Genomic DNA, 288,358 nt, shown 5'->3' on the forward strand with positions numbered 1-288,358 from the left:
AGCTGGTTAATCAAATTTGAACATGTAATGCCCGCAAATTCCAGCTATTCAATTTAGAGACAATGAGCGTCAAAAACGACTTTTTGATAGAAGATTATTTAGAATGGATAATCTTAAACAACTTATAGTAAATGTCACAAGGGTTCCATACATATAAGAACATTGAAATCTGAGTTATAACGAAAGTCGTAGTATACCTTAAAACGAGAGCGTGCATAAAAAGAACGTCCAAATATGACTTCGTATGAGGAAGTTATGATTTTTCTAAGATTTAGCATAGTAGTGCACAACCCTGAATTCGAATTTTAGATCGACCGAATTTTACCCGACACAATCTAAACGAAAATCGAAGCATTAATAGGAGCTCAATGATATAAAGACAGACGAAAACGGATGTCGGATGACAAAGTTATGAATTTTTAACAGACTTTACCTGTCTAAAATCTGTTAAAATATATGTTTAAAAATAAAGTCAAAATTAGCCGACAAAGTGTAATCGAAAGTTGTAGATTACGTCGCTTCCTACGCGTGGATATTGAGAACATTGGAAACGGAGTTTATATGTGAAATTTATGTAATTTAGAAGTCAAAAATAGGCCGATGCGAAGGATGGTGACATCGCTTAATCTCATCCCTTACTTCCTCCCCACGGCCTCGCTTCGGATGACCACCAGCTGCCCCCTCGTACGTGGAGTGTAGCCTTGTGTGGGCATCGTAATGGGTACGTGCAGCATACTTCGAGGAGTACGTCTAGCGTAGTCCGAAGCTGTGGCCAATAAATAGATGCAAAGTATCTCTCATTTCTTCACACCTTCACCTTTCTTTCTCTCTAAGAAATCTCTCTAAACCCCTCCCAATAACTAGTACTTCATAAGTTATATAGGTGAGTCCCAGAGCACCAAAAGGCCCAAAGAAGAAGAGATTTCGGCTCGGAAGTTCTGCCCCTACAGAGCTTGATTCCTAACCAAACCACTAGCAAGTAAGTTTTATTACCCTACTTTAAGTATAGCTTATGATTAAGTTCAATATCTTTATGATGTACCTATAAAAATATATTTATTATAAAATAAAATATGAAAAATGTTATTATAATATCTTTTAACTACTCGGGGTATGGGAAACCCAGTTTAAAGGGTCGTATAGGATTATTGGATTTCAGAACACTTATAATGTCAAAATGGTCCTGCCCTCCAGTGTTTCATGTCAGGCCTAGTAGTTGAAAAGTATTGTTTAAAACTTATAAAAAAAATACCGCTTGTAAATAGTCGCTATAAATATTAGACTAAAATCTAGCGGTAATGATACTAGGTTTCATCAAAGGAGAGTAGAATTCTTAGAACCGAAGCGCTGCCCGAGTTTGGAATCATCACTTTAACAAGTGACTGCATAGTTACTTTCATCTTACACAGAGATATTAAGTATTTAATATAAAATACATGTTATGTGTGCATATTATCTGTGTTCTTGATATTTATGCTAGATGAAAAAAACATACATCTATTACTCGATTTAAACTGTATACATATTTTATACCTGTAATTATGATGGTTAAGGATGGGGTAGATGAAAGATGAGATACGGGATGAAAGATGAGTTGAATGATGAGAGATGAAAGATGATATAGATGATGAGAGGTGAAAGATGATATAGATGATGATAGGTGAAAGATGATGAGAAGCCTTAACCCAAGCGATGGCCCTGTCATCTAGCAGAGTATAGATGACAACCACGGACTATTCTAGATATTCCAGTAGAATGCTAGCAGGATCGCAACCTGTAGGTGTTATGAACGATGTGTTCACCAGATGTACTATAAAAACCCATTGACAATTATTATGGGTGGACTCCCTAAGATAATATTATCAATAAAAGAGATAAATCCTGGCAGCTATGGATTTAGTGCCTCACAAACGAACATTGGCAGCTATGGACTTAGTGCTTTACAAATAAACGTTGGCAGCTATGGATTTAATGCCCTATAGATGAACATTGGCAACGATGGACTTAGTTCCTAACAGATTACATTGACAACTATGGACTTAGTGTCTGTCATATAAACCATGGCATCGATGTACTTCATTGGTATTCCTTAGGAATATATATTGAGGAATAGATGATTATTAGGGAAGACACTTAAGAATAAAGAAGATAATGGGGATTGGTAATTGGGTTAATTTTATGATGATGAATATAATAACTTTATTATTGTGGGTTGAAAACCCTATGTACTCACCAGGTTTCCCAACCTGACCCACTCAATTTATTTGTATCACATGTATCGATACGAAGACACATTACACTAAGAGATTAAATGAGATGTAAATCACTAGTGTAAATGAATGTAAGGTTTGTTTATGCTTATCATTTTGTATTGAAAATGACATCTGCAAGTTTTAATATAAACAAAATACATTTCTTCGGAAATGCATTGATAATATATATCATGTTTTCTGGGAAAAAATTCCGCAATACCACTTTTCAAAAAGGGTACTCTGATTTTTAAATAAGCATAAATAGAAATTTTAAAATGACCGTGAATTTGGGGATCTCACATTTGTTATCAGAGCATTAGTTTAAGCGAACTAGGAATTTGTAGGATTTATAGAGTTAAACTTAGAATGCTAAGCGATGATCGTGAGGAGTGTGTCTGATATATTTTAGGAAGTACACCTGAATAGAGACCAGCACTAGCTTAATTAAGGAAGATGACTAAATTGCTTTTATGTGCTAAATGATTTATGATGCCATTATTTGATCGGATTTTTGGTCTTTTGCCGACCAGATCTGAAAACTTTATGTGTTCAAATTTCTAAACGTTTAACTACGGTATTAGAATTAACATGTAAATTTTCGGAGTAATAAGGAGGATTATGCGTCTAAACATTCTCTATCTTAAATTTCTCATCTCGAATGACTATTATTGTGTATGGAACGTCATGACAAGGAGTCGTACCAGACCAAGCAAATAGAGGAAAAAAGAAAGCTGATTATAGTGAATGATACATATACGGAGATATCGTAAGAGAGGTATCTTCCCTTTAGAATGTGTCTAATAAATAATACGTCTAGTACGGGAGAAGTACAATTTAAATTAGTAGAAAGAAACTCAAACTGAGCTTTTTGAACATTTCATTTTTGACGCTATTTTATTATTTCACAAAGAGATTACAAAAATTGACTTTTAGTCATTACAATGGTCTGAAATAACGGGTTGTTACATGAACTCACTAGATTAATTGCTGATCAACTCTTTCAAAATAACTTGTATTCTCAGGAAACTAGTAAACAGGTACTTACACTGGGAATTCAGAAGATGGAGCAGTATAGCTTCAAGTCTTGTTTTGTTATTTACTTATGTATTCTTTGTTTTGTGAACACATACTTTGTAAACACTTTCTTTCTAATGAAATGGTTGTTTATAACTTTGATTACTATGATGCATGTCTTTTGATACTAAACATGACGTCCTCCACCCCCGAACGTTTCTGTCGTTCTGGTTTTGGGGTGTGACAGATTGGTATCAGAGCATTGTTTATAGTGAACTAAGTATATCAACCGATAAAAGATATACAACTATAAATACAATGGGGCTTAAGTGCTCTGGATAATAATATATTTTAAGAATATAACAATAAGTTATAAAAATATACCTACTTGCGTATACATGTATACATACTAGAACAAGTATCACAAGAAGAACAGAACAGAAGTATTTAAAGGTTGAACACTACGGTCAAACGTAGGCAGTTATGTAATAGTATATGGGATCAATATAGCCTGATCAACTATATTCATTTGAGATGCGACCGAGATGTTCTTGGGAGTGATGTGGTGTTGCAACGGTGTTAAAACTTACCTAGCTCTATACAAGAGATTTCTAGATCAGAACACGAAAGTTAGAATACTATAGGAGTATTCTATGACACTATAACGCGATAACAAGTTTGAAACATATTAAGTACATTACATTAAAATACTATAGGAGTATTTTAGGCGCTATATAAATAACTTATGTGATAACCTAAAAGAACCTTACAGATAGGTCTATAATCTTGCAATGTATATTCCCAAGGTTTTATATAATTGAGATTTTATAGACATAGAATTTGTGATCTGCGCTGCACTACCTGTTCCTTGTTTGGTTGTGGTTTTGGAGTAGGATCACTTATTCGAAGGTCTATTTAATCTTGAATTATAGACAACTTATACACATTGTACAGTTATAGGAGGACTCTGTAAGGATCACCCCATAAAGTTACCCTAAATCTCATAGATTCTTTAGTCATATCCAGTCTCGCACGACAAACCCATATAGATGTAACCCCTTCCTCATAGCAGTCAACTGAAGAGTCAAGGTGGAACTAGAGTAAGTTCAAGAGAAGTTTTCAAGGAGGGATCAGCCGAAGTAACCAAAACGTCATATGCGTCGCACAAATAAATAATAATCTTGGTTAACTTAATGAGTTAATGGAAACACTACTCATCCTATGTGTTAGGATTATTTTCTTTACATGCGACTAGTAACAGTTATTCAGGTCACATATATTCATTCGAGGACAAACATTTCTAATTCATAAATTTTATTCAGTATAGACTCTATTATGAATCGTTTCCAGAACCCCATGGATGTCAGGACCCGATACATTCAGAACTATGATAACCTTGTCTTTCAGCTTTCGGCTTTTATCCACTGCTATAGACATATCCCATCTCATCTTTGTATTCTTTTAGCAAAGATGCTCCCTCACAGAACAAATAGACGCACAACTCCAATAACTCCAACTCAACTGCCATTACCTCCACCTCAATTCGACTTTGCTGCTCTCCAAGCAGCGATATCCTCTGCAGTGGCAACTGCTCTAGCTCACTTTGGTGAAAGTGGTACCTTCGAATCTGGTAGCGGTACCCACTTAGCCAACCCCGGAGCTACTCACGGACACCCAAGGGAGTGTTCGTATAAGGACTTCATGGACTGCAAACCCAATTCCTTTAATGGAAATGGTGGAGTCATCGCTGTGATGCGATGGTTCGAGAAAACAGATTCGATCTTCGAAATATGTCTGTGCCCAGAAGGGAGCAAAGTGAAGTTTCCTACCTGCACTTTCTCTGACAAAGCCCTGACATGGTGGAACAGCCATGTTAAGTCACTGACCCTATCAGTATCTAACTCAATAGGTTCGGAGAACCTAAAATAGTTAATGCTGGAAGAATATTGCCCGTTAGGAGAAGTTCAAAAGATGGAACAAGAACTATGGGAGCTCACTATGGTCGGCCCATACATAGTGGCCTACACTGACAGGTTTAGCGACCTGGTAGCACTATGCCCCGGGATGGTTACCCCGAAGAGCAAGAAGCTAGACAGATACATCTAGGGTCTAGCTGACCCGATCCAAGGAGATGTATTGTCTTTTAACCCAGCCACATTCGATAGTGCCAAACACCTGGCCCAACGAATCATTGATCATGGAGTCCGCCATGGTGTAGAAGTCCCCGTTCCCGATCCATCAAAGGGAGGGGACTATAAACAAAAGTCGGGAAACAAGAGGAAGAAGAAGCAGACAACACAGGAAACGCCTTAAGAGCATCAAACGAGTACTATGTACACTGCCACAACACCTACTACTCCAGCACCTGCCAGTCGATATGCTGGAACCCTTCCAAAGTGTGGAAAGTGAAAATACCACCACACCGGAGTATGCCGGGAAATACAGTGTCTGAACTACCACATTAAGGGACACACAATCCGTTTCTACAGGGCACCGACTCAACCGATCTCCTAGGTACCCGGAGTTGAAGAGAACCAAGCCTGCTATGGTTGTGGTGAGACTGGACACTACCAGAAGGACTACCCGATAACAAAGAACTCAGGAGCGGATGGACGCATTCTGATGATCACCATAACAGAATCAACCCCGGAGTCGTCAACGAGCAGCAGTACGTTTTCGAAATAATAATTACCTTAAAAATTAATTTATATTTATATAAGATTAAACTTGTGGGAAAGCATATAAAAGTAATTATAATAACTCATATATTGAAATAGATCACAGTATTCAAGAGAACTAAAAGATCCATTCAAAGAAGCTATGATGGCTTAGCATATACATCAGGGTTGTGCATAGCTAAGATGTTGCAGACTTAGAGTTAGTGATTCCACCTTAATTCCTGTTCCTTGTTTAGTTGTGGATTTGAGGCATAGTTACTCATTTGACTCTCTTATCCATCTTAATTATTTATAACTTGTATATGACAGGCGAGCATAGTGGTACTAAAGAGGATCGTAGTCTAAAGTATTGACACTAGTTATCAAAGAACTTTCATTGTATATACTCACTCATCACGGTACGATATGTAGAAGTGTTAACAACGAGGGGAAACAGAAAGCACTAGAAAAATTACAAAGAGTACATTGTTGAACACACTAAGAGTACATTGTCGAACACACTAGGAGTGAATTGTCGAACACACTAGGAGTACATTATCGAACACACTAGCAGTACATCATCGTATAACAAGCATTTCTTTCAAATCGGCTAAACTTTGTTCAGTAAAGAGTCTGTTACTATCATTCGTCATGAGTTGGCGTGGTCCTCACCATACTAAGTTCATATGTTTCTATCGCCTCGACCGACAAGTTCACGAAACCTTCGTCATTCGTAACGACAGTCAGACCTAAACCTCAGTTTTGTCTTCGTATCCTAAACACCAAAGTACTCGTGTGAAGAGTACTTTATCCTCCGAATCCTTGTTGTCGTATGTTTGCAGACCGTCATGAAATACCACTCGTCCAACATACCAAGTTCAAGCACAGAGGCTAAGGACGAATACAGCCCAACTATCACTATTAAGTGCATACGCGAGGGTGGTATATGATTATGATTACGCAGATTTAGTATGTGTGTTTCTGGCTTATCTCATGTTCCTTGTTTGGTTGTGGACCTGGGGCAGAGTCGCACATTCGAACGTCTTACTAATCCTAAATTATACACGACTGGAATACACGAGGTAATGATAGATGGACCAAGTATGAATCCTATCATGGACATGAGGGCAAAGTAAGGAAGTCTACGAGTGGGTATTCTGCCAATCAGAGGAACGCAACCCTAGTAGTACTGCTATGAAAGCTAATTTCGGGACGAAATTCCATCTAACGTGGGGGATGATGTGACAGCCTGAAAATTTTTGCCTTGTAAAGTCAATCAACCTTAAGCCAGACCTGCTATCATTTAGCATTGTTTAGAGTTTGTTTGAGTGTTTTAAGCCTAGTACATTCCAGGAATGAGTATTAGGAAGTACCTGTTAGATTCACTATACAACATTCAAGCCATAAACTCCATCATGTGGAGTTTACAGCCGTAAACATGGAGTTTACGGTCGTAAACTCAACTAGGGCCAAAAGCTCTCACTTATATATATATATATATATATATATATATATATATATATATATATATATATATATATATATATATAAGGCCACTTCATTCTTCCTCATTCTTTCTTTCCTTGGCTGAAATCTCTTCAAACACTCTCAAGTATCATCGAGTTCTTCCTCCAAATCCTTCAAAAATGTAAGTGTTCTTCATCCTAGTTGTTGTTATCCTTCTTAATCATGCATTATCCTCATGATTCATCTATGAAAACATCCCTTTTGTCTAGATCTCTAAGAACACCAAGAACACCCTAGTGTTTTTGGGCCGAAATCAACCCTTTCAAGCTTCAATACCTGGAGTACTCCTTCCTTAACTTGTTGTATGCTAGAAGCACTGGATTTACACTTTGGAAACATCTGTATCTCAAGAACAATAGGATTTTACGGCCAAGAGCATCTCCGTTGGCCGTAAACCCTTATAAAGGTGCCATTTTGGCCATAAACCCTTTTAGAAACTAAGCTTGTGACCTAGAACACTTCTTGATGCAAAGAGGACCTTGTCACACACTTAGGTACAAGATTCCTTGATTTTACGGCCATAAACTCATAGGGTCGTAAACCCTATCCCCGTAAATTCTTGAGACATACCACTTGGTCTGTAAACTCCTCTTGGTGGCCGTACACTCCCCTTAGATGAATCACATGTGATTCCAACACTTGGTCAAAGTGTTTCCTAGTCCCGTGAGGTGTTTGCTTGCATTTGTTTGCTTCTAAACACTATATTTATGTCAATATATGCCATTATACGTCATTTAGGACTCGTTAAGTCTCGGAACATCATTCGTGGAACTTCTCATCCTTATGCGCATATTCGTTTGAATCACCCACATCAGTTGAGTTCATACCCTGTAATGAATCCTATAACCGTTTTAAATACTCTAGGGAGGGGGGGGATGCAAGTTGAGCATAATGATAATTGTGTAAATATTTTTATAAACATCTTTCAAAAGATTGCTTATGTCTACTATAAGTGATCAAAACGTTTCAAATACTCTTTCGAAGTTATATTACTTTATAGTTTAACAAAACTCCATTTTTAAAGTACAATCATAACTTAGTAGATAAAATGAGTATTTTCTTCAAATCAGTATCAGTTCAAGTAAACATACTAGTAAACTATAATAGGTATAGTTTAGGGGTTCAGTTCATCCTATAACAAGTACAGATATAAACATGCGATAAAAAGTACAGAGAGGAACATACTATAACAAGTACCGGGAAAACACGTTAATATATCTTTCTGGCTTTGCGTTGACACCAGTACGATTTCACGTACCTGGGTTAGCAGACACGAGGTGATAAAACTTAATAATATATCTTTCCGGGTTTGCATTGATGCTAGTATGATTTCACGCACCAGGGTTAGCAGACACGAGGTGATAAAACATAATAATATATATTTCCGGGTTTATGTTAACACCAATACGATTTCACGTACCAGGGTTAGCAGACACAAGGTGATAGTTATATCAAACCTAAGTTATTTATAAAGGGTACATCTGTAAAGTACCCGTCGATAACAAATTAGATACATAACTTTTTCGTAACATGAACATTCAGTAGAAAGGGACCTATAATGCTAACCTTATGATTCCTTAATGTATACATTAAGGGATATATATTAATAGGATCCGATCGGTAATAGGATGTGTGTTTTTCGATTTATTTCTTGTTCCTTGTTTGGTTGTGGGCTTAGAGCGGATTCACCCAGCCTATTATCCATTCGATCTAAGTTATATATATGTCCCGCATACATTATGTCATCATAAGGGGTACCAGGTATGGGTCAGGTCATAGGACACTAATTCAATGCACAATTTTCTAGTACAAAACATACTTTTCAAATAGAACTTTTGATATACAAAAATAGAGACTTACCAGTAAAGGGTTTAATCCATTTTATTAAACCAAGTATAAACTTAAAGGACTTTAGGTGGTTAACTCTATAATACCTTAGTTTATACATCAGGGTTATATATAATTAATACCCGATAGGTAGTTGGATGTGTGCTTTCTGCCTCATTTCCTGTTCCTTGTTTGTTTGTGGGCTTAAGGCAGATCCACACAATTAACTATCTATTCGATAACAGATTATATATAGCTAATATAAACTAAGTGATTATAGAAGGAACCATTATGGTTACTATTTTATTATAAGAAATAAGGGTTTTCTTAAAGAATCTTTTCATCAAATATAAAGGAACTATTACAGTTAACTTTGTGAGTACCAAGGGAATACACCATGCTTATATACAACAAGGATCTAACAACCAATGGGATGTGTGCCATCTGCCTCATTTCCTGTTCCTTGTTTGGTTGTGGGCTTAGGGCAGATACACACACTCGATGTCTTGTTTACTATGTGTTTTATATAACTTGTATGCATTTATTACTCATAAAAAGGATTGTAGAGTCATTTTTACTTATCTTTCATCAAAGCAGAAAATATAGGATTTTCTGGGGGAACAGACGAATTTTTCTAAACAAAACTTACAATTTACTACAATTTACTAAGCTTTCTACAGCTTATTCACATCACTAAAATCTTATGAACTCACCAGCTTAATTGCTGATCAGCTCTTTCAAAATAACTTGTATTCTCAGGAAACTAGTAGATAGGTACTCGCATTAGGAATTCAAAAGATGGAGCAATATAGCTTCAAGTATTGTTTTGTTATTTACTTATGTATTCTATGTTTTGTGAACACATACTTTGTAAACACTTTCTTTCGAATGGAAATTGTTGTTTATTACTTTGATTACTATGATGCATGTCTTGTGATACTAAGCATGACGTTATCCACCCCTGAATGTTTTCGTTGTTCCGGTTTTGGGTTCTGACAATGATATAGATTAATCACGATTGATAGATAGATTCTGAGTGTGATATTGATTATGATTAAGAGAGACAGATCTTGATAGAGGCAGTAATTCACATTCAGAGATGAAAGAGATTGATAGAGAAAAGGATTAAACTTGAAAGAGGTAGATATTGATAGAGAGATTTATAAACATTAAGATAGATAAATTACGATAAGGAGAAAGAAAGAGAGAGAGAGAGAGAGAGAGAGAGAGAGAGAACTTGAATAAGAGACTGATAATGATTGAGATAGATCATGATTGAGAGATTGATCATAAGTAACAGATTGATTATGACGGAGAGAAAGCGAGAGAGAGAGAGAGAGAGAGTATGTGTGAGAGAGAGAGAGTATCTGTGTGTGATCTTTACTGATAGATAGATTACACTAAGAAAGAGAGAGTGATCATTATTTAGTAACATATCATTATTGAGAAACTAGTTATTATTAGAGCTGGTATGAGAGTTTTAGAACACCATTAATTGTTGTAATTTATTTTTTACATATTGATGATGATTAATTAACTGTGATATATGTGATTTATGTGACTATGTAATTGTAGTTGTTACTAACTAAGCTCTGAGGCTAACGTTTATGTGATAATTATTTTGGTAGATTATTGTGATGCTCGACTTAATCCTATACTTGAGGTTAATACGATCCTTGTTATGACTTCTTGTATACCAGAGTACCATTGTACACCAAAGTTATTTATAAATTTCAAATAAGAAATGAAATTTTTGGGGTGAACCTGGTACGAAAACATGAGCGTTACATACAACATGGCTCTGATACCAACTTGTAACATCATGATTTTTCACCCAAAATTTTCTTTTAATTTAAAACATGTTTTAATCAGAATACATGATCATAAGTCATATTTTGATTATTAGGAAAACATCACAGATATTACTTTATTGCAAAAAAACATTCATCAACGTTAAAGTTCAAAAAACAAACCCAAAACGAGTTCTCAAAAACAAGTGTAAATTATGACTCAATGACATGTCCAAAGTGTTATCATCACTAAAGTTATACTAAATGTAACTACCCAAAACTCCATATCCTCACAAAGTCATTAAATCATTCTACATGTACCAATGCAAGACAAAAGCAAAAATCAAAGAAACAAGTGTCATCATATCCTAAGTGAGTCAACCAGAAGTAAAATGTTAAGAAACATGCATATCCCAAAGTGGGTCAATAGTCAACATATAACATGAATATAGTTAAACAAATTGTACATCACACATACTTCATGTTTCATTATATGAGCTTTCGTTATGGTCTACCTTTATTATTCATCTTTTAATATTAAATATTAATTCTCACTATTCCTTCCCTTGGACCCATCATTAACCCACAAGGTAAACACCCACCCACAAGTCTATCACCAACCTAAAAGCAAGGCATGTGCACTACTAATAGACAGGCTCAACCCTTCCTCACTAGTTCTATCACTAACCACTATGTCCTTAACTAAACCAAGAGTTAACTACCTTATTCACTACTAACATGACTAGATTGAACCAATGCACCAAGTCAAGCACAACTCTCACCCATAGCATTACCCCAGATGTGTTGTGTTCGCTACTTCGATAATGCAAGTACATGTATGCGTGTTGTCGTTCAAGAGTGGTACTATTTATATTCCCCATCACTAGGACTTCCCATGAAAAATGTGATATTTGATCTAGCGCCATCACAACACCAATCTCACTCTAGTCCTCGTAACCATGGACCATGTCCCAAATGGTGGTCTAGAAAAACGACTAAACCTCCTTTGGTCTTAAGCTCTTATCTTTTATGTATCTTGTAACACCGTAAATTTCAAAACAATTTTTCACATTTTATAAAACATAATTCATTTAATAATCATAAAAACATCAATGTTTGAAACTCAATCCATGACATATAAAAATCCCAAGATCTCATAACATAAAAATCCTGTGTGTGTACTGATCAAGTCGGCGCCTTCCCACTGTCATCACTAGTACCTGAAACAAATAACACCAAACACTGTAAGCACAAAGCTTAGTGAGTTCCCCAAAACACCACACATAGTACATATTAGCCACTCGAGGCTATAACTATGTGGGTCCGTGGACCCTACTCTGTGAACCCTCTGGTTCTAACTCTGTGAACCTTCCGGTTCTAACTCTATAAGCATGCACAGCATAAATCACATAGAAATAATGCAGTACAAAACATAAGATACATATAGCGTACAAATACTCTGTCACATGACTCTGATTACCTACTCAAGGTAAAGTATAGTCAGAAGACTCACCTCGCGTATCTCGATAACTCGCAAATCCCTGAAATCACTAGCGCTCGATCTCCCGAGCTATAGTCCTCCTATAACACAATATATCTCTAATTAACACTTTTACAACTAAGGTTGTGACAACCCAAATTTGTTGCCGTTACAAAATCCCGTCTTCACTAATGGAATTCGTCGTTATATATTATTTTCCGTAAAGTTTGGAGTCGCCAATAAATAAATATCTAGTTATTTATATTTCTTGATATTATCATGAGTAATTATAACTTGTAAGTGTTAACCCCGTTTAACTAAATAGAGTTATATTACTTTTCAACCACTTCACCCGGGTAAAAAGTTTTAACCCCGTTAAACTTTAGCATCGGGTAGCCGTTTATCGGGTGCAATACCCAAGACATACGAAATGAGAGTGAACACCATTTGAACACTCTTTTACCACTCATTCACTCTCTCTCACTACTTTCTCTCTCTAGACCCGAACCCGACTCCAAAACCGCGAATTCTGGCTTCCAAACATAAGGGTTTCTTCCCTATCTCATTCTAAACATGGTCTATTGCATTTAAAGGTCAAAAATCATAAGATTTAGTGGATTAAAGGGAGTTTACGGCCTAGAAAGCCTCTTAGGCCGTAAACACCCAAAACATGGCCAAACGTCCCATTTTCCCTTCCTTTAAGCTTGGATATTAATAAAGGAAATAGCCTAGATGAGTTTGGACATCAAAACACAAGTTTTTAGAACCTAAAAGGGAGTTTACGGCCCAAGCTTGTGCTTAGGCCGTAAACACCAAAATTCCATGCTAATTTGCCTCAAAAACTCATCTAAGGCATGTGGGAATTAAGTTATGACTCTAGGAAATGCTTAAGACCATTAAACAACACATTTTAGACCCTAAAAGAGGAGTTTACGGCCAAGACTATGCTTGGGCCGTAAACACCCAATTTCCTTGGTAAAAAGTCCCAAAAACTCACCTAAGGCCTTCTAGAATTTAACTAAGATTTAAGGGAGTGATTTGGACCATTTAACAATCCATTTTGAGGGACAAAATGGAGTTTACGGCCCAAGCACAAGCCTGGACCGTAAACTCCACCAAGTGACACCAAATGAAGGTTTTAACCCTCCAAATTGGTCCTAGGCATTTACTAGAAATATATGGAGTTGATATAAGGTCTTAAATTGCACTCTTGGAGGAAAACAAGAGTTTACGGCCAAGCCTAGGGGCTTACGGCCGTAAACTCCCAAGGAGTGGCCTTTGGGCCGTAAACTCCAAGGGAGTAAACTCTTGGACTCCCCCGTAAACCCCTCTTGGCCTTGTACTACTCCCGGGAACCCCTTCTAAGCCCTAAGACCCCGAATCAATGCTAGAATGCCTAAATACTTTAATGAAAAGCATAACATGACTAATTTCTTCTAAAATACATATTTCATATGACATTAGGGTCTTAAAAGGTGCACAAGTCTTTATTTGGTACAAAATGCTCAACCGACACTTTCACCCTATTTACCCGATTCACTCGATTTACGCGATTTCAGGTGAGTTCATACCCCTTTAATGAACCTTTTAAATGTGTTATATGTTTTAGGGGGGGATACAAGTCAACTATACATGTTTATGGAAATTTATACAAGTCAATTATTCATGTTACGGAAATTAATCACATGTGATTCACTACCCGTAGTTCAAATCACATGTGATTTACCACTATGTTTTATAAAAATGATTTCGTTTTCAAAACTGTTTTGGATAAATAAACAATTTTCTAAATGTTCCCTTTTGAAAAGATTTTTATTAAACAGATTCCTTATAAAATGTAACCACACCAATATATTTATATAAGTAAGACTTGAAGGACTTAGGACCGATAGCTCGCCTTATTTCCTGTTCTTGTTTGATTGTGGGCTTAGGGTAGTTGTTATCCGTCCGACTGTCATTGATTTCTTAGTTATATATGGTATATATTAGTGCTGGATACGAGTATTTTCATTTCATTCGATGTTTAAACCACTAAATTGACAAGAATCATACACACTAAGTTAACTATAATAGGTATAGTTAAGGCCACTATTACTCGCTATAGCTACTACTCTACACACTATAATACACTCTATTACGATACTATACACTAATAAGAGAACACACTACGGGTCATACAAAAGACTACTACATTATAATACAAGAGAAAGCACTGATCAAGAGATAACACACTAACCCACTATGAGATACTCTATTCGCTATGCACTACGCCCAGAGTCTTTTGACAGGAAGACGACGCTATATGTATAGATCTATATGGGGCATACGCTATTACATCCTGACTGTTAATTTCAGTCCGAGCCGTGCAGGCCCAGGGATGCTGCTACGTCACTACATTGTGCATGACCGGGAAGGTCATGGGGTCCGATATTATACACGCTATTGGTATCATACACGGACTACACTATAACCACACTTAAACACTAAACTAAAGACGAAGTTAACATCCCGAAGTAAACAAGTATTTAACACCAAAGAAAGTTTACACCACTATTATTGACTTCAGGCATAATCTACCGCATTGCATTACTCATTGGAAATTTACTATTATACTTTTACAATAAATGGTTTTCAAAGATGAAAATGACATGTTTCTTAAAAGTTTTCACTTATAACGTATTTCTGCAAAATATAGGATTTTCTACTACTTATGATTGTAAAGTTGCAGCTTTTCATACCATCAGTTCTAATGCTTTTATACAAAAACTCACACTAAACACTTATGAACTCACCAACGTTATGCTGATATTCGTTTTCAAAATAACTTGTATCCTCAGGTCAAAGATAGACAGGTACAGGTGCAGCATTTTGGAGAAGGTGGAGCAGACAAGATCCATCTCTTATTTTTGTATTATTTTGGTGTTTGCTAAAAATTACAAAACACACTTGTAATTAAACTCACTATGAAATGCAATGGTTGTATGTTTCTTGTTTTTACTATTATGCAATTGTGATGATACTGTACATGACGTCCTCCACCCCGAAACGTATTCCGCCGTTATCGGTTTTGGGGTCTGACAAAGGTTGACTAACCCTATCAAGTCAACACTGGTCAACTCTGGTCAATGGTCAACGGTCAACTTTGACCGGACTCGGCGAGTGCACTAAAGCGACTCGGCGAGTCTATACGGGTTCACTGACTCCCTCGGATCCTCTCTTGACACGTCGAGTACTTCCTTAACTTGACGAGTTCCACCTAGCATGAATCGCGGGGCCACCACGACTCAACTCGCTGAGTCTCAAGAACAACTCGGCGAGTTCCGGCTTGACCCAGCCCCCCTTTGACTCTCCCTGACTCACTGGGTCATCCCCCAACCCGGCGAGTCTACTCGCTGAACAATTTACGTGAAACCCAAACCCTACTCGCCGAGTCTCAAGAACAACTCGGTGAGTTCATGCCATGCACAAACTCTATTGACCTCCTGAGGTCAGATCTGTTTCCCTAAACCATAGATCTGGCCTTCCCAAGCATCAATGTCACGTAAAGTTCGAAACTTGATGCTTGTATAACCACAACAAGCCATCAAAAGGAGATTTGGTCCCAAAAATGACAACCTAAGTCCAATAACTCCATACTAACCCAAAAAGCTCCAAGGGTTAAGGTCTCTGGACCTCTTTGAGTCCAGATCCAAGGCACAAACTCGAAGAGGGACCATTTGCTTCACATAATCACTCTCCAAAGGGGTTACAAAACCCTAACTCTAAAGATCAACCCTAAAACTGAAGGAGGTTCGAACTATTACCTCAAAATGAAGCCTTTGGACTCTGGATCTGCTTGAATCTCACCTCCTCCTTGCTCTTGTCACCCTCTTCTTGCTAGTCAAAGGATACAATGATCCAAAAGTGACTTCTTCTCTCTCAAAGCGATTTAGGTCTCTTAGGGTTCCATCAAGGGACTGGTAGCCGCAATGGGAGGCTATAAGTGCCCTTAAATAGGCTCCAAACCCGGGGAATTAGGGTTTCATTAAACAGCATGGACTCGACGAGTCCACTTTTGGACTCACCGAGTCCAGATGCGAACCCGCACCCATAACCGCGATCATACTCAGCGAGTTTGGGCTCCAACTCGCCGAGTCTCCTCACAAATCACCAAAAATACAATAATAAATAATACCTGGGAATTCGGGATGTTACAATTCTCCGCCAGTAGAACTAGACTTCGCCCTCGAAGTCTTGCTCCGCAAATAACTCCGGATGCTGCTCACGCATCTCACGCTCCGGCTCCCAAGTCATCTCGGACCCCTTCCAATGTTGCCACTGAACCAAAACCAAGGGTACCTCCTTGTTCCTCAAAACCTTGATTTTCTGATCTCTGATTGCCACCGGTCTCTCAGCATAATTCAGGCTTGCATCCACCTGAATATCCTCTAATGGAACCACTGCCGACTCATCGGCAATACACTTCCGCAATTGCGACACGTGGAAAGTGTCGTGAATCTGAACCAACTCTGCTGGCAACTCCAAGTGATAGGCTACCCTTCCTACCCTCGCGACCACCCGGAATGGACCAATATATCAGGGTCCCAACTTGCCCTCTTCCTGAATCGAATCACTCCTTTCCAAGGAGAGACCTTCAGGAGTACAAAGTCGCCGACCTGAAACTCAAGCTCGGACCGACGTCTGTCCGCACAACTCTTCTGACGACTCTGAGCGGTCAACAACCTCTGTTTGACCTGCTGGATCTGCTCTGTCGTCTGAAGCACGATCTCTGTATTGCCCATAACACGCTGTCCGACCTCTCCCCAGCAAATGGGGGTCCGACACCACCTCCCATACAAAAACTCAAAGGGTGGCATACCAATGCTCGAATGATGGCTGTTGTTGTAGGAAAACTCTGCCAAGGGCAAATACGTATCCCAACTCCCCCCAAAATCCAACACACATGCCCGGAGCATGTTCTCGAGCGTCTGGATCGTCCGCTCACTCTGTCCGTCTGTCTGGGGGTGATATGCGGTACTAAAATGCAGCCTAGTACCCAACTCCTTGTGAAACTTCTTCCAAGATTCTGGAAGTGAAACGTACATCCCGGTCTGAGACAATCGAGATCGGCACCCCATGCCGAGATACCACTTCCCTCACGTACATCTCTGCTAACTTCTCTGCGGAGGAGCTCTCACTGATAGCAAGGAAGTGGACGCTCTTTGTCAACCTGTCCACAATCACCCAAATTGCATTGACTCCCCTAGCAGTCCTTGGCAATTTGGTGATAAAATCCATGGTAATCTGTTCCCACTTCCATTCGGGAACCTCCAACGGCTGCAACTTACCATGCGGTCTCTAGTGCTCGGTCTTAACCCTACAGCAGGTTAAGCACCTCTCAACAAACCACGCAACATCCCTCTTCATACAAGTCCACCAATATTCTCTCCTCAGGTCCAAATACATCTTAGTGGCCCCAGGATGGATCGAGAATTTCGACCGATGAGCCTCTTCCATCAAAATGGTACGCGTCCCTCCCACAAATGGTAACCATATACGCCCTTGAAATTTCATAAGCCCCCGACCATCGGTAACAAACTCCGATACCAACCCAACAACTCGCTCCCTCTTCTGGTTATCCGATCTCACGGCCTCAGTCTGTGCTTCATGAATGGTGTCCAACACCAAAGCCATCACGGTTAATCGCAAACATACATCTCGCAATGGGGAGCTCTCCGCCCTATGACTCAGGGCGTCGGCTACCACATTAGCCTTGCCCAGATGGTACAGGATCTCACAATCATAATCCATGACCACATCCAACCACCTCCTCTGCCGCATGTTTAGGTTGGGCTGATCCATCAAATACTTCAGGCTCTTATGGTCCGTGTATATCGTATACCGAACCCCATACAGATAGTGACGCCAAATTTTGAGTGCGAACACTACTGCCCCCAACTCTAGATCATGGGTGGGATACCTCATCTCATGAGGCTTCAGCTACCTCGATGCGTATGCTATCACATGTCCTCTCTGCATCAACACCGCTCCCCACCCCAAGATCGATGCATCACAGTATACCACAAAGTCCTCTATCCCCTCCGGGAGGGCTAACACCGGGACTTCGCATAACCTTTGGCGAAGCGTCTCAAAGGAGGCCTGCTGCTCAGGGCCCCATGAAAAAGCGACACCCTTCCGGGTCAACCTGGTGAGTGGCACTGCGATTTTAGAGAAATCCTTGATAAATCTCCGATAATAACCTGCCAAACCTAAGAAACTCCTGATCTCGGAGGGTGACCTCGGCACCTCCCAACTCATCATTACCTCAACTTTGGCTGGGTCGACCAATATCCCTTTCTGGTTAACAAGATGCCCTAGGAACTGGACCTCTCGCAACCAGAAATCACACTTGGAGAATTTGGCATAAAGCCTCTCCGATCTCAGAACTCCGAGGATCTCCCTCAAATGCTCCTCGTGCTGCTCTTTAGATCTCGAATATACCAAAATGTCGTCCATGAATACAATCACCGACCGATCCAACATCGGCCTGCACACTCGGTTCATGAGATCCATGAACACCGTCGGGGCATTGGTGAGCCCGAAAGGCATCACCACAAACTCGTAATGCCCATAACGCGTCCTGAACGCTGTCTTCTGGATGTCCTCATCTCGCACCCTCACCCGATGATATCCAGACCTCAAATCGATCTTGGAGAACCTAGATGCTCCCTGTAACTGATCGAACAAATCGTCGATCCTCGGCAACGGGTAACGGTTCTTGACCGTCAACTTGTTCAACTCCCGGTAATCAATGCACATCCGGTGTGAACCATCCTTCTTCTTGACAAAAAGGATAGGCTCTCCCCACGGCGAGTTGCTCGGCCGAATAAAGCCCTTTCCCAGCAGCTCCTGAAGCTGCGATGATAACTCTTCCATCTCTAGAGGTGCAAGGCGATAAGGCACCTTGGTGATAGGCACAGCCCCCGGAACCAAATCGATACTGAACTCCACTTGCCTCACGGGAGGCACACCCGACAACTCCTCTGGAAATACATCCGGAAACTCACGCACTATCGGAACCTCCTCAACTGACCTCGGCCTCTCTGAATCAACCCGCGTATCCATCACATATGCCACAAAGCCTTTACAGCCCTGCTGTAGACACTGCCTCACCCTAGCAGCCGAACAAAACGCTGACCCAGAACGTGTACCCTCGCCGTACACCGTAAGAACTCCCCCACTAGGGTCTCGTATGGTCACCAACTGTCGCTCGCAGTCGATAACCGCACCGAATCTGCTCAACCAGTCCATGCCCACAATGACACAGACATCACCCATCGTAATAGGAACCAAATCAATCAGGAACTCAACACCGAAAATCTCGAATACGCACCCACGGATAACCTCCGTGGCATATATCACCCTCTCGTCGGTTATGGAAACTCTCAGAGGTCGACTCAGCGCCTCACGACTAACACTGAGATGCTGACTAGAAGCCAAAGATACAAAAGACCAACTCGCACCCGAGTCAAATAACACCAGGGCAGCTACAAAATTCACAAGAAAAGTACCTACGCATAACATAATATAAGCATAATATCTCAACATCAAAATAAATACACGAAAGAATACATACCAGCCACGACATCGGGCGCTGTGTGGACCTCCTCCACGGTCAACTGAAAGGATCTCCCTCGTGACCTCGGCGCCTCGGCCTTCACTGGCCGACTCTCGGTAGCTCTGATGGCGGCAGGGGCAGATCCCTGAGGTACTCCCTGAGCTGATCTCCGCAACTGCGGACACTCTGCCTTCCGGTGTCCGGTCGGGTTGTAGTGGAAACACACTGCCAACCCCTTGGGGCATTCCTTGGCCACATACCCCTCCTTGCCACACTTGTAGCAAGATCCAGCTCTACAAACTCCATCATGACCCTTGCCGCACTTCCCACAAGTGCGGCCCTTCTGGCTCCCTGATTTGGGATCAGCGGGCTTAGCCCGCTTGGCTGCCGGCTGGGATTGTGCCGGTCATCGATCCCTCCCCTGAGACTCTGCCTCCTCCCTAGCCTGAGTCTCTAGCTCAATCTCCCTCTTCCGGGAATTTGCCTGAAGCTCGGCAAATGTCCGGTACGAGGAGTTCACCACGAACTCCCGAATGTCTCGCCTCAAGATATTCAAATATCGGCTCATATGTTCCTGCTCAGTGGACACGTGCTCAGGGCAGAACATCGCCCTCTCGTGGAACATCCTGGTAATCACCGTAACAGACTCAATACCCTGCTTGAGGGTCAGAAACTCTTGGGCCAAATGCTCCCTCTCCACCTGGGGAAGGTACTCATCTCGGAACATGGCAGGGAACCTCTCCCAGGTCACTGCCGCAAGCTCAGCAGGCGTAAAGTGCGCTGTCACAAACTTCCACCAGTCCTTTGCTCCCAAGCGATGCTGGTTCAGCGCGAACCGAACTCTCAAATGCTCAGGAGATGAGCAAGTGAAGAAACACCCCTCTATGTCTGAAATCCATCTCATAGCCACCACCGGGTCCTGGGTCCCATCAAACTCCGGCGGTTTCGTGTTGCTGAACTCTCGGAATAGCAACGCATCAATTAAATAAGCTCTTAATTAAATTTTTACTATTCACTTAAATAAGCTCTTAGTTAAATCAGAAAAGTAACTTTATGATATGCATAAAATTCCCAGCAATATCCAATACTTCTCATAAGCTCAGAAGCGTAAAGGTATGATTTTTTCAGTTTACATCAGAGTTAAACCCCAAACATGGAACCCATCTAATACTTGTTAATTTTACTAGTTGACAAGAACAATTATGGATTATATTAACTGATTAACCAGAATGATAAAACCCTAGGCAGGTGATCAGACTAAGAAAAATTAAAGATCAAACATTCATTAAGCTCAAAACTGAAAAATCAAGATAGAAGCACAAAATGAAAATTAGGTCTGGAAACTAATCACATGAAAAATACTAGTCTATGTAGAACTAAAAACTAAGGTTTAGCCAGACATGGCTAAAAATGAAACTAAACTCATAAAAAGAAACATTTAATGCTAAATCTAGATAATCTAAACGAGTGAGATGATTCGCGACTTCATATATATGAGTAGGGATGTGCATATCGACCAGGGAAATGGTCAGAACAGGTACCAGAACCTGAACCTGATGGAACCAAGTCGGCTCGAGACCGTGACGATATTCTTATGGATTTTTGCCCAGGAACCGGTAGAACCAGCAAAAACCGTATTTCTCGAGGACCAATTCCAACATTGAAGACACATCAAAAACCGGTTGTCCGGTTCGGTTCCTATTTTCCACCAGTTCGGTTTTTGGTCCGGTTCCGGTTTGGGCCAGTTCCAACCGGGTCAGTTCCTTTACTCATCCTTATCTATGAAAATCGTTGAAAGATATCAGAAATCGTCTTCAAAAGGGTATTAAGTCGCCTAGAATCTTCTAACCCCTGAATATGATAATGAGGGTCATATTTATATGCGAGACGAAAACTTTTGAAGAAAGAAACCAAAAAATGTGATCGTAGGTTGGTTATATGCGATCATAGGTATTTGAATTTTTTTCTAGATTTGCCCCTAAATAAAGTAGGATGCTATTTTCAACATTTCTTGAAATTTGGGGCATTTATGTGATTGCAGGTATGCTATATGCTATCGCAGGTTTTGGGTTTTTTTCTTCAGAAGACTTCCAGATAACTTATTTTGACCATGGGAAACTTTGTGGCAAAAATGCGATCGCAGAAAAAACATGTGATCTCTTATACGATTGCATTTTTGGCCTATGTGGTCACATTTTTGGGCTTTTCCACAAACATGAAAGTAGTCCCAAATTTTATCTAGTTTTCATAACATTTTTAATCATTTCAATTGAAGTTATGGCTCATGAGATATGTTCAAAATACTGACAAGGGTTCAAAGCTGCCATCAACAACCTTTAACTTCATATTCTAGCAATCTATCTTCGTATGATCAATTCAATAGAATGTTTCTTGACCAAAACATCTTCCAAGCATTCTTGAACATGCTCCTTCGGTTCCAACTCCATTTAGGCTCCAAATATGCATCCAGCTGCTCCTAAAGTACTGCTTCACTCGAAGTATCTGAAATTGACACAAAAATGCTAGCAGTAAGGGAATTATAGTAAAATACATGAGTTGAACATTAGTAAAACAAATGGCATGCAAATGTACAAAATATGATGCTAAATGATAATAAAAACTACCCTAAAAGATGCATAAAACTGCATCTATCAAATCTCCCCAAGCTTGAACCTTACTTTCCCTCAAGTAAGAAAAAAATAAACATTATAAAAAAATGGAAAGATGTAGATGACCTAAAAATAATTATGAATAACAACTAAAATAAATAAAAGGAAACTTAAAAACTTGAACTAAAAATAATTCACACTTTTTTGTTCACCTGATCAGATTTCACAATGAGGAAGCTCTAATGAAATAATTACCTAAGAAACAGTCTCAATACTTTATTGTAGATTCAGAATTCATATTTAATAAGTCAAACCAAGCTTGAGCAAATAATTTTTACGCCAAATTAAATTTGTGAAAACAATGTATTTTTAAAAATAATTTCACGAAAATTCATTTATAAAAGCTTATTTTGACCGACCCCTCCTTTTTTCCAAACTCGTCTAGTAAACACGATAAGGTCCATAATAGATAGAAAATCCAAGCTTACCCTATGATTCCACTATCGATGGGTCAAGCTCATTATACCACACAACTTCTTTGTCTTGATCAACTCTTCATATTTAACTTTCTTGCTTCTTGATTTCAACTTGAACTTGACTTGGATTTAACTTTGAATTTCAGATTTCTTCAAGTTTCTTTATATACCATTTCTAACATATATATTGACTGTGCATGAATTTTACTTTGAGGCCCACCATATCTTCAATAGTTCAAAAATGATAACAAATTATGGGTATAACAAGAGTTCCCTCCTAACCTCAAAGGTGCAGAAACTATAGGGTTCAATACATTACGGAATGATAATGGTTTTTCAATCTAAGTTCTTTTTAAGGCATTTAAGGAAACTATTTCTAAAGCACTGTTTGTTTTTCTATTCCGCACTTCCATTGTAAAAATTATCCAACTTGTATGTTCGTTCATATCGAAAAGCATGTAAAGCACTTGAAAAGATAATTCTTAAAATTGATTGTAATGAGTATGTTATTTGCGGTTACTATCACACTTCATCTTAACAGATCTATCGAATGTAAAAAGATATCATCATCTTATGTAAAAAAAAATCAAAATTTTTAATTTTTAAGATTTTTTAAATGAATAAAAAAAATATAAAGATATCTAGAAATAAAATCTTTTAAGGTTTTTACTTTTTATGAAAGCAAAAAAAAGGAAAATATTTTTTTTTTGGATTTTTCAAATTTTTTATATGCAAATGCAATGAAAAAAATAAAATGCAAAAAGAAAAATAAAATGTGAAAAATTTTACCTAAAAAAACTGAAATTTTTAAATTTTTTTACAAAAAATGCAAATTTTCTACACGAACCCCCTCCCCAAGCTTAAAATAATGCATTGTCCTCAATGCTCATAAAGGAATGAACAACTCAATAAAGTATATAAAAACAAAAGGGTAGAGCTAGGAATAAATGTACCAGATAAGTTTGCAGAAATTCTGATTTTGACGAAGATATGGTGAAAATCTAAATTTCAGTACCTCTGTCGATCCTCTGATTTCCCCAAGCTTGCTTGGAACTGCGACTATCTCTTTATTGAAAGCATAAAAAAACTAAAACTGCTCCTTGGGTTTCCTCCCAGAAAGACGACCATTTTTAATGTCGTTGGCTCGACTTTTCCCATCCAGATTTATTAATTGGTGTGGTTGGGACTTCTCTGAAGTTCAACTCTCTTCCTTGTCACTCCACATCCCTTCAAATATGGCAAGTTGGGTGGATCTGGAACTTGTTCAACAAATTGAAAAGACTTCATATTTTCTTGAGATAAGTTCTTCTGATTTTCAAACTTCTTTCGTTTTCTAATCTTCCTTTTCTTTCCAGAAATCTTCTCTTTAAATTCTTCATATTATTTTATTTTCATAATTTTCTTTTCAAAAACTTTCTCAACAAAAATCATCACTTTTTCTTGAATCCTTTTTCAAAAAATCCTCTTTTCTTCCTCTCGAAGCTTGTCTCTGATCAGCTCCATCTCGGCCCCTTTATATCATGCCATTAATGTGTCTGATAAATTCCTATCTACAAATATTCTTTTAACCACTTTCTCATCAAACTCCATTGAGATCATGCCATTAAAAACATCTACTTTTGTATTTGCAGTTTTAATAAATGGCATTCCCAAAAATGATAGAATTTATATCTGATACATCTAAATCACATGTGTCCAATATATAAAAATCCACGGGAAATATCAGATTATGCACTTGGACAAGAACATCCTCTACTACTCCTTTTGGGGGTACTGTTGAGTGGTCAGACAACTAGATAATTGTCCCGGTCTTTTGTAAATTTCTCATTTTTAATTTTTCAAAAATAGAAATGGGAATGACATTAATCGAGGCTCCTAAGTGAACAATGAATTTTGGAAAATTAAGGTTACCCAATTTACAAGGAATCGAGAAAATCTCCGCATCCTTGCACTTTGGAGGCAAACCTTTTTGCAAAATGGCAGAAATATTTTTGCCAGTTTTGATAATTTCATTAAATTTTATTTTTTTTCTTTGAAATGCATAAATCTTTCATAAACATGGCATATCGAGGGATATATTAGATAGCATCCAAAATTGGAATATTTAACTCAACCTTACGAAAAATTTCCATAATATCTTTATCCTCTCTTTCGCGATGCGTACTCTTTAGTCTTGATGGGAATGGAGGTAAAGGGTTGTAATCTTTCAGATTCGACTTCACCTGGTGTTAGAGTTTCTTTTTCTTTCAGCTTTTCAGATTCTTCTTCAACCAAAACCTTTCCATACTCTTCCACTTCCTTTTCTGTTTCTTGTACATCTTCTGCTTCAACCAGAACTTCTTCAAATTCTTCTTCAGCTTCGTCTTGTTTAGATGCGCTTGGGCCTCCATAACTCTTCCCACTTCTCAAGGAAATAGCACTCACAATGTGATTTGGATTATTTTGTGTGAGTCCCAATAACTTTCCTTGAGATTCCATACGACCCACAGAATTGGCAAGTTGAGACACCTGTTTTTCCATATTGTTGATACTAACTCTAGTTTCTTTCTGGACTGCTTGGGTGCTCATGGAAAGGCTCTTCACTATATCTTCTAAGGCCATGATGGAACTATTGGGTTACTGATTTGAAGATTGATTCTGATAATTCAGACTCTGGAAATTTGTTGATTCACATTATGGAAGTTAGGCTTGTAATTTGGCTACGGATAATTTCGCTGCAGATGGAATCCGAGTGGCATCTGCTATTGTTGTTTATGCTAAAAATTATTGTTTTGACAAAAATTAGGAGACTGATTAAATTTTTTTGTTGTTGGTATCCTCCGACAACTTTGACTGGAGCAGTATCCTCTTGCAAAATTGGGTATCAGTAGGATGGTCTGTCTTCAAGCAGATTCCACATTGTTTTTTCGCAGCGACTTTTTCTTTTGTTAGAAGTAAAACAACTTTTGTTAGTTCAGAAGCATGAGACTCCAGATGGGCATGTTGACTTCTTTGACTCCCCTTGGTTGATCTGGATACCACCTGTCTTTGTTCCCAGAATGTTTTAACTTTATTGCCAGCTTCTCGATCAGCTCCTGAATTTATGGTGGTGTCATATCACCTAAGGAACCACCACTGTAAGAATTTATCAGGCGCCTCACCATGGGTTTTAGACTGATGAGTATTTAAAACTCTTTGATCGATTAGATCTTTATAACAGGCAAATCAATAAAGTAAAAACAGTGAGATAAAAACACAAGTGTGGATCTGAATGAGTCGAATGATTCGATTAACTCAATCCTCAGCAGAGCTCGATGAAGAACTTCCGCTGTAGAGGATTCTAGGGTTACAAAAGATAAGAACGTGTATGCTATAAAATCTCTATCAAAATCATTACGTTCAAGAATGCATGCAAGCATCTGTATATAATAAACCCTACAACGTACTCACGGATGGACAGGCCCATACCGGAGACAAAAATGGACTAGCTAACGAGCCCAAAGATGCAACACTAAACTGGACCTCACAATCTCCCCTTTTGCGTCAATTTGGAGCGAGACTATCACTTCTTCTTGCTGGTCCAGCTGCCGGAACCTTCTTGGTGGTATCAAATAGACGAGGGATAATAGCGAGGATTGTCTGTCTGAAGCGGATGTACCACTGGATCATATCATCAAAGTATTTCTTGTCATCAGTAGAGTTTTGCTTGCACCGATGAATAATCCCGAAGACATGTTCCAGACATGCAGTGGTGTAGAGATGTTTGTCTGCCAAAGCGAATAGGCATTTTTGGCCTTTATTTCTGGTAAACATAACAGAGTTTCTCTTTGGGTCTATCTTCCCCATTTGCATCATGTTGAGATCACTTGCTGAGCCAACAGGAGAAATGATAGGCTTTTTCTTGAAGACACTCGCTATCTTCTGATCCATCTTGGCGACTTCCATGATGTAACAAACAAGCATCCTCTTGAAGTGGTCAATGATCGAACCATATTCTGCTTCATTTGTAAGAAGGATGTTGTGAAAAATTATCCAGTCGTGTGGATTTAAGTTGGGAAGATCAGCAAGCGAAATGGAATGTTCGGTCTTGGCAGATCCTCTTAGCACCTTAAACCGAACGTTGGTGAAGTTTCCTTCCAGATACGGCTTGAGGACCCGAACATTGACTATCTTCTGAGCGCTCCATGTTTGATACTGTGGTTGAGCGGCCCTGAGATAGAACTCGACCAAATCCTTGTCAACCTTTGGATGAGGATGAGGGAACTCGGCAATGTTGTCAAAGGCATGGAAGACGAACGCCTTTCGGGTCAGTGGCATGTTGAACTGAGAATCGACAGAATAAACGCGATCTAGAGAGATCACTGGTTCTAGCCACGAGATGCTTGGTGTTTCGATGGCTTCTTTCAGCAACTTCTCAAGAGTCCAAGGAGGAAAAAGGGTTTTCCTACTCTCAAGAAGGTCGTGAGCTTCTTTCATCTTTCTTTCAGCTTCTTCAGCCTCTCTAGCAACCTGAGCGCTGATGTCAGCGTCCTTGTCTCGGCCTTGCTTTTTCAAGAGATCAGCAATCGTCTCTTTGTCGTTGTCACTGTCTTCAGCAATTTGTTTCCCTTTGTCTCTTACACCCAAACCTGAGGCTTGGCCTGTTGGAGGAGGTTCGGTTGTTTTTGTTGCTGTAGAAGTGGGAGGCAGTTGAGATACATTCTCTCCCCCTTGTTTCCGAATGGACACCAAGTCAAGGAGCCCTTCAATCTTGCTCAGGAGAGAAAGAGCAGGAGCAAGCTTTTCCGCGAGAGTACGCCTCACAGAGTAATTTAGTATCGGGTCATGGGCTTCCAGGATGTTTGAAATGGCTGCGTCGACATCCGAAACACACGAAGACACAATCTCTCTTTCAGATCGAAGAGACTCAATCTCCTTTTGAGAATTAGAGAGTTGAAGACTCTTGACCTTCAGAGCAGTGGTCTTTCTGGCAAGAGCTTCCATAAGAGAATTTTCAGCAGCAAGATCTTCTTGGAGCTTGGTCAGTCGCTCCTCAATCGTCGCCTTAAACGCTGAGTTGTCGTTTGAGAGAGTTTGACGAAGAGTGCCAAAAGACTTCAATTCTGAGGCAACTGAGGTAGTCAGCTAGTTAACAATAGGTTCCAGTTTCGTTTTGGTGTTGTCAGCAGTCTCATGTAAAGAATACAAAAGAGATGAAGCATCAGTAAATAGTTTTTCGACTTTTTCGGTCGCAGCCTCACAGGCTTTGGTGGATGCATCAATTGCAGCAGTAGCTGAATCTAGAGAGACTTGATGAGCTTTGGAAAAAGCATCAACAATCTTCTAAATAGTAGCTTCAGAAATGGTAGACTGTGATGAAGAAGAGGAGGCGATGAGCGAATCTATCTTTTCGTGAAGCTCCTTTAGATGCTTCTTGGTGACCGGAGCATCATCATCGTCATCACTCTACACCTGATACGGACTGTAATAGACCGAATCAAATGTCATATCCTCCCCTCTGAGGATTGGTTCTTCGTCCTCTGCTGCCTGAGGTGAGGGTGGAGGTGAAGGTGGAGGCTCGGTAGTGGAAGTAGGTTCGGGTTGGGAACTATGTTCGGTAGTGGGAGTGGGTTCGGGTGCTTTAGTAGGAGCCCCCGTATCAGATACGTTGGTTCTTACTTCAGCAGTGGTTGTGGTAGCTTCTGTAAAAATGGGAGGGGGTACGGGGATGGAGGTAGGTGGTATTTGAGTGGTGGAGGTTATGGGGGGAATGGAAATAGGAATAGTGACGGGTGGAGAAGAGATAGGTGAACTGGAAAAATGAACTTATGGGGTAGGCGATCGTGGAGGAGTGTTACCACGAGGAGACTCGTCAGAGTCTGAATGTTCTTCCTCAGATTCGCTTGAGGAGGAAGCTAATATCAGCTTTCGACTGGGTTGGCTTTTTCTCTTCTTCATTGGAGGGGATTGAGCAGTTTTGGTGGTTTTACGTTTCTTGGGAGAAGTGCCTTTCGCTCCCTTGCCAACCTGCTTGTCTTTGCCTTTTTCATTCTTCTCTCCCCTTGGGGCAGGCTTGTCAGCTTCATGGATAGATTTGATCATCTCAGGAGTTAGCTCTCTAGGACCAGAGCGACGAAACTCCTTGTAGGTTCTGATGATACGGCTATCGGCAGGAACGTCTCCATACATCGACTCAAGGATGGAGCCAATGAACTGAAACTTGGATGCGTCAGAGACAATTATCTTTGTGGTATGGAAAGTACCAATCGAAGACATTGGAGAACCAGCAACAATGGGGACGTGATACTTGTCCATCACCCATTTTGTAATGAGAGTCCAAAAACGAGCATAGGAAATCTCGGAATGCCGAGATGTAGAAGCCAGACTCTGAATAAGCTACTGCCATAGGACCGACCCATAGTCCAGGTTGATACCGTTGTAAGCCCTATATAGAATAGTGATGAACAGACGACTTGCTCCGTCTGATCCAGCACTGCGTTCAGATAACCCCTTGAACAGTACTGTAAACAACCCATTCCACTGAGGAGGCAGGCACGATTTCTTGAACTTCGTGACCGTTTTCAGCACCTCAGTATAACCCATATTGTAGAACATAGAAAACATGTGATCCACTGGAATTGATTCAGGTTTAACCCTAGATGAATCAGGTTCAAACCCTAAAAGTGAGCAGAATCGTTGCTTGGAGATTGACGCCTTGTGATCAAGCACGTCGAAGAAGATCCTGTTGACTGACTTGTCGTAATGAGCAGTGGCAAAAATTTGGGATAAGAACTCCATAGGAACAGCTTCAGCTTTGGTGAGTGCAGAAGCAAGCGGTGAGTATTTGAGACACTCGATGATCGGGAACATGAAGGCATCATAAACCTGAAGAGTAAGATCGATAATCAAACTCTGTTGGGGACGAATTGGCAGGATGTGGGAAGTGGCATGAACTGATGATGAATCTGCCATTGTTGTGAAGAAGTCGGGAGAGATGATGAACAGTAGAATACGTGAAGAATTTCTTGCTCTCTGAAATTTGGGTGCAGTAAAGAGGTAAATAATGGTTAAGATTACCTTTTATACTGTGGCTAAAGGAGAGAGAAGAATTTTTCCCAAATCTTCGAAGGAAATACGAAGGGTTTTTCGGAAGTGATTGATGCGTGACAGTTGTTAGCACCGATGATTACGCATGAGAGAGAATATATGTCCCGATTCACACGCCTTCCTATCAGGCGCCGTTTGTAAACGAAACGGTTCCACTTCGCACGCCTGGCCTTCAAGCGTTGTTTGAAAATCAAATCGATTGGACTCCCGCCTGAGTCAGCATCTTATCCTTTTAGATTAAACGTCATCTTAAAGCAAAATTGACCACGTGGATCAATGTTAGCCACAACTCTTTTATGACTTAAAATCCCATTTAAAAAATATGCCTTGTAACTAATGAAACCAGAATTTTGGAAAATCAAAAAGATTTTCGTGCTTAGTGTGTAAAAGAAAAGGAAATAAAGCAACACATATAAGGGAATTTGTGATGTCAATAAAGACACGAAACAATGGATCCTGGGCACGAATCTCTTCCTTCAAAGTCAAGAGAGACTTTAAAGTGTTTGTGTGGTTTCCCGTTGAATAACGATCAGACACTTATTGAGAAGTGTTGAAAGGCTTCTTTTAATCAGGCTAATTTGGGTGGCTTTCGCTTCAGTTCAGAATTCCTGATCTTGATATAAGACAATAATCGAACGAAGTACTTGTGAGACCAATGTAGTCTGTTGAACAAGTAGGATTGAAATAATTTAAGTGGTAATGTAAAATAGTTGATGTAAAATCTCAAAAAAAAAAATTTAAAACTGGATTCCAAGGGAAGAAATGTTATGGGATTTAACAATTTCATAGGAATCACACAAAAGAAAATTAGAGATTTTACTTTCCATCCTCATTGATAAGTCCGCCAATTCGTTAGTGAAAGCTAGAGCAAAATTGATTGTTCACCCTCAATGCATAGTAGGTATTGAATTGTGGGTTTCACTTAGTACGTAGTGAAACGAAGCTAAGATCATAAACACAGAAATTGTATAACCATAAACCTTAGTGGTAATTTCTGAGAGTCTCAAGGGTTACGTTTATGAAGCGAATTAGATGGAGAAAAGTAGTGTAGATGGTGTAAAGAAAAACCAAAGTACCTCTGTTGTTAAAATAAGGACCAAGCAGAAAACTCTTATCTCATGTGAGAAGAGATTTAGGTAGCTCATGATTAGAATAAATATGAAAGCCTAATTGGGAAGACAAGCTTTGTATGTCACACCCCAAAACCACGAACGGCGGAAACGTTCAGGGGTGGAGGACGTCATGTACAGTATCACAACAATGTAATATAATAAACAAGCAACAACATCATCCATTGCATTATAAGTAAAGTTTTAATACATGTGTGTTCTTTCATTGTAGTAAGACACCAAAAATCTACAATCAAAATAAAAGACGAGACTTGTCTGCTCCGTCTTTTCAAAACCTGGCCATCGTACCTGTCTACTGTTGACCTGAGAATACAAGTTATTTTGAAAGAGAGTATCAGCTTTAAAGCTGGTGAATTCATAAGTATTTAAGTGTCATCGTCTTGCTTACTAAAAGCTGTTTTAAATGTCTTGTAAACCTTTAAATGAAAATGTTGATGTAAGTATGAAAGCCCTAGAAAATCCCTTATTTTCTATTAGTTTGAGATGTAGTCTTCTACCAAGACCCGAATGTTTTGTTATTAAAATGATAGTTTTTCCTTTAATTGTTTAGTACTAAAGTACTTAGTCTAACTCATCGTTTATGTGAAAGTATCACAAAATAAAGTAAAAAGGAAAAAGTACTAATGTAAGTGTTATCCCGAGGTACCAGGGCTAACACGCCATATATAACCTAATGAACATCCGAAGATTGTCCAATTGTCCTCTGTAGCAGCAGCAGGGCGGAGGAAGGGTTAGTCCCTGTAAAGGTACTCCTAGTATAAGTAATAACCTAATGATCATCCGAAGATTTTCATCTCATCCTCTGTTGCAACAGCGGGATGGAGGAATGGTTAGTTCCGATATCTATCTATCTATGATAAGTGATAACCGTTGACATCCGTAGATGTTCATCACCCACTGTTGCTAACAACTGAGTTCCGGAATGGTTAGTCCCGTCCATATATCCCGAGGTACTGGGGATAGAGTCCCGACTAGATATCCTGAGGTACTAGGGGTATGCAGGAAGATTTACACAAAAGGTACTAATAAATCATCCTCGCAATTCGAGATACAAGTATTCATGTTAATATACACAGGTAAATGTATCTACATAAAGGTACTCATGTAATGTGTTCATGTAAGTGTGATCATGTATCATGTAAGTATATGTAAACTTACTCAGGTATCATGTAATCAACTGTAAATGTACTCCTGTATCAGGTAATGTACTGGTATAGACTCATGAATGAACTGACTCTTGTGTGATTCCTTGTAATAGGAATTATGTTTGATATCTACAAATTATCCCTATGATAATTTACTGAAAGGTAATTGGTTGTTCAAGTAGGTTTATACACTCTTACTACTCAAGGGTGTGAGAAACTAAATGAAAGATGTAAACTATAACATCAATACATATATAAGAATATAAGTGTATATGCATAGTTTAGTTCAAGAATGTAAAATGGTTTTGTAAGACATCTTATGGGTTTTGAACAATAATTAACAATGACTTGACGTCATTTTAATAAACATTTCAAAAGTAAAACATTTGATAACAAAGTATTTTTAAGATTTAAAACCATTTCATGCATCACATTTTGTAGTATGTGAAATCTGTTAAATGACAAACACAGTTATAAAATACATATCAATGATTTAATAACATGTTTGTTTCTACTTGTATTCCCCCCATTTTAAAGCATTTAAAATCATTTAAAACATTGATTAGGGGTATGAACTCACCTGTAGATGGTGATTCGAATGAACCAGACGGTATAGGATTGCTAGGTGTCAAGCGAGGACTTGTACACACACTACGATCCTAATGAACATATAATCACACATATATGCACTCAATTAGTCTCAAATCACTAATTGATAATGTTAAGACATCCTAGACATAATAAACACTTTATATAAGTGTTTTAAGCCCTAAGGATTGCATCTAAGCTATTGTAGGACAAGGCACTTGTGTTTAGGGTTCCAAAGGACCCCGTATATGAGTTTACTCCCCATATACCATCATTCATGGAGTTTACGGCCGTAAACTCCCAACCATGGGGTTATTGTGTGTTTTGAAGTCCCAAATGATTCCTAGAATTATTCCAACTTGGTGGTTCAATTCTTGAAAGGGTTTAAGGCCTAGAAACACTCCCTAGAGGAGTTTACGGCCCCAAGGCCATTTCCTTTGGAGTTTACGGCCGTAAACTCCCTTGGAATGGTGTTTTTGTTGTTTTCAAGTCTCTTGCATATGAAGGATAGGTTCTAGACTTTTACCTAAAGCATATGAAGGCATTAGGCACACTTTGGTGCCCCTTTAATGAGTTTACGGCCCATGAACCATGTCATGGCCGTAAACTCACTTTGCAAGGTGATTCTTATGTGTTTAAGTCCCTTGATTTATTGGGAACAAGTCTAGGTAAAAGTCCAAGGCTTTAGGTGCCATAAAAGCACCATTTGGTGCTTGAATTTGGAGTTTACGGCCTAAGAAACTCTTGGGCCGTGAACTCCCAAACTTGGGTGGTTCTTGCTTGATTTCATGTCCCTAACACACATATAAATGAGTCTAAGGCAGTAGCATAACACAAGGGTCGGTCTCGGCTTTGTTTCGGGAGTTTACTGCCCAAGAACACCTTGGGGAGTAAACTCCTAAATCTAGTGATTTAGCCTTCTAAATCATGTTATAACTAGATATAAAGCTTTCTAACACTACTAGAAAGAGTTACTCACGTTTTGGTATAAAAACCCGAAGATCCGTGAGAGAGAAAATGGCTTTTCTCTAGTTGGAAATGTGAATAATGAATGAATTTGGTTCAGAATTCTATTTATAGTCCTGAGATATTTTTGGCAGAAAATATTTTTATTCCTGAAATGATCTCTAATATAATAGAGTGTTGGGACAAAAGTTTTGCACAAAACCCTAGTGCACCCACTCTCCTGATATTTCCTGAAGTGTAAACCCTGAATTACCAAACTTACGCGAAAAAGTCTGAAAGTTAACTGTGACTGCTATAACTTCTATTGAAGTGATATAGTTTGTACAGAATGGAAATTTCGGGTTGTCACATTGTATGTACCAAGTCAGTAAGGCTATTATTCAGAATCAGGTGAGGCTTTGGACACATACAGCAGCATGCTTCTAGGGACACTTAACTAATGAAAGAATTTCCTCACAAGGATCCACACAAAAATATAAGACACAAAATAAAAATAAAAAAACAAAAAATTATCGAACTAATAAAAATAAAAAAAAAGTTTTGGAGTTTTTGATTTAAAAGAATAAAAAGATTTTGGAATTTTTGATTTAAAATAATAATAAAAAAATGAGACACACAAAAAAAAAAATTTGGAACCGAACCCGAGCGTTCGGTCTATTTCGGCAAAAAAAAATGGAACCGAACCCGAGCGTTCGGTCTATTTCGGTTGCAAAAAAAAAAGTTTAAAAAAGAAAAGAACTTTGAAAATAAGAGAGATGAATTTGAGAAAATAATACAAAAGGTTTACAACCAAAGAAACTACCTTTGAGTGGTAGGCGAAGATAAGAAAATAGGACCGAACCCGAGCGTTCGGTTCATTTCGGCACACACGTGAACCGAACCCGAACGTTCGGTTCATTTCGCCTCCAACTTTTAGTTTTGAGAAGTAGTTTTTGGTACTGAATTCGATTCCATCATTCCAAGCCCTTGTAGAATTTTATTGAAACTTGCTTCAGGAAGAGCTTTGGTGAATATGTCAGCCAGTTGATCAGTGGTTCGAACAAATTGAATTTCGACGTTCCCATCTTCCACATGATCCTTAATAAAGTGATACCTCAGTGTTATATGCTTTGTCTTGGAATGTTGCACTGGGTTATGACAGATCCTAATTGCACTTTTTGAATCGCAATATAGTGGGATCTTTTTCATATTGAGTCCATAGTCCCGGAGTTGGCTTTGGATCCAAATCACTTGAGATGTACAGGAGGTTGTTGCGATGTACTCTGATTCGGCGGTAGACAGAGAAACACATGTCTGTTTCTTTGATTGCCAGCTAACCAATTTCCCGTCTAGGAATTGGGAGCCTCCAGTGGTGCTTTTCCTGTCTAAACCACATCCTCCAAGGTCTGCATCTAAGTAGGCTTAAACGAAGAAACCTGAGTTTGATGGATACCATAGACCGAGGGAGGTGGTTCGTTTCAGATACCGGAGTATGTTTTTCACTGCAAGCATATGTGGTTCATGAGGATTCGCCGGAAACCTAGCACAGTAACACACAAAAAACATTATATCAGGTCTGCTAGCAGTGAGGTACATTAAAGACCCAATCAACTGGCGGTATAGCGTAATATCGACTGCAGGTTTTTCCAAGTATGGTGTTAGCTTGGTGCCGAACGCCATTGGAACTTTGACCTTTGAGTCTCCCGTTATGCCGAATTTAGCAAGAAGAGTCTTGGTGTATGCTTCCTGGTTGATAAAGATGCCTTGGGGTCCCTGTCTAATATTTAAACCAAGGAAAAAGTTAATCGGACCCATTGAGCTCATTTCAAATTAGTCTCCATCAGCTTTCTAAATTCAGTTGTTAAGCTAGGATTCGTTGAGCCAAAGATGATATCATCGACGTAGATTTGAACAATCATAAGGTGGTTACCTTCCTTCTTACGAAAGAAGGTTGGGTCAACCGAACCTTGTCTGAATTTTGACATCTTTAAAAACTTAGTTAGCGTTCCATACCATGCCCTAGGTGCTTGTTTCAAACAATAAACTGCTTTGTCCAGAATATAACTGTGATTTGGGTGCTTTTCATTGACAAAACCAGGAGGTTGCTCCACGTAAACCGTTTCTTCAAGTTCTCCATTCAGAAAGGCGCATTTCACGTCCATTTGGTAGACCTCGAAGTTCTTGTGTGCAGCATAGGCCAGAAATATTCGAACAGATTCCAGCATTGCTACTGGAGAAAAAGTTTCCTCATAATCAATTCCTTCTTCCTGGCAGTATCCTTTCACCACGAGACGAGCTTTGTTTCGAATCACATTGCCTTCCTTGTCTATTTTATTTCTGAATACCCATTTGAGACCAACTACTGAGGCATCTTTAGGAGTTGGAATGAGGCGTCATACCTTGTTTCTTTCAAACTCGTTGAGTTCATCTTGCATAGCTTGAACCCAGTCGGAATGATCAAGAGCAGTATTTACTGTCTTTGGTTCAACTTTTGATATGAAAGAATTATACATGCAGAACTCTACTTTGGAGAATAGAGATGTTTGCTTTGCCTTCAGTTGAGATCGGGTGAGGACCTTTTCAAAGACATTACCCACTATCTGAGATACAGGATGATCTCTGGTCCATTTAACAAGAGGAGGGTAATTTGGATCATAGGATGGATCCAATTCAGCATTGACCATCTCTTCTAATTCAGATTGACTATCGTCATCGAAAAACATGTCGGAGTTCTCCCCCTCGACTATTGAGCTTTCAGGTGTAGCTGGACTTTCTGGTGCTACAGGACTCCTGGGTCTAGTTGAGATTTCGGGTGCTGTTAAGCTTTCGGGTGGAACTGGAATAGAATTCTCCCCCTCAAGTTGTGAGCTCGGTTGTTTTGAAGAAAGAGGATTCTCCCCCTCAACTGAAGCGCCTTGCTGAGGAGGTTCGTTTGGAACTTGTTCTCCTTCACCCATTCGTTTGGCGGCATCTTCGACAATTTGCTTTAGATGGTCGACTTTGTTGTCTGCTGCCTTGGCTTCCGAGAGAGTAGCTTTCTCAGGTTCATCGAATAATTCCATAAACTGATCGAATAGATTAGCAATCGAGGCCGTGACTTGACCTGTTTGAGTGAATATCTCTCCAATTGCTTCTTCAGAAGCCTTTAGCTTTTTGACGTAGTTATCATCGAAAGTCACATAATATGTTTCTTCGATCTTCCTAGATCGCTTGTTTAAGACCCGGTAAGCTTTTGAAGTAAGAGAATATCCCAGAAAGATTCCTTCATCAGCTTTAACGTCAAACTTGTTACGATGTTCTTTGGCGTTGAAGATGAAGCATCGTGAGCCAAATACATGGAAGAATTTCACGTTCGGCTTCGTGTTATTGATGATCTCATAGGGAGTAAGAGAGAAGTGCTTGTTGAGATAAGACCTGTTTTGCGTAAAACAAGCCGCAACAATAGCATCAGCCCAGAAATATAAAGGAAGAGAAGCGAAACTTAGCATCGTTCGGGCAGCCTCACACAAGGATCGGTTTCGTCTTTCGACAATTCCGTTCTGTTGAGGCGTGTAGGGGGCTGAGAAGTTGTGACTGGTTCCTTTTTCCGCCAAAAAGTCTTCAAATTCTTTGTTCTTGAACTCCAGTCCATTTCCGCTCCTGATGTTGCGAACGACTTTTCTCAGTTGCACTTCAACCTGCTTGATGAACATCTTTAGCTTAGGAGTAGCCTCAGATTTGTGCTTCAAAAAGAACACCCATGTAAAACGTGAGAAATCATCAACAATAACAAGAATATACTTGCTACCGCCAATGCTTTCGATTGATGATGGACCACACAAGTCAATGTGAAGCAACTCAAGTGGTTCAACTACTTTTGTGTTTATAATGGATGGGTGACTTTGACGACTTTGCTTCCCCATTTCACACGCAGCACACAAATTTTCTCGATCAAACTTGAGGAATGGGAGACCCCTAACATGACCTCCTATGACAAGCTTGTTGATGTCTTTGAAGTTCAGTTGTGAGAGCCTTCGGTGCCACAACCAACTTTCGTCAGAATGAGCTTTCGACAAAAGACATATGGCTGGATTTCCTTTGATTGGTTTGAGATTGAGAGGAAACATTTCGCCTTTGCGTTCTGATTTGAGAATCACCCTTTTTTATTTCTTCTCTATGATTTCTGAACTTTCATCGTCAAATGAAACTTTGAGACCGGTACCTCCTACCAGTTGAGACACACTGATGAGATTATGATGTAGCCCTTCAACGTACGCCACCTTTCTTATTGTGAAGTCTCCATTGGTTATCATCCCATAACCCTTTATCCGTCCATAAGATTTGTTGCCGAACTTGACATTCCCACCATTCTGAAGAGATCGAAACTCCCTTAGCTCTTCCTTCCTTCCTGTCATGTGACGTGAGCAGCCACTGTCAATGTACCATTCTTCGTCGAACTGCTCGTCACTTATAACCTACAAAAATTAAGCAAATTTAGGAACCCAAAGTTTCTTGGGTCCACGTGAGCCTTTCACAGGAACAGGAATAGTAAGAGAAACGTCAACAAGATATGTTCTTTTTATTAATGTTGTTTCATCTTTTCTTTTAATGGTAAACACTTTGATTTTGTTAGGGTTAACAACAGTTGGTTTGGTTTTAGGTTTTGGTGTTTGGGCTTTAGACTGCTTTCAGTCTTCCTAGAGTAAGGAAATCTTCGATTTTCCTTTCAAGTTCGTTGATGATTTAGAGTTTTGTGCAGGAACAGAATTGGGTTTAGAAGAGAATTAGAATGAGAAGAATTAGAATGAGAATTTCTTCTGACTTGTGGTTCAAAATGACCCTTTTGTTTATGGTCATTGGAGGGACTGAACCTGGACGTTCGGTAGCTATTGCTTTCGGGACCGAACCTGTCCTTTCGGTTGCTGTTGCTCTCATGACCGAACTTGGACGTTCGGTAGCTGTTGCTTTCGTGACCGAACCTATCCTTTCGGTTCTATTCCTCATGTGGCCCGAAAGCCTTTTCTTCTGACTTTGGATTTCTATCATGATAAGAGAAATGTGTGTTTTGAGAGCGCCAAAACTGCTTTCGCTCAGAGAGATTCTTTTTGTATCTTAGGTTTCTTTGCTGCTTTTGATTTTTCACTTGTTTCGGCTGTCTGTGGATGTTAGCCTTTTGTTTCAGCTTCTTGTCAGTCGATTCACTTTTCACAGATGATGTTTTGCTTGTGGAAGTGACTTCTTCTACAGGTATTTCTTTTGTGCCACTTGTGCTTGGTACTTCAAAGTTGTCTGGCTTGTTCAGCGGCTCTGGTACATATCTTCCTTTTGTTTTCCAGGACGTTCGCTCTGACAAACCAACTGTTTCGTCGGCATTATCTATAGGAGCAGACCAGAAGAACTCATCACAACCATCTGCATTATCTTCGTTTATAATGGCAGTGAGTTTGGCTGTTTGATGTTCGGTTACTCTTGTGACTTTATACACCTGATTTGGAGTAGTTCTCACCTTTTGGTACACTACAGCCTTTTCTTCAAGAATCGGGGACTTATTTTGGGACAAACGAGCGAACTCCACAAAATTTTCAGAAATCAGATTTTTGTGGTTTTCGGGTTCGCTCTTGACAAACTCAGAACAGTCGACTACATCCTCTACAGAAATTTCACTCATATCATCGTCCTCATTAAGTTCAGATGCGTTTTCAACATCAATTTTATTTTCTGAACTTAAATTAGCACTCAATGAGTCAAATTTTTGTATTGTTTCGGTCCTTAGTTTCAGCTTATCGTTTTCATCCAAAAGATTTTTCAGCATGTCCTTATGGTCTTTGGACTTTATAAAAGATTCTATTTTGTCCAGACCATACATGTAAGTGGGATTCACATCATCAGACGATACAACACTTTCACAGTTGTATGCCTCAACATCGATTTCATCCTCCTTAAACTCAAGGAAGGGTAAAATCATGCGATGTATTTTCTACCCTATTTCACAATTCAGATGCAGTTGAGTAATGTTAGCATAATGTCTTTTAGCAATCAAACAAAAAACATTTCTTTTTTTTAAAAGTTTCAAATTGTCTCTTTGTAAATAAATGTTTTCATCTTTAGACTTAATCAGCTCTGACTCCTTCTGCTCAATCCACATCCTTCGCTCCTCACTCTTGGATGACACCCTGCTTATTTGGTCAGTTAGGTTAGAATTGGTGACCCGTGTTTGAGTTAAACAACTATCCAGATTTGAGATTCTTGAATTTAAGTTATTTAATTCCTTTTCATATGATTTTTGTGGAACTTTGAACGAGATAAAAAGAGATTGTACCTTCTTGATCAATTCATCAAGCTCATTGATCTGCACACTGAGAGGTTTTGTTGTGAAGCAAAAGTCCTGTCGCTCCTTGGTGTCCTCATTTCCACCATCTGTATTGTATCCCCTCATGTGAGATACGTCAGTCGCCATCAAACACTTTATGCTGCTTTCAACACCTCTTGCCACATACGCCTTTCCATGTGAAGGCTTTCTCACCTCATCATCTTCTGAGTCGGTCGACCACACCTGTACGCCACGGAACTCGTCATCCTCTGCCGAACCCTGTACAATAAGAGCATTCATAGAAGGATTAGTAGCAGCTTTCTTCCTTTTGATCTCTTCCAGCTTTTTCATCAAGACAGCCTCTTCATCTTTCTCCTCATCTTTCTCTTCCATTTTCTTCAGAACACAATCTTTGGCATAATGATTCTTTCCTCCACAGTAGTAGCAGCTAACACCAGAATCTCCTTCAACCTTCGCCTCTTTCTTTGGTTCCTCAGTCTTCACCTCCTCCCTTACCTTTTCTGAACTGTAGCTTCCCTGCCAATTTCGGTTCTTATTGGTAGGAAACCTCTTCTTGATGAACCTTTTTTGACACCATCATAGCATAATCTTCTGAAGTAAGATCGTAGTCCTCTAGGTTCAGATCTTCATCTTCTACTACATTCTTGCTTTTGGACAGGAGGGCCAAGGACCCCAAGTTTGAGACCACATTCTTCTCTTGCATCATAATCTTTTCTTGGGATTTCAGAATTCCCACCAGTTTCGCCAGCGAATATGACTTGAACTTCTCGTGAGCTTTAACTGTAGACACAACAGCTCTCCATTCGGATCTTAAGCCATTCAAAGAGGTGACCTTCTGTTCAATCAGATTCCTTTTGATATCATGTTTGATCATCTTGCTAAGAAGATGATTGAAGCGATCAAACGTCTGAGTGACGGTCTCATCAGAATTTTGCTTAAATTCTCCAAACTCAGACAAAAGCAAAGTCTGAATAGAGTGCTCTAAATCTTCATCTGTGGAATACAACTCTCGCAGCCTATTCCAGATTTCTTTAGAGGTACTGCAGGAACTCACCAACCTAAACGTGTCAGATTGAAGAGCGAATCGGATCAGTCTTAATGCTTTGATGTTGCACTGAAACTTCTCATTTTCGTCTTGAGCAACATCTTTTACATCTTTTAACAGATCATTATACTCTTTCTGAGTTTTAATGATTCTGGATGTTCCTGAGTGAGCAAATGGTCCAGACACAATGGCTTCCCAAATAAGATAGACATTATCTTCAGATCCGATGACATAGTCTTCAAAAGGATTAGCCCAAACTTCGTAATCCTGGGTGTAAAGAATAAGAATCTTCGTCGTTGATCCAATATTGTTTGAGATGTTGATAGGATTAGATTGAGAATCGTCCATGCTTGATCGTTTAACCTGTTTGAAAGATCAGACTTGTAATATGCAATATTAGGGCAAACGAATAAATAGTGAGATACGTCAATTATGGAGTGACGGCTCAATAAATATCAGTTAATGCGGAATAAACCCTAATCACTTCTTTCACATAAGAGATGTGTATGAATTACACAGCTTCCTGCTCTGATACCAATTGATGAGTATTTAAAACTCTTTGATCGATTAGATCTTTATAACATGCAAATCAATAAAGTAAAAAGAGTGAGATAAAAACACAAGTGTGGATCTGAATGAGTCGAATGATTTGATTAACTCAATCCTCAGCAGAGCTCGATGAAGAACTTCCGCTTTAAAGGATACTAGGGTTACAAAAGATAAGAACGTGTATGCTATAAAATCTCTATCAAAATCATTACGTTCAAGAATGCATGCAAGCATCTATATATAATAAACCCTACAACGTACTCACGGATGGACAGGCCCATACCGGAGACAAAACTAGACTAGCTAACGAGCCCAAAGACGCAACACTAAACTGGACCTAACATAGACCTTCATAGAAGCAGTTGTAGAGCTGATAATCATTGATCCCATGTTGTGGACTCCGAACTGAAAGCTATTTAAATGTTTCCAAGTAAGTGTGTAATGCTTAACTTTTTCCTTGTTTGATCCCAAGGATTTCTCTTCTAAGACTGGAAACTCGCATTTTCGGAAAATATTTCTCTAAAACATCTTCGCAAGTTCTGTCTAAGTAGTGATGGAACCAAATGAGAGTTCATATAGCCATTCTCTTGCTAAATCTTGAATCAAATAGAAGAATTCCCTTAACTTTATCTAATCTTCAGTGACAGCATGTGGCTTGATTCCCGAACAAACCACATGAAATTCCTTGAGGAATTTATGTGGGTCTTCATTTTCCAAACCAATGAACATGGGAAGAAGATGTATCAGTCTAGATTTCAACTTAAAGTGGTGGGCTTCCAGAAAGTAATGCAGAGTGGCTGTTGATTGACTTTTTGAGTGGCCCACTCTCTAAGAGTCTTTTCTGTTTGGTCTCCACTCATAGTTGATTCTTTAGATTTGATTTTTGAAGAGTCTGTGGTTTCAGATTTAATAGAAAATGTGGGGAATATGTTCTAAAACGACTGCTTAATCATTGAATTAACCCAAACTTTTTATTGTCCAATTAAATAAGCTCCTAATTAAATCAGAAAAGCAGCTTTATGATTTGTCTAAAATTCCCAGCAATATCTAATACTTCTCACAAGCTTGGAAGCGTAAAGATACGATTTTTGTAGTTATATCAGAGTTAAATCCCAAACATGAAATCAATCTGATACTTGTTAATTTTACCAGTTGACAAGAACAATTATGGATTCTCTTAACTGATTAGCTGGAATGATAACACCCTAGCAAGGTGATCAAACTAAAAAGAATCAAAAATCAAACATTCATTAAGCTCAAAACTAAAAAATCTAGATAGAAATAAAATGAAAATCAGATACTAATCACCTGAAAAGTACTAGTTTACGCAGAACTGAAAACTAAGGTTTAGCCAAACATGGCTAAAAACAAAACTAAACTAATAAAAAGAAACTAAATCAATGAGATGATTGTAGATTCAAATCTTTAAAAATCGCTGAAAGATATCAGAAATCGTCTTCAGATGGTATTTTTGCGCATAGAATCGTCTAACACTGAATATGAAAATGAGGATCGTATTTATATGCGAGATGGAAACTTCCTAAGAAAGAACTGAAAATTGCGATCATAGGTTGGTTGGTTGTGATCGAAAGTTTTTGAATTTTTCCGGATTAGCCCCTATATGATGCAGGATGTTATTTTTGACGTTTTTGGAAATTTGGGCCATTTATGCAATCGTAGGTATGCTATATGCGATTGCAGGTTATGGGTTGTTTCTACATAAGATTTCCAAATAACTTATTTTGATCCTGGGAAACTTCATGGTAAAAATGTGATCGCAAAAAAAACATGCGATCACTTATGCAATCGCATTTTTTCTTTTTACTCAAACATGAAATTCGTTCAAAATTCTTTCTAGTTCTCAGAACATTTTGAATCTCGTCAATCGGAGTTACGGCTCATGAGATATGGTCGAAATACTAACAGGGGGTCAAAGCTACCAACAACATCCTTTAGCTTCAGATTGTAGCAATATATCTTTGTATGATCAATTTGATCATTTTTCTTGACCAAAACATATTCGAAGAATTCTTAACATCCTCATTCAGTTCCAACTCAATTTTGTCTCCAAATATGCATCCAGCTACTCCTAAAGTGCTGCTTCACTCGAACTATCAGAAATTGACACAAAAAAAGCTAGCGGTACGGGAATTCTAATAAAATACATGAGTTGAACACTATTTAAACAAATGACATGCAAATGTACAAAATATGATGCTAAATAATACAAAAACTACCCTAAAAGATGTATAAAATTGCATATATCAATGACATAATTAAGAAGGTAAGAAGAAGATACATATCAATGACCAAATCGGGTGCTGCACGAGCCTCCTCAGTTGTTAGCTGAAATGCCCTGATCCGAACAATTGGCGCATCTGCCTTGCCCTAGCAGCCATTAGTGATCCTTAGAGTTGTCGGAGAAGGTGCTACTACTGATCCCACCACTGCTAAGCTCGGGTAGGTGGCTTCTTATGGCCCCTCTAATTGCAATGAAAGCAAATCAGATCAGAAACATGGGTGGTGGTCGTGGCAGTACAATCCCTATCAAAGTGCCCTGTCTTGTCACACTTCCAGCAACCCGGACTACCTTCCCTACAGGCTTCATCATGTACCTTTCCGCTCATACCACAGTGGCCTCGGCCCTGTTGGCCCCTCGATCTAGAATCAAATCCCTTGTGTTTCTTCGTTGAAACCCCAGTCGCCTGCCCATGCTTTGCCTTCCTCTTCCCTATGTGCTCGAAATAAATTTTTCGTTCCAAGGCATTAGATATCATATCATCCAGTGTTGGGCTGGCGGAAAAACTAACAAAATCCCAAATGTTTGATCTCAACATGTCATGGTACTAAGTCTCCTGTATCTCCTCGTCTAAAGCATATTAGGGTACCAATAAAGCTCTCTCGAAACTTGGCGGTGATCTCCGCCAAGGTCTCTGTCGTCTGTTGCATATCCAAAAACTCCCTCGCCAGCTGCTGTACCTCGACAATTGGTGCAAACTCTGCTCGGAGTCGGGTCACAAAATTCGGTCAGGTTATGAACTCAATGGCTCGCTCCCTCAGACATCCTTCAGCAAACCTCACCTTTGACCCCTCGGGGCAGAAGCTAGTCATCTGAGCACACTCAGTATCTATTATCCATCATTTGGCTATGATGGGTTCCTTCACCCAAAATAATTTCAACGTCCCACATCCCCTAAATGCTTGAATGAGAGAGTATGGGTTCCGTACTGACCAGCAGCCATATCGGCCCTAAAGATCCTAAGGCGATCCTCCATCAACTCGATGATACCCTCCTTGATCGAACCAAACGTCATCGGAGTTGCATCAAGGATGGCTCTACAAATCTCAGACGCAACAAACTCACGTAATCCCTCATCAATTGGTTCTATGCTCGAGCCAGAACCGGATATAGACCTTGAACATCATGTCCCATTTTGTGTCATCAGCATGTTGAAATATAACACATAAACAATCAATATACACACGAAGAGGTTTACACTCTCAAGTTTCCTAGATTCATCAAGGTCTTCCTTGTCTTAGGTATAAATCTTTTTCTTCCCGTAGTACGGGCCCAATACTGCCTTCCACACCTATCTATACCCTCCCCAAGGACTATCTCGAATCCTCCAAGTCGCTCATTCATATCTAGTACTCTTCTCATACTATAAGGCGTCCCACATGCCAAGACATATTCCAGTAACTTCCTATGGTTCCTCTCCTCGCACCCACTTCTATCAGCTGCAGAATGAACTCCCTATAATATCACCTAACTACCACATGAATACAGTTGCATATCATTGGTACTAGATAATTCTTTGAATGAAAGGTCCCACACTACAACGGTTTGTCTCAAAAAAGAGTCACGCAATAGAGTTAAACCTAACCTTCTAAAATTACCTAATCTCAATAATATGTAACCAAGCGCATTCTGATATGGGCTTATTTAGTCATAGAAATCATTCATTATTTTATTAATTATTGTTGATTTTATATCATTTTATGGACAAAAGGTACTTAATTAGCTTAATATTTCAATTTCAACAATAAAAGACATGCCTGGATGAAAAAGGAAGAGGATTGAGTGATTGGAAGCTTGGAGATCGAGGATTAAAGGAAGAAGCAAAATAAAAGAAGAAACTCAACGAGTTTTTAGCATAAACTCGACGAGTTTATTAGAATATTATAGATTTAAGGATGCCTTGCCGTACACGCTGAGCACGCGAATTATTAAAGAAACTCGTCGAGTTATTCTCAAAAGCTCGACGAGTTGGGTCGATTCTTGGAAACTATAAATAGATAACTTATAGGCCTGAAAACCTAACTTTTGCTGGAGGCTAGCTGCGACTTTTGAAGATCAGAAGGGTTCTTGGAGCTGATATTTTCGAGATTTCAACATAAGAGACAATTTCAAAGAGAATCAAAGGCAAATAATCATTCTTCTTTTCTTAATCTTTTTTTTGAACCATGTTTGAATCATTAGATTTTGATTTTAGGTTATTACTTGCTTTAGATATGAGCTAAAAGCTTTTTAATTCTGTTTGGATCAGATAATCTTATGAATATGGTTTGATTGAGTGGTTGCATTGATATTAATTTCGTTATTCATCTTGTTAAGCTTATTAAAGATCCTTATGTATTGATGATAAATGTTTTTAGTTAACAAATAAGTGATTAAGTTGCATGAATATCTTCTTGATTACTTGATTCATATAGTTTTATGAATATAAGATTGTATGCCTAGGAATAGTGAATATGAAACTAGGGTTAACTATAAAATATGTAAATCAATGTGTGAGCATGTGTGATGAACAACCATACATGAATTGATTGAATTAAACCAATTTGATTAATTATTATTATAAGTCTTACTTGATACGAACTGAACACTAGGAAACTTGTTAATTTAATCACTTGATCACTGTTTGAATTAACTTGTCTACTAAAGGGTTGGTAATAATGAACATGAACCCAATCACATTAGGAATAGGTAACCATTGACATATTAATTCATTGCACCTGCCACGAAACCAACCATAGGAATAAGTGAATCGAATCTAAGCAGAAGTCTCTTTTTATCATTGAATCTAGTTGTCCTTTCTTATTATTCTTAGTTGTTAATTGTTTTTTTTTGAGTTTTAAAGTACTTGATTAAGTTTCTAGTCTTGAAAAACTAGAGAAAACCCCCCTCTTTTATTAATTGTTTTTACTTAGGTAATACTAGTACTTAATTTGATTGTTATCGTTCCCTGTGTCGATACCCTACTTGCTTAAATTATACTATTAATCGATAGGTTCACTGCCTTTCGTGTGTTTAATTTGTGTTTGAAGTAATAGGATTAAAACTAGTGCGTTTTACACACATCACATTCGTTTACTAGTTAGTTGATAATAATGGGAATTCCTAAAAGCACAAAGCATTTAGCATTCGAGCATACAGCAAGTCGAGTACAAAAATAACCTAAACAGGTCATCCAATTAGATAACTGATTTCTTACTATCATGCAAATCTATAAGCACATACAATAAGCACATAAAGGCATCTCTCCTAGCATTCTATCATGCAATCCTGAGAAAATCCTTAGCCCTATTCTAGCAAGCGATTCTCGTAACATGGAATAAAACATTTAACATGTATGGGTATTTTGGGAAGACTTACTTGAGCTCGGTTGATTGCACGCATCACACCCCTTCTTTTATTATAAATTTCTTAATAATATATTTCTTCTTGCTTTTTTTTATAAATATACCAAATCCATAGTTTGAGATACCCGAGAGTAAGCCCAAATCCCTCAAACCAAGGCTCTGATACCAACTTGTAAAATCTCAAAGTGTTCATACAAAAATTTCAGTTTTAATTCATTTCAAAACATCCAGTAAACATGTCAAAACAACCAAAAGAGTATCAAAGTGAAATAATATCAGAGTACAAATGCCAAATCACATAATGAGGAAAACATGGGCGGATCTGGTGCGTTCAAGTCAGGCTCTTTCCTTTCAAGCTGGAAGTACCTGAAACATAAACTAAAAACAATAAGCACAAAGCTTAGTGAGATCCCCCAAAATACCTCATACCAAACATATATAACAGTCAAACATAACCAGGTCTATTTCACAACCATCGGTCTCTTTCAACCTGTATTGGGTATATTTCTGATGGGTTTTGAGCATAGCAAACAATCCTATGTATGCATGCAACCCTAATTGTTGGGTCTATGTTTTCTCTATTAGACATACAAGCATTGAACACAAAAACTAGAAATTGTAGCATGCTTCTACCATATTTGAAATCAAGAAAAAAATATGGATTAGAACACATACCTTTATTGTTATATTGTAATAACAATGGACTCCTTGAAGATCTTGACTTTGAGAACAAGTGTCACAAGTGTAACACCTCTAATGGCTCACAAACACACTATGCAAGAGGATGAGAGGAAAGAGGAGGGAAGTTGCTCAAAGGTTCGGCTCTTCTAGGGTTTCACAAGGATTGCGGAAACCTAAAAGGGTGAGCTTCATTTATAGTTAAGGTTGCTTAATCCCAAAGCTAGGGTTTGCAGGTGGAAACCCTAATTTCTAACTTAAGGCCTAAGCAGCCCATGGACTCCCATTCTCAACGTCTTGGACTAAAATCCTTAGGGCATCCATATAATTTTTGGCCAACCCTCTTTAGGGTGATCCAAGAGCCCAAACCACAACTATTAATTAATTGCAAAACAGCCCATGTACTTTTAATTAATTCATTTAATCCCAAAATTAATTCCAAATTAATTTTGATTAAATATTAACTAAATAACATGATTGCTAATTAATATATTATTTTCATAATACATTAATAAATCATTTTATATACTAATTTATTATTCCAAATAATAAATTCAACAATTTGCTTTATGAAGGTAACTCAAAAGGACTGTGCTACTATCAATTCAAGTACATATCAATTATAGTTATAGGCTTAGACACCTTATCCAAAAATTTCAACCCCTTTGGTCTCTTTCAACCGGTATTGGGTCTATTTCACCCCCTTTTGGTCTCTTTCAAAAAGTACTAGGTGTATTTCAACCCCTTCGGTCTCTTTCAACCAGTATCGGGTCTATTTCAACCCTTACTACTAGCATATAATCATATCAGTAAGAGATATAGAGACAATAAACACATACAGCCAATACAGGAAATTTTCACGAAGACCATTATTATCCTACCAACATAATCTAGTAGGCCGATATTGATGCCTTCGAACCACGAGTATAGTAAAGGAAACTCACCTCGTAAAATAGCTTAAAAGTCAACACGCTCTCAAAATCCTACATGTGCTAGATTCCACCTAGATAATCACACATGGCAAGACCTTAATCTATCTACTAAGATATTAACAACTGAACAAAAAACATAATTCAAAAGTTAACCCTTAAGGTCAATGGTCAAAGTCAACAGTCAATGTTGACTTCAAGAGAACGCCACGACATGGTCATCCTTAGCCATGTCATGGTCTGTATGCCAGCCAACAGGCGGGTAAATCCCAACCCCCACGTTGTGGTTACCTAGGACCACGCCGTGGTTGCCAAAGTTCCAACAGCTTAATGCACTAAGTTGTTTCCTTCGATTCAAACAACTCCAAAGCTCATATCTGGACCTAAATGTGATCTAAAAGGATAAAGCTTCGAACTATACCATTAGGACCATCCAAAGGTCCCAACATGGCTTAATAAGGCAAGAACCTAACTAATAAGCACTTATTCCCAAAGGTCTGAAATCCATCCTTTCCATAAGTGATTATATTACCAAAACTAACCTAAAAGTTGGTGCTTAATAAGCATTCATGTCCAATGCATGTCTTGAACCCACATTAAGTCAAAGTGAGGGTTTCTGAACTAAATCTCATGCATGGCTTGAAAATCCAACCAAACTCCAGATCCAAATCACAAAATATACCAAATGACTCATAGATTCATAAAGTTTCAAACTTTATGATATCTCACCATTCTAACTAAAAAGAACAAGGAGTTTATGGGACAAAACTCAAGATCTAGCAACCTAGCATGATAAAAATATAGTCTTGGACACTCAAAAAAGGTCCAGAATAGTTCTAAGTTGAAGAATGGAGTCATTCTTGTTTGATCTTTACTTCCTTCTTCCTTTTTTAGCTTCAAGGACACCAAAACTATCTCAATAATGGAGGAAAATGATTAGGATTTATTTGAGGCTTGAGGGAACTGATGGAGGCCGAGGATGAGCAAACCATAACCTCCTCATTCCTTTAAATAGAGAACAAACCCCGAATAAATAGGGTTAGCAAGCAAGTTGCCACCACGCTGTGGCCAATATTGCCACGTCGTGGCGACCTGAATGCACACGCGACTCTTTACCGCCTCTTTACGTCGTGTTGGTGCCTCTGCTACGTCGTGGAAATCCCAAAATGATAAATTTAACTACATAAGAAGGCAACTGAAGATTCGGGCTTTACAAGAACACTATAACAAGTATTCTTGGGAAGACAATATAATTTCCAGAATCACAGTTACTTAATGATGATGTGGTCAACTCTATTTATGAAAAAACAATGGAGTTACTTAATGATCATGAGATCAACTCTATTTATGAAAAAAAAAAACAATGGATAATTACAAAGAAAATAAAGAGAGAATCCTAATTCCATCATTTAATCTGAACATAAGCCAAATGACCCCACCAAAAGTAATATATCTTTTTTTTTTAACTTACAATCACATATGTTTATTATTGTAATCACATATTTCTTGAACGTACAATCACATGTAATTACAACTAATTATCATTTTTTTTAAAATTCAATTAACTGTATGTTTTATATATAATCACAATCACAAAATCCCTCTTAACAAGAAAAACAGAAAGAGAAAGAATATATTGTGGAAGAAGTTCAAGAGAGGAGCCTATCTATAGTGGAAGAAGTTCAAGACAGGAGCCTAATGTCATCATATGATCTGAACGTAAGCCAGCTAACACCACCATAGATAATATTTCTTGTTTTTTAAAGTTACAATCACAAATGTTTATAAATGTAATCACGTTTCCGGTTCATTTAATTTTATGTTTTATATATAATCACAATCGTAAAATCCTATAGTGGATGAAGTTTAACCTCAAAAACAACAAAGATTCAAAGTTCTTGTTTCAAAAAAACAAATTATCCTTGGAGATTCAAAAAACCACAATATCATGGAACAATCTCGCCAAAAGAGGAAAACTAAACCTACAATAGTAAGGAGCTCTCATTATAAAGAACGAGCCATTTTCTTGAAAACAAAGTTGACGTCTGAAGAGGAAATGTTTTGAGAATGGTTGTTCAACTTGTAAGGAAGTGTATAGTAGGTTATTCATATGTGATTATCACTTATAAAACATTAACATACTTGTTCAACATTGATCAATCACATCTAATTACAGTTATTAATGTTTAACATATTTGTTAAACATTAATTAATCACATGGTTACAAGTTCTGTTAAATAATTTTTTTTTAACACTGTTAAATCACATGTGATTACAGTTATGAATATACAAACAATATGAACTAACAAAATGGTTTTTATTTTTACAGTGATCAAGTGTTATTTACAATAAACAAATGGGTAATTTTCTGTTATGTATTTGAAAGGATGTTTCCTGGAGAATATTTGTATTCGGATGTAATTGGATCATGAGCTGAATTGCTAAACTACAATGAGAAGGATAGACACATAAAACTTTCTCCATACAAAGTTTTTCCCAACATCCAAATGATTGTAAGGTAAACATATGTGATACTAAATTAATACTAACTATTTAAATTAATATGCTAACACTAAATCACACATTATTCACAATTTAGACAAGGTACATCGAGGTAAGCCAATTCCACAACCAACAAAAAATGCCAAAAAGAAAAATGGAGATAAATAAATGAAAGAAAAAATGGAAATAGAATCAAATGATAAAGATGAGAACAAATACAAAGTCTTCAAGCAATACCTTATTCACTGGTTGAATAGAGATGAAGAAAAAACTCAAATGAAAAATGATGATCTGGTAAGTTAATTAAAATCTTATTATAGTTTATATCCTTCCTAAATATGACCATACATATTTAAATGCATATATTCTTCCCTGTTTGTTGAGAAGCCCACATGTACCTATTTGTTTTTAATCTTAAAAATGCAAACATAGTGATACTAACATCTCAGGGGAAACCATCAAAGACAAGTACATACACACTCTTAAGTAACATTTGATTGTTGTATGATTGAATAAAATATTGTAATCACATGTGACTACATAAAAAAAAGCACATGTGATTGAAGCATAAAACATTATTTTATGATTGTAATCACATGTGACTACACAAATATTTGTAATAAAATATGATTAAATAAATACTAATAAACATTAGTAATGACACATGATTTGGTAAGAACCAGATAATGTTTACATAATCATCAATTCTGGAATTAATTTAACAAATGATGATATCTATGAGGTTGTCCGTGAATACAACAAGCAAGATAAAGAGAAAACAGAAAATGACACAAAAAAAAGAATCTGGTGAAATCCAAAAAAGGTTGGAGAGGTTGACTTGAAAATGCATGCAATATGGTCAATTAGATATGGTGGAGATGTCGGAGATGGTGAATGTGGATTACTATGAAGGTGAAGTGGTGAATGTAAAGGTGAAGGTGAAGTGTGGATAGTAGATTCTGAAGTGGTGAGTGTGATTCTGATGTTGATATGGATAAATTGTTTGTTGATTTATTAAGACAATTTTAGTTTTTAATTAGATGACTGTTTGTTGCTTTTTAAGACAATTTTCAGTTTTTAATTAGAAGAATGTTTGAACGTATATATGATATGATGGATATGTGGATCTTAATATAGATAAGTAGTTTATTACTTTACAAAATAAAGTATGTTTTTTTGTTTAGCAGTAATTCAACTGTTTTATTTTGTTCTGATAATTATATGTGATAAGTATAGCATAAAGTGTAAGATTCACAAATGATTAATACAAGTCATGATAAGTATATCATATGATACATATGTGCATCTTAATATAGATAACTAGTTTATTACTAACAGTTATACAATCTTTTGTTCATTGTATAATGCAATGTGATTCACATGTAATTATTTGTGTCATCACATATGATTTCGATAATCACATGTCATTAGCACATATAATATGAAAACTATAGTTTTATATATCAATCATATATGATTAGACACATATGTGTTGAAAATTACATATCATTTGCATTTGTTATGAATACTGTAACATATGATTTCTAAAATCACATATTATTAGAAATATTTAAACAAATAAAAAATCACAAGTTATTTAAATCTGGTCACATTAGAAAATCATATGTTATTACAAACATATGAACACTATAACATATGATTTCCAAAATCACATGTGATTACAAATACTGAAACAAATAAAAAATCATATGTGGGTTAAATCTGGTCACATTAGAGAATCGTATGTTATTTTAAACATTACAAATACTGAAACAAATCAAAAATCACATGTGATTTAAATTTGGTCACATTAGATCATATGTTATTACAAACAAATGATTTCTAAAATCACATGTGATTACAAATATTGAAACAAATCAAAAATCATACGTGATTTAAATCTGGTCACATTAGAAAACCATATGTTATTTCAAACATTCTAATTCACATTACATAATCATATATGAGATTAAATGACATATGATTATAGAGAATCTTTTATTATACATTTATATATAATTAAATCACATAAATTTATATATAATTAAATAACATGAAATTAAAATTTTACAAAATCACATATATGATTTAAATTTGTTATGAATAAGACATATTCTTGTAAAATCACATGTGATTACCATCTGTAATATACACAACCCGATTAAATCTAAAACAACACTAAAGTAAAAGAACAAAAAAGTTGAGAAGGAAAGAATAAATTGAACTAAAATCACATATGATTATGATCTGTTATGAAACATTTTATGTTTAAAAAATTGAAAACTAATAATCACAAATGAATGTTAATCACAAATAAATGTAATAAAATTGTATATCATTTCTTGGCTTCAAATTTGCTTGGACAAGTATAGCTGTTGGGTGGTTCTTTTTTACCACATATTGAGCATTTTTTGGACTTCTTTTCAGCTTTCATATTTAATTTTTCGATTTCACCAAAAAGCCTCTTATTTCCGCATCCTTTATTGTGTTGAACATTTGGAACAAAAATTTACACATGTTCTTGAATATTAACATTATCAAGTTTCTCAAGGACATTCGAATTTATGATTGGTTCTTCACTTGTAGAATTGCTCTTCACATTATTCAACAAAAGTTGTGTTTTTTCAGAAAAAGATGATTTTGCTTATCAACTCTAACAATATCAAAAGCATATTTAATATTGAAAAATACTTCATTAACCAGTTTCGTAACATATGCATCCTCTTCGTCAAAACGGTCTCTCGATAGAAGATAATTTGAAGATATTACATCATTTCTCTATCGCCTAAGAATATACTATTCAGGTATTTCATTAAAAATTTTGTCCATCAATACTTTAAAAAGCATGTCTGCAGAGTATACCAAAACGATTAAAATGTCCACAAGTACAACTCACTTCTTATTCAGCACATTTTAGTTCCACCTATAATAATAATAAATCACATATGATTATAAAAATAAGCATCACAGATTCTGCTGTAATCACATTTGATTACCATTTTTATATAAACAAAATATATTTTATACATCAATCACTTATGATTACACTCTAGTTTAATCACATTTGATTATAACCACATATGATTTAAACAGTTAAAATTTCTTTAATAACATCTAAAATTCATTATCTTTATAATCACATGTGATTAATTATAATCACATGTACTTATAATAACATGTGATTATAATAACGAGTATTGTAATCACATCAGATTATACATATTAATATTTAAAAAATTATATTTATTATGATAAATCACATATGATTAAAATATTATCATAAATATAAAAAATAAAGATAATAAATGAAAAACAAAATACCTTATACGTTGCTTTATTTCATGTTTTTGGTTCTTGTCCATAACTTTAAAATGTTCCCATCCATCTCCCTCGCCTAAATCTTTAACATCAAAAAACCATCCTCCTTTATAAATCTCTTTTTGAACATCAAAAAACAACTTGCTCGTGTACACCTTTGATACATGTTGTTCTATCATACGTGGGAACTTCCAAACATAATGTGCTCCCTTCGTTTTATGATCAAGTTCACCTTGTGTATATCTTGTAACACCCATAAAATTCGAGCAAATTTAAAATTTTTTGAATCATTTGAAACAATTCAGTTATTACAATTTGTTTTCAAAATAGTTTATACATCAGAGTTCCCAAAAATCACAATCATCAATCGAGGAAGTGTTCGGTCACTCCTTCCGAGGAAGTGTTCGGTCACTCCTTCGCCTTCCCGCGGCCATTCGTTGAACCTGAAATAATAAACTGAAACTATAAGCCCGAAAGCTTAGTGAGTTACCCCCAAAATACCAACGCCATACAAATAACCATATCATATAAACATATAAGAAACAGAACAACCATGCATCACAAGTCTACAGTGTGACTGGTTCCCCCGCACCAGGCCTTCAGTATACCTGGTCCACTCTCTGAGTCTACAGTATGATTGGATCGCCCGCACTGGGCCTTTAGTCTATCTAGCCCACTCTCCGAGCCTCGACACGTTTGGACCGCCCTCTCGGGGCCTTCAGCCTATCCGGACCGCTCGTCAGGCCTTCAGTCTGACTATATACCCTCACGGGTTTGTAGTCTATCTGGTATGCCTTGGGTTTGTTGGCCTACAGCACAAAGTAGGACCCGCCTCAACCCAAATCCCAATCAAACAACCATGTGCACATATAACAGATAATCACATAATAGTCCATAGACAAATAAACCGATCTAGCAGATCATATAGCATAACAACATCCTAACCAGGATACCGACCTAACCGGTTACTAACATAGCATCATCCTATATACCAGGATACCAACCTAAGCCAGGTCACTAACATAATACAATCCTAACTACCAGGATGCAGATCTAGCAGATTAATAAACATATAAAACAAAACCAGTATACAATCCGAGAAAGGGCCGGCCTTGGTGCCTTATACCCTGTTGATATAGTGAGGATAACTCATCTCACAACTGATGCGCTAAAGTGATAAGCTCCACTCTCAGATCACTATCACAACTCCACCACCTATATTCACTATAAAACCATATCCATAAATTTCCAGTTTCCCAAAATGCCCCCAAAAGTCAACTAGTCAACCCTTGGTCAAAGCCCAAGTCAATGGTCAAGGTCAACAGTCCATGTTGACCTCAACTCGTCGAGTACAACTATCCACTCGTCAAGTTCCTTGAATAACTCTTCAACTCGCAGAGTCACTGAGTGACTCGTTGAGTTCCTAATGTGTGCGGCCGAAAACTCCTTGGCCAACTCATCGATTTTCCCTTACAACTTGCCAAGTTCATGCGTGCCAACAACGTGGAAAACCCTAACTGACTCGCGGAGTCACTCCACTGACTCGCCGAGTCCATGACAATCTTCATCGGACTCATCGAGTTGACCATGCAACTCGCCGAGTCCCTTTAGTCCATTTTCCGTTTAGATGCTTTTTAAGTCAACCTAAGGTTCCATATTGCAGATCCAGCTTCCCAAGGCATGCTTATCACGTAAAGTTGCAAAACTTTACGTGCATGCAAGGCTATAAAGTCTTATAATGACAAAACCAAGCTTGCAATGGAGTTTTACACTTAAGGAGGGGTTCATACTTTCCAAAGTTGATAGCTTTATGGACTTAGAGACCAAAGAGAGTTCATATATGAAGTTACAACTTCAGATCTGAGCTCATGCCTAAGAATAGCTTCATAAGATGCTAGAAAAGCCCAAATTTTTAACCAAATGAGATCTAGAATGAAATAAGGTCAAGGTAAACACTTCATACCTTCCAAAAGATGCCAACTGAGGTAGATATCAGATCCCCACATGTTCCTTGCTTCTAGCCACTTACTCCCCAAGCTCTCCTTACAAAGATCCTCTTTCCAAAGCATAAAACACACAAGAATGATGCACACACACGGATTAGGTTTTATGGACTATCAAGAGGCTATAAGGGGAGGCTGAGGAGGCCAAAGATCCTTTAAATAGGGTGCAAAACCCCTGAATCTAAAGTTTCATCCTCCAGCTCCTACTCGTCGAGTCCCTTCTTGGACTCGTCGAGTAGGCCACTTAAACATGTGGACCAACCCACTGCTACTCGACAAGTCAGGCAACCAACTCGTCGAGTAAACCTTCAAATCATGAGAACTTATAACCATAAATTGATACTCGAGAATCGGGGAGTTATAATATCGTCGTTTTTAAATAGCGTTGTCGTAATTCATCATGAAATTTAGAAATAAATTTTCGGTTTGTGAATATAAATTAAAAAAAGGAATTGGTACTCTCAGATATTAATGTTGTCTTCAGCAACCCACACCTTGGAAAATCATTGAAATACGTTGGTACCCATGCTTCCTTATTTTCAAAAATATCTTTAAACCATCTCTCATCTTTAAGATTAAATTATTTCATCAAAATTTTCCAATTCCTCTCAAAAATATCACGCTCGATATAAATATCCCAAACAAGCCTAGTAAATCTTTTCTTGAAATCCGTGTTTTTACGAAATTTCACAGATGGTTGTAAAATTCACAGTTAATATTCAAATATAAAGGTAGAAATAACATCTCATAAATTTAAATGCTTTAAACATATGTAATTATATACATAAATGAAAACAATTGAGCTTTAATCACATGTGATTTTAAACTAATAGAAACAATAACATTTAGTAATACATTATTTTAAATCATATATGATTAATTAATATTTGTTATAATCTTAAATGTTTTAATCACATATGATTATACATCTTTTATATATCGAAACATATTCAATCACATATGATTGAAACATACAATAAAAAACAGACTTGGTTTAATCATATTTGATTTTCTTATTAAGTTAAATAGTTTGTGTAAAATCATGTTTGATTATACACATTTCAGTAAACAAAAGCAAAACTAGAAAAAATAAAATATATTTTTGACAGTTTCTTAATGATATGTCACATGCACAATCTGTGCTTTGACTGAGAAATAATAGACTCAACAGCTTGATTTAGTGTTGCGTCTTGATAATTTAAAACCAATAATGGTTGTTTATTTAAATGAGCCTTTAGAAATTGTTCAAGTAGCCACTTATACAAATTCACATCGTTCGTGCTTAGCAACCTAACTCCGACAATAACAGATGATTTATGATGATTAGTGATGGTGAATGGAACAAAATCCAATGCATACATGTTTCATATATAACGACATAATAAAAATACAATTAAAATATTTAGAAATTAACAATAAATTAAAAATAATGATATTAATCACAGGTGATTAAACACAAAATTAAATCAATATGCTTGCTGATTTTAATCACATATGATTACAATCATAATCACGTCAGTATACTTGTTGACAAATGATAAATCACATATGATTAGAAATATAATTTCATCAGCAGACTTGTTGAGCATTAATCAATCACATATGATTATAACATCTCCAAATTCACTGTAGTATGCTTTATCTATTTCATCATCCCAAAACGTTGCATTTAAGACTTGATTCTCATCGCATCTGTAGTAAAAAGAATAATTCGGATAGTTGTTTTCCGATCAGTCATCTTGTTTACAATAAGTTAAGCATCTTTAAATCCGATAATAGAGCCCATGTCCCTCTTTAAATTTGTGTAATTTACAACCTTGCCCCTTACATACTCAAAATCACCTTTCAAGGTTGATTTGAGTTTGTAAGCTTTTGTAGCACCCATTTTCATTATAGAAGACCAACCAATGAAATCCTTGTCAGAATATGAAAGACTCCTTGAAATTTTCAAGTGAAATTATCTTCAAGCTCGTGGTTCTGCATTTCTTGAAACATGTAAAACCTATACTCACCCATTTCTTTGATGCATTTCATAATAATTTTAGCTTTACAATTTTTCACTCTGTAGATTGTATTACGTTTCATTGGATTCATTTTTGGTTTACTCATCCTGTTGCAAACCATGTATATGTGCTTTATTATATCACCATCTTTCCTTAATGTGTTCATACGAACATCAAAACCAACCTTCTATGCATATCTTTTATAACAATTAACTCCATCAAGAACATCTTTGAACCTTATTGACTTAGTTGGTTTAAACTCTTCAGGAAAATCTGGTTTGATATCATGTAGAACCTCTGACATGTAAAAATATGCTACACAACTTGTAATCATCCTACTGCTTAAATGTGCATCATTGGAATAAGTAGAACATTCACATCCTGTTGCAAACCACGTATATGTGCTTTATTATATCACCATCTTTCCTTAATGTGATCATACGGACATCAAAACCAGCCTTCTCTACATATTTTTTATAACAATTAACTCCATCAAGAACATCTTTAAACCTTATTGACTTAGTTGGTCTAAACTCTTCAGGAAAATCTGGTTTGATATCATGTTGAACCTCTAACATGTAAAATTATGATACACAAGTTGTACACATCCTACTGCTTGAATGTGCATCATCGAAATAAGTAGAACATTCACATGTATAATCAGACAATCACATTTAATGAATAATAAATTGAATTATATATATATATATATATATATATATGTGTGTGTGTGTGTGTGTGTATGTATATTCATATATGATTAGAAGACAGAATTGAACGTAGATAAACTAAACATGTGTCAATAGTTATTCAAATATTAAAAAATGGATAATTGCATATGATTAACACTATATTAAACAGACTTATTAAAAAACTAATAAATAATCACATAAGATTAACAAAACATATTCAATTCTAAATACATCAATAATTGAAAAAACAATAAATTACTTATATAATCATAACTGATTAAATAAGTATTTAAAATAAAATTGACCTAAAACACTGTAGTTTATGTTTTGATGGCTTGAATTTTCAGCATCTTCACTACTCTCAGCAAAAGTAACATTTGATCTTCATTTCTAAAGAAATTCACATTACTACTTGTAAAAGACATTGTAAAAAAAACCAATAATTAACAACATAAACATTTAGTATTACAACAAATGTTAAACATATAAAAAAATATAATAAGAAAATATCATTTTATCAGTGATCTATATCTATAATAATTAGACATTTAATGTTAATAACAGAATCTATTCACATGTGATTCAAATACAACATCTATAATTATATACTAATGCATTTACGATTGAGTTTTACACATAAAAAAACACTCGAAAATCAAAAACACCTAAAGAACACTGAAAAACTAAAAACATTCAACATTTTCAATTATTAGAGTCATTGTCAGTACATAATAACAAATGTGTTTACGATTGAGTTTTAGACCTAAAAAAACACTCGAAAGTCATAAACACCTAAAGAATGCTGAAAATTTGTGCATCATTAAACTCAAATCATTCAATATTTACGATTATTAGAGTCATTTTCAGTGCATAATAACAAACGCATTTAAGATTGAATTTTACAAAAAATAATAATAAAAAAAATAAAAACACTCGAAAATCAAAAACAACTAAAAAAAACACTGTAAAATGGTTCATTATTCAGTTCAAATCATTCAACAAATGTTTCGATTTGTAAAAAAAATGATTCAAATAAAAGTGTTTAATGTCGATTTCTAAAAAGCTTAAAATAAAAACGTTTTTACATTTTGAAGAAGAAAAATATAATTTTGATTCCTTAGAATTTTCAATATATCCTCATTTCAACATAGATATCTCTCTCTCTCTCTATATATATATATATATATATATATATATATATATAATGTTTTTTTTTGGTTCCTCTTAGATATTTGAAGATATTTAAAATCATCACGACAAGCCCTAATGTTGCTTTTAATGATAGACATTTTTATGTCATCTATGATTTATGCATTTAAATTCTTTTGTCATATTTAAGTTACCCAAAGTCGTAAGTCGTTCGTTTATATGATCTTTAATATTACAAACTTTGAAACAACAAATATATTCAACACTTACTAATAAAACGTATGATATTCGACCATAAAACGGATTTTGTTTATGTAATAAAAAACAATAATATAAGGAACAGTAGTGCTATCCGAATTTGTGGTTGGCAGGACGACAACAAGCAACCTAGCTTTTCTAGTAATTTAAAAAGTTGAAAAGGGAAAGAAAACAAGAAGACATCTTTTATTTCCTTTTATTTAAAATATATATAAATAAAGTTATTTTTTTTAAACACAAATTAACTTACTCGTAAATTTCACTTAAGTCTCCGTCAAGACTTGAATCTATTATTTCTCATTTAAGATAGTAACTCCTTACCGACAAGTCATTAATAATTTAAAATATAAAAAAAAAAGTCAATTTCATCTATAAGTTTTCATTCTAATACATCATCTAACGATAAACAATTGAAAATGAGTAGTCTATATAGTTAAATTAAGAAAAAAATATTAAAATTCTTTTTTATAAATACTAACAATGCTACGTTATTACAATCGGATCTTATCAATCTTACAATAATCTAAACGAAAAACGGTCCAAGTAAGATTTATGATCGATTTACCTAGATGAGATTCAATGCTCGCACAATCATATGACCAATATTGTAATTTTAACAACCTAGATTTTGTTATAAGCTAATGATTGTTCTTAATATGGAAAAAAAAATTATCAAGAAAGGGTAATTTAGACACACAAGTTTTATTTTATCCAAATAGCTCAGTTTCCTGCGAGATGAATATTAAAGAAATAACAATTTATATGTATACAACAAAAACCAAACACAATAATTTGACAAGTCAATTAAATTTGTGAATAATTAAATATTTGTAAAAAGAGAATTTAACTGTAAAACAAAAGTGCAGCAAACATATATATGCATCTTTTTTTGGACTTGTGCAAAAAGTGTCATCTTTTTTATTTTTAACTTTTATAAAGAGGGGAGAATTTGTGAGCCCAGCCTGTAAATAGGTTGGTGAGATTAGAAAATACAATTCCACATTTTCATTCTGTCACAAACTGAAAATGTCCAACTACCTCACATGTTGTGTTACATACACACTCACTCTCTCTCTCTCTCTCTCTCTCTCTATATATATATATATATATATATATATATATATATATATATATATATATATATATATATATATATATATATATACTACATTCAAATGTGAATGACATCTATTGTACAGACATGTCTGGATAGTATCATTCTATGAGTATGACTAATAAAATAAGTTGTTTACTAATGTGAATACATCTAACCTTACACAACTATTGTCATTATCATACATTCTTATTAATTCTTGTTCGCATTCATCATTATTCATTTAATTTCATTATTACAAAATACGGTTATCAAGAACATATTCTGACAACAATATAACAAAGTGTGAATCTTTAAAAAAAACATCATACTCTTCATAAAAGATTGAATTTTTTTAAAGTAGGTTATAGACCTGTGAAACCACGAGTTTATAAGATAAACAATGAAAATAGATTGATAAAATAAAATAAAAATTCAATAATAAATTATATTAAAGTATAATTGTCAATATAAGATTATATTGTGCTTTAATAAATGTGACTTGAATATTCGTAATTGTATTTTATTTTTTATTTTTTAACATAGTATTATTAAGATTATTATAAGATAATGTAATCTAAATAAAAAAAATATTATCTTTTGATGAATTGCAAAAAAAAAAAGTAAACATCCTACAAATCTAAAAAAAATAATTAGTTACTTCAACAAATATTATTGTATGATTTGTGTAGAATTATACCTTCCAGATGTACTAAGAAATCAATATTTCAGATACCTAAGTTGTAATTATGATTAATAATTTCAAAATTTAAATCTTGATTTGGCTTTTAAAATTCAAAATATAAATATTAATATTTATATATTTTTTAAAGTATTCAATTGAATAATTTCTTGAGGATGCCAAATGACATCATTAGATTCATACTCTACAATCTGTCACTTGGTACTTTGTAATTTTTATTTATTAGATGGTATAGATACATGAAAATGACAACAGTTACGTTAGGTTGAATGTATTCAAATCACCAAACAATTTATTTTTAACTCATTCTCACAAAATAACATTGTCCACGCACGTCCGCAAAAAAGATGTTCATCCACATATGAGCCTAGCTCATATATATATATATATATATATATATATATATATATATATATATATATATATATATATATGTGTGTGTGTGTGTGTGTGTGTGTGTGTGTGTGTGTGGGTGGGGGGGGGGGGACGGGGATAGTTCAAATAAACCTGTAAATAGTGTGAAAACGTAAAAACACTACTTTTACATAATTATTTTGCAATAAATTTTATATCCACAACTTTATGTTGTTATTCAGTAATGAATAAATGAATACTCACATTTTAAAACTAAAATTAAAATTTACTACAAAAATACATATACATAAATTTATAATATGATAATAACATTATAATAAATATATACGAATAATCAAACGTTAATATTCATATTAGAATTACTTCAGCTATACACATATACACCATTCATTATAGAATAATAACATAAACATAATGTTTCTACAGTTTCACATTATCTACTGTTTTTTATTTGAACTTGCTTCTATATATATATATATATATATATATATATATATATATATATATATATATATATATATATATATATATATATATATATATATATAGAAACCCCTATATAGTTGAAATATTTATAAATATATGTTTTCTTAAATATAACAATTATATTGTTAAATTTGATATAATAATTCGTATACGAAATTGATATAATATATTGATTATTTTGAAGTATATTATAATATATATATCTATTAAAACTATATAATCTCAATCATTTGAATGACCACTACCCGCGGGTTACTCATAAATGAAAATAAAAATAATATATGGTTTAATGTTATTTGTTATTTTTAATTAATTTTTTAAAATGTATTTGTTTAATATTTTAATTTCTATCATTGTAATTACTTAAAACATCAAAAATTGTTTTTTAAGGGAACAATATAATCGTTTATATAAAGTTAGTTTTAACTATTGTTATTGTAAGTTATTTTAAGCTATTTATTTGAAAATTTAAATGATTATAAAAATATCTTTAGGAAATATTTTAGTTAAATTAAGATTACAATTTAGTTTTTGCATTTAGCACTACAATTTATCACTTTTAACTATTCGTAAAATATTATTTGACTTTTTAAGTGAAACTGAAATTTATATTTAAGTTGACCATGTAATGTTATATTTAATTTAACAATTTTAGTATTTTATCCGAACTGTTCAAAAGTTGTAGCTTTAAACTAATAATGGTTTACATATAACAACATAATAGATCTAATAAATTAAGTACAATATGTTAAAAATTAAAGATATAACTTTATAAGTAGAAGTATAGATATTATTTTAATATTAAAATTTGTTTTGTTTATGATTACGCTTTAGGTTTGGTATTTATTTAACTTTATTAACCAAATTATAATCATTATTTGAAAGACACAATAATTTGTCACTTTTAACTATTTAAAAAATATTCTGTGTGTTGTTTAAGTTGAACTAAAATTTATATTTAAGTTGACATTTTAATGTTATATTTACATTAACAATTTAAGTATTTTATACAAACTGTTCAAAATTTATAGCATTAAAATGATAAATTTTTACATACAACAACATTTTAAAATTAATAAATAAAGTATAATATGTTAAAAGTTAAAGATATAACTTTATAAATAAAAGTAAACATATTATTTTAATATTGAAATTTAGTTTATATATGATTACACTTTAGGTTTGATATTTATTTAACATTATTAATCAACTTATAATCATTATTAGAAAGAAATTGAAAAATCATGGGAGTTTTAGATGAATGTGGTGCCTTGGGAGTTTCAAATGCATGAGGTTCAAGGAAAAATGCTAGCTTTATAAGATACTAGACAAATTCACGCGCGTTTCGCGATGCAGGCTAAAAATATATTGTTAAAATATAGTTTTCAGACACCTTTTAGTTAATTCGATTCATCAATTTAGGTTCTTTAATTATTATTATATTTAATGTTTTCCTTTTAACTATGTTAAAAAATGTATATTTAATTTTTTTTAACATTATTTGATATTTTACTTTAGGTTTCAAATTTTACACTAAATTTTTAAGCTTATTTTATATATTAATGTAGGTTATTTATTTAACTATATATTCAAGTTAACAAATTAAGTATATCATATTGATAAGTCACAAATTCTTCCATTTATGATAATGTTTATAATGAAAAACATATTTAAGTTAATAAATTAAGTATATTGTACGGAAATATGAAAAGTTTAGAGTTACATTTGAATGTGGTGAAAGAAAAAAATGTTTCTTTTATAATATAGTATGATTATTATAGTTTTAATTTTTAAGTCAATGTGATATATACAATTATTTGATAAATTTATAAACAATTTAAAATTATGTAAATTACATATCAAATGAATAATAATCTATATATAACGGGTAACAAAATGCATGAACAAAAATATAAACTACAACTTTTAGTAACATAAAAATACAAAAACATATATTATAACATTTGTATTAAAAAAAGATATATATACAACGGATAATAAAAAAATATGAAAAATAAACACTATAATTTTTAATAACATAAAAACACTAAAACATTTATTATAACATTTATATTAACTTTTCATATTTTAATCACAAATCTCTTCAAGTACATTAATGTTTTTAATGAGCAAAATTTTACAACCTTATAAAAGAAAGGAAAATAAAAAGTTATTAGTGATTACTAGTTAATAATCATAAGTTAAAAACTCTTGAGTTGTAACTAATAAATATACATAAATTAGAAAACTTTTAAGTTGTAGTGTGTGTTTCAAATGAATACAGTACTTGGAGATGTGTATTTATTATTATTATTATTATTATTATTATATTCGTCTAAATAATTGGTTTTGATGCATCATTTTAATTGCTTCAATTATTAAACATAAATATATTTAATTATAAATTTATAACATACATAGGTGCATACATATGTTAAACAAATCACATATAATATATATTTTCATAAATGTCATATGCAATTCTTGTCGTAGTAATATGGATAAATTACTTTCATATGAAGAACATATCGTGATAAGTCATCATAATTACATATCAAATGTTAAAAATTATGTTATATTTTAAATATTGTCTTGTAAATATGTTATGTAGAATAACCCAACAAAAAAATAATAGAAAATAAACATAATCAAAACAGAAAACTACAATCAAATAAATAAAAACATTGGGTGGTTGCATATATAAATACAAATGTTACATAAATATACGTTTAAATCAAAAGAAAAAACTAACATTCGTCTACTTTGCTTTAAAAAAAATCTATATCCGTTTTCTGAATCTTCTTTCTTTATTGAAAACCATTGAACAAGAGAAACTTGATGACAATTCTTCACTAACCTGCAATCAAAATGTTTTTCTTGAAAAATAAGAATGAGAAAGATATTCAAAGAAAAACATTGATGTTTAGAGAGTCACATTCAAGATTGAGTAATACATACAAATCACATATAAAGGTCAAATAAGAAATTGAATGTAAAGAAAGAATAGAAAAGCTTCATTTGTTTTGGTTGAAAGAAAAAATCATATTACAATTAACATGGATGTGACATAACCCATTTCTTCAAATCATCATATTTGAATCGTGAATGCTTGAACTATATGAAAACTTTTGAATCATAATATCTTCAACCAAATGATGACTTTTTGTAAGAAAAATGTACTAATATAACTACATATATAATGAAGGTGAAAAGGTGTGGGGGTTTCAAATGCATGAGATGTTGGCAAATTTTTATGGGGGTTTCAAATGCATGAGATTCAAGAAAAAATGCTAGCTTTATAAGTATGTATGATGTATGATATATATATATATATATATATATATATATATATATATATATATATATATATATAGACAAAGACTGAGTGAGAGAGAGAGAGAGAGAAAGAGAGAGGGAGAGAAGATCAATGGAGAACTTGTTGGATTAATATCTCAGTCCATAACTATATTTGGTATGTACTTTACCCGACCCAACATGGGCCATTTAGGTTGCACTTCACCGACACAATTTATATGGATAGTCTTTTGAGAATAGTATATTAATATATTATAAGTTCTAATATATTAATATATAATCATATTATTTAATTAGTATTGATAAAGAATTAATTTATAATTAATTAAGTGATCAAAATGAACTAATTAAATATGGACTCTTATATATATGGAATGGGCCAAGTTCATTTTAGGTTCGGCTAAGCTTTCATGGATAGTACACGGAGTGTTTAACCCATGGATCATATGAAATGAAAAGTCATGGGTTTAACCCTAGTATCCATACTATATAAAGATGTCCTTGGTTGGTGAAATTGGCACTAGTGTGGGTACACTATGAAGGGCTAGCCGATTTCACTAGAGAGAACCAAGTATCCATATTCTCTAAAGTCTTCCAAGGTGTTTTGGTAATTTGTGATTCCACTTGAGGTTTCCACACTATTGGGGCTAAGCTCTTAAAGCTTGAAGACATCAAGCTACATCAAAAGGTATGTCATCTAACTAGAAATTTGTAGTATAAGAACTTCATAATATGCTAGTTAGGATTAAAGCCTTGGAAAGTTCTTATTTGCATGTATAATAGAGAAAACATAGATCCAAGGTTTATAGGGTTGCATGTACACCATAGGAGTGTTAGAATGCTCAAAACCCAACAGCACTAAACTGAAGGAGAGAACCAATAAATTTTTTTTATCTATAGTGAATTTAGGTACCAAATTTCATATATACATGTACATACATATACATAAGACAACTGCATTGAATATATATATATATATATATATATATATATATATATATTCATAAGTAAATGCATATGCATAATAATAAGTATACAGAGTGATGTATGAGAACGACCACAACCACCAAAAGCATTTAGTAAAAAGGAAATGTAATGTTGTTGTACATTTCTGGCAAATTTGTCTATAATGACAACTTGTGGTTTCTAATAACATGTGTATCCTTTCCTTAATTTTGAAAGAAAGAAAAAAATATATCAAAGATGGATATATAAGTAATAGAACGAAATATAACCACATTTATATGAGTTATATTAGCAAAATGTTCTAAAATGTTAATCATCTTCTTTATTCCATCTAAAAATAATGGTAAAATCTTTTAGAAGATGGTTATAGACGCAATGACATGTTCAACAAAGATGGGATCATGAGATTTCTTGCCTCAATTTGCTTTTGAAGTGGAATTGGTTCGACTTTTAACCCTAGTAGAAATCTAGTAATCATCATGATTTCTCTATTTGCACTATCATATAGAAGTAGAGGAATGCCCGGATATCTTGCATGGTTTTAAAAGCTTGTTTTAGGCCTCTAGTTTGGCCTGATATTGTCTCCTACAAAGAATAGCATTGTATTGTTTTGCATTGACATATATGGGTTCATTGTATGCAAAATAAAGAGGTAGTGGCACTTGAGTGGATGTCATGCTCATGCTCATTCCTTGAGGCTTCTAGTGATTCGAGAATAAGAAGAAGCTTCAATTTTTTATTACTAATTAAAATTGATTAAGATATATGTTGTTTATCAACATAGTACATATAAAAAGAGATATCATGATTAATAATTAATATGATTGAAATTAATATAATAGAGCTCACCATAGCTTGTGAGCCAAAAGGCGTAGCAATCTACAGAAGCTGACAAGCCTAAAACTACATGATCATAATTGTGGTTACAATTTTTTGAAGGTACCCACAGTGCCTGGGATATGCTACAGGAAGAGGAAATCCTTGTACGTATTAGTACATCACCTTTAGATTTTGATAACATTTTGGGTGGTGGAATAAGTTGCAAGGAAGTCACTAAATTGGTTAGTTGTTTTTAGATGATTTTCGTTTAGTTCATGTGCATATGTTAATATTCCAAGATTTATTTTCCTTTTTTTTTCTGATTAGTTGGAGTTCCATGCATTGGTAAAACACAACTCGGGTATAAATTATAAGCATTAGTTCATAGTATGGATCAGGTAACAGAAGTAGTTGTTTTTATTGTTTTTTTTAATATTTTTATTTTGCTTGAAAAAATTCATAGTATGGATCAGGTTACAGAAGTAGAATACAAATATGTTCAATATGTTTATTATAAAATCAATGGAAATTTTTTTAAATATAAATATGTTCAATATGTTTATTATAAAATCAATTTAAAAAAAATCACTTACGTATGGCTGCCTTCGACCAGCTTGAATTGAAAAGGTATAATCCTGAGCAGCTGTTAGCAAAGCTGACCCAACACTACCTTCTTCATGTGTCACATGAGTTCCGTTATGCTTAAGAAAAGGGGAAAAAGGGTAAATAGTGGATTTATGAATCTAAAGTCGGCAACTAACCATACATATGATACCATTCCAAAAGCTAAAAACTCACACTAAGGTGTGTTTGATTTGTAGAATGTTTTGGAAGGAACAAAATTTGTCAAAGGAATTGGAATCAGAAAGATTTGAATCTGAATGTCGTCAGGCGTTTGGTTGGCAGGAAATAGAATGAAATTCATGAGCATTCAAAATCCATCAATCAAATGATTCATGAATTCCAATAGAACTTAAATGTGAACTCATTTGTAACCAAACACAAGATTGGAATGGAACCAAATTCCAATTCTATGACAACCGCCAATTTCTGGTCAAGTCAAAGTCAAACAAAGTCAACGAGTCAAACCGGTAAACTCAACTAGTGCTTGTATGATAGGGCTTACTCTATGTTTACTATTGTACAACTCTCTATATTAATACAAAGTGTCACTCAGATATTTCAAATGTTCAGAAATTCTAAACCCTAACCAGGGTGAGTGATTTAACGACTCTATAAAGCACTATTATGTACCACTCAGGGGCGTAAAACACTCATAACGAGGCATAATGGGGTTTACAAACCTTGCACTACGGGGCTAAACACTAAAAAAGGATGCAAACAAAGTCTCTCAAAATCTCTCCCACTCTATCTCTATCTCTCCCAAAAATCTCTCACAATCTCTCTCAAACCTCTCGGTAATAAAAATCACCTTTCCAACTTTTCTATGAACATCCATATCATCCCAAAACTTCCCTTGGTCGAGAACAACTCAAAACGGAAGAAGGAGGTCAAAAAGGGGCCTGGAGGTTCGCAGGTTAAAGTTCAATTGTAAACGCTCGAAGACCTTCATAGGTAGTAAACATGCTCGCTTCTTAGTCAACGTTCGCATCTAAGCCGACAAGGTTCGCATAGGAATCCTCTCGTAGCGAACCGGACAAACTCACAGGTATAACCTTCGCAGCGAACCGGGCAAGTTCGCATTCTAGCCAGGCATCCTCTTGTCACACCCCAAAACCGGAACAGCGGAAACGTTCGGGGGTAGAGGACGTCAAGTTTAGTATCACAAGACATGCATTATAGTAAGCGAAGAAATAAACAACCATTTATTAGAAAGAAAGTGTTTACAAAGTATGTGTTCACAAAACATAGAGTACATAAACAAATAGCAAAACAAGACTTGAAGCTATACTGCTCCATCTTCTGAATTCCCAGCGCAAGTACTTGTCTACTAGTTTCCTGAGAATACAAGTTATTTAAAAGAGTTTGTCAGCAATTAAGCTGGTGAGTTCATATTATTTTAGTGATGTATGCAAGTTGTAGAAAGTTGTTGAAAAATGTAGTTGAAAATGAAGTAAGTTATAAGTTCTGTTTTTAGAAAAGTTCGCCTGTTCCTCTAGAAAATCCTATATTTCCTACTTAGATGAAAGATATGTAAAAATGATTCTACAATCCTTTCTATGAGTACTAAATGAATACAAGTTCTATAAAACTCGAAGTAAACAAACAATCAACTGTGCACATCTGCCCTAAATCCACAACCAAACAAGGAACAGGAAGTAAAGCAGATAGCACACATCGCATTGTTTGTTAGGTCCTTATTGTACATAACCCTGGTGTATTCGCTTGTTACTCATGTAGTTAATTGTAATAGTTCCTTTATATTTTATGAAAATATCTTTAATAAAAACCTTATTTATTATAGTAAAATAGTGACCACAGTGATTACTTCTATAATTACCTAGTTTATACTGGCTATATATAATCCAATATCGAATAGATAGTTAATTGGGTGCATCTGTCCTAAGCCCACAACCAAACAAGGAACCGGAAATAAGGCAGAAAGCACACATCCAATGACCTATTGGGTATTAATGATATATAACCATGATGTATAAACCAAGGAATTTATAGAGTCAATCACCTAAAGTCCTTTAAGTCTACACTAGTTTAATAAAATGGATTAAACCCTTTACTGGGAAGTTTCTAGTTTTGTATATCCAAAGTTCTGTTTGAAAAGTATGTTTTGTACTAGAAAAACTGTGCATTGAATTAGTATCCTATGACTTGACCCATACTTGGTAGCCCTTATGATGACTTAATGTGTACATAACATATATATATATATATATATATATATATATATATATATATATATATCTAAATCGAATAGATAATAGGTTGGGTGAATCTGCTCTAAGCCCACACCCAAACAAGGAACAAGAAATGAAGCGGAAGGCACAGATCCACTTGCGTGTCGGATACTACTTATATATATCCCTTAATGTATACATTAAGGAATCATAAGGTTAGAATTATGGTCCTTTTCTACTGAATGTACTAGACTCGACTGTTCTGTTTGTCGTTTGTAAAGTGTAAGTACTGTAGTATTGTATAAAGTGAATACTATTGTACTAATTGCCTTAAATTGAGTATTAAGGTATAATGTGATGGCTAGATCCCATACTATATGCTCTCCCCGTCAAGAGATTCTGGGAACCAAACGCAACCTCTCCAATAATTGCAAGCTGTGAACATCCACATTAAGATTATATGATCATGTATACCCAATGTAACTATCACCTTTTGTTTAGAACAATGCGTTAGTGATTCATTGGTATAGTTAGATCCTGTAATTGTTCCATGCTATAGCACCTTATTATGTTTGTTCTATTATCGTGTATTGTATCTCCCTCCCTGTTTCTCTTTGTTCTGTGTTCTCTTATGTTATTGTGTATTGTATCAAATATGAACTGGCTCTCTAAACTATACCCATTATAGTTTACTAGTATTCTACTTGAACTGTTATTGAAAAGACTCATTTTACTACCAAGTTATGTTTATACTTTAAAAAAATAGAGTTTTGCTAAACTATAAAGCAACATAACTGTAAAATAGTTTTTGAAATGTTTTGACTACTTATAGAAGACATAAGCAACATTTTGAACGATGTTTATACAGAATATTTACACAATTATCATTGTTTTCAACTTGTATTCCCCCCTAAAAGCATTTAAAACAGTTAAAAGATTCATTACGGGGTATGAACTCACATGATGTGGGTGATTCAAACAGGTATGCATGTAAGGATGAGAAGTTTCGCGAATGAAGTCCCGAGGCACAACAAGCCCTAAATGATATATAATGACACATATTGGCATGAATATAGTGTTTATAAGCAACAATATGAACGAAAACACTTTCCGAGACTAGGAAACACATTGACCAAGTGTTGGAATCACATGTGATTCAACAAAGGAAGGTAGATCGCACTCACATGAGTTTACTACCATGGGTTTACGGACCAAGGGAGTTTACGGCCGTAAAATCATGGTCACTCATGTATAAGTGCATGTTTGAAGGCTTGAGAAGTTCTAGGGACTTTAGCTCTACACTAGGATGAGAAAGACCACCTCAAATGAGGCTTTTGATGAGTTTACAACCCAAAGGGGTTTACGGCCGTAAACGCATGGTCATGATGGTTCTGAGTGAAGTTTAAGGTCCTTCAATCATCAAGGAAGGGTTATGGGTCACTTGCCTTGCATCCTATAGGGTTTATGGTCCAAATGGCCACCTAAAAGGGGTTTACGGCCTTGGGAGATGGCCTGGCCGTAAACTCCATTTGATCTTGTGTTCTTGATGTTTTTATGTCTCTAAACATGATTCCTAACTAGATATTAAGTATAGGGAAGAGCAGTTACGATCTAGAAGCTTGAAATGGTTGATATTGGCCAAGAACACTAGTGTGTGTTCTTGGAGAAATCAATGTATGTAGCTAGTTAATAAGATGTATCAAATAATCAAGGGATAGAATACTTACACTTTTGAAGATCTAAGGAAGAAGGTTGGATGATAGTTGAGATAGAATGAAGAAAATATGGCCAAGGAATGAAGAAATGAGAAGAAATGACCAAATTCCACATATATGGGTGAGAGTTTGCGGCCAACATGAGTTTACGGCCGTAAACTCCATATTATGGAGTTTAGGGCATGAATTTGGTATTGTGGCTTTAGCAGATACTTTATAGCACTTATTCCTTAAGTGTATTAGGTTCAAAACTAATTAGAATGACCTTTAACCGGGTTAGAACTCCGTACTAATGAGTTTGACACTCAGTTGAGTTGATTGACTGTGTCTTTAAAGCAAAAAAAATTCCGGTCGTCACATCATCCCCCTGTTAGAGGGAATTTCGTCCCGAAATTAGCTTTCTTACAGTACTACTGGGGTTGTGCTCCTTTGATTTGCAAAATACTCACTCGTAGACCTGGCAATTTTGCCATAGTGTTCATGATAGGATTTCATACTCGGTCCATCTGTCATTACCTCGTGTATACAAGTCGTATATGATTAGGATCAGTAAGACAGTCGGATGTGCGATTCTGCCCTAGCTCCACAACCAAACAAGGAATAGGAGGTAGGGAGGAAACACACATACTAGATCTGCGTAATCATAATCATACCACCCTCGTGTATACACTGAATAGTGATTGGTGAGCTGTATTTGTCTGTAGCCTCTGTGCTCGAGCTTGGTCTGCTAGACGAGTGGTATCTCATGATGGTCTTTGGACATCCGATGATAGGGCTTTGGAGGACAAAGTACTCTTCGCACAAGTACTTCGGGGTTTTGAATATGAAAGATAAAACTGAGGTTTAGGTCGGACTGTCGATACTAATGATGAAGGTTTCGAGAACTAGAGGGTCGAGGCGATAGAAATATATCAACTTAGTATGGTGAGGACCACGCCAACTCATGACGAATGAAAGTAATGGACTCCTTACTGAACAAAGTTTTGGCCAAATGAAAGAAACGTCTACTATACGGTGATGTATCCCTAGTGTGTTCGATAATGTACTCTTTGCAAATGCTCTTATGCTTTATGTTTTCCCTTTGATGTTAACACTCCCATGTATCGTACCGCTACGTACGCATACATATAAACGAAAGTGCTTTGATAATTGGCGATGATACTTAATATCATGGTCCTCCTTGGTACCACTATGATCGCCTGTCATATACAAGTTATGAATAATTAAGATGAATAAGACGGTCGACTGAGTAACTCTGCCTCAAATCCACAACCCAACGAGGAATAGGAATTAGGGCGGAATCACTCACTCTAAGTCTGCAACATATGTACAACCCTGATGTATATGCTAAACCATTGTAGCTTCTATAAAACAGATCTTTTAGTTCTCTTGAATACCATGACCAATTTCTATATGTGAGTGATTTAAGATTACTTTTAAGTGTATTCCCCTTAATTTTAATCTTATATAAATATAAATTAATTTTTAAAGTAATTACTAGGTCGAAGACGTACCACTGCTCATTAACGACTCTGGGGTTGATTCTCTTGCGGTGATCATCAGGATTCGTCCATCCGCGCCTGAGTTCTTTGTTATCGCGCAGTCCCTCTGGTAGTGTCCAGCCTCACCACAGCCATAGCAGGCTTGGTTTTCTTCAACACCGGGGAATTGGGAGACCAGTTGAACCGGTGCCCTGCAGAAATGGACTGTGTGTCCCTTTCTGTGGCAGTTCAGAAACTTCATTTCCCGGCATACTCCGGTGTGGTGATAGTTGCACTTTCCAAACTTCGGGAGGGTTCCAGCATATCGACTGGCAGGTGCGGAGCAGCAGGTGTTGTAGCGGCATACATAGTACTCGCTTGTTGCTTTTGCAGGGTTTCCTGGGTTGTTCGCTTATTTTTCTTCTTGTTCCCCGACTTCTGATTATAGTGTAACAACCCGAAATTTCATATCACTTCTTGTAACTCAAATTTTAATCTAATTCGATCAACCAAACGCCGTTTCCAAATCCGTTTACGATTTCGTCATTTAATTAAGTCATTAACTTGTGTTGATCTAAAATGACTTAATGGGTGTCTTAATGCCATTTGAAATCATTCTAACACCCCATAATAGTCGTCGGAATAATTCTAGAATCGACCATATCGGTTTACTGCAACTTGGTCGGGTGCGACCAAAAGCCCCGCCTAACGCCGGTATCGGGTAGAATTTCGTCGTGTCCAATTCCCGAGCACTATATAAAGGATTCAAAGCTTCCATTTGAAGCTTTTGGCCATCTTTCCTTAATCACTCTCCAACCTCTCTCCTCATCCATAATCAAAGGTCCAAAAACAAAGAATTAAGGCTCCAAATCAAAGAGGTAACATCCCTAACTTGTTATCTAGCCTCTTTAGCCTTCAAATTGATGTTTAATTTGAGTTTTAGGACCTGGAACATGTGTTTACGGCCAAGGATCAAGCTTGGGCCGTAAACACTTAAAAATGGGGTTTTTAAGCTAATTAACCCTTCCAAATCATTGTTGGGACTTAGATACGACTTTGAGGCTTTCAATTTTGGATTTGTAACACCTTAAACATGAATTTTGAGGGACAAAAGAGAATTTACGGCCAAGGCATGTTCTTGGGCCGTAAACTCCTCAAACATGGGGAGTAAACACATTTTTACATGTTAGTTTGCCTTGAAACTTAACCAATAGCCTTGGAATAAATCATAGAACCATCTTAAATTAGTTTGGAGGCCTTAAACATAACAAAACACTACATTTAGGAGTTTACGGCCATAACACATACTCTTAGGCCGTAAAATCATAAAAGTGTGTCAAATGATGCCCTTAAACCACCCCAAGTCTTGGAAAAATTACTAGAATCACATGTGATTGTCCTAAGCACCTCAAATGAATTTTGGTTTAAGCTTGGGGGAGTTTACGGCCGTAAACTCCATGTTTACAGCCGTGAACTCCCATAATTGGTGTATAAATTCATTTAAATCATTCCAAGGCATTTTAGTAATTCATTCCATAAATCCCCAAGTCCAAACAAGCCATTAAACCCTCAAAATCACACCCACATGAGTTCACGGCCGTGAACTCATGTATATGGGTGTTATATGGCTGTAAACTCCCTAATATGTTTACTCTTGGGGAGTAAACTCAAATCCCAAGTCGCTGGAGTCATTACATGTCCGAAGATGTCACCCGGGTCACTCCAAACGCTCGTTTTGAGGTGTTTAACCTCGTTGGAGTGTAATGTTCCATATAATTAGTGAATGTAAATCTAATTAAATATATATGGACATTATTTCATTTTACATAGGGACATCGCGAGTAATCAAGCCCCGAACCAACGTCTAGTACCTGAAACCGTCGCATTTCCGAGTCTAGTGAGTTCATACCCCTACCCTTTTTCACTGTTTTTCACTGTTTTCAGGGGGAACACAAGCAAAGTACAAGGGATTTCTTGTACTCAAAACTTATTTCCGTGTGTGTGTTTCACATTTTATATATGCTTTTAACACTGATTGATACAACTGATAACCGTTTGAACATGCAGATCACGTAAACATATTATTTGTGAAATGGATTAATAAACTGTTATGTTTTATATATTTCACAAATGGTTTTCCACATTTTATCAGTTAAAAGCATGACATTAGAACATATGAACATGAAACTTGTACACTGTTTGTCCTCGGTAACACTCCATAGAGATACGCGAGTGGAGGACTATCATATTATTACTAGTAAATTTGTTATTCCTGTATGATTGGAGACACGTCCTCGGCGAACACTCCACAGAGATACGCGAGTGGAGGACTACACCCATAAACAAAATCTCTGGGATTTAGAGAACTTGACTTGAGTGTATAGATCTATACGGGGCTGACTACCCCACACCTGGCTGCTAGCTACAGCCGAACCGAAATGGCTGCTAGCTAATATTCTTTTTGACTCGGGTGCTGAGAGGAGCTTTATTAGTCATGCATTCAAACATAATCTAAAACATAATTCCCAACCTTTAACCGAAACGTTTACCGTCGAGATGGCGAACGGTGAGAAAGAAAACGCGAGCGAAGTATTCATAGGTTGCACCCTTACCCTGAACGACCATTCGTTTCCTATCGATCTCATGCCAGTATCCATAAAGCGCTTTGATGTCATCACTGGCATGGATTGGTTGAGTCCCAATCATGCGGACATCCTTTGTTTCAAAAAAGCAATCCGTCTCAACCTTCCTTCGGGTCAAACTCAAGTAATCTATGGCGATAAACTCAGTTCCAACCTTCGTATCATTTCCTGCATCAAAGCTCAGAAGCTCCTGCGAAAGGAGTGTATTCCATTCTTGGCCCATGTAATCAACGAGAAGCAGGAAGTTAAAGACCTTGCGAGCGTCCCCGAAGTCTGTAACTTTCCTGATGTATTTCCCGAAGAGCTTCCAGGAATTCCTCCCGAGCGTCAGGTCGAGTTCCGTATTGACCTAATTCCTGGAGCTACTCCTGTAGCGAAGTCTTCGTATCGCTTAGGTCCAGCAGAAATGCAGGAGTTATCCAGTCAACTCAATGAGTTGCTTAGTAAAGGATTCATTAGACCGAGTTCCTCACCCTGGGGAGCTCCGGTATTGTTTGTCAAGAAGAAAGATGGATCCTTTCGAATGTGTATCGAGTATCGCGAATTGAACAAGTTGACTGTCAAAAACCGATACCCTCTTCCGCGAATAGATGACCTCTTCGATCAACTCCAGGGAGCTAGTTACTTCTCCAAGATAGACCTTCGATCAGGATACCATCAGCTACGAGTTCATGAGAGTGATGTTTCCAAAACAACTTTCAGGACTCGATTTGGACACTACGAGTTCGTAGTGATGCCCTTTGGTCTAACCAACGCACCGGCGGTGTTCATGGACCTGATGAACCGGGTGTGTCGTCCTTATCTGGACAAGTTTGTCATTGTGTTCATTGATGACATACTCGTCTATTCCCGAAGCGAAGAAGACCACAAACAACACTTGAGATTAGTGTTGGAAACCCTACGATCCGAGAAGTTGTACGCAAAATTTTCCAAATGCGAGTTTTGGATTCGGAAGGTAACTTTCCTCGGTCATGTAGTAAGCGAGGAGGGTATTCATGTAGATCCTTCCAAGATAAAGGCGATAGAGAATTGGTCAGCACCGAAGACACCCACATAAATCCGACAATTTTTGGGTCTCGCTGGCTATTATCGAAGATTCATCCAGAACTTTTCTAGAATCGCCAAACCCTTAACCACTCTAACACAAAAAGGTGTACCCTTTTGTTGGAGTGATAAGCAAGAAACCGCATTCCAGACGCTGAAGAAAGCCTTGTGTAGCGCGCCTATTCTGTCCCTACCTGAAGGGACAGAGGACTTCGTTGTCTACTGCGATGCCTCTAATCAAGGCTTAGGCTGTGTGCTTATGCAAAGGGGAAAAGTAATTGCCTATGCCTCTAGACAGCTGAAAGCACACGAGATTAACTATACCACACACGACTTGGAGCTAGGAACCGTAGTCTTTGCGTTGAAGATTTGGAGACATTACCTCTACGGAACCAAGTGCACGATCTTTACCGATCACAAGAGACTGCAACACATCTTTGACAAGAAAGACTTAAACATGAGACAAAGGTGATGGGTAGAACTACTCAGTGATTATGAGTGTGAAATCCGTTACCATCCCGACAAGGCCAATGTGGTAGCAGATGCCCTTAGCCGAAAAGAGAGTGTAGGCCGTAAAGTGAAGAACCAGACGATGACCATCCATTCCAACCTACCCATGCAAATCCGAGAAGCCCAGTTAGAAGCCTTCAAACCCAAGAATGTGTCGACCGAAGCCTTGAGAGGAATGGAAAAGAAACTTGAGATCAGAGGTGACGGAGTCCATTGTTTCATGGATCGGATCTGGATTCCAAAGTTCGGAGGATTTAGAGAGATAGTTATGGAGGAAGCGCACATAACCAGATACTCTGTTCACCCGGGCTCTGACAAGATGTACTTAGATCTCAAGAAACAATATTGGTGGCCAAACATGAAGGCTAAGATAGCTACGTTCGTAGGCAAGTGTTTGACTTGCGCCAAAGTAAAAGTTGAGCACCAGAAACCCTCGGGTCTGCTCCAGCAACCCGAGATACCCGAATGGAAATGGGAGATGATCACCATGGATTTCATCACCAAACTGCCCAAGTGTCCGAGTGGGTATGATACCATTTGGGTAATTGTCGATCGCCTGACAAAGTCCGCCCACTTCATTCTGATCAAAGAATCATTCAAGATGGAAAGACTCGCGTGAATTTACATTCAAGAGGTAGTCTGACTGCACGGTGTACCTGCATCCATTATCTCTGATCGAGATAGCAGGTTTACCTCTAGATTCTGACAGTCTCTCCAGAAAGCCCTTGGAACCAAACTAGACATGAGCTCGGCGTATCATCCTCAGACCGATGGACAAAGTGAGAGAACAATCCAAACCCTGGAGGACATGCTTAGGGCATGTGTCATTGACTTTGGAAATTCGTGGGACACACATCTACCCTTGATCGAGTTCTCGTACAACAACAGTTACCACACCAGCATTAGGGCTGCCCCGTTCGAAGCCCTTTACGGTCGCAAGTGCAGATCCCCTCTGTCCTGGGCCGAAGTGGGGGATACACAGTTAGCCAAGAGTCGAGTCCCCGATAGTGCTCTCACTGGTCCTGAAATCATCCGTGAAACCACCGAGAAGATTATCCAAATCCGAGAACGACTGAAAGTTTCACGTGATCGCCAGAAGAGTTACATTGATAACCGTCGGAAACCACTGGAATTCCAGGTTGGAGACCGTGTTTTGTTGAAGGTCTCGCCCTGGAAAGGCACTATATGCTTTGGTAAGCGTGGGAAACTTAATCCGAGGTACATTGGACCTTTTGAGATCCTCGCCAGGATTGGTTCGGTGGCCTATAAACTTAGTTTACCTCATGAGCTCAGTAACATCCACCCCGTCTTCCATGTTTCAAATCTCAAGAAGTGCCTATCCGATGAAACCCTAGTGATTCCTTTAGACAAGATCGAGATCGATGAAAACCTCAACTTCGTAGAGGAACCGATCGAAATTATTGATCGAGAAGTCAAACGTACGAAGCAAAGTCGCATCCCGTTAGTGAAGGTTCGCTGGAATGCCAAGCGGGGACCGGAGTTCACTTGGGAGCGGGAAGACTCGATGAAACAGAAATATCCGCAACTCTTTCCAGATCCATGATTTGTATTTTGTCTTGTATCTTGACTTAAATTTCGGGACGAAATTCCCTCTAACGGGGGATAATGTAACAACCCGAAATTTCATATCACTTCTTGTAACTCAAATTGTAATCCACTTCGATCAACCAAACGCCGTTTCCAAATCCGTTTCCGATTTCGTCATTTAATTAAGTCATTAACTTGTATTGATCTAAAATGACTTAATGGGTGTCTTAATGCCATTTGAAATCATTCTAACACCCCATAATAGTCATCGGAATAATTCTAGAATCGACCATATCGGTTGACGGCAACTTGGTCGGGTGCGACCAAAAGCCCCGCCTAACGCTGGTATCGGGTAGAATTTCGTCGTGTCCAATTCCCGAGCACTATATAAAGGATTCAAAGCTTCCATTTGAAGCTTTTGGCCATCTTTCCTTAATCACTCTCCAACCTCTCTCCTCATCCATAATCAAAGGTCCAAAAACAAAGATTTAAGGCTCCAAATCAAAGAGGTAACATCCCTAACTTGTTATTTAGCCTCTTTAGCCTTCAAATTGATGTTTAATTTGAGGTTTAGGACCTGGAACATGTGTTTACGGCCAAGGATCAAGCTTGGGCCGTAAACACTTAAAAATGGGGTTTTTAAGCTAATTAACCCTTCCAAATCATTGTTGGGACTTAGATACAACTTTGAGGCTTTCAATTTTGGATTTGTAACACCTTAAACATGAATTTTGAGGGACAAAAGAGAATTTACGGCCAAGGCATGTGCTTGGGCCGTAAACTCCTCAAACATGGGTAGTAAACACATTTTTACATGTTAGTTTGCCTTGAAACTTAACCAATAGCCTTGGAATAAATCATAGAACCATCTTAAATTAGTTTGGAGGCCTTAAACATAACAAAACACTACATTTAGGAGTTTACGGCCATAGCACATACTCTTAGGCCGTAAACTCATAAAAGTGTGTCAAATGATGCCCTTAAACCACCCCAAGTCTTGGAAAAATTACTAGAATCACATGTGATTGTCCTAAGCACCTCAAATGAATTTTGGTTTAAGATTGGGGGAGTTTACGGCCGTAAACTCCATGTTTACAGCCGTGAACTCCCATAATTGGTGTATAAATTCATTTAAATCATTCCAAGGCATTTTAGTAATTCATTCCATAAATCCCCAAGTCCAAACAAGCCATTAAACCCTCAAAATCACACCCACATGAGTTCACGGCCGTGAACTCATGTATGTGGGTGTTATATGGCTGTAAACTCCCTAATATGTTTACTCTTGGGGAGTAAACTCAAATCCCAAGTCCCTAGAGTCATTACATGTCCGAAGATGTCACCCGGGTCACTCCAAACGCTCGTTTTGAGGTGTTTAACCTCATTGGAGTGTAATGTTCCATATAATTAGTGAATGTAAATCTAATTAAATATATATGGACATTATTTTATTTTACATAGGGACATCGCAAGTAATCAAGCCCCGAACCAACGTCTAGTACCTGAAACCGTCGCATTTCCGAGTCTGGTGAGTTCATACCCCTACCCTTTTTCACTGTTTTTCACTGTTTTCAGGGGGGGAACACAAGCAAAATTCACTTTGCTCCCTCCTAGACACGAACAGATTGCAAAGACCGAATCTGTTTTCTCGAACGATTGCATCAGAGCGATGACTCCACTATTTCCTTCAAAGGAAAGGGGTTTGCAGTTGATGAAGTCCTGGTAGGAGCACTCTCTCGAGCGCACAGGGACCTCACTTTGAATAGAATGAACAGGTGTTCCACCTCTGCTGGAACTGGCAGGATGATATTGAGCCATGGCGGTTGCCACAGCCCCAGATACTGTAACATTAATAGTTGCCGCATCGATTTGTGGAGAAGGTGTTGGAGTTATCAGAGTGGCGTCTCTAGCTGATCATCATGGAGGAATCTTTCTTAAAAGGATACAAGATGAAAGGAAATGATTCTATAGCAGTGTATAAAATCCGAAAGCTGAAAGACTGGATGTATCGGGTCCTGATTTCTCCAGGGTTCTAGAAACAATTCATAAAATAGTCTATACCAAATAAACCTTATGAATTTTTGAATGTCAATCCTCGAATGAGTATCTGTGACCTAAATAACTGTTACCAGCTACATGTAAAGAAAAAGTAATCGTAACACATTTTGTGAGCACTGTTTCCACTAACTCGTTAAATTAACAAGATTACTATTTATTAGTGTGATGTGTCAGACGTTATGAACTTGCTCTTGTTCCTCCTTTGCTATTATGTTGTATGGGTTTCTCGTGCGAGAATGAATGTGACTAAAGAATTCATGAGATTTAAAGTAACTTTTATGGGGTAATCCTTACAGAGTCATGCTATAGTTGTACGATGTATACAAGTTGTATATATTTTAAGATTAGATAGGCCTTCAAATAAATGATCCTACTCCAAAACCGCAACCTAATGAGGAATGGTAGTGAAGCGTAGATCACAAATTCTAAGTCTATAAGATCTAAATTATATAAAACCTTGGGAGTATACATTGTAAGGTTATATACCTATCCGTAAGGGTCTTTTAAGTCATCATGTAAGTTGTTTATATAGTGCCTAAAATACTCCTATAGTACTTTAACTCTATGTACTTGATCTGGAATTTTCTTGACTGGTGTTTAGGTAAGTTTTAAGACTGTTGCAACACCACATCGCTTCCAAACACATGTCGGTCGCATCTCGAATGAATATAGTTGATCATGCTATATTGATCCTAGCTAAGATTACATAACTGTTCAGGTTTGACGACAGTGTTCAACCTTTAAATACTTTAGTTCTGTTCTCCTTGTGATACTTGTTCTAGTATGTATACGTGTATAAGCAAGTAGGTATATTTTTATAACTTATCGTTATACTCTTAAAATATATCATTATTCAGAGCACTTAAGCCCCATTGTACTTATAGTTGTATATCTTTTATTGGTTGATATATTTAGTTCACTATAAACAATGCTCTGATACTAATCTGTCACACCCCAAAACCGGAACAGCGGAAACGTTCGGGGGTGGAGGACGTGATGTTTAGTATCACAAGACATGCATTATAGTAAGCGAAGAAATAAACAACCATTTATTAGAAAGAAAGTGTTTACAAAGTATGTGTTCACAAAACATAGAGTACATAAACAAATAGAAAAACAAGAGTTGAAGCTATACTGCTCCAACTTTTGAATTTCTTGCGCGAGTACTTGTCTACTAGTTTCCTGAGAATACAAGTTATTTAAAAGAGTTTGTCAGCAATTAAGCTGGCGAGTTCATAAGATTTTAGTGATGTATGCAAGTTGTAGAAAGTTGTTGAAAAATGTAGTTGAAAATGAAGTAAGTTATAAGTTCTGTTTTTAGAAAAGTTCGCCTGTTCCTCTAGAAAATCCTATATTTCCTACATGGATGAAAGATACGTAAAAATGATTCTACAATCCTTTCTATGAGTACTAAATGAATACAAGTTATATAAAACTCGGAGTAAACAAACAATTGACTGTGCGCACCTGTCCTAAATCCAAAACCAAACAAGGAACAAGAAGTAAAGCAGATAACACACATCCCATTGTTTGTTAGGTCCTTGTTGTATATAACCCTAGTGTATTCGCATGTTACTAATGGAGTTAATTGTAATAGTTCCTTTATATTTTATGAAAATATTCTTTAAGAAAACCCTTATTTCTTATAGTAAAATAGTGACCACAGTGATTACTTCTATAATTACTTAGTTTATACTGGCTATATATAATCCAATATCGAATAGATAATTAATTGGGTGCATCTGCCTTAAGCCCACAACCAAACAAGGAACATGAAATAAGGCGGAAAGCACACATCCAATGACCTATTGGGTATTAATGATATATAACCATGATGTATAAACCAAGGTATTTATAGAGTCAATCACCTAAAGTCCTTTAAGTCTACACTGGTTTAATAAAATGGATTAAACCATTTACTGGGAAGTTTCTAGTTTTGTATATCCAAAGTTCTGTTTGAAAAGTATGTTTTGTACTAGAAAAACTGTGCATTGAATTAGTATCCTATGAATTGACCCATACCTGGTAGCCCTTATGATGACTTAATGTGTACAGAACATATATATAACTAAAATCAAATAGATAATAGGTTCGGTGAATCTGCTCTAAGCCCACAACCAAACAAGGAACAGAAAATGAAGCGGAAGGCACACATCCTCTTACCTGTCGGATACTACTTATATATATCCCTTAATGTATACATTAAGGAATCATAAGGTTAGCATTATGGTCCTTTTCTACTGAATGTACTAGACTCGATTGTTCTGTTTGTCGTTTGTAAATTGTAAGTACTGTAGTATTGTATAAAGTGACTACTATTTTACTAATTGCCTTAAATTGAGTATTAAGGTATAATGTGATGGCTAAATCCCATACTATATGCTCTCGCTGTCAAGAGATTCTGGTAACCAAACGCGACCTCTACAATAATTGCAAGCCGTGAACATCCACATTAAGATTATATGATCATGTATACCCAATATAACTATCACCTTTTGTTTACAACAATGCATTAGTGATTCATTGGTATAGTTAGATCCTGTAATTGTTCCATGCTTGTAAGTCCCCAAAAATTCATGTGTATCAATCAGATCCGTTTGATGGTGTGGAATCCCAATCAAACGGATTATGCTAGATCAAATAGAAGAGAAGGGGAAGAAGAAGAAGATGAATCTATGATGTATTCATTGAAATGATTGAAGCTCCGTACACATAGTTCACACACACTCTTCTCTCTCTAGTTTCTCTCACACCTTAGAATGCACACATAGCTCCTCTAGTGTTCATCATCTTTTTCTCACTCCCCTCACCCCTCTATATATACACACGGGAAACATGGACCGTAAACACCTCCCTGGCCGTAAACACATATAAGATATTACATAAAATACAATTTCCTAGAAAAGCAAAGTGTAAACCATAATATTGACCCAACAATCTCCCCTTTGGTTTATAGCTTTCTTTTTCTTTTCTTAAATGACCCAACAAGCTCCCCCTAAAAAGTAGCTGACTTTCTTGATAATCTTCATTGGGAACTTGACTTCAACATTAATCTTCAAATTCTTCACAACTTCAAGATGAACTTGATGAATCTTCAATGAATGACATCATCTTGAGCAGTTGCCCTTTTCTTCAGAATTTGGCATTGAATGCACAGTGGGTGAGGAGGTTTGATGTACTGATTCTTGAAAGATAGCGCTTTGAGCTTGAGAATCTTCAGAAAGAACATCAGAGAGAACAAATCTTCTGGATCACTTTAGCAGGTACAAAGATAGCAGCAGACTATTTGAGGAGGCTTCAATGCAATCCGTCACATATTCTTCAATTTCAGCTTCACCTTGCTTCTGGGGTTGAAATATTGAATGTCGAAAAAATAATCTTCATTTCTTGTTCCTTCGAATGAGAATTCTTCGATGCTTACGGACAAGGCTTTGGCTCAGAAATCTTCAACACAAACTCCATGAGTCTTATCTATACCTGAAATCACTTTTCAAGACAAAACAAAACTAAAAGAAAACTTAGCACACAAATTAAAACAGAAACATAAATATTTTTTGGATTTTTTGATTTTTCTGAACAAGAAATAAAACATAAATAACACTATTTTTGAATTTTTAAATTTTCTGATTTTTCTTTGATTTTTGAATTATTATTTTTTTCATAATTTTTAATTTTTAATTCTCCCCTAATATTTACATTAGAAGAAACTATGAAAAATCTAACAAAAATAAAAATGATATCTAACTTTAAGAGTGATTTGGGATCAAAGTTTTTTAGACAGCCTTAATCCACTTGTCGGTACCTTCTATCTTCACGTCTTTGTCTGGTCGATCGTCGGTATTGTTGTCCACTTAAACACGAAAAATTGTGACAGATTCAGGACATACTATTTGTTATAAGACAAGGTGAACTTAAGTTCCTAAAAAATATATTTGATCCTAATTCCTTAAATACTATATCTTAAGGACCATTCATCTGATGACGATCAGGGATATTGTTGTCCACCTAAATTGAGCAGCAAGATCTATAGACAATCTTTGAGTGTTCAATTTTAATTGTACTGGAAAGTGTTTCCCGCTTCCTGATATGCCCCAGCCATCAAGAACTTCCAGAGTACTCCTTACACCAGGTGAGCAGACAACCATTCAGAGAGAGGATAGATTCAGAATTCTATTACTTATTACTTCAGAGGGGTTGAGAAGTAGAAGGTTGCATATGCTATGTACCAGGTCGGATTAGAAGTCACGCAAAGGAGACAGCATATGGCTAACAGATAACAGGAATTTCATATATATAACTTGTGGAGAAACAGAGTTGCATATGTTGTGTACCAGGTGGGATTGGAAGTCACGCAAAGGAGACAACATATGACTAACAGACGGAAAGAAAGAAAATGATATTCTACAGACCTAATTTATCGGAATTTACCAGTCGCCCCATCCAACCGGAATTAAGGACAGAATCCGCACATCGAGGAAAAGTTAAACCGCGGTTCCAAGTATGGGTTCATTTAATGTGATGAGTGGATTCCCATATATATCTCCCTGATCAACCTATTCGAGCGTCGTATTGTCAGGCTGAACGGATCTAACTAGGTCAAAATTTGTCAAGTCTATAAATTTCCTAAGTTCAACTCTTCCTAGTCAAGTCCATTTAGAATCTTTCATGCCAACCGACGCATCAAACCAGAGCATAGACCCTTCAACTTTGGGTACGTTACGCAGACTCAGGTTGCCTGTTATCACATTATCATATCACTTCCTAAAACATCTCCCTCAAGCACATTTCATAACCAACATATATTTTTTTATTTTCTGATTTTCTAATGTTTTTGGATTTTTTTTTAAATTTTCTAATTTTTGTTTTGTTTTTATTTCTCCCCCTAAATTTTTGCATATGAGAGAAACGAAAGTAAATGCGCAAATTTAAACTATCCTAAAACAAAAATTAGTCTTTAAAGCAAATCAGCTTAAGAAAAACTCAGGAGTATAGAGAAGAAAACTCAAACCTGTAAGTCACCGATTGAATTTGCATCCAGAAGGTCTGAGAACAGCACGCGTAAACTCAGAACATATCCGAAAATTCTTCATGTCATTAAGCACAAACCCCGTGAGTGATCACTTCCTTTCTTCCTTTCCCGCAAAGGGCACATACTCCGAAGTCTGATGATATGCCTCCATAGCTGCTCCGACACAGAGTGAGATCAGTTGGTCTCTGGAACCCAGTCCATTTTGAAACTGGGTCGACCTTTGTCATCCTTGCACGGTACTCTCTCCCATGACATATCCTGTTTATCACAAACAGAAGATGAAGAAATATTAGATTCATTAGTTGATTTGGGAGAGTGAGCCTTTGGAACCCATTTGTAGTTGGGTTTAACCTATTTCTTTTTCGATCTGATGGGTGGCTCAGTACATGCTTTTGATCTTGATGTCGGTCGTTGAGATGACTTTGATTTTGGCTTCACGGGAGCATCTCTTGAACTAGACTTCTGGGCCAGCATACCTTTCTTGTTCTTGGGAGTTGGATGCTTGGCCTTGTGGGTTTGATTCTTGGCCTTCTGCGCGTTCCAGTCACCATTGTCTGAATGTGAGTTGTAAGGGTTTCTTTTGAAATATCTCCGACTTGGCACGTTTTTCCATTCTTGTGCATAGTAGGGAACGTATGCACGATTAGGATAGTTTCTGGCAATGTGTCCAGGTGTTCCAGAGTGAAAACATGTCTTTTTCTTCACTGTGAAGTTGTCTCTTCCTGCCCCTGGTGGCGTATCTTTGCCTTGTTTTTTATTGTTCCCACAAGCACAATTGCAGGAGGCACTCTGTTTCGCTGGAATTGGTAGCCTGTATTTCTCAACAGTAGGTTGATCAGAAACAGCTGAGTTTAAAGCAACAGATTCAGAGTTCAAGAAGATGTTGGTTTGTTCAATGGTTTTCTCCTTGTTCTCATCTTCTGCTACTTTACCTGCACATGAAGTAGAAACATTAGTATTTTCAACCTGAATAAATCCTCCTGACACAAATCCAGCTGGTTTGCCATATCGAAGATGTGCCTCTCTTTCAATTTCATCCTATGTCATAGGGATGGATGTGTAGTTATGATTGAAAGGTGGAGGAACACTATCATACCGTAGACCCTTGTTTTGATTTTCTTTGAATTTTAATTAGGTTTCATATAAGGACTCGACTGTCTGACTTGACGCAGTATAATTTTTGAAAATGACATCTGTTTTTCGACACTTAATTTTTAAAGCGTCAAGTTCTTCAGTTACAGCAACAAGTTATCTCTTAATATAATCATAATTTTCACACTTGTTGCTATACTCTTCCTGAAGCTTCCTAAAGTCCTTGGTTTTTGCTTCTAATTCAGCCTTCCGGGGTTTATGTCCTTTCCTGAGTTGATATCCTTTATATCTCAGGTCCTCAACTTCCCTTTTTAATAAATCAATTTGTTCTCGAAGAAATTTAATCGTATCTTCACATGATTGAGAACATGAAACTTCACATGAATGAGAACATGACACTTCATTGACTGGAAGGTTTGCGGAACTCATTGTTTTTCGACAATTCAAAGCGTTAAGTTCTTCAATTATATCAGCCAGACTAAGACGATTGAGATCTTTTGTCTTCTTGATGTCAGCCACATCCATATCCCACGATTTCGGAAGTGCATTTAGCAGCTTTTTGTTTATCTCAAATTTAGCAAGACGATCCTAGCTATATTCATCTCACTAGAGAGTGTGGTAAATCACTGTAACTGAGCATCCAGGGTTTCTCCAGGGATATAATCGAACATGTTGAAATTTTGTCTTAAAATCTCCTGACGACTCTCTTTCATGTTTTCAATTTCCTCGTAAACTTCAAAAACTATTAAAAGCACAACTAGAAGTTAAAAGTCAAACTTAAATTTAAAAATGCCCTTTGACATAAACCTCAAAAATCAACCTTAAAAGTCAAATTTAAAAAGTCAAACTCAAAAGTCAAACTTAAAAGTCAAACCGAAAAGTAACATTTGAAAATTTAAAAGTTAAACAAAAAAGTCAATGTCAAAGGTCAAACTTTAAAAGTCAAAATCAAAATTTTAGGTAGAAAGTCAAAAATAAAATTCAAAAATTAAAAATTAAAATTTTTGGTTGAAAAAGAAATTTACAAATGAAAGAAATTGATTTTTGGGCTGAATTTGACAAAATTTCGAAAGTTGGATGCGACTGCGAGTGGTTAAATTTAAAATATCGGAAGGAAATCACAAGTGATCTGATGGTGGAGTTGGCAATGCGCGCTGAGTTGCTGAACCGGAGGTCGCTGGTTCGAGCCCTGGCACCTCCTTACTTCGCGATACCTTCGTCTTATTTTTATTTGAAGCGCGCCTACTGATGCTGCCGAGCCGAGCTAATCTCCAAGCCCCGATCCACCAAGCTGCAAACCGAGCCGAGCCGCGATCAAAGCCGAGACCGCAAACCGCCGCTTTAAACCGCCGGCCGCAAACTCCGGCGACCGGTTTCTGGCCGTAAACTCCGGCGACCGGTTTCCGGCCGTAAACTCCGGACCGTAAGCCCTTCAAATACCGTAAACTCTTTAGAAATCGCTGTTCTTGACGAAAAATAGCGTTTTTCACCCTTTTTGCTCCAAAACTCGATCAAAAACTCGTTTTTACGAAAAACGCGAAGAACAAACCCCACTTAATTTTTCGAGATCTATCCAAAAACGCAAGAATCTTTCCAAAATAAGATCAAATCGGCTCCAGATCTGACAAAGATGAGTGATACAAACCAAGCTCCGATGCCAATTGTAAGTCCCCAAAAATGCCTGTGTATCAATCAGATCCCTTTGATGGTGCGGAATCCCAATCAAACGGATGATGCCAGATCAAACAGAAGAGAAGGGGAAGAAGAAGAAAATGAATCTATGATGTATTCAATGAAATGATTGAAGCTCCGTACACATAGTTCACACACACTCTTCTCTCTCTAGTTTCTCTCATACCTTAGAATGCACACACTTAAGCTCATCTAGTGTTCATCATCTTTTTCTCACTCCCCTCACCCCTATATATATACACACGGGAAACATGGACCGTAAACAGGGTTTACGGCTGTCACACCCCAAAACCATGAATGGTGGAAACGTTCTGGGGCGGAGGACATCATGTACAGTATCACAACAATGTAAAGTAGTAAACAAGCAACAACATCATCCATTGCACTAATATTATAATTATTATACAAGTGTGTTCTGTCAAATTATAATAGACACTAAAACATAAATCAAAATGAAAGATGAGTCTTGAACGAGCTCCATCTTCTCTAAACCTTGCATCGGTACCTGTCTACTGATAACCTGAGGATGCAAGTAATTTTGAAAGAGAGTATCAGATTTAAAGCTGGTGAGATCATAAGTATTTTAGTGTCTTAATTTGTATGTATATGAATTGTAAGTATTGAAAATGTATATGAACTGTAAGTATAAAAATATTTGTAAAGCAACTGAAACGTTTGAAAAACTCTAGAAATCCCTATGATTCCTACTATTATATAAGAGTGTCTTCTACCAAGACCTAACTGCTCTAAATACAGTCTTCTACCAAGACCTAACTGCTCTGAATGCAGTCTTCTACCAAGACCTAACTGCTCTGAATGTAGTCTTTTACCAAGACCTAATTGCTTTGAATGTAGCCATAGTACTACCCTTTGGTACCAGGGTAACTAAGAATGTTAACTGATGACATCCGTAGATGTACATTTACCTCTGTTGCTAATAGCTGGGTGTAGGAATAGTCAGTCCCTTTAAGTATACATGTAATGGTATCAACCGTTGACATCCGTGGATGTGCTTTTACCTCTGCAGCTAACAGAGGTTCTAGGAATGGTTAATCCCGCAACGTATCCTTTTGTACTAGGATATTAAATCCAATCTATCTCGTCGATTATGTGATTGCATCACAAGGTAAAGATAAGAATGAGGATTTTATAACAAAGTCTATACATATAAAATGTATTAGAACTCATCCTATATTATCTATGTAAAAGTACTCATGTAAGTGTATATATGTAAGTGTACTCATATAAGTGTTCTTATGTAAGTGTACTAACATAAGTGTTCTTATGTAAGTGTACTCATGTAAGTGTTCTTTCTCTATCTAGCATGTATAGTAATGTACTGTAACGTTCTGCGTGTGCTAGCTGTAACGTGTGTTCTCTCTCTATCTAGCATGTATAGTAATGTACTGTGTGTACTAATTGTAATATGTGTTGTCTCTCTATCTAGCAAGTAATGACTCATGAATGAACTGACTCATTGTATGATATCGCGTTCTAGTAATAGTTCTAGTATCTTCCTAAACTACCCATATGGTAGCTTACTAGTAATCTAACTGATACGTATGGACATTGATGTATACCCTTGCTACCCAAGGGCATTGGATGAACTGGAAGGACCTTTATGACTATATATGTACATATGACATATAATTAATATTGGAACGACCTTCGGGCGGCTACCTGATGTCCCACCAGACCACATCCAAATCGAGGAAAAGGAAATAGCGTGGATAGTCTTCCTAAGTCTTTTAAACATTTCTTATATAACTATACATATATAGGCATGCAATTGATAATGTAAAAGCATAAAATAAGTTTTGTAAAACTTTTGAACATAATTATTATCTAAGAGAAGATAGACTTGATGTCAATCTATAAAACAGTTTGATGTAAAATAGTTTGAAGTAAAAACAGATCGGAGTAAAATGGTTTTGAAATAGGATCATACAGTGTGTAATGAACAGTTTAATAAGGATTTTTAAACTTATAAAACATTTAAGAAAATCATTTGAAGAACTTGTTTGGTAAAACGGTTAGTGCGTAGTAAATCATTTGAATGTTGCGTATTAATCACATGTGATTGATGTAATAACTAGCATAATTCTACTTGTATCCCCCCCATAAAACATTTAAAAACATTTAAAACATTGATTAAGGGGTATGAACTCACCTGTTGTGAGTGGTTCTGATGAAAATGCTGGATCCTATGCTAAGACCCAAGTGGTGATTTGAGTACACACGCAAATCCTAATCAGCATATATTGACACATATATGAGTATAATTAGTGTTTAGAACAACTAATTATTGAATTGGGATCACCTTAGGGACTAGAAAACACTTATATTGCAGTGTTACAACCATATATGATTGTATGAAGGGGTATATGGCTTTACAAAGGAGTGTATGGTCAAAATACACACCATATGTGTGTGCGGCCAAGTGTGCGGCCATACTTGGTGTGTGCGGTTGGGTGTGCAGCCATACATGGTGTGTACGGCCGTACACCTAGTGTTCTTGGTGTTCTTGGTACCTTTTATGAAGATCTTCAAGGAGATTAGGATGATACTTGAGAGGATTTCGAGTTCTATGCTTGAAGAAGTGAAAGAAGTGTTCAAAAATGACTAAGTGTGGTATATATAGGTGGAGTGTGCGGTTGGGAAGAGTGTGAGGCTTCAAACACATGTGTGTGGCCGCACACTCAAGTGTGTGGCCGCACACTCCATGTGTTGGAGTGTTTGGCCTCTTTTTGATTTCTACACTTTGAGTTAACCCATTTCCACACTCCAGCCTTAATTATAACACATTTAGAATGCTCCAATAGACCCTAAATGGTACTACAAGATAGCAAAATGAGTCTATTATTGATAAGAAATGAAGAATGCAAGTTAGAAATTTTCGGGTTGTCACATCATCCCCCCGTTAAAGGGAATTTCGTCCCGAAATTAGAATTTAGACTAGGAAGTAGGTACGAATGATCGAGTCATGAGGAGGAAACTTCCTAATCGATTGGTTCTAGCGCTCCTAAGTGAAATCGGGTTCTCGGTTGGTATCCCAACGAACCTTCACTAACGGGCGGCAGCGATGCTTCGTACGCTTGACCTCTCGGTCGAGGGTCACTACGGTTCAAATACGAAGGCGTGGATCTCGACGAATGGACTAACAAGAGTCCTAATGGAAAGGTACGGTTTCTAGATTGAGGTGCGAAGGGTAAAATGTATGTTACTGAGTTCGCGGAGTATGTTTAGTCTGCGAGGTACAGGACCGATTCTGGTAAGAATCACGGACGTCCTGACTATCTTGGATTTAGCTTTCCACGCTTTACGAAGTGCATTAAGCATTCCCAGAGTGAGTTTTCCTAAAGAATTTGGTCTCTCACTTGGGACTCCAAAGGTTCCCTTTTTTTTTCTTGTTTATGTTCCCAGTCAAGTTCCACCCTTTGCTGGGCCAAATTCGAAAGGGTTTCTGTAATTTGTGAGGAGTTCTGAATGAACTATGATAATAGGTATGTAAGACCTAGAATTTGGCGAATTCCTGTCAGCGTCTCTGGTGTCGACAAATTCCCAATGGTTTTGATAAATTGACAGAGTACTCAAGAATTTCCACATCACTAATAGCGTGTCTTAGGAAATTTTGACTTTTCAATTCCAAAACTTGTGTTCAAAGAACTTTGCGAAAAGTATCTCCGAGGATAATGTTTTCGTGGGTTCCTTCTTACTACGAGGGTAGATAAGTAAGTTGTTACATGGAGGATGATGAACTGATCCAAGTAAGAAAACGGACTCTATTCATTAAACTCATGAATGCTTCGGGCGTATTGGTCCTATCCGAGGGGTATCACTACGGACTCGAAGTGTCCACATCGAGTTTGGAAGGTAGTCTTTAAGTCATCCTTCGCTAACACTCGAAACTGCTGATATTCGGATCTCGGTCCATTTCTGAAAAGTGACCCGTTCTTTGCGTTTGCTCAATTGATTCATCTCTGCGAGGTAGAGACCACGATTTCTAATGGAAGAATCTGGACGGAGCCCTCGATAGCCGAGGCACACATGATGCAATCCATCTACCTCCGGAAGAATAAGACCGGAGCTCTCTAGGGTGAGAAGCCAAATCTTCTAATTTTATTTCTTTGTAGTTCGTTAAGTCGTCTGTACTATTCTTGTATCTCCTTAGATGTTTAGACTGTAGGGCGATATGTTTACGGGAGTCATACTGGGTTCTAAGTTTGTTCACATGACGATGTGATTACTCGCAGACTTAGGCAGTTCTCCGTCCTGAAGTTCATATTAGAATTCCTACATGATTTCACAACCACAATCTCGTGTATACGAGTCGTGTATAATTAAGACTGAAAAGGTAGTCGAATAACTAATTCTTCTTTAAGCTCATATCCCATTGGGGAAAAAGAAGTTAAAGTAGAATCATCAATTCTAAACCTGTAGAACCTTGATTATATATTACCCTTATGTGTACATTCCTCAACGATAGATCAACCGTATGAATCTTTAGGTTGAACTTGACGTACTGCACGAGTGGTACTTCGGGGATTTCTTCGGAAAAGAGAGGAACTATGAGGTACTCTAGTCATGGGTACTTCGGTGTTTTGTAATGACGGCTTCGCTGGAAAGGCAATTTCGAAGAAAGAGATGTACGTATGAAGCAGGCATGGTGTTGATCAAATTGAATCTAGTTGTATGATAATGTCGGAATCATACATAAACTTAAAGACATTAGATTGAACATAAGACGTGTACAGACAAAACATGACCGTGCAACCATGAATAGAGTTATAGTACTTTAGATTTACCACAAGACTATTGCTGCGAATAAGATATACTACAAAAGACAAGTATACGTAGCACGAGAATCCCTATACAGACAGGATCTCGCAAAGGTAAGAATCCAGTTGCAATAGTTTTGGGATGGTTTATAAGTCTGTTACAATGAAACGCCTAAATTATATTAACGAGGGTTCTGGAGTAGGTTCTTCTGCAGCTGTGATCCTGAGAATCTTCCCATTTGCTCCCGAGTTCTTCGCTATCGGGCAATCCTTTTTGAGGTGTCCAATTTCACCGCATTGGTGACATATTTGGACAACACCAACATTGGTGGTGGAAGTGAGGTGTTTAGCCAGTGTTATGTGGACACGAGTGCCTTCCTCATTACTCCACCTTGGAAATTGCTTCCTAAAGCGTTCGGCTTTATAACTACTCTCGGTTGTAGGGTTAGTCTCGATGAAAGGGACTCGAGTGATGGGTCGTGCCGGTGCTCCACAGTTACGAGCATGGTGCCCTATGTTTAGGCAATTGCAACATTTCATCTCATGGCAAGCCCCATGATGATGGAAACTACACTTATCACACTTCGGGAGTTTTCCCTCGTATGGCCTACTCGGTACGGGAATGGCAGGGGTTTCCACTTGCTGCTGTTGCATAGCCAGTTTGTGGGATTTCTTGCGTTCTTTTTGGACTTGACGCCTTCGTTTCTTGTTCTCTGCTTTTCGGCTTTGCGAGCCTGTGACTGTTACTGTTTGGCGACTTCCTAGATGGATACCACGATTGGAAACTTCAATTCCATCATCAGCATTGATTGTGCTGATAGCGCTACGGTGCGCAAGGACAGCGGTTACGACAGCCACCACGGCGGCTGTAACTGCTGTTTGGAAGGTAGCGACGTCCATAGGAAAGGCGGAGTTTTAGCCGTTCAACTGATTGCCTCCGGATGACGACATGATTCTGTAACATGAAAGATAAGGGTTTTGTGAGCGATTCTGGTTGACCCTTGATGTACTTAGATTGTTCATGTAAAGAGTACGACTATGATCTCGAAAGTTTAACCTACATCCCTATGATGCAGTCCTAGCACGGATTGGAAGTATGTTCATGAAGGTTTGACCTACATCCCTATGATGCAGTCCTAGTACGGAATGGAAGTGAGTTTGTAGAATGGTCTCAAGACGTTTGTCGTTCAAGCCGATGTATCATTGGTTGGTGAATAACATGATCCAACTACTGAAAGAGGCTTGGAAATGTCTCCGGAGTTAAATTACTATAGTCCAATGACCTGACTAAAGCATGTTTCATATAGATTCCAAGGAAAGTATGATGAGAGTACTTGACTAAAAAGGGAACAGAAGTTAGCCGACTATCAATATCTTTGATATTCATGACGTAAAGATTCGGAAAAATGACCTTGTATAGATCTTACATCATATCCACAGAAGATAGTTCCTGATAGTATAAAGACCTAACTAAAGTACTTATAGTACAAGATAATTTCATAGAAAATGCCACATCGGGCATAGACAGTAAAACGATTTCTTTTAACCAGGAAAATAAAGTAAAGCATCTACTCCTGGCGACGGTCATCCCTCTGGTGAACTCTCAGTTCAACCAGTTGTCGTTCCATATCGAGAAGGTATCTTTCGTAAACTCTCTGGCGTACTCGGAGCTCTATGACTTCGGCTAAAGATTCAACTAGTGTTTGCAGCAAGGTCTCATGGTCTCTCTCAGACCTCTCATGAGCATGTTCAAGGCGACTGGTGCGAAGCATATACATTCCTCCATTTGTATCAACTTCTGCGATACGTTGTAGAGCTGTCATGCCCTGAATTTCGTTTCGGGCCACTCTACGGATCAGAATTGGTAGGACTCTGTCTGCTGTGCTCCCTTCACTTATGTTGTAGAAACTTCGGTCTCCATTAAACGACATAGGTTGATCTTGACCTTCGTTCCATGTTTCCAAACATTCCACCCATGGAGGTGTCGGGCCATGAAAATCGAACGAGGGTCAGGAATCGGAACGGGAGCTGCCTGGGGTAGGTCCTCAACCTCGGGTTCGGAGTTAGCACCATCCGGAAGGTCTTCATCATGGTGATCATTCACAGGGACATGATGATCATTCTCTGGCTCTTCTTCCAACCATCCAACAATAAATTCGTTTGGAAGGAACAGGTTGCCGTGGGGATGGAGTTCGTCCATGTTATCTGTGCGAGAATTGGGGTAAGAAAATAATTATTAGACGAACTATCTAGATAATTATTTAGAAAATCTTCATTAGTTACATCGCTATTTGTGAAGTTCATACCAGTTATATGTAATCCAAACAGGATAGGCCTTTGAATAAGTGACCTTAACTCCAAATTCACACAGAATAGGGGTAAAGTAAAATGTTCACAAATTCTAAGTCTATAACATCCTAATTACATATAACCTTAGTGTATCCACTTAGAAACTATCAACTTAGTAATGAAGATCCTGTTTTAGTTCTCAAGTATGAAGTACTTATAGTAACACCAAATGCTCCTATAGTATTTTAAGTTTAATGTTATGTTCTATTGTTCTCATTGTGGTAGGGTTGGTAAGATTTAGCATTGTTGCAACCACACAATTAAACTTAGGCACATGCTAGTCAACCCTTGGATAATATAGGTGATCAGGCTATATCTTCCCAGTTTTGACCATATGTCTCTAAGCCCACTTGCGTTGTCCAACAATCGTAATTCTTTTGTACTGTCCTAGTGACACTGATTTTAGTATGAATGCAGCACATATACTTACTTAAATACTTTATTATTTAAAGTATAAACTCTTGGTCAGAGTATTTTTAATCCCTTATGTATTTATAGTTAATATATCTTTTATGGGTTGATATACTTAATTCACTATAAACAATGCTCTGATACCAATCTGTCACACCCCAAAACCATGAATGGCGGAAACGTTCTGGGGCGGAGGACGTCACGTACAGTATCACAACAATGTAAAGTAGTAAACAAGCAACAACATCATCCATTGCATTAATAATATAATTATTATAAAAGTGTGTTCTGTCAAATTATAATAGACACTAAAACATAAATCAAAATGAAAGATGAGTCTTGAACGAGCTCCATCTTCTCTAAACCTTGCATCGGTACCTGTCTACTGATAACTTGAGGATGCAAGTAATTTTGAAAGAGAGTATCAGCTTTAAAGCTGGTGAGATCATAAGTATTTTAGTGTCTTAATTTGTATGTAAGTATTTGTATGTATATGAATTGTAAGTATTGAAAATGTATATGAACTGTAAGTATAAAAATATTTGTAAAGCAACTGAAACGTTTGAAAAACTCTAGAAATCCCTATGATTTCTACTATTATATAAGAGTGTCTTCTACTAAGACCTAACTGCTTTGAATGTAGTCTTCTACCAAGACCTAACTGCTCTGAATGTAGTCTTCTACCAAGACCTAACTGCTCTGAATGTAGTCTTCTACCAAGACCTAACTGCTCTAAATGTAGTCTTCTACCAAGACCTAACTACTTTGAATGTAGCCTTAGTACTACCCTTTGGTACCAGGGTAACTAACAATGTTAACAAATGACATCCGTTGATGTACATTTACCTCTGTTGCTAATAGTTGGGTGTAGGAATAGTCAGTCCCTTTAAGTATACCTGTAATGGTATCAACCGTTGACATCCGTGGTTGTGCTTTTACCTCTGCAACTAACAAAGGTTCTAGGAATGGTTAATCCCGCAACATATCCTTTTGTACTAGGATATTAAATCCAATCTATCTCGTCGATTATGTGATTGCATCACAAGGTAAAGATAATTTCACACCCCAAAACCACGAACGGCGGAAACGTTCAGGGGTGGAGGATGTCATGTACAGTATCACAACAGTGTAATATAATAAACAAGCAACAACATCATTCATTGCATTATAAGTAAAGTTTAATACATGTGTGTTCTTTCATTGTAATAAGACACCAAAAATATACAATCACAATAAAAGACGGGACTTGTCTGCTCCGTCTTCTCAAAACCTGGCCTCCGTACCTGTCTATTGATGACCTGAGAATACAAGTTATTTTGAAAGCGAGTATCAGCTTTAAAGCTGGTGAATTCATAAGTATATATATGTGTGTCATTTCCTTGTTTGTGAAAATCTGTTATGAAGACCATGTAAAACTTTAAATGAAAATGGTGATGTACGTATGAAAAACCCTAGAAAATCCCTTATTTTCTATCAGTTTGAAATGTAGTCTTATACCAAGACCCGAATGTTTTGTTTGTAAAATGATAGTTTTTCCTTTGTATTGACTAGTACTAAAAGTGCTTAGTCTAACTCATCGTTTATGTGAATGTATCACAAAATAAAGTAAACAGGAAAATGTACTATTGTAAATGTTGTCACTGGGTACTAGGACTAACACAACATCGCATTAAGCGAAATATGTAACCTAATGAACATCCGAAGATTGTCCAAAACAAGTATTAATGTAAGTGTCATCGCTGGGTACTAGGAGTAACACAATCATCGCAATAAGCGAAAGGTATAACCTAATGAACATCCGAAGATTGTCCAATTGTCCTCTGTAGCAGCAGCAGGTGGGAGGAAGGGTTAGTCCCAATCGATCTACCTAATATAAGTAGTAACCTTAGACCTCCGTAGATGGTCATCGACCACTGGTGCTAATCAGTGGGGTTCGAAATGGTAAGTCCCGCCGAGCTATACCATTGAACCGAGATAGGAAAGACAATTTACACAGTAAGTACTAATAAATCATCCTCGTAGTACTAAGTACAAGTATCCAGGTAAGTGAATACAGGATAATGCACATATGTGAAAGTGTCCCTGTATGGTATTCATGTATGTGTGTCCATGTAACAGGTAAGTATATGTAAACATATTCATGTATCAGGTAAACATCTGTAAGTACTCATGTATCAGGTAATGTACTAGTATAGACTCATGAATGAACTGACTCTTGTGTGATTCCTTGTAATAGAAGTAATGTTTGATATCTTCAAATTATCCCTATGATAATTTGCTGTAATATAACTGGTTGATCATGTTGGTTTATACACTCTTACTACTCAAGGGTGTGGGAAACTAAATGAAAGATGTAAACTATAACATCAATACATATATAAGAATATAAGTGTATATGCATAGTTTAGTTCAAGAATGTAAAATGGTTTTGTAAGACATCTTATGGGTTTTGAACAATAATTAACAATGACTTGATGTCATTTTGATAAACATTTCAAAGGTAAAACATTTGGTAACAATGTGTTTTTAAGATGTAAAACCATTTCATGCATCACATTTTGTAGCATGTGAAATCTATTAAATGACAAACACAGTTATAAAATACATATCAATGATTCAATAACATATTTGTTTCTACTTGTATCCCCCCCATTAAAGTATTTAAAATCAGTTAAAATATTGATTAGGGGTATGAACTCACTTGTAGTTGGTGATTGGGATGAACTGAACGGTATAGGATGGCTAGGTGTCAAGCGAGGACTTGTACACGCACTATGATCCTAATGAACATATTGTTGGGTTTTGAGCATTCTAACACTCCTATGGTGTACATGCAACCCTATAAACCTTGGATCTATGTTTTCTCTATTATACATGCAAATAAGAACTTTCCAAGGCTTTAATCCTAACTAGCATATTATGATGTTCTTAATCTACAAAGTACTAGTTAGAGGACATACCTTTTGATGTAGCTTGATGTCTTCAAGCTTTAAGAGCTTAGCCCCAATAGTGTTGAAGCCTCAAGTGGAATCACAAATCACCAAGACACCTTGGAAGACTTTAGAGAATGTGAATACTTGGTTCTCTCTTAGTAAAATCGGCTAGCCCTCTTAGTGTATCCACACTAGTGCCAATTTCACCAACCAAAGACATCTTTATATAGTATGGAGGGTTAGGGTTAAACCCTAATAGCCATGACCTTTCATTTCCTAGGATCCATGGGTTAAACACTCCATGGACTATCCATGAAAGCTTAGCCCAACCTAAATGAACTTGGCCCATTCCATATATATATAAGAGTCCATATTTAATTAGTTCCTTTTGATCACTTAATTAATTATAAATTAATTCTTGATCAATACCAATTAAATAATATGATTCCATATTAATATATTAGAACTTATAATATATTAATATTAATCATAAACATACTATTCTCAAAAGATTATCCATATAAATTGTGTCGGTGAAGTGCAACCCAAATGGACCATGCCGGGTCGGGTCAAGTACATACCAAATATAGTTATGGACTTAGACATTAATCCAACAGTCTCCCACTTGGATAAGTCTAAAACTATTATTGCGTATGACTTCAAACCTAACTGGCAATCGTAGCTCCTAAAGCTGCTGTCGAACTCTGATCTTGTCAACGAACTTGTCCATTAGATAAGGGATCATATATTCCTCCATTCTAGATATCATATGGACTGAGACATGGATTATAATCATTCTCTCTGTCCATTTGTTGTTTCCCGATTTCCGATTTATGACGACTGACTAATTGAACAAATCAAATCAGTCCTGGCCCGGCCGAGCACTTCCATTTGTCATCATCAAATCATCGAGGGGCCCACAGATATCGCTTTTATCCCGAAGGTAAAAGGAATGGATAAACTTCGACTCATATGGCTTGTTCTACTACTTGTTGAATCATACACAAAGGCACGTTTTATAGCACCAAGTTACCAAATGCGTTTTCGTGCAATCAATGTACAACCAACTCATAGTAACAACTCATATCTCTAGGTTTGAAGAATATAAGATATTATCGTCTCATGATCACTCGTGATAAAATCCATGAAGTGATTCCAATGAGCGCGGGTTGAATCCAATACTCAGAACTTATGAGCACTCATGAGTGTTATAGCCCGTTGTCCAACACCTTAGACCTCTACAAGCCAACCCATGACAGTCTTAATTCATATCTACTTCCAACATATGACCGACTGTGGATGGTTTGAATAACTTAGTCATTCCGGAAGAATAACCCAGTTTATTCGGGAAGTCAAAACATGCAAAGTGAAACACAATAATAATTGAATCCAATATGGTATCAAAACCTATGAACATAAATAAAACACCTTTTATTTATCACCATATGATTGCACATTATTCATTGTATACTGTTTCAGCTATCAACTTTATTCTTGAATTTAAAACAATAGTTGTCCCGTGCTCCAAGCATGTACACTATGTTTTTCTAAACACTAGTCATGCCACACACCAAGTATGCATACTATGTTTGTCTATGATCTTTACTTTGTGAACTAGATCAATTGAACATAACTTCAATGATTCTCTTTTCACACTCCCAAATCCTTACTGCAAATGCAAGAATTCCAAATTCATGCCATTTACTGAAATCTGTTAGATTCTAAACTTACATGCATTGAACCTCTTGTAATGATTATGCACAAAGTCAGAAGGACTTGACAACAACCATTACAGACCATTCCAAAGGAGATCAGCTCCTTGGGAATATCCTTCTTGCATTAAGTTTCCTAATCTTAAACAGATTGAAAAATTCTAACTTTGAAACATTTCCAGATTCCATTTTGACTATCACTTCTAAACAAGATTTGCCTCCTTACAGATTATGTCAATATGGTCCTTCTAGAATTATCACTATACTTCCAACTGTCCTTGAGCAACCAATCTTTGGTAAACCTTAGATTGTCCTCGACAATTGTTTAATCCTTTTAGTCATATCCAGTTCTAAACCTTTTCCCTTCTTAATGCCCCAGGCATTTGGAAAATTTTAGAAAGGATGAATATAGCACATGTAATCGATCCTATATCCGAAGTATATGGGAATCGATTCATGATGTCTCACATAAAGACTAAACCAGTCTTTTGCTATAACATTTCCATTTCAATTTGCCAAGTTCTCATAATTCAGATTATGAAAAGGGATGCCGTAATCATAATCGAATTTTAGAACGCAAATAATGGACTCATATACAAAATTTCCTTATGTTGAGCCATTCCAACATGAAATTCATATATATCCTTGACTAAATGATTAAAACCTCACGATCTAAGCTTATAGATTTGAGATGAAGTATAATTTTCTCTCCCTTAATTATAGCAAAACAACTTTTTCCCAATTGAAACTTTTGTTTTCTATAATTAACATTGCTAACTTGCAATACTTATCATAATTATCATGCTCCCACTAACATGATGATTATTAGCATAACACTTATGCTCCCACTAGCTTTGACATGTACTCAGAAATCAGCTGACTTTCTTACCAAAGTTCATATTTCTGATACTAGATTGTTTTGATAAAACTTAATCAAAAGCATACACCTTCCCTTAGATATCACACTTGTGTGTCTAAACAATTATGAAGAGGGATGCCGTAATCATAATGGTTAGACCTTTTTGCTACTTCTCACAAGTCCAGGTTAGTGTGCCGGTAAACCACACACGCTCCACTAACGACTTTGAGAATGCAAATATCACAATTGCTATCTAGCTAAAATCTACTTAGTGAAAGTGTTTCCTCACCATCATTTTCATGAATCGGAGAGAAACCTTATGACACTTAGATTTAATGGTGTATGTGTTCTTATCCATGTGAATTGTCAAAACCATAGACACAAGACAAGGATAATGACAAATACAAACTCATATGGACTGAACTCAATCTTAATTTCTTGCCACCTGGCAGCTCAAGGGCCTGCCATTGCTTCCAAGAAGTTGTGCAACAAATTGAGAACTCTAAGAACTCATATGCAAAGCCAACTTTAACTGGAATGGGCACAGAATATGTCAACACGATAGGTTATAAACCTCAAGTCGTGTGCTAGTGAAGAACTTCAGGTTTATTCTTGATTAGTTCTTGAGACTTTCAAGACCTTTAAGACTCCCACTGTCCTCTTGACATATAAGACTCCCTTGTCAAACATCCAAAAGATAGTGCGGATTCTAATCAAGACAAACACTTCACACAATTGGCTTTAGTTGGTCTTTGTTTTATCCAAAACATCACAACTTACCAATTTCAAATGTACAAGAGTTTTAAACCTTCTTTAAGACATGCCACTCAAGTTACAATCTTAGAGTATTACTCTAAGAATTGTTTTTGGAACGAAGTATGAATCATCTTCTTGATTTAACCACTTCAACAATTCAAGTTCCTCTTCTTAGCTATAAGAAGGCTCTTAGAGGATGAATTGTGATAAGGTCTCTAAATCATCAAGATTATCACAAAACTGATACGAAAGTACTCTCCCATCTTTTCAGATTTGAGAAACTTTTATCCTTCTGCTAATTTGATTCTTCTTATTTGCTCTGCCTTACATTGGAACCTTTTCCAATGTCTCAGAGTTACACTTAAGCATGTAAGTATAATCATATTTACTGAGCTTTAGTAAACTATGACGAATAATCTTATCGATCTTTTGTGGTGGACTTAATCAGTGCACAAGACTGTGTACTCGATCCTTTAGTCCTTCACTTGACTCACACATCCATGTGAACCAGTAATTAGTCTTAATTTTTCCAAAACTTGAAAGTTCTCATTCATCATGCTATATAACTTGCATGATTCCAAGTCCCGGTCCAAATGAAACTTGGGTGATGAGAATCTTTCCTTATTTGGTAAATATAGACATTACCACAAATGAAAGAATCAACTTCATATTTCCACTCTTGCTCTTAATGGAATCATATAAGCAACAATTTTTCCTCAAAAGCCATTGTAAGGATATTTTAAAATAAATAAAATCAAAAATTTTTTCTTTTATTTTAAAACTTTGCGGAAAAACTTATCCTTACAATCCATATGAAAACTTGTTGTTATCTATTCCTAAGCAATATCTCATAACTCCTAAGAAGTTGCTCAAGAATCCGATCTTCAAACTATGCGATAGAAATCCATCTACGCCATCAGATTCAGCATATTCTTTCTTTAAGTTTCTTCACTTTTCTTTGATTCTTAAAACATCACCATGTGACCCAGTCACATCATGTATCAGGAATCTCAGAATAGAAACTTAGCAGAGTTAGATAGTGGACTTTACCTGAAGTAGAGTCAAACTTATTGACTTTAACCTCCTTAGGTAAATTTGGCAGCTTCGCAACCAATGCCCCTTTCTTAGGCAATATAAACATATGGACCCTTTGATAAAGGTGCACAGGACTATCACAGACTTAGTTTTTCTCTTTACCATTTGGTCAACCGAGTTGACTATGGCCGATCCCTTTCCATTGGGAAGAGAATGCTTTTCTGGATATCCTGTGTCACTATTGTCAATGTCCATCAAGTTTTAAGGAAGTTGATCTTAACAAATAGATAAGATCATTAAGGGTCTTGTCATATTCTGTTTCATAGGTGTCCCAAAGGAACTCACTATGTGACTCAGAAAGTGATTGAACCACCAACTTTCTCAAGACTTTGACACCCAACTCTCCCAGCTTGTCAATATGTGACTACATCTCCAAGATGTGTTCACACCTAGACCTTGCCTTGCCAATAGGGCTTGAGTGACCTTAAACTTTTCAAGAACTTGTGGGTTGGGGAGAATAATTGGAGGAGGTGAAAGAAGTATGATTTCCAAAGGACATCATCTTCATTTAGGAAACCTTGTTTCACTAGATTTGGGAAGATCATAGATGTCTATTACAGACATCTTTTGGGAGATATTCAAGATAGTTGATTTAAAGTCCTTAATATGACACCCAATATGAAATATTAAGGCTAGGACCCAATAAACTATTTTATAACTTAGAAGAGGGGTGCCGTAATCCGAGCTATAAAATATTTGAAGGTAGGTGAATGACGATTCACCAATTTCCACCAAGATAAACGAAATGAATTATTAGGTTTTAATTGGTTTTGAAACTCCTAGATCTTTGAGATTCATTGAACTTTTCAAAGGCATGTTTCAATCTCGAGTGTGCCCTTCAGGTTTTGTGACTGGGATGCCGAGGATCACAAAACAAGGTGTGAAGTAACCATGCAAATCACTTGGTACCCTTAATAAATTACCCCTCAATCGATGTGCCGGTTAACCACACACGCTCCATCGATACTATGATAAATATTAAGTCACCCTTTACCTACCTTGTTAAGTCCAAGTTAGTGTGCCGGTTAACCACACACGCTCTACTAACGACTTAGACAAAGTGTAAAGTGTAATTTCATGGGTTAGCACCTTATTCACATTTTTCCTAAGTAACTAAGATTGGGTATTATTAAGAGTTTAGTTACTTAGTATTATCATTAATACTTTTAATGAAGGGTTAATTATAGTCTTGTCAAACCCATTCGGCTAACGACCCTCCACCGGTCAAGCAAGCGGTGGGTGAGAGTGGACACCCATTAAGTTGCCATTTTATAGGCAACAACCTTATACCCACCTTATAGACCGGCTTCGTGAATGAGGCGTACTAGCGGTAAGACTGACTTTACTCTTATACATATATATATATATATATATATATATATATATATATTATTAACTTATAATATTATAAAGTATAAGGGTTGAATTTTAACTTTTAAAATTCTAAGGGCTAACTTGGAATTAAAGTATTCATAAGAGAAAACTTTACAAATTCCAAAACTTGAGGGCAAGTTTTGAAACTATTCAAAACTAATTAATTCCATAACTTATGTGTTTAAAGTAGTTTTAATCCAAAAACTCTTCAAGTTCCATAACTTGAGGACAAGTTATGGAAGACTTTAAACTAATAAAATAATTAACTTTTCTTTATTTTATAACTTATGGAATTAATTAAGGTTACACCTTTTTTTATTTTATTTTATTTTATTAAATGAAGAGACTCTTGGTCCTCCATAACTTGAGGACAAGTTATGAAGTCATAAAACCATTTAATTAGAACTAGACTCTTCATTTTTGTAACCTTTGCCAATTTTTATGAGTTTTATGATTCTTAAATGTGACTTTTCATATAACTTGAGGACAAGTTACAAAAACACATTTTAGAATCAATTCTTAGATTAATTTGGATTAAAACCAACTATCACATAATTTTATTCATTAATCTAAATTCACTCATAAAACAAGGTAACACAAAAAACTTTTGGTGATCCATAACTTATTCTTAAGTTATGGAATCCTTTAAAACATTAACACCAAATTTTGTAACTCCATAAAAACTTTGAATCAAATTTTTTTTTTTTAAAAAACCTTTTCATATCCATAACTTATGGAGGTTTCAAAAAATAAAACTCTTTAGATCAAACTTTTAAAACTAATAAAATAATCATATCATTTTATCTTTTATTAAATTTGACCTAATATAAAGCAAATTATTCAAATTTTACAAATAATTAGTTTTTCACAAGAACAAGTAATTATCTTAAAATTTGACAAACTTCATGGTTTTTTCCTTTTTTTTTCAACTTGGAAAATAAAATATTTGCATCAATATAACAGAAAACAACCCGTGGCTCTGATACCACTGTTGGGTTTTGAGCATTCTAACACTCCTATGGTGTACATGCAACCCTATAAACCTTGGATCTATGTTTTCTCTATTATACATGCAAATAAGAACTTTCCAAGGCTTTAATCCTAACTAGCATATTATGATGTTCTTAATCTACAAAGTACTAGTTAGAGGACATACCTTTTGATGTAGCTTGATGTCTTCAAGCTTTAAGAGCTTAGCCCCAATAGTGTGGAAGCCTCAAGTGGAATCACAAATCACCAAGACACCTTGGAAGACTTTAGAGAATGTGAATACTTGGTTCTCTCTTAGTAAAATCGGCTAGCCCTCTTAGTATATCCACACTAGTGCCAATTTCACCAACCAAAGACATCTTTATATAGTATGGAGGATTAGGGTTAAACCCTAATACCCATGACCTTTCATTTCCTAGAATCCATGGGTTAAACACTCCATGGACTATCCATGAAAGCTTAGCCCAACCTAAATGAACTTGGCCCATTCCATATATATATATAAGAGTCCATATTTAATTAGTCCTTTTGATCACTTAATTAATTATAAATTAATTATTGATCAATACTAATTAAATAATATGATTCCATATTAATATATTAGAACTTATATTATATTAATATTAATCATAAACATATTATTCTCAAAAGATTATCCATATAAATTGTGTCGGTGAAGTGCAACCCAAATGGACCATGCCGGGTCGGGTCAAGTACATACCAAATATAGTTATGGACTTAGACATTAATCCAACACATATAATCACACATATATGCACTCAATTAGACTCAAATCACCAATTGATAATGTTAAGACATCCTAGACATAATAAACACTTTACATAAGTGTTTTAAGCCTTAAGGATTGCATCTAAGCTATTGTGGGACAAGGTATTTGTGTTTAGGGTTCCAAAGGACCCTACATGTGAGTCTACTCCCCATAAACCATCACACATGGAGTTTACGGTTGTAAACTCTTGAGTTTACGGCCATCAAATCCCAACCATGGGGTTTTGGTGTGTTTTGAAGTCCCAAATGATTCCTAGAATTATTCTAACTTGGTGGTTAAATTCTTGGAAGGGCTTAAGGTCTAGAAACACTCCATTTAGGAGTTTACGGCCCTGAGGCCATTCCCCTTAGAGTTTACGGCCGTAAACTCTAAGTATGGTGTGTTTTTGATGCTTTCAAGTCCTTTGCATTTGTGGTATAGGTTCTAGACTTTTATTCCAAGCATATGAAGGCATTAGGCACACTTTGGTTCCCTTTTTAGGAGTTTACGGCCCAAGAACCATGTCTTGGCCGTAAACTCACTTTGTTAAGTGATTTTGATGTGGTTCAAGCCCTTGATTTAATGGGAACAAGTCTAGGTAATTGTCTAAGGCTTTAGGAGCCTTAAAAGTGCCCTTTTGAGTTTTAAAATGGAGTTTACGGCCTATGATATTCTTGGGCCGTAAACTCCCAAACTTGGGTGATTTATGGATGTTTTCTTGTCCCTAACACACATACATAATAGTCTAAAACAGTTGTATAACACAAAGGTCGGTTTTGGCTTTGTTTCGGGAGTTTACCGCCCAAGAACACCTTGGGGAGTAAACTCCTAGATCTAATGATTTAGCCATCTAAATCATGTTATAAGCACATAATAAGCATTCTAACACTACTAGAAAGAGTTACTCACGTTTTGGTATAAAAACCCGAAGATCCGTGAGAGAGAAAATGGCTTTTCTCTAGTTGGAAATGTGAATAATGAATGAATTTGGTTCAGAAATCTATTTATAGTCCTGAAATATTTTTGGCAGAAAATATTTTTATTCCTGAAATGATCTCTAATATAATAGAGTGTTGGAATAACAGTGTTGCACAAAACCATAGTGCACCCACTCTCCTGATATTTCTTGAAGTGTAAACCCTAAATTACTCAAACTTACGCAGAAAGTCTGAAAGTTAACTGTGACTGCTATAACTTCTATTGAAGTGATATAGTTTGTACAGAATGGAAATTTCGGGTTGTCACATCATCCCCCCGTTAGAAGGAATTTCGTCCCGAAATTAGAATTTAAGCAAGAAATTACAAATAACTAAGCAAAAAGGTGAGGGTATTTCAGTTTCATCTGATCCTCACGTTCCCAAGTGAATTCCGGTCCACGCTTTGCGTTCCAGCGCACCTTCACTATCGGGATACGGCTCTGCTTTATTTGCTTGACCTCTCGGTCCATGATCTCTACTGGTTCCTCCACGAAGTTGAGGCTCTCGTTGATCTCGATCTCGTCGAGTGGAATAACAAGAGTCTCGTCGGATAGACACTTTTTCAAGTTTGACACGTGGAATGTAGGATGTACGTTACTGAGTTCGTGCGGTAGATTGAGTTTGTAAGCCACAGGGCCGATTCTTGCAAGAATCTCGAAAGGCCCTATGTATCTTGGATTGAGCTTCCCACTCTTTCCAAAGCGTATTAAGACCTTCCAGGGTGAGACCTTCAGTAGGACTCGGTCGCCCACCTAGAACTCCAATGGTTTCCTACGCTTGTTAGCGTAGCTTTTCTGTCGGTCTCTAGAGGCTTTTAATCGTTCACGAATTTGAATGATCTTCTCTGTCGTTTCCCGAATGATCTCCGGACCTGTGAGAGTGCTTTCGGGAACTCGTCCCTTAGCTAACTGGGTATCACCCACTTCAGCCCAGCACAGAGGGGATCTGCACTCTCGGCCATAGAGGGCCTCGAATGGAGTTGCCTTTATGCTCGTATGATAACTGTTGTTGTAGGAAAATTCAACAAGGGGTAAATGGATATCCCAAGATTTTCCAAAGTCAATAACACAGGCACACAACATATCTTCTAAGGTTTGGATAGTTCTCTCACTTTGCTCGTCGGTCTGTGGATGGTAGGCTGTACTCATATCCAGCCTAGTTCCTAGGGAACTTTGTAATGACTGCCAGAACCTCGAAGTGAATCTACTATCTCGGTCCGAGATGATAGATAAAGGAACACCATGCAGCCTTACAATCTCCCTAATGTAAGTTCTGGTAAGTTTCTCCATCTTGTCTGTTTCTTTGATGGGTAGGAAGTGTGCAGACTTGGTCAGTCTATCGACGATGACCCATATGGAATCAAGTTCACCCGTCGTCTTGGGCAACTTGGTTATGAAGTCCATAGTGATCCGCTCCCACTTCCGTTTTGGTATCTCCGGTTGTTGTAGAAGACCGAAGGGTTTCTGGTATTCGACCTTGACCTTTGCGCAAGTAAGGCATTTACTCACGAAGGTAGCAATATTTGCTTTCATGTTAGGCCACCAGTATAACATTTTAAGATCCCGATACATCTTATCTGAACCCGGGTGGACGGAATAACGAGTGTTGTGAGCTTCGGTCATGACCAAGTCTCTAAAGCTACCATGTTTCGGTGTCTAGATCCGATCCATGAGGTATAAGGCTCCGCCACCCTTGACTTCCAATTTCTTATCCATCCCTCTAAGGGATTCACCCGCCACGTTTTCAGGTTTCAAAGCGTCGAGCTGAGCCTCCTTTATTTGCGTGGACAAGTGTGAATTGATAGTTAGAGTCAAAGATTTGACTCTACGACCAGTATATTCTTTCCGGCTTAGGGCGTCGGCTACTACATTGGCTTTACCCGGATGATAACGAATTTCGCACTCGTAATCACTAAGTAGCTTGACCCACCATCGTTGTCTCATGTTGAGCTCTTTCTGGTCGAAAATGTGTTGTAGACTCTTATGGTCTGTACAGATCGTGCTTTTTGTACCGTATAGGTAATGTCGCCAGATCTTCAGAGCAAACACAACTGCTCCTAGTTCGAGATCGTGGGTTGTGTAGTTAACCTCATGTGTCTTCAGCAGTCTTGAGGCATAGGCTATGACTTTACCTCGCTGCATCAGAACACATCCGATTCTTTGATTGGATGCATCGCAATAGACAATGAAGTCTTCTATCCCTTCGGGAAGGGACAGTATCGGGGTGGTGCACAAGGCTCGTTTGAGCATTTGGAACGCTCTTTCCTGTTTCTCTTCCCAATCAAAGGCCACGCCTTTCTGGGTCAGGGTTGTAAGAGGTTTCGCTATGCTGGAGAAGTTCTGAATGAACCTGCGATAGTAGCCAGCTAGACCTAGAAATTGACGAATTTCGGTAGGTGTCTTTGGTGCTGACCAGTTCTCGATGGCTTTAATTTTGGAAGGGGCCACGTGTATACCTTCTTCGCTAACTACATGGCCCAAGAATTCGACTCGCCGAATCCAAAATTCGCACTTTGAGAACTTTGCATAGAGCTACTCCGATCGCAATGTTTCTAAGATTTTACGGAGGTGTTGTCGAGGAGGAATGTACCAGTAACTATCGTAGGATCAGCTACTGCTTCCTCGTGGCCTAGGGCCATAACTCTTCCTACCCCTCCAGCCATTCCTGCTTTAGGACAGTTCCTCTTGTAGTGGCCCACTTCGCCACAACCGTAGCAAGTTTGGCCCATACCAGCGTTAGGAGCCTGGGCAGCTTGAGCTGTTGGAGAATGGCAAAAACGGGCTGTGTGCCCCTTCCGGTTGCAGTTGGTGCATTGCATCTCCCTGCAAGGCCCGCGGTGGTGGAAGTTTCACTTGGTGCACTTCGGGAGAGACCCAACATAAGTTTTTGCTGGTAAGGGGTTTGCAGGGACAACAGGAGTCACTGTGGCAGCATTGATCGCCACTAGTTGTTGTTCATTGGAGGATCCTTGTGGAGCCCCTCTTTTCCTCTTATTCCACCCCTTCTTGTGGTAGTTGGGGTTGGACTTTTGTGGTACAGGCGTAGGGACTGTTGTGTTCTGAGGTTTCTGGTTCCTTGGCGCTATCAAAGGTAATAGGCCTTGAAGCGATCACACTTGACTGGATCTGGGGCGACAGTCCGCAGATATATCTCTCGATCTTTTTGCTCTGGAGAGCAACCATATCAGGGCATAAGTTTGCCAAATCATAGAACCTATTTGTGTAGGTAGTGATGTCGGATCCAACCATTTGTAGACCCCAGAATTCTTGCTCGAGTTTTTGTATTTCACCTCGAGGACAGTATTCTTTCATCAGCATGTCATTCAACTTTTCCCAGCCGATGGAATACGCCAACACCAAAGTTAGATAGTTAACATGGCTGTTCCACCATGTTAGTGCTCGGTTAGAGAAGGTACAAGCTGCAAACTTGACCTTGTTGCCCTCCTGGCAAGCACAGATTTCAAAGACAGATTCCATCTTTTCAATCCATTGTCTCAACACCATTACACCCCCAGTTCCATTGAAGCTGCGGTGTTTGGCGTTAGTGAAGTCCTTGTAGGTGCATTCCTGAGGGTGTCCATGGCATTCGCCGTGGTTCGAGGGTGGTTCACTTGTTCCTGATCCACTAGGGGCAGGAGTGTTGATTGCTGACACATCAGCTGCAACTGCTGCTGTGAAAGCTGCCTGGAACATGTTGGCATCAAAGGGATTTGGTGGTTGAAGAGGTTCAAGGCGTGGTGGAGGTGGTGGTATTGGTGCTTCGTTGTTTGGGTTTCGCCTTGGATTCCTGCATGGCGGCATCTTTAACTATACGTTTAAAAGATGACGAAATGGATAAGAATAAATGATTAATGAATGTGTCTCATGGACTAAATCCCCATAGCCCAACAAATGAAAGAATAGTATCACTAAATGAAGAAGATAGCATTTGGATAATAATTTCCATAAGATTAGATATCCGTCAATAATACTGGAATTACAGATGTAACAAGTTCGGGAAAAATGGCCTAGAAGTAGGCCTTACATCAACCAAGATGGAAAATTTTGACAGAATTAAGACTAGATCAAGACCTAACAGGTCTAAGATTTATACAGATAGGAAATTAGACCAAAGTTTTACATAAACTAGGTTATATCCAAATGATGAGTCGACGAGATTCTATCGGCGACGAGAACTTCTAGCATGAGTCCTTGATCCCGACAGTAGATGTTCAATGTCCCTTGTACGCCTGTCCGACCTTGCTTGCTGAGCTCGAAGTTCTCTAACTTCAGCTTGGGTTTCGGCAAGTTCCCTCTGCAGATTTGCATTGCGGACCAGAGTCCTTTCATGAGCAGACTCTAGTTGGAGAATGTGGACAGTGTTAACACCAGAGTTGGCGTCAACTTCCAAGACTTGATTGATAGTCACCTGAGCTATTATCGAGTTCCGAGAAATCCTACGCACCATGATTGGTAGGACTCTATCAGCAGAACCTCCTTCAGTGAGGTTGTAGAAGCTTCGGTCTCCATTGTAGGGAATGGGCTGACCCTATTCATGACTCCATGTAATCAAGTTAGTGGCCCACAGAGGTGTGGGTCCTTGAAACACAGGGCGGGGGTTCAGGCTTGGGTTTTGAGCATTTGGGGGTAGGTTTTTGACTTCTGGCTCCGAGTCAGAACTATCGGAAAAACCCTCAGCATGGTGATCATCCAAAGGGATTGGGTGATCATCTTCGGGTTCTGCCTCTAGCCAACCAGCATTGCCTTGGTTTGGGAAGTACGGATCGCCATGGTGAAATCCAGCCATTTTAATCTACGCGAGAAAAGGGATATCAGAAATAGCTAAAATAGACGAACTAACTAAGATAATTACAGTAAGACCAAATACCCCTATGGTATTTCTTTATGGTTGTGTTGGTAAGTTTTTAGACTTGTTGCCATATCTGTCACACCCCAAAACTGGAACGGCGGAAACGTTCTGGGGTGGATGACGTCATGTCAAGTATCACAACACATGCATTATAGTAATCAAAGTACAACAAGACATTGCATTAATAGTAATAATTTTACATGGTTACATTACAACAGTTCAAAGTAATACATACAAATATAATAAGTACAACAAGGTAATAAGCTATCTTCGTCAACAGCTCTGAGATGTACCTGTCTAAATGCTGACCTGAGAATACAAGTTATTTGAAAAGCGAGTATCAGCATTTTTACAAATGCTGGTGAGTTCATAAGTATTTAGTGACATTTCATTCAAATAACTTTATAAAGTAATAGTTTAAGTGATTTCAGTGTATTAGAGTCCTTTCCAGAAAATCCTATATTTTCATTAAATAAAGCAGCCTTCTACCAAGACTCGTCAGATGTGTGGTAAAAAGTAGTTTTCCCTAAGTTGCTATCATTATCAAAACACTGAATATAATTATCGAGGAAAGCAAACGACATCGGGGAATATCATATGCCTCAGCTGTGAGGACTGCTGACTAAGGCAGGGAACCATAGACTCCAGGAAGGTATCAAACGAACGACACGCCTGGTTCAGTCTAAAAAGTGAAGACACGGACCCCAGAAAGTACCAAATGCAAGGTACAACTAGTAAGGTCCAGAATAGTGAATACAGACCACAGACAATATCAAATGAAAGATACGTCTAGCAAGGTCTAAAACAGTGAATACAATGAATATAGTGAATATAGTGAATACAGTGAATACAGTGGATACATACCCTAGACAGCATCAAATGAGAGATACGTCTTGTAAGGTCAAAACAGAGGAGACAGACCCCAGACAGTATCAATTGAAAGATACGTCTTGTATGGTCAAAACAGTGTGACTCTGAAAATGAATTACCAGCATACAGTGTAAATTGCTGGCGAAATACCGTTACCTTAAGGCCATGAATTATAAGGTAACCCGGGATACTCGTAACCATACTAACCGACACTAGAGTACCAGACGCCCTACAAGCGTCTATATAATGTGACATTTGTCACCCCTTGGCTTGGTGAGCCGTCGACTGTAGCTAGCAGTCAAGGTGCAGGGGTGTCAATCCCGTATAGATCTATACACACAATGTCCGCTCTCCTTACAGGAGACTCTGGTTACCAACTAGACGACGGAGAAGGCCGTGTCCTGAAGATGCATCCCAAATAGTGGGTTTCTAATGAAAGTGCTAAACTAGAGGTAGAGACTTCCCAATAGTGGGTTTCTAATGTAAGTGTAGACTTGAGGTAGAGACTCTTAACTGAACTGACTGAAGTAACCCGTATGCCTAAGCTTGTATACATAGTATATAACTAATGAATCAAATGACCTTCGGATGGACATCCGATCCCACCAGACCACATCTCAACGAAGAAAAGGAAATAGGGCGGATAAACCTTCCTAAGTCCTTCAACCATTATTTATATGCATCTACACAAGCACAGACATACATCTAATTATGCTTGAGTGGGTATCAAGTAAAAGTGATTCTTGTGAAGTAGGAGTGTCTAACAAGTGAAGTATAAGTGTCGAATAAGTATAAGCGTATCGCGAAGTGGAGATGACAACAAGTGAAGTAAGAGCGTATCAAGTATAAGTGAAGTAGAGTCGATCTCAAGTATAAGCGTATCGCGAAGTGGAGATGACAACAAGTGAAGTAAGAGCGTATCAAGTATAAGTGAAGTAGAGTCGACCTCAAGTATAAGCGAAGTAGACTCGTATCACTAAGTAAGAGTGCGAATAAGTATAAGCGTCATCAGGTATAAGTGACTTCATGTATAAGTGAAAGCGTTACAGAGTAGGAGTATAAAATAAGTATAAGCGAAGCAGCAGTAACTAACAAGTAAAAGTATACATGAAAACCTTGGAAAAACCTTTATACTCAGGAAAATCACATTTGTATTCTTTGGTAAAATAAGTATGAAAACCTTAGAAATCTTTGGGAATCTTTCATAAATCAGTTTGAAAACGGAACTTTGATAAAGAAATAAAAGTAAGAACTTGAACAAGTGAAAACCCTTTTTGAAAGCCATTTATAGTGTCCTACTCGGCAAAACAGTGTTCAGTGGTAAAATCTTGTGCATGCAGGTTATCAATCACATGTGATTGATATGATAACTGGCATGTTTAACTTGTATTCCCCCCCTATAAAACATGTAAAAACATTTAAAAGGTTCATTCAGGGGTATGAACTCACCTGGTGTAAGTAGGTCCGACGAAAGTGCTGTTTGGGCGTTCGGTGCCATGTAAGGACTTGAACATATGATAACATATGTTCACATACAATTAGTATATTTAATACTAATTAAACAATTATACATGCTCAAAGGAGCAGAAAACACTTTTGGTTGAGTGCTTGGGGTCCCGGGTAGCGTTTAAGGGTGCTAAGGGTCTCCTATGAGTTGTGGAACTTTGCTAAACTCAACTATCAAGTGTGTGAATGGGTTTAAAGCATTAACATGGACCAACTTGGAGTTTACGGCCTAACTCAAGGGAGTTTACGGCCGTAAACTCCCAAGGTCATATTCTTGGGCGTTTTATGCTTCTAGCTTGCTCATTGATTTATTTTAAGCACTTTTCCCAAAAGGCATGAGTGGGTTTGAGGCCTCTGAGGGCATGTTCTATGAGTTTACGGCCAAGGGACCACTCCTAAAGGAGTTTACGGCCGTAAACTCTAATCCTTAGAGTTTTGGGAAGTTTAAAGCCCCTAATGCCTTTCTAGTGATTTCTAATGAGGTATGATGCTATTTTGGAGGATTAAAACCATCATTTCAGTGGGTTTTGGGGAGTTTATGGCCTAGATAAATGCTTGGGCCGTAAACTCGAAGTCATGCCTCATATCCTTGTGTTTAAGCCTTTAAATCCCCTCCTAGTATTTCATGGTAAATGTATGAGGCTATTTGGGGGACAAAACAATTATTTTGGGCATGCTTAAGGGTGTTTACGGCCTTGACCCTTGTCTGGGCCGTAAACTCCCTTTAATAATTCTATTTGGAGTGTTTCAAGGGTCTAAACTCAAGAGGATAAGTTCCTAAATTATGTATGAAGCCCTAGGATGAGTTTGGAGTGCATTTGGGACCATGACTTGTGGAGTTTACGGCCTAAGCATGTGCTTGGGCCGTAAACTCTTCTTTGAGTCCTAAATCCATGCATTTTAGTGTTTAAACACCCCTAGGCTATATCCCCTAATAGTTTCTAAGCTTATGGTCAAGTTTAAAGGCATGATTGGCACCATTTTAGGGGTTTACGGCCCTAGAATGTTCCTGGGCCGTAAACTCCTTATCCTATGCCTTCTTGGATGGTTTTTAGGCTATAAACATGAATCCATACGTTTAGAATAAGCTAGGGTAAGCGGACTTACAATTTAGAAGCGTTTGGTTGTGGATTCGGGGCGAAAACGGGTCTAGAGAGAGAGTATATAGAGAGAGAGAGTGTAAAAAGTCTCCAATGGACTCCACTCAACCTTATATATAGGGTTTCGAGTCGGGGATCAGTGGTATTTTACCCGATACTGCCGTTAAACGAGGCTTTTGGTCGCACTCGATTTAGTGGTCGTAACTATAAAACTTGACATTTTCCAATTTAATGGAAATGTGTGTCATGTGTTTTTGTTCCCTTATATCACGACTTATCGGCATATACATTATAAACAAATGGGATGTTTATTAAATTGATGCCCTCTAACTAACGGAACTTTTATACAGTGGAATATTCCGTTAACGGTAACGGGGAAAATGTAACGGGAACACTTGGGTTGTCACATCATCCCCCCGTTAGAGGGAATTTCGTCCCGAAATTCAGGTCTAGGCAAGGAAGTAGGTATGAATGGCCAAGAAGAGGTAAGGGAATGCTTCCTATACGGTTGTCCTCGCATTCCCAAGTGAACCCTAGTCTGTGCTTGTCACTCCCACAGACCTCGACGTACTGGATGTAGATTCCGTCTAGTGTAGCTAGTGGGTTTCCAACTACTGTATCTATGAGGTTAGAGTTTTCCATGGATTTTATCGAGATGAGTGAGGTACGAAGAGTGATGTCGGATAATCGCATAGCAAGTCTAATACGTGAACCGATCGAGTGTGAGCCTTGACGTATATCTGAAAGTAGTAGCGGTCTGAATAGGGTTGGACCAAATCTCCATGAGAATCCTCATATGGTCCTAAGATCTCGAAAGGGTAGAGCTTTTCAGTACTTAGAACATAGTGTACTTCTATGGCAAGATCAACACTGGCGTGATCGCCATTCCGAAGTTCCTATCGTTCTCACTTATACTGGATGTGTGGTTCTTCAGGTTAGTTCTTAGAAAGCTCGGGTGGTCTTCGATTTCATGTTTTCTTTCAACTGGCTAATAGAGACCTTCTAGATTGTCGTGTGGATTGTGTGACTATGGTCATCGGTTTGCTATAGAGTATCTATCCCAAACTCGTGCAAAATGGACCTACACTAACGATGCTTGAGATACGGAAACCCTGAGGGTCGGGGAGATAGGGTTTCACTAAACGAGTGTTGGACTACCTCGGGAGGTGGTTCTACTATCTCTGCGTGAGATAGTATTCATGGAACACCTAATAGTCCAAGGAATCTCTAAGACTGTGTTTTATTCTAGCATGGAAAGTGTATGTTGCTGCATAACCCTTCGACCAACACTAGGGCTGGTGTCAAGCCTATGATCTCTTCGGGAACAGAAAATTTTGGATTTCATCAAGTCTTGGCGGTTCTGAAAGTCGTTTTTCATGATAACGACAAATTTTCACGACTTTTTCGGATTTTATACTTCATTTTGTTGCGGGGGAGCACAGTAGTTTTTATCCATTCAAGATCATTCTCATGACCATAAGAATGATCTATAATCATGTTTTTGATTATATATCGGGGGAGAATTTGGTATGGCCATTCGAAATTGGATTTGTGACTTTTCAAAGTTGAAGATTTTTGATAAAGCTTGTGGTAGAATTATGAAGGTAGCATTTACAGTGGAAGTTCTTCATCGAGCTTTGCTTAAGCTTTTACAGAGAAGTATCCTTTACAGCAGAAGTTCTTTATCGAGCGCTTCTAAGGACTTGTTATATCTCCAACTTCTAGTATTTTGTTGATCAAGTGGCATTACGAATCTTAAAGTTTGGGTTGTTACATGATATTTTTTTGATGTCTTATATCATTAGCTTATTTGAAGATCATTGTGACTTGGAGGGGGAGCTCTTCAAAGACAAGAAGTGATTCGGTTTCTTTGTTCTCAAATGGGTTTTTATGGCGGGTTTGGTTTTAATTAAGTTGTTTTTGGGATTACATTCGAAAATGAAGTTTAAAGACATTACTTAAGTGCTTGATTTATATATCCTAGAGCCCATGTTTGAAGACGATTGAAGAATCAAGATTCGTGGATTGCTTCATCTATTCCTCGTTGCAAGATCTTTTTTTTTTTGCTAGATGCTTGTTTTGGAAGTTAAAGCATTGTCATCCATTCCATACTTTGAGGCGGAGATTGTAGGGTTTCAAAGCACTCCATGGATGATGGAAATGGTCCCCTTGATGAAGTGTAGTTTAAAAGCCCAAGACTTGTCTTTTCCCTATAAATAGTCATGTATTATTCATTATTAGGGTTAAGAGTGAGGCAAAATGTAGTGTTAGATTCTTTAGTCTATGCTTAAAGTGTAATTCATTCCTCATGTTTTCAATAAATCGAGTGATCATTCGACATAATCTTCATATTTGTGTTTATTCTTATTTTCCACATCTTGTTCATCAAATCTCAATTAGGGTTTTAGTCCCAACAGGTCGGTCAATAGTGTGTGGTACCCTCCCTTGGGTACTTCGAAAGGTTTGAGATAAGAGGGACAATTGACGGATCGCATTAGGTTTGATTTATTGTGTTAGATTTAGGTTCGGAAGAACCTTTATTTGCCGACATGGCTATGGAGAAAGATCTTTTTACACAGCACTAAGAATGTACACATGGCTGCACGAAGTCAAACCATGATCAATAGAGTCGTCGAAGTTGGCACACTCCGACATGATGTATATATAATGAAGATCGATAGAGTCATGTGCCAAACAGGCACACTAGTTCTAGGCGTCTCGGGTTTTGTTCTATGTATCGCCACTGCGGATACTTGGACCGATAGAGTCGACGCGGAACTATAGAGAGTTCTAAGTGTTTCTGAATAGAGTATCTTTTCATGAACGAATCCTCACAAGGCATTTCTATAATCGCCTCACATATACTAGTCATGTATCTTTAAGGTGGGGAGGACGGTTGACTGAGCGACCCCGCCCTAAATCCACAACCCAACGAGGAATAGGAAATGAGGCGGCATTCGCTCACTCTAGGTCTGTCCATCTTAAATATACATGGCCGCAGCGTATATGTTTGGCCACTATAGTTTTACCTGATGAATTTTTAAATCTTATAACAATGTTGCGACTTTCGCCTTACTGGGAAGAATTTACATTTGAATTAGTCTTTTATTGTTCTTAGTTTAGTTATCCTAGATCGAGAGACGCACCAAAAATCTAACGAGCCCCTTGCTGCTTTTCGCTAAGCAGTAGTGTCAGGCTCCTTCTGTGTCTTTGTCTTTCCTTTGGTTGGGCAGTCCTTCTTGAAGTGTCCCAATTCACCGCATAAGTGGCAAACTGTACGGGTCGCCACATTGGTGGTTGATGTAATGAACTCAACCGGGGTTCTCCAGACGCGAGCAGTATGCCCCAACATGTGGCACCTAGCACAATAGAGCTCCCGGCAGGCACCATGATGATGGTAGCTGCACTTGCTGCAGTGGGGAAGGTCTCCTAGGTACGGTCTTCTTGGAATCGGGAGGGAAGGATTGACAGGGGTATAGACTGCCTTAACTCGTTGCCCATCGAAAGGTCCTTGAGCCGAGGTACTTCCCACCTCTATCTTGAGTTTTCTCTTTAGTGGGTTTGAGTGAGGTTCTTGGGTGGCTGAGTATAGAAGTGTTGGTTGTTGTTGTCCATTGTCAGGATCGGAATTCCCGACAGGGCCCTTGCTACCATTGGCGGTGTTAGCATTCAGGTGAGCCATGACAGCTGCTACGGCTACTGAGACTGCAGCTTGGAACGTAGCTTCATCGAATAAGAGAGCAGGTTTCTTGCTTGTGGATTGGTTACGCTTCTTCGGTGGCATGGTTTTTCTGACGTGGAAAGGAATACAAGATAATGAGAGACGATAGTTAACCCTGGACATTTCTGTCCTGAATGTATTAGGCATAAATTTTTCCCGTGCCTCGGGTACTGGTTGTCTGAGTGTCGACCTACATCCCTATGATGTAGTCCTGGTAATCGAAGTGAGTGTATGAGTATCAGAAAAAGGCCATAAGATGCGAGTCGTTCCTACTAAGTTACCTTTATACTGGAGAAGGTTTCACTCTCTGACCTGGAGAGATTTGAGAACAGTTCGGAACGAAACTGCGGAAAGAGAGGCTCACAAGGGCAGATGGCTAAAATTCTCTCAATAGAGGTGCGGGGATCCGCCCCAATCGCGTATCTGGCAACGGGAAAAGACGATTTACCTAACACATAGCGTGAGTAGTGTAACCACTAACTCACTAAATTGTACTATTTTAAGGGTGAATTATCGTGATGAATACGAGGAAAAGACAATTCTTGGGTTCCATGTACCAACTCCCGCTGTCTGTCTCGTATCTTTGACTGAAATCGGCGTTGGTTTCCTTCGGGTAGTTTCCTAGGGTTCTCTTCCTGTATGGACATATTGAATTTCTACTCCGCCTTTCTTCTGATTCCAACTCTGGGTGTCATCACTTTATGATGGATGACTGGGAATCTCCGAAGTTTAGGCGAATCTCTCACCGTTGTCCCTAAAAGATATGGGCACTTGGTAAATTTAATAGTCTCGACCCACTTCATTTATTTCCGAACAGAAAATCTTCTCAATGAACCTCTTCGAGGTCGAAATCAACGCTTCTGCCAAGCACTGAAGTGGGTAGGGTTTTCTACAGGGTTCGTGCGAGAATGGAAATGTCCAAAGAATCCTAAGAGATTATTAACATTTCACTGGATGATCCATATCGAGTCCTGCTACGATTACACAGGGTATACAAATCATATATAGCTTAGATCCGATAGGCCTTCGAATATGTGATACTACTCTAGAACCACATCCCAACGAGGAAAAGGAAATAGGGCGAAACCACACATTCTTAGCCTATGGGGTCCTTATTATATATAACCTTGGGAGTACACCCTCTGTAGTTGTAGGTATATCAATAAGGATCTTTATAGTTATTCATGCAAGGTTGTCTATGCATCCTAAAATACCCATATGGTATTTTAATTCTTGTTTGTTTCTTATCTTCTGAATATGATTCTGGGATTAGTTTGAATCTTTTAGCGTTCTAAAATACTCCTATAGTATTTTAACTTTAGGTTTGGCTCTAGCAATCCTAGTTGGTAAGTTTCAGACCTGTTGTACGCCACTATCACCCCCAAGCACACGTTCATCGCATCTCGGATAAATGTAGTTGATCAGGTTACATTTATCCCAGCTTACGATTACATAACTGCCCAGGTTTGACTGTAGGGCTCAACATCCGAAGACTTTTATTATTGTTCTTCTTGTGATACTTTTGTTCAAGTGTTTAGATTCCGGATGTTATTATACTTTGGTAAAATATGGTTATATTTTAAAGTATAATTCTTGGTTAGAGTGTTTTATCCCATTGTATTTATAGGCTGTATATCTTTTATGGATTGATATACTTAGCTCACTATAAACAATGCTCTGATACCAATCTGTCACACCCCAAAACCGGAACGGCGGAAATGTTCTGGGGTGGATGACGTCATGTCAAGTATCACAACACATGCATTATAGTAATCAAAGTACAACAAGACATTGCATTAATAGTAATAATTTTACATGGTTACATTACAACAGTTCAAAGTAATACGGACAAATATAATAAGTACAGCAAGGTAATAAGCTATCTTCGTCAACAGCTCCGAGATGTACCTGTCTAAATGCTGACCTGAGAATACAAGTTATTTGAAAAGCAAGTATCAGCATTTTTACAAATGCTGGTGAGTTCATAAGTATTTAGTGACATTTCATTCAAATAACTTTATAAAGTAATAGTTTAAGTGATTTCAGTGTATTAGAGTCCTTTCCAGAAAATCCTATATTTTCATTAAATAAAGCAGCCTTCTACCAAGACTGGTCAGATGTGTGGTAAAAAGTAGTTTTCCCTAAGTTACTATCATTATCAAAATACTGAATATGATTATTGAGGAAAGCAAACGACATCGGGGAATATCATATGCCTCAGCTGTGAGGACTGCTGACTAAGGCAGGGAACCATAGACTCCAGGAAGGTATCAAACGAACGACACGCCTGGTTCAGTCTAAAAAGTGAAGACACGGACCCCAGAAGGTACCAAATGCAAGGTACAACTAGTAAGGTCCAGAACAGTGAATACAGACCGCAGACAATATCAAATGAAAGATACATCTTGCAAGGTCTAAAACAGTGAATACAGTGAATATAGTGAATACATTGAATATAGTGGATACTGTGAATACAGTGGATACAGACCCCAGACAACATCAAATGAGAGATACGTCTTGTAAGGTCAAAACAGAGGAGACAGACCCCAGACAATATCAATTGAAAGATACGTCTTGTAAGGTCAAAACAGTGTGACTCTGAAAATGAATTACCAGCATACAGTGTAAATTGCTGGCGAAATACCGTTACCTTAAGGCCATGAATTATAAGGTAACCCGGGATACTCGTAACCATACTAACCGACACTAGAGTACCAAACGCCCTACAAGCGTCTATATAATGTGACATTTGTCACCCCTTGGCTTGGTGAGCCGTTGACTGTAGCTAGCAGTCAGGGTGCGGGGGTGTCAATCCCATATAGATCTATACACACAATGTCCGCTCTCCATACAGGAGACCCTGGTTACCAACTAGACGACGGAGAAGGCCGTGTCCTGAAGATGCATCCCAAATAGTGGGTTTCTAATGAAAGTGCTGAACTAGAGGTAGAGACTTCCCAATAATGGGTTTCTAATGTAAGTGTAGACTTGAGGTAGAGACTCTTAACTGAACTGACTGAAGTAACCCGTATGCCTAAGCTTGTATACATAGTATATAACTAATGAATCAAATGACCTTCGGATGGACATCCGATCCCACCAGACCACATCTCAACGAAGAAAAGGAAATAGGGCGGATAAACCTTCCTAAGTCCTTCAACCATTATTTATATGCATCTACACAAGCACAGACATACATCTAATTATGCTTGAGTGGGTATCAAGTAAAAGTGATTCTCGTGAAGTAGGAGTGTCTAACAAGTGAAGTAAGAGCGGTCGCAAGTGAAGTATAAGTGTCGAATAAGTATAAGCGTATCGCGAAGTGGAGATGACAACAAGTGAAGTAAGAGCGTATCAAGTATAAGTGAAGTAGAGTCGATCTCAAGTATAAGCGTATCGCGAAGTGGAGATGACAACAAGTGAAGTAAGAGCGTATCAAGTATAAGTGAAATAGAGTCGATCTCAAGTATAAGCGAAGTAGACTCGTATCACTAAGTAAGAGTGCGAATAAGTATAAGCGTCATCAGGTATAAATGACTTCATGTATAAGTGAAAGCGTTACAGAGTAGGAGTATAAAATAAGTATAAGCGAAGCAGCAGTAACTAACAAGTAAAAGTATACATGAAAACCTTGGAAAAACCTTTATACTCAGGAAAATCACATTTGTATTCTTTGGTAAAATAAGTATGAAAACCTTAGAAATCTTTGGGAATCTTTCATAAATCAGTTTGAAAACGGAACTTTGATAAAGAAATAAAAGTAAGAACTTGAACAAGTGAAAACCCTTTTTGAAAGCCATTTATAGTGTCCTACTCGGCAAAACAGTGTTCAGTGGTAAAATCTTGTGCATGCAGGTTATCAATCACATGTGATTGATATGATAACTGGCATGTTTAACTTGTATTCCCCCCCTATAAAACATGTAAAAACATTTAAAAGGTTCATTCAGGGGTATGAACTTACCTGGTGTAAGTAGGTCCGACGAAAGTGCTGTTTGGGCGTTCGGTGCCACGTAAGGACTTGAACATATGATAACATTTGTTCACATACAATTAGTATATTTAATACTAATTAAACAATTATACACGCTCAAAGGAGCGGAAAACACTTTTGGTTGAGTGCTTGGGGTCCCGGGTAGCGTTTAAGGGTGCTAAGGGTCTCCTATGAGTTGTGGAACTTTGCTAAACTCAACTATCAAGTGTGTGAATGGGTTTAAAGCATTAACATGGACCAACTTGGAGTTTACGGCCTAACTCAAGGGAGTTTACGGCCGTAAACTCCCAAGGTCATATTCTTGGGTGTTTTATGCTTCTAGCTTGCTCATTGATTTATTTTAAGCAGTTTTCCCAAAAGGCATGAGTGGGTTTGAGGCCTCTGAGGGCATGTTCTATGAGTTTACGGCCAAGGGACCACTCCTAAAGGAGTTTACGGCCGTAAACTCTAATCCTTAGAGTTTTGGGAAGTTTAAAGCCCCTAATGCCTTTCTAGTGATTTCTAATGAGGTATGATGCTATTTTGGAGGATTAAAACCATCATTTCAGTGGGTTTTGGGGAGTTTACGGCCTAGATAAATGCTTGGGCCGTAAACTCGAAGTCATGCCTCATATCCTTGTGTTTAAGCCTTTAAATCCCCTCCTAGTATTTCATGGTAAATGTATGAGGCTATTTGGGGGACAAAACAATTATTTTGGGCATGCTTAAGGGTGTTTACGGCCTTGACCCTTGTCTGGGCCGTAAACTCCCTTTAATAATTCTATTTGGAGTGTTTCAAGGGTCTAAACTCAAGAGGATAAGTTCCTAAATTGTGTATGAAGCCCTAGGATAAGTTTGGAGTGCATTTGGGACCATGACTTGTGGAGTTTACGGCCTAAGCATGTGCTTGGGCCGTAAACTCTTCTTTGAGTCCTAAATCCATGCATTTTAGTGTTTAAACACCCCTAGGCTATATCCCCTAATAGTTTCTAAGCTTATGGTCAAGTTTAAAGGCATGATTGGCACCATTTTAGGGGTTTACGGCCCTAGAATGTTCCTGGGCCGTAAACTCCTTATCCTATGCCTTCTTGGATGGTTTTTGGGCTATAAACATGAATCCATACGTTTAGAATAAGCTAGGGTAAGCGGACTTACAATTTAGAAGCGTTTGGTTGCGGATTCGGGGCGAAAACGGGTCTAGAGAGAGAGTATATAGAGAGAGAGTGTAAAAAGTCTCCAATAGACTCCACTCAACCTTATATATAGGGTTTCGAGTCGGGGATCAGTGGTATTTTACCCGATACTGCCGTTAAACGAGGCTTTTGGTCGCACTCGATTTAGTGGTCGTAACTATAAAACTTGACATTTTCCAATTTAATGGAAATGTGTGTCATGTGTTTTTGTTCCCTTATATCACGACTTATCGGCATATACATTATAAACAAATGGGATGTTTATTAAATTGATGCCCTCTAACTAACGAAACTTTTATACAGTGGAATATTCCGTTAACGGTAACGAGGAAAATGTAACGGGAACACTAGGGTTGTCACAATATCACAACCATTGTTGGGCATATGCCAATCACTCCTCGGACCAGCATAGTTGATCAGGCTATGCCATTCCCAAGACTGACCATATATCCCCAGGCTTACTTGTGATATTCAACAACCGTAATACTTTTTTTCTTGTCATTGTGACACTGATTTCAGTATGAATGCAGGCATGTATACTTACTTAAATATTTTATTATTTAAAAGTATAACTCTGAGACAGAGTATTTTAATCCCGTGTATTTATAGTTAGTATATCTTTTATGGGTTGATATACTATATTCACTATAAACAATGCTCTGATACCAATCTGTCACACCCCAAAACCACGAACGGCGGAAACGTTCAGGGGTGGAGGACGTCATGTACAGTATCACAACAGTGTAATATAATAAACAAGCAACAACATCATTCATTGCATTATAAGTAAAGTTTAATACATGTGTGTTCTTTCATTGTAATAAGACACCAAAAATATACAATCAAAATAAAAGACGAGACTTGTCTGCTCCGTCTTCTCAAAACCTGGCCTCCGTACCTGTCTACTGATGACCTGAGAATACAAGTTATTTTGAAAGCGAGTATCAGCTTTAAAGCTGGTGAATTCATAAGTATATATGTGTCATTGCCTTGTTTGTGAAAATATGTTATGAAGACCATGTAAAACGTTAAATGAAAATGTTTATGTACATATGAAAAACCCTTGAAAATCCCTTATTTTCTATCAGTTTGAGATGTAGTCTTCTACCAAGACCCGAATGTTTTGTTTGTAAAATGATAGTTTTTCCTTTGTATTGACTAGTACTAAAAGTGCTTAGTCTAACTCATCGTTTATGTGAATGTATCACAAAATAAAGTAAACAGGAAAATGTACTACTGTAAGTGTTGTCACTGGGTACTAGGACTAACACAACATCGCATTAAGCGAAATATGTAACCTAATGAACATCCGAAGATTGTCCAAGACAAGTATTAATGTAAGTGTCATCGCTGGGTACTAGGAGTAACACAATCATCGCAATAAGCGAAAGGTATAACCTAATGAACATCCGAAGATTGTCCAATTGTCCTCTGTAGCAGCAGCAGGTGGGTGGAAGGGTTAGTCTCAATCGATCTACCTAATATAAGTAGTAACCTTAGACCTCCGTAGATTGTCATCGACCACTGGTGCTAATAAGTGGGGTTCGGAATGGTAAGTCCCGCCGAGCTATCCCATTGAACCGAGATAGGAAAGACAATTTACACAGTAAGTACTAATAAATCATCCTCGTAGTCCTAAGTACAAGTATCCAGGTAAGTGAATACAGGATAATGCACCTATGTAAAAGTGTTCTTGTATGGTATTCATGTATGTGTGTCCATGTAACAGGTAAGTATATGTAAACATATTCATGTATCAGGTAAACATCTGTAAGTACTCATGTATCAGGTAATGTACTAGTATAGACTCATGAATGAACTGACTCTTGTGTGATTCCTTGTAATAGAAGTAATGTTTGATATCTTCAAATTATCCCTATGATAATTTGTTGTAATATAACTGGTTGATCATGTAGATTTATACACTCTTACTACTCAAGGGTGTGGGAAACTAAATGAAAGATGTAAACTATAACATCAATACATATATAAGAATATAAGTGTATATGCATAGTTTAGTTGAAGAATGTAAAATGGTTTTGTAAGACATCTTATGGGTTTTGAACAATAATTAACAATGACTTGATGTCATTTTGATAACATTTCAAAGGTAAAACATTTGGTAACAATGTGTTTTTAAGATATAAAACCATTTCATGCATCACATTTTGTAGCATGTGAAATCTGTTAAATGAAAAACACAGTTATAAAATACATATCAATGATTCCATAACATGTTTGTTTCTACTTGTATTCCCCCCCCCCCCCATTAAAGCCTTTAAAATCATTTAAAATATTGATTAGGGGTATGAACTCACCTGTAGTTGGTGATTGGGATGAACTGAACGGTATAGGATGGCTAGGTGTCAAACGAGGACTTGTACACGCACTACGATCCTAATGAACATATAATCACACATATATGCACTCAATTAGACTCAAATCACTAATTGATAATGTTAAGACATCCTAGACATAATAAACACTTTACATAAGTGTTTTAAGCCTTAAGGATAGCATTTAAGCTATTGTGGGACAAGGTATTTGTGTTTAGGGTTCCAAAGGACCCTACATGTGAGTTTACTCCCCATAAACCATCACACATGGAGTTTACGGTTGTAAACTCTTGAGTTTACGGCCTTAAACTCCCAACCATGGGGTTTTGGTGTGTTTTGAAGTCCCAAATGATTCCTAGAATTATTCTAACTTGGTGGTTAAATTCTTGGAAGGGTTTAAGGTCTAGAAACACTCCATTTAGGAGTTTACGGCCCTGAGGCCATTCCCCTTAGAGTTTACGGCCGTAAACTCTAAGTATGGTGTGTTTTTGATGCTTTCAAGTCCTTTGCATTTGTGGTATAGGTTCTAGACTTTTATTCCAAGCATATGAAGGCATTAGGCACACTTTGGTGCCCTTTTTAGGAGTTTACGGCCCAAGAACCATGTCTTGGCTATAAACTCACTTTGTTAAGTGATTTTGATGTGGTTCAAGCCCTTGATTTAATGGTAACAACTCTAGGTAATTGTCTAAGGCTTTAGGAGCCCTAAAAGTGCCATTTTGGGTTTGAAAATGGAGTTTACGGCCTCTGATATTATTGGGCCGTAAACTCCCAAACTTGGGTGACTTATGGATGTTTTCTTGTCCCTAACACACATACATAATAGTCTAAAGCTGTTGTATAACACAAACGTCGGCTTTGGCTTTGTTTCGGGAGTTTACCACCCAAGAACACTTTGAGGAGTAAACTCCTAGATCTAATGATTTAGCCATCTAAATCATGTTATAAGCACATAATAAGCATTCTAACACTACTAGAAAGAGTTACTCACGTTTTGGTATAAAAACCCGAAGATCCGTGAGAGAGAAAATGGCTTTTCTCTAGTTGGAAATGTGAATAATGAATGTATTTGGTTCAGAAATCTATTTATAGTCCTGAAATATTTTTGGCAGAAAATATTTTTATTCCTGAAATGATCTCTAATATAATAGAGTGTTGGAATAACAATGTTGCACCAAACCATAGTACACCCACTCTCCTGATATTTCCTGAAGTGTAAACCCTGAATTACTCAAACTTACGCAGAAAGTCTGAAAGTTAACTGTGACTGCTATAACTTCTATTGAAGTGATATAGTTTGTACAGAACGGAAATTTCGGGTTGTCACAGATAAGAATGAGGATTTTATAACAGAGTCTATACATATAAAATGTATTAGACCTCATCCTATATTATCTATGTAATAGTACTCATGTAAGTGTATATATGTAAGTGTACTCATGTAACTGTTCTTATGTAAGTGTACTAATATAAGTGTTCTTATGTAAGTGTACTCATGTAAGTGTTCTTTCTCTATCTAGCATGTATAGTAATGTACTGTAACATTCTGCGTGTGCTAGCTGTAACGTGTGTTCTCTCTCTCTATGTAGCATGTATAGTAATGTACTGTGTGTACTACCTGTAATGTGTGTTGTCTCTCTATCTAGCAAGTAATGACTCATGAATGAACTGACTCATTGTATGATATCGCGTTCTAGTAATAATTCTAGTATCTTCCTAAACTACCCATATGGTAGCTTACTAGTAATCTAACTGATACGCATGGACATTGGTGTATACCCTTGCTACCCAAGGGCATTGGATGAACTGGAAGGAACTTTATGACTATATATGTACATATGATATATAATTAATATTGGAACGACCTTCGGGTGGCTACCCGATGTCCCACCAGACCACATCCAAATCGAGGAAAAGGAAATAGAGTGGATAGTCTTCCTAAGTCTTTTAAACATTTCTTATATAACTATACATATATAGGCATGCAATTGATAATGTAAAAGCATAAAATAAGTTTTGTAAAACTTTTGAACATAATTATTATCTAAGAGAAGATAGACTTGATGTCAATCTATAAAACAGTTTGATGTAAAATAGTTTGAAGTAAAAACAGATCGGAGTAAAATGGTTTTGAAATAGGATCATACAGTGTGTAATGAACAGTTTAATAAGGATTTTTAAACTTATAAAACATTTAAGAAAATCATTTGAAGAACTTGTTTGGTAAAACGGTTAGTGCGTAGTAAATCATTTGAATGTTGCGTATTAATCACATGTGATTGATGCAATAACTAGCATAATTCTACTTGTATCCCCCCATAAGACATTTAAAAACATTTAAAATATTGATTAAGGGGTATGAACTCACCTGTGGTGAGTGGTTCTGATGAAAATGCTGGATCCTATGCTAAGAGCCAAGTGGTGACTTGAGTACACACGCGAATCCTAATCAGCATATATTGACACATATATGAGTATAATTAGTGTTTAGAACAACTAATTATTGAATTGGGATCACCTTAGGGACTAGAAAACACTTATATTGCAGTGTTACAACCATATATGATTGTATGAAGGGGTATATGGCTTTACAAAGGAGTGTATGGTCAAAATACACACCATATGTGTGTGTGCGGCCATACTTGGTGTGTGCGGTTGGGTGTGCGGTCATACATGGTGTGTGCGGCCGTACACCTAGTGTTCTTGGTACCTTTTATGAAGATCTTCAAGGAGATTAGGATGATACTTGAGAGGATTTCGAGTTCTATGCTTGAAGAAGTGAAAGAAGTGTTCAAAAATAACTAAGTGTGGTATATATAGGTGGAGTGTGCGGTTGGGAAGAGTGTGATCAGGCCGCAAACACATGTGTGTGGCCGCACACTCCATGTGTTGGAGTGTTTGGCCTCTTTTTGATTTCTACACGTTGAGTTAACCCATTTCCATACTCCAACCTTAATTAGAACACGTTTAGAACGCTCCAATAGACCCTAAATGGTACTACAAGATAGCAAAACGAGTCTATTATTGATAAGAAATGAAGAATGCAAGTTAGAAATTTTCGGGTTGTCACAACGGCCGTAAACACCTCCCTGGCCGTATACACATATAAGATATTACATAAAATACAATTTCCTAGAAAAGCAAAGTATAAAACATAATATTGACCCAACAATGCTATAGCACCTTATTATGTTTGTTCTGTTATTGTGTATTGTATCTTCCTCCATGTTTCTTTTTATTGTGTGTTCTCTTATGTTATTGTGTATTGTATCTAGTATGAAATGACTCTCTAAACTATACCCATTATAGTTTACTAGTATTCTACTTGAACTGTTATTGAAAAGAGTCATTTTACTACCAAGTTATGTTTATACTTTAAAAACGGAGTTTTGTTAAACTATAAAGCAACATAACTATAAAATAGCTTTTGAAATGTTTTGACTACTTATAGAAGACATAAGAAACATTTTGAACGATGTTTATAACAAATAATTACACAATTATCATTGTGTTCAACTTGTATCCCCCCCCCCTTAAAAGCATTTAAAATAGTTAAAAGATTCATTACGGGGTATGAACTCACATGCTGTGGGTGATTCAAACAGGTATGCGTGTAAGGATAAGAAGTTCCGCGAATGAAGTCCCAAGGCACAACAAGCCCTAAATGATATATAATGACACATATTGGCATGAATATAGTGTTTATAAGCAACTATATGAACGAAAACACTTTCCGGGACTAGGAAACACTTTGACCAAGTGTTGGAATCACATGTGATTCAACAAAGGAAGGTAAATGGCACTCACATGAGTTTAATACCATGGGTTTACGGCCAAAGGGAGTTTACGGCTGTAAACTCATGGTCACTCATGTATAAGTGCAAGTTTGAAGGCTTGAGAAGTTTTAGGGACTTTAGCTCTATACTAGGATGAGGAAGACCACCTCAAATGAGGCTTTTGATGAGTTTACGGGCCAAAGGGGTTTACAGCCGTAAATTCATGGTCATGATGGTTTTGAGTGAAGTTTAAGCTCCTTCAATAATCAAGGAAGGGTTCTGGGTCACTTGCCTTGCATCCTACAGGGTTTATGGTCCAAATGGCCACCTAAAAGGGGTTTATGGCCTTGGGAGATGGCCTGGCCGTAAACTCCATTTGATCTTATGTTCTTGATGTTTTTTAAGTCTCTAAACATGAGTCCTAACTAGATATGAAGTATAAGGAAGAGCACTTACGATCTAGAAGCTTGAAATGGTTGATATTGGCCAAAAACACTAGCGTGTGTTCTTGGTGATCTTGGAGATCTAGACAAACATGATTTCCATGGATGAAATCAATGTATGTAACTAGTTAATAAGAAGTATCAACTAATCAAGGGATAGAATACTTACTCTTTTGAAGATCTAAGGAAGAAGGTTGGATGATAGTTGAGAGAGAATGAAGAAAATCCGACTAAGGAATGAAGAAATGAGAAGAAATGACAAAATGCCATATATATGGGCGAGAGTTTGCGGGCAACATGAGTTTACGGCCGTAAAATCCATCTTATGGAGTTTAGGGCATGAATTTGGTATTGTGGCTTTAGCAGATACTTTCTAACACTTATTCCTTAAGTTTATTAGGTTCAAAAGTCCTTAGAATGACCTTTAATCGGGATAGAACTCCGTACTAATGAGTTTGACACTCAGTTGAGTTGATTGACTGTGTCTTTAAAGCAAAAAAAATTCGGGTTGTCACACCTCGCCTGTGAGCCCCTCGCTCTGAACATCACCCTCGCAATCGGTCAGGTTCGCAGCCTCCTCAACGAGAGCTCTCACATAACCTCCCTCGCACCGAACTCCTTTCCAACTGCGAACTTCCCCGGGTGCGAAACCCTCCCCCACTACGAACCCACCTTCGCATCCACTACCTTCACAGACCACAAACCCTCTCGGACCATCAAAAGCCCTCGCAGGTTCGCATCTTCCTTCCAGGTTTTTAACCACTTTCGTATTTAAGCCCGTTTTTTTGTAATTTTAACATAGGAATTTCACCAAATTCATATTTTCATCATATTAAACCCTCCAAACTCATATTTTATTCTCATGTTGAAGAATTATTATCTATAAATCATATCTTTTTTTTTTAAGAATAACACATAAAGACTTGTTGACTTTTCCCATAAAGTTATGACACCAAGCCATCCCCACATCAACTTTATGTCAGTATTCACACTCTACCTAGTCAAATCATTTTCCTTTTCAACTTTACCCAACACTCCATCAGATTTGTCCTTGACCAGATCTACTCAAGAAATCTTTATTCTTCACCTATAAAATCTCATTTGCATCCTCCAAAAAACAAATTCTCTCTCTCCCTCACTCTCTCTCTCTCTCCCTCTCTCTCTGGAACTCAACATCCCAAGGAAGTCTCGAGCTTTTCCTCCATTCTTGGTATGTTCTTCATTCTACTCCTAATTTTCTACACTTCTTCATACAAATCACGGATCATTTACACAAATATCGATATATTTGTTCTTAGGATCCTCAAATCCTCAAGCATCCTTCAAGTGTTCTTGACTTGAAACTCCCTTTTTTCAACCTTCCACCTCAGGGAATCACTCAAGGTGAGTTCATACCCCTACATTTTCATATTTCTTCAAGTTTTTTTTTTTTTTTGGGGGGGGGGGGAATACAAGTTACTACACCCAAAACATATTCTAAACTATATCAATAGCTTTCATCAGAAAAGTTATGGTCTATTCACGAACTGTTTTGACCATCTTAACCTTAATATCTTTCAAATATGCTAAATACGCATTTATTTTAGGTTTATACCTTTCTAATGACTACATGCACACATTCATACGATATTTCTATAGTTTATGGCAATTTTTACCAAACTGCCTATCATTTCAAATATGATTTCGGAGCAGTCAGTGAATATGGACATTTTCACACTAGTTAGAGACCTCTAAAAATCATAATAAAAATTATGAACAAACTAGACACATTTTCTAAACTCTTACGGACCAGTCAGTCAATACGAAATCAGTTTTGACTTACAGTGATTTTTCTATGAACTTTCTAAAACAGTGATAGAAAAGTTAAAACTAGTAAAATAGTTTATAAATTCATTAACACTTTGTAACATGTTGAGCAAAGTGTATAACAATGTTTAGCTACATCTTGATTATATTTCATGCTAGTTTACTTTCATGAAATAGAATTTGTTAGTCATCATAAGGATTTCATTCATTGCAAACATATATGACAAACTATAATAGGTATAATTTATGGTTCGTTACACTACAAACTCACTATGAATGGTTTCCAATTACACTGCAAAAAGGGTTTTCATTTACTACAAACATATAGGATAAACTATAATAGTTTTCATTTACACTACACGTAAACTCGTTGAATCAAATTTTTGAGACGTTACTTCATTGTATTATTTAGAGTATTGGTTAAAGTCTTGTATTATAACCATAGTCTCATGTAGGAGAGAGTGATACTTATATATAGATCTATATTGGGACTGAAACTTCCGCAACTTATCTATATGCAACAACTAGACCAGCAAGTCTGGGGGTGAAAAATATCAAAATATTTTGACGCTCAAAGTACGTCATAACGGGCTTACTATGTCAATTGGATGATTATAATAACTCACATAGGAAAACAACGACACATATAGTTTATGGAAATTTTACATTCAAATGGGTTTTAATTATTTAAAACTGCATATACTATCATAATTATGGAAAATACTTGTACATTTCCGTCTTTGGGTCTTGAGAGTACAACTCATTTTATAAGGAAAATATTAGATTTTTCTTGAACATGCACTACATTTACAAAGAAAGGTTTTCAACTCTACATACAAAAGCTTATGCACTCAGAAACTTAATTGTTTACACTCTTCCAAAGTTACTTGTATTGTCAAGTAATCATAAAAACTTGTAACTACCAGCTTTTGAGGATGGAACGCTACGGCGTCAGACAAACTATTTTTATCATTATATTGTAATCGATTTTGAAACATGTAACTCATGAAACCATGTCACTTTCTCGATTATATTTATGACGGTTGTATTTACGTTGATCACTATTATACTCGTTATGAAACTATACATGAAGTCCTCCACCCCGGATGTTTCTGTCATCCTTCGTTTGGGGGTGTGACTGAATGGTATCAGAGCATTGTTTATAGTGAACTAAGTATATTGAACCACATAAGATATACCAATTATAAATGCATTGGGACTAAAGCTCTCTCATTAAACGTTTTTCATACAACGATACTTTTGGAAATAAAATGTTTTTCTTTTTAAAAGTATAAGTACATGCATACATGCTTGTATAGTGTCGTAACTAGGAAAAATACAAAGTAAAAGAGGATGAGTTGTACGCTACGAGTATGCCTTGGGATATGTAATCAAGTTTAGGATGAACTTGAAGAGAACTGGAGGAAGAAGAAGACGAAGAAGAGTCAGAAGAGGAGTAAGAAGAGGAGCCGAAATTTATCAAACCTCCTTATATTGCTAGAGTTCCCAGAAACTGGTTCGGCTATAATGGGCCTATTCCCCGTTGGGTGGCAGACATCAACAGGTGGAGTCGTCACCAGTGACAACGTTCACCTTTTGGAAAACAACAAGGGTACTATAACCCGAACCATGGGGGATCAGCTGACAGAGCCCTCCCAGTCGTGATCCAGCAAACACGAACCTCAGGGATCAAAATAGAGAAATGGCAAATCGAGTTTGAGAGCTGAGCATTGATATAAAAGCCACCAATGCTCGTACTCGAGACCTGGAAAGACACTATTATCCCATGGAATAACTCATTGAGGACTTTACCGCCGCTCGGGCGGAGGTAAGGGAGTATCAGGAAAGGCACTCGTCTCTCAAGGAGAGAGTGATTGCAGCTGAGCGTCGGTTAGCAGAACTACAGGGCGCCTCAACTTCGTCTCAAGGACCGCAGGGGACTGGTCGTTGTGAGTAGGGTTCATACTACTCACAAATATTTATAGACTCGGTTTATGAGTATGCGTCGGTGCTACTCTTCTCTATGTGTAGGTTCGCCGTGTGTAGGTTCATACTGCAAATAAGTGATTACACTAGTCAAAGGATTGTATTGCTGTCAAAATTTTCTTTACAATGATGTGATGTAGACCTGCATCAAGGTTAAATTTTCCAAACACTATGTATTAAATCATATCAATGAAATTGGAATGCATATTATATTTCATTCGGAGTACTACCACTAAATTCATAACAATGTATATCGTTACTTATGGTGAATCCACGATTACTTAGTGTATGCAGTAACGTTATATGTAATGAAGATTCCATCGATTTAGAAATGGTGGTTCCACTTTAGGTCATGTTCCGTATTTGGTTGTGGGCTTAGGGCATACACCAAGCGATTGTAGAAAGACCTAGTATGGATAAAGTCACAAGATTTCATAAAGATATTACTATTAAATTCATAAGATCAATCATATGGACTTTCATTATGAATTGCTTGCGAATAATTTAAAGTCGGGACATAATACAGATAATCTAGTTCAATAACAACCGACTTATCGTTACTGTTAAAGGCTTACCATCTTTTTGTCTTTAAAAACTTGTGGCAGAAATATGCCATTGCGGAAAAATCCCAAGCCTTCCCACAACACACCACCACCACCTCCGCCACCATCTCCGACACCACCTCCACAGTTTGACCTCGCCATGTTCCAAGCTGTCGTAACAGCAGTCATGGTATCCGTAATGTCACAAATCGGTACTAATGGTGCTTGTGGTTCAGGAAAAAGTACTACAAACTCTAACCAGGGAGACAATCAGGGACGCTCAAAGGAATGTTCCTACAAATTTTGCATATGGCAAGCCTAAATCCTTCAATGGAAGTGGGGGCATCATCACTCTGATGCAATGGTTCAAGAAGACTGAATCAGTCTTTGAGATTTATGTGTGCCCTGAAGCTAGCAAAGGCAAATTTGCAACTTGCACTTTCACTGACTGAGCCCTTACCTGGTGGAATGGTCATGTATAGTCATTGACTCTCCCAGTGGCATATGTAATGAGCTGGTAGGATTTGAAGACCCTAATGCTAGCCAAATATTGCCCAAGGGGCGAGGTTCAGAAATTGGAACAGGACATTTGGGGCCTCAAGATGATCGGTTTTGACATCACATCTTATACAACTAGGTCCAGTGATATGGCCATACTATGTCCCGAGATGGTCACCCTGAAGAGTAAAAAGGTGAAGAAATACATATGGGGAGTAACCCCCCAGATTCAAGGGAATGTGTTGGCTTCAAAACCGACTACATCTAACAGTTGCATATAGTTTGCACAACAACTCATCGACCATAGGGCAAGCCATGGCACTATGTCAGCTACCCCTGAGCAAGGGAAAGGAGGAAACAACAAAAGAAAGTTATGGAACAACAAGGAGAGTCATCCGACCCAAGATTCCGCTAAGAAATAACAAATAGTGGCGGTTCGCGCTGCCACTACCCCCGCCACTCCAGCACCCCTGATGGCGACAAACGTAGCACAAACCTACAAATCATCTCTTGCGTCAAAGCCCAAAAGTATCTCCACAAGGGATACCACGCCTTCTTAGCCCATGTAGTGGATAAGAAGCATGAGGTGAAAGACATCAAGGACATTCCTGATGTCTGTAATTTCCCAGATGTATTTCCAAAAGACCTTCCCGGAGTTCCATCCGTACGACAAGTCGAATTATGAATCGACCTAATCCCCGGAGCTACCCTCATCGCCAAATCACCATACCGCCTAGCACCAGCTGAGATGCAAGAATTATCTAGCCAACTAAACGAACTGCTAAGAAAAGGGTTCACCAGACCAAGCTTCTCACCTTGGGGAGCGCTAGTACTATTTGTAAAAAAGAAGGGTGGATCGTTCCGCATGTGCATCGACTACCGCGAACTGAATAAGCTTACCATAAAAAACCAATACCCTCTACCCCGAATCAACGACCTTTTCGACCAACTCCAAGGAGCACCTTACTTCTCAAAAATCAATCTGAGGTCGGGATACCATCAACTACGGGTCCAGGAGGAGGATGTTCCTAAAACATCATTCAGGACCCGGTATAGTCACTAAGAGTTTGTAGTGATGCCCTTCGGATTGACAAACACACCTGTGGCGTTCATGGACCTAATGAACCAAGTTTGCCAGCCTTACTTAGATAAATTGGTGATTGTCTTCATAGACGACATACTATTCTATTCAAGGAGTAAGGAAGAGCACAACCAACACCTACGACAAGTATTAGAGACATTAAGGGCGGAGAAATTATATGCAAAAATTCTCAAAGTGCGAATTTTGGATTCGAGAAGTGGGCTTCCTTGGACATGTGGTTAGCAAGGCAGGGATACACGTGGATCCTTCCAAAATCAAGGCGATCGAGAACTAGTCAACACCAAGGACACCTACCGAAATCTATCAATTCTTAGGCCCCGTTGGCTACTACCAAAGATTCATCCACAACTTCTCCAAGATCGCCAAACCACTTACCACCCTGACTTAAAAGGGTGTAACCTTCAACTGGGGAGAGAAGTTCGGTGGGTTCAGGGATGTCATCATGAATGAAGCACACAAAACTCAATACTTCGTACATCCCGGTTCAGAAAATATGTATTTGGACCTTAAAAAACTTTATTGGTGGCCGAACATGAAAGCTGAAATTGCTACCTTTGTGAGCAAGTGCCTGACTTACACCAAGGTCAAGGTAGAATAACAAAATACCTTGGGTTTGTTGCAACAACCGGAGATACCTGAGTGGAAGTGAGAGAGGATCACAATGGATTTCATAACCAAGTTACCCAAGACAGCAGGTGGTGTCGCTACCATTTGGGTGATCGTTGACATGTTGACCAAATTTACACACTTCCTACCAATAAAGGAAACCGACAAGATGAAAAAACAAACCAGAACATACATTAAGGAAATCTTGCAATTTCATGGCGTACCAATATCCATTATCTCCGACAGGGATATTCGATTTACCTCACAGTTCTGGTAGTCACTTCAAAAATATCTGGGAACTAGGTTGGACATGAGTACATCCTACCACCCACAAACTGACGTGCAGATTAAGAGAACTATTCAGACGCTAGAAGACATGCTAAGAGCTTGTGTGATAGATTTTGGTAAATCTTGGGATACCAATTTACCACTTATCGATTTCTCATACAATAACAACTATCACACTAGCATCAAGGTTTCTCCATTCGAAGCCCTTTATGGCCGCAAGTGCAGATCACCGATGTGCTGGGCTGAAGTGGGTGACACACAACTAGATAAAGGACAAGTCCTTAATAGCACTCTCACTGACCCAGATATCATAGGAGAAATGATCGAGAAGATTTTCCAAATTCGAGAAAGATTAAAGGCTTCTAGAGACAGATATAAGAGTTATGCGGATAACATACGAAATCCCTTGGAATTCCAGGTCGGAGACCAGGTGCTGCTAAAGGGCTCACCCCTAAAGGATTGATACATTTTGGAAAACGGGGGAAACTAAATCCAAGGTATATCAAGCCACTCGAGATCCTCGCCAGGATTGGCCTAGTAGCATACAAGCTCCGATTACCGCAAGATCTAAATAACGTACATCCTACCTTTCATGTGTCCAACTTAAAGAAGTGCTTGTCCGATGAAACTCTCGTCATCCCTCTTGACGAAATTGAAATCAAGGAGTGTCTCCACTTAGTGGAAGAATCGGTAGAAATCATGGATCGAGAGATCAAAAGAAAGAAACAAAGTCGCATTCCGATTGTGAAGGTCCAATGGAACGCTAAGCAAGGACCCGAGTTCATCTGGGAACGCAAAGATCAGATGAAAAAAAATACCCGCATTTATTCCCTAACCCTTGAAGTCCCAGTTAAAACGCTAATTTCGGGAAGAAGTTCCCTCTAACGGGGGGATGATGTGACAACCGTCAATTTCTAGTCAAGTCAAAGTCAAACAAAGTCAGCGAGTCAAACTGGTAAACTCAACTAGTGCTTGTATGATAGGGCTTACTCTATATTTACTATTGTACAACTCTCTATATTAATACAAAGTGTCACTCAGAAGTTTCAAATGTTCAGAAATTGTAAACCCTAACCAGGGTGAGTGATGTAATGACTCTATAAAGCACTATTATGTTCCCATCGGGGGTGTAAAACACTCATAACGAGGCATAGTGGGGTTTACAAAACTTTCATTACGGGGACAAACACTAACAAAGGCTACACATAAAGTCCCTCTAAATCTCTCCCACTGTATCTCTATCTCTCCGAAATCTCTCCCAATCTCTCTCGAACCTGTTGGTAATAAAAATATGCTTTTCTAACTTTTCTTTAAACATCCATATCATCCTGAACCTTCACTTGGTCGATAACAACTCAAAATGGAAGAAGGAGGTCAAAAAGGGGCCTGGAGGTTCGCAGGTTCTTGTTCACCTACGAACGCTCGCAGGCCTTCGTATGCACTAAACACCTTCGCTTCTTAGTCAACGTTCACATCTAAGCCGGAAAAGTTCACATAGGACTCCTCAAGCGGAAGACTAATTAGACTTTCTCTCGTCCAAAGTATGAGTGAATGGTCGATTATGTAAGAAAGGATTTGTTCACAACCGATTCTATCCAAGAGCTTGATTTTGCTTTTCTTGTTCTCTTTTTTTAGTTAGGCCCAAGACAGTATAAGATATAGCTTGACTAATATACTAAGATGATAGCTAGAGACTAGAGATGAGAGTGCATGATCTAGATTTGTAACAAATATTCGACTTTGCTTATGCAAATTGTTATGTACCAAAACCAAAGAATATCGTCGATGGGATACAAAAAAAGAGGATCCTACAGCGCTCATGCACCGTCTTTTCACCCTCCTACTGCTGGTAAAGCTAGCAGTCTAATAAAATTTCTGCATGTTAAGACAACACACTAGTACATTTTCATTGACCATTGAGACCAACCCCCAAGCCCGGTCTTTGAACTAAAAAAGATGGAATAGTAGAAAACTTTAGACTGACTATCATCGCGCTTGAAGTCCACCCAAGAGAGTTCCCCGGCTTCTCGTGATGAGCGCAGCGCAGCAACCGGTGTTTGCGCCAGAGGAGGGCGGCGAACTGGACAAACTCGCAGGTATAACCTTCGCAACGAACCAGGCAAGTTTACATTCTAGCCGGGCATCCTCGCCTGCGAGGCCCTCGCTCCAAACCTTACCGTCGCAATCGGCTTGGTTCGCAACCTCCTCACCGAGAGCTCTCACATAACCTCCCTCGCATCGAACTTCTTTCCACCTGCGAACCTCCTCGGGTGCAAAACCATCCCCCATTATGAACCCACCTTCGCAGTCACTACCTTCTCAGAACATCAGAAGCCCTCGCAGGTTCGCATTTTACTTCCAGGTTTTCGACCACTTTTGCATTTTAAGCCCGTTTTTTATCATTTTAAAGTGAAAATTTCACCAAATTTGTATTTTCATCATTTAAAACCCTCTAAACTCATATTTTATTCCCTTTTTGAAGAATTATTATCTATAAATCATATCTTTTTTTTCAAGATAACACACAAAGACTTGTTGACTTTTCCCATAAAGTTATGACACCAAGCCATCCCCACATCAACTTTATGTCACTATTCACACTCTATCTAGTCAAATCATTATCCTTTTCAGCTTTACCCAACACTTCATCAGATTTTTCCTTGAGCAAGTCTACTCAAGAAATCTTTATTCTTCACCTATGAAATCTCATTTGCATCCTCCAAAAAATAAAATTTCTCTCTCTCTCTCTCTCTCTATCTCTCTCTCTCTCTCTCTCTTGCTCTCTCTCTCTCTCTCTCTCTCTAGAAATCAACATCCTCAAGAAGTCTCAAGATTTTCCTCCGTTCTTGGTAAGTTCTTCATTCTACTCCTAAATATTCTACACTTCTTCATAAAAATCATGGATCATTTACACAAATATCGACATATTTGTTCATAGGATCTTCAAATCCTCAAGCATCCTTCAAGTGTTCTTGACTTGAAACTCCCTTTCTTCAACCTTCCACCTTAGGGAATCACTTAAGGTGAGTTCATACCCCTACATTTTCGTATTTTCTTCAAGTTTTAGGGGGGGGGGGGGAATACAAGTTACAACACCCAAAACATATTCTAAACTATATCAACAGCTTTCATCAGAAAAGTTATGGTCTATTCATGAACTGTTTTAACCATCTTAACCTTAATATCTTTCAAAACTGTTCAATATGCCTTTAGTTCGGGTTTTGTCCTTTCTAATGACTACTTGCACACGTTCATACGATGTTTCTACAATTTATGGCGATTTTTACAAACTGCCTATCATTTCAGAAATGATTTCGGACCAGTTTGTGAATATGGACATTTTCACACTGGTTAGAGACCTCTAAAAATCATAATAAAAATTATGAACAAACTATAAAATTTTTCTAAACTCTTAGAGTTTACGGAATCAGTTTTCGACTTACAGTGATTTTTCTATAAACTATCTAAAACAGTGACAGAAAAGATAAAACTAGTAAAATAGTTTATAAATTCATTAACACTTTGTAACATGTTGAGCAAAGTGTATAACAATGTTTAGCTACATCTTGATTCTATTTCATGTTAGTTTACTTTCATGAAACAAAAATTTTCATTCATCATAAGGATTTTCATTCATTACAAACATATATGATAAACTATAATAGGTATAGTTTATGGATCATTACACTACAAAATCACTATGAAAGGTTTCCAATTACACTACAAAAAGGGTTTTCATTTACTACAAACATATAGGATAAACTATAATAGGTATAGTTTATGGTACATTAACACTACGAACATACTAAGGAAGGTTACATTTACACTACAAAAAGGGTTTTCATTTACACTACACGCAAACTCGTTGAATCAAATTTGTGAGATGTTACTTCATTGTATTCTTTAGAGTACTATTTAAAGTCATGTATTATAACCATAGTCTCCTATAGGGAGAGCGTGAAACTTGTATATAGATCTATATTGGGACCGACAATCGCGCACTTTAGCTGGATGCAACAGCTAGACCGGCAGGCCTGGGGTGACAAATGTCAAAACATTCTGACGCCTGAAGTACGTCGTAGCAGGCTTACTATGTCAATTGCATGTTTATAATTATTCACATGGGGAAACAACGACACATATAGTTGACGAGAATTCTTACATTCAAATGGGTTTTAATTATTTAAAACTGCATATACTATCATAAGTATGGAAAATACTTGTACATTTCGGTATTTGGATGTTAAGACTACAACTCATTTTATAAGGAAAATATTGAATTTTTCTTGAACATACACTACATTTACAAAGAAAGGTTTTCAACTCTACATACAAAAGGTTATGTACTCACCAACTTAATTGTTGACACTCTTTCAAAATTACTTGTATTCTCATGTAATCAATAAAAACAGGTAACTACCAGCTTTTGAGGATGGAACGCTACGACATCAGACAAACTATTTATCAGTATAGTGTAATTGATTTTGAAACATGTAACTCATGAAACCATGTAAATTTCTTGATTATATTTATGATGATTGTATTTACTTTGATCACTATTATACTCGTTGTGATGATACTATACATGAAGTCTTCCACCCCCGGATGTTTCCGCCATCCTTAATTTGGGTGTATGACAAATTTCATCCAAATCCTACAAAATCCAACTAACCAGACAACCCTAAGTTCTTCAAAATAGATTTGATATCCATAAATTAATATTTATATGAATTAATATTAATCGACCACATCAATAACAATAGAATCAACTACTTGATTGGATTGAGAACTTGTTTTCTCCATATTGGTAATTTTCTCCATCACTAGCAACTTCATGGTAAGACTGAAAAGATTGACTTGATGAAGAATATTGATCTTGAAACTGAATTTGAAGCCCTAATTTCTTCGTAATTTACTAAGGATTAAAACCCATCAAACACGTATTCATTTTTTCGAAAAACCATATTTCATAGGGTCTAATTTTCGCTAAAAATATCAAAATTTTAGTTTTGTTTACATATTTACAAGATCACAAACACAACTAGAACAAAACCCATATATGAAATTGATAAAAAGAACATAAAGAGATGTATATATGTGTATATGTACATGTACATGTATTTCGAATGTAAGAAGGTGAGGGCTGGTAGAAAGAAAAGAGAGAGCTTTGGTTTACATCTTTAATGGTGGAAGAAGAGGAAGAATATGTAGAAGGTTGGAAGCCTAGCGACTATGTTTTAAAGAAAGTCTTCGCCGATGAGATCAATAATGCCAACAAATCCACGAGTCGGGGTTGTCTGTGATGTCGACGACGATGCCATTGCGTTGCTTGATTATGTTATTTTTTCAATGGTAGTGGATTTGTAGGTTTCATACATTTTCCTATAACGCCCATTAGGCGTACCACCTTTCATGGATGGCTGATTTTGACTTGCAAGGGAAACAAATCAACTGTTATATATATATATATATATATATATATATATATATATATATATATATATATATATGCATCTGATTTATGCATAGTTAGTTGGTTCGCACCCTAAAAAGAAGTTCACTGTTAAACTAATATATATATATATATATATATATATATATATATATATATATGTATACCTTCTCTAATAAATAAATCCTAAATTGTCATTTGTCCTATTTCTACACCTATATTTGGCATGTGTAATCTTTCTAGCCATCTTCTAATTTGAATTCCCACTTAAACTATCCACTATCTCTCTGTAACCGTCTTTCTAGGAAAGAATTGCATTCAAAATTTTGCTACAATAACTTTCCAACTACAAAGTCTATAAATTAGGAAGTATATAAGGGACTTAATCAGGCAATATATCGATCATATCGATTAATTAGGAAACATGGATTAAATAAAAATGATTAATCTTTACTTCCGCTTCTATATATTTCCCTTCTCAGTCAACTCCTACTTCAAACTGTTTTCCATCATCATCATTTTTTGGATTATGAAGATTAATATATAGTAAATCGCCAAATAAGGGGGGGGTGAAAGCGAAATGAATATCACCGCTTCAAATTGATTTTGTCCACGTTTCAGTTTCTATTACAACAAAAAAAAATCTGTAAATCAAAACCCAGAGAATGCCTACATCAACACAAAACCCAAATGGTATGTCAAATTAATTTATATGGTTTCAATTTTGAGATTCAAGTCATCACTTTCGGATGTATTATTGAGGTAGCTTTTATGCCTCCAATTGTCACGATTTTGGTGTTTCTATCTGTTTACAATTGTTCTTCTTCTTCAATACGTTTTTCATCCATCCATTCTTTAATTTGTTCTTATATCATATTTATTGTTTTCGATTTTTTAATTATCGTTAATGTGTGTCTATGGTATTTAAATGTCATAATGTCATGATATTCAAAAACCATTTTGTACAAGATTTGGTGACGGAAAACTTGAATTTGATGTTTCACTCTATGTGTTTGATAAAATGTCCATGAGAAGTTATTTTTCACATCAACCATTACACAATATGTGTCACTTGCTTTGCTCATTAAATTTATTCCAAACATTTCATGACTTAGTATTTCTTTTTATATTATTTTTAAATGCAAGTAACTAACATCGAAATTCCAATGTAGAGAAAGTAACTTAACATTTATCTTTGTAGATAGACACTGAAGATATGACATCCCATAATTTAGGGCATAGACTATGAATGACTAACTTACGGTAAATCTGTTTATAATCGAACTCGTTCAGTTTTATTACATTTAGTGAAATGTAAATGAGTCCAATTCAATTTTTATAGGATATTAGATAATACCTTACTTCCAAATGTGTAAACTGTAAACCGAATCAAACCACTTAAACGACAACGTTAACTAATGCATTAAAAACTAAAATTTTGCATTAAGCAGTTTTGAGCAATACAAACATTAAAATACTACATAGTTCGTGTACCCCTATTTTCGAAAATGTAAAGAACATCCAAAACAGAGTTTGTATGCAAAAGATATGATCGTTTCAAGAAAACAAACTGGTATAATACTGGTTTTACCTGTTTTAAGTATGCTATTTCACACCGATGAGATACTTACGCATTGTCGACAAGATTTCTGAGAGCGTTTTTGGAATTGGACTAAAGCCTATTATTTAATTTCATACTCAAAATATTTTTAGTAAAAATATTCACAAAAGTCATGAAAAACGGACACCGTGATCCGTTTAGACGCAAAACTTCGAACGTAATTTCCTAGAATTCCGTAATTCTAAAAATTAATGTAACACCCGTGACTTGAGATAATGCTAACTATTTAATTTTTGTAGTTATTTGATAGACTATGAGATTAATGTTGGATTATTGATTTGGGCCTTTATTAAGTGGGTCGTTATATGTTTGGGTTGAATGAAGACGTATGATGGGCTTAAGCTTTGTATACGCGGGGCGTAGTGGCAACATTGGATGCAGGGGTGAAGCACATAAGCATATCGTACCAAGGGTAGGCACAGTGTACGCGAGCAGAGTCAAAACCCGAATTGTTAGGTTTAGGTCATGTATATGCATCAATATATCCCAAACCCCAACCTCCTTATCAGCCTCCTTAACTCAGAAACCCTAGAAACCTAACCTCCCTCATCCTTGTGTCATTTTGATATTGTGAACCCAATTTTAGTGGCTTGGAGCTTGGAAGGAGGGATTGTACTGAAACCACCACCAACACTGCAGTATTTGATATGATTTGCTTCTAGTGCAATCAGAGGGGCCATAAGAGGTCCCGATATCCGAGTTTAGCAGCAGCAGCAGCGGGACAAGTGGCAGCACCCGCTCTTGCAACATTGAGGATTACCGATGGCCGTTAGGGCCGGATAGAGGTGCCTATGTTGAGTAGCAGGGCTTTTCAACTGACTGTGGAGGAGACACGTGCAACTCCCGATGTTGTGACGGGTATGTATCTTCTCCTTATCTCTTTATTTATATTGATTATTTCTTATGTTTATGTGTTTTATTATAGGATCATTCCTTGTGAACGGTATATCTACTCTGACATTATTTGACTCGAGGGCTAACCAATCTTTTGTATCACTCGCACTGAGCAAGAGAGTTTTTGAAGCTCTAGAAGAGTCGGACTGTCCACTTGATGTAGAGATAGCAGATGATAGGACCGTTCGGGTTGTGAGGGTTCACCAGGGATGTACACTACAGTTGTTTGATGAGAAGTTTTTCATGGATTTATTCCATATTCCCTTGGGAGGGAATAAGGTTATCGTATGTATGGAGTGGTTGAGCCCCAATGGGGTAGTGACCGATTGCGAGCAACATCCAGTACGAGTTAGGACCCCAAGTGGGGGAGGGTTGGTGATTCAGGGCGAGAGGTCACAACATGGGCCGACTTTGTGTTCAGTAGTGAGAGTTAGGCGCTACCTTCAACAGGGTTGCGCACGTTATGTCGCCTATATTATGGATACCCGGGATAAGGGTAAGGCGACTGTGGATGATGTACCAATCGTACGGGAGTACCTGAACGTGTTCCCAGAGGATTTGCTTGGGGTACATCCGGAGAGGCAGGTGGAGTTCATGATTGACCTAGTTCCTGGTGCGGCTCCGATAGCCAAGGCAGCATATCGTTTGGATCCTCCCGAGATGTAGGATTTGTCTACACAGCTGCAGGATTTGTTAGACAAACTTGTCAGGCTGAGCAGTTCGCCATGGTAAACCCCAATTCCATTTTTGAAGAAGAAGGACGGGTCACATCGGATGTGTACAGATTACCAGGAGTTGAATAAGGTAATGGTGAAGAACCGTTATCCCCTCCCGAGGATTGATGACTTATTTGATTAGCTTTAAGGTGTATCCTGGTTCTCCAAAATTGATCTACGGTCAGGTTATCACCATATGCAAGTCAGGGACGACGATGTGCAGAAGATAGCCTTCCTGTCGCGTTCATGGATCTCATGAACCGTGTGTGCAGACCGATGTTGGACCGGTTTGTGATAGTCTTCATTAATGATATCTTGGTTTACTACAAGACTCAGAAGTCGCACGAGCTGCACCAGAGGGAGGTGCTGGAGACACTAAGGAGGGAGAGACTTTTCGGAAAGTTCTCCAAGTGCCAGTCTTGGTTGCGCGAGGTGCGGTTTCTGAGGAACCTTGTCATCCAGAAGGGCATTTTAGTCGATCCGGCCAAGGTAGAGGTCGTGATGCAGTGAGAGGTTCTGTGGTCTCCATCCAAGATTCGGAGTTTTCTTGGTCTAGCAGGTTACTATCGAAGATTCATCTAGGATTTCTCGAAGATTGTTGTTCCTTTGACCCGACTGACCAAGAAGTCAGTGACATTCCATTGGGGGATTAAGCATCAGGCAGCTTTCGAGACTCTTAGACAGCGGTTGTGGGAGGTACCGATTCTGACTTTGCCAGAGGCCACGCTTCGATCACGTGTATGGGTGCAGTGCTAATGCAGCGGGGTCACGTGATTACGTAGGCATCGAGGTAGCTGAATCCTCATGAGGCGAACTATCCGACGCACGATTTGAAGTTAAAGGCTGTGGTTTTCGCCCTCATGATTTGGCAACACTACCTCTATGGGGTTCGTTGTACCATTTACACAGACCATAAGAGCTTGAGGTACCAGATGGATCAGCCGAATCTAAACATGCGGCAACATCTTTGGTTGGAGGTGGTGAAGGATTATGACTGGGAGATCCTTTATCACCCAAGGAAGGCCAATTTAATGATTGATTCTCTCAGCCGTAAGGTGATCACGGCTCCGATTCGAGATATATGCTTGAGGATGATAGTGATTACTACGTTGTTGAATGGATTCGGGAGGTGCAGGTTGAGGGTATGAAGGAAGAGCGCTGGAAGTGTGAGCGAGTCATAAGTCATGTTGAATTATTTGATTATGACAACTGCGGGTTGGTGACCCTACATCGGAGGATCTAGGTTCCTTACTAGGGCAGTGTACGCGTGGTTCTGATTGATGAGGCTCATAAGTCGAGATTCTCCATCCATCCTGGGGCGACGAAGGTGTATTGGGATCTTCCCCTGATTATTGGTGGCCCTGCATGAAGCAAGGCGTAGCATGGTATGTGGATCAGTGCTTGACATGTAGGAACGTCAAGGCCGAGATCCAGCTACCACAAGGCAAGATGCAGCCGTTGGAGATTCCTGTGAGGAAATGGGAAGACATCACTATGGATTTCATCATGAAGCTTCCCAGGATCGCACATGGAGTGGATTTGATTTGGGTCATCATGGATCGGTTCACCAAGAGTGATATTTTCATCCCAATTCTGGAGAGTATATCATTAGAGAAGCTATCCGAGATCTTCGTATGCAAGGTAGTGGCGCGTCATGCAGTGTCGGTTTCGGTTATGTCCGACCGATATGTTCATTTCACTTCCAGATTTTGGAAGAGTTTCCATGACGAGATGGGTACTCGTCTTCACTTGAATACAACTTTTCACCCTTAGATAGATGGGCAGAATGAGAGGTCGATTCAGACTCTAGAGGATATACTACACGCATGTGTATTGGATTTCGGTGGAAGTTGGGATACGTATCTTCCGTTAGCGGAATTTTCATATAACAACAATTATCACGCTAGCATAGGCCGACCTCCCTTCGAGATGCTCTACGAGAGGATATGTAGGAACCCAATCTATTGGGGACAGTTCAGTTAGAGATTAATTGGGGAGTACTGAGGTGGTACTCAAGACCATGGAGAAGATCCAGTAGGTCCGGAGTAGGTTTTAGACTGCTCAGATTCGACAGAAAAGCTATGCTGACAAGCACCGATCAGACCAAGAGTTCCAGGTAGGGAATAGACATGGTTCTCCTGAAGGTGTCACCATGAAAAGATGTCATCCGGTTCATGAAGCGGGGCAATCTGGGCCCCAGGTACATCAGTCCGTTCAGGGTTTTGTCTCAGGTGGGCCGGGTTGCTTATCGTTTGGATCTTCCAGTTGAGCTCTGCTAGATCCACAACACTTTTCATGTCTCCCAGCTACATAAGTGCTTACTGGATGATTCCATAGTTGTGCATTTAGAGGATATTCAGGTGGATGATAGCCTAAACTACATCGAGAGACCAGTAGCCATTCTCAACAGGAAGACGAAAGTGCTGAGGTATAAGAGGGCGGAGCTGGTAAAGGTGCAGTGGTTGCATCGTAAGCGGTCCGAGTTGACTTGGGAGCCTAAATAGGAGATGAGGGAGCACTATCCGGATTTGTTCAAGGCAGCTGACTTCGAGGACAAAGTCTTATTCAAGTGGGGGAGAATTGTAACACCCGTGACTTGAGGTAACGCTAATTATTTAATTTTTGTAATTAATTGTTAGACTATGAGACAAATGTTGGATTATTTATTTAGGCCGTTATTAACTGGGTTGTTATATGTTTAGGCTGAATGAAGACGTATGATGGGCGTAAGCTTCACGTATGCGGGGCGTAGTGGCAGCATTGGATGCGAGGGGCGAAGCACGTACGCGCAGCGTGCGCGAGCTATCTCAAAACCCTAATTTTTAGGGTTTAGGCCATATATATACATCATTATGTCCCAAACCCCAACCTCCTTATCAACCTCCTTAACTCGGAAACCCTAGAAACCTAACCTCCCTCATCTTTGTGTGATTTTGATCTTGTGAAGCGCATTTTAGTAGCTTCGAGCATAGAAGGAAAAGAGGAAGTTGGTGAAGAAGAACTTGTATAGCTTGAGCTTAAGGATCTGAGACATCGTCATCATTTAGCACTCATTTCAGGTAAAAAGCTCAAAACTTGCCTCGTGAATTTTTAGATCTCTTATAATGGGGTTTTATACCTTTTTGGTCCCAAGAATGGAACTTTATGGTTCCAAATTCGTTTCTAGGCTTAGGGTTTCCGCGCTTCATGTCTAGTAATAATTTACACCTTACCTCTCATGGACAATATAAGAGTGTCTTATGTATGAGAAATGTGCAAGTTTTTGATCTTCTTTCTTCCCTTCTTCTTTTCTCTAAAACCGTGAGTATGAAGGAGCTCCAACCTTTAAAGCTTGGTGCTTTACTTTGGTGTTTAGAAGACCTCTTGAGTTGTTCCCTTTAGTGCTTATTTCAGTTAAGCACTTAAAGTATTTAGACACTCAAGAATAGATGTGACAACCCGAAATTTCCATTCTGAACAAACCATATCAAGCCAATAGAAGTAGACCAGTTACAGTGAAAACTCGGATTTCGAGTATAAGTGTGGCAGTTTTCAGGATTTACACTTATGAAGATATTAGGAGAGTGGTTCAACTAGGGTTTTGTGCAACACTGTTATTCCATTACTCTAAGACATTAGAGTTCATTCCGAGAATAGAAATATTTTCTGCCAAAAATATCAGTACTATAAATAGAATTTTGAACCAAATTGGTTCATTAGTTGAATTCCAATTAGAGAAAAGCCAAATGTCCTCTCACGGATCTTCGGGTTTTTATCCCAGATTGTGAGTATACTTCTCTAGTTGTTTTATACTACTTGTTATAAGCTTAATAACATAGATTTCTTTCCAAATAAGTGAGATCCAGGAGTTTACCGCCCAAGAACGTTCTTGGGGAGTAAACTCCATTTTAAGGTCCTTAAGGGTTCAAATGACCCTCAAAGCTTTAGAACTCGAACTAGAAGCCTTAAACTCATGCTTTATACCAAAAAAACCATTAGAAATCATGGCTAGAAGGGAGTTTACGGCCAAGAAGCTCCTTAGGCCGTAAACTCCATGTTTTAGGTGCCAAAATGCCTTCAAACTTTCCCTAAGGCTTAGACTTTATTTTTCGCATGTACTCCTAAGTGTTTAGAACCTAGAAAACTCATGGAAACACAAGTGTGGAAGACTTTACGGCCAAGAGTATTTCTTGGGCCGTAAACTCCTTTAAAGGGGTCAAAGGACACCCTAAATCTTTCCTTAAGCCAAGAGACTATTTGGGCAAGTACCTAGATGATTTTTGGACTAGTTAAAATACTTAGAACACCAATAATGAGGGAGTTTACGGCCCAAAAGGTTCCATGGCCGTAAACTCCATAAAATGGTACCATTTGGTGCCATAAACCCTCCTAAAGCCAAGTACTAAAGTCTAGATTTGTTCCTAGAAATGTTTGAGACTTGAAAGCACCATAATCACCCTCCCAAGGGAGTTTACGGCCGTAAACTCCAAGGGAAAAGGGTCTTTGGGCCGTAAACTCCCCAAAGGAGTCAATATGGTGCCCAAACACTTGTATAAGCCTTGAATCAATTCCCACTAGAGTTGTAGTAATTCTAAGCACCATTTCAAGCCTTGGTTGGGAGTTTACGGCCAGGAGCTTACTCCCCTGGGCCGTAAACTCCAATGAATATGGTCATTAGACCTTAAACTCACATTAGGGGCATTGCACTCCTTAGTTGCAACCCATTAGCCTCCTAGCACTTGACCAAAAGTGTTATCCTCGCGCTTAAATATTATTACTTGTATAATTAGTGTTATAATCACTAATTATTTATATACATATGTTTTCATATGTAATTAGGATCATTGTGTGTGTCTAAATGTCCACTTGACACCAAGCACTTGTCCGATCCTTCCGTACGATAACAGTCCGTTCAATTCCAGTCACTTGCTGCAGGTGAGTTGATACCCCTTAACTAATGTTTTAAACTATTATTAAATGTTTTATGGGGGGGATACGAGTAGAATCATGCTTATTATGTCAATCACAAGTGATTTGTAAGTAGGATTATATTTACTTACTACATCAATCACATGTGATTAATATACTGCATTCAAATGATTTGGCTACTCATTAGCCGTTTTACCAAACATTTTCCTTCAAATGACTTTTATAAACATTTTATATGTTTTAAACTCCTTATTAAACTGTACATCTTACTCCGTACATTACCTTCCAAACTTATTTACAACTGCGTTTCAAACAAATGTTTCCTTATACTTAAACTGTTTTATCAAACTTCTGCCTTCAAATTGTTTTATAGATTGACATCAAGTCGATCTTTCTTGAAATAATATTTATGCTTCCAATGTATTACAAAACTTATTTATGCTTTTATATTATAAATTGCATGCCTCTATATGTATAGTTATATAAGAAATGTTTAAAAGACTTAGGAAGGCTATCCACCCTATTTCCTTTTCGCGCCTTGAGATGTGGTCTGGTGGGATGTCTGGTATTCGTCCAAAAGTCGTTTAAATATTAGTTATATATCATGTGTACATATATAGTCATAAAAGGTCCTTCCAGTTCAACATATGCCCTTGGGTAGCAAGGGTATACATCCATGTCCATACTTACCAGATAGATTACTAGTAAACTACCATATGGGTTGTTTAGGAAGATACTAGAACAATTACTAGAATGCGATATCATACAATGAGTCAGTTCATTCATGAGTCAATACTTTCTAGAACATATACAACTATACTAGGAAGAGAACATATACAACTTTACTAGGAAGAGAACATATACAACTATACTAGGAAGAGAACATATACAACTATACTAGGAAGAGAACATATACAACTTTACTAGGAAGAGAACATATACAACTATACCGGGAAGAGAACATATACAACTATACTAGGAAGAGAACATATACAACTATACTAGAACGATTACATTACTATACTTGCTAGGTAGAGAGCACGTACATTACAGCTAGAACAGTTCATTACAGTACATATACAAGAATACATTAATTATTGTGATTTAAATCGGAGCATGACTTAAATTTCATGGCTCGAGTTGTAGCCAGAATTCTCTTGGAGGGAGAGCGTGAGTTTGCGTATAGATCTATACTGGATTGACAATCCTACACCTTGCTGCTAGCTACAGCCGGACCTGTAGGTCTGCGGGTGCCAAACGTCATTCCGTTATTACGACCATTCATTATGTCTTTGTTACTAGTCGATAGTATGGTGCAATTTATCACATAATGCCTTAATATAAATCCGGTTTAAGGTAATTAGTACGACAATAGTTCTTATAGCTCTACACCATAGTACTATTTCATTTTCCCATTACATTCACTTCGTGAACATTCACACGACGCACAATAATGTAGAAACTATATTTTTGGATAATGATAGTTATACTTGGGAAAATACATACTCTTACAAGAGACACACATTCAGAACAGTTAGGTCTTGGTAGAAGACTACATTTAGAATAGTTAGGTCTTGGTAGAAGACACCTTCATATACTAGTAGGAATCATAGGGATTCTAGGGTTTTTCAAACACTTATAGTTCATATACACTTTCAATACTTAAAATACATAGACTTACAAATTCTTACATACAAATACTTCACATACAAATTAAAACACTAAATACTTATGATCTCACCAACTTTAAAGCTGATACTCGCTTTCAAAATTACTTGTATCCTCAGGTCATCATAGACATATACCGATGCAAGGAGAAAGGAAGATGGAGCTTGTTCAAGACTTATCTTTCATTTTGATTTATGATTTAGTGTTTATCAAAATTTAACAGAACACAATTGTATAATAATTATTTTATTAATGCAATGGATGATGTTGTTGCTTGTTTACTACTTTACATTGTTGTTGATATTATACATGACATCCTCCGCCCCAGAACGTTTCCGCCGTTCTTGGTTTTGGGGTGTGACAGATTGGTATCAGAGCATTGTTTATAGTGAATTGAGTATATCAACCCATAAAAGATATACTAACTATAAATACATAAGGGATTAAAAATACTCTGACCAAGAGTTTATACTTTAAATAGTAAAATATTTAAGTAAGTGTACGTGCTGCATTCATACTAAAATCAGTGTCACTAGGACAGTACAAAAGAATTACGATTGTTGGGCAACACAAGTGGGCTTAGAGACATATGGTCAAAACTGGGAAGATATAGCCTGATCACCTATATTATCCGAGGGTTGACTAGCATGTGCCTAAGTTTAACTGTGTGGTTGCAACAATGCTAAAATCTTACCAACCCTACCACAATGAGAACAATAGAACATAACATTAAAATTAAAATACTATAGGTGTATTTGTTGTTACTATAAGTACTTTATACTTGAGAATTAAAACGGGGTCTTCATTACTAAGTTGATAGTTGCTAAGTGGATACTCTAAGGCTATATGTAATTAGGATGTTATAGACTTAGAATCTGTGATAATTTTGCCTTACCCCTATTCTGTGTGAATTTGGAATTAAGGTCACTTATTCGAAGGTCTATCCTGTTTAGATTACACATAGCTGGTATGCACTTCACAAATAGCGATGTAACTAATGAAGGTTTTCTAAATAATTATCTAGATAGTTCGTCTAATAATTATTCTCTTACCCTAAATTCTCCCATAGAAAACATGACTGGACTCCATCCCCTCGACAAACCAGTATCTTCTGAATGAAGTCATAGCTGGTGGGGTTGGAGAAGAACCAGATAATGATCATCCTATCCCCTTGAATGATCACCATGACGAAGACATTTCGTAAGATGCTAACTCCGAAACAGAGGTTGAAAACCTACCCCGAGATAGGAACGACAATTTACACAGTAAGTACTAATAAATCATCCTCGTAGTCCTAAGTACAAGTATCCAGGTAAGTGAATACAGGATAATGCACGTATGTAAAAGTGTTCCTGTATGGTATTCATGTATGTGTGTCCATGTAACAGGTAAGTATATGTAAACATATTCATGTATCAGGTAAACATCTGTAAGTACTCATGTATCAGGTAATGTACTAGTATAGACTCATGAATGAACTGACTCTTGGGTGATTCCTTGTAATAGAAGTAATGTTTGATATCTTCAAATTATCCCTATGATAATTTGTTGTAATATAACTGGTTGATCATGTAGGTTTATACACTCTTACTACTCAAGGGTGTGGGAAACTAAATGAAAGATGTAAACTATAACATCAATACATATATAAGAATATAAGTGTATATGCATAGTTTAGTTCAAGAATGTAAAATGGTTTTGTAAGACATCTTATGGGTTTTTAACAATAATTAACAATGACTTGATGTCATTTTGATAAACATTTCAAAGGTAAAACATTTGGTAACAATGTGTTTTTAAGATGTAAAACCATTTCATGCATCACATTTTGTAGCATGTGAAATCTGTTAAATGAAAAACACAGTTATAAAATACATATCAATGATTCAATAACATGTTTGTTTCTACTTGTATCCCCCCCCCATTAAAGCATTTAAAATCAGTTAAAATATTGATTAGGGGTACGAACTCACCTGTAGTTGGTGATTGGGATGAACTGAACGGTATAGGATGGCTAGGTGTCAAGCGAGGACTTGTACACGCACTACGATCCTAATGAACATATAATCACACATATATGCACTCAATTAGACTAAAATCACCAATTGATAATGTTAAGACATCCTAGACATAATAAACACTTTACATAAGTGTTTTAAGCCTTAAGGATTGCATCTAAGCTATTGTGGGACAAGGTATTTGTGTTTAGGGTTCCAAAGGACCCTACATGTGAGTTTACTCCCCATAAACCATCACACATGGAGTTTACGGTTGTAAACTCTTGAGTTTACGACCGTAAACTCCCAACCATGGGGTTTTGGTGTGTTTTGAAGTCCCAAATGATTCCTAGAATTATTCTAACTTGGTGGTTAAATTCTTGGAAGGGCTTAAGGTCTAGAAACACTCCATTTAGGAGTTTACGGCCCTCAGGCCATTCCCCTTAGAGTTTACGGCCGTAAACTCTAAGTATGGTGTGTTTTTGATGCTTTCAAGTCCTTTGCATTTGTGGTATAGGTTATAGACTTTTATTCCAAGCATATGAAGGCATTAGGCACACTTTGGTGCCCTTTTTAGGAGTTTACGGCCCAAGAACCATGTCTTGGCCGTAAACTCACTTTGTTAAGTGATTTTGATGTGGTTCAAGCCCTTGATTTAATGGGAACAAGTCTAGGTAATTGTCTAAGGCTTTAGGAGCCTTAAAAGTGCCCTTTTGAGTTTTAAAATGGAGTTTACGGCCTATGATATTCTTGGGCCGTAAACTCCCAAACTTGGGTGATTTATGGATTTTTTCTTGTCCCTAACACACATACATAATAGTCTAAAACAGTTGTATAACACAAAGGTCGGTTTTGGCTTTGTTTCGGGAGTTTACCGCCCAAGAACACCTTGGGGAGTAAACTCCTAGATCTAATGATTTAGCCATCTAAATCATGTTATAAGCACATAATAAGCATTCTAACACTACTAGAAAGAGTTACTCACGTTTTGGTATAAAAACCCGAAGATCCGTGAGAGAGAAAATGGCTTTTCTCTAGTTGGAAATGTGAATAATGAATGAATTTGGTTAGGAAATCTATTTATAGTCCTGAAATATTTTTGGCAGAAAATATTTTTATTCCTGAAATGATCTCTAATATAATAGAGCGTTGGAATAACAGTGTTGCACAAAACCATAGTGCACCCACTCTCCTGATATTTTCTGAAGTGTAAACCCTAAATTACTCAAACTTACGTAGAAAGTCTGAAAGTTAACTGTGACTGCTATAACTTCTATTGAAGTGATATAGTTTGTACAGAATGGAAATTTCGGGTTGTCACATCATCCCCCCGTTAAAAGGAATTTTGTCCCGAAATTAGAATTTAAGCAAGTAAGAAATTACAAATAACTAAGCAAAAGGGTGAGGGTATTTTAGTTTCATCCGATCCTCACGTTCCCAAGTGAATTCCGGTCCACGCTTTACGTTCCAACACACCTTCACTATCGGGATACGGCTCTGTTTTATTTGCTTGACCTCTCGGTCCATGATCTCTACTGGTTCCTCCACGAAGTTGAGGCTCTCGTTGATCTCGATCTCGTCGAGTGGAATAACAAGAGTCTCGTCGGATAGACACTTTTTCAAGTTTGACACGTGGAAGGTAGGATGTACGTTACTGAGTTCGTGCGGTAGATTGAGTTTGTAAGCCATAGGGCCGATTCTTGCGAGAATCTCGAAAGGCCCTATGTATCTTGGATTGAGCTTTCCACGCTTTCCAAAGCGTATTAAGCCCTTCCAGGGTGAGACCTTCAGTAGGACTCGGTCGCCCACCTAGAACTCCAATGGTTTCCTACGCTTGTCAACGTAGCTTTTCTGTCCATCTCTAGAGGCTTTTAATCGTTCACGAATTTGAACGATTTTCTCTGTCGTTTCCCGAATGATCTCCGGACCCGTGAGAGTGCTTTCGGGAACTCGTCCCTTAGCTAACTGGGTATCACCCACTTCAGCCCAGCACAGAGGGGATCTGCACTTTCGGCCATAGAGGGCCTCGAATGGAGTTGCCTTTATGCTCGTATGATAACTGTTGTTGTAGGAAAATTAAACAAGGGGTAAATGGATATCCCAAGATTTTCCAAAGTCAATCACACAGGCACGCAACATATCTTCTAAGGTTTGGATAGTTCTCTCACTTTGCCCGTCGGTTTGTGGATGGTAGGCCGTACTCATATCCAGCCTAGTTCCTAGGGAACTTTGTAATGACTGCCAGAACCTCGAAGTGAATCTACTATCTCGGTCCGAGATGATAGATAAAGGAACACCATGCAGCCTTACAATCTCCCTAATGTAAGTTCTGGTAAGTTTCTCCATCTTGTCTGTTTCTTTGATCGGTAGGAAGTGTGAAGACTTGGTCAGTCTATCGATGATGACCCATATGGAATCAAGTCCACCCGTCGTCTTGGGCAACTTGGTTATGAAGTCCATAGTGATCCGCTCCCACTTCCATTCTGGTATCTCCAGTTGTTGTAGAAGACCGGAGGGTTTCTGGTATTCGACCATGACCTTTGCGCAAGTAAGGCATTTACTCACGAAGGTAGCAATATCTGCTTTCATGTTAGGCCACCAGTATAACATTTTAAGATCCAGATACATCTTATCTGAACCCGGGTGGACGGAATAACGAGTGTTGTGAGCTTCAGTCATGACCAAGTCTCTAAAGCCACCGTGTTTCGGTGTCTAGATCCGATCCATGAGGTATAAGGCTCCGCCACCCTTGACTTCCAATTTCTTATCCATCCCTCTAAGGGATTCACCCGCCACGTTTTCAGGTTTCAAAGCGTCGATCTGAGCCTCCTTTATTTGCGTGGACAAGTGTGAATGGATAGTTAGAGTCAAAGATTTGACTCTATGACCAGTATATTCTTTCCGGCTTAGGTCGTCGGCTACTACATTGGCTTTACCCGGATGATAACGAACTTCGCACACGTAATCACTAAGTAGCTCGACCCACCGTCGTTGTCTCATGTTGAGCTCTTTCTGGTCGAAAATGTGTTGTAGACTCTTATGGTCTGTACAGATCGTGCTTTTTGTACCATATAGGTAATGTCGCCAGATCTTCAGAGCAAACACAACTGCTCCTAGTTCAAGATCGTGGGTTGTGTAGTTAACCTCATGTGTCTTCAGCTGTCTCGAGGCATAGGCTATGACTTTACCTCGCTGCATCAGAACACATCCGAGTCCTTGATTGGATGCATCGCAATAGACAATGAAGTCTTCTATCCCTTCGGGAAGGGACAGTATCGGGGCGGTGCACAAGGCTCGTTTGAGCGTTTGGAACGCTCTTTCCTGTTTCTCTTCCCAATCAAAGGCCACGCCTTTCTGAGTCAGGGTTGTAAGAGGTTTCGCTATGCTGGAGAAGTTCTGAATGAACCTGCGATAGTAGCCAGCTAGACCTAGAAATTGACGAATTTCGGTAGGTGTCTTTGGTGCTGACCAGTTCTCGATGGCTTTAATTTTGGAAGGGTCCATGTGTATACCTTCTTCGCTAACTACATGGCCCAAGAATTCGACTCGCCAAATCCAAAATTCGCACTTTGAGAACTTCGCGTAGAGCTTCTCCGATCGCAATGTTTCTAAGATTTTACGGAGGTGTTGAATATGCTCCTCCTTACTTCGAGAGTAGATGAGTATGTCATCAATGAAGACGATGATGAACTGATCCAAGTAAGGACGACACACCCTATTCATCAGATCCATGAATACTGCGGGCGCGTTAGTTAATCCGAATGGCATTACTACAAACTCATAGTGCCCATAACGAGTTCAAAAGGCTGTCTTGGGAACATCCTCCTCTAATACTCGTAGTTGGTGATATCCGGATCGCAGATCTATCTTCGAGAAGTAGTTGGCTCCTTGAAGTTGATCAAATAAATCGTCAATGCGGGGCAATGGATAACGATTTTTAATGGTAAGTTTGTTGAGTTCTCTATAGTCGATGCACATGCGAAACGATCCATCTTTCTTCTTGACGAACAAGACCGGTGCTCCCCATGGTGAGAAGCTTGGTCGAATGAATCCCTTCTTGAGAAGTTCGTTAAGTTGACTGGAAAGTTCCTGCATTTCAGCCGGTGCCAGACGATAAGGAGATTTGGCTACGGGGGTAGCCCCTGGCACTAAGTCGATTCTGAACTCGACTTGGCGTTGTGATGGTAAACCGGGAAGTTCTTCTCGGAATATGTCGGTAAAGTCGCGTACTTCTGGGATTTTCTGGAGGTCTTTATGTTCTTGGCTGGTATCGACGACGTGTGCGAGAAATGCATGGTACTCCTTCCGCAAGCACTTCTGGGCTTGAATGCACGAAATGATGCGAAGGCTCATACTAGGTTTATCGCCGTAGATAACTAAGGTTTCGTTGTTAGGAAGGTTAAGACGAACTGCTTTTTCGAAGCACATAATGTCGGAACGAAGAAGACTCAACCAATCCATACCGATGATAACGTCGAAACATTTAATTGGGACTGGCATGAGATCTATCTTGAAAGTATGGCCATCTAAAGTTAAGGTACAACCTACGTATATGCAGTTTGTACTCTCTGTTTTCCCATTAGCCATTTCTACCGTGAATGAACTATCTAATGCACATGGTTTTTGTTTAAGCGGGTGTGCAAATTTGTGACTTACAAAACTTTTCTCGGCTCCACTATCGAAAAGTATGCAAGCATATGAGTTATCGAGGAGGAACGTACCAGTAACTATCGTAGGATCAGCTACTGCTTCCTCGTGGCCTAGGTCCATAACTCTTCCTACCCCTCCAGCCATTCCTGCTTTAGGACAGTTCCTCTTGTAGTGGCCCACTTCGCCACAACCGTAGCAAGTTTGGCCCATACCAGCGTTAGGAGCCTGGGCGGCTTGAGCTCTTGGATTATGGCAAAAACGGGTTGTGTGCCCCTTCCGGTTGCAGTTGGTGCATTGTATCTCCCTGCAAGGCTCGCGGTGGTGGAAGTTTCACTTGGTGCACTTCGGGAGAGACCCAACATAAGTTTTTGCTGGTAAGGGGGTTTGCAGGGACAACAGGAGTCACTGTGGCAGCATTGATCGCCACTAGTTGTTGTTCATTGGAGGATCCTTGTGGAGCCCCTCTTTTCCTCTTATTCCACCCCTTCTTGTGGTAGTTGGGGTTGGACTTTTGTGGTACAGGCGTAGGGACTGTTGTGTTATGAGGTTTCCGGTTCCTTGGCGCTATCAAAGGTAATAGGCCTGGAAGCGATCACACTTGACTGGATCTGGGGCGACAGTCCGCAGATATATCTCTCGATCTTTTTGCTCTGGAGAGCAACCATATCAGGGCATAAGTTTGCCAAATCACAGAACCTATTTGTGTAGGTAGTGATGTCGGATCCAACCATTTGTAGACCCCATAATTCTTGCTCGAGTTTTTGTATTTCACCTCGAGGACAGTATTCTTTCATCAGCATGTCATTCAACTTTTCCCAGCCGATGGAATACGCCACCACCAAAGTTAGATAGTTAACATGGCTGTTCCACCATGTTAGTGCTCGGTCAGAGAAGGTACAAGCTGCAAACTTTACCTTGTTGCCCTCCTAGCAAGCACAGATTTCAAAGACAGATTCCATCTTTTCAATCCATTGTCTCAACACCATTACACCCCCAGTTCCATTGAAGCTGCGGGGTTTGGCGTTAGTGAAGTCCTTGTAGGTGCATTCCTGAGGGTGTCCATGGCTTTCGCCGTGGTTCAAGGGTGGTTCACTTGTTCCTAATCCACTAGGGGCAGGAGTGTTGATCGCTGACACATCAGCTGCAACTGCTGCTGTGAAAGCTGCCTAGAACATGTTGGCATCGAAGGGATTTGGTGGTTGAAGAGGTTCAAGGCGTGGTGGAGGTGGTGGTATTGGTGCTTCGTTGTTTGGGTTTCGCCTTGGATTCCTGCGTGGCGGCATCTTTAACTATACGTTTAAAAGATGACGAAATGGATAAGAATAAATGATTAATGAATGTGTCTCATGGACTAAATCCCCATAGCCCAACAACTGAAAGAATAGTATCACTAAATGAAGAAGATAGCATTTCAATAATAATTTCCATAAGATTAGATATCCGTCAATAATACTGGAATTACAGATGTAACAAGTTCAGGAAAAATGGCCTAGAAGTAGGCCTTACATCAACCAAGATGGAAAATTTTGACAGAATTAAGACTAGATCAAGACCTAACAGGTCTAAGATTTATACAGATAGGAAATTAGACCAAAGTTTTACATAAACTAGGTTATATCCAAAAGATGAGTCGACGAGATTCTATCGGCGACGAGAACTGCTAGCATGAGTCCTTGATCCCGACAGTAGATGTTCAATGTCCCTTATACGCCTGTCCGACCTTGCTTGCTGAGCTTGAAGTTCTCTAACTTCAGCTAGGGTTTCAGCCAGTTCCCTTGGCAGATTTGCATTGCGGACCAGAGTCCTTTCATGAGCAGACTCTAGTTAGCGAATGTGGACAGTGTTAACACCAGAGTTGGCGTCAACTTCCAATACTTGATTGATAGTCGCCTGAGCTATTATCGAGTTCCGAGAAATCCTACGCACCATGATTGGTAGGACTCTATCAGCAAAACCTCCTTCAGTGAGGTTGTAGAAGCTTCGGTCTCCATTGTGGGGAATGGGCTGACCCTGTTCATGACTCCATGTAATCAAGTTAGTGGCCCACAGAGGTGTGGGTCCTTGAAACACAGGGCGGGGCTTCAGGTTTGGGTTTTGAGCATTTGGGGGTAGGTTGTTGACTTCTAGCTCCAAGTCAGAACTATCGGAAAAACCCTCAGCATGGTGATCATCCAAAGGGATTGGGTGATCATCTTCGGGTTCTGCCTCTAGCCAACCAGCATTGCCTTGGTTTGAGAAGTACGGATCGCCATGGTGAAATCCAGCCATTTTAATCTACGCGAGAAAAGGGATATAAGAAATAGCTAAAATAGACGAACTAACTAAGATAATTACAGTAAGACCAAATACCCCTATGGTATTTCTTTATGGTTGTGTTGGTAAGTTTTTAGACTTGTTGCCATATCTGTCACACCCCAAAACCGAAACGGCGGAAACGTTCTGGGGTGGATGACGTCATGTCAAGTATCACAACACATGCATTATAGTAATCAAAGTACAACAAGACATTGCATTAATAGTAATAATTTTACATGGTTACATTACAACAGTTCAAAGTAATACAAACAAATATAATAAGTACAGCAAGGTAATAAGTTATCTTCGTCAACAGCTCCGAGATGTACCTGTCTAAATGCTGACCTGAGAATACAAGTTATTTGAAAAGCAAGTATCAGCATTTTTACAAATGCTGGTGTGTTCATAAGTATTTAGTGACATTTCATTCAAATAACTTTATAAACTAATAGTTTAAGTGATTTCAGTGTATTAGAGTCCTTTCCAGAAAATCCTATATTTTCATTAAATAAAGCAGCCTTCTACCAAGACTGGTCAGATGTGTGGTAAAAAGTAGTTTTCCCTAAGTTGCTATCATTATCAAAATACTGAATATGATTATTGAGGAAAGCAAACGACATCATGGAATATCATATGCCTCAGCTGTGAGGACTGTTGACTAAGTCAGGGAACCATAGACTCCAGGAAGGTATCAAACGAACGACACGCCTGGTTCAGTCTAAAAAGTGAAGACATGGACCCCAGAAGGTACCAAATGCAAGGTACAACTAGTAAGGTCCAGAACAGTGAATACAGACCGTAGACAATATCAAATGAAAGATACGTCTAGGAAGGTCTAAAACAGTGAATACAGTGAATACAGTGAATATAATGAATACAGTGAATACAGTGGATACTGTGAATACAGTGGATACAGACCCCAGACAACATCAAATGAGAGATACGTCTTGTAAGGTCAAAACAGAGGAGACAGACCCGAGACAATATCAAATGAAAGATACGTCTTGTAAGGTCAAAACAGAGGAGACAGACCCGAGACAATATCAACTGAAAGATACGTCTTGTAAGGTCAAAACAATGTGACTCTAAAAATGAATTACCAGCATACAGTGTAAATTGCTGGCGAAATACCGTTACCTTAAGGCCATGAATTATAAGGTAACCCGGGATACTCGTAACCATACTAACCGACACTAGAGTACCAGACGCCCTACAAGCGTCTATATAATGTGACATTTGTCACCCCTTAGCTTGGTGAGCCGTGGACTGTAGCTAGCAGTCAGGGTGCGGGGGTGTCAATCCCGTATAGATCTATACACACAATGTCCGATCTCCTTACAGGAGACTCTGGTTACCAACTAGACGACGGAGAAGGCCTTGTCCTGAAGATGCATCCCAAATAGTGGGTTTCTAATGAAAGTGCTGAACTAGAGGTAGAGACTTCCCAATAGTGGGTTTCTAATGTAAGTGTAGACTTGAGGTAGAGACTCTTAACTGAAATAACTGAAGTAACCCGTATGCCTAAGCTTGTATACATAGTATATAACTAATGAATCAAATGACCTTCGGATGGACATCCGATCCCACCAGACCACATCTCAACGAAGAAAAGGAAATAGGGCGGATAAACCTTCCTAAGTCCATCAACCATTATTTATATGCATCTACACAAGCACAGACATATATCTAATTATGCTTGAGTGGGTATCAAGTAAAAGTGATTCTCGTGAAGTAGGAGTGTCTAACAAGTGAAGTAAGAGCGGTCACAAGTGAAGTATAAGTGTCGAATAAGTATAAGCGTATCGCGAAGTGGAGATGACAACAAGTGAAGTAAGAGCATATCAAGTATAAGTGAAGTAGAGTCGATCTCAAGTATAAGCGTATCGCGAAGTGGAGATGACAACAAGTGAAGAAAGAGCATATCAAGTATAAGTGAAGTAGAGTTGATCTCAAGTATAAGCGAAGTAGACTCGTATCACTAAGTAAGAGTGCGAATAAGTATAAGCGTCATCAGGTATAAGTGACTTCATGTATAAGTGAAAGCGTTACAGAGTAGGAGTATAAAATAAGTATAAGCGAAGCAGCAGTAACTAACAAGTAAAAGTATACATGAAAACCTTGGAAAAACCTTTATACTCAGGAAAATCACATTTGTATTCTTTGGTAAAATAAGTATGAAAACCTTAGAAATCTTTGGGAATCTTTCATAAATCAGTTTGAAAACGGAACTTTGATAAAGAAATAAAAGTAAGAACTTGAACAAGTGAAAACCCTTTTTGAAAGCCATTTATAGTGTCCTACTCGGCAAAACAGTGTTCAGTGGTAAAATCTTGTGCATGCAGGTTATCAATCACATGTGATTGATATGATAACTGGCATGTTTAACTTGTATTCCCCCCCTATAAAACATGTAAAAACATTTAAAAGGTTCATTCAGGGGTATGAACTCACCTGGTGTAAGTAGGTCCGACGAAAGTGCTGTTTGGGCGTTCGGTGCCACGTAAGGACTTGAACATATGATAACATATGTTCACATACAATTAGTATATTTAATACTAATTAAACAATTATACATGCTCAAAGGAGCGGAAAACACTTTTGGTTGAGTGCTTGGGGTCCCTGGTAGCGTTTAAGGGTGCTAAGGGTCTCCTATGAGTTGTGGAACTTTGCTAAACTCAACTATCAAGTGTGTGAATGGGTTTAAAGCATTAACATGGACCAACTTGGAGTTTACGGCCTAACTCAAGGGAGTTTACGGCCGTAAACTCCCAAGGTCATATTCTTGGGTGTTTTATGCTTCTAGCTTGCTCATTGATTTATTTTAAGCACTTTTCCCAAAAGGCATGAGTGGGTTTGAGGCCTCTAAGGGCATGTTCTATGAGTTTACGGCCAAGGGACCACTCCTAAAGGAGTTTACGGCCGTAAACTCTAATCCTTAGAGTTTTGGGAAGTTTAAAGCCCCTAATGCCTTTCTAGTGATTTCTAATGAGGTATGATGCTATTTTAGAGGATTAAAACCATCATTTGAGTGGGTTTTGGGGAGTTTACGGCCTAGATAAATGCTTGGGCCATAAACTCCAAGTCATGCCTCATTTCCTTGTGTTTAAGCCTTTAAATCCCCTCCTAGTATTTCATGGTAAATGTATGAGGCTATTTGGGGGACAAAACAATTATTTTGGGCATGCTTAAGGGTGTTTACGGCCTTGACCCTTGTCTGGGCTGTAAACTCCCTTTAATAATTCATTTTGGAGTGTTTCAAGGGTCTAAACTCAAGAGGATAAGTTCCTAAATTATGTATGAAGCCCTAGGATAAGTTTGGAGTGCATTTGGGACCATGACTTGTGGAGTTTACGGCCTAAGCATGTGCTTGGGCCGTAAACTCTTCTTTGAGTCCTAAATCCATGCATTTTAGTGTTTAAACACCCCTAGGCTATATCCCCTAATAGTTTCTAAGCTTATGGTCAAGTTTAAAGGCATGATTGGCACCATTTTAGGGGTTTACGGCCCTAGAATGTTCCTGGGCCATAAACTCCTTATCCTATGCCTTTTTGGATGGTTTTTATGCTACAAACATGAATCCATACGTTTAGAATAAGCTAGGGTAAGCGGACTTACAATTTAGAAGCGTTTGGTTGCGGATTCGGGTCGAAAATGGGTCTAGAGGGAGAGTATAGAGAGAGAGTGTAAAAAGTCTCCAATGGAATCCACTCAATCTTATATATAGGGTTTTGTGTCGAGGCTCAGTGGTATTTTACCTGGTACTGCCGTTAAACGAGGCTTTTGGTCGCACTCGATTTTGTGGTCGTAACTATAAAACTTGACATTTTCCAATTTAATGGAAATGTGTGTCATGTGTTTTTGTTCCCTTATATCACGACTTATCGGCATATACATTATAAACAAATGGGATGTTTATTAAATTGACGCCCTCTAACTAACAGAACTTTTATACGGTGGAATATTCCGTTAACGGTAACGGGAAAAATGTAACGGGAACACTTAGGTTGTCACATCATCCCCCCGTTAGAGGGAATTTCGTCCCGAAATTCAGGTCTAGGCAAGGAAGTTGGTATGAATGGCCAAGAAGAGGTAAGGGAATGCTTCCTATACGGTTGTCCTCGCATTCCCAAGTGAACCCTAGTCTGTGCTTGTCACTCCCACAGACCTCGACGTACGGGATGCAGATTCCGTCTAGTGTAGCTAGTGGGTTTCCAACTACTGTATCTATGAGGTTAGAGTTTTTCATGGATTTTATCGAGATGAGTGAGGTACGAAGAATGATGTCGGATAATCGCATAGCAAGTCTAATACGTGAACCGATCGAGTGTGAGCCTTGAGGTATATCTGAAAGTAGTAGCGGTCTGAATAGGGTTGGACCAAATCTCCATGAGAATCCTCATATGGTCCTAAGATCTCGGAAGGGTAGAGCTTTTCAGTACTTAGAACATAGTGTACTTCTATGGCAAGATCAACACTGGCGTGATCGCCATTCCGAAGTTCCTATCGTTCTCACTTGTACTGGATGTGTGGTTCTTCAGGTTAGTTCTTAGAAAGCTCGGGTGGTCTTCGATTTCGTGTTTTCTTTCAACTGGCTAATAGAGACCTTCTAGATTGTCGTGTGGATTGTGTGACTATGGTCATCGGTTTGCTATAGAGTATCTATCCCAAACTCGTGCAAAATGGACCTGCACTAACGATGCTTGAGATACGGAAACCCTGAGGGTCGGGGAGATAGGGTTTCACTAAACGAGTGTTGGACTACCTCGGGAGGTGGTTCTACTATCTCTGCGTGAGATAGTATTCATGGAACACCTAATAGTCCAAGGAATCTCTAAGACTGTGTTTTATTCTAGCATGGAAAGTGTATGTTCCTACATAACCCTTCGACCAACCCCAGGGCTGGTGTCAAGCCTATGATCTCTTCGGGATCCAGGTCATGAGATTTAACGCAGCTACTTTCACACTTGACCAATTTTTCTTGACTGTGAAGGTTATCCTATGGTTCTCGGTATCCTAGTGTTCACCTCGGAGAATGTATTTCATTGTTTACAGGGCGACGACGATTTCCTCCCTGCGAGAGGGTGGAGGATGATGGCACTTCCTGTCTATAACAGGATGGGCAAGGTGCCTGAGTAGTTAGAGCATCAACTGCAACTACTCTTCCGAAGGTTCTGAGTTTTTTTCTCGGTCTAGGTCAAATCTAGTGGGTATAGAGTTTCATCACCCGGAACTTTACTCGCTCAACCCGTAGTGATTTTCGTGACTCCGGCTCCTATGTTATGGAATAGGGTGGAAGTGTTTTGCTACGAGGTTCGTGGTAGAACTCATGCTTGGCTTAACCGCCAATACTTGATGTATGCCAGCGTATACCTGGCTACAGTGGTCAGCCTCGTGAGATCTATTCTCTGGGTTCACGAACCTGATGTGCGAGGTGCGAAGGATCTCCCGGGGGAATCTAAGAGGTATGCTTCGGATGGTTGTCGTTTCCTGAAGTATCTGTAGTGTCTTTCGCTTCAGTGTTTATCTAACTACGAGGGGTCGTGTAGGGTTTCAAAGCACTCCATGGATGATGGAAATGGTCCCCTTGATGAAGTGTAGTTTAAAAGCCCAAGACTTGTCTTTTCCCTATAAATAGTCATGTATTATTCATTATTAGGGTTAAGAGTGAGGCAAAATATAATGTTAAATTCTTTAGTCTATGCTTAAAGTGTAATTCATTCCTCATGTTTTCAATAAATCGAGTGATCATTCGACATAATCTTCATATTTGTGTTTATTCTTATTTTCCACATCTTGTTCATCAAATCTCAATTAGGGTTTTAGTCCCAACAAGTGGTATCAGAGCGGGTCTTTCAAGATCTATTGATTTTTGAAGTATCGGTTCTTGATTTGATGATTTTCTACAAAAGTTATTGAAGATTGTTGGTGTTTTGGCGGTATGGAATAAAGATTTATGTTCAACTTACTGTTCATGGGGATTTATGTTGTTCATTTAATGTTCATCGTGGTAAATTTATTTTCTTCCCTCTTTGGATCTGATTAATTTGTCTTCAGATCAATGAATCACATTTGAGGCCACACAATCGACTCTTATTCCGTTTTATCACACTATTGATTCGATCCAGTATTGTTCACTTGGCCCAATTATTTGATCCGTCCCTATTCATGCGTGTATTTGATAATGATCCATTTTTTTCCCTCATATTATATCCAAGTTTCCGATAGCGTGCTCTAAATCATCGATTTCTTTGAAAATTACAAACAATCGTTGATTTCTATGAGATTATGGCTTATCGACATTTGTATATCAACAATTCCCGTTTCCTTGTACTGTTCATTGTTGGTTGTTTGGGCCATCGATCGTGTTTGTTGTTACCATGTACTGCAATCAACAAAGCTTATCTATGTTTGTCAAATCTATTGCTCATCCGTTGCTAAGTCGATTTCTATGAACAACGCCATTATCGGGACCAATTTTGATTTTATCAATTGATTCTATGTTTTCAAAAAGTCAATTTGTTCGTTCTTTTGCTCCAACGTCAATTTTTCTTATAGATTATATCGATTCTGTGATATTAAAGACGAATTGGTGTCTCAATGATTTAAAGTTTTGTTTGAGGTGCCAATATATGTTGCGAGTCAAGAGTACAGATTATGTAGTGTGATGAACAGATGAGGATCGGATGAACAGAACTGGGTTTGTTTGTGGTCAAAAACAGAATAATCAAAATTGGAACGAATGTTTAACCTGTGAATGTAATCGGAAACAAGGTCTAGGAATCGTGACTCATATTTGCAATCGGAATCAAGCCTATGTTTGGAATTGATTTGGAATCGCCAAGCGGGTATTGCTAAAAGTCAAAATTGGATTGAAGGTCTCAGAATAAGAACCAATTTCCGATCTCAAAATTAGATTTCCTGAATTGTGATGTTGGCTGGAATGAATTGGAAAAGGAACCAAAAATGAAAGACATATTCAGAAATGTGATGTTGGATGGCATCAAATGGAACGAGATGGAATGGTCTTTGTGTGTCTGTTCACTTTTGTAGGTCAAAATTGGTATTGCAAAATCTTTGGTGCGAGTGAACTCACTGAGAATGAATGTAACCAGATTTGAGAGTTTATCGGAATGAAATCGTAACAGGGCTCAATTGGTATGCACAATGGTCAACAGAAAAGTCAAAATCGCTATGAAAGCCTTACCTGTGAATGCTCGTTTACTGTGCTACTCTTTGGGGTATAATCGATGATATTGAAACGAGTCTATGATTGGGTTCGTATGTTGCCTTGGAACGAATGAAGGGAAGACATAAAGCAAACCTGGGGTTCGACTTGGCTAAGGTTTCACTTTTTGTTCGCATCGTGATGCTTGATTTCATTTTTGTATCAATGGCTTTGGTATGTACCTGGAACGAAATTGAGTTCGGTTGGTAGCTCTTGGAACAAAATCACTAGGAACAAAAGTAATGGAACGAAAGGGGGATGAACCGAAAGCGAACATGTGCTCGGACCGAACATGGTTTCGGTTCAATGAACCTTGACCGAACTTGGTTTTGGTTGCTTGTACTCGGAGCGAACCTATTGGAGTCGATGTTTATATGTGCCAATTTCAAGGTTTTGCATCTAGTTTGAGTCATCGTTGAAAGATCAACTGGAGTATGATGCAGTGTTCGTTCAATCTCATCTACATGGGGAAGATGACTAATGATTACATTTTTGGTCCCTGCAACTCCAGCGAATTGGCACTTTTGGTCCCTTTTGTTTTCATAGTTTGGCTTTTTTGGACCATTTCCAGTTTTTGCTTCAAATAAAGGGGTATATTGATGCTAAATTACCATTCCAGCCCCTGTCTTTCAGCAAGTGGCAGTTTCTGCCCTATATTTAGAAAAGTTTACAAATTTGAGGGCTGATGAACAGTTTTGAATTCTTTAATGCATATATTTTTTCGTGAACAGAAAATTTTGGATTTCATCAAGTCTTGGCGGTTCTGAATGTCGTTTTTCATGATAACGACAAATTTTCACGACTTTTTCGGATTTTATACTTCATTTTGTCGCGGGGAGCACAGTAGTTTTTATCCATTCAAGATCATTCTCATGACCATAAGAATGATCTATAATCATGTTTTTTATTATAAATCGGGGGAGAATTTGGTATGGCCATTCGAAATTGGATTTGTGACTTTTCAAAGTTGAAGATTTTTGATAAAGCTTGTGGTAGAATTATGAAGGTAGCATTTACAGTGGAAGTTCTTCATCGATCTTTGCTTAAGCTTTTACAGAGAAGTATCCTTTACAGCAGAAGTTCTTTATCGAGCGCTGCTAAGGACTTGTTATATCTCCGACTTCTAGTATTTTCTTGATCAAGTGGCGTTACGAATCTTAAAGTTTAGGTTGTTACATGATATTTTTTTGATGTCTTATATCATTAGCTTATTTGAAGATCATTGTGACTTGGAGGGGGAGCTCTTCGAAGACAAGAAGTGATTCGGTTTCTTTGTTCTGAAATGGGTTTTTATGGCGGGTTTGGTTTTAATTAAGTTTTTTTTGGGATTACATTCGAAAATGAAGTTTAAAGACATTACTTAAGTGCTTGATTTATATATCCTAGAGCCCATGTTTTAAGACGATTGAAGAATCAAGATTCGTGGATTGCTTCATCTATTCCTCGTTGCAAGATCTTTTTTTTTTGCTAGATGCTTGTTTTGGAAGTTCAAGCATTGTCATCCATTCCATACTTTGAGGGGGAGATTATAGGGTTTCAAAGCACTCCATGGATGATGGAAATGGTCCCCTTGATGAAGTGTAGTTTAAAAGCCCAAGACTTGTCTTTTCCCTATAAATAGTCATGTATTATTCATTATTAGGGTTAAGAGTGAGGCAAAATGTAGTGTTAGATTCTTTAGTCTATGCTTAAAGTGTAATTCATTCCTCATGTTTTCAATAAATCGAGTGATCATTCGAAATAATCTTCATATTTGTGTTTATTCTTATTTTCCACATCTTGTTCATCAAATCTCAATTAGGGTTTTAGTCCCAACAAGTCGGTCAATAGTGTGCGGTACCCTCCCTTGGGTACTTCGAAAGGTTTGAGATAAGAGGGACGATTGACGGATCGCATTAGGTTTGATTAATTGTGTTAGATTTAGGTTCGGAAGAAGCTTTATTTGCCGACATGGCTATGGAGAAAGATCTTTTTACACAACACTAAGAATGTACACATGGCTGCACGAAGTCAAACCATGATCAATAGAGTCGTCGAAGTTGGCACACTCCGACATGATGTATATATAATGAAGATCGATAGAGTCATGTGCCGAACAGGCACACTAGTTCTAGGCGTCTCGGGTTTCGTTCTATGTATCGCCACTGCGGATACTTGGACCGATAGAGTCGACGCGGAACTATAGAGAGTTCTAAGTGTTTCCGAATAGAGTATCTTTTCATGAACGAATCCTCACAAGGAATTTCTATAATCGCCTCACATATACTAGTCATGTATCTTTAAGGTGGGGAGGACGGTTGACTGAGCGACCCCGCCCTAAATCCACAACCCAACGAGGAACAGGAAATGAGGCGGCATTCGCTCACTCTAGGTCTGTCCATCTTAAATATACATGGCCGTAGCGTATATGTTTGGCCACTATAGTTTTACCTGATGAATTTTTAAATCTTATAACAGTGCTGCGACTTTCGCCTTACTGGGAAGAATTTACATTTGAATTAGTCTTTTATTGTTCTTAGTTTAGGTATCCTAGATCGAGAGACGCACCAAAAATCTAACGAGCCCCTTGCTGCTTTTCGCTAAGCAGTAGTGTCAGGCTCCTTCTGTGTCTTTGTCTTTCCTTCGGTTGGGCAGTCCTTCTTGAAGTGTCCCAATTCACCGCATAAGTGGCAAACTGTACGGGTCACCACATTGGTGGTTGATGTAATGAACTCAACCGGGGTTCTGCAGACGCGAGCAGTATGCCCCAACATGTGGCACCTAGCACAATAGAGCTCCCGGCAGGCACCATGATGATGGTAGCTGCACTTGCTGTAGTGGGGAAGGTCTCCTAGGTACGGTCTTCTTGGAATCGGGAGGGAAGGATTGACAGGGGTATAGACTGCCTTAACTCGTTGCCCATCGGAAGGTCCTTGAGCCAAGGTACTTCCCACCTCTATCTTGAGTTTTCTCTTTAGTGGGTTTGAGTGAGGTTCTTGGGTGGCTGAGTATAGAAGTGTTGGTTGTTGCTGTCGATTGTCAGGATCGGAATTCCCGACAGGGCCCTTGCTACCATTGGCGGTGTTAGCATTCAGGTGAGCCATGACAGCTGCTACGGCTGCTGAGACTGCAGCTTGGAACGTAGCTTCATCGAATAAGAGAGCAGGTTTCTTGCTTGTGGATTGGTTACGCTTCTTCGGTGGCATGGTTTTTCCTACATGGAAAGGAATACAAGATAATGAGAGACGATAGTTAACCCTGGACATTTCTGTCCTGAATGTATTAGGCATAAATTTTTCCCGTGCCTCGGGTACTGGTTGTCTGAGTGTCAACCTACATCCCTATGATGTAGTCCTGGTAATCGAAGTGAGTGTATGAGTATCAGAAAAAGGCCATAAGATGCGAGTCGTTCCTACTAAGTTACCTTTATACTGGAGAAGGTTTCACTCTCTGACCTGGAGAGATTTGAGAACAGTTCGGAACGAAACTGCGGAAAGAGAGGCTCACAAGGGCAGATGGCTAAAATTCTCTCAATAGAGGTGCGGGGATCCGCCCCAATCGCGTATCTGGCAACGGGAAACGACGATTTACCTAACACATAGCGTGAGTAGTGTAACCACTAACTCACTAAATTGTACTATTTTAAGGGTGAATTATCGTGACGAATACGAGGATAAGACAATTCTCGGGTTCCATGTACCAGCTCCCGCTGTTTGTCTCGTATCTTTGACTGAAATCGGCGTTGGTTTCCTTCGGGTAGTTTCCTAGGGTTCTCTTCTTGTATGGACATATTGAATTTCTACTCCGCCTTTCTTCTGATTCCAACTCTGGGTGTCATCACTTTATGATGGATGACTGGGAATCTCCGAAGTTTAGGCGAATCTCTCACCGTTGTCCCTAAAAGATACGGGCACTTGGTGAATTTAATAGTCTCGACCCAGTTCATTTATTTCCGAACAGAAAATCTTCTCAATGAACCTCTTCGGGGTCGAAATCAACGCTTCTGCCAAGCACTGAAGTGGGTAGGGTTTTCTACAGGGTTCGTGCGAGAATGGAAATGTCCAAAGAATCCTAAGAGATTATTAACATTTCACTGGATGATCCATATCGAGTCCTGCTACGATTACACAGGGTATACAAATCATATATAGCTTAGATCCGATAGGCCTTCGAATATGTGATACTACTCTAGAACCACATCCCAACGAGGAAAAGGAAATAGGGAGAAACCACACATTCTTAGCCTATGGGGTCCTTATTATATATAACCTTGGGAGTACACCCTCTGTAGTTGTAGGTATATCAATAAGGATCTTTTTAGTTATTCATGCAAGGTTGTCTATGCATCCTAAAATACCCATATGGTATTTTAATTCTTGTTTGTTTCTTATCTTCTGAATATGATTTTGGGATTAGTGTGAATCTTTTAGCGTTCTAAAATACTCCTATAGTATTTTAACTTTAGGTTTGGATCTAGCAATCCTAGTTGGTAAGTTTCAGACCTGTTGTACGCCACTATCACCCCCAAGCACACGTTCATCGCATCTCGGATAAATGTAGTTGATCAGGTAACATTTATCCCAACTTACGATTACATAACTGCCCAGGTTTGACTGTAGGGCTCAACATCCAAAGACTTTTATTATTGTTCTTCTTGTGATACTTTTGTTCAAGTGTTTAGATTCTGGATGTTATTATACTTTGGTAAAATATGGTTATATTTTAAAGTATAATTCTTGGTTAGAGTGTTTTATCCCATTGTATTTATAGGCTGTATATCTTTTATGAATTGATATACTTAGCTCACTATAAACAATGCTCTGATACCAATCTGTCACACCCCAAAACCGGAACGGCGGAAACATTCTGGGTTGGATGACGTCATGTCAAGTATCACAACACATGCATTATAGTAATCAAAGTACAACAAGACATTGCATTAATAGTAATAATTTTACATGGTTACATTACAACAGTTCAAAGTAATACACACAAATATAATAAGTACAGCAAGGTAATAAGCTATCTTCGTCAACAGCTCCGAGATGTACCTGTCTAAATGCTGACCTGAGAATACAAGTTATTTGAAAAAGCGAGTATCAGCATTTTTACAAATGCTGGTGAGTTCATAAGTATTTAGTGACATTTCATTCAAATAACTTTATAAAGTAATAGTTTAAGTGATTTCAGTGTATTAGAGTCCTTTCCAGAAAATCCTATATTTTCATTAAATAAAGCAGCCTTCTACCAAGACTGGTCAGATGTGTGGTAAAAAGTAGTTTTCCCTAAGTTGCTATCATTATCAAAATACTGAATATGATTATTGAGGAAAGCAAACGACATCGGGGAATATCATATGCCTCAGCTGTGAGGACTGCTGACTAAGGCAGGGAACCATAGACTCCAGGAAGGTATCAAACGAACGACACGCCTGGTTCAGTCTAAAAAGTGAAGACACGGACCCCAGAAGGTACCAAATGCAAGGTACAACTAGTAAGGTCTAGAACAGTGAATACAGACCGTAGACAATATCAAATGAAAGATACATCTAGCAAGGTCTAAAACAGTGAATACAGTGAATACAGTGGATACAGACCCCAGACAACATCAAATGAGAGATACGTCTTGTAAGGTCAAAACAGAGGAGACAGACCCCAGACAATATCAATTGAAAGATACGTCTTGTAAGGTCAAAACAGTGTGACTCTGAAAATGAATTACCAGCATACAGTGTAAATTGCTGGCGAAATACCGTTACCTTAAGGCCATGAATTATAAGGTAACCCGGGATACTCGTAACCATACTAACCGACACTAGAGTACCAGACGCCCTACAAGCGTCTATATAATGTGACATTTGTCACCCCTTGGCTTGGTGAGCCATGGACTGTAGCTAGCAGTCAGGGTGCGGGGGTGTCAATCCCGTATAGATCTATACACACAATGTCCGCTCTCCTTACAGGAGACCCTGGTTACCAACTAGACGACGGAGAAGGCCGTGTCCTGAAGATGCATCCCAAATAGTGGGTTTCTAATGAAAGTGCTGAACTAGAGGTAGAGACTTCCCAATAGTGGGTTTCTAATGTAAGTGTAGACTTGAGGTAGAGACTCTTAATTGAACTGACTGAAGTAACCCGTATGCCTAAGCTTGTATACATAGTATATAACTAATGAATCAAATGACCTTCGGATGGACATCCGATTCCACCAGACCACATCTCAACGCAGAAAAGGAAATAGGGCGGATAAACCTTCCTAAGTCCATCAACCATTATTTATATGCATCTACACAAGCACATACATACATCTAATTATGCTTGAGTGGGTATCAAGTAAAAGTGATTCTCGTGAAGTAGGAGTGTCTAACAAGTGAAGTAAGAGCGGTCGCAAGTGAAGTATAAGTGTCGAATAAGTATAAGCGTATCGCGAAGTGGAGATGACAACAAGTGAAGTAAGAGCGTATCAAGTATAAGTGAAGTAGAGTCGATCTCAAGTATAAGCGTATCGCGAAGTGGAGATGACAACAAGTGAAGTAAGAGCGTATCAAGTATAAGTGAAGTAGAGTCGATCTCAAGTATAAGCGTATCGCGAAGTGGAGATGACAACAAGTGAAGTAAGAGCGTATCAAGTATAAGTGAAGTAGAGTCGATCTCAAGTATAAGCGAAGTAGACTCGTATCACTAAGTAAGAGTGCGAATAAGTATAAGCATCATCAGGTATAAGTGACTTCATGTATAAGTGAAAGCATTACAGAGTAGGAGTATAAAATAAGTATAAGCAAAGCAGCAGTAACTAACAAGTAAAAGTATACATGAAAACCTTGGAAAAACCTTTATACTCAGGAAAATCACATTTGTATTCTTTGGTAAAATAAGTATGAAAACCTTAGAAATCTTTGGGAATCTTTCATAAATCAGTTTGAAAATGGAACTTTGATAATGAAATAAAAGTACGAACTTGAACAAGTGAAAACCCTTTTTGAAAGCCATTTATAGTGTCCTACTAGGTAAAACAGTGTTCAGTGGTAAAATCTTGTGCATGCAGGTTATCAATCACATGTGATTGATATGATAACTGGCATGTTTAACTTGCATTCCCCCCCTATAAAACATGTAAAAACATTTAAAAGGTTCATTCAGGGGTATGAACTCACCTGGTGTAAGTAGGTCCGACGAGAGTGCTGTTTGGGCGTTCGGTGCCACGTAAGGACTTGAAAACACTCAATGACCTATTTAACATATGATAACATATGTTCACATACAATTAGTATATTTAATACTAATTAAACAATTATACATGCTCAACGGAGCGGAAAACACTTTTGGTTGAGTGCTTGGGGTCCCGGGTAGCGTTTAAGGGTGCTAAGGGTCTCCTATGAGTTGTGGAACTTTGCTAAACTCAACTATCAAGTGTGTGAATGGGTTTAAAGCATTAACATGGACCAACTTGGAGTTTACAGCCTAACTCAAGGGAGTTACAGCTGTAAACTCCCAAGGTCATATTCTTGGGTGTTTTATGCTTCTAGCTTGCTCATTGATTTATTTTAAGCACTTTTCCCAAAAGGCATGAGTGGGTTCGAGGCCTCTAAGGGCATGTTCTATGAGTTTACGGCCAAGGGACCACTCCTAAAGGAGTTTACGGCCTTAAACTGTAATCCTTAGAGTTTTGGGAAGTTTAAAGCCCCTAATGCCTTTCTAGTGATTTCTAATGAGGTATGATGCTATTTTGGAGGATTAAAACCATCATTTGAGTGGGTTTTGGGGAGTTTATGGCCTAGATAAATGCTTGGGTCGTAAACTCGAAGTCATGCCTCATATCCTTGTGTTTAAGCCTTTAAATCCCCTCCTAGTATTTCATGGTAAATGTATGAGGCTATTTGGGGGACAAAACAATTATTTTGGGCATGCTTAAGGGTGTTTACGGCCTTGACCCTTGTCTGGGATGTAAACTCCCTTTAATAATTCATTTTGGAGTGTTTCAAGGGTCTAAACTCGAGAGGATAAGTTCCTAAATTATGTATGAAGCCCTAGGATGAGTTTGGAGTGCATTTAGGACCATGACTTGTGGAGTTTACGGCCTAAGCATGTGCTTGGGCCGTAAACTCTTCTTTGAGTCCTAAATCCATGCATTTTAGTGTTTAAACACCCCTAGGCTATATCCCCTAATAGTTTCTAAGCTTATGGTCAAGTTTAAAGGCATGATTGGCACCATTTTAGGGGTTTACGGCCCTAGAATGTTCCTGGGCCGTAAACTCCTTATCCTATGCCTTCTTGGATGGTTTTTGGGCTATAAACATGAATCCATACGTTTAGAATAAGCTAGGGTAAGCGGACTTACAATTTAGAAGCGTTTGGTTGCGGATTCGGGGTGAAAACGGGTCTAGAGACAGAGTATAGAGAGAGAGTGTAAAAAGTCTCCAATGGACTCCACTCAACCTTATATATAGGGTTTTAAGTCGGGGCTCAGTGGTATTTTACCCGATACTGCCGTTAAACGAGGCTTTTGGTCGCACTCGATTTAGTGGTCGTAACTATAAAACTTGACATTTTCCAATTTAATGGAAATGTGTGTCATGTGTTTTTGTTCCCTTATATCACGACTTATCGGCATATACATTATAAACAAATGGGATGTTTATTAAATTGATGCCCTCTAACTAACGAAACTTTTATACAGTGGAATATTCCGTTAACGGTAACGGGGAAAATGTAACGGGAACACTAGGGTTGTCACAATATCACAACCATTGTTGGGCATATGCCAATCACTCCTCGGACCAGCATAGTTGATCAGGCTATGCCATTCCCAAGACTGACCATATATCCCCAGGCTTACTTGTGATATTCAACAACCGTAATACTTTTTTTTCTTGTCATTGTGACACTGATTTTAGTATGAATGCAGGCATGTATACTTACTTAAATATTTTATTATTTAAAAGTATAACTCTGAGACAGAGTATTTTAATCTCATGTATTTATAATTAGTATATCTTTTATGGGTTGATATACTATATTCACTATAAACAATGCTCTGATACCAATCTGTCACACCCCAAAACCACGAACGACGGAAACGTTCAGGGGTGGAGGACGTCATGTACAGTATCACAACAGTGTAATATAATAAACAAGCAACAACATCATCCATTGCATTATAAGTAAAGTTTAATACATGTGTGTTCTTTCATTGTAATAAGACACCAAAAATATACAATCAAAATAAAAGACGAGACTTGTCTGCTCCGTCTTCTCAAAACCTGGCCTCCGTACTTGTCTACTGATGACCTGAGAATACAAGTTATTTTGAAAGCGAGTATCAGCTTTAAAGCTGGTGAATTCATAAGTATATATGTGTCATTGCCTTGTTTGTGAAAATCTGTTATGAAGACCATGTAAAACGTTAAATGAAAATGTTGATGTACGTATGAAAAACCCTTGAAAATCCCTTATTTTCTATCAGTTTGAGATGTAGTCTTCTACCAAGACCCAAATGTTTTGTTTGTAAAATGATAGTTTTTCCTTTGTATTGACTAGTACTAAAAGTGCTTAGTCTAACTCATCGTTTATGTGAATGTATCACAAAATAAAGTAAACAGGAAAATGTACTACTGTAAGTGTCGTCACTGGGTACTAGGACTAACACAACATCGCATTAAGCGAGATATGTAACCTAATGAACATCCGAAGATTGTCCAAAACAAGTATTAATGTAAGTGTCATCGCTGGGTACTAGGAGTAACACAATCATCGCAATAAGCGAAAGGTATAACCTAATGAACATCCGAAGATTGTCCAATTGTCCTCTGTAGCAGCAGCAGGTGGGTGGAAGGGTTAGTCTCAATCGATCTACCTAATATAAGTAGTAACCTTAGACCTCCGTAGATTGTCATCGACCACTGGTGCTAATCAGTGGGGTTCGGAATGGTAAGTCCCGCCGAGCTATCCCATTGAACCGAGATAGGAAAGACAATTTACACAGTAAGTACTAATAAATCATCCTCGTAGTCCTAAGTACAAGTATCCAGGTAAGTGAATACAGGATAATGCACCTATGTAAAAGTGTTCTTGTATGGTATTCATGTATGTGTGTCCATGTAACAGGTAAGTATATGTAAACATATTCATGTATCAGGTAAACATCTGTAAGTACTCATGTATCAGGTAATGTTCTAGTATAGACTCATGAATGAACTGACTCTTGTGTGATTCCTTGTAATAGAAGTAATGTTTGATATCTTCAAATTATCCCTATGATAATTTGTTGTAATATAACTGGTTGATCATGTAGATTTATACACTCTTACTACTCAAGGGTGTGGGAAACTAAATAAAAGATGTAAACTATAACATCAATACATATATAAGAATATAAGTGTATATGCATAGTTTAGTTGAAGAATGTAAAATGGTTTTGTAAGACATCTTATGGGTTTTGAACAATAATTAACAATGACTTGATGTCATTTTGATAACATTTCAAAGGTAAAACATTTGGTAACAATGTGTTTTTAAGATGTAAAACCATTTCATGCATCACATTTTGTAGCATGTGAAATCTGTTAAATGAAAAACACAGTTATAAAATACATATCAATGATTCAATAACATGTTTGTTTCTACTTGTATTCCCCCCCCCCCCCCCATTAAAGCATTTAAAATCATTTAAAATATTGATTAGGGGTATGAACTCACCTGTAGTTGGTGATTGGGATGAACTGAACGGTATAGGATGGCTAGGTGTCAAACGAGGACTTGTACACGCACTACGATCCTAATGAACATATAATCACACATATATGCACTCAATTAGACTCAAATCACTAATTGATAATGTTAAGACATCCTAGACATAATAAACACTTTACATAAGTGTTTTAAGCCTTAAGGATTGCATTTAAGCTATTATGGGACAAGGTATTTGTGTTTAGGGTTCCAAAGGACCCTACATGTGAGTTTACTCCCCATAAACCATCACACATGGAGTTTACGGTTGTAAATTCTTGAGTTTACGGCCGTAAACTCCCAACCATGGGGTTTTGGTGTGTTTTGAAGTCCCAAATGATTCCTAGAATTATTCTAACTTGGTGGTTAAATTCTTGGAAGGGTTTAAGGTCTAGAAACACTCCATTTAGGAGTTTACGGCCCTGAGGCCATTCCCCTTAGAGTTTATGGCCGTAAACTCTAAGTATGGTGTGTTTTTGATGCTTTCAAGTCCTTTGCATTTGTGGTATAGGTTCTAGACTTTTATTCCAAGCATATGAAGGCATTAGGCACACTTTGGTGCCCTTTTTAGGAGTTTACGGCCCAAGAACCATGTCTTGGCTATAAACTCACTTTGTTAAGTGACTTTGATGTGGTTCAAGCCCTTGATTTAATGGTAACAACTCTAGGTAATTGTCTAAGGCTTTAGGAGCCTTAAAAGTGCCATTTTGAGTTTGAAAATGGAGTTTACGGCCTATGATATTATTGGGCCGTAAACTCCCAAACTTGGGTGACTTATGGATGTTTTCTTGTCCCTAACACACATACATAATAGTCTAAAGCTGTTGTATAACACAAAGGTCGGTTTTGGCTTTGTTTCTGGAGTTTACCACCCAAGAACACTTTGGGGAGTAAACTCCTAGATCTAATGATTTAGCCATCTAAATCATGTTATAAGCACATAATAAGCATTCTAACACTACTAGAAAGAGTTACTCACGTTTTGGTATAAAAACCTGAAGATCCGTGAGAGAGAAAATGGCTTTTCTCTAGTTGGAAATGTGAATAATGAATGTATTTGGTTCAGAAATCTATTTATAGTCCTGAAATATTTTTGGCAGAAAATATTTTTATTCCTGAAATGATCTCTAATATAATAGAGTGTTGGAATAACAATGTTGCACCAAACCATAGTACACCCACTCTCCTGATATTTCCTAAAGTGTAAACCCTGAATTACTCAAACTTACGCAGAAAGTCTGAAAGTTAACTGTGACTGCTATAACTTCTATTGAAGTGATATAGTTTGTACAGAACGGAAATTTCGGGATGTCACAGATAAAAATGAGGATTTTATAATAGAGTCTATACATATAAAATGTATTAGACCTCATCCTATATTATCTATGTAAAAGTACTCATGTAAGTGTATATATGTAAGTGTACTCATGTAACTGTTCTTATGTAAGTGTACTAATATAAGTGTTCTTATGTAAGTGTACTCATGTAAGTGTTCTTTCTCTATCTAGCATGTATAGTAATGTATTGTAACGTTCTGCGTGTGCTAGCTGTAACGTGTGTTCTCTCTCTCTATCTAGCATGTATAGTAATGTACTGTGTGTACTACCTATAATGTGTGTTGTCTCTCTATCTAGCAAGTAATGACTCATGAATGAACTGACTCATTGTATGATATCGCGTTCTAGTAATAATTCTAGTATCTTCCTAAACTACCCATATGGTAGCTTACTAGTAATCTAACTGATACGTATGGACATTGATGTATACCCTTGCTACCCAAGGGCATTGGATGAACTGGAAGGAACTTTATGACTATATATGTACATATGATATATAATTAATATTGGAACGACCTTCGGGTGGCTACCCGATGTCCCACCAGACCACATCCAAATCGAGGAAAAGGAAATAGCGTGGATAGTCTTCCTAAGTCTTTTAAACATTTCTTATATAACTATACATATATAGGCATGCAATTGATAATATAAAAGCATAAAATAAGTTTTGTAAAACCTTTGAACATAATTATTATCAAAGAGAAGATAGACTTGATGTCAATCTATAAAACAGTTTGATGTAAAATAGTTTGAAGTAAAAACAGATCGGAGTAAAATGGTTTTGAAATAGGATCATACAGTGTGTAATGAATAGTTTAATAAGGATTTTTAAACATATAAAACATTCAAGAAAATCATTTGAAGAACTTGTTTGGTAAAACGGTTAGTGCGTAGTAAATCATTTGAATGTTGCGTATTAATCACATGTGATTGATGCAATAACTAGCATAATTCTACTTTTATCCCCCCATAAAACATTTAAAATATTGATTAAGGGGTATGAACTCACCTGTGGTGAGTGGTTCTGATGAAAATGCTGGATCCTATGCTAAGAGCCAAGTGGTGACTTGAGTACACACGCGAATCCTAATCAGCATATATTGACACATATATGAGTATAATTAGTGTTTAGAACAACTAATTATTGAATTGGGATCACCTTAGGGACTAGAAAACACTTATATTGCAGTGTTACAACCATATATGATTGTATGAAGGGGTATATGGCTTTACAAAGGAGTGTATGGTCAAAATACACACCATATGTGTGTGTGCGGCCATACTTGGTGTGTGCGGTTGGGTGTGCGGCCATACATGGTGTGTGCGGCCGTACACCTAGTGTTCTTGGTACCTTTTATGAAGATCTTCAAGGAGATTAGGATGATACTTGAGAGGATTTCGAGTTCTATGCTTGAAGAAGTGAAAGAAGTGTTCAAAAATGACTAAGTGTGGTATATATAGGTGGAGTGTGCGGTTGGGAAGAGTGTGATTAGGCCGCAAACACATGTGTGTGGCCGCACACTCCATGTGTTGGAGTGTTTGGCCTCTTTTTGATTTCTACACATTGAGTTAACCCATTTCCACATTCCAACCTTAATTAGAACACGTTTAGAACGCTCCAATAGACCCTAAATGGTACTACAAGATAGCAAAACGAGTCTATTATTGATAAGAAATGAAGAATGCAAGTTAGAAATTTTCGGGTTGTCACAACGGCCGTAAACACCTCCCTGGCCGTAAACACATATAAGATATTACATAAAATACAATTTCCTAGAAAAGCAAAGTATAAAACATAATATTGACCCAACAAAGCTATAGCACCTTATTATGTTTGTTCTGTTATTGTGTATTGTATCTTCCTCCATGTTTCTTTTTATTGTGTGTTCTCTTATGTTATTGTGTATTGTATATAGTATGAAATGACTCTCTAAACTATACCCATTATAGTTTACTAGTATTCTACTTGAACTGTTATTGAAAAGAGTCATTTTACTAACAAGTTATGTTTATACTTTAAAAACGGAGTTTTGTTAAACTATAAAGCAACATAACTATAAAATAGATTTTGAAATGTTTTGACTACTTATAGAAAACATAAGAAATATTTTGAACGATGTTTATAACAAATAATTACACAATTATCATTGTGTTCAACTTGTATCCCCCCCCCCCTTAAAAGCATTTAAAATAGTTAAAAGATTCATTACGGGGTATGAACTCACATGTTGTGGGTGATTCAAACAGGTATGCGTGTAAGGATAAGAAGTTCCGCGAATGAAGTCCCAAGGCACAACAAGCCCTAAATGATATATAATGACACATATTGGCATGAATGTAGTGTTTATAAGCAACTATATGAACGAAAACACTTTCCGGGACTAGGAAACACTTTGACCAAGTGTTGGAATCACATGTGATTCAACAAAGGAAGGTAAATGGCACTCACATGAGTTTAATACCATGGGTTTATGGCCAAAGGGAGTTTACGGTTGTAAACTCATGGTCACTCATGTATAAGTGCAATTTTGAAGGCTTGAGAAGTTTTAGGGACTTTAGCTCTATACTAGGATGAGGAAGACCACCTCAAATGAGGCTTTTGATGAGTTTACGGCCCAAAGGGGTTTACAGCCGTAAATTCATGGTCATGATGGTTTTGAGTGAAGTTTAAGGTCCTTCAATAATCAAGGAAGGGTTCTGGGTCACTTGCCTTGCATCCTACAGGGTTTATGGTCCAAATGGCCACCTAAAAGGGGTTTATGGCCTTGGGAGATGGCCTGGTCGTAAACTCCATTTGATCTTATGTTCTTGATGTTTTTTAAGTCTCTAAACATGAGTCCTAACTAGATATGAAGTATAAGGAAGAGCACTTACGATCTAGAAGCTTGAAATGGTTGATATTGGCCAAAAACACTAGTGTGTGTTCTTGGTGATCTTGGAGATCTAGACAAACATGATTTCCATGGATGAAATCAATGTATGTAACTAGTTAATAAGAAGTATCAACTAATCAAGGGATAGAATACTTAATCTTTTGAAGATCTAAGGAAGAAGGTTGGATGATAGTTGAGAGAGAATGAAGAAAATCCGACTAAGGAATGAAGAAATGAGAAGAAATGACCAAATGCCATATATATGGGTGAGAGTTTGCGGGCAACATGAGTTTACGGCCGTAAACTCCATCTTATGGAGTTTAGGGCATGAATTTGGTATTGTGGCTTTAGCAGATACTTTCTAACACTTATTCCTTAAGTTTATTAGGTTCAAAAGTCCTTAGAATGACCTTTAATCGGGCTAGAACTCCGTACTAATGAGTTTGACACTCAGTTGAGTTGATTGACTGTGTCTTTAAAGCAAAAAAAATTCGGGTTGTCACACCTCGCCTATGAGCCCCTAGCTCTGAACATCACCCTCGCAATCGGTCAGGTTCACAGCCTCCTCAACGAGAGCTCTCACATAACCTCCCTCGCACCGAACTCCTTTCCAACTGCGAACTTCCCCGGGTGCGAAACCCTCCCCCACTACGAACCCACTTTCGCATCCACTACCTTCACAGACCACAAACCCTCTCGGACCATCAAAAGCCCTCGCAGGTTCGCATCTTCCTTCCAGGTTTTTAACCACTTTCGTATTTAAGCCCGTTTTTTTGTAATTTTAACATAGGAATTTCACCAAATTCATATTTTCATCATATTAAACCCTCCAAACTCATATTTTATTCTCATGTTGAAGAATTATTATCTATAAATCATATCTTTTTTTCAAGATAACACATAAAGACTTGTTGACTTTTCCCATAAAGTTATGACACCAAGCCATCCCCACATCAACTTTATGTCAGTATTCACACTCTACCTAGTCAAATCATTTTCCTTTTCAACTTTACCCAACACTCCATCAGATTTGTCCTTGACCAGATCTACTCAAGAAATCTTTATTCTTCACCTATAAAATCTCATTTGCATCCTCCAAAAAACAAATTCTCTCTCTCCCTCTCTCTCTCTCTCCCTCTCTCTCTAGAACTTAACATCCCAAGGAAGTCTCGAGCTTTTCCTCCATTCTTGGTATGTTCTTCATTCTACTCCTAATTTTCTACACTTCTTCATACAAATCACGGATCATTTACACAAATATCGATATATTTGTTCTTAGGATCCTCAAATCCTCAAGCATCCTTCAAGTGTTCTTGACTTGAAACTCCCTTTTTTCAACCTTCCACCTCAGGGAATCACTCAAGGTGAGTTCATACCCCTACATTTTCATATTTCTTCAAGTTTTTTTTTGGGGGGGGGGGGAATACAAGTTACTACACTCAAAACATATTCTAAACTATATCAATAGCTTTCATCAGAAAAGTTATGGTCTATTCACGAACTGTTTTGACCATCTTAACCTTAATATCTTTCAAATATGCTAAATACGCATTTATTTTAGGTTTATACCTTTCAAATAACTACATGCACACATTCATACGATATTTCTATAGTTTATGGCGATTTTTACCAAACTGCCTATCATTTCAAATATGATTTCGGAGCAGTCAGTGAATATGGACATTTTCACACTAGTTAGAGACCTCTAAAAATCATAATAAAAATTATGAACAAACTAGACACATTTTCTAAACTCTTACGGACCAGTCAGTCAATACGAAATCAGTTTTGACTTACAGTGATTTTTCTATGAACTTTCTAAAACAGTGATAGGAAAGTTAAAACTAGTAAAATAGTTTATAAATTCATTAACACTTTGTAACATGTTGAGCAAAGTGTATAACAATGTTTAGCTACATCTTGATTATATTTCATGCTAGTTTACTTTCATGAAATAGAATTTGTTAGTCATCATAAGGATTTCATTCATTGCAAACATATATGACAAACTATAATAGGTATAATTTATGATTCGTTACACTACAAACTCACTATGAATGGTTTCCAATTACACTGCAAAAAGGGTTTTCATTTACTACAAACATATAGGATAAACTATAATAGTTTTCATTTACACTACACGTAAACTCGTTGAATCAAATTTTTGAGACGTTACTTCATTGTATTATTTAGAGTATTGGTTAAAGTCTTGTATTATAACCATAGTCTCATGTAGGAGAGAGTGATACTTATATATAGATCTATATTGGGACTGAAAATTCCGCAACTTATCTGTATGCAACAACTAGACCAGCAAGTATGGGGGTGAAAAATATCAAAATATTTTGACGCTCAAAGTACGTCATAACGGGCTTACTATGTCAATTGGATGATTATAATAACTCACATAGGAAAACAACGACACATATAGTTTATGGGAATTTTTACATTCAAATGGGTTTTAATTATTTAAAACTGCATATACTATCATAATTATGGAAAATACTTGTACATTTCCGTCTTTGGGTCTTGAGAATACAACTCATTTTATAAGGAAAATATTAGATTTTTCTTGAACATGCACTACATTTACAAAGAAAGGTTTTCAACTCTACATACAAAAGCTTATGCACTCACAAACTTAATTGTTTACACTCTTCCAAAGTTACTTTTATTGTCAAGTAATCAATAAAAACTTGTAACTACCAGCTTTTGAGGATGGAACGCTACGGCGTCAGACAAACTATTTTTATCATTATATTGTAATCGATTTTGAAACATGTAACTCATGAAACCATGTCACTTTCTCGATTATATTTATGACGGTTGTATTTACGTTGATCACTATTATACTCGTTATGAAACTATACATGAAGTCCTCCACCCCGGATGTTTCTGTCATCCTTCGTTTGGGGGTGTGACTGAATGGTATCAGAGCATTGTTTATAGTGAACTAAGTATATTGAACCACATAAGATATACCAATTATAAATGCATTGGGACTAAAGCTCTCTCATTAAACGTTTTTCATACAACGATACTTTTGGAAATAAAATGTTTTTCTTTTTAAAAGTATAAGTACATGCATACATGCTTGTATAGTGTCGTAACTAGGAAAAATACAAAGTAAAAGAGGATGAGTTGTACGCTACGAGTATGCCTTGGGATATGTAATCAAGTTTAGGATGAACTTGAAGAGAACTGGAGGAAGAAGAAGACGAAGAAGAGTCAGAAGAGGAGTAAGAAGAGGAGCCGAAATTTATCAAACCTCCTTATATTGCTAGAGTTCCCAGAAACTGGTTCGGCTATAATGGGCCTATTCCCCGTTGGGTGGCAGACATCAACAGGTGGAGTCGTCACCAGTGACAACGTTCACCTTTTGGAAAACAACAAGGGTACTATAACCCGAACCATGGGGGATCAGCTGACAGAGCCCTCCCAGTCGTGATCCAGCAAACACGAACCTCAGGGATCAAAATAGAGAAATGGCAAATCGAGTTTGAGAGCTGAGCGTTGATGTAAAAGCCACCAATGCTCGTACTCGAGACCTGGAAAGACACTATTATCCCATGGACTAAATCATTGAGGACTTTACCGCCGCTCGGGCGGAGGTAAGGGAGTATCAGGAAAGGCACTCGTCTCTCAAGGAGAGAGTGATTGCAGCTGAGCGTCGGTTAGCAGAACTACAGGGCGCCTCAACTTCGTCTCAAGGACCGCAGGGGACTGGTCGTTGTGAGTAGGGTTCATACTACTCACAAATATTTATAGACTCGGTTTATGAGTATGCGTCGGTGCTACTCTTCTCTATGTGTAGGTTCGCCGTGTGTAGGTTCATACTGCAAATAAGTGATTACACTAGTCAAAGGATTGTATTGCTGTCAAAATTTTCTTTACAATGATGTGATGTAGACCTGCATCAAGGTTAAATTTTCCAAACACTATGTATTAAATCATATCAATGAAATTGGAATGCATATTATATTTCATTCGGAGTACTACCACTAAATTCATAACAATGTATATCGTTACTTATGGTGAATCCACGATTACTTAGTGTATGCAGTAACGTTATATGTAATGAAGATTCCATCGATTTAGAAATGGTGGTTCCACTTTAGGTCATGTTCCGTATTTGGTTGTGGGCTTAGGGCATACACCAAGCGATTGTAGAAAGACCTAGTATGGATAAAGTCACAAGATTTCATAAAGATATTACTATTAAATTCATAAGATCAATCATATGGACTTTCATTATGAATTGCTTGCGAATAATTTAAAGTCGGGACATAATACAGATAATCTAGTTCAATAACAACCGACTTATCGTTACTGTTAAAGGCTTACCATCTTTTTGTCTTTAAAAACTTGTGGCAGAAATATGCCATTGCGGAAAAATCCCAAGCCTTCCCACAACACACCACCACCACCTCCGCCACCATCTCCGACACCACCTCCACAGTTTGACCTCGCCATGTTCCAAGCTGTCGTAACAGCAGTCATGGTAGCCGTAATGTCACAAATCGGTACTAATGGTGCTTGTGGTTCAGGAAAAAGTACTACAAACTCTAACCAGGGAGACAGTCAGGGACGCTCAAAGGAATGTTCCTACAAATTTTGCATATGGCAAGCCTAAATCCTTCAATGGAAGTGGGGGCATCATCACTCTGATGCAATGGTTCAAGAAGACTGAATCAGTCTTTGAGATTTATGTGTGCCCTGAAGCTAGCAAAGGCAAATTTGCAACTTGCACTTTCACTGACTGAGCCCTTACCTGGTGGAATGGTCATGTATAGTCATTGACTCTCCCAGTGGCATATGTAATGAGCTGGTAGGATTTGAAGACCCTAATGCTAGCCGAATATTGCCCAAGGGGCGAGGTTCAGAAATTGGAACAGGACATTTGGGGCCTCAAGATGACCGGTTTTGACATCACATCTTATACAACTAGGTCCAGTGATATGGCCATACTATGTCCCGAGATGGTCACCCTGAAGAGTAAAAAGGTGAAGAAATACATGTGGGGAGTAACCCCCCAGATTCAAGGGAATGTGTTGGCTTCAAAACCGACTACATCTGACAGTTGCATATAGTTTGCACAACAACTCATCGACCATAGGGCAAGCCATGGCACTATGTCAGCTACCCCTGAGCAAGCGAAAGGAGGAAACAACAAAAGAAAGTTATGGAACAACAAGGAGAGTCATCCGACCCAAGATTCCGCTAAGAAATAACAAATAGTGGCGGTTTGCGCTGCCACTACCCCCGCCACTCCAGCACCCCTGATGGCGACAAACGTAGCACAAACCTACAAATCATCTCTTGCGTCAAAGCCCAAAAGTATCTCCACAAGGGATACCACGCCTTCTTAGCCCATGTAGTGGATAAGAAGCATGAGGTGAAAGACATCAAGGACATTCCTGATGTCTGTAATTTCCCAGATGTATTTCCAAAAGACTTTCCCGGAGTTCCATCCGTACGACAAGTCGAATTATGAATCGACCTAATCTCCGGAGCTACCCTCATCGCCAAATCACCATACCGCCTAGCACCAGCTGAGATGCAAGAATTATCCAGCCAACTAAACGAACTGCTAAGAAAAGGGTTCACCAGACCAAGCTTCTCACCTTGGGGAGCGCTAGTACTATTTGTAAAAAAGAAGGGTGGATCGTTCCGCATGTGCATCGACTACCGCGAACTGAATAAGCTTACCATAAAAAACCAATACCCTCTACCCCGAATCAACGACCTTTTCGACCAACTCCAAGGAGCACCTTACTTCTCAAAAATCAATTTGAGGTCGGGATACCATCAACTACGGGTCCAGGAGGAGGATGTTCCTAAAACATCATTCAGGACCGGGTATAGTCACTAAGAGTTTGTAGTGATGCCCTTCGGATTAACAAACGCACCTGTGGCGTTCATGGACCTAATGAACCAAGTTTGCCAGCCTTACTTAGATAAATTGGTGATTGTCTTCATAGACGACATACTATTCTATTCAAGGAGTAAGGAAGAGCACAACCAACACCTACGACAAGTATTAGAGACATTAAGGGCGGAGAAATTATATGCAAAAATTCTCAAAGTGCGAATTTTGGATTCGAGAAGTGGGCTTCCTTGGACATGTGGTTAGCAAGGAAGGGATACACGTGGATCCTTCCAAAATCAAGGCGATCGAGAACTAGTCAACACCAAGGACACCTACCGAAATCCGTCAATTCTTAGGCCTCGTTGGCTACTACCAAAGATTCATCCACAACTTCTCCAAGATCGCCAAACCACTTACCACCCTGACTTAAAAGGGTGTAACCTTCAACTGGGGAGAGAAGTTCGGTGGGTTCAGGGATGTCATCATGAATGAAGCACACAAAACTCGATACTTCGTACATCCCGGTTCAGAAAATATGTATTTGGACCTTAAAAAACTTTATTGGTGGCCGAACATGAAAGCTGAAATTGCTACATTTGTGAGCAAGTGCCTGACTTACACCAAGGTCAAGGTAGAATAACAAAATACCTTGGGTTTGTTGCAACAACCGGAGATACCTGAGTGGAAGTGAGAGAGGATCACAATGGATTTCATAACCAAGTTACCCAAGACAGCAGGTGGTGTCGCTACCATTTGGGTGATCGTTGACATGTTGACCAAATTTACACACTTCCTACTAATAAAGGAAACCGACAAGATGGAAAAACAAACCAGAACATACATTAAGGAAATCTTGCAATTTCATGGCGTACCAATATCCATTATCTCCGACAGGGATATTCGATTTACCTCACAGTTCTGGTAGTCACTTCAAAAATATCTGGGAACTAGGTTGGACATGAGTACATCCTACCACCCACAAACCAACGTGCAGATTAAGAGAACTATTTAGACGCTAGAACACATGCTAAGAGCTTGTGTGATAGATTTTGGTAAAGCTTGGGATACCAATTTACCACTTATCGATTTCTCATACAATAACAACTATCACACTAGCATCAAGGTTTCTCCATTCGAAGCCCTTTATGGCCGCAAGTGCAGATCACCGATGTGCTGGGCTGAAGTGGGTGACACACAACTAGATAAAGGACAAGTCCTTAATAGCACTCTCACTGACCCATAAATCATAGGAGAAATGATCGAGAAGATTTTCCAAATTCGAGAAAGATTAAAGGCTTCTAGAGACAGACATAAGAGTTATGCGGATAACATACGAAATCCCTTGGAATTCCAGGTCGGAGACCAGGTGCTGCTAAAGGGCTCACCCCTAAAGGATTGATACATTTTGGAAAACGGGGGAAACTAAATCCAAGGTATATCAAGCCACTCGAGATCCTCGCCAGGATTGGCCTAGTAGCATACAAGCTCCGATTACCGCAAGATCTAAATAACGTACATCCTACCTTTCATGTGTCCAACTTAAAGAAGTGCTTGTGCGATGAAACTCTCGTCATCCCTCTTGACGAAATTGAAATCAAGGAGTGTCTCCACTTAGTGGAAGAACCGGTAGAAATCATGGATCGAGAGATCAAAAGAAAGAAACAAAGTCGCATTCCGATTGTGAAGGTCCGATGGAACGCTAAGCAAGGACCCGAGTTCACCTGGGAACGCAAAGATCAGATGAAAAAAAATACCCGCATTTATTCCCTAACCCTTGAAGTCCCAGTTAAAACGCTAATTTCGGGAAGAAGTTCCCTCTAACGGGGGGATGATGTGACAACCGTCAATTTCTAGTCAAGTCAAAGTCAAACAAAGTCAGCGAGTCAAACTGGTAAACTCAACTAGTGCTTGTATGATAGGGCTTACTCTATATTTACTATTGTACAACTCTCTATATTAATACAAAGTGTCACTCAGAAGTTTCAAATGTTCAGAAATTGTAAACCCTAACCAGGGTGAGTGATGTAATGACTCTATAAAGCACTATTATGTTCCCATCGGGGGTGTAAAACACTCATAACGAGGCATAGTGGGGTTTACAAAACTTTCATTACGGGGACAAACACTAACAAAGGCTACACATAAAGTCCCTCTAAATCTCTCCCACTCTATCTCTATCTCTCCGAAATCTCTCCCAATCTCTCTCGAACCTCTTGGTAATAAAAATATGCTTTTCTAACTTTTCTTTAAACATCCATATCATCCTGAACCTTCACTTGGTCGATAACAACTCAAAATGGAAGAAGGAGGTCAAAAAGGGGCCTGGAGGTTCGCAGGTTCTTGTTCACCTACGAACGCTCGCAGGCCTTCGTATGCACTAAACACCTTCGCTTCTTAGTCAACGTTCACATCTAAGCCGGAAAAGTTCACATAGGACTCCTCAAGCAGAAGACTAATTAGACTTTCTCTCGTCCAAAGTATGAGTGAACGGTCGATTCTGTAAGAAAGGATTTGTTCACAGCCGATTCTATCCAAGAGCTTGATTTTGCTTTTCTTGTTCTCTTTTTTTAGCTAGGCCCAAGAAAGTATAAGATATAGCTTGACTAATATACTAAGATGATAGCTAGAGACTAGAGATGAGAGTGCAGGATCTAGATTTGTAACAAATATTCGACTTTGCTTATGCAAATTGTTATGTACCAAAACCAAAGAATATCGTCGATGGGATACAAAAAAAGAGGATCCTACTGCGCTCATGCACCGTCTTTTCACCCTCCTACTGCTGGTAAAGCTAGCAGTCTAATAAAATTTCTGCATGTTAAGACAACACACTAGTACATTTTCATTGACCACTGAGACCAACCCCCAAGCCCGGTCTTTGAACTAGAAAAGATGGAATAGTAGAAAACTTCAGACTGACTATCATCGCGCTTGAAGTCCACCCAAGAGAGTTCCCCGGCTTCTCGTGATGAGCGCAGCGCAGCAACCGGTGTTTGCGCCAGAAGAGGGCAGCGAACTGGACAAACTCGCAGGTATAACCTTCGCAATGAACCAGGCAAGTTTACATTCTAGCCGGGCATCCTCGCCTGTGAGGCCCTCGCTCCAAACCTTATCGTCGCAATCGGCTTGGTTCGCAACCTGCTCACCGAGAGCTTTCACATAACCTCCCTCGCATCGAACTTCTTTCCACCTGCGAACCTCCTCGGGTGCGAAACCCTCCCCCATTATGAACCCACCTTCGTAGTCACTACCTTCTCAGAACATCAGAAGCCCTCGCAGGTTCGCATCTTACTTCCAGGTTTTCGACCACTTTTGCATTTTAAGCCCGTTTTTGATCATTTTAAAGTGAAAATTTCACCAAATTTGTATTTTCATCATTTAAAACCCTCTAAACTCATATTTTATTCCCTTTTTGAAGAATTATTATCTATAAATCATATCTTTTTTTCAAGATAACACACAAAGACTTGTTGACTTTTCCCATAAAGTTATGACACCAAGCCATCCCCACATCAACTTTATGTCACTATTCACACTCTATCTAGTCAAATCATTATCCTTTTCAGCTTTACCCAACACTTCATCAGATTTTTCCTTGAGCAAATCTACTCAAGAAATCTTTATTCTTCACCTATGAAATCTCATTTGCATCCTCCAAAAAACAAACTTTCTCTCTCTCTCTCTCTCTATCTCTCTCTCTCTTGCTCTCTCTCTCTCTCTCTCTCTCTCTAGAAATCAACATCCTCAAGAAGTCTCAAGATTTTCCTCCGTTCTTGGTAAGTTCTTCATTCTACTCCTAAATATTCTACACTTCTTCATAAAAATCATGGATCATTTACACAAATATCGACATATTTGTTCATAGGATCTTCAAATCCTCAAGCATCCTTCAAGTGTTCTTGACTTGAAACTCCCTTTCTTCAACCTTCCACCTTAGGGAATCACTCAAGGTGAGTTCATACCCCTACATTTTCGTATTTTCTTCAAGTTTTAGGGGGGGGGGGGATACAAGTTACAACACCCAAAACATATTCTAAACTATATCAACAGCTTTCATCAGAAAAGTTATGGTCTATTCATGAACTGTTTTGACCATCTTAACCTCAATATCTTTCAAAACTGTTCAATATGCCTTTAGTTCGGGTTTTGTCCTTTCTAATGACTACTTGCACACGTTCATACGATGTTTCTACAATTTATGGCGATTTTTACAAACTGCCTATCATTTTAGAAATGATTTCGGACCAGTTTGTGAATATGGACATTTTCACACTGGTTAGAGACCTCTAAAAATCATAATAAAAATTATGAACAAACTATAAAATTTTTCTAAACTCTTAGAGTTTACGGAATCAGTTTTCAACTTACAGTGATTTTTCTATAAACTTTCTAAAACAGTGACAGAAAAGATAAAACTAGTAAAATAGTTTATAAATTCATTAACACTTTGTAACATGTTGAGCAAAGTGTATAACAATGTTTAGCTACATCTTGATTGTATTTCATGTTAGTTTACTTTCATGAAACAAAAATTTTCATTCATCATAAGGATTTTCATTCATTACAAACATATATGATAAACTATAATAGGTATAGTTTATGGATCATTACACTACAAAATCACTATGAAAGGTTTCCAATTACACTACAAAAAGGGTTTTCATTTACTACAAACATATAGGATAAACTATAATAGGTATAGTTTATGGTACATTAACACTACGAACATACTAAGGAAGGTTACATTTACACTACAAAAAGGGTTTTCATTTACACTACACGCAAACTCGTTGAATCAAATTTGTGAGATGTTACTTCATTGTATTCTTTAGAGTACTATTTAAAGTCATGTATTATAACCATAGTCTCCTATAGGGAGAGCGTGAAACTTGTATATAGATCTATATTGGGACCGACAATCGCGCACTTTAGTTGGATGCAACAGCTAGACCGGCAGGCCTGGGGTGACAAATGTCAAAACATTCTGACGCCTGAAGTACGTCATAGCAGGCTTACTATGTCAATTGCATGTTTATAATAATTCACATGGGGAAAGAACGACACATATAGTTGACAAGAATTCTTACATTCAAATGGGTTTTAATTATTTAAAACTGCATATACTATCATAAGTATGGAAAATACTTGTACATTTCGGTCTTTGGATGTTAAGACTACAACTCATTTTATAAGGAAAATATTGAATTTTTCTTGAACATACACTACATTTACAAAGAAAGGTTTTCAACTCTACATACAAAAGGTTATGTACTCACCAACTTAATTGTTGACACTCTTTCAAAATTACTTGTATTCTCATGTAATCAATAAAAACAGGTAACTACCAGCTTTTGAGGATGGAACGCTACGACATCAGACAAACTATTTATCAGTATATTGTAATTGATTTTGAAACATGTAACTCATGAAACCATGTAAATTTCTTGATTATATTTATGATGATTGTATTTACTTTGATCACTATTATACTCGTTGTGATGATACTATACATGAAGTCTTCCACCCCCGGATGTTTCCGCCATCCTTAATTTGGGTGTATGACAAATTTCATCCAAATCCTACAAAATCCAACTAACCAGACAATCCTAAGTTCTTCAAAATAGATTTGATATCCATAAATTAATATTTATATGAATTAATATTAATCGACCACATCAATAACAATAGAATCAACTACTTGATTGGATTGAGAACTTGTTTTCTCCATATTGGTAATTTTCTCCATCACTGGCAACTTCATGGTAAGACTGAAAAGATTGAGTTGATGAAGAATATTGATCTTGAAACTGAATTTGAAGCCCTAATTTCTTCGTAATTTACTAAGGATTAAAACCCATCAAACACGTATTCATTTTTTCGAAAAACCATATTTCATAGGGTCTAATTTTCGCTAAAAATATCAAAATTTTAGTTTCGTTTACATATTTACAAGATCACAAACACAACTAGAACAAAACCCATATATGAAATTGATAAAAAGAACACAAAGAGATGTATATATGTGTATATGTACATGTACATGTATTTCGAATGTAAGAAGGTGAGGGCTGGTAGAAAGAAAAGAGAGAGCTTTGGTTTACATCTTTAATGGTGGAAGAAGAGGAAGAATATGTAGAAGGTTGGAAGCCTAGCGACTATGTTTTAAAGAAAGTCTTCCCCGATGAGATCAATAATGCCAGCAACTCCACGAGTCGGGGTTGTCTGTGATGTCGACGACGATGCCATTGCGTTGCTTGATTATGTTATTTTTTCAATGGTAGTGGATTTGTAGGTTTCATACATTTTCCTATAACGCCCATTAGGCATACCACCTTTCATGGATGGCTGATTTTGACTTGCAAGGGAAACAAATCAACTGTTATATATATATATATATATATATATATATATATATATATATATATATATATATATATATAAACATATGCATCTGATTTATGCATAGTTAGTTGGTTCGCACCCTAAAAAGAAGTTCACTGTTAAACTAATATATATATATATATATATATATATATGTATACCTCCTCTAATAAATAAATCCTAAATTGTCATTTGTCCTATTTCTACACCCATATTTGGCATGTGTAATCTTTCTAGCCATCTTCTAATTTGAATTCCCACTTAAACTATCCACTATCTCTCTGTAACCGTCTTTCTAGGAAAGAATTGCATTCAAAATTTTGCTACAATAACTTTCCAACTACAAAGTCTATAAATTAGGAAGTATATAAGGGACTTAATCAGGCAATATATCGATCATATCGATTAATTAGGAAACATGGATTAAACAAAAATGATTAATCTTTACTTCCGCTTCTATATATTTCCCTTCTCAGTCAACTCTTACTTCAAACTGTTTTCCATCATCATCATTTTTTGGATTATGAAGATTAATATATAGTAAATCGCCAAATAAGGGGGGTGAAAGCGAAATGAATATCACCGCTTCAAATTGATTTTGTCCACGTTTCAGTTTCTATTACAACAAAAAAAAATCTGTAAATCAAAACCCAGAGAATGCCTACATCAACACAAAACCCAAATGGTATGTCAAATTAATTTATATGGTTTCAATTTTGAGATTCAAGTCATCACTTTCGGATGTATTATTGAGGTAGCTTTTATGCCTCCAATTGTCACGATTTTGGTGTTTCTATCTGTTTACAATTGTTCTTCTTCTTCAATACGTTTTTCATCCATCCATTCTTTAATTTGTTCTTATATCATATTTATTGTTTTCGATTTTTTAATTATCGTTAATGTGTGTGTATGGTATTTAACTGTCATAATGTCATGATATTCAAAAACCATTTTGTACAAGATTTGGTGACGGAAAACTTGAATTTGATGTTTCACTCTATGTGTTTGATAAAATGTCCATGAGAAGTTATTTTTCACATCAACCATTACACAATATGTGTCACTTGCTTTGCTCATTAAATTTATTCCAAACATTTCATGACTTAGTATTTCTTTTTATATTATTTTTAAATGCAAGTAACTAACATCGAAATTCCAATGTAGAGAAAGTAACTTAACATTTATCTTTGTAGATAGACACTGAAGATATGACATCCCATAATTTAGGGCATAGACTATGAATGACTTACGGTAAATCTGTTTATAATCGAACTCGTTCAGTTTTATTACATTTAGTGAAATGTAAATGAGTCCAATTCAATTTTTATAGGATATTAGATAATACCTTACTTCCAAATGTGTAAACTGTAAACCGAATCAAACCACTTAAACGACAACGTTAACTAATGCATTAAAAACTAAAATTTTGCATTAAGCAGTTTTGAGCAATACAAACATTAAAATACTACATAGTTCGTGTTCCCCTATTTTCGAAAATGTAAAGAACGTCCAAAACAGAGTTTGTATGCAAAAGATATGATCGTTTCAAGAAAACAAACTGGTATAATACTGGTTTTACCTGTTTTAAGAATGCTATTTCACACCGTTGAGATACTTACGCATTGCCGACAAGATTTCTGAGAGCGTTTTTGGAATTGGACTAAAGCCTATTATTTAATTTCATACTCAAAATATTTTTAGTAAAAATATTCACAAAAGTCATGAAAACGGACACCGTGATCCGTTTAGACGCAAAACTTCGAACGTAATTTCCTAGAATTCCGTAATTCTAAAAATTAATGTAACACCCGTGACTTGAGATAATGCTAACTATTTAATTTTTGTAGTTATTTGATAGACTATGAGATTAATGTTGGATTATTGATTTGGGCCTTTATTAAGTGGGTCGTTATATGTTTGGGTTGAATGAAGACGTATGATGGGCTTAAGCTTTGTATACGCGGGGCGTAGTGGCAACATTGGATGCAGGGGTGAAGCACGTAAGCATATCGTACCAAGGGTAGGCACAGTGTACGCGAGCAGAGTCAAAACCCGAATTGTTAAGTTTAGGTCATGTATATGCATCAATATATCCCAAACCCCAACCTCCTTATCAGCCTCCTTAACTCAGAAACCCTAGAAACCTAACCTCCCTCATCATTGTGTCATTTTGATATTGTGAACCCAATTTTAGTGGCTTGAAGCTTGGAAGGAGGGATTGTACTGAAACCACCACCAACACTGCAGTATTTGATATGATTTGCTTCTAGTGCAATCAGAGGGGCCATAAGAGGTCCCGATATCCGAGTTTAGCAGCAGCAGCAGCGGGACAAGTGGCAGCACCCGCTCTTGCAACATTGAGGATTACCGATGGCCGTTAGGGCCGGATAGAGGTGCCTATGTTGAGTAGCAGGGCTTTTCAACTGACTGTGGAGGAGACACGTGCAGCTCCCGATGTTGTGACGGGTATGTATCTTCTCCTTATCTCTTTATTTATACTGATTATTGCTTATGTTTATGTGTTTTATTATAGGATCATTCCTTGTGAACGGTATATCTACTCTGGCATTATTTGACTCGAGGGCTAACCAATCTTTTGTATCACTCGCACTGAGCAAGAGAGTTTTTGAAGCTCTAGAAGAGTCAGACTGTCCACTTGATGTAGAGATAGCAGATGATAGGACTGTTCGGGTTGTGAGGGTTCACCAGGGATGTACACTACAGTTGTTTGATGAGAAGTTTTTCATGGATTTATTCCATATTCCCTTGGGAGGGAATAAGGTTATCGTGTGTATGGAGTGGTTGAGCCCCAATGGGGTAGTGACCGATTGCGAGCAACATCCAGTACGAGTTAGGACCCCAAGTGGGGGAGGGTTGGTGATTCAGGGCGAGAGGTCACAACATGGGCCGACTTTGTGTTCAGTAGTGAGAGTTAGGCACTACCTTCAACAGGGTTGCGCACGTTATGTCGCCTATATTATGGATACCCAGGATAAGGGTAAAGCGACTGTGGATGATGTACCAATCGTACGGGAGTACCTGAACGTGTTCCCAGAGGATTTGCTTGGGGTACATCCGGAGAGGCAGGTGGAGTTCATGATTGACCTAGTTCCTGGTGCGGCTCCGATAGCCAAGGCAGCATATCGTTTGGATCCTCCCGAGATGTAGGATTTGTCTACACAGCTGCAGGATTTGTTAGACAAACTTGTCAGGCTGAGCAGTTCGCCATGGTAAACCCCGATTCCGTTTTTGAAGAAGAAGGACGGGTCACATCGGATGTGTACAGATTACCGGGAGTTGAATAAGGTAATGGTGAAGAACCGTTATCCCCTCCCGAGGATTGATGACTTATTTGATTAGCTTTTAGGTGTATCCTGGTTCTCCAAAATTGATCTGCAGTCAGGTTATCACCATATGCAAGTCAGGGACGACAATGTGCAGAAGATAGCCTTTCGGACACGCTATGGTCATTATGAGTTCGTGGTGCTGCCGTCTGGGCTCACCAATGCTCCTGTCGCGTTCATGGATCTCATGAACCGTGTGTGCAGACCGATGTTGGACCGGTTTGTGATAGTCTTCATTAATGATATCTTGGTTTACTACAAGACTCAGGAGTCGCACGAGGTGCACCAGAGGGAGGTGCTGGAGACACTAAGGAGGGAGAGACTTTTCGGAAAGTTCTCCAAGTGCCAGTCTTGGTTGCGCGAGGTGCGGTTTCTGAGGAACCTTGTCATCCAGAAGGGCATTTTAGTCGATCCGGCCAAGGTAGAGGTCGTGATGCAGTGAGAGGTTCTGTGGTCTCCATCCAAGATTCGGAGTTTTCTTGGTCTAGCAGGTTACTATCGAAGATTCATCTAGGATTTCTCGAAGATTGTTGTTCCTTTGACCCAACTGACCAAGAAGTCAGTGACATTCCATTGGGGGATTGAGCAACAGGCAGCTTTCGAGACTCTTAGACAGCGGTTGTGGGAGGTACCGATTCTGACTTTGCCAGAGGGCACGCTTCGATCACGTGTATGGGTGCAGTGCTAATGCAGCGGGGTCACGTGATTGCGTAGGCATCGAGGCAGCTGAATCCTCATGAGGCGAACTATCCGACGCACGATTTGAAGTTAAAGGCTGTGGTTTTCGCCCTCATGATTTGGCAACACTACCTCTATGGGGTTCGTTGTACCATTTACACAGACCATAAGAGCTTGAGGTACCAGATGGATCAGCCGAATCTAAACATGCGGCAACATCTTTGGTTGGAGGTGGTGAAGGATTATGACTGGGAGATCCTTTATCACCCAAGGAAGGCCAATTTAATGACTGATTCTCTCAGTCGTAAGGCGATCACGGCTCCGATTCGGGATATATGCTTGAGGATGATAGTGATTACTACGTTGTTGAATGGATTCGGGAGGTGCAGGTTGAGGGTATGAAGGAAGAGCGCGGGAAGTGTGAGCGAGTCATAAGTCATGTTGAATTATTTGATTATGACAACTGCGGGTTGGTGACCCTACATCAAAGGATCTAGGTTCCTTACTAGGGCAGTGTACTCGTGGTTCTGATTGATGAGGCTCATAAGTCGAGATTCTCCATCCATCCCGGGGCGACGAAGGTGTATTGGGATCTTCCCCTGATTATTGGTGGCCCTGCATGAAGCAAGGCGCAGCATGGTATGTGGATCAGTGCTTGACATGTAGGAACGTCAAGGCCGAGATCCAGCTACCACAAGGCAAGATGCAGCCGTTGGAGATTCCTGTGAGGAAATGGGAAGACATCACTATGGATTTCATCATGAAGCTTCCCAGGATCGCACATGGAGTGGATTTGATTTGGTTCATCATGGATCGGTTCACCAAGAGTGATATTTTCATCCCAATTCTGGAGAGTATATCATTGGAGAAGCTATCCGAGATCTTCGTATACAAGGTAGTGGCGCGTCATGCAGTGTCGGTTTCGGTTATGTCTGACCGATATGTTCATTTCACTTCTAGATTTTGGAAGAGTTTCCATGACGAGATGGGTACTCGTCTTCACTTGAATACAACTTTTCACCCTTAGATAGATGGGCAGAATGAGAGGTCGGTTCAGACTCTAGAGGATATGCTACACGCATGTGTATTGGATTTCGGTGGAAGTTGGGATACGTATCTTCCGTTAGCGGAATTTTCATATAACAACAATTATCACGCTAGCATAGGCCGACCTCCCTTCGAGATGCTCTACGAGAGGATATGTAGGAACCCAATCTATTGGGGACAGTTCAGTTAGAGATTAATTGGGGAGTACTGAGGTGGTACTCAAGACCATGGAGAAGATCCAGTAGGTCCGGAGTAGGTTTTAGACTGCTCAGATTCGACAGAAAAGCTATGCTGACAAGCACCGATCAGACCAAGAGTTCCAGGTAGGGAATAGACATGGTTCTCCTGAAGGTGTCACCTTGAAAAGATGTCATCCGGTTCATGAAGCGGGGCAATCTGGGCCCCAGGTACATCAGTTCGTTCAGGGTTTTGTCTCAGGTGGGTCGGGTTGCTTATCGTTTGGATCTTCCAGTTGAGCTCTGCTAGATCCACAACACTTTTCATGTCTCCCAGCTACATAAGTGCTTACTGGATGATTCCATAGTTGTGCATTTAGAGGATATTCAGGTGGATGATAGCCTAAACTACATCGAGAGACCAGTAGCCATTCTCGACAGGAAGACGAAAGTGCTGAGGTATAAGAGGGTGGAGCTGGTAAAGGTGCAGTGGTTGCACCGTAAGCGGTCCGAGTTGACTTGGGAGCCTAAATAGGAGATGAGGAGCACTATCCGGATTTGTTCAAGGCAGCTGACTTCGAGGACAAAGTCTTATTCAAGTGGGGGAGAATTGTAACACCCGTGACTTGAGGTAACGCTAATTATTTAATTTTTGTAATTAATTGTTAGACTATGAGACAAATGTTGGATTATTTAGTTAGGCCTTTATTAAGTGGGTTGTTATATGTTTAGGCTGAATGAAGACGTATGATGGGCGTAAGCTTCACGTATGCGAGGCGTAGTGGCAGCATTGGATGCGAGGGGCGAAGCACGTACGCGCAGCGTGCGCGAGCTATCTCAAAACCCTAATTTTTAGGGTTTAGGCCATATATATACATCATTATGTCCCAAACCCCAACCTCCTTATCAACCTCCTTAACTCGGAAACCCTAGAAACCTAACCTCCCTCATCTTTGTGTGATTTTGATCTTGTGAAGCGCATTTTAGTAGCTTCGAGCATAGAAGGAAAAGAGGAAGTTGGTGAAGAAGAACTTGTATAGCTTGAGCTTAAGGATCTGAGACATCGTCATCATTTAGCACTCATTTCAGGTAAAAAGCTCAAAACTTGCCTCGTAAATTTTTAGATCTCTTATAATGGGGTTTTATACCTTTTTGGTCCCAAGAATGGAACTTTATGGTTCCAAATTCGTTTCTAGGCTTAGGGTTTCCACCCTTCATGTCTAGTAATAATTTACACCTTACCTCTCATGGACAATATAAGAGTGTCTTATGTATGAGAAATGTGCAAGTTTTTGATCTTCTTTCTTCCCTTCTTCTTTTCTCTAAAACCGTGAGTATGAAGGAGCTCCAACCTTTAAAGCTTGGTGCTTTACTTTGGTGTTTAGAAGACCTCTTGAGTTGTTCCCTTTAGTGCTTATTTCAGTTAAGCACTTAAAGTATTTAGACACTCAAGAATAGATGTGACAACCCGAAATTTCCATTCTGAACAAACCATATCAAGCCAATAGAAGTAGACCAGTTACAGTGAAAACTCGGATTTCGAGTATAAGTGTGGCAGTTTTCAGGATTTACACTTAAGAAGATATTAGGAGATTGGTTGCACTAGGGTTTTGTGCAACACTGTTATTCCATTACTCTAAGACATTAGAGTTCATTCCGAGAATAGAAATATTTTCTGCCAAAAATATCAGTACTATAAATAGAATTTTGAACCAAATTGGTTCATTAGTTGAATTCCAATTAGAGAAAAGCCAAATGTCCTCTCACGGATCTTCGGGTTTTTATCCCAGATTGTGAGTATACTTCTCTAGTTGTTTTATACTACTTGTTATAAGCTTAATAACATAGATTTCTTTCCAAATAAGTGAGACCCGGGAGTTTACCGCCCAAGAACGTTCTTGGGGAGTAAACTCCATTTTAAGGTCCTTAAGGGTTCAAATGACCCTCAAAGCTTTAGAACTCGAACTAGAAGCCTTAAACTCATGCTTTATACCAACAAAACCATTAGAAATCATGGCTAGAAGGGAGTTTACGGCCAAGAAGCTCCTTAGGCCGTAAACTCCATGTTTTAGGTGCCAAAATGCCTTCAAACTTTCCCTAAGGCTTAGACTTTATTTTTCGCATGTACTCCTAAGTGTTTAGAACCTAGAAAACTCATGGAAACACAAGTGTGGAAGAGTTTACGGCCAAGAGTATTTCTTGGGCCGTAAACTCCTTTAAAGGGGTCAAAGGACACCCTAAATCTTTCCCTAAGCCAAGAGACTATTTGGGCAAGTACCTAGATGATTTTTGGACTAGTTAAAATACTTAGAACACCAATAGTGAGGGAGTTTACAGCCCAAAAGGTTCCATGGCCGTAAACTCCATAAAATGGTACCATTTGGTGCCATAAACCCTCCTAAAGCCAAGTACTAAAGTCTAGATTTGTTCCTAGAAATGTTTGAGACTTGAAAGCATCATAATCACCCTCCCAAGGGAGTTTACGGCCGTAAACTCCAAGGGAAAAGGGTCTTTGGGCCGTAAACTCCCCAAAGGAGTCAATATGGTGCCCAAACACTTGTATAAGCCTTGAATCAATTCCCACTAGAGTTGTAGTAATTCTAAGCACCATTTCAAGCCTTAGTTGGGAGTTTACGGCCAGGAGCTTACTCCCCTGGGCCGTAAACTCCAATGAATATGGTCATTAGACCTTAAACTCACATTAGGGGCATTGCACTCCTTAGTTGCAACCCATTAGCCTCCTAGTACTTGACCAAAAGTGTTATCCTCGCGCTTAAATATTATTACTTGTATAATTAGTGTTATAATCACTAATTATTTATATACATATGTTTTCATATGTAATTAGGATCATTGTGTGTGTCTAAGTGTCCACTTGACACCAAGCACTTGTCCGATCCTTCCGTACGATAACAGTCCGTTCAATTCCAGTCACTTGCTGCAGGTGACTTCATACCCCTTAACTAATGTTTTAAACTATTATTAAATGTTTTATGGGGGGGGGGGGATACGAGTAGAATCATGCTTATTATGTCAATCACAAGTGATTTGTAAGTAGGATTATATTTACTTACTACATCAATCACATGCGATTAATATACTGCATTCAAATGATTTGGCTACTCATTAGCCGTTTTACCAAACATTTTCCTTCAAATGACTTTTATAAACATTTTATATGTTTTAAACTCCTTATTAAACTGTACATCTTACTCCGTACATTACCTTCCAAACTTCTTTACAACTGCGTTTCAAACAAATGTTTCCTTATACTTAAACTGTTTTATCAAACTTCTGCCTTCAAATTGTTTTATAGATTGACATCAAGTCGATCTTTCTTGAAATAATATTTATGCTTCCAATGTATTACAAAACTTATTTATGCTTTTATATTATAAATTGCATGCCTCTATTTGTATAGTTATATAAGAAATGTTTAAAAGACTTAGGAAGGCTATCCACCCTATTTCCTTTTCGCGCCTTGAGATGTGGTCTGGTGGGATGTCAGGTATTCGTCCAAAAGTCGTTTAAATATTAGTTATATATCATGTGTACATATATAGTCATAAAAGGTCCTTCCAGTTCAACATATGCCCTTGGGTAGCAAGGGTATACATCCATGTCCATACTTACCAGATAGATTACTAGTAAACTACCATATGGGTAGTTTAGGAAGATACTAGAACAATTACTAGAACGCGATATCATACAATGAGTCAGTTCATTCATGAGTCAATACTTTCTAGAACATATACAACTATACTAGGAAGAGAACATATACAACTTTACTAGGAAGAGAACATATACAACTATACTAGGAAGAGAACATATACAACTATACTAGGAAGAGAACATATACAACTTTACTAGGAAGAGAACATATACAACTATACTAGGAAGAGAACATATACAACTATACTAGGAAGAGAACATATACAACTATACTAGAACGATTACATTACTATAATTGCTAGGTAGAGAGCACGTACATTACAGCTAGAACAGTTCATTACAGTACATATACAAGAATACGTTAATTATTGTGATTTAAATCGGAGCATGACTTAATTTTCATGGCTCGAGTTGTAGCCAGAATTCTCTTGGAGGGAGAGCGTGAGTTTGCGTATAGATCTATACTGGATTGACAATCCTACACCTTGCTGCTAGCTACAGCCGGACCTGCAGGTCTGCGGGTGCCAAACGTCATTCCGTTATTACGACCATTCATTGTCTTTGTTACTAGTCGATAGTATGGTGCAATTTATCACATAATGCCTTAATATAAATCCGGTTTAAGGTAATTAGTACGGCAGTAGTTCTTATTGCTCTACACCATAGTACTATTTCATTTTCCCATTATATTCACTTCGTGAACATTCACACGACGCACAATAATGTAGAAACTATATTTTTGGATAATGATAGTTATACTTGGGAAAATACATACTCTTACAAGAGACACACATTCAGAACAGTTAGGTCTTGGTAGAAGACTACATTCAGAACAGTTAGGTCTTGGTAGAAGACACCTTCATATACTAGTAGGAATCATAGGGATTCTAGGGTTTTTCAAACACTTATAGTTCATATACACTTTCAATACTTACAATACATAGACTTACAAATTCTTACATACAAATACTTCACATACAAATTAAGACACTAAATACTTATGATCTCACCAGCTTTAAAGCTGATACTCGCTTTCAAAATTACTTGTATCCTCAAGTCATCATAGACAGGTACCGATGCAAGGAGAAAGGAAGATGGAGCTTGTTCAAGACTTATCTTTCATTTTGATTTATGCTTTAGTGTTTATCAAAATTTAACAGAACACAATTGTATAATAATTATTTTATTAATGCAATGGATGATGTTGTTGCTTGTTTACTACTTTACATTGTTGTTGATATTATACATGACGTCCTCCGCCCCAGAACGTTTCCGCCGTTCCTGGTTTTGGGGTGTGACAGATTGGTATCAGAGCATTGTTTATAGTGAATTGAGTATATCAACCCATAAAAGATATACTGACTATAAATACATAAGGGATTAAAAATACTCTGACCAAGAGTTTATACTTTAAATAGTAAAATATTTAAGTAAGTGTACGTGCTGCATTCATACTAAAATCAGTGTCACTAGGACAGTACAAAAGAATTACGATTGTTGGGCAACACAAGTGGGCTTAGAGACATATGGTCAAAACTGGGAAGATATAGCCTGATCACCTATATTATCCGAGGGTTGACTAGCATGTGCCTAAGTTTAACTGTGTGGTTGCAACAATGCTAAAATCTTACCAACCCTACCACAATGAGAACAATAGAACATAACATTAAAATTAAAATACTATAGGTGTATTTGTTGTTACTATAAGTACTTTATACTTGAGAATTAAAACGGGGTCTTCATTACTAAGTTGATAGTTGCTAAGTGGATACTCTAAGGCTATATGTAATTAGGATGTTATAGACTTAGAATCTGTGATAATTTTGCCTTACCCCTATTCTGTGTGAATTTGGAATTAAGGTCACTTATTCGAAGGTCTATCCTGTTTAGATTACACATAGCTGGTATGCACTTCACAAATAGCGATGTAACTAATGAAGGTTTTCTAAATAATTATCTAGATAGTTCGTCTAATAATTATTCTCTTACCCTAAATTCTCCCATAGAAAACATGACTGGACTCCATCCCCTCGACAAACCAGTATCTTTTGAATGAAGTCATAGCTGGTGGGGTTGGAGAAGAACCAGATAATGATCATCCTATCCCCTTGAATGATCACCATGACGAAGACTTTTCGTAAGATGCTAACTCCGAAACAGAGGTTGAAAACCTACCCCGAGCAGCTCCCTTTCCAATTCCTAACCCTCGTCCGGCTTTTTCATGGCCCGACCCTGAGTGGGTGGAATGCTTGGAAACATGGAGCCAAGGACAAGATCAGTCTATGCCATTTGATGGCGACCGAAGCTTTTCCGACTTGAGCAATGGGGGCTCAGCAGATAGAGTCTTGCCAATCTTGGTCCGCAGAATGGCCCGGAATGAGATTCAAGGCAGGACAGCCCTAAATCAGATTACAAAAGTAGTCGCCTATGCTAGAATGCATACCCTCCGCACCGGTCGTCTAGAAGATGCTCACGAGAGATCAGAGAGAAACCATGAAACCCTACTGCAAGCGCTGGCTGAATCACGAGCCGAAGTCTTAGAGCTCCGAGTACGCCAACGGGTTTACGAAAGACACCTACTTGACATGGAACGTCAATTCGCTGAACTGAGAGTTCACCAGAGGGATGACCGTCGCCAGTAGTAGACGCTTTACTTTATTTCCCTTATAAAAAGGAATCGTGTTTTTCTGTCTATGCCTGATGTGGCATTTTCTATGAAAATTATCTTGTTCCATAAGTACTTTAGCTAGGTCTTTATGCTGTCAGGAACTATCTTCTGTGGATATGATGTAAGACCTTTACAAGGTCATTTTCCAGAATCTTTACATCGTGAATATCAAAGATATTGACAGCCGGCTAACTTCTGTGTCATTCTTCACTCAAGTACTCTTGCCATTCATTCATTAGAGTCTATCTGAATCATGCTTTAGTCAAGTCATTGGACTATAGCAAGTTAGATCCGGAGACATTTCCAAGTCTCTTTCAGGTTGGATCTTTTTATTCACCAATTTAAGATACCTCAGCTTGCACAACAAACGTCTTGAGACCATTCTACGAACTCACTTCTACTCATTACTATGACTGCATCATAGGGATGTAGGTCAAACCTTCGCGAACATACTTTCAATCCATACTAGGACTGCATCATAGGGATGTAGGTCAAACTTTCGAGAACATACTTTTACTCTTTTCACGAACAATCTAAGTACATCAGGGTCAACCAGAATCGCTCACAAAATCTTTATTCTTTCGTGTTAACAGAATCATGTCGTCATCCGGAAACAACCAGCCAAGCAACGAGACCTCTACTTTTCCTATGGACGCCGCTACCTTTCAAACGGCAGTTACAGCTGCCGTAGTGGCTGCCGTAACCGCGGTCCTTGCGCACTGTAGCGTTATCAGCACAGTCAATGCTGCTAATGGGAATGAAGTTTCCAATCGTGGTATCCATCCAGGAGGTTGCCAAACAGTAACAGTCACAGGCTCGCAAAGCCGAAAAGCAGAGAACAAGAAACGAAAGCGTCATGCCCGGAAAGAACGCAAGAGATCTCAAAAGCTGGCCATACAACCGCAGCAAGTGGAAAACCCTGCCGTCCCCGTACCAAGCAGGCCATACGAGGGAAAACTCTCGAAGTGTGATAGGTGTAGTTTCCATCATCATGGGGCTTGCCATGAGATGCAGTGTTGCAATTGCCTAAACATAGAGCATCATGCTCGTGACTGTGGAGCACCGAAACGACCCATCACTCAAGTCCCTTTTATCAGGACTAACCCTGTGCACAAGATGAGTTATAGCGCAGAACGATTTAAGAAGCAATTTTCAAGGTGGAGTAACGAGGAAGGCACTCGTGTCCACATAACATTGGCTAAGCACCGAAATTCCGTCACCAAAGCTAGTACTAGCCAGTCATGCCACCAATGTGGTGAGACATGGCACTTCAAGAAAGATTGCCCGATAGCAAAGAACTCTGGCGCAGATGGGAGGATTCTTAGGATCACAGCTGCAGGAGAGCCTGCTCAGGAACCACGTTAAATGTAAATTAGGCGTTTCGTTGTAACAGACTTATAAACTATCTAGAACTAGTGCAACTAGAGTCTTACCTTTTGCGAGATCCTACCTGTATCGGGATTCTCGTGCTACGTATACTTGTCTTTTGTAGTATATCTTATTTGCAGCAATAGTCTTGTGGTAAATGTAAAGTAGTGTAACTCTTGTTCATGGTTGCACAGTTGTGTTTTGTCTGTAAACGTCTTATGTTCAAATCTAATGTCTTTAAGATTCAGTATGATTCCGACATTATCATACGACTCGATTAAATTTGATCCTCACAAAAACATCTTCATACGTACGTCTCCTTATCAGTAAACGTCATTTTAGCGAAACCGTCACATCAGAACACCGAAGTACTCATGCCAGGAGTACCTCTTGGTTATTTTTCGTTCCGAAGAAATCCCTGAAGTACCACTCGTACAGTACGTCAAGTTTAAACCAAGGATTCATGCGATTGATCTATCACTAAGGAAGGTATACATAAGAGTGATATATAATCAAGCTTCTACAGGTTTAGAATTGATGATTCCACTTTAACTTCTTTTTCCCGTATGGGATATGAACTTAAGGAAGAATCAGTTATTCGACTACCTTTTCAACCTTAATTATGTATGACTCGTATACACGAAATGGTGATTGTGAACCAAGTATGAATTCTAATATGAACTTCAGGATGGAGTACTGATTAAGCTTACGAGTAATCGCATCGTCATGCGAACAAACTTAGAACCCAGTACGAATCCCGAAAACAGATCGCCCTATAGTTTAAACACCCACGGAGATACCAGAACAGTACAAACAACTTAGCGAGCTACACAGAAATAGAATTAGAAGACTAGGTTTCTCACCCTAGAGAACCCCGGTCATATTCTTCCAGAGATTGACGGATCGCATTGTATGTACCTCAGTTATAGAGGATTCCGTGAAGATTTTCATAGAAATCGTTATCTCTGCCCCGCATAGATGAAATGGTTGAGCAAACACAAGGAAAGAATTACTTCCAGGAATGGACCTGAGATCCGAATATCACCAGTTCGATGTGTTAGGGAAGGATGTATGGAAGACTATCTTCCGAATTCGATGCGGACACTTCGAGTCCGTAGTGATACCCTTCGGATAGGACCAGTACGCCCATAGTTTTCATGAGCTAGATGAATAGGGTACGTCTTTCTTACTTGGATCAATTCGTCATTTCTCCATGTAATGACTTACTTATCTACCCTTGTAGTAAGAAGGAACCCATGGGAACATTACCTTCAGAGGAACTTCTCGTGAAGTTCTCTAGGCACGAGTTTTGAAATTGAAGAGTCAAATTTCTATGACACACTGTTAGTAATGTGAGAAATTTTGAGCACTTCTTCAGTTTGCCAGAACCGTTGAGCATTTATCGACACCAGAGACGTCGACAGTCTTTCGCCAAATTCTAGGTCTTACCGACCTACCGCCTTAGTTCATTTAGAACTCCTTGCAAGCTACAAAAACTCGTACGACTTGGACCCAGCAAGGGGTGGCCTTTGACTGGGAAGTTACGCAAGAAAAGGAACCTTTGAGATTCCAAGTGAGTGACCAAGTTCTTTAGGATAACTCACTCTGGGAATGGCTTAATACGCTTCGTAAAGCGTGGAAAGCTAAATCCAAGATAGACAGGACCTCCGAGATTATTATCAGAATCGGTCATGTGCCTCTCACAAACTAGACCTACTCCGCGAACTCAGTAACGTACTTTCTACTCTTCGCATCTCGATCGTGAAACCATACCTTTCCATTAGGACTCTTGCAAGTCCACTTGTCGAGATCCTCGCCTTCGTATTAGAACCGTAGTGACCCTCGACCGAGAGGTCAAGCGGACGAAGCAACGCCGTCGTCAATTAGTGAAGGTTCGTTGGAATGCCAACCGAAATCCTGATTTCACTTAAGTGCGCTAGAACCAATCGATTAGGAAGTTTCCTCCTCACGACTAGATCATTCGTGCATACTTCCTTGCCTAAATTCTAATTTCGGGACGAAATTCCCTTTAACAGGGGGATGATGTGACAACCCGAAATTTCCATTCTGAACAAACCATATCAAGCCAATAGAAGTAGACTAGTTACAGTGAAAACTCGGATTTCCAGTATAAGTATGGCAGTTTTCAGGATTTACACTTAAGAAGATATTAGGAGAGTGGTTGCACTAGGGTTTTGTGCAACAGTGTTATTCCATTACTCTAAGACATTAGAGTTCATTCCGAGAATAGAAATATTTTTTGCCAAAAATATCAGTACTATAAATAGAATTTTGAACCAAATTGGTTCATTAGTTGAATTCCAATTAGAGAAAAGCCAAATTTCCTCTCACGGATCTTCGGGTTTTTATCCCAGATTGTGAGTATACTTCTCTAGTTGTTTTATACTACTTGTTATAAGCTTAATAACATAGATTGCTTTCCAAATAAGTGAGATCCGGGAGTTTACTGCCCAAGAACGTTCTTGGGGAGTAAACTCCATTTTAAGGTCCTTAAGGGTTCAAATGACCCTCAAAGCTTTAGAACTCGAACTAGAAGCCTTAAACTCATGCTTTATACCAACAAAACCATTAGAAATCATGGCTAGAAGGGAGTTTACGGCCAAGAAGCTCCTTAGGCCGTAAACTCCATGTTTTAGGTGCCAAAATGCCCTCAAACTTTCCCTAAGGATTAGAATTTATTTTTCGCATGTACTCCTAAGTGTTTAGAACCTAGAAAACTCATGGAAACACAAGTGTGGAAGAGTTTATGGCCAAGAGTATTTCGTGGGTCGTAAACTCCTTTAAAGGGGTCAAAGGACACCCTAAATCTTTCCTTAAGCCAAGAGACTATTTGGGCAAGTACCTAGATGAGTTTTGGACTAGTTAAAATACTTAGAACACCAATAGTGAGGGAGTTTACGGCCTAAAAGGATCCATGGCCGTAAACTCCATAAAATGGTACCATTTGGTGCCATAAACCCTCCTAAAGCCAAGTACTAAAGTCTAGATTTGTTCCTAGAAATGTTTGAGACTTGAAAGCACCATAATCACCCTCCCAAGGGAGTTTACGACCGTAAACTCCAAGGGAAAAGGGTCTTTGGGCCGTAAACTCCCCAAAGGAGTGCCCAAACACTTGTATAAGCCTTGAATCAATTCCCACTAGAGTTGTAGTAATTCTAAGCACCATTTCAAGCCTTGTTTGGGAGTTTACGGCCAGGGGCTTACTCCCTTGGGCCGTAAACTCCAATGAATATGGTCATTAGACCTTAAACTCACATTAGGGGCATTGCACTCCTTAGTTGCAACCCATTAGCCTCCTAGCACTTGACCAAAAGTGTTATCCTCGCGCTTAAATATTATTACTTGTATAATTAGTGTTATAATCACTAATTATTTATATACATATGTTTTCATATGTAATTAGGATCATTGTGTGTGTCTAAGTGTCCACTTGACACCAAGCACTTGTCCGATCCTTCCGTACGATAACAGTCCGTTCAATTCCAGTCACTTACTGCAGGTGAGTTCATACCCCTTAACTAATGTTTTAAACTATTATTAAATGTTTTATGGGGGGGATACGAGTAGAATCATGCTTATTATTTCAATCACAAGTGATTTGTAAGTAGGATTATATTTACTTAATACATCAATCACATGTGATTAATATACTGCATTCAAATGATTTGGCTACTCATTAGCTGTTTTACCAAACATTTTCCTTCAAATGACTTTTATAAACATTTTATATGTTTTAAACTCCTTATTACACTGTACATCTTACTCCGTACATTACCTTCCAAACTTATTTACAACTGCGTTTCAAACAAATGTTTCCTTATACTTAAACTGTTTTATCAAACTTCTGCCTTCAAATTGTTTTATAGATTGACATCAAGTCGATCTTTCTTGAAATAATATTTATGTTTCCAATGTCTTACAAAACTTATTTATGCTTTTATATTATAAATTGCATGCCTCTATATGTATAGTTATATAAGAAATGTTTAAATGACTTAGGAAGGCTATCCACCCTATTTCCTTTTCGTGCCTTGAGATGTGGTCTGGTGGGATATCGGGTATTCGTCCGAAAGTCGTTTAAATATTAGTTATATATCATGTGTACATATATAGTCATAAAAGGTCCTTCCAGTTCAACATATGCCCTTGGGTAGCAAGGGTATACATCCATGTCCATACTTACCAGATAGATTACTAGTAAACTACCATATGGGTAGTTTAGGAAGATACTAGAACAATTACTAGAACGCGATATAATACAATGAGTCAGTTCATTCATGAGTCAATACTTTCTAGAACATATATAACTATGCTAGGAAGAGAACATATACAACTTTACTAGGAAGAGAACATATACAACTATACTAGGAAGAGAACATATACAACTATACTAGGAAGAGAACATATACAACTTTACTAGGAAGAGAACATATACAACTTTACTAGGAAGAGAACATATACAACTATACTAGGAAGAGAAAATATACAACTATACTAGAACGATTACATTACTATACTTGCTAGGTAGAGAGCACGTACATTACAGCTAGAACAGTTCATTACAGTACATATACAAGAATACGTTAATTATTGTGATTTAAATTAGAGCATGACTTAAATGTCATGGCTCGAGTTGTAGCCAGAATTCTCTTGGAGGGAGAGCGTGAGTTTGCGTATAGATCTATACTGGATTGACATTCCTACACCTTGCTGCTAGCTACAGCTGGACCTGCAGGTCTGCGGGTGCCAAACGTCATTCCGTTATTACGACCAGTCATTATGTCTTTGTTACTAGTCGATAGTATAGTGCAATTTATCACATAATGCCTTAATATAAATCCGGTTTAAGGTAATTAGTACGGCAGTAGTTCTTATAGCTCTACACCATAGTACTATTTCATTTTCCCATTACATTCACTTCGTGAACATTCACACGACGCACAATAATGTAGAAAGTATATTTTTGGATAATGATAGTTATACTTGGGAAAATACATACTCTTACAAGAGACACACATTCAGAACAGTTAGGTCTTGGTAGAAGACTACATTCAGAACAGTTAGGTCTTGGTAGAAGACACCTTCATATACTAGTAGGAATCATAGGGATTCTAGGGTTTTTCAAACACTTATAGTTCATATACACTTTCAATACTTACAATACATAGACTTCCAAATTCTTACATACAAATACTTCACATACAAATTAAGACACTAAATACTTATGATCTCACCAGCTTTAAAGCTGATACTCGCTTTCAAAATTACTTGTATCCTCAGGTCATCATAGACAGGTACCGATGCAAGGAGAAAGGAAGATGGAGCTTGTTCAAGACTTATCTTTCATTTTGATTTATGCTTTAGTGTTTATCAAAATTTGACAGAACACAATTGTATAATAATTATTTTATTAATGCAATGGATGATGTTGTTACTTGTTTACTACTTTACATTGTTGTTGATATTATACATGACGTCCTCCGCCCCAGAACGTTTCCGCCGTTCTTGGTTTTGGGGTGTGACAATAGAAGAAGCGACTATCATTCTAAGTGGCTTACTCTTGATGGTGGATACTTGTAGAGAAATCATACACTTTGATTTTTTTCTATCTTCATCAACACCCCAAAACCAAGTGGGTTCAAAGGCTTCAAAGGCTATCTCGAAAACATTCTATCGTTGTTTTTATTTCATTTTAACCTCTATAAATGATCCATGATGGTGTGGTTTTATTATGAACTAAAAATAAACTTGTTATTTTTAAAGTCTTCCATTGTCGGTTTTTGTGAAAAAACAAACTTTTATTCCGTATCAAATCCCAACAGTGGTATCAGAGCCATCTTTTATATGTTAGAATGATTTTTTATGTTTGATAATCTTTCTTTTTTGAAAAACAAGCATGGATTTCTTTTGGTTAAGAAAAATCCATATTTGTCTTCTTTGGCAACTTCTTGGTTAAAATTGTTTATAAATAAACATTTTTCATGCATTTTGGTTATATAAAAGTTTCCTTAGAAAAAAACAAAGAGTTGTTTTTTTGTAATAGTTGATATGTTTTTGTGTATAAACAAGCCATTTGGACCTTTGTGTGGTGTTTGATTGACATTTATGTATTCATAAGATATAATAGATAAATAGATATTTTTTTCATTTGTTGATTTGTTGTAATAAATTAGTTAGACTAGTTGTATTTTCTTTAAATGTAACAATATACAGAAATGACCACCTTAAATATGACTTAACCATTTAAGATAATAATCCCAACCATAAGCTTCTACTTTTGGCTTTGGGCTTAATTATAGTTTTAATGTTTTAAGTGTTGTAACTTTCACAACATGAAGATTTTAAGTTCCTTTTGCAAGCAAGAGTTGACTTGGCAAGTGGGAGCTTGAAGACTCTTTGAAGTGTCCCTTAAGTCCTTTAGGAAAGACTTAATAATTCTTGTGATGACTCACATAAATTATTACTAGACATGGCTTGGTTTATACACATTATAATGCATGTTTGTGATGTTTATTTTATGTTAAATATATATTATGTTTTATGTATGAAAATGGTTTTTACATGTCAAATAACATTTTTTTCATAAGATAATATCACTTGGAGTTTGAGTAAAAAATATTTAAAAGGTAACATCAGATGCTTATAAATGCATATTTATAAAAACGTTTTACCGGTTACCGGTTACCGGTTAAAACTCATTTTTTGTTGAATATAGTTTTATTGTAAAACTTATATATACCCAACTTTAAAATATTTGAAATGGTTTAAAAGATGTTTAAACATTATATATACTCCATGTCTTTATAATAAATAGGGAGTTTTTATTAAAAAGATTAAAATCGGTTTATAGCGTTATAGCGACAAATAATAAAACTAGTGATTTTTTTTTGCGTCGAAACTTAATATATGATTTTAGTGTTTTCAACATGACGCAACATGTTGATACTATGTTTTATGCAGGCTAAATGAGATTTAAAACATAAGTATCATCACCCAAGTTTTGGTTTATGAAAATATGACTTTTATAATAAAATGCATAAAATTGAGTTTATAAAATAAAATGAGTTTATTCTATAAATTCATGATGTCATAAGTTTTTGTTTGTTAAAAGGTGATTTAAAATAGTGCTTTTATAACTCGTCCAAAACTCCAAGTCTTAACCATAAAATAAAGTTTCATTAAGACTGTTACCGGTTCTTAAAACCGATCTACGACTAAACTTTAAAATACCGGATTTTAGATTATAATTGATAACGGTTAATGGCAAATAAAAATGATGTTTTATTTGGCACCTCTAGAACCTCATAACAAGTGATATGAATTTTACAAAATGGTATATGAATTGTTGGATGCATGCAATATTCATGAGGCCATATTTTTATAAACTATAATTGTAAAACATATATAAACCCTTATTTACTAAACTTCAAATCTATGCAATACATTTAAAATTCACTTGGGATTTTTGTGCAGTTCATATGGATTTTTGGGTCACCTTATTCATTTGAGTTGTCAAAAATAGTCAAGGAGTTTTTGTTTTTTTTATGGGATAAAGGTCACCTAGCCATTTGTAAAATAGAACTCACATGTTTTTAAAATGGATGATTTGATCAATTTCTTATGTGATAAAGGTCGCCTAAGCATAAGAGTTTTGAGGCATAGATGGGATAAACATGTCAATCTAAACAATAGTTGTTTAGGATCCCATAATCTAGGAGTTACATATCATATGCAATTGGTAATCGCTACCTACCGAGTTTGATTAAGTTTATGGGATAAAGGTCGCCTAACCAATTACTTGTTTCGTTATTTGGATCCTAGACTTTAATAAATTAATGATTTAAGAAACAATATAAGGTATTAATTTTTTAAAGACTAAATACTGAAAATATTAAATAAAACTTTGTTAAATTATGTTGATAACTGTTAATAATTTTACGCCCCGCAAAACCTCTCTCTTGATGAGTTTCAGGAGACAGTAACATTTAATGACTATAATTTCTATAACTGGTATAATATATTAAGGTTCTAACTTTAAGATAAATACAAATTATATATACTGAAAGAACCCATACCTGAATAACCTTTGCAACCAGTTAGTCTGATCATGATACTTTGATAGGAGTATTATTGTGATAATGTTGATGTGTCTCACATCATACTAAAGAAATTAACAATGACTTGTAGAAAGTCTTGGATAATTATGAAACATATCAGATGTCTCATCAAGTAAAGAAGATATTCAATCATAACACTAGAGAGAGCTTCAAGTCTGTTTAAGCATTGAATAAAAGGAAGTCTAAGATATTGTGCACTAGTAATATATGATCCTATAGGGTCGCACCTTTATCAGGTTGACACATTTTGTATATTTATTATTAATATGATTATTAATATATAATATCAATTCTTGTATTTTTTTAATTAGGGAATAATTATTGTTTTGTGAAAACAATAATTATAAGAGAGTATTACTAGTTATTATTTCATATGATATGAATTAATAAGTCATTCACAACATTTTGGACTAGTTGGATTCTTTTGTCTTTTATGTAACAATCGGAAAGTTTTAGATCAAGCAAAGTCTAAATGTTAACCAAGTATGATTGAATTCACAATATAACTTGATGCATTAGAACTTTGAAAGCCTAGAGTGTATGTTTATTTAACTTATACGTAAGTATATATATGGAAACCCATGTTGAAGCAACCTTATATAAGTCAAATTCTTGGACTAAAGCATAACATTTCTTAATATATATATATATATATATATATATATATATATAGATTTCGGTTTTGGGAATCTAATCCCAAACCAAAAACCGAAAACCCCATCTTAGATAAAGCATGACCGAAAAAACCCCTTTCTCAGATGAAATCAAAACCGAAATCACACCCATGGAAACATTACAAGGCCGAAATCTTAGTTTGTCCCATTAAGGCCAAAAACCTTCCAATGTAAGACCTAAAAACACTTGTTTATAACACTAAAGGACCAAAATCATCATTAAGACTGTATACCAAGAGATTTCGGTCAAACCTAGGCCGAAATCACCTCCTTTATGGCCGAAAACCCAATGGTGAATCATCCTACGATGCTTCTAGTAGAATAGGGTTTGACTTTAAGATATGATATCCCACCTTTTCCCCATGCAAATTTCATAGTCTCCAACGTAATTAACCACCAAATATCCATGAATTAACCCATAAATAACCAAGTAATGTCATCCACATAATCTAGTAACACCATATCACTCCTCCGTCCTTTTATTCACACTAGAAAGCCTTCCTTTTTATTTATCATCTTCTTTCATTTCCTTTAACACTTTCATCTATATATTCCAGCAAAACTCCTCTCAAGAGCAAGTTTGGTCCTTTTCAAAGATCATCATCATCAAGTTGGTTCTTAGAAATTTGGTAAGCAATTTTGTGAACCTCTAGTGTCTCTACACATTCTTATGTAAATTTCATCATTTTTACACACACTATTGTGTGTTGACATTCTTAGGGCAATATAATCTTCAAGAAGTCCATCAAATGCATACTAGCGTCTTAGTCTCAAAATCTCCTTAACACTTCAAGTTACACGCAAGAAACACTCAAGGTGAGTTCATACCCCCATATTTTCATGTTTTTTTTGGAGGGGGGGAATACAAGTAAGACTTTGTTTATCCCACAAAGAATTACATGTTTTTATCATTATGTTAAAGATAAAATATTATTTGCGGAAGTTATGGTTTATACTAGTTTTGGTATAAATATTTGCGATATACATATTGTTAAAACAAACATAATCTATATTATAAAATCATAAGAAAATTTATGGTTGTAAAACTACATGGTTCTATGAAACTTTTACTAAAAGTTAGCTTTTCTAACAAAAATGGTTACACTACAGTCATTTACAATTTGGTGAGTTACAACCCAAAAACATCTTTGAAATTCATATTTTGATACTAGATAAGAATACACATACACATTTATATAAAGGATTATATGAATATTTTCAACAAAACAAGTTAAACTATAAACATTATATTTTGACAGCTACACCACCATACGATCATTCTCAAAGGATACATATAATTACTCAAAAGTAAAATATTTAACATTACGAGAAAAAGGGATTCATAGTTCACGTAAATCTGTTAATGCTCTTGTGAGACGTTCATTCACCATACCTACCTAGCGTACACCTTAAGTCCTACATTATAACCAGAGTCTCCTGGAGGGCGAGCAAGACCGTTGTGTATACATCTATAAAAGATTGACAACCCCACACCTCAACTGTTCGCTAAAGTTAGACCGGCAAGTCTAGGGTGAAAAAAGTCTACCAATTCTGAAGCCTGAAGAAAGTCGTTCAGGCATAACAGTCATATCAAGCATGGTTATAATAACTCACATATGGATTAGCGAAACTACTTGGTTTACGGGAAGCTTATACTTCATTAGTTTTATAAAAAGAAAAAAAATTGTATACTATTTTTAGTATAATATTCACTTACATATTGGATATTCTAGAAAAATACATTATTACTTTGAAAAGAAAAGATACAAAGGAATTACATACAATCACAGTTGATATTAAAGAAAATATCAGATTTTCTGGAAAGATACATTATTACTTTACAAGGAAAAGATACAAAGGAATTACAGTTCATATTAAAGAAAATATCAGATTTTCTTGAAACAAACATTATTACTTTACAAGGAAAAGATACAAAGGAATTATTTACAATTACAGTTCATATTAAAGAAAATATCGAATTTTTTGGAAATATACGAAACCATTATTCACGAAACAGTTACAAACCCTTTTCATACAAAATGCTTATGAACTCACCAACTTATTTGTTGACACTTTTCACAATCACTTGTATTCTCAGGAAACTAGTAGACAGGTACTCAACCCTTCTTGAGGGCCGGCGGCGTCGTCTCATGTATTTCTAATTTTCAGTTATTCGTACTTAACTTTTGAACAAACAAAGTTTTATAAATAATGTAATACTTGAAATCTCAATGTATGAATGTTTGTGTTTCTATGTTTCATTTATATTCAACTATTATGATATTGTACATGAAGTCACTCCATCCGCCCCCATACGTTTCTGCGTTCTGGTTTGGGGTGTGACATTTTACCTAAAGACAATGTTTATATTTTATAAGCTTGGAGTTTATAAAGAATCTTTCTTTTTAAAGAGGCATGGCCGAAACATGATGATGGTGTGGGTGGTTTCTTGTCAACCTTCCACCTTTTGTCTCCAATGATTCTAAAGGCTACTATTACTTTAGATTATTTTAATGGTTAGGCGTCACCTCTCATGGACTATCTAAGAGTGTATTATGTATGAGAAATGTGCAAGTTTTTTATCTTCTTTCTTCCCTTGTTCTCTCTAAAATCATGAGTATGAAGGAGCTCCAAACCTTTGAAGTTTGGTGCTTTACTTTGGTGTTTAGAAGACCTCTTGAGTTGTTCCCTTTAGTGCTTATTTGATTTAAACACTTAAAGGCTTTAGAGACTCAAGAATACAAGATGTGACTAGCATTCTAAGTGCCTTACTCTTGATGTTGGATATGTGTATAGAAATCATACACTTTGATTTTTTCTATCTTCATCTACACCCCAAAACCAAGTGGGTTCAGAGGCTTCAAAGGTTCTCTCTAAAACATCCTACGGTTGTTTTTATTTCATTCTAACCTCTATAAATGGTTCCATGATGGTGTGGTTTTGGTATGAACTAAAACTAAACTTGTAATTTTTAAAGTCTTCCATTGCAATTTTTGTGAAAAACAAACTTTTATTTCGTATGAAATCCCAACACTTCGGAAGTTAGCCACCTTCGAAATTCAAGTAGCTTTGGATCCCTTCACACTTTGGACCCTCATTCCAGTTTTGGAGTTTTTGACTCCGGATCTTTTGTCAGTTTCGGACCCTTCTCATCTCGGACCTTCTACCTTCGTATTTTATACCCATCTCAGAACTTTTATAGCTTCGAATTTTTCTAGTCTCGAAATTTCAACAAGCCTCAAAACTTTTTCATCTCAGAACATCTGCACCTCGGAATTTCTACCACTTTGGGTGTCTTCCATTATCATCAAAGGCTTCTATAGTCTCTTCATTCAACAAGTCTAAGCTAATATTGGAAGTTCAAATTCACAACAACACACCTCGATTCTCACAATCTGATACTCAAAAACAACCTGTTAACTACATATCAAGATGAGAGTTACATCCCCTCTTTTATATTTATTCATTTTGGGGGAGAATACATGTGCTAAATGGTATTTATCATACAAAATACATAAGTTTCATATGATATGCATGCTACATGTCTAAATTATTTCAAATTTTCAAAGATTACTACACATGAATACCTTTATGCATAAGGCTTTACGCACATATACAAGTTCATAACTTTGAAAACACATTTTTCTATAAAAGGGAGTAATTTATACTTTGATAAATACATCAACCATACTCGACTTTTATGAACGTTATACTATGAAATTCATTATGCCAAGTAAACCCTTATTTAAGGGGCAAAGAGTGCCCTAGTCCCTTCCTCTTGAAATGAAACTAGTTTAGACTTGTACCCTAATATGTTTAGGACTAGAAAACACCCCTAGAACACCAAGAGTAAGGTATTCACGGCCCAAGGAGTTCTTGGACCGTGAACTCCAAACAAAAGGGCCAAAGTGTGCTTTAAACTCTCCTAAAGCCTTGGACACTAGCCTAGATTAGTTCTTAGTTAAATTAGGGACTTGAATTCACCAAAAACACCCTTCCATGGGAGATTACGGCCATAATCTCCAAGGTATTTGGTCCCAGGGCCGTGAACTCCTCAAAGGAGTGAAAGGATGACCTAAACTCTTCCAAAGACCTTGACATTAAGTAGAAATGCTTCTTAGGGTCTTGTAAAGCCTAAAAGCATCAATTGACCAAGTAAGTATGAGCTTACGGCCATAAACTCATGCGTTTATGACCGTAAACTCATTTGTTGGTGACGTTAGGGCCATGAACTCCATTAGGGAGTTTTGCTTGAACCCTACACACACTAGCTTGTCCCTACAACACCTAGATGAAATCCTTGAGGCTAATAACACTTGATAAAGGTATTTAGCATGTCTAGGGTGTCATGACTTTGTTTATTAGTTGTTCATAGACTAATTGGATACATATATCTGATATTATATGTTAACTAGGAACTTAGAGTGTGTTCAAGACTTCACTTGACACCTAGCAATCCTACCTCTTCAGTTCATCCGTACCACTCACTACAGGTGAGTTCATACCCCTTAATCAATATTTTAAATGTTTTATGGGGGGATACAAGTAGAATCATGCTAGTTATTATATCAATTACATGTGATTAATAAGTAGCATTCAAATGAGTTACTACTCATTAGCCGTTTTACCAAACGGATTTCTTCAAATGATTTTCATGAAAGTGTTATATGTTTAAAACTCCTTATTAAACTGTTCATTTTACACTGTATGTTTCATTTCAAACTCATTTACAATTTTGTTTCAAACAAATGTTTCATTGTACTTAAAACTGTTTTGTCAAACAAATACTCTCAACCCGTTTTGTAGATCGACATCAAGTCAATCTTTTCTTAGATAGTAATCATGTTCAAAGGTTTTACAAAACTTATTTTAGATGTTTATATTATCAATTGCATGTCTAAGTATGTATAGTTATATAAGCAATGTTTAAAACGCTAAGGAAGGCCTGACCGCCCTATTTCCTTTTCGCCGTTGAAATGTGGTCTAGTGGGGTATCGGGTATCCATCCGAAGATCGTTTAAATGTGAGTTATATATCATGTGTACATATATAGTCATAAAGGTTCTTCCAGTTCATTCAATACCCTTGGGTAGCAAGGGTATACTTCCATGTTCATACATACCAGTTACATTACTAGTAAGCTACCATATGGGTAGTTCAGGAAGATACTAGAACTATTACTAGAACACGATATCATATAATGAGTCAGTTCATTCATGAGTCAATACTTTCTAGATAGAGAGAGAACACACGCTACAGCTAGTACACACAGTACATTACTATACACGCTAGATAGAGAGAGAACACATGTTACAACTAGCACACGCAGAACATTACAGTACATTACTATACATGATAGATAGAGAGAGAACACACGTTACAGCTAGCACACGCAGAACATTACAGTACATTACTATACTATTACATAGATATGTTTACATGATTACGCTTACATGAGTACGTTTACATAGATAATATATGTTGAGTTACTGTTACATTTTATATGTATAGATTTTGTTATATAATCCTCATTCTTATCTTTACTTTGTGATACAATCACATAATCGACGAGATAGATTGGATTTAATATCCTAGTACCAAAGGATACGTTGCGGGATTAACCATTCCTAGAATCTCTGTTAGCTACATAGGTAAAAGCACATCCATGGATGTCTACAATTGATACCATTACAGGTATACTTTAAGGGACTAACTATTCATATACCTAGCTGTTAGCAACATAGGTAAATGTACATCTACGGATGTCTCCAGTTAACACTATTAGTTACCCTAGTACCAAAGGGTAATACTTAGGTTATTTATATTATTACCTTTATCTTGTGACTCATTCACATAATCGATGAAGTGAATTATATTTGAGTATCCTAGTACCAAAAGATACAATTTCTTATAATAATAATAATAGTAGAACAGTCGGCTCTTGGTAGAAGGCTACATTCAGAGCAGTTAGGTCTTGGTAGAAGGCTACATTCAGAGCAGTTAGGTCTTGGTAGAAGGCTACGTTCAGAATAGTTAGGTCTTGGTAGAAGACTCCCTTTTATACTAGTAGGAATCATAGGGATTTCTAGGGTTTTTCAAACGTTTACAGTTGTTCTACAAACATTTTCATACTTATACGAGCTTTCTTTCAAAACAATTTCAAGTCTTCCATTACAAGTTTTACAAATTAAGACACATTAATACTTATGATCTCACCAGCTTTAAAGCTGATACTCCCTTTCAAAATAACTTGTATCCTCAGGTCAACGATAAACATGTACCGATGCAAGGTTTAGAGAAGATGGAGCTCGTTCAAGACTCATCGTTCATTTTGATTATACTGTAGTGTCTATTATAATTTGACAGAACAAACTTGTATTAAAATTATATTATTAATGCAATGGATGATGTTGTTGCTGGTTTACTACTTTTCATTGTTGTGATACTATACATGACGTCCTCCGCCCCAGAACGTTTCCGACGTTCATGGTTTTGGGGTGTGACATAACCTTTCTCTTTCAATGCCTCAAAACCTTCTCATACTCGGATTAATGGCCACGGTCCTTAAGTCACAAAACAATCCAGAACAGGATATTACAAGTCTCCCCCACTCTAAATAGATTTCGCCATCGAAATCGCTCCTTATAAACACATAGGTCGAACCCAATAATCCAATAAGCACCACCGAAAGAACCCCATATCATACAACAATATCTTCCAAAAACACCTAAACCCAACAGGAACTTCCGACCCCGAAGAAGGACAGACCCTTCTGCCACTGTAGTACACGATCTGCCTCTCCAGAACTTGAAAACTCTACCAATTCTGATTCTCTAATCGATCCTGGTCGTAACTCAAAAGGGACAGAAAGGCCATATCCCACTAAGGACCCATCGCCTGAACAGCTATCATAACTCTTCTGAAGGAATAATCTCAAATCTTTGTCCTTGGACACACAAAAGCGGTCAAGCCAGCTCGGAACGATCCTCTAGCATCCTTAATCATAAGCCCCAGTTCCTCTCAAATGTTCCTTCCGACACTGAACACTAGTTCAACTCCCGACCCAACAGGTGGATCTCCAAGGGCTACCCACTGCACACCCAAATGAACGACTTATCGGCTTCCTTCTCTCAATAACTATCACGGCCCATCGTGACACACAAGTTACAATGTTCGCTTTACCCCAAGCGAATACTACAACCCCAACTGAAATCGTCTCACCTCCGACCTCTGTCGTCTACCACCTACTGGTTCCATGTGTCTCGTGGTTCTTCTCATACCAACGAAACTGACCCACTCCGGTCTAAGACATCAGATGGAGATCAATACTCCACGAAATGAAACCCATCTACAAATCCAAAACCTCATCTGGTCTACTCAATACATGATTTGTCCCAAACTCAACTCGAGAGTCTGATTCAACAACAGAATGAGAACCACTCATTTCCAATATGATACTCAACCCCTACCCGTGATTCGCGAATTTATGCTCACACTCTCTCTCTCCAATTCCTTCCGATTATGATAATAACTCCTCTACCCAGATTATAGCGATTCGCAACCAATAGAGAGACCCCAGTCTCACCACTGGCCTAACCACCAGGCTCCCACAGACTCAACTGATAAGGCTACTCAAGCCTAAGGACTACTCTATGTCATTCTCTGACTAGTGAAAACTACGGCTCCCCATAGTTCTACAATGCTCTTCCTCTGACTAGTGAAAGCTACGGCTCCCCATAGTTTCACAACGCTCTCTCACTACTTGGCAAATACTACGGCTCCCGCAGTACTGCCACACCACCTTGTTGATTGGTTGATACTGCGACTCCCCGCAGTATCCCCACACTCTCTCGCTAACCAGCGAATACTATGGCTCCCCACAGTATCACGACACTCTCTCGTTGACTAGTGAGTACTACAGCTCCCCGTAGTACCACGATACCCTCTTCCACTTAAGCACTCGGAACCTCGCAATATTCCCATCTCACACATTGTGACTGAAAACATGCTGACGAAAATCTGAAGCTCCATCCTCTACTGATCACCACCTAAGAGAAACTACTCATTCCGACTTTGAAATTACTTGACAAATCCATTGTTGTCCCTCCTGAAGTATAGATCACAATCTATACCTATACCCGCAAATCTCAGCTATTGCACCCTGAACTCAGCTGCCTAACCGCCTCGAACTCAACATTTTCAAACCCGAAAAATCCTTAGCCATAATAAATTCTCTGACCAACGACCAACCGTCGTGGATTCACTCACCCTTTCATAAGCACATACACATACATCATTTTGCATCGAACCTCACCTCCTTCACCAAATACCCAGGTTTCATGTGTCCGCACCACAAATCTCCATAACCAATCCTATAACCGCACTTTAACGTATTGTTGATCCTCTCAATAAAATACCCAGTTCTCCCCCACTCAGGGTTCGAACCATCACTAATTGGCATACCAACAATCTACTCCCTAGACTGTTTCACCGGGTATATTACACTTGACTCTTGGAGTGTATCACGTAATCACTTTAATGAACTTCCCGATGGAAACCAAGCAACTCCACATATACCGAAATTGACCAAAAATCTCAGAATCTTCCCAGCGTAACTCCCTCTATTCATCTTGAAGCCTCAAACCGACACACCGTCGGATACCCCACCGTTCCAAATTAGATCGGACTCTCAGTCTGGAAATGATGCACAATCTCACACTTCGACTCTGACTCCTTGAACCGCCTCCCGAATCGGAAATACTCATAAAAGCAATAGACCTCACTCTTATTGTCGATACACAACGCAGACCACGAGGGCCACCGCCCCGATATACTCCTTTTAGCCACCAGGAACTTCCAACAACAATACATCACCCTTAACAAAGCACCTATTTGTTCTTATCCATCTTAGTCCCACTAATGACTCTCTCATGGGATAAGAATACCTCGCAGCAAACATACTACCCAATTACTCTGGTGAAAAGGTTGCTACCCCTTGCTACCACCACCGGGTCTACCTCCAACTCTGAAAACGGAAGCTCAATATCCCTTCTGCTTCTCACAGAAAATAGCACAACTCTAGTCACAAAAAATGGCATCTCTTCTATCGGCCGACTGCTCAGCTCAGACCGTAATCCTCCAAAAAGTACCACCTTTACTTATCCCTGAGTCTTGTGACTCCAACTAACATCTCACCAAAATGTCTCGGGAACCAACTCGATTTGTCTTCAAGGTATGCTCAATTGAAACTCGTTCAACATGGCCCTCTTGCCCCACACTCTATCATGTTTGATCCCAGTCTGATCAATCTCAATGCGATAACTGGTAAAACCAGAAGCACCATCTACCACGAAACATGGTACTCGAACCATGCTATCTCCTCTCAATCTTCTACAAATCATGGTACTCGAACCATATGATCACCTCTCAACCTGCTACTTAGAACCTCTGGAATTCTCCCTATATCGAGTATGGGTCCTCTGCTTTTAGTAGTACAGGCCCATACTACCTACCACATCTACCCATACTTTCCACACGGATTATCCCATATTTCCTAAGTAGTTGCTCAACCTCCTCAATCACTAATCCCGTCATACTAGTCGCTCTCCTGCGAATACTCTCCTCTATCAGCCTACTTATCTGACAAAGGTCCCTTCCCAGGCTCTTCCTAGGTTCTCACACCTCTTTGCCATCAGCTGTTGAAGAACTCCTTATGATGCCAGCCGTCTACCTCCTGAATATCGTCATATTCACTTAGTAGGTGACTCCCATCATCAAGAGTTCTACAAAGCACGGAGCAAGCAGCATTCGGGCATCGAATAATCTCCATCAACATGTAAAACCACTCTAATTCACAACTCCACTTGCTCTACACACACTCCAAGGGTATCACCGCACTCAAGCAACCCTACCCCTCGTAGGTATCTACTACTCTCTCAGTAGGCTCCTCCAATGCGCATCTAGGTATCTTTCATAGATTACTCCTCTACTCAAAGCTCTCTCTAAAAGATTCCTGTTGGATACTCTTAGTCCACACATACTCCAAGCACATCATAGATAACAACAACTCTTACGCTAAGGCATCAAAAATCAGGCAACTCTAGCCCCAATATATGAAATACCTAGCCTATCTTCTAGCATGCATCACTAACATCTCAATAATAACTCATAACACAAATAAGTAACGGTATTTTGGGAAATCACCGTTCGGGCGCTGGTTGATTGTACACACTGCTTGTTTCCTCTTTCTCTTAAAATTCTCTTGCTCATTTTTAGAAAAACCGTTCCTTTTGAAAACTTTTCTTAAATCCTCAGTTTGAGTCCAGACATATCCGAAGGTGTATCCAAATCCCTCAAACCAAGGCTCTAATACCAACTTGTAACACCGTAAATTTTCAAACAAATTTTTTTTCAATTTTAAATTACCAACATCACATATAATAATTTTCAAAATCTCAAGTGTCGATGTCATAACATATTTCAAAATAGTTTTCAAAAGTAATTATCAAAATCCAGGATCACCATTCGTGACTCTTTTCTCTTGTGTGTACAATCGAGCCACCGCCTTTCCATATTAGCCACTCAAGGCTATAACCCTGTATTAGCCTAGTGAGTTCACCAAAATACCACATGCAACACATATTAGCCACTCAAGGCTATAACCCTGTATGACCCTCTGGTCAATGTGTCTCTATGGGACCCTCCAGTCCCATAACTCTGTGGACCCATAAAAGATATACTAACTATAAATACATTGGGATTAAAACACTCTGTCTAAGAGTTATACTTCTAAATAATAAAATATTTAAGTATGTATACGTGCCTGCATTCATACTAAAATCAGTGTCACAATGACAAGAACAAAAGTATTACAATTTTTAAATATCACAAGTAAGCCTGGGGATATATAGTTAGTCTTGGGAATGGCATAGCCTGATCAACTATGCTAGTCCAAGGAGTGAGTAGCATATGCCAAAGAATGGTTGTGATGTGGCAACAAGTCTAAAAACTTACCAACACAACCATAAAGAAATACCATAGGGGTATTTGATCTTACTGTAATTATCTTAGTCGGTTCGTCTATTTAGCTATTTCTTATATCCATTTTCTCGCATAGATTTTAATGGCTGGATTTCATCACGGCGATCCGTACTTCCCAAACCAAGGCAACGCTGGATGGCTAGAGGAAGAACCAGAAGATGATCACCCAATCCCTTTGGATGATCATTATGGTGAGGGTTTTTCCGATAGTTCTGACTCGGAGCCTGAAGTCAACAACCTACCCCCAGCTGCTCAGGACCCAAACCTGAACCCCCGTCCCGCATTTCAAGGACCCACACCTCCGTGGGCCACTAACTTGACTAGATGGAGTCAGGAACAGGGTCAACCCATTCCCTACAACGGAGAAAGAAGTTTCTACAACCTCAATGAGGGAGGTTCTGCTGACAGGGTCCTACCCATCATGGTTCGTAGAATTTCTAGGAACACGATACTGGGTCAAGCAACTATCGATCGAGTCGTGGAGATTTACACCAATTCTGGCGTTAACACTGTCCGCATTCACCAACTAGAGTCTGCTCATGAAAGGACTCTGGTCTGCAATGCATTGGATTGAAAAGATGGAATCAGTCTTTGAAATATGTGCTTCCCAGGAGGGCAACAAGGTCAATTTTGCAGCTTGTACCTTCTCTGACAGAGCACTAACATGGTGGAACGGCCATGTTAAGTATCTGACTTTAGTGGTGGCATATTCCATCAGCTGGGAACACTTGAAGGACATGCTGATAAGAGAGTATTGTCCTCGAGGTGAAGTACAAAAACTCGAGCAGGAACTCTGGGGTCTACAAATGGTTGGATCCGACATATCAACCTACACAAATAGGTTATGTGATCTGGCAATCCTATGCCCTGATATGGTTGCTCTCGAGAGCAAGAAGATAGAGAGATATATCTGGGGATTGTCGCCCCAGATCCAGTCAAGTGTGTTAGCTTCCAAGCCTGTCACTTTCGATAGTCCCAAGGAGCTGGCACAATCTCTCATAGATCACAGGAAACCTCAGAACCCAGCAATCCCTGCACCCGTACCACAAAAGGTCAACAAAAACAAGAAGGGGTGGAACAAGAGGAAAGGAGGGGCTTCGCAAGAATCCTCCAAGAGACAACAACTTGTGGCAATCAATGCTGCCACGGTAACTCCCGTTGTCCCTGCGAACCCCTTACTAGCGAAAACTTATGCTGGAACTCTTCCGAAGTGCAACAAATGCAGCTTCCACCACCACGGACCTTGCAGGGAGATGCAGTGCTCTAACTGCAGCAGGAAGGGGCATACAGCCCGATCTGCAAGACTCCAACAGCTCAGGCCGCCCAGGTTCCTAACGCCGGTATGGGCCAAACTTGTTATGATTATGGCGAAGTGGGCCATTACAATAGGAAATGCCCTAAAGCGGGGATGGCTGGAGGAGTAGGAAGAGTTATGGCCTTGGGCCACGCGGAAGCGGTAGCTGATCCTACGATAGTTACTGGTATGTTTCTCCTCGATAACTCATATGCTTCATACTTTTCGACAGTGGAGCAGAGAAAAGTTTCGTAAGTCATAAATTTGCACACCTGCTTAAACAAAAACCATGTGCATTAGACAATTCATTCACGGTAGAAATGGATAACGGGAAAACGGAGAGTACTAACTGCATATACTTAGGTTGTACTTTAACATTAGATGGCCATACTTTCAAGATAGATCTCATGCTGGTCCCAATTAAATGTTTCGACATTATCATCGGCATGGATTGGTTGAGTCTTCTTCGCGCCGACATCATGTGCTTTGAAAAAGCACTTCGTCTTAACCTTCCTAACAACGAAACCTTAGTTATCTATGGCGACAAACCTAGTACGACCCTTCGCATCATTTCGTGCATTCAAGCCCAGAAGTGCTTGCTAAAGGAGTAACATGCATTCCTCGCACACATTGTTGATACGAGTCAAGAGGTGAAAGACATTCAGAAAATCCCCGATGTACGTGACTTTCCCGACATCTTCCCAGAAGAACTTCCTGGATCACCACCACAACACCAAGTCGAGTTCAGAATCGATTTAGTGCCAGGAGCTACTCCTGTAGCCAAATCTCCTTATCGTCTGGCACCGGCCGACATGCAGGAACTTTCCAGTCAGCTTAACGAACTTCTCAAGAAGGGATTCATTAGGCCAAGCTTCTAACATGCAGAGCACCGGTCTTGTTCGTCAAGAAGAAAGATGGATCGTTTCGTATATGCATCGACTATAGAGAACTCAACAAGATTACCATTAAAAATCGTTATCCTTTACCCCACATTGACGATTTATTTGATCAACTTCAAGGAGCCAACTACTTCTCGAAGATAGATCTACAATCCGGATATCACCAACTACGAGTGTTAGAGGAGGATGTTCACAAGACAGCCTTCCGAACTCGTTATGGACACTACGAGTTTGTGGTGATGCCGTTCGAATTAACTAACGCGCCCGCAGTATTCATGGATCTGATGAATAGGGTGTGTCGTCCTTACTTGGATCAGTTCGTCATTGTTTTCATTGATGACATACTTATCTACTCTCGATGTAAGGAGGAACATAGTCAACATCTCCGTAGAGTCTTAGAAACATTGCGAGCGGAGAAGCTCTATGAGAAGTTCTCCAAGTGTGAATTTTGGATCCGACGAGTCAAATTCTTGGGCCATGTTGTTAGTGAGGAAGGAATACACGTGGACCCTTCCAAAATCAAGGCCATTGAGAACTGGTCAGCACCGAAGACACCTACAGAAATTCATCAATTCCTAGGTCTCGCTGGCTACTATCGCAGGTTCATTCAGAACTTCTCCTGCATAGCGAAACCTCCTACAACCCTGACCCAGAAAGGCGTGACCTTTGACTGGGAAGAGAAATAGGAAAGAGCGTTCCAAACGCTCAAGCGAGCTTTTTGCACCGCACCAATACCATCCCTCACCAAAGGGATAGAAGACTTCGTTGTCTATTGCAATGCATCAAATCAAGGACTCGGATGTGTTCTGATGCAGCGAGGTAAAGTCATAGCCTATGCCTCGAGACAGCTGAAGACACATGAGGTTAACTACACCACCCATGATCTTGAGCTAGGAGCAGTTGTGTTTGCTCTGAAGATCTGGAGACACTACCTATATGGTACAAAAAGCACGATCTTTAAAGACCACAAGAGTCTACAACACATTTTCGACCAGAAGGAGCTCAACATGAGACAACGACAGTGGGTCGAGCTACTCAGTGATTACGAGTGCAAAATTCGTTATCATCCGGGTAAAGCCAATGTAGTAGCTGACGCCCTAAATTGGAAAGAATATGCTGGCCGTAGAGTTAAATCTTTGACTCTAACTATCCATTCACACTTGTCCACGCAAATTAAGGAGGCTCAGCTGGACGCTTTGAAACCTGAAAACATGGCAGGTGAATCCCTTAAAGGGATGGATAAGAACTTGGAATTCAAGGGTGGCGGAGCCTTATACCTCATGGATCGGATCTGGACACCGAAACACGGTGGCTTCAGAGACTTGGTCATGACCGAAGCTCACAACACTCGTTATTCCGTCCACCCAGGTTCAGATAAGATGTATCTGGATCTTAAAAAGTTATACTGGTAGAATAACATGAACGCAGATATTGCTACCTTCATGAGTAAATGCCTTACTTACGCAAAGGTCAAGGTCGAATACCAGAAACCCTCCGGTCTTCTACAGCAACCAGAGATACCAGAATGAAAGTGGGAGCGGATCATTATGGACTTCACAACCAAGTTTCCCAAGACGACGGGTGGACTTGATTCCATATGGGTCATCGTCGATAGACTGACCAAGTCTGCACACTTCTTGCCAATCAAAGAAACCGACAAAATGGAGAAACTTACGAGAACCTACATTAGGGAGATTGTACGACTGCACAGTGTTCCCATATCCATTATCTCAGATAGAGATAATAGATTCACTTCGAGGTTCTGGTAGTCGTTACAAAGTTCCCTAGGAACTACGTTGGACATGAGTATAGCCTACCATCCACAGACCAACAGACAAAGTGAGAGAACTATCCAAACCTTAGAAGATATGTTGCGAGCCTTTGTGATTGACTTTGGGAAAACATGGGATACTCGTTTACCCCTTGTCGAATTTTCCTACAACAGCAGTTATCACACGAGCGTAAAGGCAGCTCCATTCAAGGCCCACTATGGCTGAAAGTGCAGATCCCCTCTGTGTTGGGCTGAGGTGGGTGATACTCAGTTAGCTAAAGGACAAGTTCCCGAAAGCACTCTCACGGGTCCGAAGATCATTTTGGAAACAACAGAGAAGATCGTTCAAATTTGTGAATGATTGAAAGCCTCTAGAGACCGACAGAAAAGCTACGCTGACAAGCGAAGGAAACCATTGGAATTCCAGGTGGGCAACCGAGTTCTACTGAAGGTCTCACCCTGGAAGGGCTTGATACGCTTCGAAAAGCATGGGTAGTTCAATCCAAGATACGTAGGTCCCTTCGAGAACCTTGCCCGAATCGGCCCCATAGCTTACAAACTCAATCTACCGCGCGAACTCAGTAACGTACATCCTACCTTCCACGTCTCGAACTTGAAAAAGTGCTTGTCCGACGAGACTCTTGTTATTCCAGTCAACGAGATCGAGATCAACGAGAGCCTCAACTTCGTGGAGGAACCAGCAGAGATCATGGACCGAGAGGTCAAGCAAACAAAGCAGAGCCGTATCCCGATAGTGAATGTTTGCTGGAACGCCAAACGAGGACCTGAATTCACTTGGGAACGAGAGGATCAGATGAAACTAAAATATCCTCATCTTTTCACTTAGTTATTTCTATCTTCTTATTTGCTTAAATTCTAATTTCGGGACGAAATTCCTTCTAACGGGGGGATGATGTGACAACCCGAAATTCTATTCTGTACAAACAATATCACTTCAATAGAAGTCAGAACAGTTGCAGTAAATTTTCAGACTTTTCCGTATAAGTTTGAGTATTTCAGGGTTTACACTTAAGGAGATATCAGGAGAGTGGATGCACTAGGGTTTTGTGCAACTCTATTATTCCAAAACTCTATTATATTAGAGTTCATTTCGTGAATAAAATATTTTCTGCCAAAAATCACAGGACTATAAATAGAAATCTGACCCATTTTCATTCATTAGTTACATTTCCAACTAGAGAAAAGTCATTTTCTCTCTCACGGATGTTCGGGTTTTCATCCTGAATCGTGATTACCTCTCTCTAGTTATACTATATGGCTTATAATGTGCTTAATAACATCGATTTCATAACGAAACAGCTAGATTTGAGAGTTTACCGCCCAAGAACACCTTGGGGAGTAAACTCTTTTATGAGGGTAAATTAATGCCTAGTCTCTTCCCCTTGATAAGTAACCACCTTAGGCTTGTATGTTAGGGTAAAGAAGACTAGAAAACATCCATGAACACCAAGAGTAAGGTGTTCACGGCCCAAGAAGTTCTTGGACCGTGAACTCCAAACTCAAGGGCCAAAAAGTGCCTCAATCACTCCTAAAGCCTGGGATCAATAGCCTTGATTTACTCCTAGTCATTTAGGGACCTTAAAACATCAAAAACCCATCCCCATGAGAGATTACGGCTGTAATCTCTAAGGGAAATGGTCTTTGGGGCCGTAAACTCCTCAAAGGAGTGTATCTATGCCCTAAACTCTTCCAAGGATTAAAACACCAAGTATGAATGCTTCTAGGGATCATTGAGGACTTTAAAACACCAAATGTTACTAAGCCTAGGAGCTTACAGCTGTAAGATCAAGATTTTACAACCGTAAACTCCTTGTGTGAGGTTTGTTGGAGAGTAAACTCATGTATAGGGTCCTTTGGAACCCTAAACCCATTTGCCTTGTCCCACAACAACTTAGATGAAATCCTTAGGGCTTATAACACATAAATAAAGTGTTTATCATGTTCTAGGATGTCTTAACATTTTCAATTAGTAGTTTAAGACTAATTGGTTGCATATATGTGTGATTATATGTTCATTAGGATCATAGTGTGTGTACAAGTCCTCACTTGACACCTAACAATCCTACACCGTTCCGCTCATCCAAACCACCATCTTCAAGTGAGTTCATACCCCTTAATCAATGTTTTAAATGATTTTAAATGCTTTAATGGGGGGAATACAAGTAGAAAATAGCATGTTATTTAATCACTCATATGTAATTTTAACTGTGTTTTCATCCAGTAGATTTCACATACTTCAAAATGTGATGCATGAAATGGTTTCTGTCTTAAAAATACCTTGGTAACAAAAGTATTACATTTGAAATGTTTATGAAAATGACATCAAGTCATTCTTAATTATTGTTCAAAACTCTTAGATGTCTTACAAAACCATTTTTACCTTCTTGAACAAAACTATATCTATACACTTATGTTCTTATATATGTATAGATGTTATAGTTTTCATCCTTCATTCAGTTTCCCACACTCTTGTGTAGCAAGGGTGTATAAACCTGCTTGGACAACCAATTACCTTCCAGTTAACTATTATAGGGATAGTTAGAAGATACAAAACATTATTCCTATTACAAGGAATTACATCTGAGTCAGTTCATTCATGAGTCTATACTATACATTACATGTTACATGAATACGCTTATATGAATACGCTTACATGAATACGCTTACATGAGTACCTTTACGTAGATACATTTACCTGTATACACTTACATGAATACTTGTATCTCGATTTACGAGGATGATTTATTAGTACCTTCTGTGTAAATTGTCCTGCCTATCCCAATTCAACGGGATATCTAGACGGGACTAACCATTCCGAAACCCACCTATTAGCAACAGTGTTTGATGAACATCTACGGATGCCTATGGTTATTACTTATATTAGGGGTACCTTTACGGGACTATCCATTGCTTGGGCCTACTGTTCACTACAGAGGTTGATGAACATCTACGGATGCCTACGGTTAATACTTATATTAGGAGTACCTTAAGGGGACTAACCCTTCCTCCCACCTTTTGCAGCTACAGAGGACAATTGAACAATCTACGGATGCTCAAAGGTTATACATTTCGCTAATCGCGATGTCGTGTTAATCCTAATACAAAAGGATAACAATTACATTAGTACATTTTCCTATTACTTTATTTTGTGATACATTGACATAAACGATGAGTTAGACTAAGTACTGTTAGTAATAGTCAAAAGAAAGGAAAAACTATCATTTTCACTTACAAAACATTCGGGTCTGGGTAGAAGACTACATTTCATACTTATATCAACTGTTTCATTCAAAGGTTTACATAGCATACATAACAGCTTTCCAAAACAAGACAATGACACTTAAATACTTATGAATTCACCAGCTTTAGGCTGATACTCGTTTTCAAAATAACTTGTATTCTCAGGTCACCAGTAGACAGGTACGATGGCCAGGTTTTGAGAAGACGGAACACAGAAAAGACTCGTCTTTTATTTTGATTGTATATTTTGGTGTCTTATTACAATGAAAGAACACACATGTATTAAAACTTTACTTTTAATGCAATGGATGATGTTGTTGCTTGTTTACTACTTTACACTGTTGTGATACTGTACATGACATCCTCCATCCCGAAACGTTGCCACCGTTCTTGGTTTTGGGGTGTGACATAAAAGCAGTCCACTACTAGCCCATAAATAACCCCAAAACCCATTAGGACCACCAAGGCCCAATAATAAATGGACTCTCATGAGGCCCAACTCTCAAGTCCAAGAGACAAGCCCAACTCAAGGGCCCAAAGCACAAATACACATTCCTCTGGTCCAAATCTCTAGCACAACAAGCCCAAACTCCAGGCCCAACCCTTAAGGCCCAATATAAGATTTAGCCCAAAAGTCCATAGTGGGCTTACGCGGGGCGTACCTCCCTTGGTACGCTCAACGTACGCCCAGATTTACTTTTGCAACTCTTTTGGTCTTAATCAGTTAAGACCATAGCTATACTCTTAGATCTGGATTCCATAAAGGCTCATACTCAATAAAGCTCGTGACTTTAAGCCTTTACATGGCTGATCAAGTCCCAAGCACAAAAACTCTCACTCTTTACTACCCAAAATTCTCATATCTCATGCATGGTTTGATTCCAACACCCAAGGACTCATTTTTATGAATCATTTCCACTAGAAACACTTAAAGGGACATATATTAGGCTATGGAGCTTAACCACTCCTAAATCTTCAAGCTTTGGGACCAAAACCCCTAAAATTGACCCAAAACAAAAACTAGCACAATAATAAGCAAGTTCAAAACTTGATACCTCTGGAAGATGCACCAACAAGAGAAGAACATAGATCCAAAAGCTAGGTGCTCAATCCATTCTCTTTCAAAGCTCCTTCTTCTTCAAAAGCCAAACACAACAAGTGATCACCCCACTAGATCCACATGAGAAAGCCACCAAGATTCAAACTTTATGCTTTCTGGAGCTAGATCAACATGATTAGGGCTTGGATCCACAAGCTCTAAGCCAAGCAATGCTTCCTCAAGGAACTCCTTCTTCCATAATATGCACCAAAAACTCACCAAATCACCAAAATGCTCAAGAATCACTCAAATGGAGGCTTATGGTCGATTTCTAGGGTTTAGAGGGATGGAGGCCCTAAAATAGGGTCCAAGACCCTAAAATGGTGTTAAGTTCTATTTGGCGTACGCCCAGCGTTCATATGGTACGCCCAGCGTACTCTGAAGAACATTCATGACCATCCCTAGTCAGTACGCCCAACATACTCCAAATTACGCCCAGCGTACTCGGCTAAGCCTGAAACCACAAAACTTCTGAAGTGCATAACTTCTTCGTTATAAGTCTGTTTCCGACGATCCTTATATCCACGGAAAGCTAACGAGAAGCCCTACACTTCTATCAACTTTATTCCTCCGGAATCCCACTCGAAATCAGATCCAAAATTCATGAAAAGCCCGAACCAGCGCCTTTAACAATACATTTGGGCTCTAAAGTTGTAAGTCCCAATCTATAGATCCAAATCAGTAATCAATGAATTGCAAGCAATCAAACAAAGTGTTGAAGGAGTAGAATGAGAATAAAATCAAGCATGCACACATCTATAACGTACAAATGTCAGGTACACCTTAAAAAACACGCATACATACGTCACTTTTACTGACACACTGACACAACCTATTTATACCACAATTAGCAGCACACAAGTGTGCAGCCGCACACACATGTATGGACGTACACAGAGTGTGTAGCCGTACACAGAGTGTGTGGCCGCACACACGTGTATGGCTGCACACACCCACTAACATGCTATGACCATCACAACACACTCTAACATCCTACCACAACCTATACATGACAATGCCTAGCCCAAACCACAAAAATATAGCCTATCAATCTCCCCCTTGGTTTGTGGATAGCATTGACTTGGTCTTCATTCTACGTGAGTTTCGAACAGCTTCAGGTCGGATTTTCCCATGGATCCCATCCATAGCTTTCCATTGATGATTGTGGCGACCATTCCAATGAATTCCTTGGCAGCAGCCTCCATGACTTCTTTTCTGTAAATGATCTGGTGACGAGCCAAGGTATGAATGTCTCTTTCTCTGAATCTGAGAAAATCTTTTGCATTGATAAGCCTTAGTACTTCTTCACTATTCTTGAACTTGATGGCAGCAGTAGCAGTTTCATCACCATATGCCCAAAATTCCATGTCGTCAAGAAATCCTTCATGGAAGTGTTGAGGGATAGGAATTTCTTTCAGTTGTTTTGTTGCTGACCATGGTATGATCTTCATTGGCTTCCTAGATTCAGGATCGATAACATCTGCATCATTTCTGTACAGGGCTTTTGTAGATTTCATCTTTGAGAAATTTTCTTTGACCTGCCATTCTAGAAATCGTTTGAAGTTGGTCGCACTGGGATCCTGTGAAGGATTGTGAAATGGGGCCCTTGAAAGTTCGGCAAGATCAACTTTCATCCATGAGTTGAAGTCATGAATGCTCTGGTAGTATTCGAGAACACCAGAGTTTCTCCTTATGACCCACATGTTCACTTCATGGTCAAAGGCCCACATCTTGATCCCAGAGCGATCACCATACTCGTCACCAAACTTTCTGTTCTTGAGATCCGTCACTGTCCATACAGGATCTTTTGCTTTGCAATTTTCGTTCGAGTTCTTCATAAAGAGTAATCCTTCACTTTTATTGGCAGTGACGGACCTTTTTCCATGCTTGATCGTGATCCGAGATCTAGCATTATTGGGCTCTTTGTTGAAGCGATCAATAATGGTCGTTGTCCTAGGAGGAGGTTGATTAACTGGAAGGTCGCCTTTTGAGGACTGGGTGGGAGCCATGGGAGGATCTTCAATTCCATGAGTTTGCTGAAACAGAGCCTTGCCTTTGTCACCAAAAGAGCCATACAATATGTTCTTCAATCCGATGTAGAAGGCAGTTAAAGAACCAAGATTTGTTTGCGGATCTGTAATCCGTTTAGTCTTTAGTTCATCTCTTTCTCGAAGCTCAGTGATATAGGAATCATGTTGCTCAAGCAAGATTTTATTTTCAATGACTTCTTGTCTTAGAATTCCAATCTCTTCTCGAAGCATAGACACTAAGAAAAATCTAAAGAGCTTATATTGAGATTTTAATCACCTTTAGTCAAGAATATATATATATATATATATATATATATATATATATATATATATATATATATATGAACTTCATGTTGGATTGGTTCAACTTAAGAAAATTCTATATATTGCGTTCTCAAAATTCGATTATGATTACGGCATCCCTTTTCATAGTCAAATTTTGAGAATATGGCAAACAAAAATTATTATGGCAAAAGACTGGTCTAGAACCATGTGTTTATGTGAAACATCATGAATCGTGTCCCATTTACTTTGGGTACAAGATCAATTACATGTGCTATAATATTTATCCTTTCTGAATTTTCCAAATGCCTTGGGGCATTAAGGAGGAAAATGTCGAGAATTGGATATGACTAAAGTGATTAAGCAATTGTCGAGGATAATCTAAGGTTTACCAAAGATTGGTTGCTCAAGGACAGTTGGAAGTATACTGCTAATATTGGAAGGACCATATTAGACATAGTCTGAAAAGAGGCAACTCTTGTTTAGAAGTGGTAGTCAAAATGGGAATATAGAGTTGTCTTCATAGGTGGAAGCAATATGTGTAAGGTTAAAGAAACTTAATGCAAGAAGCAAGTTCAAAGCAATGCACTTTGAATTTGAGACATCGTTTCCATGGAATTGCTCTCCATTGGAATACTCTGTAATGATTGTTGCCAATTCTTTGTGGCTTTGTGCATAATCATTACAAGAGGATCAGTGCATATAAGTTTAAAATCTAAACAGATTTCGATAAATGTTAGGAATTCTTACATTTACGACAAGGATTTGGAAGTGTGAAAAGAGAATCATTGAAATTATGTTCAATCGATCTACTTCACAAAGTAAGGATCATAGATAAACATAGAGTGCATACTTGGTGTATGGCAAAGCTATTGTTTAGAAAAACATAGTGTACATGCTTGGAGCATGGGACAACTAGTGTTTTTAATTCAAGTATAAAGTTGATAAAACTGGAACAATGAATAATGAGTAATCAGTATGGTGATAAATAAAAGTGGTCTATTTATAGTCATAGGGTTTAATACCATAATTGATTCATTTATTCTTGTGTTTCACTTTGCATGTTTTGACTTCCATAATAACTAGGTTATTCTTCTGGAATGACTAAGTTATTCAAACCATCCACAGTTGGTCATATATGATGGGTTTTGAGCATTCTAACACTTCCTAAGTGTAAATGCAACCCTAATAACCTTGGATCTATGTTTGTCTAATATCACGCAAAGTTGAATTCCAAGGTTATATTCCTATCTAGCATACATGGAGAACATTTTTTTAATCTTGAATGAAAGATAGAATAACATACCTTGTTGTTGATTATGATCCTTGAAGCCTTGTGAGCCTAGCACCCCAAGTGTGATGCCTCAAATGCTTCACACAACACCAAATGCAAAAGAGTAAACTTTGAGAGAATCTTACACTTGCAAAATCGGCTCTAGCCCTCTTGTTTCTTAATGTAGCCAATTTTGGGGAGAACACCTTTGTTTATATAGTGTGTTGCATTAGGTAAACCCTAATGTAACATGACTCTTCATTTCATGATCCATGGGTTAACTCCATGGAGCATCCTATGGGTGGAACCCAACTTGATAATCCATGGAGCCTCTTAGCCCACTATATAAGATATGGAAGATTTACATAATCTACCCATATATTTAATTAGTTATCTTTTGATCACTTAATTAATTCTTGATCAAACTAATTAAATAATATTATTAATATATTAGAACTTATAATATATTAATAAACCATAAGTGTTATTTCTCTCATTTTAGTTTATCCAAATGCATGGTGTCATGCAACCCAAATGGACCATGTCGGGTCGGGTCAAGTACAAACCAGAAAGAGTTATGGACTTATACATCTTATCCAACAGTCTCCCACTTGGATAAGTCTAATAACTATAACTACAATACTTCAAGAACCGATCGGCAATCGTAGTTCATTCAAGGTCTCTCGAAACTAAGAAGATGATGATACGCCATTTAAGATAAGTGATCATATAATCCTATGTTCTAGATATCAGCCGGAAAAATACATGGAACAATGTCTTACTTATTGTCCAGCAGTTTGTTTCCCAATTTCCAATTTGTTTGACAAAGAACTTAATTGAACACATCAACTTAGTTCTGACCGGGCCCGGTACATAGGTCAAAACAAAATCATCGAGGGGCCCAGGTATCAGCTTCTAATCCAAGAAGGAACAGATAAACTTCGACTCATATGCTTGTTCTACTACTCACTGAATTATACACAAGAGCACATTTTATAACATCGAGTTACCAATGTGTTTTCGTACAATCAATGCATAATCAACTCACAAGTAACAAATCATATCTCTAGGTTTGAAGACTTATATGATATTACCGTCTCACGATCACTCGAGAAAAATTCCATGAAGTGATTCCAGTGAGCGTGGGTTGAGTCCAATGCTCAGAACTTATGAGAACTCATGAGTGTTCTAGCCACGTCCAACAACTTAGACCTCTGCAACCAATCAGGACAGTCTTGATTCATACCTACTTCCGACATATGACCGACTGTGGAGGTTCAAATAATATGATATACCAAACATAATTATTCTGGAAGTCAAAACATGCAAAAGAAATATAGTAAACGATCTACAAGAGATAGCAACACTTTACTCATAAATAAAACACCTTTTATTCATCATCTAACGTCAATTACACTTTACAAATTTCAAGGTTATCTAACTACTCAATCTAATATCATCCTTCAGCCCTATACTCTGAGCATGCTGGAGATGCTTAACCCGAGTCAGTCCCTTCGTGAGGGCATCTGCTGGATTCTCATCCGATGATACCCTCTTTTCCACGAGAAGTCCTTCTTCTATTCGATGTCTGATGAAATGGTATTTTTCGTCGATGTGTCTAGATCTCCAGTGATCCCTTGGTTCCTTGGCTAAGGCAACTGCACTTTCACTATCACAGAAAATTTCCGTTGGCTCCTTAATAGCTGGTACAACTCCAAGGTCTCCAATGAAGTTCTTCATCCATATCGCCTCCTTTGCTGCTTCGCTCGCTGCTATATACTCTTATTCGCAAGTTGAATCATCCACTTTCTCTTGCTTGGAACTCTTCCAAGAAATTGCTCCTCCGTTTAAGGTAAAGACCCAGCCTGACTGAGAGCGGAAATTATCCCTATTAATCTGGAAGATAGAATCACTATACCCTATAACTCTCAAGTCTTCACTCCCACCGAGGGTAAGGACCCTGTCCTTAGTCTTCCGTAGGTACTTGAGGATATTCTTTACCGCAGTCTAGTGTGCCTTGCCAGGGTTCCCCTGATACCTGCTAACCATGCTTAAGGAAAAGGCTACATCAGGTCGAGTACACATCATAGCATACATGATCGATCCTACAGCCGAAGCATAAGGTATTCGACTCATTTCTGCTATCTCAGCCTCAGTACTAGGGCTTTGTGTCTTACTCAATTTGGCGTTACTCTGTATGGGTATCTCTCCTTTCTTTGAGTCCTGCATGTTGAATCTCTTCAGCACCTTATCCAAGTAGGTACTCTGACTAAGTCCAATTAGTCTTTTACTCCGGTCTCTCAAGATCCTTATCCCTAGAATATAGGCAGCTTCTCCTAGGTCCTTCATAGAGAAACACTTCCCAAGCTAGGACTTAACTTCCTGCAGAGTTGGGATGTCATTTCCTATGAGTAATATGTCATCCACATACAATACCAAAAAGCTAACTATACTCCCACTAGCCTTGAAATATACACAAGATTTATCTTCACTCCTAGAAAAGCCAAATTCTTTGACTTTCTCATCAAAGCAAAGATTTCATCTGCGAGGTGCTTGCTTTAATCCGTAAATGGATTTCTCAAGCTTACCCACTCTATTAGGGTACTCTGTATTGACAAAACCCTCTGGCTGACTCATATAAACATCCTCAGCCAACTTTCCATTAAGGAAAGAGGTTTTGACATCCATTTGCCATATTTCATAGTCATGAAATGCGGCTATGGCTAACAGAACCCTAATAGACTTAATCTTGGCCACTGGAGAAAAGGTCTCATCATAATCAACTCCCGGAGTTTGTGAGAAACCCTTCGCAACCAGTCGTGCCTTATAAGTGTGTACATTACCATCCATGTCGGTCTTCTTCTTGAAGATCCATTTGCACCCTACAGTCTTACGACCTGGTACATTCTCAACCAAGTTCCAAACTTGATTGTCATACATGGACTGTATCTCGCTGTCCATTGCCTCTTTCCACTTGGCTGACTCCGGGCCTGCCATGGCTTCCGCATAACTGTTAGGTTCACCCAGACCTATCAGTGTCTCATCACTGATAAGTGTATCACCTTCCGCAGTAATATGGAATCCATAGTAATGCTCAGCTGCATTCCTAACCCTTGTGGAACGCCTCAGAGATACAAACTTGTCAATTGGCTCAACAGGAGTTTCCTCCTCAAGTTGAGTGCTAGGGTTTGAACACCACTTGACTCTTGAATTTCTTCAAGGTCAAATTGCCTCCCACTATTTCCTTGGCTTATAAACTCTCTCTCTCTCTCTCTCTCTCTCTCTCGAAAGACAGCCCTCCTAGCTACAAAGACCACATTTTCACTAGGTCTGTAGAAAAGGTAACCAAAGGATTTCTGTGGGTAGCCGATGAAAATACACCTTTCACTTCGAGGTTCGAGCTTATCATGAGTCTTGCGTCTCACGAAAGCCTCACAACCCCAAATCTTGATGTGGTCTAGTTTGGGTACTTTACCAGTCCACATCTCATGAGGAGTTTTGGCAACTTTCTTTGTAGGGACCAGATTAAGGATATGGGCAGCAGTCTCTAAGGCATACCCCCAAAATGAGATTGGTAGCGAAGCTCGACTCATCATGGAACGAACAATATCCAAAAAGGTTCGATTATGCCTCTCAGCTACACCATTCAACTGTGGTGTCCTAGGAGGTGTCAACTGTGAGACAATCCCACATTCCCTAAGATAGTCGAGGAACTCTGAACTAAGATACTCACCACCTCGATCGGATCGAAGCATCTTAATGTTCCTGCCCAATTGATTCTCGACTTCCTGTTTAAATTCTTTAAACCTTTTGAAAGTCTCTGACTTATGCTTGATTAAGTATACATATCCATATCTACTGTAATCATCAGTAAAAGTCAAATAATAGCGATTAGCATCCCTTGTGGCATGTTTGAAGGGTCCACACACATCCATGTGTACGAGATCCAACAAACCTTCACCCCTCTCACAAGAACCTGTGAAGGGTAACTTTCTCATTTTTCCAAGTAAGCATGACTCGCAACTATCATCTAACTTTAGGTCAAAAGACTCCAAGATTCCATCCTTTTGGAGTTGGCCTATGCGTTTCTTGCTTATATGTCCAAGACGACAATGCCATAATGATGCTTTATCCAAGTTATTATCATTAACAGAATCAATACACAATACATTATTTCCTAAGTTATCAACCACATATATAGTTTCATACACACCATCACAAGGTAATGCTTTAAAATAAAGAACATTATTAAAGAAAGCATTAATAGAACCAACTTCATTATCAAATGAGGAGGTGAAACCTTGTTTATACAATGCATGAAAGGAAATAATGTTTCTTGCCATTTCTAAACTAAACTTATTCAAATCTAAACTAAACCCACTACTTAGCAATAAATTATAAACTCCATTCTTGGTGACAGGTAAAGTTTTCCTATTCCCCATGAATAATTTTATTCTTCCATGCTCCACATTCTCACTTCTTCTTAGTCCCTGCAAATCAGAACAGATATGAATACCACAACCGGTATCAAGGACCCAAGAGTTAGAATGGGGTGAGTTATTAGATAAGATAGTGTAAATACCTGCATGGTTGGGTTTAACTTTCCCATCCTTCACATCTTGCTGGTATTTTGGGCAGTTCCGCTTCCAATGTGATTTTTCATGGTAATAGAAGCATTCAGCCTCTTTTAGGTCAGAAGAAGGAGTGATGAAACCTTTCTTGGTTCCACTTGAAGAGGAGCCATCAAGGGTCCTAGCCTTGGTACCCTTCGAATAGCTCTTTCTCTTCTTCCCTAGACCTTTCCCGATTGCCAAAACCGGAGCGAAGTTTGGAGTAGGAGTGTTAACAACCGACTTACCTTTAAGACCTGTTTTTGCGGTCTTGAGGAGTCCCTGAAGTTTGCTGAGTGTGACCTCTTCCTTATTCATGTGATATGTCATGCGGAATTGATCATAGCACGATAGTAAGGAGTGCAAAATGATATCTATTGCAAGCTCCTCAGGAAATTTCACATTAAGCTTCAGCAACCGATCCACATACCTTTGCATTTTCTGCATGTGGCTCATGACGGATTCCCCATCCTTCATCATGGTTGCTATCATGGAGCAAATGATTTCATACCTCTATTTTCGTGCACTTTGATGGTATCTTTCCATCAGATCTTGGTGCATTTCAAAAGGGTAGAATTCCTCATAGGACTTTTGGAGTTCCTCTGTCATGGTGGCCAACATGATGCAAGCCACTTTGGTAGCATCCCTTTCATGTGCCCGGAAATCAGCGATCTCCTGGGGAGTTGCAATGGACTCATCAATCTCCTTAAGCTCCTTGTCAATGACATATTCTTTATCCTCGTAGCAAGTAATCATCCTGATGTTTCTGATCCATTCATTGAAGTTGTATCCATCAAAAGTGACTTTCCCACACAAGTTCATAAGGGTAAAGGAGCCATTAGGATTAGCGCCAGAAGCAGCATTGTTTGAAGACATTTGAAAGAAGAGAACAAGATTAGTTTAGATATTAAGAGAGTCCTTAATAAAACACCCAAATGTAATATTAAGGCTAGGATCCAATCACAATATATTACAACTTAGAAGACGTATGCCGTAATCCAAGCTATAACATATTTGAAAGGTAGGTGAATAACGATTCACCAATTTCCACCAAGGAAAACGAAATATAGATATTAGGTTTTTAATTGGTTCTTAGAAATTCCTAGATTCTTTTTAGATTCAATGAACTTTTTCAAAGGCATGTTTAAATCTCGAGTGTGCCCTCCAACTTTTGTGACTGGGATACCGAGGATCACAAAACGAGGTGTGAAGTAACCATGCAAATCACTTGCTACCCTTAAAGTTTATCACTCAATTGATGTGCCGGTAAACCACACACGCTCCACCGATACTATGATAAACCTTAAGTCACCCTTTACCTAGCTTGTTAAGCCCAAGTTAGTGTGTCGGTTAACCACACACGCTCAACCAACGACTTAAACAAAGTGTAAAGTGTAATTTCATGGATTAGCACCTTATTCACATTTTTCCTAAAGTAACTAAGATTGGGAATTTAATAAAAGCATTTAGTTACTTTATAATATTCATCATACTTTTAGTGAGAATTTATAAGTCCTTGTCCTACCCGTTCGGCTAACGACCCTCCACTGATCAAGGAAGCGGTGGGTGAGAGTGGACACCCATTAAGTTGCCATGTTATAGGCAACAACCTTATACCCCCTTATAGACCGACTTCGTGAATGAGGCGTACTAGCGGTAAGACGACTTGATCTTATACATACATACACACACACACACACACACATATATATATATATATATATATATATATATATATATATATATATATATATTATTGACTTATAATATTATAAAGTATAAGGGTTGAATTTTAACTTTTAAAATTCTAAGGGTTGGAACTAAAGTTTTAATCAAGACTTTACTTGTTCCAAAACTTGAGGGCAAGTTTTGTAAACTTCCAAAACTTTTCATTTCTTATAACTTATGAATTAATTGAGTAATACAAATGAAGACACTTCATTTTTTATAACTCTTGTGTTCTTTTAATGGCTTTAATAAAACTGAGGCTTTTGGTTTTCCATATGATCATGAATTAAACTACCATGAAGGTTACAAACAATTCCTATGATCATCTAATCTTCATAAGTTCAAGAACATGAATATGAACACTTTCAAGAATCAAAAAATAAACTTAGAAAACTTGTAGTTTTGATAATTTCCATTGTAAATGGATTAGCATAAATATTACACCATCTAAAACAAGTTTTAAAACACCAAAACAGTTTAGGGTAATGTTTCTAGTCCATTTCCAGCAACAAATGTCGAAATTCTGAAAACTGCAGCCTCTACTCGTTGAGTGCAAGAACAGACTCGACGAGTAGCTTGCATTTGTTCATGGACTCGTCGAGTCCCCCCATGGACTCGTCGAGTCCCCCCATGGACTCGGCGAGTTCATACGAGCAGAAAAAAATCAACAAACAAGCCTAGGCTCTAATACCACTGATGGGTTTTGAGAATTCTAACACTTCCTAAGTGTACATGCAACCCTAATAACCTTGGAGCATGGGAAAACTAGTGTTTTTAGTTCAAGTATAAAGTTGATAAAACCAAAACAATGAATAATGAGTAATCAGTATGGTGATAAATAAAAGTGGTCTATTTATATTCATATGGTTTGATACCATATTTGATTCATTTATTCTTGTGTTTCACTTTGCATGTTTTGACTTCCATAATAACTAGGTTATTCTTCTGGAATAACTAAGTTATTCAAACCATCCACAGTCAGTCATATGTTGGAAGTAGATATGAATCAAGACTGTCATGGGTTGGCTTGTAGAGGTCCAAGTTGGTGGACAAAGTTGTGTTATAACACTCAGGAGTGCTCATAAGTTCCGAGTATTGGATTCAACTCGTGCTCATTTGAATCACTTCATCATTTTATCATGAGTGATCATGAGACGATAATATCTTATATTCTTCAAACCTAGAGATATGAGTTGTCACTATGAGTTGGTTGTACATTGATTGCACGAAACCGCATTCAGTAACTCGATGTTATAAAACGTGCCTTTGTGTATGATTCAACAAGTAGTAGAACAAGCCATATGAGTCGAAGTTTATCCATTCCTTTTACCTTCGGGATAAAAGCGATATCTGTGGTCCCCTCGATGATTTAATGATGACACATGTGAGTGCTTGGCCAAGCCAGGACTGATTTGATTTGTTCAATCTGTCAGTCATCATGAATCGGAAATTGGGAAACAACAAATGGACAGAGAGAATGATTATAATCCATGTCTCAGTCCATATGATATCTAGAATGAAGGAATATATGATCCCTTATCTAATGGACAAGTCATTGACAAAGGTCAGAGTTCGATAGCGGCTTTAAGAACTACGATTGCTAGTTAGGTTTTGAAGCCATACTCAATAATAGTTTTAGACTTATCCAAGTGGGAGACTGTTGGATTAATGTCTAAGTCCATAACTATATTTGGTATGTACTTGACCCGACCCGGCATGGTCCATTTGGGTTGCACTTCACCGACACAATTTATATGGATAGTCTTTTGAGAATAGTATATTTATGATTTATATTAATATATTATAAGTTCTAATATATTAATATGGAATCATATTATTTAATTAGTATTGATCAAGAATTAATTTAGAATTAATTAAGTGATCAAAAGGAACTAATTAAATATGGACTCTTATATATATATATATATATATATATATATATATATATATATATATATATATATATATATATATATATATGGAATGGGTGAAGTTCATTTAGGTTGGGCTAAGTTATCATGGATAGTCCATGGAGTTTTAACCCATGGATCCTATGAAATGAAAGGTCATGGATATTAGGGTTTACATGGATGTAACCCTAATCCTCCATACTATATAAAGAGGCCTTTGGCACAAGAAATGGCACTAGTGTGTGAGGACATAAGAGTGGGCCAATTTTAGTGTGCATACATATTCTCTCAAGTTCTTCCAAGGTGTTTTGGTAATTTGTGATTCCACTTGAGGCTTCCACACTATTGGGGCTAAGCTCTTAAAGTTTGAAGACATCAAGCTACATCAAAAGGTATGTCATCTAACTAGAACTTTGTAGTATATGTGCTTCGTAATATGCTAGTTAGGATGAAACCTTAGAATATTTAATATATGCATGTATAATAGAGAAAACATAGATCCAAGGTTTATAGGGTAGCATGTACACCATAGGAGTGTTAGAATGCTCAAAACCCATCATTGTGGTGGTGACAAATGATGAAACCAGTGGTGCTTGGCTTTGAATGAACACTCCTTGCCTCGGAGAAGACAACGAGGTTTGTGGCTGTGTCGGTTCACTCAGAGATGGAACAGAAGTAGAGACATTATCATCAGGGGGAGGAATCCCTGAAGCCACATCTCTTAGTCTTGAAGAATCTTCCAACGGTTTTGAAGAAGCAAGCAAAATCTTGAGTGCGTTAACATCATCCCTAGTCTTGGCTGCTAGTTGTGCAACTTCATTGACCTTTCTAAAGTGCTTTTCATCGAATCCCAACAATGGACCAAAATCATCATCATCTAGATTAAGATCAATACTCGAGGGAATGTCGTTGATACCAATAAAATCCAAATCTTTTAAGAAATCAACATCTCCATGGAAATCCTCATCACCTTCTTCTTGATCAAAATTTCTCTCAACCTCCACATCATGCAGCTGGTTATGTTCCTCAGCCACAATCGCCACTGTAGAAACATGACCTTCTTCATTCTCAGGCTCTGAAACCGAGATCACGACATCCTCGGTTCCTGTGGGATTAGAAAGATTTTTAGATTCTGATTGGTCACTTACGTTAGCAAAGATTCCAAATTTTATCAAAGGGAATTTCCCTTCAAAGACAAATTTTCCAGCTCGATTCTGTTTCATTAAACGAAAGGCGTTGGGACCAATAGACTTGAGATCCAAGGTTTCATTTCCTCTCTCAATCTCGAGGTGCATGATGTTAATGATGATTTGTAGAAGCCTAGGGTACATTAATAACTTGTCCCTCTTATTTCCCTCAATGTTGAGAATCAATTCATGCAGGATGAACTTTGAAAAGTTGAACTCAATTCCAGAGGCTAAAGTTGCAATGGCTCTAGTGTTGAAGAGGGAAATCTCATTAGGTCCTGACCTCCTTCCGGAAATACAGCTCACAAACACATGAGCTAGATACTTCCAGCAAGGAGGTAACAACTTCTTGATAGTAGGAGTAAATGATCCTTCATAACCCATATGATCCATAATTTATTGGGTTTGCTCCAGATCAATTTCCATGGTAAACTCAGGCCTATCATTAATTCGCAGCGATTCTCGAATGACATGTTCTGTGATCAGGATTTGCTTTCCTTGCATAGTGGCCTCAAGATATTTCTCATCTTTGTCATCTCTTTTAACAATTGCGCTTCTCCAAAATTCTTTGGTCAATCTTTGATAAATCACTAGACCAATGGTGAAAACAGAAACCAAGCGGCATTTTCTTAGACCATCAACAATGAATTTGAGATCGTTGTGGGCAGCCGGAGGATCTTCTAGAAAAATGGTTGAATTGTGCACCTTTGCAAACTCAAGATCTCCCATGTTGATCTGAAAAATACAAGAATTCATTAGAAAATTTATTAGATTTCCAAAAATAAATATCTGTCAATTTTAGGTGTATAGCCATACACCTATATCTAGCCACACACAATGTGTGAAATCGCACACGGTGTACAACTGTTCATGGATTCCAACTGTACATAGTGCCAGCCGCACACGAGTCCAACTGCACACGAGGGGTGTGTAACCGCACTGGGGTTCAGCCGCACACAGGGGTGTGCATCCGCACACGGCGTCTGCGGCGACATACGCACAGTCGATATCAAAAACCTTCAATTGACCATCGATTCAAGATCGATTTTGCTCAAAAACTACATTATGGGAGTCGATTTCACAATTCTTACGATTATGAGGCTTCAATTTCACGAAAAATGAGGATTTTTGAGGATTTTAGAGAGAGAGAGAGAGAGAGAGAGAGAGAGGGGGGGAGTGGGAGCTGTGTGTGGTTGAACTCAAGAGGAGGAAAAATGATTGCTTTGACCGCACACTCTCCTTTTATACATCCCTTAAACTTGGGCTGCTATTCACCATTTAAAAATAAAGGCCCAATACTCAAATGTATTTAAAAATAAAACATTTTGAGGATTAATTACAAAGTAAAATAAAAATACAAATAAAAAAATAAAAAATAAAAATAAAACATTTTCTAAGAATTTCCAATCCTATAATGAAAATAAAAATAAAAATAAAAATAAAATGATACTAAAATTTGAATTTAACATAAATTTCGCCTTTATATGGAATTAATAACCTTTTGAGATGTGGGATCAAAGTTGTTGGACAATCATTCTCCATTTGTCAGTACCTCTCCTTTCATGAATAGATCTGGTCGATCGTCGGTATTATGGTCCACTTAAGCACGAAAAATTGTGACAAGTTTTGGACAAGCTATAAGTTACAAGACAAGTTAATCATATGTTCCTAGATAAAACTTCCTAAGGACCATTTATCTGACGATGACCAAGGATATTGTTGTCCACCTAAGTTGAGCAGCGAGATCCACAGACAATCTATAATTGTTCAATTTTAATTGTACTAGAATATGTTTCTTGCTTCCTGATATACCCCAATAATCAAGAACTTATGAGATACTCCTTACTTTAGATGAGCAGACAATTATTTAGGAAAGAGAATTGATTTAGACTGCATATGTGTTAGGTCCAGTTAGTGTTGCGTCTTGGGCTCGTTAGCTAGTCCAGTTTAGTCTCCGGTATGGGCCTGTCCATCCGTGAGTTATTTTGTAGGGTTTATTATTTATAGATGCTTGCATGCATTCTAGAACGTAAGATTTGATAGAGATTTTTAAAGCGTTTAAGTTCTTATTCTTTTTTAACTCTAATATCCTCTACAGCGGAAGTTCTTCATCGAGCTCTGCTGAGGATTGAGTTAATTGAATCATTCGACTCATTCAAATCCATTCTTGTGTTTTTTATCTTACTGTTATTACTTTCTTGATTCGCCTGTTATAAGATCTAATCGATCAAAGAGTTTTATAAACTTATCAATTGGTATCAGAGCAGGAGGTTGTGTAATTCATACACATCTCTTCTGTGAAAGAAGTGATTAGGGTTATTCCGCATTAACTGATATTTATTGAGACGTCACTCCATAATTGACGTATCTCATTATTTATTCGTTTTGCCCTAATATTACATATTACAAGTCTGATCTTGCAACAGGTTAAACGATCAAGCATGGACGATTCTCAATCTAATCCTATCAACATCTCAAACAGTATTGGATCAACAACAAAGATTCCAATTCTTTACACTCAAGATTACGAGGTATGGGCGCATCACTTTGAAGACTATGTCATCGGATCTAAAGATAATTGGTATCTTATATGGGAAGCTATTGTGTCTGGACCATTTGCTCATTCAGGAACATCCAGAATCATTAAAAATCAGAAAGAGTATAATGATCTGTTAAAAGATGTGAAAGACGTTGCTCAAGATGAAAAGGAGAAGTTTCAATGCAACATCAAAGCATTGAGACTGATCCGATTCGCTCTTTAGTCTGACACGTTTAGGTTGGTGAGTTCCTGTAGTACAGCTAAAGAAATCTGGGATCGACTGCGAGAGCTGTATTCTACAGATGAAGATTTGGAACACTCAATTCAGACCTTGCTTTTGTCTGAGTTTGGTGAGTTCAAGCAAAACTCCGATGAGTCTGTTACACAGACGTTTGATCACTTCAATCATCTTCTCAGCAAGATGATCAAACATGATATCGAAAGGAAGCTGATTGAACAGAAGGTCACCTTTCTGATTGGCTTAAGATCCGAATGGAGAGCGGTTGTGTCTACAGTTAAAGCTCACGAGCAGTTCAAGTCATAATCGCTGGCGAAACTGGTGGGAATTCTGAAATCCCAAGAAAAGATAGTGATGCAAGAGAAGAGTGTGGTCTCAAATTTGGGGTCCTTGGCCCTCTTGTCTAAAAGCAAGAATGTAGTAGAAGATGAAGATCTGAACCTGGAGGACTACGATCTAACTTCAGAAGATTATGCTATGATGGTGTCCAATCCAAAAAGGTTCATCAAGAAGAGGTTTCCTACCAATAAAAACAGAAATTGGCAGGGAATCTACAGTTCGGAAAAAGTAAGGGAGGAGCCGAAGACTGAGGAACCAAAGAAAGAGGTAAAGGTTGAAGGAGATTCTGGTGTCAGCTGCTATTACTGTGGAGGAAAGAATCATTATGCCAAAGATTGTGTTCTGAAGAAAATGGCAGAGAAACATGAGGAGAAAGATGAAGAGGTAATCCTGATAAAAAAGCTAGAATAGATTAAGAGAAAGAAAGCTGCTACTAATCCTTCTATGAATGCTCTTATTGTACAGGGTTCGGCAGAGGATGACGAGTTTGGTGGCGTATAAGTGTGGTCGACCGACTCAGAAGATGATGAGGTGAGAAAGCCTTCTCAAGGAAAAGCGTATGTAGCTAGAGGTGGTGAAAGCAGTGGAAAATGTCTGATGGTGACTGACGTATCTCACATGAGGGGATACAATACAGATGGTGGAAATGAGGACACCAAGGAGCGAGAGGACTTATGCTTCACAGCAAAACCTCTCAGTGTGCAGATCAATGAACTTAATGAATTGATCAAGAAGGTACAATCTCTTTTTATTTCGTTCAAAATTCCACAGAAATCATATGAAAAGGAATTAAATAGCTTAAATTCAAGAATCTCAAATCTGGATAGTTGTTTAACTCAAACACGGGTCACCAATTCTAACCTAACTGACCAAATAAGCAGGGTGTCATCCAAGAGTGAGGAGCGAAGGATGTGGATTGAGCAGAAGGAGTCGGAGCTGATTAAGTCTACGGATGAAAACATTTATTTGCAAAGAGACAATTTGAAACTTTTAAAACAAAGAAATGTTTTTTGTTTGATTGCTAAAAGACTTTATGCTAACATTACTCAACTGCATCTGAATTGTGAAATAGAGCAGAAAATACATCGCATCATTTTACCCTTCCTTGAGTTTAAGAAGGATGAAATCGATGTTGAAGCATACAACTGTGAAAGTGTTGTATCGTCTGATGATGTGAATCCTACTTATATGTACGGTCTGGACAAAATAGAATCTTTTATAAAGTCCAAAGACCATAAGGACATGCTGAAAAATCTTTTGGATGAAAACGATAAGCTAAAACTAAGGACCGAAACCATACAAAAATTTGACTCATTGAGTGCCAAGTTAAGTTCAGAAAATAAAATTGATGTTGAAAACGCATCTGAACTTAATGAGGACGATAACATGAGTGAAATTTCTGTAGAGGTTGAAGTTGACTGTTCTGAGTTTGTCAAGAGAGAACCCGAAAATCACAAAAATCTGATTTCTGAAAATTCAGTTGAATTCGCTCGTTTGTCCAAAAATAAGTCCCCGGTTCTTGAAGAAAAGGCGGTTGTGTACCAAAAGGTGAGAACCACACCGAATCAAGTGTATAAAGTCACAGGAGTAACCGAACATCAAACAGCCGAACTCACTGCCATAGTAAACGAAGATAACGCAGATGGCTGTGATGAGTTCTTCTGGTCAGCTCCTATAGATAATGCCAACGAAACAGTTGGTTTGTCAGAGTGAACGTCTTGGAAAACAAAAGGAAGATATGTACCAGAGCCGTTGAATAAGCCTGACAACTTTGACGTGCCAAGCACAAGTGGCACAAAAGAAATACCTGTAGAAGAAGTCGCCTCCACAAGCGAAACCTCATCTATGAAGAGTGAACCTGCTGTCAAGAAGCTAAAGCAAAAGGCTAATATCCATAGACAACCGAAACATGTGAAAAATCAAAAGCAGCAAAGAAACCTAAGATACAAAAAGAATCTCTCAGAGCGAAAGCAGTTTTGGCGCTCTCAAAACACTCATTTCTCTTATCCTGATAAAAATTCAAAGTCAGAGAAAAAGACTTTCAGGACACATGAGGAACAGAACCGAAAGGACAGGTTCGGTCCCGAGAGCAACAGCAACCAAAAGGATAGGTTCGGTCCCGAAGGAAAAAGCTACCGAAGGTCCAGGTTCGGTCCCTCAAATGACTAAAAACAAAAGGGTCATTTAGAACCTCGAGTCAGGAAAAACTCCCAGTATAAATTCACTTGTTCTGATTCCTCTCATTCTCAATTCTCTTCTAAACCCAATTTTGTTCCTGCCCCAAATTCAAAATCATCAACGAACTTGAAAGGAAAATCGAAGATTTCCTCAGTCCAGGAAGACCGAAAGCATACTAATGCCCAAACACCAAAATCTGAAACCAAAACGTCTGTAACTAACCTTAACAAAATCAAAGTTTTCCTATTAAGAGGAAAGATGAAACAACATTAATAAAAAGAACATATCTTGTTGATGTTTCTCTTACTATTCCTGTTCCTGTGAAAGGCTCACGTGGACCCAAGAAACTTTGGGTTCCTAAATCTGCTTATATTTTGCAGGTTATAAGTGACGAGCAGTTCGACGAAGAATGGTACATTGACAGTGGCTGCTCACGTCACATGACAGGAAGGAAGGAAGAGCTAAGGGAGTTTCGATCTCTTCAAAATGGTGGGAATGTCAAGTTCGGCAACAACTCTTATGGAACTATAAAGGGTTATGGGATGATAACCAATGGAGACTTTACAATAAGAAAGGTGGCGTACGTTGAAGGGTTGCAGCACAATCTCATCAGTGTATCTCAACTGGTGGGCGGTACCGGTCTCAAGGTTTCATTCGACGAAGAAGGTTCAGAGATTATAGAGAAGAAATCCAACAAGGTCATTCTTAAAGCAGACCGAAAAGGCGAAATGTTTCCTCTCAATCTCAAACCAATCAAAGGAAATCCAGCTATATGTCTTTTGTCCAAAGCTCATTCTGACGAAAGCTGGTTGTGGCACCGAAGGCTCTCACATCTCAACTTCAAATACATCAACAAGCTTGTCACCGGAGGTCATGTTCGGGGTCTTCCATTGCTCAAGTTTGATCGAGAATACTTGTGCGCTGCATGTGAAATGGAGAAACAAAGTCGTCAAAGTCACCCATCCATCATAAACACAAAAGTTGTTGAACCACTTGAGTTGCTTCACATTGACTTGTGTGGTCCATCATCAATCGAAAGCATTGGCAGTAGCAAGTATATTCTTGTTATTGTTGATGATTTCTCACGTTTTACATGGGTGTTCTTTTTGAAGCACAAATCTGAGGCTACTCCTAAGCTAAAGATGTTCATCTAGCAGGTTGAAGTGCAACTGAGAAAAGTCGTTCGCAACATTAGGAGCGACAATGGACTGGAGTTCAAGAACAAAGAATTTGAAGACTTTTTGGCAGAAAAAGGAACCAGTCACAACTTCTCATCCCCCTACACGCCTCAACAGAACGGAATTGTCGAAAGACGAAACCGATCCTTGTGTGAGGCGGCCCGAACTATGCTAAGTTTCGCTTCTCTTCCTTTATATTTCTGGGCTGATGCTATTGTTGCAGCGTGTTTTACACAGAACAGGTCTTATCTCAACAAGCGTTTCTCTCTTACTCCTTATGAGATCATCAATAACAGGAAGCCGAACGTAAAATTCTTCCATGTGTTCGGCTCACGATGCTTCATCTTCAACTCCAAAGAACATCGTAACAAGTTTGACGTTAAAGCTGATGAAGGAATATTTCTGGGATATTCTCTTACTTCAAAAGCATATCGGGTCTTAAACAAGCGTTCTAGGAAGATCGAAGAAACATATTATGTGACTTTCGATGATAACTACGTCAAGAAGCTAAAGGCCGCTGAAGAAGCAATTGCAGAGATTTTCTCTCAAACAGGTCAGGTCACAGCCACCATTGCTAATTTGTTTGACCAGTTTGTGGAATTATTTGATGAACCTGAGAAAGCTACTCTCTCGGAAGCCAAGGCAGCAGACAACAAAATCGACCATCTAAAGCAAATCGTCGAAGATGCAGCCAAACAAATAGGTGAAGGAGAACAAGTTCCAAACAAACCTCCTCAGCAAGGTACTTCAGTCGAGGGGGAGAATCCATTTCCTTCAAATCAACCGAACTCACACTTTCAGGGGGAGAATTCTATTCCTGCTACACCCGAAAGTCCTGTAGCACCTGAAAGACCTGTAGCACCCGAAAGCTCTGCTACACCCGAAAGTCCTGTAGCACCCGAAAGCTCTGCTACTCCCGAGAGTCCAGCAGCACCAGAAAGTCCAGCTACACCTGAGAGTTCTGCTACACCTGAGAGCTCATTAGTCGAGGGGGAGAATTCCGACATGTTTTTCGATGATGATAGTCAATCTGAATTAGAAGAAATGGTCAACGCCGAATTGGATCCATCTTATGATCCAAATTATCCTCCTCTTATTAAATGGACCAGAGATCATCCTGTATCTCAGATAGTGGGTAATGTCTCTGAAAAAGTCCTGACCCGATCTCAACTGAAGGCAAAGCAATCATCTCTATTCTCCAAAGTAGAGTTCTGCATGTATAATTCTTTTGTATCCAAAGTTGAGCCTAAGACTGTCAACACAGCTCTTGATCATTCTTATTGGGTACAAGCCATGCAAGATGAACTCAATGAGTTTGAAAGAAACAAGGTATGGCGCCTCATTCCAACTCCTAAAGATGCCTCAGTCGTTGGTCTCAAATGGGTTTTCAGAAACAAAATGGACAAGGAAGGTAATGTAATTCGAAATAAAGCTCGTCTCGTGGTGAAAGGATACTACCAGGAAGAAGGAATTGATTACGAAGAAACTTTTGCTCCGGTAGCTAGACTGGAATCTGTTCGAATATTTCTGGCCTATGCTACACACAAGAACTTCGAGGTCTACCAAATGGATGTAAAATACGCCTTCTGAATGGAGAACTTGAAGAAACGGTTTACGTGGAGCAACCTCCAGGTTTTGTCACTGAAAAGTACCCAAATCATTTTTATATTCTGGACAAAGCAGTTTATGTTCTGAAACAAGCACCTAGGGCATGGTATGAAACACTAACTAAGTTCTTAAAGATGTCAAAATTCAAACTAGGTTCGGTTGACCCAACCTTCTTTCGTAAGAAGGAAGGTAACCAACTTATGATTGTTCAAATCTATGTCGATAATATCATCTTTGGCTCAACGAATCCTAGCTTAACAGCTGAATTCAGAAAGCTGATGGAGACTAAATTTGAAATGAGCTCAATGGGTCTGATTAACTTTTTCCTTGGTTTAAATATTAGACAGGGACCCGAATACATCTTTATCAACCAGGAAGCATACACCAAGACTCTTCTTGCTAAATTTGGCATGATGGGAGACTCAAAGGTTAAAGTTCCAATGGCGTTTGGCACCAAGCTCACACCATCCTTGGAAAAACCGGCAGTCGACATTACGTTATACCGCCAGATGATTGGTTCTTTGATGTACCTCACTGCTAGCAGGCCTGATATAATGTTCTCTGTGTGTTATTGTGCTAGGTTTCAGGCGAATCCTCGTGAACCACATATGCTTGCAGTGAAAAACATACTCCAGTATCTGAAACGAACCACCTCCCTCGGTCTTTGGTATCCATCAAACTTAGGTTTCTTCGTTCAAGCCTACTCAGATGCAGACCTTGGAGGATGTGGTTTAGACAGGAAAAGCACCACTGGAGGCTGCCAATTTCTAGATGGGAAGTTGGTTAGCTGGCAATCGAAGAAATAGACATGTGTTTCTCTGTCTACAGCCGAAGCAGAGTACATCGCAGCTGCCTCCTGTACATCTCAAGTGATTTGGATTCAAAGCCAGCTTCGTGATTATGGACTCAATATGAAAAAGATCCCACTTTATTGCGATTCAGAAAGTCCAATTAGGATCTATCATAACCCAGTGCAACATTCCAAGACCAAGCATATAGCACTGAGGTATCACTTTATAAAGGATCATGTGGAAGATGGAAACGTCAAAATTCACTTTGTTCGCACCACCGATCAACTGGCCGATATCTTCACCAAAGCTCTTCCTGAAGCGAGTTTCAATAAAATTTTACAAGGGCTAGGAATGATGGAATCGGAGTCAGTACCAAAAACTACATCTCAAAACTAAAAGTTGGAAGCGAAATGAACCGAACATTCGGGTTCGGTTCACGTGTGTGCCGAAATGAACCGAACGCTCGGGTTTGGTCCTATTCTCTTATCTTCGCTTATCACTCAAAGGTAGTTTCTTTGGCTATAAACCTTTTGTATCCTTTTCAAATTTCATCTCTCTTATTTTCAAAGTTTTTTTTCTCAAAGTTCTTTTCTTTTTCAAATTTATTTTTTTTTTGCAACCGAAATAGACCGAACGCTCGGGTTCGGTTCCAAATTTTTTTTGTCTCATTTTTTTTCTCTTTAAATCAAAAATTCCAAAATCTTTTTCTTATGTTTTTTTTATTTTCTATCTATCAAAAACTCCAAAAACAATTTTCATTTTTGTGTTCGTTAATTTTTTTTGTGTGGCTATTTGTGTGGAAATTCTTTCATTAGTTAAGTGTCCCTAGAAGCATGTTGTTGTATGTGTGCAAAGCCTCACTCGATTTTGAATAATAGCCTTACTGACTTGGTATATACAAACCTTGTCTTCCCAATTAGGCTTTTATATTTATTCTAATCATGAGCTACCTTACTCTCTTTTCACATGAGATAAGAGTTTTCTGCTTGGTCCTTATTTTAATAGCAGAGGTACTTTGGTTTCTTTACACCATCTACACTACTTTTCTCCGTCTCATTCACTTCATCAACGTAACCCTTGAGACTCTCAGAAAATACCACTGAGGTTTATGGTTACACAATTTCTGTATTCATGATCTTAGCTTCGTGCCACTACGTGCTAAGTGAAATCCACAATTCAATACCTACTATGCATTGACGGTGAACAATCAACTTTGTTCTAGCTTTCACTAACGAATTGACGAACTTATCCATGGGGATGTAACATGCAATCTCTAATTTCTTTTTGTGTGATTCCTATGAAATTGTTAAATCCCATAACATTTCTTCCCTTAGAATCCAGTTTTATTTTTCTTTGAGATTTCACATAAAATATTTTCACGATGCCACTTAGATTCTTTTCAAACCTACTTGTTCAACAGACTACATTGGTCTCACAAGTACTTCGGTAGATTTGTGTCTTATGTCAAGATAAGGAATTCTATACTGAAGCGAAAGCCACCCAAATTAGCCCGATTAAAAGAAGCCTTTCAACACTTCTCAATAAGTGTCTGATCGTTATTCAACGGGAAACCAAACAAACACTTTAAGGTCTCTCCTGACTTTGAAGGAAGCGATTCGTGCCCGGGATCTATTGTTTTGTGTCTTTATTCACATCACAATTTCCCACATATGTGTTGCTTTATTTCTTTTTCTTTTACACACTAAGCACAAAAATCGTTTTGATTTTCCATAATTCTGGTTTCATTACTTACAAGGCAATTTTTTTTTGAAAGAGGTGTGGCTCACATTGTTACACGTGGTCATTTTGCTTTAAGATGGCGTTCCCTCTAAAGGGATAAGATGCTGACTCAGGCGGGAGTCTAATCGCTTTGATTTTCAAATGGCGCTTGAATGACAGGCGTGCGAAGTGGAACCGTTTTTTTTAACAGCGTCTGATGGGAAGGCGTGTGAATCGGGACAGTTCTTCTCTCTCCTGCGTAATCATCGGGGCTACCAACTGTCACGCATCAATCACCTCCGAAAAACCATTCGTATTTCCTTCGAAGATTTGGGAACGGATTCTTCTCTCTCCTTTAGCCACAGTATAAAAGGTAATGTTGACCATTATTTACCTCTTTACTGCACCCAAAATTCAGAGAGCAAGAAAAGCTTTGAGAATTCTATTGTTCATCATCTCTCCCAACTTCTTTACTTCAATGGCGGATTCATCATCTGTTCATGCCACTTCCCACATCCTGCCGATTCGTCCTCAACAGAGTCTGGTCATCGATCTTACTCCACATGTTTATGATGCCTTCATGTTCCCGATCATCGAATGCCTCAAATACTCGCCGCTTTCTCCCGCTCTCACCAAAGCTGAAGCTGTTCCAATGGAATGTTTATCCCAAATCTTTGCCACTGCTCATTATGATAAGTCTGTCGATAGGATCTTCTTCGACATTCTTGATCACAAGGCATCAATCTCCAAGCAGCGATTCTGCTCACTTTTAGGGTTTGAACCCGATTCATCTAGGGTTAATCCTGAATCCATTCCGGTGGGTCACCTGTTTTCTATGTTCTATAACATGGGATACACTGAGGTTCTGACGACGGTCACTAAGTTCAAGAAATCATGCCTGCCTCCACAATGGAACGGGTTGTTTACGGTGCTATTCAAGGGGTTATCAGAACGCAGTGTCGGTTCAGACGGAGCAAGTCGTATGTTCATCATGATTCTTTATGGGGTATACAACGGAATCAAACTGGACTATGGGTCGATGTTATGGCAGCAGCTGATTGAGAGTCTTGTCTCCACATCTTGACACTCAGAGATTTCCTACGCTCGATTATGGACTCTAGTCACAAAATGGGTGATGGACAAGTATCTTGTCCCCATTGTTGCTTATTCTCCACTCTCTTCGATAGGTACTTTCCATACCACGAAGATAATAGTCTCTGATGCATCAAAATTTCAGTTTATTGGCTCCATCCCTGAGTCAATGTTTGGAGACGTTCCTGCCGACAGCCGCATCATCCGAACATACAAGGAGTTTCGTCGCTCTGGTCCTAGAGAGCTCACTCTTTAGATGATCAAATCCATCCACGAAGCTGATAAGCCTGCTCCAAGGGGAAAGAAGAATGAAAAGGGAAAAGACAAGCAGGTTGGCAAGGGAGCGAAAGGCCCTTCTCCCAAGAAACGAAAACCTACCAAGTTTGCTCAATCTCCTCCACTGAAGAAGCGAAAAACCCAACCCAGGCGAAAACTCATACTCGCTTCCTCCTCAAGCGAATCTGAGGAAGAAAATTCAGACTCTGACGAGTCTCCTTGTGGTAACACTCCTCCACGATTGCCTACCCCAGAAGTACACTTTTCCAGTTCACCTGTCTCTTCTCCACCAATCACCATTCCTATTTCCATTCCCCCCCATAACCTCTACCACTCAAATACCACCTACCTCTATCCCAGTACCCCCTCCCATTTTTACTGAAGCTACCACAACAACCACTGAAGTAAGAACCAACGTATCTGATACGGGGGCTCCTACTAAAGCACCCGAACCCACTCCCACTACCGAGCCTCCACCCTCATCTCCTGCTCAATCCGTAGAGGATGAAGAACCATTTCTTGGTGGGGAGAATATGACATTTGATTCGGTCTACTACAGTCCGTATCAGGTGCAGAGTGACGATGATGATGATGCTCCCGTCACCAAAAAGCATCTCAAGGAGCTTCACGAGAAGATTGATTCTCTCATTGCTTCCTCTTCTTCTTCATCACAGTCTACCATCTCTGAGGCTGCTATTCAGAAGATTGTTGACGCTTTTTCTAAGGCTCATGAAGCCTCTGTTAGCTCAGCTGCTTCCGCCATTGACGCCTCCACCAAAGCCTGTGTTGTTGCGACCGAAAAAGTCGAAAAACTATTTTCTGATGCCTCTTCTCTTTTGCAGTCTTTACAGGAAACTGCCGAAGCCACCAAAACGAAGCTTGACCCGATTGTCAACAAGATGGCTACCTCAGTTGCCTCAGAACTGACGTCTTTCGCCACTCTTCGTCAAACTCTCACCGACGACAACTCAGCGTTTAAGGCGACCATTGAGGAGCGCCTCACCAAGCTTCATGAAGATCTAGCTGCTGAGAACTCCCTCATGGATGCTCTCGCTCGAAAGACCACTGCTCTCAAGATCAAGAATCTTCAACTCTCCAGTTCTCAAAAGGAGATTGATTCTCTTCGATCTGAACGAGAGATTGTGTCTTCATGTGTTTCGGATGTCCACGCAACCCTTTCAAACATCCTTGAAGTACATGATCCAATTTTAAACTATTCAGTGAGGCGTACTCTTGCAGAAAAGCTTGCTCCCGCCCTTTCTCTCCTGAGCAAAATTGAATGGCTCCTTGAGTTCGTGTCCATTCCGAAACAAGGGGGAGAGAATGTATCTCAACCGCCTCCCACTTCTACAGCAACAAAAACAACCGAACCTCCTCCAACAGGTCAAGCCTCAGGTTCGGGTGTCAAAGACAAAGGGAAACAAATTGCTGAAGATAGTGACGACGACAAAGAGACGATTGCTGATCTCTTGAAAAAGCAAGGTCGAGACAAGGACGCTGATATGAGCGCTCAGGTTTCTAGAGAGGCTGAGGAAGCTGAAAGAAAGATGAAAGAGGCTCACGACCTTCTTGAGAGTAGGAAAACTCTTTTTCCTCCATGGACTCTTGAGAAGTTGCTGAAAGAAGCGATTGAAACCCCAAGCATCTTGTGGCTCGAACCGGTGATCTCACTAGATCGTATCAATTCTGTCGATTCTCAGTTCGACATGCCACTGACCCGAAAGGCCTTCATTTTCCATGCCTTTGACAATGTTGCAGATATCCCTCATCCTCATCCTAAGGTTGACAGGGATCTTTTCGAGTTCTATCTGAGAGCTGCTCAACCACAGTATCAAACATGGAGTGCTCAGAAGACTATCAACGTTCGGGTCCTCAAGCCGTATCGAGAAGGGAACTTCACGAACGTTCGGTTCAAGGTGCTGAGAGGTTCTACCAAGACCGAACATGCCATTTCGCTAGCTGATCTTCCCAATTTAAATCCACATGATTGGATAATCTTGCACAACATCCTTCTCACAAATGAAGCAGAATATGGTCCGATCATTGACCACTTCAAAAGGATGCTTGTCTGCTACATAATGGAAGTTTCCAAGATGGATCAGGAGATTGCTAGTGTCTTCAAGAAAAATCCCACTATTTCTCCTGTTGGCTCAGCAAGTGATCTTAACATGATGCAGATGGGGAAGATAGACCCGAAAAGAAATTTTGTTATGTTTACCAGAAACGAAGGCCAAAAATGCCTGTTCGCTTTGGCAGACAAACATCTATACACCACTGCATGCCTGGAACATGTTTTGGGTATCATTCATTGTTGAAAGCAAAACTCAGCAGACGACAAGAAGTACTTCAATGATATGATCCAGTAGTACATTCGCTTCAGACAGACAATCCTTGCTCTTATCCCTCGTCTGTTTGATACCACTAAGAAGGTTCCGGGAGCTGGACCCAGCAAGAAGAAGTGATAGTCTCGCTCCAATTGACGCATAGGGGGAGATTGTTAGGTCCAGTTAGTGTTGCGTCTTGGGCTCGTTAGCTAGTCCAGTTTAGTCTCCGGTATGGGCTTGTCCATCCGTGAGTTATTTTGTAGGGTTTATTATTTATAGATGCTTGCATGCATTCTAGAACGTAAGATTTGATAGAGATTTTTATAGCGTTCAAGTTCTTATTATTTTGTAACCCTAATATCCTCTATAGCGGAAGTTCTTCATCGAGCTCTGCTGAGGATTGAGTTAATTGAATCATTCAACTCATTCAAATCCATTCTTGTGTTTTTTATCTTACTGTTATTACTTTCTTGATTCGCCTGTTATAAGATCTAATCGATCAAAGAGTTTTATAAACTTATCAATATGTTATACACCCAGGTCGGATCTCTTCCAATCACATAGAGGGTGAAACATATGACTAACTAGAGTTTCAGAGGGATTGAGAAGCATAAGGTTTCATATGTTGTGTACTAGGTCAGATTATTAATCACGTGAAGGAGACAGCATATGACTAACAGATAGAAAGAATAGCATAGATAGAAGATGCAGAGAAACAGAGTTGCATATGTTGCAGTCCAGGTCGGATCTTTCGATCACACAAAGGAGGTAACATATGGCTAACAGCAGAAGAGAAAGAAAATAGTTTTCTACAGACCTAATTTAACGGAATTCCCCAGTCACTCCATCAATACCGGAATTAAGGATAGAATCCGTACATCGAGGAAAAGTTAATCCACAGTTCCAGATATGGGTTTATTTAATGTGACTGGTGGATTCTCATGTATATCTGCCTGCTCAACCTACCCAAGCGTCATATAGTCAGGCTAAACGGAACTATCTAGGTCAAGATTAATCGAGTCTCTAGATTCCTTAAGTTCATCTGCACCTAGTCAAGTCCATTAAACTTTTCGTGCCTACCAGTGCATCGAACTCAGAGCCTGGATAATTCAGCTTTGGTACCTTACACAGATTCAGATTGTCTGTTATCACTTGTTGATATCACTTCCCATCACATCACTTTTCAGAAATATTTTTGATTTTTCTATTTTTCTATTGTTTTTGGATTTTTTTTAATTTTCATTTTTTTTTGTTTGGTTTTTTTCTTTATTTCTCCCCCTAAACTTGTGCATGGAAGAGAATGAAATTAAAATGCGCAAATTTAAACTAACCAAAACAAAAATTAATCCTCAAAGCGAATCATTTTTAAATATTTTACCAGCACATCGAATCGAGCTTTGTTAAACGGCTTTGTGAACCAATTCGCCACATTATTAGAAGTGGGAACCTATTCTAGCCGAATGAGCGAGCGCTTGTAACAATCTCTGATAAAATGAATTTTGATGTCGATGTGCTTGGTTTTTGAGTGCTGGACCGGATTTTTAGCAATTTGGATCGCAGCCTCATTAACACAGAATATAGGGGTTTCTTGAAAATTCAAACCGTAATCCAACACCTGATGTTGGATCCATATGACTTGAGAGCAACAGGCAGACGCAACTACATATTTTGCTTCTGCTGTTGAGGTTAAGATAGTATGCTGCTTCTTGCATTGCCAAGACACCAGCCTATATCCGAGAAATTGACATCCGCCTGAAGTCGATTTCCTGTCAAGCTCGCAACCACCATAATTGTTGTCTGCAAAAGCATAAAGATCAAATTCGGAATTTTTCGGATACCAAAGACCCAGTTTTGGGCTGCCTTTGAGATAACGAAAAATTCTTTTAACAGCAATAAGATGAGATAGTTTAGGATTAGCCTGGTAGTGCGCGCATTAACAGACCGCAAACATGATGTCTGGGCGACTTGCAGTCGGATACATCAGCGATCCAATCATCGATCTGTAGTACGTTTGATCTACGGATTCGCCTTCAAGATCAGGAGTCAGCAGTGGTCTCTCCGCCATGGGCATCAAAGCAGGTTTAGTGTCTCTGAACCCGAACTTCTCGAGCATATCATCCACATATTTGGCTTGATGAATCAGGATTCCGGCTGAACATTGTTTGACCTGAAGCCCCAAAAACATGGTCATTTCCCCCAATGAACTCATCTCGAACCACTTTTTCATGACGTCCTCGAACCCCTTGCATAGCTGAGGAGTCGTCGACCCGAAAATGTTATCATCCACGTATATTTGGACAATAATCTACTCTGCACCGACATGCTTGATGAATAGGGTCTGATCGATAGTGTCGTGGGAATAGCCGTGGACGAGTAAGTGTTGTGTGAGGGTAGCATACAAGGCTCTGGGAGCTTGATGCAGCCCATACAAAGCCTTGTCTAACTTGTAGACATGGTTACGAAGTTTTGAGTTAACAAACCCATGAGGTTGGTCAACATAAATCTCCTACTTCACCTTGCCGTACAAGAAAGCCGTCTTGACGTCCATTTGATATACGATGAAGTTCATGTAGAAAGCATAAGCGAGGAAGATACAAATGGCCTCCAAGCGTGCCACTGGAGCATAAACTTCTGTATAATCAAGACCCTCAATTTGTCTGAACCCACGAACCACCAATCTCGCCTTATTACGGACAATGACACCCGAATCATCTTGCTTGTTCTTAAACACCCATCTAGTTTCGAGAGATTTCTTGCCTTTAGGAAACTCCACCAACTTCCAAACCCTGAGCCTTTTGAATTGATTGAGCTCGTCATGCATGGCATCTACCCAGCTGGGCTCATTCAAAGCCATTTCGATGTTCTTGGGCTCTATTTGAGAAATGAAGCAAGAGTAAAGACATGTGTTGACATCTCCACTCTGAATTCTAGTTTGAACTCCATCGCCCAGCTGGCCAATGACGTTTTCTATCGGATGATCGTGTTGTATGCGAGAAGGGATTTCATGACTGATGTCATTGAATGAGACGGGAAGATTATGAATATTTATAGCTCCTTCATGTGCTGAAGAATCCACGGTAGATGTACCAGCTTCGTGCGGTGAATTTGCTACAAACTCATCTACGATCTGTTCGGGAAAGAGAAGTTCCATTAGATTTTGAGTGACAGCGGAAGCATCTTGGTTCATGAACTCTCTTTCAATTGGAGTTAGAGGAGTAGCATCAGAATCTGGAGCAGATTGATGTGTTGAGGACTCTGGAGAAGTAATTGGAACAGATGATGCCACCAGGGGATCAGTAGCAGAAACCAATGGCGGTCTGTAGACAACCTCTTCATCTTCATCTTCAATGATAGTCTTCGAGCCAGAGGTAGACCTAGCTTGGTTATCAGACGACACATTAAAGGATTTGAATAGATATGTGTAGTCAAATAGCCAATCAAGACCCACCCTAGCATCTGTCTCGTTCTCTTCAAGCCAACGAACATCGAAAGACTCCACGATTTGCTTCGTCTTATTGTTGTATACCCGATAAGCAGTACGAGCAGCATAACCAACAAAATAGCAATCATCAGCTTTGGCATTGAATTTTGGATTGGATTCCAAGTGGAGAAGGGTGCAGGGGCAGCCAAATACTCGTAAATGGCTGACAGATGGCTTGTGTCCATATAGAATCTCATATGGTGTTTTCATATGGGCTTTGTTGATCAGGACACAATTTTGAACGTAACAAGTTGTATTGATTGCCTCCGCCCAAAAGAAACTGGAAGTTTAGAATCGCACAGCACTGTCCTTGCAGCGTCTTGTAATGTCTGATTCCTCCGCTCAGCAACACTGTTCTGTTGTGTGTCCGAACAGAGCTAAATTAACGCATGATCCCTTTCTCAGCGCAAAAATGATCAATAACAGCATTGTTGAACTCTGTTCCATTGTCTGTACGAAGCGCTTTCACTTGGATGTTGGTTTGGTTCTCGATCATCACAATGGACTTCTTGATAAAATCGGTGATCCCAGCTTTGTTGGACAGAAAGAAGACCCACATGAAACGAGAGAAATCGTCTATCACAACGAGACAATACGAATTTCGATTGATGTTGAGGACGTTGACCGGACCAAATAAGTCCATATGCAACAATTGGAGCACCTGACTGATGGAGTTGATCTGCTTTGGTAGATGTGGATTCCGATGATGTTTGCCTAGAGCACAGGAAACACATTTTTCAAAAGTAATAAAATCTATGACAGGCAGACCATGGACCATTTCGTTCTTAGCAAGACGATTCAGATTCTTTGCATTTGCATGGCCAAGTCGACGATGCCACAACATTGCATTTTGTTCTGAGACTTTGGAAAAGAGACAAGTAACTTCATCAGGTACATTGATGTTCATGTCGATAATATAGGCATTCCCATCCCGCTTTGATTTTACGAGAATCCACTCCTCCGGGATGACAATGCCCGACTTTAAGATTAGACATTCTTTATCGGTGAAGTGTGTCGAATAACCCTTGTCACAGATTTGGGAAACACTCAATAGGATATGATTTAACTCGGGAGCATAGTTAATGTTCTCAAAACTTAGCACTCCATTGGAAACGGTTCCTTTCTGAGTGATCTTTCCTCCTTCTCCACCCGCAAATGAAACATATCCCCCATTAAATGTCTGAATGTCGTGCAGTTGGGAGATATCTCCAGTCATGTGCCGGGAGCAGCCGTTGTCGACATACCATGGTCTGACGACATTCCTCCGCAACTGTCCCTGCACAATGAGCGGAATTATTTAGATTTGGGGACCCAGGTCAGTACAGTCCTGGGTTGACCCTTAACTTTCACAATTTCAATTTTCAATTTTTCTTTTTCAACATATACAGAGGAGGATGATGACTGATCAGATTTTAATTTTGGCATCCATTGATATTTAGGTTTTGAAACAGTTTTCTTTTTAGTTTGCTTTGAGCAAGTGGATTTTCTACTAGAAGAGTTTGAAGATCCAGACCTACTTTTTGATGAAATCGACTTTGGCTTAGCTTGGGTCGATTTTGGCAAACTGTTTGTGAATTTATTGAAAACCTGTTTGTTCTTTTGAAAATTTTCCATTTTCTTGCTTTGATTTGTTTTCCAGTCATCATCTCGAAAGCGAGTTCTGGAGGATTTTCTATTTAAAGATCGTCCTCTAGACTCATTCTCTCCCCTTTTTGACATGTGATGCACAAACATCTGGTTTAAACAATTTCTGGCAATATAACCAGCAGTACCACAATTGAAACAGATTTGTTTATTATCATTGGATTGAGTACAGCTCTTGTCAGATTTCTAGTTTTTATTATATTTTCTAACATTTTCACATTTACAAGAACAAGTACTAGATTGTGCAACAAACGTGGAAGATGTAGAAGCATTCAAATCAGATTTATCAATTTTATTAGAAACAACACCATCATTTTCAAAATTATCAGTGTGAAACAACACACCACCAGAAACAAAAACTTTAGTGTTTGAATTTAACACAGATTCATCACAAAATTCAACACCAAATTTGGACACAGAATTATTCGACTCAGACTTTTCAGCTTCTTGCTCCCCCTGAACTACTGACTTATCTGCACTTGAGGTAGAAATGTTAGTATCCAAGATTTTATCAATAGACCGTGTTGCTTGTTCAGAATCTGACTTCCCATAAACCATGAAAGCTTATTTGTCAATTTCTTCTTGAGACAAAGGAATAGCAGTGTAATTATGATTGAAGGGAGGGGGAACACTCTCAAATCCTAATCCTACATTTATTTAATTACCACATGTGACAACCGTCAATTTCTAGTCTAGTCAAAGTCAAATAAAGTCAACAAGTCAAACCGGTCGACTCATCTAACCCTTGTATATTAGGGTTTCCATTATGTTTCTTATTGAGAAACTCACAATCTTAATACAAAGTATCACTAAGAGTTTTCACGTGTCTGGAAATTCTATACCCTAATCGGGTTAAGTGATGAATCTACTCGATAAAACATTATTCATTGACCCTCGGAGACATATAACAATCATAACAAAGCTTAACGAGGTTTACAAACCATGCATTACAAAGCCTAACACTCAGAAGGGTCTCAAAAGAAGTCTCTCTCTCGAACTCTTTCACTCTATCTCTGCCAAATCTCTCTCCATATGCGAAATCTCTTCGAGAATGTCAAATATCTCCCAAATCTCTTCGAGAATGTCAAATCTCTCCCAAATCTCCCCAAGAATGTGGAATCTCTCCCAAATCTCTCTCCGTATGCGAAATCTCTTCGAGAATGTCAAATATCTCCCAAATCTCTCCAAGAATTTGGAATCTCTCTCCGTATGTGAAATCTCTCCAAGTATGACAAATCTCTTCCAAATCTCTCTCCGAATCTCTCTCAAACTGTTTCACTTTTGGGGCATTCCGACATTCGACTTGGTGAAAAACCACTCGAAAAGGGAAGATTCGTTGGAAATAAGCCTCTTAGGGCCGAAGCCTCTCTATAGGGGCCATACCCTTCTAGAACCGAGGTCAAAGGGGTGAGGACCGGAGTCCCCATGAGTAGCCATCCGAAGCCACAGCCAAGGAGACCGCAGTCAGCAAGCCGACCGCAGTCAGCGAGCCACAACAAGCCGACCGCAACCAGCAAGCCGCAGCGCCGAATCCGGAACCAAGCCCCCCACAGCGAGCTTCTCTTCGGACTGCAGTCCCTTCCCTTCAGATTCACTTCAGCGACCAAGCCCTCCCTCCGGTTCTAAAGCTGCTGAGACTGAGGCCCCCTCCTGACTTCGGATTTCACCATCTTTCACCCGGTTTTCGATCATTTCTCCGTTTTAAGCCCGTTTTTAATTATTTTAACGCGAGATTTTCTCCAGAAATCATATTTAAACATATAAGACCCTAAATATTCATTAATTAATCATTTTTTTATGAAAATATTTATTTAAGAATAAAATCTAGTGAGTGAATATTTAAGGTGGAGTATTGACTTATCTTTGATTTATGACACAAGCAACCACCACACCTACTCCATGACTAACCCACACACCTCCCCACCATCCCTAGTCACTTCATAGTCCTCTACCACTCAATTTTCAACCTCTGCCACGTTTTAGAGCTGGAACAACTCTCTCTCTCTCTCTCTCCTCATTCTCACTCACTTCTCTCATGTCTACCAAAGATCAAACCCACTTTTCTCTCAAATTCTCTCCGTCAAATTCGAGATTCAAGGGTTGATCATCAAGTTTTATCTCATTTGTGGTAAGATTTATCACCTTTATCATGATTAATACATGTCCTTGTACTCAAATAATTGATTCTTACACAAATTTCCATCATAAATTGTGCTAGATTCTTAAATCTTCAGGCAATCTTCAAGTGTTCTTGAGTTGGACACTTCTCATCTCCAACACTCATCTTCTGAAATCACATAAGGTGAGTTCATACCCCTATATTTTCATGTTTTCTTAAGTTTTTAGGGGGGGAATACAAGTTAAAACACCAAGAACATAACTAAACTTTTCTAACAGCTTTCATCAGAAAAGTTGGACTCCATTCACGGACTGTTTTGGGCAACTTAAACATTTTTGTTTTCAAAACTGTTTTAGGTGAATTTAGTTCCAGTTCTTAGCTTTAAAATTACTACTTGCGCATCTCCATACGATTTTTCTACAATTTATGGTGATTTTTACAAAACTTCTTATCATTTTAAACACCAACCCAAACCAGTCTGTGATTATGGACATTTTCACCCAAGATGGAGGTCATTAAAAATCATGATAAAAATTATGAGTAAACTAGACGCATTTTGGGAACTCTCAGAATTTACGAATTTAGTTTTCGACTTCATATGATTTTTCTATGACTTTTCTGAAACAGCACAGAAAGGTTAAAAATTAGTTAACAACATATAATTTTCACAACACTTTGTATTATGTTGAGAAAAGTGTATAACAATAAGTTCTAAATATTGAATGTGTTTCCTTGTTAGTTTATCATCATAAACTGAAACTTAGTCATTCATGATAAGATTATTCATTCATTTAGAACACGTATATTAGGCTATAATAAGCATAGTTTATGGATTCATAACACTAACGCATTTTCATAAAAGAGTTCTTATACATTACAAACGTTTTGGATAAACTATAATAGGTATGGTTTATGTTTCCATTAACACAACAAACACATTTCGAAAGGTTTTATTCCCACAGAAAAAGGTTTTACACTCACGCACACTACATATAAACTTGTTAACTCAGGTTGCGAGACTTTCTCTCCCCGTACGTCCGAGTACGGGATTCAAATTCCTGTAAGTTATAACCAAAATCTCTTGTAGGGAGAGCGTGATAATTGTGTATAGATCTATATTGGGGTTGACATCCCACACCTATCTGCTAGCTACAGCCGGACCGGCAGGTCTGTGGGTGACAAGAGTCATAGGATCAGGGCGTCTAAAAGACGTTGTGCATGTTACCTTTAGTCATAGTATGGTTATAGTGACTCACATAGGGAGCTAACAAATCATAAAGTTTATGGGATTTTTATAAAACAAAAGGGGTTTCATGTCGATTTAAAATCACTTTTTATATCAATAATTACATATATTGTTGTGTATTTTCAGTCTTGGTATTTAAGACTACACACCATACATTACGAAAGTTTTCTCAAATCAGAAAGAGTTTTACGCCAATTTGAAACCACTTTTATATCTTTAAGTATGCCAAATACTTGTTATCTCTCGGTCTTGGGATTTAGGACCACATAACTTTTATAAAGAAAATATTGGATTTTCTGGATACATACTCTATCGCTTTTACAAGGAAAACAGTTTACTTCTCTAACAAAATCTCTTATGAACTCAACAACCTTTGTGTTGACACTTTTTCAAAACTACTTGTATTCTCAGGAATTCAGTGAAACAGGAAATCAACAGCGTTTTGAGGATGGGACGATAAATCGTCAAACAGTTCATTTTGTATTATAATGTAATTGATTTGAATCATGTAAACATATACATTGGTGTAACTTTTTCAATTATATTTATGATGGTTATATTTACTTTGAGCACTATTATACACGTTGTTGTGATACTATACATGAAGTCCTCCACCCCCAGACGTTTCCGCCATCCTTGGTTTGGGGTTGTGACACCACAAGTAATATCCTTCCACTGCATCTGTCCTTCTATCATTTTTGCAACTACTTCACTTGACCCATCAAATGTGTTAAAAATAAATTCAGCATTTTCAAGACGATTTTTCAATGTGTTAAGTTCAGCAGTTACAACAGCAAATTTTCTTTTGAGATGATCATAGTTCTCGCATTTGTTGTTGTAATCCTCTTGCAGTTTCTTAAAGTCTTTTGTTTTATTTTCTAATTGTGTCTTTAAAGGCTTTCGATTTTTCCTAAGTGTGTAACCCTCATATTTAAGGTCCTCGTTCTCTCTCTTGATTAATTCAATTGGGTCTCGCAAAAATTTAGCAGTTTTAATACAAGATTGAGAGCAACCAAATTCACTAACCTCGGGTTTGGCAGGCTCTGGAGTGGTTTGCACCATGAATGCAAACTGTAGATTCATCATCGCTTCTTCCAGATCCTTCTTTTTTTCTTCTTCCACACCATTTTTGATCTGGGCAAGATGTGCATTTTCAGGTCCTGAAATATTCAGAGCCTGAACTTGGTCTTCCCAATTAAATGATTGAGCCACCATCGCCAAGTTAGCATTCTAATTGTTTGAAGAAGATCCCTTGTTGACATAGGTCACCGGCACCATGATTCGTTCTGAATTCTCTCTTCGATCTGGCTTTGGACATTCCCTTGTAAAATGCCCAGGCCCAAGGCAGTTGTAACATCTCAGTTTTCCTTTGTTGAATCCCACTTTCCTATTGGAATTCACACTCCAATTGTTCTTTCCTGTTTTCTTGGAGAACTGCTTTGCCCTGAAGACCACTATGGCCATCTGCCATTTAATGTCCATCTCTTCCACATCCTCAGGATGAATCTAGTCTAGGTCAGCAAATGAGAGTTGTGGAGAGAGTTCTCCGGCCATAAAAGTGTTATAGCAGTTTACCAAACCAGTGGCGAGGGCCAGATTTTCTTCCTTTTCTTTTAAAGATGAAACTTGAGGACTGATTTCATGATATTGAACTGGTGCAACTATGGATGAATGAATACTAGAACCAACTTGTTAAGCTGAAGTTTGAGGTTGAGGAACTTGAATGTGTTGCATTTGAGGTCTAATGTATGAGATAGGCTGATGAGTCACATAGGGTTGAACTTGAGGAACATGAACTTGAGGAGCTTGAGGAGTAGAAAAGCTTGAGAAAGCAGTGTTGTTGGTGGTTTGGATCCCAAGATTTGTTGTGGAGTATGAATTGACATGGTTAATATCCCTTTGATTATCATCGAGATCACAAGCCGTGATGATAGCCATTAATATCTTTGGTCTTCTTAATCACTAAGACATTAATATCCCAGAATTTTGGCAAAGAGTTCAACAGCTTTTAGTTGATTTCCGATCTTGTAACCATCACACCAGCAGAGCTCATTTATGTGGTGAGTGTGATAAACCTTTGCAACTGATTCTCAAGTGTCCCAAGACATAGTTAAACATATTGAGCTTTTTTCGCAGCATGTCTTGGCGACTCTGTTTCATGTCTTCGTTGCCTTCATATACTTCTATCAGTGCTTCCCATAAGGCCTTTGCTGATGTATACTCACGGAAACCTTGAGCGATTTCCGGAGATAATGCCATGGTTAGTGTAGCAAGAGCCTTTTCCTGCTCCTCGACTCTCTCGAAATCATCATCGGTGTAGTTCTCAACTTGCTTATCAATTATTGTTCCATCTTCCAATGTAGTTGTAATGTGGATTAGTCCTCTAAGAATACTTCGCCATATCTTGAAATCTTTCATTTTGATGTACTTCTCGATCTGATATTTCCATTCTAGAAATCCTTCCGTAGATAACAGTCGTGCAATTCGAGAAGTGGTTCCCATAATTGCATCCAATTCATGGTGAGCTGACATGATTTGAGATTCCATGTTTTAGAAATCAACAAAAATTTCGTTAATTAGGATGAGTGCAACCGCACACTTCAGCCGCACACGTCAACAGCACACACTGCAACCGCATACACCAATAGTACACTCTAACCGCACACTCTAACCGCACACCCACCCGCACACTCAACCGCACACCCAGCCATACACTCAACCGCATACACTAGTTGCACACTCAACCGCACACCTTCAAAAATACTTGATTTTTGAAAGTATTCTGATTCCAAACTAGTAAAAACACTAAATAGCAACAGTTTCTCAATCAAAAAGTATGAATGCACTTCAAAAATCACAATTATCTTCAACCGCACACTCTATGATTCTTCAAATTGACACTGAATTGGCTTTGATACCAATTGTAAGTCCTAATCTATAGATCCAAATCATTAATCAATGAATTGCAAGCAATCAAACAGAGTGTAGAAGGAGTAGAATGAGAATAAAATCAAGCATGCACACATCTATAACGTACAAATGTCAGGTACACCTTGAAAAACTCGCATACATACGTCACTTTTACTGACACACTGACAAAGCCTATTTATACCACAATTAGCAGCACACAAGTGTGCAGCCGCACACACGTGTACGACCGTACACAGCGTGTGCGGCCGCACACACCCACTAACATGCTACAACCACCACAACACACTCTAACATCCTACCACGACCTATACATGACAATGCCTAGCCCAAACCACAAAAATATAGCCTATCAAAAGCACAAAACGAACTCTTTTATCACACAACCTAGCTCACCCACATCGCAAAAGGGCCTAACCTTTCTCTTTCAACGCCTAAAAACCTTCTCATACTCAGATTAAGGCCCACAGGCCTTAAGTCACAAAACAATCCAGAACAGGATGTTACAAACAAGCTATCAGCCAAGAAGATTGGACCCATGGAGATTATGTAGAAGATCAATTCCAATGTTTATCATCTGAAGTTTCAAAGTCACATTCGTTGTTCTGATGTTTTCAATGTGAAACATTTACTTCCGTTTTCATGAGGATTCTTCTGATGATGAGCCTGTTACACATTCAAGGTCGAATTTTGTCTACCCAAGAAGGGATGATGTGGGCCCTAGCATGGAGGATTAGGCCCTTATGTTTCTAGAGGCCCATCATCGAGTGGCAAAAGGGGCTTCACGAAAATGGCCATAACTTTGGCTTCGGGGCTCCGTTTTGGGCCTACAACTAGTCAAATCGAAGCTTCAAAGGAGGAGCACGTCGTGATAAGTACTCTACGGGAACTTACCCATTTTTGAGTCCATAACGCTTTCTAAATTGGACTTATGGACATTTTTGTGTTTTTTTCATAATTTTTGGACTTTGTTTTTGGGCTTGTGTTTAGCTCATGTCTCTTTAGGGTTTCTTTTAAAATTATGCTTCTTATTTAAGTCTTTCTAATGTAATTTGGATGGTCATTGATCAGTTTAAAGAACTTTCATTTTTCTCTCAAAATTTTGTGTGTGTTTACCGAATTTTGAAGCCAATCCCATGGTATTCATAGAATCAACGTGGTTTGGGCAAGATTATCATGGGTATTCTTTTAGAATCAATACTTTTGATCTTTGGTCATTTGTACGCCGCATTAAAGAACTATAAAAATGTGATCTTGGTCCTTCTATCCCTTCCATTCAAGAATTATGATGTATTAATGGATTAATAAGTTAGGGTTTTAGCTTTTTGAACCTTTCTAGCCATGGAAATTCATAAAGGTGGAAACTTTATGACTCAAGTCGATGTTTTCAGGTTATATCTGAGCTCTGTATAAAAGACCTTAACAGATAAAGTGCTTAATGGAGGAGTAAGAGCAGGTCGTGTACACTGAGTATGTTGGGCGTACTCAACAGCCTTGGACTTTAACTTTCATTGATCGTTGACTTTTTGACCAAGTTTGACCTTGGGTCAAACTTGAGGATTTTAGGCTTTTAATTAAGATTCTATCTGGTTATAATGTTAGCGGATTCGCGAGTGCAAGAAGTGCAGAAAAGGGATCACATCGTAGTGTTTCAGAGTTCTTCGATTCAGGTGAGTCTTCTCATTGTGCTTGTGGGTCAAAGGCACTAATGTTGGCTCACTATATTGTGTGCGTAGGATACTAGCCGTCTTTGTAACTCTTGCGTGTTTGTATGGGCCTATGTAGTAGTATATATGTATTGACCAACTAGGTCTTATTTGTTGTTACTATGATATGTGTTACTATGTGTATTGAGACTTCGGGTACTCTCCAAGGTTGTTGATAACCCATCGGGCATGCTGTTTGCCAACTAAGACTTTGGGTAGTCTCCAAGGTTGCTGATAAACCACCGGGCATGTTGTTTGCCCATTGAGGCTTCGGGTAGTCTCCAGGGTTGCTAATAACCCATAACTGATATATGCAATGTGTTGTATGTGGTATTTAGGGGAACTCACTAAGCTTTGTGCTTACGATTTGTTGTTTAAATGATTTCAGGTTTTCTTATATCAAAGGAGGGGCACAACTCCATTGCATCGCATCCATGGGAGATTTATGCACATGATAAGTTTTGATGATACTCTGATAAATGTTTTGAGTAAAATGATTTAATCCGATGTGTTCGTAGTTGTAAATTTAATAAACACGTAAATTTTTAATTGAAAATTTTAGGTTGAAATTTGGGGCGTTACATCTTGTCTGATAAAGGCTTTAGGGTTCGAAGCATAACCCAAACACCTGATTGGGGTATATTCGGATGTGAGTTCGACTCATGATGATTATGGTTGGTATGGTAGATAGACGGTAAGACCATGGGTTGGGTCCATGGCAGTATGGAAATGTTATAAGCATGGTTGTAGAACTCGCTACTCGGTACCTGTTCGGTCGACTACCGAGTAGCAAGTACTCAGGAGTACTCGTGAGTACTCAGGGAGTACTCAGATTCAGTAATTCATGTAGAAATATTTTTAGAGAAATCATATATGTCAAAATCGTAAGTTAAAACCATAAGTTGATTGAAATATATATATATATATATATATATATATATATATATATATATATATATATATATATATAACAAAATTAGATACATGTGAATACAAAAAACTAAAAAACACATAATGGTTCCACTTCGTGAATAATTATTGAAAATTTAAGATATATATGTAGTAATAATCACAAGTGTGTGTATGTTAAATAATAAATCATTAAGTATATTATATATATTAATCATTGAGTTGGCTGAGGTTTACAACATTGCTCGCTTAAATAAGGGGACGATCGGGGAGTACTCGGATTTTGTAACTTGCCTCAGTAAGGGGCCGAGTAGTGAGTACTCGGACGAGTAATCAGCCAACTCAGCAAATTTTACAACACTGGTTATAAGACTACAGGGCGGTTGTAGCATTCACAAGGATGATAGACAGTTGTGGAAGTGTTGTAAGACTACAGGGTAACCGTAGTATTCACAAGGTTGGTAGGCTGTTTGTAACATCCCAAAAATTGTAAGGTGAAAAAATTCTTTTTGAATTCAACCATTAGGAAACCATTTAGTATTACCAATCATTCAAAAGTATAATAATGAAAAAACAGTTATAAGAATACAATCCCAAAATCATAAGGTTGCGGAAACATGGGTCGATGCAGTGCAATCATGCCAGACCCTTCTCATTTGTACCAGAAGTACCTAAAACATAAACCAAAAACTGTAAGCACAAAGCTTAGTGACTCCCCCAAAATACCACATACCATACAAACATATAGTCAAGCATATATGGGTGCTTGCATTCCCATTCAGCCTCTTTCAACTTGATACTGTCAAGCATATATGGGTGTTAGCATTCCCGTCCGGTCTATTTCAACCAGCTACTGTCAAGAATATATGGGTGCTTGCATTCCCCTTCGGTCTAGTTCGACCAGATAACAGGTCTATTTCACGCCTATCACTACCACATAATAGTATAGCAAAGGAATCACAGAGTCATCAAACAATACATACATAATAGATGATTATCACAAAGACCATCACCACATTATAAGCATAAACTAGTGAGTTGACGTTGGTGCCTTTGACCCATAGATACAGTGAAGGAAACTCACCTCAAGCCGTTGAATCTCTCAGATGAAATCTCGGTCTACTGATCCAGAAAATCCCTGCATGCTATCACCATCAAATAACATCCAATTAATAATTGTATCTCGACACATAATCAAGAATCTAAATTTCTTGCCTAAAGACCAGGGTAAAAGACCCTTTTACCCTTTTCTTACTTGGCCTAAAACCAGGACCCAACCCATTCACCCAAAAAGCCCAATTCCTAATTGGCATCCCAAGGCCCAATATGGCCCAACTTCCTAAATGGGCCCAATACCCACCATGAACCTAATTCCAAGAAATCCCATAATCAATCCATAGCCCAAAGTCAGAAGTCCAATGGCCCAACAAGGCCTAATCTCTAAAAGACCCAAAATAGACGGCCTGGGGAGTACGCCTTGCATACCAGGAATGTACACCCCGCGTACTCGCCTCTGAAGCACCACGTGCCAGTCGCCAATGCATGAACCTCACATTACGCTGAGTGTGCCCTCCCACATACGCCCAACGTACTCATCAGAGGTCCAAAAGTCCAAAAAAAGCTCTTGATAGTTAAGACTAAAGCTACTAAACACTTATCTTAACCCTAAATGATGTCTTAAACCATAAAGTCGAAACCTTTAAGCCTTTGCATGGCTAAAGTGGGCCAAAATCTCCAAAATCCTTACTTTCACAACACTCAAAACCACTTAACTCTTCCATGGTTCTAAGGAAATGATCAAGAAATAATTTTTATGACTCATAACACTCCAAGACCTCAGAAATGACAACTAATATGCTCTAGAGTACTCCATATTCACAAAGATCCAAACTTTGGGGAAAAAGCTTATGAAACTATGCCATAACAAGATCTAAGAATAGACTCATCAAGTTTGAATCTTTATACCTCCAAAAGGTAGATCAAGATGCACAAAGCCTGGATCCACAAGCTTCAAGCAATCCCACACTTCTTCAAGAAACACCTCATTCTTCAATGAGCACCAAAATGCATGAAATACCACCAAAAGCTCAAGAACCACACCAAAGGGGGCTAGGGTTTCGTTTCTAGGGTTTAATGGGATGGAGGCTGAAGATAATAGGGTTTGGTGTTGAGTTAAGGAGCTTGAATAGGGTCCAAGACCCTAAATTAAGGTTTAGGTCTGAGTGGAGTAAGTCATGCGTACTCCCAGTATGCCCAACGTACCAGGGGCGACTCAACCAATTTGGGGGCTCTAAGCAAAAAAAAATTAGGGCCTTTTGGTTTTATAACTTAAATTAAAGGTAAGAAAACAGATTTGAACCTGAGAGCCTTAGTTTGATAAACCAGTGCTTTTACCACTAGGTCAAGCTCCAACTTGTCTTTGTAACCCAAGAAATACGTATATACATATATATATATATATATATATATATATATATATATATAAGTAACAAAATAAGCTTTAAAATTAGGGGGCCTTTAGAATTGGGGCTGTAAGCCCTTTCTTAGTTTTGAAAAGGGTAGAGTCGGCCCTGCATCGTACTCCAAAGGAGTCTCGCGATTACCTTTCCTAGTACGCCTAACATACTTCCATGTACGCCGTGCATACTAGGCTCAACCCTAAAACCTCCAAACTTCCAAAACCATAGCTTCTTTGCTCTAAGTCCGTTTTCGATGATCATTATATCCCCAGAAAGGTAATGAGAAGCTCTACACTTCTATCAACTCATACTTTCCTTAAAACTTTCTAAACTAAAATCCAAAATTCATAAAAGGCTCGAACTATCACCTTGCGGTTAAACCCTTGGGTTCCAAAACACAACCGAACTCAGATCACCTATCCTATAATACCCACATCCAAAAAGGGTCTAAATCTGTCTTCCCTTAAGGCCTGAAGCCTTATGATAACTAATCTTTGGTCACGGCCCTGAATAATGAAACGATTCGAAATCGGGTGTTACACTGTTATGGGTAGTGTTGTAAGACTACGGTGTAGCCGTAGCATACACAAGGTTGATAGGTTGTTGGGAAGTGTTGTAAGTCTATGGTGGATTTGTAGCATTCACCAGGATGAGATAGGACATTACAGGAGTGATTGCCGGGCTACGGAAGGATCACAACGCATGCATGGGTCAAGTCATGTCATTATTGTTGGTTGACCACTCCTTGTTGGGAATGAGGATTGTTGGAGCGATGTCGGTATCCTATGCTTGTATAGCCCCACGTGGGTGAGACCCATGGGGGAGGCCTATTCGAGTGTGTAGATTGGGTGAGACTCGTGGACGAGGCCAATTTTTTATGTAGAATGGGTGAGACCCGTGGGCGAGGCCTGTTTGGTTATGACAGTAGGGGTGAACTTCGGTAGGAATTGGTCTGATTATGGTGTGGATCATGCTTAGAGCTGGATGAATATGTGATTGACAGATGAAACTCATGTAACATTTTGGCTCAGGAAGCTTGTACAGTTGGACTCTTAAGTGGAGTCTTATGATGTGACCATACGCGAAATGGTCGGATGTAGCGGGCATTAGAGGATTTTGTATCCTAGATTAATAAAAGGTCCTTTAGGTGACAATATTTAGTCATGGGTTATGTTTTCTAGTGGACTCAACAAGATAATTCAGGGTCGGAAGAGTTATTGGTTTAGTCAGGGATTCTGTTTTCCAGTGTATTAGAATGGTTTCATAGGTACGAAAGCCAAACAAGTTATTGGATTTCTGAATTTTGGGAGGAGTAATGATGGCTACTCTGTATTGGTTAGGAAAGGCAGACAAGTTATTGGATTTTTGAATTTTGAATTTTGGGAGGAGTAGTGATGGTTACTCTGTATTGGTTAGGAAAGGATCGTTTCTTCGCTAGATTTTATGATTTATGCGAAAGCTTAGGTTTCGATTGCATTACTGGAAGAGCAGTCGTCGGCATGAGGCAACATCGCAACCCTATTAAGATTTCAAGAAAACTCTATATGGATTGGCTAGTGTGGAAGAGGTAGTAATGAGGAATGATTTCGAGGACGAAATCTAATTTAAGTGGGGGAAGAGTTGTAACACCATGTTTGAGTCGTTGGTTGTGACCCGAATATCAATTATCATAAGGTTGCGGGCTTTGAGGAAAGGGAGGTTTAGACCCATTTGGATGTGGGTAATGTAGATTATGTGATCCAAGAGTTCGGTTTGTGTTTTGGAGCCCAAGGGTATAATGGTAAAAGTGATGGTTCAGACCTTTCATAAATTAAGGATTTAGGTTCGGAAGGTTTTGAGGCAAAGGAGAGTTGATAGGAGTGTAAGGCTTCTCGTTACCTTTTTTGAGCATATAAAAAACACCGAAAACAGAGTCGGTACAAAGAAGTTATGGCTTTCAAAAGATGGGAAGAATATGGGTCTAGTCCATTACGTTGGGCATACTAGGCTCATGTGAATGCAGATGACCAACCTGGTACGTTAGGCGTACGATCGCCAGACTCAAACCCTAATTTTTAGGGTTTAGGCCCTACTTAAACATCTCAACTCATGGAAACCCTCCTCTTATTCATCCTCCATTCCCCTCAACCTGTGATTTCAAAACCCTTTCCCCTTTGAGAGCTTTCTTGACAATTTTGGGTGTTTTGGTGCACTTTGGCGAAGGGAGAATTCATTGGAGAAGAGTGGGATTGCTTAGAGCTTGTAGATCCTAGCTTGGTTTTCCTTGTTGCATCTTCGGAAGGTAAAAAGTCTCAAACTTGATGGTTCGTTTGTTTGATCTTGCTTGTGAGTGGGTTTTTTGTGCTTTTTGGTCCCATGAGTTGATTCTTGAGAGTAAATGCTACTCCAGAAATTTTAGGTTGTTTATTTTTATGTTTTGAGGTCTTGGACTTGGAAGCAAGCTAAAGCTACCTTGAATCAAATCAATCAATGAATGAAAAAAAAACCCCTTGTTCATTAAGTTTGCATCTTGATGGTTATGGACAAACCATGCATGAGTTGTTGACCTCTTGGTGAAGTTAGTAGATTTGGGTTTTGGGTTTCTTGGAGCGATGCAAAGGTATCAAGTTGATGGATTTATTGATTAAGACGCCCATTAGAATCAGATCCGAGACTTAGATGTAAAGTCTTAAACGATTAAGCACTTTTAAGTGAGTTATTGGTCATTTTGTTATGATATGAAGCTTAAGTTTGGTGTTGGACTCTACTAAGTCATGTTAGGTCATGAAGTCAGGAACTTTATGTCACACCCTGTTAAAGCGGAAACACAAAAGGTGACAGGCTAAGGGCGCATAACACAAGGTAAATAGGATTACCAACAACATTCATTGAGCATTTTTATGTTTACATCATATTCGAAACAATATTACATTTTAGTTCCCTACTACAAGGTCTAATACATAACAACAAAAACATCAAGCGCAAATTCATGTTGATGTCTAATTTAGATCACTGACCATTCCCTGAAAAGCATGAAAAAATGAGGGTCAACTATAAAATAGTTGGTGAGTTCACAGGCTTATAAATGTACATCATTTCAGTAAGAAAATATAGATTTGTTCAACAAAAGTTCCAACTCAAAATGAGTGTTGAATGCCAAAGCACTTCGTTCACAACCAAGCCTAACGGTCGTTGTTGCAACATTCCATCATGTCCATAATTCCCATGATGCTAGTTCACAAAAATATACACTCGCAGTTCTAGGCGAGTGGGGGTTGTCTACCCCAAATAGCGCTATCTATAAGACCGTCAGCTCGAATACGAGTTAATAGGTTGTAGTTCGGTTCTCAGGGACTTAACATACAAAGTTCATAACAAGTTCATATAACAAAGTTCATATCATAAAGTTCATAGAACAAGTTTATAAAAGAGTATCGTTCTAAGTTCATAAAAAAATATCAATCCAAGTTCAATAATTTCATAAAACAAAGTTCAGCAAGCTCACAAAACATTGTTCAGCAAGTTCATGAAACAGTACGGATAGTTCATAAAATAGTAGCATGCTTTCCACCCCAAAACATGAAAATAGTAAAAAGGGGGACGTGAATACTCACAAGGGAAAGTTTGTGGTTCGTGTGTCGCGGTTTGAGGTCGTCAGGTTCGATCCCTACTAGCGTCCTACAGAACAATAAGTTTCTAGTAAGTCATTGATTAATAGACACAATCTAGTAACTACTTATCTAACTAGTGATGTTACAAAGTGCACAAAGTTCGTTCGGTTCATTATCGGTAATTATTAGATTCACGGTGCCTTGTGTTCAAAAATCCACAAAGGCATGAAGATAAACTCCAAAAATTATAAAAATATATTTTCTGGTTCTAACAGAGGGTATGATTGTTCATAATTTTTATAGTAATTTTTGAAGGTCATTTGATATTTATTTGTAATTTAAGCCTAAATAATATGAAAAAATATAAATAAATAGTAAACAGTTGTAAAAATTCCCAAATTAATTTGTACAGGTTCTAATAATATTCCCAAAGCTGGAAAAACTATCGGTTTGTTCATTTGAGTATTAAGACCCAGTTTTGTTAATGCATGCTCTAATCCAATGAAAATTTCGAATAAAATAACAACCAGTGACCAAATTGTATGAAAATTTAGGTGGCATCCTTATTTCGTACATAAATCAGTTCTATAATTTTTTAGATTTTTATCTCATTGGTAAGTATTTATTTTGAATTTTTGGCCATTAAATCCTTATTTTGTAAGAAAAATAAAGAATTTATTCTGGAACTTGGGGTTTTACAGAGCATCCCTTGAAAACCTGAACTTACATAAAAGAATTTGGATCAAAATTATTTCAGAGCTAAATGGGGGTATTCAACACCAACAAGTTATGAAATGTAGCACAAGCAAATGCATGAGTTCCAAATGCAGCTGAAAGTTCAATAATTTGTGTAGAAACCTTTATAATTTTTTAGTTCATGAAAATTTAGGTATTATGAGATAGATATGTTAAGTTCCTAAAATAATTTTCTTCAAATTTATTGTGGGGTTTAAGGGCCTTGATCATGTAATGCAAAACTAGTGGTCACAGAAAAGTGTTTTTGAGAAATGTTTTTGTAAAAATCGTCAAAAATCTAATTCTTAATGCTTTATAGTGAGACCACTTGAGTTAGAAATTTAACTCAGAGAACTACGTCT

General features: G+C 38.1%; 1 pseudogene; it reads right to left on the reverse strand.

The window, feature by feature from the left end:
• Positions 1 to 68,619: 68,619 nt before the first annotated feature.
• On the reverse strand, positions 68,620 to 190,998 carry LOC145076037 (nuclear transcription factor Y subunit A-3-like; annotated as a pseudogene).
• Between the last annotated feature and the right edge of the window lie 97,360 nt (positions 190,999 to 288,358).

The sequence above is a fragment of the Lactuca serriola genome, chromosome 9 (assembly GCF_051521515.1).
Source record: "Lactuca serriola cultivar US96UC23 chromosome 9, Lser_US96UC23_V15, whole genome shotgun sequence".
In the NCBI taxonomy this organism is placed as follows: domain Eukaryota; kingdom Viridiplantae; phylum Streptophyta; class Magnoliopsida; order Asterales; family Asteraceae; genus Lactuca; species Lactuca serriola.